Below are 288,358 nucleotides of genomic sequence, written 5' to 3'. Positions count from 1 at the left end.
TTCATTTCATACGAGGTGACACTCCACACTTATTTTTTCAGGAAAAACTTCGTCACAGTCAAATATACATTAAATGTAAATATACTTCTGTTTTTCAGAAAAACATTGTTTTCTATTGCCAATCTGCATTTTGTATCTTCCCTTCTTCTGCCGTCATCAGTTATTTTGTTGCCTAAATTACAAGGTTCAGTTTCATGTTTGCTAATACAAGTCCCTCAGCATCGCCTGATTTGATTTGGCTACACTCCATTAATCTCTTTCTACTTTTGTCAAGAGACTATCTATTCCGTGCAACTGATCTTCCAAGTCCTTCGCCATCTCCAACAGAGTTACTTTGTCGCCAGTAAAGCATTGAGTTTTTACTTCTTCGCCCTGTATGTCAATATTAGGCACTTACTAAAGTATAAGAATATAAAACTATGCTGAAACATGGTGCTACACGAATGACGACGATCAGTCAAGTCCCTTCACATTATTTACTAATAAAAACAGGCTTGATCACAATTTATCTATTACAGTGACCGGTTTCGACCACTACTGTGGCCATCTTCAGACCAATGAGTAAGAACCTCCTTCTCCTGGAGAATCATTATTACTAGTGATTCTCCAGCAGAAGGAGGTACTTACTCATTGGTCAGAAGATGAGCACAGTAGTGGTCGAAACTGGTCACCGTAATAAATAAATTGTGATCAAGACTGTTTTTGATAGTAATTATTTGTAACACATTGATCACTGTCACTCCCATAATGTATTCAAAAGTAATTCCTGCACATTAATTTTAGCATGGTTTAATATGTTAAGTGTCAGATCGTTTGATAATTCATAAAAGAAATAGGAACTTATTTTGCGAATGGTGTTGCTGTTTCTATGCTACTCCTTGTTGCCCATATTCCGTGCATGATTCCTCTTGTTCCTTCCTGTACTTTTTACCTGACTAACCGTATTGGTTGGTATTGAGCGTTTAGAAGGCTACCTTAGGGCAATACGGATTGTTTTTAGCCTTTAGCCTATGAAGACTGACTGGATAATATGCGTGTCCACTGTGCATCCTAATTATGGATTTAGAACACCGTTTACTGAGATTCAGCTCACAAAACCGTGGCTTCGTTCGTAGTTTTTTTTTAATGTTGGGCATGAAATCTTCCTCTGGCCATGTGGGTTGTGAGCCACTAGGTTGATTATCCTCCTTCAGTACGTTTCTTCATTAAAGAAATGAATTCAGTGTAAGGTAGACCAATGCCTCGGAAATAGTCTTTCTTAGTACTCCACTTCATTAAGGCATCAAATGTCTCTTTGTGAAAAGTCCCAAAAAGACCCAGTTCGCTCCATATCTCAAGTTGTGTAAAACACTTCTACAAAATATTTTAGGAATAAAATATTTTAAAATTGTAGTATTTGAATTGTCAAGATGTCATCAGGTATGTTCCTTGTAAAGGGTGTTTCAAAAATGACTTCACAACTTTAAAAAATTATGTAAATGTATTGAAAGAAGATATAGAGCTGGCTTTAATGTTATTTTATAGGGAAACACTTCGAGTTTTTTACCTTAAACTAAAGACGTTGTATGGGGCTTCCGTTGGTTATCCAGCACACATCCCATCGGAAGTCAGTTTCTTCCCAAACTCGCTGAAGCATTGCAGGTACAACTTGCTCAATGGCGGCGTAAATTCTTGCTCTAAGTTCAAGTAGAGAAACTGGCACAGGAAATACAAATACGATATCGTTGAATCCCTACAAGAAAGAATCGAGTGGTGTCAGGTTCTAGGGAACGTGTGGGCCATCAATTGGCACTTCACAGTCAATCCATTGACCTGAAAAGCGGTCACTGGGAAAATTCTGGACATTAGCCAGGTAGCGGGGTGGTGCACCATCTTGCATGAAGTAAACATTTCGTTTTTGGTCATCCTCATCGATCAGTGGTATCAAAAATTGTTGTAACATATCCATATACACTATCCCATTGATGATTCTCTCAAGGAAAAAATTTGGAAATTTGTGGTTAGTTCCTATGGAGCCAAACTGCCGAGATCATTGGTCCCTAGGCTTACACACTACTTAATCTAACTTAAATTAACTTACGCCAAGGACGACACACACACCCATGCCCGAGGGAGGACTCGAACCTCCGACGGGGGCAGCCGCGCCACCCGTGCAAGATGCCTGAGACCGCGCGGGTACCTTGCGCGGCACTCACGGAAAAAAAAGGGGCCGTACACTTTGTTCTTGCTCAATGCACAAAAAACGTTCAGGTTAGGGCTATCACGAACATGTTGCAAAGTTTGATGTGGATTTTCACTGTCCCAAATCCTCAGGGGGCGCCGACTTATAAAAAATATTGGGGGGGGGGGGGGGCATACTGGGGGTCTAGCCGCAGGAAATTTTCTTAATTTTAGATGAAAAATAGTGAGTTTTAAAGTTTTTTAAGCATTTTAGACGCATATGATCAACATTAGACCTCCGAAAACTGGACTGTTGATAACTCGCCACTCCAGGAAACGCGACAATCCTGACACATTTTTTTTGTTTTGAGAAAAGAAACAAAACACAGACATGCAGCATATATTCGTAAAAAGCTAATTTAATTTACAGTAATAATCATGCTTATAGACTATTACAGAGCAGTGAATATAAAGCTCTGAAAAGACTGAAATTATATTTAAATAAATCCTAAACTCTCATTAAAAGAATAAAACATAAAATATTGCTGTCGCACAGTAATAGCTCTTTGATTAATAAGTGAAATAGCCAATTTAAGCTTACTTTGAGCAAGGCTCAGGGTTCATTAAATAAAAACAATATCTCAAAGTTGCTTTAATACAGTTAATAAAGTTAATAGAGTATGCCTAATACTTTGTCAGAAGCGGGTTTTAATTGGGTCTTACACCCTACAAATATTTAAGTATTTTGAAATAACTAACACAGTACTATAGTAATACAGTACTCAACTAGTACTAATATTTCGAAACTGAAAATTTAACATTATGTGTGTATTAAATTCTCTATTTTATAAAGATTTTTAATATTGTTCTAAATGCCATTATTAGGGCTAGAGTGTCTTTAGAAAGGTTCAAATGTCGACCATCTGACTGGATTACTGAATATGAAGTCGTTGATGACTAGTTGGATATCCAGTTCATCCAAAACATCTCAGTGGGCACGAAGAACAGCCATGTTTTTCAATAGCTTCTGTCCCATTGTGGATCGGAGATATGACTGCAGACGTCTAAGGGCGCTAAATGACCGTTCTGTTGTTCCTGTCGTGACTGGAACTACTTGGAGAAGCTTAATGCACTTCACTACTTCACATAACATTTGTCCAACTGCAGGCTCTTGTGTAATGTACTTTCTTACATCATGCATGTTTTTTAAGACTATTGTTTTTTTATGAGCAATATCGGCTAACATCTTCAAGTGAAAGTGCAGTTGATTTTTCTAACTTTGTTTCACCTCTGTTTACTAAACGCAAGCACTCTTGTTCAACTGCAATGACCTGTGTGAGTCCAGTTGAAGCAAACCGCTCAATAATGCAAGATTGCACTGTTTCACAAACTTCAATGTAAACAGCTTTGTAATATTCCTTTGGGGTTTTGAAAGTGTGCAGTGAGCTGGCTTCGTTGTTTTCATATTTCTTTGGTATTCTTCGATTCCGAGGAAGTGAAGGCTCATCAGCTTGTAAAGGTTTTTCTTTTAAACACAATTCCCGAAAGTGTTCAAAACTATGACGCCATCGATTCAATACAGAAAATATGCCCTCATACATTTTTTCCAGATCAGCAACACTTAGATGAGGGCACTGAACTTTTTCATTGACATCCTCTACTGGGTTCATTGCATGGCAATAAAGACATAAAAATAAATAAGTCTTGAATTGTAACATTGACTCAAGGCAGCCTGCACAATTGTAACCTGCCTCTGTTTTGTCCTCTGCAGAAAATGTTTCAAAAAACTGTAGAAGTTCTTCAAAGTTTTTCAATATTCTCAAGATACTAGAAGCTCACATAGTCCATCAAGTCGGGCAAAGGGGCCGTAACCCAGCTTGGTCGTTGGCGCTCTCACGGTGTATGCTTCTGAAAAGTCTCATCGTTTTGTCGGATTCCCCTACAGTGTTTATTCAGTCCTTGGCTAACGCCATAATATCCCTCATAGAAATAAGATGCTAAAGATTGTCTACAACTGCCAAGTTTAAACTGTGAGCAGTTCAGTGCACATGATGTACCTTTGGTTGTATATCCAAAACTAACTTTTTTCGTCCTTTGAACTTACCTCTCATATTTGAGGCACCATCATAGCACTGTCCTCTTAAGTTATCCATTGACAAATTAAGACGAGCAAAAACATCTTTAAAAATACTAAACAGAGTTTGTGATTCAGTGTTGGGGGTCTTGTATAAGCCAATAAAGTCTTCGTTGTTGATTAAGGAATCATCAACAGTACGAATACAAAATGACAATTGTTCGTGAATCGAAGAATCACTTGTTTCATCAACCATAGTAGAAAAATGTTCAGTCTTCTTGATTGAAGCCAATACCTTTATCAACACAGACTTTCCTAGTAAATCAATGATTTCGTTTTGAACATTGTGGGACGTCCACTTAACCCCGAACGCCCTAACCAACCTTTAAACTCAGGTATGTCATTCTTTCGGACTTCCAACAATCGAGAAAAAAAGTTTACATCTTCGTGCCCTCTAATTGCTAGTCCTTGTCGGCATAGAAATTGCACAGTAATAAAAATTGTCTCGAGCTAAACGGCCTTTCTTCATATCACTATCTAACTGTTCATTCAATTGGGGTGCCACACTTCGGTTACTAATAGAATTTAGTTTCAGAATACCTTCTTTATGCGTAAACTTATTTTCGTGAAGACTGAATTTCTTCAAAGCCTTTTACCAGTAAGAAAACCCTACAGAAGTAAAAGCATCTTCTTTTTTTGAAGAAAATTGTAATATATTTTTAGCATCTGAATCTTTGCAGGTTTCGCAAAAAACTTTTTTGGTAGATGCTTCATATTCTAGCCATGTATACTTAATCAACCAAGAGTTCTGAAATGATCTTCCCTTACGGATTGTCCAGGTTTCGGCTGTGAACGTTTCTCCCCTGAAGACGACTAAGCAATTGACGACACAATAATTGTTGGAGGTTGACTTTCAGCATCATTAACTTCCAAGTGCGCCTTTTTGGTAACAAATTTATCCATTGCAAACTTAATTCACAATGCACTAAGGGACTAAAGTAAACGAATAAAATATAGTCATATAAAATAGTCCGCTAGACACTAAAGTCGGAACACTAAACATGTCTGCAGCATGCACTGAACGTAACTATCCACACTGAATGACTGCGACAGCAGGGTGGGCTTTATATAGCCGCGGCGTCGTAATGTCTCGAAGCGTCAAGGCGACGCAAGGTGGAGGGTTCCAGGTGCTTCTGCTCCAGTCCTTTTGATGTCACCGCGGCCGCAGCACTGGCCCGCCGGCGCCAGACTTTACCCGCAGCTTCGCGCACCGGGACAAATTTTAAGTGTGCCTGCAGCACCGTAACACTATCATGATTCACACCACTCGTTTTGAGTTAACCTGCCTACTACCGTAACAATTATTTGTTTTAACTCATTACTGAATGAATTTTAAAAGGTAACTATCGTCAAACAAGTAAAATAAAAAATTCCAACATAATTTTGTGAGTTTACAAAGCATAATATAACTAATAATTTTCTTAAATTATTGGAGGGGGGGGGGGGGTTTCCGACCCCCCAAACGAATTTTTGAGGGGGCTCGGGCCGCCTCAGGCCCCATGGAATCGGGCTCCAGTGCAAATCCTACAGTTGTGTGTATTAACCTTACCACTTAAGTAAAAAGTCGACTCGTTGTAATAAATGATTTTGTCCAAGAAATGTTCAACCTCATGTAATCCATTTAACATATCCGCACAGAAGATCTTGTGAGCAATTTTATCAGTTTCTTTTATTGCTTGTACGATCGTCAATCTGTACGGTATCAATTGCAAACGATTTCTCAACACATGCCGAACAGTCGTACGTGGGATCTGCAGTTCGCCAGATGCGCACAGGGTGGATTTCGTAGGGCTGTTGACAAAATGTTGTCTCACTTGCTCAACGACGTCGTCGTCAGATGTGCCTGGACGAACTGATTATTTCCCCATGTCTTACTGAACCCCCTCTTTCTACAAAATATTTTGCCACTCAATTGTAAGTCTACTAGGAGGATCTTCAGCGTACTTGGTATGGAAATTACGCTGAACTTCTGTCGCTGACTTCGATTCTTCAAACCAAAACACACAGCTAGCACGCTCGGGTCCAATGAAGACAGCCATCTTTAACAATGCAAAAACAGACATAATGTCTTATGGGAAAACAGCAATCAGTGATTTTATAATTTTACTTTAAATCCGTCTTGATTGCAAATTTTTTTTATTATTCATATGACCGGTTTCGGTTCATTCAGAACCATCTCCAGATCTGATATTTAAGTTACAGGAGTAACCCGTCCAATTCAGCAACTTTTACATGCTACGTCACATGTGCTACGTCACATGCTACGTCACATGTGTGACGTAGCATGTGAAAGTTGCTGAATTGGACGGGTTACTCCTGTAACTTAAATATCAGATCTGAAGATGGTTCTGAATGAACCGAAACCGGTCATATGAATAATAAAAAAAATTTACAATCAAGACGGATTTAAAGTAACATTATAGCCATCTTTAACGCAACTGCCGCTAGCGCCCCTTACGGTGCGAGTCGGCACTAACGAACTACGCGAGACAAAACTTGATGTATTTCCCTACAAATCGTCCCTTCAGTCATCTCTGTAAGTACTATGAATTAATTTATATGAATTTTCGAAGTTGTAAAGTCCCTTTTGAAACGCCCTGTATATGACAGAATATATATATACACTCCTGGAAATGGAAAAAAGAACACATTGACACCGGTGTGTCAGACCCACCATACTTGCTCCGGACACTGCGAGAGGGCTGTACAAGCAATGATCACACACACGGCACAGCGGACACACCAGGAACCGCGGTGTTGGCCGTCGAATGGCGCTAGCTGCGCAGCATTTGTGCACCGCCGCCGTCAGTGTCAGCCAGTTTGCCGTGGCATACGGAGCTCCATCGCAGTCTTCAACACTGGTAGCATGCCGCGACAGCGTGGACGTGAACCGTATGTGCAGTTGACGGACTTTGAGCGAGGGCGTATAGTGGGCATGCGGGAGGCCGGGTGGACGTACTGCCGAATTGCTCAACACGTGGGGCGTGAGGTCTCCGCAGTACATCGATATTGTCGCCAGTGGTCGGCGGAAGGTGCACGTGCCCGTCGACCTGGGACCGGACCGCAACGACGCACGGATGCACGCCAAGACCGTAGGATCCTACGCAGTGCCGTAGGGGACCGCACCGCCACTTCCCAGCAAATTAGGGACACTGTTGCTCCTGGGGTATCGGCGAGGACCATTCGCAACCGTCTCCATGAAGCTGGGCTACGGTCCCGCACACCGTTAGGCCGTCTTCCGCTCACGCCCCAACATCGTGCAGCCCGCCTCCAGTGGTGTCGCGACAGGCGTGAATGGAGGGACGAATGGAGACGTGTCGTCTTCAGCGATGAGAGTCGCTTCTGCCTTGGTGCCAATGATGGTCGTATGCGTGTTTGGCGCCGTGCAGGTGAGCGCCACAATCAGGATTGCATACGACCGAGGCACACAGGGCCAACACCCGGCATCATGGTGTGGGGAGCGATCTCCTACACTGGCCGTACACCACTGGTGATCGTCGAGGGGACACTGAATAGTGCACGGTACATCCAAACCGTCATCGAACCCATCGTTCTACCATTCCTAGACCGGCAAGGGAACTTGCTGTTCCAACAGGACAATGCACGTCCGCATGTATCCCGTGCCACCCAACGTGCTCTAGAAGGTGTAAGTCAACTACCCTGACCAGCAAGATCTCCGGATCTGTCCCCCATTGAGCATGTTTGGGACTGGATGAAGCGTCGTCTCACGCGGTCTGCACGTCCAGCACGAACGCTGGTCCAACTGAGGCGCCAGGTGGAAATGGCATGGCAAGCCGTTCCACAGGACTACATCCAGCATCTCTACGATCGTCTCCATGGGAGAATAGCAGCCTGCATTGCTGCGAAAGGTGGATATACACTGTACTAGTGTCGACATTGTGCATGCTCTGTTGCCTGTGTCTATGTGCCTGTGGTTCTGTCAGTGGATCGTGTGATGTATCTGACCCCAGGAATGTGTCAATAAAGTTTCCCCTTCCTGGGACAATGAATTCACGGTGTTCTTATTTCAATTTCCAGGAGTGTATATATAACTGAAGTGAGTGGTTTTTACTCGTCCACATTGCCTTCGAGGACCTGTGACTGGAATATGATGCAAGGTTTGGTCGTAATCATTCTGCAGATTTTCAGTGTCATTGCATCACCGGTACAGACTTCCTGTTCTACAGTGCCATGCACTTTTTACTCGCATTTCATAAGCATCTTGACACTTTGCATTCGCTATCTAGCATCCATGTTTTTAGTTTTCATACTGTGCCTGTTGGTATTGTCAGGTACTCTGCATTCATATACACAGGGACTTTGGAAAGTAGGTTGCACATGAGATCCTACACTAACAGATAACACCTTCGCCCAGTAACAGTGGTGCATTGCCAGAAGTGAGTACGTTTACGACAGGCTTCCTGCAGACATCGTTCTGCAGCAGTTCCGCTAACAGGAGCATTTCAGTGTGGGAGTGAATTGGCGCTGCAACTGAAAACATACTCCAACGCTGAAATATGCTGCTCAGTACAAACGTTTAAATTGCACACACATTCACCGAGAAATTCTGGCAGTTTATGGACCAAATGCGATATCGCGTCCAACAATTTGACCAAGAATGAAATTTTCGCTCTGCACTGGAGTATCCGCCCATGCGGAACTTCCTAGCAGGTCAAAATTGTGCACCAGATCGAGACTCGAATTGGAAGTTTAGAAGGTAGGACATGAGGTACTGACGGAATTGAACCTGCCAGGAAGTTTCATATCAGCACACACTCCGCTGCAGAGTGAAAATTTCATTCTGGAAACATCCCCCAGGCTATGGCTAAGCCATGTCTCGAAATATCCCTTCTTCCAGTGTTCGCAGGAGAGCTTCTATGAAGTTTGAAAGGTAGAAGACGAGGTACTTGAAGAATTGAAGCTGTGAGGACGGGTCGTGAGTCGTTCTTGGGTTACTCAGTTGGTAGAGCACTTGTCCGCAAAAGGCAAAGGTCCCGAGTTCGAGTCTCGCCCCGCCACACAGTTTTAACCTGCCAGGAAGTTTCAGTTTGACCAAGGCCGCACAGATGATCAGGAGGGAAAGCCTTATACAACGACCACAGGCGACAATGTCGAGGCAGCAGAGGAACTGATTCTCGGCAATCCCAGATTTTCCGGCGATGAGGATGTACGCACATCCTTCCTCGAATAGCTCCGTGACGGAGGAGTGAATTTCTATCTCCGAGAAACTGAACTGTTAGCATAACGTTCAGTCAGTTTACTACAGAGATTGGTGACTATGTTGAAAATCAGTGTCCTTTATTTGTGTCACTTTAAATTATAGTGCAACATTCAATAAAATTTACTTCGTCTGCCATAATAAGTGGAACTTACTTTTTGAAGCCTGTCGTAACTTACAAAACTCTCGTTCTGCGATTTTTGATTGTTGCTCGTAAATTTGCTACTGTTAGTAAGTCGGGTTAACGGAAGGTGTGGAGAAGGTCCAATAAAGAGTGTTGCATTTCAGTACGGGTTCATTTAGTAAGCTCGAGAGCGTTACGGATATGCTCAAACTCCAGTGGCAGCAGAGGAGAGTTTTACTGTTAAAATTCTGAGAGCGTACGTTCGAAGAACAGTAGGGTAACGTATTACTTCTTCTCAGAAATTATATCTTGCACGAAGACTTATCGACTGTCGTTCCTCCCACGCACTATTCACGAATGGAACGGAGTAGGTGAGGGAGAGAAGGGGGGGGGGGGGGGGGGCAGGGAAGGATTTGGTGGTACCAGCAGTACACTCCGCCACACAACGTCAGTAAGGTGCCTTCCTAGTGTAGATGTAGATGCATCACTTAGCTGAAACGATGAGAGGTGGCGAGCGATAGAAACGGAGAACTGCATCAACCAATCATAATGTAGATATTCGAAACAATGTAGACTATACACATAAAAAGCAACGTAAAGACGTTTATGTAAGACAAGTTGAGCACCCGCCTTTGTCCAGGTATGTATTTATTTCAATTCTCTTCCTTTCTCCCTTCCGGTCCATCTCTTGTGCCCCCTATTATTTCAATTCTCTTCCTTTCTCCCTTCCGGTCCATCTCTTGTGCCCCCTATCTGTTCACCTGCTTCTCCCCCCATTCTCTGTCCACCTCATCTTTTCCCCTCTCCCTGTCCACTTCCAACTCCTCTCTCTCTCTCTCTCTCTCTCTCTCTCTCTCTGTGTGTGTGTGTGCCGTACAGTGATATAAATTTGTAGGTACATCCAGCGCCAAATGTGAACACTGTCCATAAAATGCTCCCTTAGTACAGTTAGTAGTAAAAAAGTAATAAATTAAAACGTCACGCCTGGTGTGATAGTTTTACTGCATGAACAGAGTAAATAGTGCAAGCGATAAACGTTTTTGGGGTTGTGAGCGAGAAAAATTTTCGTAAAGTTTTGAAATTGTGTGTAAAGTTTGCTGCAAGTCATAAACTGCTCTCGTTTTGTTAGATCGGGAGGAGGGGACTAAACAGTGAGGTCATCGGTCCCATTGGATTAGGGAAGGATTGGGAAGGAAGTCGACCATGCCCTTTCAAGGAACCATCCCGGCATTTACCTGAAACTGTTTAAGGACATCACGAAAAACGTAAATCAAGATGGCCGGACAGGGGTTTGAACCCTCCAGAATGCGAGTCCAGTGTGCTAACCACTGCGGCAACTCGCTCGGCTGCTCTCTTTTTCAAATACTGGGAAGCGCGTATAGTAGCTACCCGTTATACGATGTGTACATTACCCAACAAACAGCAGGAAGTACGGATTAAACACAACGAGAATTGTAGAAGCATTCCATTCATTAGTTTGAAACGTACCACGAAGCACATATCACCCGCGAGAAACATTTTCATAAATATAGTAGGGTTCAAAAAATGGTTCAAATGGCTCTGAGCACTATGGGACTCAACTGCTGTGGTCATCAGTCCCCTAGAACTTAGAACCACTTAAACCTAACTAACCTAAGGACATCACACACACCCATGCCCGAGGCAGGATTCGAACCTGCGACCGTAGCGGTCGTGCGGTTCCAGACTGTAGCGCCTTTAACCGCTCGGCCACTTCGGCCGGCTAATAGGGTTCAAAATTCAGAGAGTAAATTGCTTTTCCAAAGAATAAATATATATCCCTAATTTCCATAGTATTATTCAAATGAATGAATATGTTGCACTACACACTTTCTAAAGTAACGTACACTCCTGGAAATTGAAATAAGAACACCGTGAATTCATTGTCCCAGGAAGGGGAAACTTTATTGACACATTCCTGGGGTCAGATACATCACATGATCACACTGACAGAATCACAGGCACATAGACACAGGCAACAGAGCATGCACAATGTCGGCACTAGTACAGTGTATATCCACCTTTCGCAGCAATGCAGGCTGCTATTCTCCCATGGAGACGATCGTAGAGATGCTGGATGTAGTCCTGTGGAACGGCTTGCCATGCCATTTCCACCTGGCGCCTCAGTTGGACCAGCGTTCGTGCTGGACGTGCAGACCGCGTGAGACGACGCTTCATCCAGTCCCAAACATGCTCAATGGGGGACAGATCCGGAGATCTTGCTGGCCATGGTAGTTGACTTACACCTTCTAGAGCGCGTTGGGTGGCACGGGATACATGCGGACGTGCATTGTCCTGTTGGAACAGCAAGTTCCCTTGCCGGTCTAGGAATGGTAGAACGATGGGTTCGATGACGGTTTGGATGTACCGTGCACTATTCAGTGTCCCCTCGACGATCACCAGTGGTGTACGGCCAGTGTAGGAGATCGCTCCCCACACCATGATGCCGGGTGTTGGCCCTGTGTGCCTCGGTCGTATGCAGTCCTGATTGTGGCGCTCACCTGCACGGCGCCAAACACGCATGCGACCATCATTGGCACCAAGGCAGAAGCGACTCTCATCGCTGAAGACGACACGTCTCCATTCGTCCCTCCATTCACGCCTGTCGCGACACCACTGGAGGCGGGCTGCACGATGTTGGGGCGTGAGCGGAAGACGGCCTAACGGTGTGCGGGACCGTAGCCCAGCTTCATGGAGACGGTTGCGAATGGTCCTCGCCGATACCCCAGGAGCAACAGTGTCCCTAATTTGCTGGGAAGTGGCGGTGCGGTCCCCTACGGCACTGCGTAGGATCCTACGGTCTTGGCGTGCATCCGTGCGTCGCTGCGGTCCGGTCCCAGGTCGACGGGCACGTGCACCTTCCGCCGACCACTGGCGACAACATCGATGTACTGTGGAGACCTCACGCCCCACGTGTTGAGCAATTCGGCGGTACGTCCACCCGGCCTCCCGCATGCCCACTATACGCCCTCGCTCAAAGTCCGTCAACTGCACATGCGGTTCACGTCCAAGCTGTCGCGGCATGCTACCAGTGTTAAAGACTGCGATGGAGCTCCGTATGCCACGGCAAACTGGCTGACACTGACGGCGGCGGTGCACAAATGCTGCGCAGCTAGCGCCATTCGACGGCCAACACCGCGGTTCCTGGTGTGTCCGCTGTGCCGTGCGTGTGATCATTGCTTGTACAGTCCTCTCGCAGTGTCCGGAGCAAGTATGGTGGGTCTGACACACCGATGTCAATGTGTTCTTTTTTCCATTTCCAGGAGTGTATGTTCTTCATCAGGGTTCAAGCTGCATTACGTAATCAAAGTATCTGGACACCTGGCTGAAAATGATTTATAAGTTCGTGGCGCCCTCCACCGGTAATGCTGGAATTCAACATGGTGTTGGCCCACCCTTAACCTTGATAACAGCTTCCACTCTCGCGGGCATGCGTTCAGTCAGGTGCTGGAAGGTTTCTTGGGGAATCGCAGCCCATCATTCGCAGAGTGCTGCACTGAGGAGGGGTATCGATGTCGGTCGGTGAGGCCTGGCACGATTCGGCGTTTCCAAACATCCCAAAGATATTTTGTAGGATTCAGGTCAGGACCCTGTGCAGGCCAGTCCATAACAGGGATCTTTTTGTCGTGTAACCCCTGCGCCACAGGCCGTGCATTATGAACAGGTCAACAGACGAGGTCGGCCTGTACGCTTTTGTGCTGTACGTGTCCCTTCAAATTTCAACTTCACTATCACATCGGAAACAGTGGACCAAGGAATGTTTACGAGTGTGGAAAACTCGCGTACAGACATTTGACACAAATGACACCCAATCACCTGACCAAGTTCGAAGTCTGTGAGTTCTGAGGAGCGCCCTATTCTGCTCTCTCACGATGTCTAATGACTGTTGAGGTCGCTGATGTGAGAACCTGGCAGTAGGTGGCAGCACAATGCACCTAATGTGAAAAACGTATTATTTTAGGGGTGTCCGGATACTTTTGATCACATGGTGTATCTTCTTACCAAGTTTCATAGGAATCGGTTGAGCACGTACGATGCGGTAGTTTCTGATGCATTTCAATGTTAATAGTAACACATATCCTGAGCCGGCCGCGGTGGTCTAGCGGTTCAGGCGCTCAGTCCGGAACCGCGCGACTGCTACGGTCGCAGGTTCGAATCCTGCCTCGGGCATGGATGTGTGTGATGTCCTTAGGTTAGTTAGGTTTAAGTAGTTCTAAGGTCTAGGGGACTGATGACCACAGAAGTTAAGTCCCATAGTGCTCAGAGCCATTTGAACCAACATATCCTGAAATATGTGTCATACAATGACATAATTTTTGCAGGTGCTTTCAGTGGTACACGTGAACACTGTCTGCAAAATTTGTAGTGAATACAGTTAGTAATGAAGAAATAATAGATAAAAACGTCATGCCCGATGCAAAAATGGCAGCGAAAATGTAACACGCGATAAACGTTTTCTCTTTCATTTTTATGTGGGGGATGTCAGAGTGATATTTTTTTCTTTTTTTGTAGAAGTTTATGTTTGTTGCAAGTCACTGAAATACTGTAAGATAAAATGTGGGTATTTGTGCGTCATGACACACTTCTATTTCAACCCCCCCCCCCCCCCCCCCCCCCCCCCAGTCACGGGCTTGATAGGTAGTTGGTTCTTACTCACACAGCGAGTCTTTCTAGGCAGTAAGTGATGTGTGTTCAAAGTTTGGCTGAAATCGGTCCAGTGATTTCGGAGGAGATTTGGAACAAATACACATACATACATTTTTGTAATATGTATGGATAGCTTTATTTCCGTCATCAGATTTTGATGAAATATAGCTTACACGGTTCCCCTAGCTACGTTGAAGCTGCCAGTGGTTCAAATGGCTCCGAACACTATGGGACTTAACATCTGAGGTCATCAGTCCCCTAGAACTTAGAACTACTTAAACCTAACTAACCAAAGGACATCACACACATCCATGCCCGAGGCAGAACTCAAACCTGCGACCGTAGCAGTCGCGCAGTTCCAAGCTGAAGCTCCTAGAACCGCTCGGCCACCGCGGCCAGCAGCTGCCAGTGAAAACCCCATAAAAATCCATCAAGTAGTTCTGTAGATTAGCGTGTTCATACAGACAGACAGACACACAATTTTCAGCAAAACTTTAAATCGTGATATCTTTTCTTCTGTGATTCGATTTTTGATGACCTAGAGTCTATACGATGCCCCAGACTATGCTCAAGTTATCTGCGAAAACCCCATGAAATTTTTTCAAGTGGTTTTGCAGATTAGCATATTCAGAGACATACAGACAGAAACGACACTTTCACAGATTATTATTAACACAGATATCCCCTGTCGCCATTCTTCAACAGTCTTCGTTTCCGTGTCTTTACTTTCTGTCGTCAGCCCTTCATGCAGACCTCGTACTTAACCAAAACACCTACATCTATGTCTACATGTATATCCCGCAAGCCATATTACGGTGCATGGCTGACCGTTTTTCTGTTGCCACTATCTGTTTGCCGCTTGTGTGTTCTATTCGCGAAAGGCCTGTGGCTTAATCTCCGTATCAGCTCATTTCTCGGATTTTCTCGATGTGGTCGTTTCTCGAAACTAATGAGGGAGGAAGAAATACGTTGCCCGACACTTATCGGAAAGTACACTCTTGGAATTTCGGAAGTAAACCTCTCCGTAATGCATAACGCTTCTTTTGTAGCGTCTGCTACTACGAGGTGCATTCAAGTTCTAAGGCCTCCGATTTTTTTCTTCGGACTGGAAAGAGATAGAAACATGCGCATTGTTTTAAAATGAGGCCGCATTCATTGTCAATACGTCCCAGAGATGACAGCACCGTACGGCAGATGGAATGTTACCACCAGCGGCGAGAATGAGAACTGTTTTAAATACTTAAAATGGCGACGTTTTCCTTACTTGAACAGTGTGCAATCATTCGTTTTCTGAATTTGCGTGGTGTGAAACCAATTGAAATTCATCGACAGTTGAAGGAGACATGTGGTGATGAAGTTATGGATGTGTCGAAAGTGCGTTCGTGGGTGCGACAGTTTAATGAAGGCAGAACGTCGCGTGACAACAAACCGAAACAACCTCGGGCTCGCACAAGGCGGTCTGACGACATGATCGAGAAAGTGGAGAGAATTGTTTTGGGGCATCGCCTAATGACTGTTGAGCAGATTGCCTCCAGAGTTGGCATTTCTGTGGTTTCTGTGCACACAATCCTGCATGACGACCTGAAAATGCGAAAAGTGTCATCCAGGTGGGTGCCACGAATGCTGACAGACGACTACATGGCTGCCCGTGTGGCATGTTGCCAAGCAATGTTGACGCGCAACGACAGCACGAATGGGACTTTCTTTTCGTCGGTTGTGACAATAGAGACATGGATGCCATTTTTCAATCCAGAAACAAAGCACCAGTCAGCTCAGTGGAAGCACACAGAGTCACCGCCACCAAAAAAATTTCGGGTAACCGCCAGTGCTGAAAAAATGATGGTGTCCATGTTCTGGGACAGTGAGGGCGTAATCCTTACCCATTGCGTTTCAAAGGGCACTACGGTAACAGGTGCATCCTACGAAAATGTTTTGAAGAACAAATTCCTTCCTGCACTGCAACAAAAACGTCCGGGAAGGACTGCGCGTGTGCTGTTTCACCAAGACAACGCACCCGCACACCGAACTAACGTTACGCAACAGTTTCTTCGTGATAACAACTTTGAAGTGATTCCTGATGCTCCCTACTCACCTGACCTGGCTCCTAGTGACTTTTGACTTTTTCCAACAATGAAAGACACTCTCCGTGGCCGCACATTCACCAGCCGTGCTGCTATTGCCTCAGCGATTTTCCAGTGGTCAAAACAGCCTCCTAAAGAAGCCTTCGCCGCTGCCATGGAATCATGGCGTCAGCGTTGTGAAAAATGTGTACGTCTGCAGGGCGACTACGTCGGGAAGTAACGCCAGTTTCATCGATTTCGCGTGAGTAGTTAATTAGAAAAAAAATCGGAGGCCTTAGAACTTGAATGCACCTCGTAGAGTTTGACGCGCATTGCCGTAATCCTCTCGCGCCGACTAAACGATCCCGTGACGAAACGCTACGCTCTTCATCGGATATTGTCTCTCTCTTCTATTAATCCAACCTGCCCAGTTCCCAGACTGATGAGATGTGAATCAATCAACCAAATGTTTTGTAAGCCACTTCTTTGGAGGATGAATCATTTTTCTTGAGATGCTTCCTATGGATCTCGGCCTCGCATCTGCTTTTTGTACAATTTGTTTTATGTAGGTGGCTGCTCCAAGGTATTTTACGTTAGTTACTGTTTTCAATGACTTGTCACATTAGTGTAATAGTACAGTAGCGGAGTTCTTCGCCTATTCATATCTAGTAAGGTACATTTATTTAAGTACACGAGAACTGCTGGGCCCTGTATGAAGCTTCCGAGGGTATCTACTAGATCATTTATGTACATTGTGAACAGTAATGGTCCTACCACATTCCTTTGGGGTACTGCTGAAATTGCCTTTACATCTGTCAATTTTGTGTCATTACGAACGAGATGTTGAGTTCTATCTGCAAGAAAGTCCTGACTCCAGACACAAATTTGGTCCGATACTCGGTAAGCACATTTCTTTTTTCACTAAACGACGCTATGAAACTGTATGAGATGGCTGCGGACGGTGAATATCTACGGCACTCTGAATTTCATGGACGAATAGAGCACGCCGAGTTTCCCAAGATCTCTGTTTGCGAAATCCATGTTGATTTTTATAGTGGAGATTTTCGTACTCCACAAACGTCAGAATAACTGAGCACGCAATAAATTCCACAATTTAACAACAGATTGACTTCAACAGTATAGGCATCTGTCCTACGACCTTCCTTCGAAACGGGAATGACCTGCTCTTTATTTCAGTCAGTAGGTACCCTGCGTTGCTCCAACGAGCTGTGATAAACTACTGTCAAAAGGGGAGCAAGCTCTTTCGCACAGTTTCTGAAGGCATGTAGCAGGTATCTCGTCCGTTCTAGATGCCTTTGAGCTATTATGCGATTGTAGTTGATATACTATTCCGCAATCACTTATCTCAATATTTATCATTCCGGCGTCCGTTCGATGATTGCAGTGTGGGAACACACTACGATCACCTGCGGTGAAACAGTTTTGGAATACCGGGCTTCTCCCTGTCATCTTCCGTTTCAGTGCCAGTATGCTCGCTGAGCGACTGACTGGATTATTTCGATCAGCTTGCTGACTTTACATAAAATCGAAATTTAGTAGGGTATTTGGTCAGATCAGCTGGAAAAATTTTACTTTCAGATTCAACGAACACTTCTCTCGTTACTGTCCTCAGGCTCATTTTCGCTATGTTCGGCTTCTCTCAACTGGGATTTGGCGTAGCTAAAATCTGCGAGGCAGATCTGTTTGCTTTCCTAGCGACTTTCTAAAATGGCTGATAAAACAACACGTTCTATTTCACACTTCTTAGCGACGTCTTCAAATTTTCCTGCGGTATTAGACGAAGAAAAGAAAAATACTGAGTTGTCATTGCGAATCACAACTCCAGTGGTGTTGGAATGCAGAAAAATCAAATGGCTCTGAGCGCTATGGGACTTAACATCTGAGGTCATCAGTCCCCTAAACTTAGAACTAATTAAACCTAACTAACCTAAGGACATCACACACATCCATGCCCGAGGCAGGAGCCGAACCTGCGACCGTAGCAGTAGCGCGGTTCCGGACTGAAGCTCCTAGAACCGCTCGGTCACAGCGGCCTGCGGAATGCAGTAAACTTCTACGGCTACGAACTATTAGAAGTGGTCCAGATTTCAATAACGAGATTATGTGAGGAAAAGTACGCGCTCCGCTTATGACACAAGTTAGGTAAGGATCTCTAAACGACAGCGCCGATACGTGGAAAATCACCGAAGCACCTCCACATGGCGTACCGTCATCTGCCATCACGCGGACAACCCGCTCGCCTCGTGTGACAGGCCGGCGTCGCCTGTAAACCAAGATCGAGTGCTGCAACTCATCTCGTTAACGCTGTCGTCTTGTAAAGTCTGGTTTACTCTGGAGTGAACGCAAGCAAACAAGTATTCGATCCTGTGTAAATGGCAGCCAAACACTCGGTCACGTTCGGTTCGCATTCGCAGCAGACTTCCGGCGGATCGGTGAAGGAAAGTTCGCGCACTGACCGCTTTGGCGCTCGCCTCATTGTTAGAAGATTTTATACGGGGTGATTCTCATTAACAGTTAAATACACCCGGAGGGACATAGATGACGCCGAGACGGGTAATTTGATACAAGAGATATGGGGCCACAAATGAAGGGAAATGGCGCAAAAAGATTGATGAGAAATGAACGTGCGACGCCACCAGATGACGTACCACGCCGCACGTAAAGCAGTTGGGCTCGGGCGTGAAGGGATGACTGAGCGACGCAACACTTGCGTTCGAACAAACGGTGCTAATTGTAAATTTAATCTGTAGAAAATGTAGACGTTACAGAATTATTGTCCTCACTGTAATCCTAGTAAAAGCTGTTCTTATTTTTTGTTTCGTGCCTTTTGTCACTTCTTTTTTTGCTTACAGACTTTATTTAGTGAAGAAAAAATAAGTCTTTCTTAAAAGACATCACAGTCGCCGTTGACTGTATAAAATATTTATTGTTACTATTGCAATTTCGCCCTTATGGCCATCTTCAAGTAGCACTGCAAAGTTACCTAAACACAAAAATACAAAAGTGAAGCACAGGGTGTATATACATAATTAAGCAAACATTTCATTACGAAAGTAGCTCAATTATAAAAATTGGAGATAAATGTACATTACTTACATTCTGTCAGAATATAGAACTATCTGACATGAGTACATGTCGTCGTCAAAATGCAGCCTTTTGACTGTGAGATTCCCACAAGATCGTAATATGTTGTCAAATATTTAACAACATATTACGATGTAATAAGTGACGTACTCATCGGATCTTGTGGGACTCTCATAGTCAAAAGGCTGCATTTTGACGACGACATGTACTCGTAATTGAGCTACTTTCTTAATGAAATGTTTGCTTAATTCTGTATATACACATTGTGCTTCACTTTTGTATTTTTGTGTTTAGATAACTTTGTAATGTTGCTTGAAAATGGCCATACGGCTGAAATTGCAGTAGTAACAATAAATATTTTATACAGTCAATGGCGACTATGATGTCTTTTAAGAACTATTATACGACTGTGAATCCCAACCATGAGAAGTTAATAATAAAAGAAGTCATTTACTGGTAACGAGGCATTTCGGGATGTCATACGCATTTACTTGTGACACAATACGGTAGACTTTTGTTGTACTGTACTTTGTAATAGATCAGCGGAGACCGCGTGGGCAGGAAGTTAAATAATAAATCTTATCTCAATGTAAACACACAATTATCCAACGTAATAAAAATGTAATGCCTAGCAGACGCAAGACTCGAACCCCAACACCACTCGTTAATGTCGCGCGTGTGCGCCCAGATCCATACCGACGTAAATACTCCACTTGGGTTCGGGGTATCAGGTGCGATACACCAATACGCTCAACCGCTACGCGTGTAGCGAGGTACGTCATCTGGTGACGTCACGCGTTCAACAACTGTCATTTCCTTTTGGGGTACTAACCGGCATTTTCGGTCCCAAGTGTCTTAAACTACTTGTCCCAGCATCACCTATGTCGCTTCGGAGGTTTTTAAACGTTCATATGAATCACCCTGTAGAAGGGAAGCATACACCTGCATGTACGTTACATATACAGGGCGAGCATTAATAAAACCGACAAACTGCCGAACGGATTCCTGACTGGAATTGGAGGAAAAAAAGGTCCTGTGAACATTATCTCTGGAAATGCATCGCTGCCAAGGCAGATGCCACTCAACAATGACAGTTCCTCTGACCATTTGCCGTGTGTTCCTTATGTGCTGCAGGCAATAGGGAATGTAGCGGCTGTCATACAGGACACACGCACACTGAAGCACCAAAGAAACTTGTATAGGCATGCATATTCAGATACAGAGATAGTTAGCAGGGAGGACACGGCGCTGTGGTCTGCGCCTCCTATACAAGTGTCTGGCGCACTTGTTAGATTGGTTACTGTTGCTCCAGTGGCAGGTTATCAAGATTTAAGTGAGTCTAAACGTGGTGTTATAGTCGGCTCCGAGCGATGGGATGCAGCATCTCCGAGGTAGCGATGAAGTATGGATTTTCCCGTACGACCATTTCACGAGTGTACCGTGAATATTAGGAATCCGGCAAGACATCAAATCTCCGACATTGCTGCAGCTAGAAAAAGATCCTACAAGAACTGGAGCAATGACGATTGAAGAGAATCGTTCAGAGTGACAGAAGTGCAACCCTTCCGCAAATTGCTGAAGATTTCAATGCTAGGCCATCAGCAAGTGTCAGCGTGCGAACCATCCACCGGAACATCGTCGATGTGGGTTTTCGGGACTGAAGGCCCGGTCGTGTACCCTTGATGACTGCAGTAACTTCACACTAGTTACTGCCCGCCAACCATGTGGAGCATGCGTTGGTCTCATCACGAACTTCTAGACTGAGCCACACACAACTGATTTCATCAAAGTGTTCAGGCCTGAAGATCGCGTTAACGCAACACCGAAACTAGTAGCGAAGTAAATATAAAATCTTAAGTACAGCTGGAGGAATTTCATTTTTAATAAAAATCATGCCAGCTGTGTCCCACTTTCATCCAGTTTAAATATGGATGTACGAAAACAAAGATAACGCTTCGCCTGGGCCCCATCAACACCAAAATTGGGCTGTTGACTGGACATACGTTGCTTCGTCGGACGAATCTCGTTTCAGATTATATCGAACGGGTGATGTGTACGGGTACGGAGACAACCTCATGAATGCATGGACCCTGCTTGTCAGTAGGGAACTTTTCAAGCTGGTGGAGGCTCTGTAATGGCGTGGGGCGTGTGCAGTTGGAATGATATGGGAGCACTGATACGTGGCTCTGAGCACTATGGGACTCAACGGCTGAGGTCATTAGTCCCCTAGAACTTAGAACTAGTTAAACCTAACTAACCTAAGGACATCACAAACATCCATGCCCGAGGCAGGATTCGAACCTGCGACCGTAGCGGTCTTGCGGTTCCAGACTGCAGCGCCTTTAACCGCACGGCCACTTCGGCCGGCCCCTGATACGTCTACGTACGAATCTGACAGGTGACACGTACACTACTGGCCATTAAAATTGCTACACCTCGAAGATGTGCTACAGACGCAAAATTTAACTGACAGGAAGAAGATGCTGTGATATGCTAATGATTAGCTTTTCCGAGCATTCACACAAAGTTGGCGCCGGTGACTACACCTACAACGTGCTGACATGAGGAAAGCTTCCAACCGATTTCTGATACACAAACACCAGTTGACCGGCGTTGCCTGGTGAAACGTTGCTGTGATGCCTCGCGTAAGGAGGAGAAATCCGTACCATCAGGTTTCCGACTTTGATAAAGGTCAGATTGAGGCCTATCGCGATTGCGGTTTATCGTATCGCGACATTGCTGCTCGCGTTGGTCGAGATCCAATGACTGTTAACAGAATATGGAGTCGGTGGGTTCAGGAGGGTAATACGGAACGACGTGCTGGATCCCAACGGCCTCGTATCACTAGCAGTCGAGATGACAGGCATCTTATCCGCATGGCTGTAACGGATCGTGCAGCCACGTCTCGATCCCTGAGTCAACAGATGGGGACGTCTGCAAGACAACAACCATCTGCACGAACAGTTCGACGACGTTTGCAGCAGCATGGACTATCAGCTCGGAGACCATGGCTGTAGTTACCCTTGACGCTGCACCACAGACAGGAGCGCCTGCGATGGTGTACTCAACAACAAACCTGGGTGCACGAATGGCAAAACGTCATTTTTTCGGATGAATCCAGATTCTGTTTACAACATCATGATGGTCGCATCCGTGTTTGGCGACATCACGGTCAACGCACATTGGAAGCGTTTATTCGTCATCGCCATACTGGCGTATCACCCGGCGCGATGGTACGGGGTGCCATTGGTTACACGTTTCGGTCACCTCTTGTTCGCACTGACGGCACTTTGAACAGTGGACGTTACATTTCAGATACGACCCGTGGCTCTACCCTTTATTCGATCCTTGCAAAACCCTACATTTCAGCAGGATAATGCATTACCGCATGTTGTTGGTCCTGTACGGGCCTTTCTGGATACAGAAAATGTTCGACTGCTGCCCTGGCCAGCACATTCTCCAGATCTCTCACCAACTGAAAGCGTCTGGTCAATGGTGGCCGAGCAACTGGCTCGTCACAATACGGCAGTCACTACTCTTGATAACTGTGGTATCGTGTTGAAGCTGCATGGGCAGCTGTACCTGTACACGCCATCCAATGCCCAGGCATATCAAGGCCGTTATAACGGCCAGAGGTCGTTGTTCTGGGTACTGATTTCTCAGGACCTGTGCACCTAAATTGCGTGAAAATGTAATCACATGTCAGTTCTAGCATAATATATTTGTCCAATGAATACCCGTTTATCATCTGCATTTCTTCTTGGTGTAGCAATTTTAATGGCCAATAGTGTATGTAAGCATCCTGTCTGATCACCTGCGTCCGTTCATGTCCATCGTGCATTCCGACGGACTTGGGAAATTCCAGCAGGACAATGCGACACCCCACACGCCCAGAATTGCTACAGAGTGGCTCCAGATACACACGTATCAGTTTAAACACTTCCACTGGCCACCAAACTCCCTAGACATGAACATTATTGAGCATATCTGGGACGCCTTGCAACGAGCTGTTCAGAAGAGGTCTACACCCCCTCGTACTCTACGGATATGTGGACAGCCCTGCAGGATTCAAAGTGCCAGTTCCCTGCAACACCATTTCAGACATCAGTCGAGTATATACCACGTCATATTGTAGCACTTCTGTGTGCTCGCAGCGGCCCTACACAATATTAGGCAGGTATACCAGTTTCTTCACCTCTTCAGTGTATTTTGACGTAAGCCATGTTGGCAGGCCACTTGCCTGGACTTCTGCTAGGGTTCGTCTCAATATCCTGTAGAACCCCGTCCTCCAAATCTGATGTAGGCACAGTCCGCTGCCTCCCTACACATTCGTCTGTCTTTAAGGACCGATGATCACACAAACGCCAAAAAAGAACTTGAAATGTTATGTGATGTGGTAGGTGTCTGTGAGGATAGTTGTTTTGGTATAGCCGTGCTGCTTCCTTACCGTTTCTATCTGACTGGCCGTTCACAAAGCCCACCTCGACTTGTTACCAGTATGAATACCGGACCACTCTGCTGCTTACAGTACACTGGGACAGTCTCTCAGCCTGCAACACACAAGGAACGCACATCGACGCCATCTACCGTGGCAACGATACATTTCAGGGCGCATGTTCATAGGAACTTTCTTTCCTCCCTGTCCAGGCAGGAATTCGTCCTTGCAGTTTGTCGGTTTTACTAACGTTCATCTTGTAGTCTCCGTAAACTACTGTACAGTAGATGGTGCAAGGTACACCGTATCAGTATTATCGGTTTTGTCTCCAATCCATTCTCGTACTGAGCGAGACACAAAAGCTCTTTTGCACTCCCTAACCCGTCTTATTCTCATGGTCTAAAGCGGCCCCTAGACGGTAAATAATATTGCACAATACTTCCCGTCGGCAGTAATACTCAACACGTAGGAGTAAGATTGAGAGGCTGCGCAAAATAGTGAGAACATCAAAAACTTTTGAAATGTATTGCGCTGCCCTAAATATTGTGCCGTAGCATTGACGATATCCTTGACAATCTCTCAGGACATATTTGTATCCGCTATTTGCTACCGTCATCATCGGTGTTTAGTGGGGAAAGTTGAAAATGAGCACAAAACAAAGATTTATTTATTAGAGTGCAGCGTTTTTATCGTCCATCATTCTGAGCACTCCAGCAATATCATTGCGCCATATTATTGAGCTGTCTAGGGAGGACGTCAATAATATTGCCCAATATTATTATGCATTATTATTGACCTTCCAGGGGGTGCTTGAAAATTAAGCTGTTACATTCAGATGTCACTGGAACACAAACAAGAGAATGGAGAGACGAAAATTCATTCGCTTGTAGGAAGACAATGAGCGTCGATAGGTGCACGACCAGTTTTGTCAATTTGTACCGTTAAGTTGTTGTAAGAATAGAGCTTAATAGCTGAGCCCCCTCCCCCATCAAAATCGTGGTTAGGGCGACAGACTAATCCGTAGCGTAGCCCGAGGTCTAGATTAGGCTGGAAGGTGCATAATTTGGTTGTGAGCTAACGAAGACAACCAATATGAATGATAAATAGAACATTTTGGTAATAGATTGAGCTGTAGTGTACCCTGGTGGCTACGTTCGCGCCACATGAAACGTGCTTTTTCGTATTTAAAGCAATTTTGATGCAAAAAAAAAAATACAATAAAATGAAATAAAATAGAATTGTTGGGTAAATTCAGTTTTTGCCTCCTCCTCCTCCCCCCCCCCCCCCCTCCAAACCCACTTGGAGATGTACATAATCTACAGGAGGAGCCAGTGATAAAAATTATTCTACGTGTCAGCAAATATGCGATTAGTGTTTTGGTTGACAACAGTATTGCGCACGACTGAACCAAACTGCCGCCTCACTGAAGCTACTATCTGTCAGACAATGTCCATCTTCTAACTCCAATTATATGCTGTCCTGTCCTAAGTTTCCATGAAGGATTAGAACATTTAGTAAATCACAATGGTCTGTGCCTTATCTGTCACGAAACGTTGAAGAAAAGAGTGACAGAGTTTTCAGTTAACAACTGCATTAGTCTGTTCACATACTGAGCCACAGAAGATCACAGCTAGGACAGATTTCATTAAAGAAGTTTTCTATAATTGGAAAGAAAGTTACAGAATAGTTCAAAATAAACAATCAGATCCTTTTTCATCGGTACTTTGTTGGAGTTGTTGAGCACACATGTAATCAGCAAACTCGTGTAACATCTGCTGACCAATCAGGAGAAAGATAGAACGGCTTTACTAGTAACTATCGGTTCACTCAGGTCCCTGGGGCCCACGGAAACGGACTGAGAGGTCATGAAATGGTCAGTTGAAATACTGGAAGCTATGGTTCACATGATCAAGTGAGACATTGTGCAGCAAATAAAAAATTCTCCATTTTATAGATTGAACAATGGACATGACTGACCAGGATCAGTTCACTCCTTGTGTAACGCTTTAAGTAACTTTTACTGCGTTTATACACAACTTGGAACAATCAACAAAGACATTCCTCTAAGATTCTCACTAGAAATGGATTTTCTACACACTCAATGATTTGATGGTGCGGCTAATGTCTGAGCAGAAAATTATCCTTCAAGTCGAGCCAAAGGACTGTTACATTCACTACAAAAATCGCTGGATCTTGCACCACAGGAAGTTTCAAGAAATCGTGATCCATTGTGCAATATTTCTTTAACTGTGGAAGATATGGCAAATTCAATTCTAGATTGTTCAAGGAGGAAAATTGTGTACACAGATGTTATGTTATAATCTGGTGGGCATGAGACGAATCAAAATCCAGAAGTTCAACTGCTGATAATTATGTATCCTATCTGATGCATTTTAAGTTAAAAATCTTTGAAAAATTTCAAGGAAAACTGTGACTGGGCCCAGAAAACATGGCCTGTAGTACTGAATAGACACAGGTCAGTTAGAGATGAGAGATGGCTAATCCTGCAGAGCTACATGAAGCGGCTCAAAGTGTTTGAGATTATTTTTTATATCTTTTGTTGATTGTTTTCCACAGCTTTTATACATGTAGAAATGCCATCAAGTAACGCATGAAGCTGTTGTGTAATTTATTCTTTACTAGCTGAAAAACCTGGTACCGCTGCCCAGATTCATTTTGCCAATTTTCTATTAGAAACAAAAATGTCATGGTTGATACGTCAGTTCTTACCCCCACAGGGATTGCTGCCTAACAGTAAGGAATATGCGTACCAAATGTGGTTGAAATCAATTCAGTCATTTAGGAGGAGATGTGGCTTACACACACACAAACAAACACACACACACATTTTTATAATATGTATGGATTGTTCGACAGTTATCATTCAAAGACTAATATCCAGCAACGGTTTCGGTCAACAACAAGAATTACATACTATACGTAAATTTAAAAAAAAAAAAAAAACACAATGTGAAAATGTAATATTTATAAATAATGTTTGGTGATCCACAAGTAGATGAAGTGTTGGCTTTCCAAGATACTTCTTTCACCTTAGCTTCTCTTAGCTTCGTCTATTGCCTTTACTTTTTACACATGTAAAACTGTTAAATGCCTCATACACTATGAGACCAAAAGTACACCTGGCTGTAAATGACTTACAAGTTCATGGCGCCCTCCATCAGTAGTGCTGGAATTCAGTATGGTGTTGGCCCACCCTTAGCCTTGATGACAGCTTCCACTCTCTCAGGCATACGTTCAGTCAGGTGCTGGAAGGTTTCTTGGGGAATCGCAGCCCATTCTTCACAGAGTGTTGCAGCGAGGAGAGGTATCGATGTCGACCGGTGAGGCGTGGCACGAAGTCGGCGTTCCAAAACATCCCAAAGGTGTTCTATAGAATTCAAGTTAGGACTCTGTGCAGGCCAGTCCATTACAGGGATGTTACTGTCGTGTAATCACTCCACCACACGCTGTAGATTATGAACAGGTGCTCGATCGTCTTGAAAGATGCAATCGCCGACCCGAATTCCTCTTCAACAGTGGGAAGCAAGGGGGTGCTTAAAACATCAGTGTAGGCCTCTGCTGTGATAGCACCACGCAAAACAACAAGGAATGCAGACCCCCTCGATAAAAAACATGATCACATCATAACACCACCACCTCCGAATTTTACTGCTGGCACTACACACGCTGGCAGATGACATTCACCGGGTATTCACCATACCCACACCCCGCCATTGGATCGCCATATTGTGTACGATGATTCGTCAGTCCACACATTTTTCCATTGTTCAATCATCCAATGTTTACGCTCCTTACACCAAGCGAGGCATCGTTCAGCATTTATCAGGCGTGATGTGTGGCTTAGCAGCAGCTGCTCAACAATGAAATTCAAATTTTCTCACCTCCCGCCTAACTGCCATAGTACTTGCAGTGGATCTTTATGCAGTTTGGAATTCCTGTGTGATGGTCTGGACAGATGTCTGCCTATTACACATTACGACCTCTTCAACTTTTGGCTGTTTCTGTCAGTCAACAGACGAGGTCAGCCTGTACGCTTTTGTGCTTTACGTGTCCCTTCACGTTTCCATTTCACTATCACTTTGGAAACAGTGGACCTAGGGATGTTTAGCAGATGTATGACACAAGTGACAGCCGGCCGCGGTGGTCTAGCGGTTCTAGGCGCGCAGTCCGGAACCGCGCGACTGCTACGGTCGCAGGTTCGAATTCTGCCTGGGGCATGGATGTGTGTGATGTCCTTAGGTTAGTTAGGTTTAAGTAGTTCTAAGTTCTAGGGGACTGATGACCACAGATGTTAAGTCCCATAGTGCTCAGAGCCATTTGAACCATTTGAACACAAGTGACACCCAATCACCTGACCACGTTCGACGTCCGTCAGTTCGCGGATTGCCCGATTCTATTCTCTCACGACGTCTAATGACTGATGAGGTCGCTGATATGGAGTACGTGGCACTAGGTGGTAGCACAATGCACCTAATGTGAAAAATGTAATTTTTGGGGGTGGCCGGATACTTTAGATCGCATAGTGTATTTCTGTTTTTGTTTCACTTCTGAAGTATTGTGCTAACATCATTATCACTATTGGCTTACCTCTGTTCATCTTCCCTAGCCTCTACAGGCCCTTCCTGTTACCTGTTCCTCTCCTATCCAGGGCAGGCAGTCGCCACCAGCGTTGATATTCTACTCTTGGATTCACTGGGGTTTGCATCACCGCTATCTCTCTTTTCGAACGTTTTGAATGTTGGGTGGGTTCCATAAGGTTCCCTTTCTGTGCAGCGACCGTGGAATATAAAATTATAAAGAATGTAGCAACCAGTCGTGGAAACATAATTTATTTATCTTGCTGCAAATCGATTTCGACTGATATCAGTCATCATCGGTGCTAAAACAAATACGAGAGACAGGGCGTAAACAACAACTGCTTTAACAAACGAAAAAATTGACAATAAAACATAGTTACATCAATTACAATGCATACAAATGTCTGAAATTAAAATTCAAAGTCATAACATACCATTTTTCAAAACCGATAGTTACATCAATTACAACATATACAAATGTCTGAAATTAAAATTCAAAGTCATAACATACCATTTTTCAAAACCGATACATGCCATAAGTAAAAGTACTATCCTTGGCAGATTTCTGTCATGAAGTAACACATCATAGGTCAAAACTACAACAAGACAACATGAGGTGGCTTCACCTTGCAATAAGCGCCCTTTATGTAAAATACAAACAATAAGGAATATATCACATTACAAGAAAAGTATATAGTGACGGTAATTGATAATACCATATTGAGTAATTACAACAAGTGAAAATGTCTGAACATTGTTTGTCAGATGATGATAATAAGAAATTAAATACATACGTCAAAACTACGATCGTCAAAATTGTAAGAAGAGATAAACTCGCTTCAAATATGATTCCATTCACACAAATTTAGGTAATGAAACTTATTTGTCATAACGACGAAACCAAATAGTTTTCCCTGTAGATGGCCTCAGTGGTTTGATCTAGTTCCCTGAAGGAGTAGATTAACAGATTATGTCATTACTGTTTTTCCATTTTCTAATGGTTGACATGTTGTTTTCAGTATCACCTTACTCGATATATGGCGGCCTTTATATTTTTCTGGCAAACTTATGTAGCTAATCGTTGTTTCAACAAATATTTTAGGTCATTAGAATGTACGTTTGCTGCATTCAGCAGATGATCTGTGATCACAAGATTGTTCATATTTGTTTACATTAGAACGATATCATACAATACGTAGTGTTGTTCTCTTCTCGATGATTATTTATGTCACCTTACATCGAGTGATGTCTATTTATTCTATATTTTAACTTTTGGTTTCATAAATGGTGTTGTATCTCTTTATATGTATTAACTTTTGAAGAAAATATGTATTTTGTGAAATCTGATGCAATTCTCAATTTTCGCACCTAAACCGAGCCATTCTTATTCAAAAACGTGGTTGTTAGATGGTAAATGGTTTTCGGTGTTTAGAGTTCATTTTACACATTTTGAGCGTGTTGCTCTTGTTGTTTTGTGACTTTTGAGCACCTACGAGGGCCACTCCAAAAGAAATGCACACTATTTTTGTTTAAATCCATCTTTTACTCTACATGTTTGAAAGTTTTACAGTGTGTAGGTAAATCCTTTAGGAACAATATTTTCATTTCTCCACATAATTTCCGTCCCTCTCAATTGCCTTACGCCATCTTGGAACCAGCGCCTGTATACCCGCCCAGTAAAATTCGGGACCAACCCGTTGGAGCCACTGTTTGGCAGCGTGCACAAGGGAGTCATCATCTTCAAACCTTGTTCCAAGAAGAGAGTCTTTCCGTATCCCAAAGAGATGACAGTCACATGGAGCCAGATCAGGACTGTAAGGTGGGTGTTTCAGTGTTGTCCATCCGAGTTTTGTGATCGCTTCCATGGTTTTTTGACTGACATGTGATCGTGTATTGTCGTGCAACAGCAAAACATCCTGCTTTTGCAAGTGTGGTCAAACACAACTCAGTCGAGCTTGAAGTTTCTTCAGTGTCGTCACATATGCATCACAATTTATGGTGGTTCCACTTGGCATGATGTCCACAAGCAAGAGTCCTTCAGAATCGAAAAACGCCGTAGCCATAACTTTTCCAGCAGAAGGTGTGGTTTTGAATTTTTTTTTTTTTTTGGGTGAATATGCATGATACCACTCCATTGATTATCTTTTCGTCTCTGGTGAAAAATGATGTAGCCATGATTCATCACCTGTCACAATTCTTCCAAGAAATTCATTCTCGTACTGTTACAAAAGTTTGCTGCACACCGTTTTTTTTTTTTTTTTTTTTTTTTTTTTTTTTTTTTTTTTTTTTTTTTTTTTTTTTGTGAGCCACTGTCACGATCCTGGGAACCCACCTGGTACAAACCCTTTTTAACGCCAACACTTTCAGTATTCTGCTTACACTTCCTTCCCCTATCCCAACGTAGCGTGACAATTCGTTCACTGTGATGCGTCTATCAGCAATCACCAATTCGTTAATGCTCTGAATATTGTCTGGAGTGTGTGCAGTTCGAGGCTTCTGTTTCCCACTGTCTCGCGTTCACAGCACAGGAATTCTATGACAGCACGTTGCTTCTGACGAACGTCAAGTGTAGCAGCCATCTTGAAGACATGCTGTGACGGCGCAACTCACGGGAGCAGGTTGAACTAAGTTTGAAAACAAGCGGGAAGGATGTATCTATACACTGTAAAACTTTCACACATGCAGAATGAAAACTGTGTTTTTACAAAAAATAGTGTGCATTTCCTTTGAAGTGACCCTCGTACATTATCACCGGTGGCTGGCAGCGATATGGCAATCCTTGTATTGGTTACCACTGTACTCATGAGAAATATGAGGGCGCATGGTACATTTGTTCATGAGGCTATAGTTCACATAGCACATCTAAAGTCGTTATCCACATATATGGTTCTTTATATGTGCAACACTTTGTTAATCACATTATTTAAGCAATACGATTGTTTATCTCATACTGTAATTTTTACCTGAATTTTGTCAACTTTGGATTTGTGCATTCAGTAACATAGCATCTATTGGAAGTAACATAAATGTGTCTTTTGATGCACTTGTAGTTCGTTTGTAGAACAGCAGTTGGCCATTGATAGCACTAATCGGTTTCGTCATTATGACAAATAAGCTTCATTTCCTAAATTTGCGTGAATGGACTCATATTTTTACCGAGTTTATCTCTTCCTACAATTTTGATAGTTGTAGTTTTGACATATATATTTAATTTGTTATCATCATCATCTGACAAACAATGTTCAGACATGTTCGCTTGTTGTAATTACTTAAATTTGTATTATCAATTACCATCACTGTATACTTTTTTGTAATGTGATATTTTCCTTAATGTTTGTAGTTTTGACCTATGATGTGCCACTTCATGATAGTAATATGCCAAGGACAGTACATTTTCTTATGGCATGTATTGGTTAGGAAAATTTTATGGTATGACTTTGAATTTCAATTTCAATCATCTGTATATGTTGTAATTGATGTAACTGTCAATTTTTTTCGTTTGTTAAAGCAGTAGTTGTTTATGCCCTGTCTCTTGCATTTGTTTTTGCACCGATTATGACTGATATAAGTCGAAATCGATTTGCAACAAGATAAATAAATTATGTTTCCACCTCTGGTTGCTACATTCTTTACAATCTCTTGTTTTGCTGTCATGGATTGAGAAGATGGTTACTGATGCCCTGTCTCCCTGACTTCTGATGAATTACGGGGCAGTGGAAGTCATGGGCAGAACAGCGGACTGCTATTTAGAGTGGGCAAAGGGGGGGATGGAGGTTTGACAGCAGCTCACTGTCATTATCCTTCGCCATGCAAGATGATCTGACAGCTGAGAAGCTGCTTCTGGCCGACTGCCTCATGGCTGAGGCATTTCACAAAGAAGAAAGAACATAGTGTGAGACATTGAATGCCTTTGTCTGTGGTCTTTCCTGGAATGAGACAACAGAAGAAGTCAGGGAGGACCTGATCCAGTGTTGCTTCTTTGTCTCCATCAACCTGTGCCCAGCCTGGAATGTGAGGAACAAAGACATATTCGTGTACAGGGGCTTCTGCATTTCAATGTCACCATCTCACCAACGTCCCCTCAACATTGATGGGTTAGAGCAACGCTTCCACTGTGAGCAGCAGGGCCAGGTGACATAGTATTGCAGTAACAAAGTGGTGTGCATAAAGTGTGCACTAGCTCACAACACATGAACCTGCAATAAGCAACCCACACACGCCATACTGATGTGCATCTACTGCAGCATAATGCATGTGACCATCTTCCATAGCTCCAGTTAAATTATAGGCTGGAGCCATGATAAGAAGAAAAGACAACAATGATATTATCTCAACAAGAAGAAGAAGAAGAAGAAGATGGGCCCTGAGCTGAAGAACAGCACCAAGCTTGGCAACCAGGAAGCACATACAACCACCTCACCATTTCATCACTGGCAGAAGAAGAGGAAGCAGGCTGCGCCATTGCAAAGGTGTTGCTACTGACTCTGACACTAGCAGCGACTTACACCTGCTGCCGACGAATCACTTGTCACCCTGAAAGCTGCCATGGTAGACATGAGGGTTTCCCTGAAGGCTGAGGTGGACGAGGTTCCTGGTTAGCTGCAGCAACTCCACTAGGCACTGGCCTGTGAGTTTTGAGCCATTAAAGGAGAAAGCCCACCCTCCACCAGCACTCTCTCCCCTCCACCCCACACTGCAAAAGGTGGGGTTAGACACGACCAGACAGACAGTCACATCTGTGACTTTCCCCTGTCAACACTGTCCCTGAGCAGCTAGAGATGTTTCTCAAATTTGTATCTCTGGACGCTGTCAATACAATCAATGCTAGGACTCTCTTCATCCTGGGACAGTGGGAACATATCACCAGCATCATGGATGAGACCTTCTGCGTAGAAGAAGATATGCTCCACAACATCGACTGAGAAAATAAAGATACCACCAGCACAGACAAACCTTCTGAGTAGCCAAATGGAAGGTTGTGTAAGAAGAGGAAAAAGAACAAGAAGTGGAGAACCCAGGATGGATGCTAAACAACCTCCATAGCCTCCCTTTCCCACCACACGATCAGCTCATCACCACCCATTGTGATTTCATCATTTGTCACTAGCCTGCCTAGCAGGTGGCAAGACTCTTCCATTTCAGATATATCACAAGCCATTCCTGCAAGAGGCCAAGAAAGCATCAAACCACACAGGAACTGCAGGAATTACACTCCAATGTCTAGCCTGCACAACAAAAGACAAGCATGAGCCTGTAAGGTCAAGTTTCAGGTGCTGCCAGCATTACAGGTCGGGCAGCCGCATTGAGCACATCACTGTTGCCGAGCCCTCCACTGCTGCTGGGGAAAGAGCACTGTGGCAACCTCTACTGCCCAGTGAAGCAAATTGTCATTTGCTATTCTCAAAGTGCTAAGCAAAATTGTCATTTGTATCTCTGGCAAGCAGTTCCCTGCATCAACTAACATGACAACTGACGTGACCAATGACGTACCGACAACTGACGTGTGACTTATGCCAGAAAACAGCATTTAGGGATGAAATGGACTTCTTCAGAAGAGAGGACGATGATTTGTTGTTCTACGTTAGGATCAAGGATGGCCTGACACAGACATCAAATGCAGGGCAACTGCTGGGCCGACTTACACGACAAGCTCTGTAGCGTTGCCACATTCGGGACTGATGTCAAGTTTGTGGACAATGACAATATACTCAAGATACAGGCCAGCTGCATTTATGACCACAAGATCATCAAGAGTTGAGTGGAGCAGTACATTGTACTTCAACCAGTGGCACCGGTTCTGCCAAAGGCACCAGTACCGGGGCCTTTAATGTGAGCCTGCCGTGGATCATGAACAAGAAGTCACTAGAGATGCAGCTGGGCAACATCGGATTCCATAAGGCTGTAGTATGACTTCATAACTGCACCAACAAGAAGAAACTGTCCCTTTTCATCTTGGCTGTGAAAACAGTCGACAACAGACAGTGCACGCAAGACTGCAGTGAGATATTCGTCTCTAGAGCTCTTAGGAATCTGAATAACAAACTGTAGAGCCTTTCCTCCCAGACCTGCACATGGAGCCACAGTGCTTTAAATACCACAAAATCGGATATGTTGCAAAATACTGCCATTGTGCCTCAAGATGTGGCAGATGCCATAAGGCCACGCAATTGGGACAAAAAAACAGTTCCCCCCCCCCCCCCCCCCCTCACCATGTGTGTGTCGGCTCTGGAGGACAGCGCGTGGAATGGTGGCAAGTAGTGCTATTTTTCTAAAAAAAGTTTGAGGGTACTCCGACATTGGATATAATGCAGCGAAAATTACTTATAACTCAAGCATGGGATACCACCCGTTTGCTTTTAGCCATGACGTCATCAACATGTCAAACTACAAAAAAAGTGGTATCGGACTCTTCAGTTGACTTAGCTCAAATGAAGCAGGGGATACCGAAAAACACCCAAACATACAAGAGAATGTGGTATGGAACACTTCAGTTTACATCACCTCAAATGAAGCACAGTTTGTTAGTTTTCTGTTCATCTCTCACATCCAACTTAACTTAGAAGTTGCAACAAAAGACAGGACACACTGTAAAACTTCGCACAACCGACAAGAACGGAACAGCAAGCGCAAACGAATGAAGAACAACAAAACAAAGATGGCAATGAATCGCGAAGGATCATAGTAGCGGGACCGTAGAGACATCTACCGGTAGCTCGGCGTTTGAGTGTACGCGTATCCGTTTAGCACTACCATCGCCCACTATTAGCAGGCGAGGACACTACATGCTTGTTGAACTGGCTGCCAGCGATTCAGTTGTCTAGAACGGTTGCCGCAGCTTCAAAATGCTTGAAACAGTCAATGACATCACTTTTCCCACTAAAAACTGCACTGGTATCGTTCGTATTGCAATTACCAACACGAAAAAATGGAATAAAAAATTTACCTCCATGAAATAATTCTTTGGCACTCTTCCAAGTTCTTAACATCGTATAAAAATTATTTTGTCGACGCAAAAGTTCAGGGGTAAGCATCCCCCAGCGTTCCCCCAGAAAAACAGCACTGGTGGCAAGAATGTGCATGACCTTCACAGATTACTCCCTGCACAATGAACAAGAAAAGAGAACCTGGAAAGCCAGAGAAACCTGACAAAAGAAGTTGCAGCTGACGAGGGGGCAAGCACAGAAAACAAGCAGCATCAGCAGTCCATATAGCTGTTCATGGCAAATGTGTGCAAGCCCCATCTCGGCAGCACAAGCAAGTATGGGAACCCACCAGTGGGAGTGGTGGAAGAAGACAGAAGCGGATGCAGCTGCAGTCATCACCGTGCAGCAGCTGAAAAGATGCCTCATCACATGCAGGGAAGTGCCCAGCCGAGCAAGTGGATAACTTTGTTAGGGACACTGCATGGGGAAGCCACAAGCGAGTTGTGCAGCATTTGCCACTGGAACAGATACGAATCAACACCTTCTCACTGAGAAGCGAGAATGACTTGACACAGTCACAAGCGGCAAAAGATCGTCACAACATTGATAGCTCTTACTGTGTCAAGGCTGGTGGAACATTTAGCAGCCACAATGTGTGATGCTATAATTTCCTAATTAGGAGACAGAAGATAAAATCACCCCCTTCCCATCCCACAAAATATAAATAAACAGAGCCAAACACATAACAACATAGAATCTTAGCTCCAATAGAGAAATTCTCTCAGTGGCCTGCCCACTTTGCTCAGGAGAGAGAGAGAGAGAGAGAGAGAGAGAGAGAGAGAGAGAGAGAGAAAGAGACAGAGAGGGGGGGGGGGAGCTGGTGCTGGCAGGGAAGGAGCCCCTTGGGCCGTCCACAGAGCCATTATCGTCCACCAGAATGATTTCCTGTCGTGTTTAAAAAAATGGAAGGTACGCAGACTCAAACACCTTGTAAAAATTGGAGAAAAGAGAAACAATGTGAGATTCCCAGTTGAAATAAACGATAAGCAAATCGCTAAGGAAAAGAATGCTTGCTATGAAGGACTTTTAACGTCCGTGTGCTCTTCTGCTGAAAGATGTGTGGGCAGTGAAAGACGTTCTTAGCAAAGGAAGAGGAGGTGACAAATGGAGAGGACACAGGAAGTCTGTTCTTAACTGGTAACATGGAGTTTGTACTGTGAAGAAATTATACCCACAATGAAGTGTGTGTGTGGTCTTCTGCCCGTGTGAATTGTGGGTAGTACAAAACATTTAACCTGGATGGTGAACAATAATTTGATTGGCCATAAGAGGAACATTAGCTACCCAACCATGTGTATGGGTATGCCCAGGGTGACAGCTCTGGAAACTGCAGAAAAGATCACCATGGAGGACACCTGTGGAGACTTTTGGTCCAGACAGAAAAGGAGACACTTCCTGCTGAAAGTTGAGAGATGACACTTGGCTGCTCATTGCCTTACAATGCACTGCCAATGCAGAACATCCGCCTCTGGCCTCCACCAGACACACCTCGCCCGCCATATCCTTGCAGCCAGCCACATGCAGTGTGTCTTCCACCATGCTTACAAATGGATTACCATCACCTGCCGCAGTTAACACTTTCCACACTAAGCCCTTACGCAATACGTTCTCACAAATACTCCTCTTTGAACGGAGCCCATACGCCATACATTGCTTTGTTTTCCACATGACTGTAATGCGAAAATATACGCTGTACACTCAGTCAACTGAACTGGCGGCAAGAGCAATTCATTTACGTTCTGACAGAGGTCACCATGAGTCTGCAGCTTCAGCATAGGCAACACATGATTGGTTTTCATGGGAACAGTCACATAACTCCCGATTTGGGCCTAGTGCACTTTGCATGTTTGTGTTGTATAAGAAGCTCAGTCTAGATGTAATAGAAGTCAGTGAAGTTAAATGGAAAGAAGACAAGGATTTCTGGTCAGATGAGTGTAGGGTAATATCAACAGCAGCAGAAAATGGTATAATGGGAGTAGGACTTCTTATGCATAGAAAGGTAGGGCAAAGAGTGTGTTACAGTGAACATTTCAGTGGTAGGGTTGTTCTTATCAGATTCGACAGCAAACCAACACGGACAATGATAGTTCAGGTATACATGCCAACATCACAAGCTGAAGATGAAGAGATAGAGAAAGTATATGAGGATATTGAAGGGGCAATACAGTACGTAAAGGGAGAGGGAAAGCTAATAGTCATGGGGAACTGGAATGCAGTTGTAGGGGAAAGAATAGAAGAAAAGATTACAGGAGAAAATGGGCTTGGGACAAGGAATGAGAGAGGAGAAAGATTAATTGAGTCCTGTAATAAATTTCAGTTAGTAACAGCAAATACGCTGTTCAAGAATCACAAGAGAAGCAGGTATACTTAGAAAAGAACAGTTGATACAGAAGATTTCATTTAGATTACATCTTGGTCACACAGAGATTATGAAATCAGATACTGGATTGTAACGTGTTGTAGGGTATCTTTTGAATATGAATTGAAGATAGAAGCATTACCTACGCTTACTGTGTAAACCCTGCTAAAATTTTGAAAGTAAGAAAGAAATTTCTTTTATTGTGCGAGAATCCACATCTTCATGAAACTGTAATAGCCAAAATTTTGCACAACAGATAATTATTTAATCTATAAGTTCACCCAACTATAGTTGTAACGACTGTAGGCCACCAACATAATAGATCCACCTCTCTTCTCTTAGACATCGTTCATGCCATGTACTCTTTATGTTCTCCATATAAGGAATATCTATTCTATTCTATCAATAATGCAGGTGCTCTAACATGGTTTGTAATGAGAACAATAATTCATCTTACTAGAAATTGCAGAATTATGCTTTTACTCATTCTATATATATTTCCACTTCATTTGAGAGTAATATGAGTGCCCTAATAGTGATTGTAATGAGAAATACTAATTCATCTTATTTGAGTTTACAAAATTTTCTTTTATTCATTTCACTGTTTTTTCTTCACATGAGCTTGTTGGTGAGCAATTTACAACTGCAACGATTTCTAAAATTTAAATTAAACTACTTTGGTCTCGTAATTCTCAACATTAGACCCAAGGGAAAGGTGAGATGGATTCCTTAAGCGTAAACATTTGCTCTCTCGCATTAACTCATGCATATGTTTTAGCTGCTGAGCCAGCAATGAATATCTGTAATTGCAGAGTTTAGCATCTATATCGCTACCTTCTCATCATTTGCAAATAAATTTTCATATCTGGCCTATTTTTTATGATCACCCCTGGTTTATACAAATTGCCTCAGTTAAGGAACCACAAAATTATCATAGCTGAGACTGAATGGATTCAGTTACTCTTCCCCTCCAAAATAGTAGGTACATGAAATTTTACAACAACATGCTTCACTCATCCCTTCCAAAAGTTACACGATATCACACTTTTATTCTACACTGTACTTACAGTTTCCGTATGTGAAGTCAATCCTCTAATACTCATGGTGTCTTTTTCAAAGTTTCCCACATCCAAAAATTTGTCTTCTGATACCAGTACGTTATTCCCATGTCTTACTGGTATTAGTTCCATTTGCGAATTTACTTTTACATAAGAAAACAAACCATTATCCCCTGCAATCTCCTGTTGCTGAAAATTCTGAAATTACTCCTATAAATTCAAGAACGAATTTAACTATTTTATTTACGTGAAAAGTTTACAAAAAACATTTATTGGTTCCTGCTTAATGCTAACAGTACCAAGCACTTTTGAAACCACACCGTTCATCTTCTTCGTCTGCCCCATGTGGTATGTGCAAGGTGATAAAATTACCCATGTTCATCACACGCATTCTTTATACCAAGTGAAGTAATAGCAACAAACTTTTACTTAAATCTGAACTGTTTCGAATACTTAACTTTCAACATAATGAAACTTAACATATCAAGTTACTGACACAAATTTTTCACACGCACAACTTCTGCCTACCTACACAGATATTTGCCTGTTCAATATTTACTAAGAATATTTCTAGTGTAAGCTGAAAAAGAAGATATTCACATATGGTGAATGATTATTGCCTTAAGTATTTCATCCCTGTCCCCTCTTCGTGTGCAATTTTCCTCAGCCATTTCCAACTTGCATCCAACCAGTCCAGAGTCCCCAGTGCTAGTGCTCTCCTACCACCTTGCCACTAGTTTCTTCCGGCCTAACCTGCGGGGAGGGTTTGATTCCTGACCAATGAGCGCGCTCCAGAAATTCAAGTGTTTGAAATTCCTGGTTCCTTCCTCTCCTACATATAATGAGAACTGCCCACCCTTTTCAGCACAGTGAGCTAAAGGTGAAGTTACAGACTATCCTATCCCCCATCTCTCTGATGTCAAAGATCTACTTCTACACAAGAACTTTCTCACTTGTCTCAAAAAGCGATATTACATTGCTTATCTACAGATATTATCTCATTCTGCTTTTACTCATATCATCTCAAATCATTCATCCAAACCCTTTTTCATCTATACTGCTTTTATAACTCTTGTGGATTTTAAGGAATGGACAAAAGAAATGTTGGGTTACATATATAGATAAAAATAAAAGTCGTCCAGTTGTTTTTGTCAAAAGTTTAAACATCGTAGGTTGGTTGATTGAATTTTTTAGTTTTTACTGAGTGTTGAAATGCTAAGTAAGATCAAAATCAAGTTCTTATCAGAACTCAATGATCTTCATGAGTATTATATTAAGAAAAAAACTTCCTGTAATATAAAATGAAGATAATAAATTCCATTGGCAGACCAATGTTCAATAAAGTAAAGATGAGAGATGCCATTGGCAGGACCAATGGTCACCTCCCAGTGTACCCAGGAGCAGATATAGACTCAGATCACAATTTAGTAGGGAGGAAGAGTATGTTGATTTTCAAGAGATTACTCAGGAAGAATCAATACGCAAAGAAGTGGGATACAGAAGTACTTAGGGATGACAAGGCTACAGATACAGCAACAGGGAATAGCTCAGTAGGCAGTACAGTTGAAGAGGAATGGACAGCTCTAAAAAGGGTAATCACAGAAGTTGGAAAGAAAAACATAGGCACAAAGACCGTAACTGGGAAGAAACCATGGGTAACAGAAGAAATACTTCAGTAGATTGATGAAAGAAGGAAGTACAAAAATGTTCAGAGAAATTCAGGAATACAGAAATACAATTCCATGAGGAATGAAATAAATAGGAAGAGCAGAGAAGCTAAGATGAGATGGCTGCACAAAAAATGTGAAGAAATCAAAAAATAAATGATTGTCAGAAGGACTGACTCAGCATACAGGGATGTCGGTGACATTAAATGCAAGGGTAAATTCCACTGTTAAATGCAGAGGAAAGAACGGATCCAGAATTAAAATCAGAATTTAAGAGAGCTTTGGAGGACTTTAAATCAGATAAGGCAGAAGGAATAGATAAGAATCCATCAGAATTTCTAAAATTATTGGGAAAAGTGGCAACAAGATGACTATTCACACTGGTGTGTAGAATGTATGCGTCTGGTGACATACCATCTAACTTTCAGAAAAATATCATATACAAAAATCCGAAGACTGCAAGAGCTGACAAGTGCAAGAATTATCACACAGTCAGCTTTAACAGCCCATACACCCAAGTTGGACACAAGAACAATATACACAAGAATGGAAAAGAAAATTGAGGATATTCTGGATGACAATCAGTTTGGCAAAGGCACCAGAGAGGCAATTCTGACCTTGCAGTTGACAATGGAAGCATGACTAAAGAAAAATCAAGACACATTCACAGGATTTGTCAACTTGGAAAAAGCATTCGGCACTGTAAAATGGTGGAAGGTGTTAGAAATTCTAAGGAAAATAGGAGTAAGCTATAGGGAGAGACAGGTAATATACAATATGTACAAGAGCCAAGATAGAATAATAAGAGTGGATGATCAAGAATGGAATGCTCAGGTTAAAAAGATTGTAAGACAGGGAAGCAGTCTTTTCCCCCAATTGTTCAATCTGGACATTGAAGAAGGAATAATGGAAATAAAAGAAAGATTCAGGATTGGAATTAAAATTCAAGGTGAAGCGATATCAGTGATAATATTCACTAATGGCATTGTTATCCTGAGTAAAAGTGAAGAAGGATTACGTGATATGTTGAATTGAGTGAACAATCTAATGAGTACAGAATATGGATTGAGAGTAAATTGAACAAAGTCAAAATTAATGAGAAGTAGCAGAAATGAGAACAGTGAGAAACTTAACATCAGGGTTTATGGTCATGAAGTAGGTGAAGTTAAGGAATTCTGCTACCTAAGCAGCGAAATAACCAATGACAGATGGAGTAAGGAGGACATCAAAAGCAGACTGGCCCTGGCAGAAAGGGCTTATCTCGCCAAGAGCAGTCTACCAGCATCAAACATAGGCCTTAATTTGAGGAAGAAATTTCTGAGAATGTATCTCTGGAGCACAGCATTGTATGGTAGTGAGACATGGGCTGTGGGGAAACTGCAAAAGAAGAGAATAGAAGAACTTGAGATGTAGTGCTACAGATGAGTGTTGAAAATTAGATGGGGTGATAAGGTAAGGAATGAGGGGGTTCTGTGCAGAATCGGAGAGGAAAGGAACATGGGGAAAACACTGACAAGGAGAAGGGACAGGATGATAAGACATCTGTTAAGAATACAGGGGATGACTTCCATGGTTCTAGTGGGAGCCGTAGAGGGCAAAAACTGTAGGGGATGACAGAGATTGGAATAAATCCAGCAAATAATTGGGGATGTAGGTTGCAAGTGCCCAGAGGTGATGAAGATGTTGGTGCAAGAGGGGAATTTGTGTGGGCCGCATGCCGCATATAACCACTCAGAGGACTGGTGTCTCAAAAAAGAGAAGAGGAAGAAGAAGAAAGAAGAAGAAGGAATGTGGATGTTTTGATTGTTCTTCCGCATCAGATAAGGAAAAACTCATGTGTGGATATTGATTATGAACCTTCAGACATATTCTCTGAAACTTTCAAACAGTTCAGGTACAGATTTATACAGATTTATTATACTGAAAACTATTGTTACAAAATAATATGCATGTTACTATAAAAGCAAATATTGACTCTAATTATTTTTGATATTTTTGTAGTGGTTTATATATGTATTTATTTATGCACAGATGAAGATGAGGGTGCTACTGCTTGTCCTGATACATTGCAAAATGAATCACTGATGTGAGCAACTGGTCAAGACCAGCCTGATTTACCATTGTTCAATAGTGCTAGTGGTGTAACTTTGCAAAATGGATGAAAATTGTAGTGAATTTGAATGTTTCTCAGCAGTTTTCACCAATGATATGATATAAACAATAAAAGTTGCAACAAATAGGTGTGGAGAACCAAAAATTTATGAAATGAATAAGTAGTAATACATGAAAAGGAGTCTACCTCACAGTAGTGGTCAATAGTAAAGATACATGAAATGTACATGTTTCTCTCTATTATTTTGCATAAGAGTGTAGTGAAGTTGCTAAAAATAAGTGACTATTGGTCAAATGATGCAATTATAAATACTTCTTGGGTGAGTAAGGTATTGAGTAGATACAGATTTACTTCAATTTTGTTTATGTTGCACTTGAACAACAACATGAAATTCATAAAACAAAGTCAGCCAGGACATGATCCAGTGCACACAGTTAGGCCTTTTTTCAGATCTTTCGTCACAAGACTAACTTCAAACCACATGTGAACCTCATAATTGGTGTAGGAATCTACTCCCTCAGAGGCAGAATGGAATTCAGAGTGTGTATGAAAAGCAAACCAAATAAGTATGAGTCTGACTGTGTGACTCAACAGCAGGTTATGGTTTGAATTGAGATATTTACAAAGGCAAAGCAAACAATGTGGATTATTCTGTCTTGTCAGTAATTGGTAGGTTGTGTGGAGATTATTTTGGCAAAGCACACTGCATTTATATGGGTAGGCTCTACACAAGCCCTGCCACGTTGGACTACCTGTGGCAGAATAAAACATTGGGTGTAGGTACTGTAATGAAAAACAGGAAGGGTCTACCTTATGAAATGAAGACTGTGAAGCTTAGGAAGGGGGAAATAATGTTTTAGAGAAGGAATATTTACTTGTGGTAGAAAGGAAATCAACCAGGGATGTGTACTGTCTTTCAATCAAACATCGAGCAAATTCTACTGTTACTAGTGCCAGAAACAAAGAAGGACAAGTAGAGAGACATAAACCAGATGCTGTAATAGAATACAACAAGAGTGAAACTGGAGTAGACAGGGCTGACCAGCTATGAAGTTATTATCCTTTCTGTTGTAAGACCCTAAAATAGTGGGAAAAACATTTTCTTTTACTTATTTCTTTTAACAGTAGTGGGATTGTGTACTAACAAACAACCAAAAAGACAATATCTCTGGTATGCTTCATGAAGGTCTTAGGTAAGCAGCTAGCAACTTATGGTGGTGTGGATAGGACTGAGGATTCACAGGGTGGAAAATCACCAAGTGCAGACAGAGTGTTTGGACGTCACTTCTCAGAAAAAATCCCAGCTACAGCATATTTAAAAAAATGCAGCAAGGTGTTGTAAAGTGTGTGCAGATAAAGGGAAAACAGAAACTGGGAAAAGAGTAAGAAAAGAAACACAGTGGTGGTGTAATGTGGGTCTCTACATTTCAAAGAGTACCATACCACAATAAATTATGCTTGATAAAAAAAATCTACACATCTCTATTGACTTTTTCTTGCATGCACATTTTTTTCAATAAAATGTGTTCTTTATTTTTTTCAAACATTAAAAATAATGAGTTTTAGAAGTTAGAGCTTTCTCCTTTTTGGAAAGACATTAAACTTTAAAAATTCTAGGAAAAATAGCATTTACATTTAAAAAAAAATTGTATAATGGCATTGGAAAGAACATGTTTTAAACTTAGTGTAAAGTTTATATTTTCTTTGTGACTTTTATAAAAATTCCATGTAATTGCTTGAAAAGTGTCAGTCTGCAGGGTCAAAATGTGTCTAAAAGGCTCAGTGTGGAAAGAGTTAAGGACCATGAGAATCCTGTAATTGATAATAAGCAAATTATTATTTTCTTTACCATGAGTAAAAGTAATTTGTAAATTGTATTTGAACAACAATGGACCAAAGGTACTTCTGCTTCTAAAACTAAATATTTATGACTGATCTACATTGTTGCAGCTGGCACTCCTAATCGTTTATATAATTTGCTATGTAGCAGTCAAGTGCAATTTAATACATATTTTAACTGCCTAAAATTTCGACCATAAGTTCATGTTATGTATGTTACTTTCTTAAATTGCAGCAAAGTTGTTGCTTGACATGATTTATTTTACTACACTGTTTTGAAGACATTTGTGAACTAACTGTCATACAACATTATTTATGCTTGTGTTGATGAAGTTTATTGTTATTTTCTTTTTCATGTAACTTACTACATCATACCCCATTTTTCATAATTGGCCAGATAACCATTTGACAATGGCCATGGTGCTCAAAACCAGCTATAGTGGCTGAAAATAAAAGTGCAATTGGTGCAAGTAAATACAGATTATTTGATGTACCTGGAAGTGAAGATTGATTGGTTGGTTGTTGGAGTTAAAGGGACCAAACTGTGATGTCATTGTGTTCTTCATCCTATATTTGTTGAACCAGGTATAACCCCCAGAAAAAGGATACAAAAGGCAAGTTCCAGGTAGACCAATTGCAAGCAAAATAAAGTAAGACAGAGATAAAATCAAGGAATAGTAGGAGAAAGTGAGAGGGGTGTATTGCGGGTGAGCTGCTTTTCCCAGAATGTAGTTGGAGGTCTCCAAAGCATGGTATGCAGTACAAGATGCACCCTCTGTGTCCCACCAGCACCACCCCACCATCTGTTACCTCAAGGAAATGAGCAACATAGACATAATGATAACAGTTTAGAAAAAAATGAAACACTAAAAATGGCAAACATAAAAGAACAAGGAGAATAAAAAGGTGGGAAGAGTAGGGGTCAGGCCAGACTGCCAAACAAGGGCTGCTGTGAGACACCTGGGCCAGAGCAGGTGAGAGATGCCCCTCCAACACTTCAGGCAGTCAATGAGACCAAAGTGCTTCACCTCACAGAGATGAGTAGAAAGCATTTTGGAGGGTGAAATGTAAAACCAGGAGAGTCTTTTTGGCATCATCCAGTAGCACAGGAACTGTGTCTCAGAAAAGTTAAGAGATCGTCTCAAAGCAGCCAGATTTGGGCAGTCTAGTAGAATGTGGGCCACTGTCAGATTGGCACATCAACAGTAAGATGGGTGCACACATTGTAGAATGTGGCCGTGTGTCAGCCAAGTGTGGCCAATATGTAGCTGATGAAGGAGAGTGGATTTCCAGGGAAGATTGCCACGTGGTCATGGTCTCCTTTATTGCCCTCAGTTTGTTTGAGGAGTCCAGAGCGAACAATTCCAAGTTGCAGACACACAACAATTAATGGCATAGAGCTGACCAATGGCCTAGTTCTGGGACCTCCATTTCCAAACTCGGCATCCAGGCAGCCAACTTTGCCAAGTGGTTGACATGTTCATTCCCCGAGATTCCAACATGTCCAGGGGTCCAAACAAGGACAACTGGCTGTCCAGATTGATGGAAGTCAGAAAGAAGATCCTGGATCATTATACCTAATGGGTGAAGAGGGTAGCACTGGTCTACAGCCTGAAGGCTGGTCAGGGAGTCGCTGCAGATTAGAAGCATGTTGCCAATGCGATAATGAGCACAGCAAAGGGCTTGTTTGATGGCCACCAATTCAGCACTGAGGCCACGGCGTCCATTCAGCAGGGAGTGTAGCACCTTGCATGCTTGTACACAAAACAGGTTTGTCCATAAACCATTGAGCCATCTGATTCTGAACCTAGAAATGCATCGAGGACAGCCAGGAATGGGTGGTGAAATACCATAGGGTCAACTGAACCTTCCAGTCCAAAGGATAAATCAGGACATATCCAAGGTCAGTATACAGGGTGTTACAAAAAGGTACAGCCAAACTTTCAGGAAACATTCCTCACACACAAAGAAAGAAAATATGTTATGTGGACATGTGTCCGGAAATGCTTACTTTCCATGTTAGAGCTCATTTTATTACTTCTCTTCAAATCACATTAATCATGGAATGGAAACACACAGCAACAGAACGTACCAGTGTGACTTCAATCACTTTGTTACAGGAAATGTTCAAAATGTCCTCCGTTAGCGAGGATACATGCATCCACCCTCCGTCGCATGGAATCCCTGATCCGCTGAGAATGGCGTATTGTATCACAGCCATCCAAAATATGAGCACGAAGAGTCTCTACATTTGGTACCAGGGTTGCATAGACAAGAGCTTTCAAATGCCCCCATAAATGAAAGTCAAGACGGTTGAGGTCAGGAGAGCGTGGAGGCCATGGAATTGGTCCGCCTCTACCAATCCATCGGTCACTGAATCTGTTGTTGAGAAGCGTAGGAACACTTCAACTGAAATGTGCAGGAGCCCCATAGTGCATGAACCACATGTTGTGTCATACTTGTAAAGGCACATGTTCTAGTAGCACAGGTAGAATATTCCGTATGAAATCATAATAACGTGCTCCACTGAGCGTAGGTGGAAGAACATGGGGCCCAATCAAGACATCACCAACAATGCCTGCCCAAACGTTCACAGAAAATCTGTGTTGATGATGTGATTGCACAATTGCGTGCGGATTCTCGTCAGCCCACACATGTTGATTGTGAAAATTTACAATTTGATCACATTGGAATGAAGCCTCATCCGTAAAGAGAACATCTCGACTGAAATGAGAATTGACACATTGTTGGATGAACCATTCGCAGAAGTGTACCCGTGGAGGCCAATCAGCTGCTGATAGTGCCTGCACACGCTGTACACGGTACGGAAACAACTGGTTCTCCTGTAGCACTCTCCATACAGTGGCGTGGTCAACGTTACCTTGTACAGCAGCAACTTCTCTGACGCTGACATTAGGGTTATCATCAACTGCACGAATAATTGCCTCGTCCATTGCAGGTGTCCTCGTCGTTCTAGCTCTTCCCCAGTCACAAGTCATAGGCTGGAATGTTCCGTGCTCCCTAAGATGCCAATCAATTGCTTTGAACGTCTTCCTGTCGGGACACCCTCGTTCTGGAAATCTGTCTCGATACAAACGTACCGCGCCATGGCTATTGCCCCGTGCTAATCCATACATCAAATGGGCATCTGCCAACTCCACATTTGTAAACATTGCACTGACTGCAAAACCACGTTCATGATGAACACTAACCTGTTCATGCTACGTACTGATGTGCTTGATGCTAGTACTGTAGAGCAATGAGTCACATGTCAACACAAGCACCAAAGTCAACATTGCCTTCCTTCAATTGGGCCAACTGGCGGTGAATCGAGGAAGTACAGTACATACTGACGAAACTAAAATGAGCTCTAACATGGAAATTAAGCATTTCCGGACACGTGTCCACATAACATCTTTTCTTTATTTGTGTGTGAGGAATGTTTCCTGAAAGTTTGGCTGTACCTTTTTCCTTTTTGTAACACCCTGTATATGCCATGGGGGTATAAATGATTGCTCCCTGACAAGAGGCAAATTGCAATTGAGACCCCATTTCTGGGTCTCTGTTGTGGAATGTGGACCTTCCTGCTATGAAAAATGACATGATAGTTTGGATGCTTAGGTGAGCTGTGGATGTGTATAGCATAATGGAACAGCTCTTTTTGGCACCTGATGCATAGTCAAGGGACTCCAGCCTCTGCAAGTAGGCTGTTCACTGAGCTAGTAAGAAATGCTCCTGTTGCAAGCTGGGCCTCACAGTGGTGTATAATGAACAGTGACCACAATGCTGAGGCTGATGCTGAACCATACGCAAGATTTCCACAATCAAAACAGGACAGGACCAGGGCTTTGTAAAGCTGCAGAAGGGTAATGCATTCTGCACCGCACCTGGTGTTACTGAGGCAGCTAACTGTATTAAGGTGTAGCAAGCACCTTCACTTAAGTTGGCGAAGATGGGGAAGCCACATCAGCCAGACATTGAAGACGAGTCCCAAAAAGCGATAAGTCTCCACCATCAAGATAAAGTTCTGGTTGTAAAACTGAAAGCTGTGGGTGCGACCCATGATGGCACCTTTCGAATGGCACCCAGCAGTCAATGTTCAGCAACACACACTAGAGGAGCAACAGTAAAAACAAAAAGTGTCGGCATACAAGGAGGATGACCCCACAGCTGCTGCTGCACTGTTGATGGCCACTAGTAAGAGAGGGACACCTAATACAGGGCCCAGTGCAGCCCCAATCTCTTGTGGTCTGGCCCCAGTGCTGTGGCCGGGCTAAGGGCTAGGGCACTCATAAATACCCATTCACTGAATGGAGCAGTTTAGGCAGTGTCCGATTTGTGCTTTTACCAGTGGGGGGGATGTCTTAGGGGGTTAGTATAAGTATATATGTTACTAGCTTGGACCGTGGCGTTACCCATGGTTGTTGTTGTTGTTGTTGTGGTCTTCAGTCCTGAGACTGGATTGATGTAGCTCTCCATGCTACTCTATCCTGTGCAAGCTTCATCTCCCAGTACCTACTGCAACCTACATCCTTCTGAATCTGCTTGGTGTATTCATCTCTTGGTCTCCCTCTACGATTTTTACCCTCCATGCTGCCCTCCAATGCTAAATTGGTGATCCCTTGATGCCTCAGAACATGTCCTACCAACCGATCCCTTTTTGTAGTCAAGTTGTGCCACAAACTCCTCTTCTCCTCAATCCTATTCAGTACCTTCTCATTAGTTATGTGATCTACCCATCTAATCTTCAGCATTCTTCTGTGGCACCACATTTCGAAAGCTTCTATTATCTTCTTGTCTAAACTATTTATCGTCTATGTTTCACTCCCATACATGGCTACACTCCATACAAATACTTTCAGAAACGACTTCCTGACATTTAAATCTATACTCGATGTTAACAAATTTCTCTTCTTCAGAAATGCTTTCCTTCCCATAGCCAGTCTACATTTTATATCCTCTCTACTTCGACCATCATTAGTTATTTTGCTCCCCAAATAGCAAAACTCCTTTACTACTTTAAGTGTCTCATTTCCTAATCTAATTCCCTCAGCATCAACCAACTTAATTCTACTACATTCCATTATCCTCGTTTTGCTTTTGTTGATGTTCATCTTATATCCTCCTTTCAAGACACTATCCATTCCGTTCAACTGCTCTTCCAAGTCCTTCGCCGTCCCTGACAGAATCACAATGTCATCGGTGAACCTCAAAGTTTTTACTTCTTCTCCATGGATTTTAATACCTACCCTGAATTTTTCTTTCATTTCCTTCACTGCTTGCTCGATATACAGATTGAATAACATCGGGGAGAGGCCACAACCCTGTCTCACTCCCTTCCCAACTACTGCTTCCCTTTCATGCCCCTCAACTCTTATAACTGCCATTTGGTTTCTATACAAATTGTAAATAACCTTTCGCTCCCTATATTTTACCCCTGCCACCTTCAGAATTTGAAAGAGAGTATTCCAGTCAACATTGTCAAAAGCTTTCTCTACGTCAACAAATGCCAGAAACATAGGTTTACCTTTCCTTAATCTAGCTTCTAAGATAAATAGATGTTAATGTCGAAACTCACTATTCACGCGTAAGCACTATCAGAAAAGCCATCCCTTGTTATATCTTTAAAAGTACACTATAGGTAAAGCTTATTTACAAAATCATCTACATACAGATATACGAGGGGAATTCAAAAAGTAAAGGCACATTTGTGAAAAGCTATACTTATTCTGATGATAGAAAACTGAAACATGCGTTATTTTTCTACATAACCTCCCTGGACATCAATGCAGTTTTCCCGACATTTACGAGTTTTTTAACTTCATCAGAAAATACGTTTATCGGTTGCATCTGTAACCAATTTTGCACCGCAGCGATGATGTCTTCATCACTTTCAAATCTTTTTCCCTGTAGTACTTCCGTTAAGGGTCCAAACATGTGAAAATTGCTTGGAGCCAGGTCTGGACTGTGGATGTTCCAGCACCTCGAATTTCAACTCCTTTATTGCGTCGGCTGTCCATTTGGCAGAATGTGGGCGAGCGTTATCTTGCTGCAGGATGACACCTCTTCGCAGTTTTCCACGACGTTTGGATCTGATTGCAGGTTTTAGTTTCGTACGCAACACATCACATCCACCATACAATACGGACCTGGCTCTAAAGCCTCATTTACGCTGGGGCGATGTCTTGCAACATTGTGGCATGCTACGGAAATGTGGCGTGCGTCGTCTTGTCGTTTAGTTCTAAATGTTTTGAAATGCTTGCCTACTACATAACACTTTTTCAAAATTAATAAGCATACATATTAATAGCATTAATAGTAAGACTGTATTAAAAACTTTCAGTGTTCGGCTCCACAAATTTAAATTATATGTGAAGTTTTACTCCAGTACGTGGGAAATAAACATCCCAGGTTGGGATGCATAAACTAAAACCAGAGAAGGGGATGGTCTGATGCAGAGGAGGGGGGGGGGGGGGGGGGGGGCATGTAGTGAAAGATAAGAGCATGAAAGGTAGATTGGCAGAAGTCCAAGCACAATTCAGAGCAAAATATTTGGCTACAATGTCCGAGACAGTGAACAGCACCATTCAATGAAATACTAAGTGTACCTGCAGAGGATTGGTGTCCATAAAGGCATTTGATCTTTGACCAGATCTGCGAAGGAGGTGTATGTGTCTGATGGTTGAAATAAAGCATTCCCTGCGTTTTTTCTTCCATCGTTTTATTAAGTGGGAGACCCAGGCACTGAGCCATTTAAAGGCAATGAGGTGCTTGATTGATGGATGCCGCTTTTGGCATTGGAGTGCCTGCCTACAATCTCTAATGGGCTCCGCAATTTCTGATGTCTGCCAAGGTACTACCTTCCCCTCTAACGGAAGATCCCAAAAAGTAGGGAATGGCTAACTGGCTGCCAACAGAATGAATGACTATTCTTGTATTCTGGACAGCCTTGTCAGTGCCTCTATTTAACGGGGAGCTCAGAACGACAGAGGAAGTGAAAGCATCCCAGTTGGCACTGTCGAGAGCCCATCTAAGTTGGCACCCAAGGGAGTGACACTGAGTAACACGCAGGAAGATTGGGTAGTGGTCACTACCACACAGATCATCGTGGACCCTCCATTGGATGTATGGGAGAGGACGGGAACTGCAGGGAGAAAGATGAATGGCCAAGTGAGTTCCATGTTCCACACTGAAGTGTGTGGAGGCACAAGTATTCAAGAGACAGACGTTGAGGTCTGCCACTTAGGTTTCGATGTCTTTGCCACGGCCAGTAATTATGGTTCCTCCCCAAAAAGGGTTATGGGCACTGAAGTCGCTCAAAATTGAGTCAGGTGGGGGTGGAGAAATCAATGCAGACAATATGTTCTGAGGCACTCCAACATAAGGAGGAAGATAAACATTACAGACGGTGAAATCCTGAAATGTGCTTACCCAAACAGTCACAACCCCCAAAGTTGTATCTAGAAGCACTAGTTCACATGAACAATGCGAGACTGGAATAGAAGGGAGAACCAATAGACGTACTCAAGGTACGCTCTGCCACACACTGTCAGGTGGTTTGCAGAGTATGTATGTAGATGTAGATGTACAAAGTTCTCAACATAAGTGCAAACTCCACATTGACACACTGTCATAATCAGTACAGATCTTAAAATATCCCTGGTAACCATGAAGGTCAGTGGTCTGCATTGCTGGAAACCAAGTTTCCTGATGGGCAATACAGAAAGCAGGGGAGGAGCTTAACAGATATCACAGCTTGGTCAGCAGGTAGAAAAAACTGCTACATAATCATGCTGTTGGTCTACTGTGAGGGCACGGTGGGAACAAGGAGACAGGTTATGTCCCAAATTCACCTGCTGCCACTAGATGAGATGGTATGGTATCACGCCACAAAGATTCTGAGACATGTGGTGTGATCTGGAACCTCAGGGGCTACTGGGATCACTGCCCCAGTCACAAAAGCAGAACAAGTGGGATCCAGTGGCATGGGGGCCATAGGAATTTCCTTCATCTTTGAAGACTTCTTCTTGTCTTTCCATTCTTTGAGAGTTTTGGATGACTGGGAGGGATTCCCTGAAATATTATTACTATTATATTATTATATTTATATGTTTTGACGATGCTATTATGGCCTGAAACCGGTCATCATCTAAAGAATTGATATTGTGATCAAAGACTGGAAAAATAAAAAAAACATTCCATGAAATAGTTTCTGGGGCTGATGAATATTGTGAAGCCTTATGACCAGCAGTCTGTGGCACCTTCAGCCACTGGCTGGTATCTGGTTGCAGACTGCCAGAAACTGTGGAGAGTAGTGTCCCGAGGAACTCCTTCCTGGCATGAGAAGCTGGAAGAGGGTGACACGTCTCCTGCTGGTGAATGGAGATCGATGTCCCTGGAAGGTGGAGAGCCATTGCTCCAAAAATTAGTGAGATAAAAGCAACAGGAGGAGAACCCCCAACTATTTGGGGGGAGGAGGGGCTGAGTCAGGCATAGTCGATCATCCCTGAGGCTTGTTGTAGGAGCCATAACAGGGAAGAGTATTGTCTGCAGAGAGGGTAACATTGTCATAGCTGTAGTGTACGACATTCTCATGCACACAGGATGTTGATGCTCATTCGTACTTTTTCTTGGCCTCTTGGTATGTCGGTCTATCCAGAGTCATTCTTGTACTCTCTCTCTCTCTCTCTCTCTCTCTCTCTCTCTCTCTCTCTCTCTGAAAGGCAGTGCAGTCTGGTGTGCAGGGATAATGGTGCTCTCCACAGTTGACACAGACAGGGGGAGCAGCATAGGGAATGTCCACATGCTACAGTCATCCACGATCCCTACAGACTGGTCTGGCATCACAATGCGAGGATATGTGCCCAAATCTCATACATTTGAAGCACCATGTGGAGTGGGGGGTGGGGGACATACGCTTTCACATCACATTGGTATACCACCACCTTGACCCTATCAGGCAATGAATCGCCCTAAAAGGCCAAGATGAAGTCCCTTGTAGCAACCCTATTGTCCTTTGGCCCCCTATAGATATGACAGACAAAGTTGAACCGTATCATCTTCATCTTTGCCTAGGTGTGGTGTGTCGTCTTCCGGATCCTTGGCTTTGCTCTGCCACGATTAGTCCGTTTGCTTTTAAATTTTGGAGGACACTGCATTCTGGGAAGAGACCTGCTGACGACGAGAGTATCGAGTGCTGCTGCCAGAGTGAGACAGGGAGTTTAGTTTCTGGTTGTGTGGCAGCGCAATGTTGCGGGAGAGGTGGTATAACTTCCTGTGAACGTACATAATTGCTACGAGTGTGTGTGCTTGGGACAGCGGCAGTCATTCTGAATGGGCTGTGGGATAAGGAAACTCAGCGTGGCAACTGTTGACGCAACGTGTCCGCGTTGCTATGGCGGAAATGGGGCGAGTGACATAACTCAATTTGGTGCTGGTTGCAACCTGTCGCCGAATGCTTGTCTGCCTTCTGGACTAACGGTCAGAATTTCTTGAGTTGATGTGTCTCACTCAATTTCTGCCCATGTCGTCGGGTGTGTTTTGCTCTAAGGTCATGTGCTATGGTGTTTCGCAATTTTAGTAGGCTCAGGCATGCCCGAAATCCCGATTCAATGATCTGCTGTTATATTTTTAAGTGTAACTTTCACTAGAAAAGAGTGTTAACTCTCTGTGACTTAATAATTGAACCTAAAATACTATCTGTGGTTGAAATTTTATTCTGACCCAAGTGCAATAACGATCTTGTATTTTACAATTTGTTGAGTGGTATTATTATTTAGTACTGGCCGTCACATTTACTAAGTCGAAGATTTACGAAGGCCAGTGGGCGTCATTAACAGTTCCAGCCTAGATAGGCATTATATTTTGAACTGAGTGTTTCAATGTTTAGTAATTTTTATTTTATGTGTTATAGAGAGTTGCTGTCATGCCCTATGTGGACGATTCGCCACGTGGGTGAAGTTTCTAGTTGTTCTTTGGTCTGTGCCATATTGCTAAAGCAGGCAGTCCTAGCACAGCTGATTGTAAATTTTCCCTAGTGGTGAGGAGCACGGGCTGGTTTTAAGTGCTAACTCACTAACTTCATCCATTCTCAAATATTTATTACTACTGATATTCAGGCCCATCAGGCTGAGTGGCGACGTCATTACCCCTTTTTGGTTATTAATTTTATCTTGTTAGCTTGTTTCATAAAAAAAAACCTTTGGTATATGAATTTGTCTTTTGTTCCTTACTGCTCCTTTGGATGAAGTAAATTAACTGTAGGTTTTGCATTCTTGTAGCATTATCAAAACAGCATTTGTGGTTATATTTGATTGGCCCTTCTGGCCAAATGATTAAAGTCATTCCTTTCAGTAACTTATTGTATTGGTCAATAATTAATCAAAGGTGTTGGGTCCTTCAGACCGTGATTATCTCCTTATGTTGAATCTTAAGGTTGCCATTCTGACATTACAGTTGTGAATGTTCAGCGGCCCTTCAGGCCTGGAGTTTAAAAATTTTTATTGTGTTTTGTGATATATATATAATAGAAAGAAACATTCCACATGGGAAAAATATATTAAAAAACAAAGATGCTGTGACGTACCAAACGAGAAAGTGCTGGTAGATAGACACAATAAAAAACACAAACACACACACAAATTTCAAGCTTTCGCAACCCACAGTTGCTTCATCAGGAAAGAGGGAAGAAGAGGGAAAGACAAAAGGATGTGGCTTTTAGGGGAGAGGGTAAGGAGTCATTTCAATCCTGGGAGCGGAAAGACTTACCTTAGGGGGAAAAAGGGACAGGTATACACTCTCGCGCGCGCGCACGCACGCACACACACACATATCCATCCGCACATATACAGACACCCCTTGGTCCTGAAAGCAGTCACACTGACACCCATGGCAACGAGGGGAGGTAACTGACTATACTTGTTGCAGCAGGTGAGTACACATGCCTATATGTAGCGCATATCATGAAAAACTACAAAATATTTCATTAATAGTCTATACATAATCATGGAAGAACCAGTTTGTAATTAGCAACTGAGGCAGGAACTGAAGTTGAGGGTAGCAGAGCAAAAGCTGAAATAACTCCATTTTCAAAAGTTCCTTCACAAAGGAAAATCCAGGAGAATTTCCCCAATTTAATCCCCGTACCACTGAAAAGATGAATGAAATAAGTATTAGTGTCAGTGGCGTGGAGAAACAGCTGAAATTGTTATACTGAACAAAGCTCCAGAACTGGATGGAATCCCTGTCAGATTCTACACTGAATTTGCCACTGAGTTAGCCCCTCTTTTAACAACAATCTATCATAGATCCATTGAACAAAAAACCATGCCCATTTCTTCAAGGAGAGCACATGTCACACCTGTCTAGAAGGGTAGTAGAAGTGGTCCACAAAACTACCACCCAATACCTTTGACACCAATTTGTTGCAGAATCATAGAACGTATTGTGAGGTATCTTGAACAGAATGACCTTCTGAATGCCAAACAGCATGCATTCCGAAAACATCGGTCATGTGAAACCCAACTTGCACTTTGCTTACATGACATACTGAAAGCTTTGGATCAAGGCAATCATGTCAATGCAGTGTTTCTTGATTTCTGAAAAGCATTTGAATCAGGAGTACACCTGCACTTATTGTCAGTAGTGTGATGGGGTATCAAGTGAAATTCATGACTAGATTGAGAGCTTTTCGGTAGGGAGGACGCAGCATGTTATCTTGGATGCGAGTCATTGTCAGATATAGATGTAACTCCTAGTGTGAACCAGGGAAGTATGTTAGGACCCTTGCTGTTCATGTTGTATATTAATGAACTTGCAGACAATATTAACAGTAACTTCATACTTTTTGCAGATGATGCAGTTACCTATAATGAAATACTATCTGAAAGAAGTTGCAGAAATATTCAGTCAGATATTGATAAGATTTCAAAGTGGTGCACAGACTGGCAACTTAATCTCGATGTTCATAAATGTAAAATTGTGCACTTCATAAAATGAAAAAAATGTATTATCCTATGACTATAATATCAATGAGTCACTGTTGGAATCAGCAAACTCATACAAATACCTGAGTGCAATGCTTTGTAGGAATCTGAAATGGAATGATCACTTATGCTCAGTTGTGGGTAAAGCATGTGGTAGACTTTGGTTTATTGGTAGAATACTGGGGAAGTGCATTCAGTCTAGAAAGGAGATTGCTTACAAATCACTTGTGTAACCCCTCCTAGAATATTGCTCAAGTTCATGGGACCCATACCAGATAGCAACTAACAGGGGATACTGCACATATACAGAGAAAGGCGTACAAATGGTCACAGGTTTGTTTAATCTGTGGTATAGTGTCCCAGAAACACTGAAGGAAATGAACTGTCAGACTCTTGAAAATAGATATAAACTATCCCGAGAAAATCTATGAGCAAAGTTTCAAGAATTGGCTATAAATTGTAACTATAGGAATATACTACAATCTCCTACATATCACCCACATAGGGATTGTGAGGATAAGATTACAATAATAATGCATGCACAGAGTCATTCAAGCAATCATTCTTCCATGGAATGTACCCTCTGCCACACATCTCATTGTGGTTTACAGAGTAGAGATGTAGATGTGAAATTTACCAAGCAAAAGCAAACAAAATGATAAAAACAGCATTTTCTATCAGTGAACAATACTTTATTATAAACTAGCCAAGGAAATGGAAAAGATTACTAAAATACCCATTTAAAAAGGCAACAGAAACATTGTTCTTAAGTAATTAAAGACTACTTAGATGTGTTAGGTTATTGTTTAATATTGAAAAGGGTAACAACAACACTCTGCTGCACTGCAATACATGATCACAGTTTTGTGTTTTTACAAGAAAATCATTTGCCAGATCTACAGTGTAAGATAATAACGTCTTATCATGGTGCTGAGTTCAATATATCACAGGAAGATTCTTAGATGGGCTAAGGGGAGGACAGGAATATGTGCATGAGGCATAGTTGCACGCTTATGGATCTGAAGTCAGTTTTCCACACGAGCTAGTGTAAGACACCACAGCAGCATATTCATGATCCAGGAATAGCAAAACTATGTTTTATAATATAAGTTAACTCAGAGCAATTTGAGTGTAAATCAGAGAACACTATACAATAGTAATTAACTGAATGAGACAGTGCATTTTTTAAGACACTGGCCTCATACTGGGGAGTGTGGAGTGTGATCTGTTTGGCCATCTTAAATCACTTTAGCCAAATGAAGGGATGGTTCCTTCATCAAGGCCATGGGCAACCACCTGTCCTATTTCAGAAAAGTATACTTATATATTCTGTGCATATGTATATTTTGAGCTATTTATTTTTGGTGTATTATGATGACAAAGCCTGTATCATTGTAAGATGATCCCTGGATGAATAAATAAATAAAATACCTGTAGTTATTTGTTGTAGTAGTAGTAGTAGTAGTAGTAATTAATGTCAGCAACTGCCACCACTGGGATATGAAAATCCCCATTATATTCAAGAGCATTATTACAAAGAACAATTTTTGGGAAATCAACAATGCAGGAAAAGACAGATTGCTATTTACCTTCAAGAAGACAAGTTGCAGACAGAACAATTAAAAGATACTTATGTAGAGCTATAGGCCACAGCCTTTTCTCACACACACACACACACACACACACACACACACACACACACACACACAGAGAGAGAGAGAGAGAGAGAGAGAGAGAGAGAGAGATCGCCAACTCCAGCATATTGATCTGGAAAGCAACTATCATGTGGGAAACAAGCAGCAATCTGGAGGGGGTGGGAACATGATGTTAGTGTACGAGTGGGGAGAGAGATGAATGCTGTCTGGCGGAGTATGCAGGGACTAATAGGCAAACAGGCATTGGTTCGGTTAGGAATGGTAGGTGACAACATGGACCTTTTGTTCCACTTCCTCAACTAAACATACACAATAATTTACAATTTTTGCAAGTGGAACTGTCCATGTTGCTGGAAGGTTCTCCTTTACACATGCACTGAAAAAAATGATCAACAGGATGATGCTCTGCTGCATTGTACTCCAGCAGTAAGGAAGCTTTTTGTCCTAAAAAAACCACACATAAGTTGCAGGTGACTGGACACAATGATCAAGAGTCACCTTCCAGGCTGTCTGATTCAACACCACTGGAAATGATTTCTCAAAAGGTCAGTCATTAAAAAAACAGAAAAATAAAATCCTATTAATTATAATTATTGTGTAAGTGAAAATGTACAAAAGATAATTGTAAATATTTACAGTAAGTGCACTTTCAAATATAGGTTAAAATATCATTAATAGGATGTTTTAAAGTGAAGTAAGACAATAGAAAAAAAATGTAATAATCAATGTTTTTGGAACAGGGAAGAAAATTACAAGAAAAGTCTAATGTAAACAGCAATGCAGTAAGAACCATTGAGTGACTTAGCTCAAAATTTACTCATGACTGCAAGTATCATTTTGATGGAAAAATTAACTAGTAGTCTAATTAGTTTTAGTCATATTCCAATAACAAAGTAACTCAATTGTCAGTCCCTAGCTTGAGTATTTAGAAATTTGTTCAGAAATTCAGTACATTCATTGTTGCACCTGCACTAGTGGCTGTTAAGCCTTCTTTGTACATGGTCTGCTGACATGTATCACTATATTTAATTTATCTTCCTCTTAAAACTTCTAGAAATTAGAGTAGCTCTACAGATGTAATGTAGCTAATATGAGTTGATTAGATTGGACAAGTTCATAAACAAATTTTTGAATTGTTGAAATGTCTACAAACCCTCTTCAAAGAACAAACTGTAAGTAGGTTTGGAGCTGTAATCACAAGACTTGTATTCCACATCCATAAGAAAACAAGACAGAAACCAGGCATGGTAGTTAAGGAAAACTCCATGCCAAGTATGAACTCACTAGACGAAATGTTATAGAGCATTTTACTAAGTCCATATTTAGTAAGACCAACTGAATCTTCATGTAGCAGAGTATTTCAATACAAATAGTAAAAAATACAGTAGCAATGAAGTTCATGGCTATGTTCAACATCTAAAACATAATATGTATCAAACGGGATACTGTTTGAAAATTTTAAGTTTGGGAATAAATACACTGTTCCACAACATATCCACAACATATCCACACATCCACAACATATCCTCCCTCTAACATCCACAAACAATAAAGTGTGTGTCAGTTCCAATTGTTGTGTTTGGTGTTTTCATGCCAGATTTTTTTTCATAAAAAAGTGTTTTGTATGAATTCACTTCCAACAGACAGTTTGGATATCAACATTATTACAAAAAAGGGTAGACTGCTACTCACCCTACAGATGACATGTTGAGTTGCAGACAGGCACAACAAAAAGACTGTTACACATCAAGCTTTTGGCCAGAGCCTTCTTCAGAAAGTAACACACACACATTCACACAAGCAACAAGCACACCTCATGCAAATATGACTGCTATATCCAGCTGCTCTGGCCAGAATGCAACTGTGTCATAGCAGTCCAGAGGGTGGGGACGTGTGTGAGTATCACACAGGAAATGCACACATCCCCAATCCTCTGACAACCCCCAAGAACTAGTTGCAACAGAGCACCCCCAATGTCACCCAATACTATCCCAGACTGGAACAACTCAACCACATCCATTATCAGAGCTCTTATTATCGATCATCATGCCTGAAATGAGTAACATAACTACCCACGATCCTTCCTACCCCTCCTAAACTAGTATTCCATACCCATCTAACTTCCAAATGTCGTATTTCATCCTTATGCCACTTACGTGGAAGACCCAGGTGCAAGACTTGCCCTATCCACCCACGCAGCACTTCCTCTTCCAGTCCTACCAGAGGCTCTTAAGAGACTGGGCCACCTGTGAAAGCAGTCATGTCATAGACCACCTCTGCTTCAATCATTGCATAGCTGTTTATATTGGTATGACTACCAACCAGCAGTCCACCAGGATGAATGGCCACTGCCAAACAGTGGCCAAGAGCAAAGTCACCAACCTGTGGCACAAAAATCAGGTAAATGTAACATGTTCGATTTCAATGACAGTTTCATAACCCAAGCCATCTGGAGCCTCCCCTCCACCATCAGCTTTACTGAACCGCATGGATGGAAGTTGCACTTACAAAATAACTCCCGAAATCAGCCCAACTTCAACCTACAGTAAACTACTGCCCTATGCCCTTCACCCAAGAGTTTCTGATCCCTCTGTCCTATCACCTTCTCTCAATTCATGTCCCATCACCCTCATTGTGTGTCACTCTTTGCCAATGCACCCACTGGTCTTTCTCCCTTCTTTGCTGCTCTCCTTTTCCACTCCCTGCCCACCCACCCCCTCCCTCCTGCACTGCCTCCCAACATTGTGTCTAGTTGCCTTATCTTGCCACCATCTAATCCCTGCATGTTCTGCTAGGCAGCAGTGAATTCACCCCCTCCCCCAGCTGTATCCTGTTATCCCTTCCCCTTCCCTGCCCCACTGCAGATTGCTGCATCATGGTGTGACACAGTGGCATTCTGCCCAGAGAAAGTGGCTTTGTGAGCATGAGGTGTGTGTGTGTGTGTGTGTGTGTGTGTGTGTGTGTGTGTGTGTGTGTGTGTCTCAGTAGTTACCTTGTACTTTATTTTGATTCATAATACGCTATCAGCTTTGAGAAAGAAAAGTAGAATACAATTCTTAATGGAAATAGTCTTTTATTCATCAAACAGCTTCATGCTTCAATGACAAATATTACAAAAATTTTACTATTAATATTAAAATATATTCTCAAAAATATCTAACATTTGATATTACAATTCCCTTAAAAGTAAGACTAGCATTAACACAGAAATGTTTTTCGTTTTCTTTTATTTTGCTTTTTTCTTATAAATCTTTCCTCGCTATGTGGCATTATATGTTTTTAAATCCTCTTCCTAACCACAATAACAGTATAATATAAAATAGAGTTCTTATCTGTATTATGCTCAGCTTCTTTAACAAAACAGTATGCGGACTTTAAGCAAGCATTATAATTATCCCATTTGCTCTTGAAAATCATTTCACTCAGTTCTTTAATAATATATAAAATCTTTCTATAAAATAGAAATCTCTAAAATATCTATTTGCCTTTCTTCTCTCCTCTTCATTAGAACTGGTTTGTAAAAATATGTACATAATAATCAATCAATTTTAAGCGTTACTGGGAGGAGATCACATCTTTAGCATCATCAGAAACAACAAAAAAGAGCACAGTGTTTGGAGATTCACTCTACAATTACTCATGTTTCATTTCATCTAAAATATTATTTTAGTTCAAAATTTAAATTCACTGCATATAGAACAGGCACATTAGCTTCAGTACTAAAATCACTTGTACTCTCCTTGTAACACACAAAGTAAAGAGGACAAAAACTGTCAATTTCATTCACACCTATTTAACAGTTATACTGTGTTTGCTTTAGATAGCTTTTCTTGTTGATATATTTATCCATTAACCACCATTATCAAACTTTTCTCATTTTTGTAAATAATTATGATTATGCCTAAAAGCAACATGTAGTTTCCAACAACATATTCCTTATCTCCACTTCATTCTGATAAAATAAATGAAAGAGAGAGCTTCTGGGCCTTCATGATACATCTTCTCTTACTCCACACTACCTAGACTTCTTTTCCCTCAAAGAATGTTAATACATGGCAAAAATATCCTGTTAACACACTAACACCAAAATTTTCCCTTTATACAAAAATTTTGAAACAGATACATAGCATATAAAATTAATAAGTGACATGAATTTAAGAAATGCTTTCATATCTCCCGTAAAAAGCAGTTTGGTCAAATTTTCATATAAATGTAATATAAGAAACAAGGAAAGGAATGGAATATCAAGAAGAGGAGATACTAATTACAATACATACTGTGTCAGAAAAATGACAAACACAGTTTTTTCTACCACTCTGACAAGTATTTTTATGCAAACAGTTATAACGTGAAATACATTGCCAAATTAAAGCACCACTTTAACAAGAAAATTTTTAAATCTCTGTACTTAGAATGCATTGCATGTGGCTCGGTGACTGACTGGGTAAGTGTCAAAGTACAATTGCAACGATACAAGCTTCCATACACATATAGCCTTAGGATTTGTTTGTTTTTCTATCATTTATTTCCACTTCTGATCATGCTTTATGATGGGCAACATGTCAAGTTCTAAGACTGCAAAGTCTCCAATAAATGATTCAAGACAATGAGGAAGGACCTCAAGAGTAATGGACTGAATCAGGAAGACATCTATAATTGATCAAAGTACAGATCACTGTTCAGCAATTGTAAGGGCTTACATGATGAGCACAAGCAAAATCACAGCTGGAAAGACAAGAGAAGGCAGGTGGCCAAGGCAAGAGTGTAACACTTTTCGGCTGCAAAAAAGGCTTCCAGAAATTCCTTATAGTTACTTGGTTTGGTGTCTAATGGCCCCAAAAGGAAAAAGAAAACATGATAATAATGATGTTAAGTTCTCACAGAATCAGAAAGCACAACTGATGCAATGTACCAAGCACAAATTTTCATTTCTCTGCTCTCTACTCAAAAACAAGTCACAGACTTCCCCAAAATAAGAAAGAGAAAGTGTGAACCAAATATAAAAAATACTGAAACAGACCTGGAAAAATAAATGAAAAGTAATTTCTATTATAAAGTAGAAGATTTCTTGAATGATAACCATTTAAAATGGTATCTGTCTATATGTAACGCCATATGTATTATAACTTCAGATTAATTTTACTGTACAATGTAAACTTTATATTATAACTTTAGATTAATTTTACTGTACAATGTAAACTTTAGCTCTGAAGATGTGCACAGTCTATCAGCTTGGAAGTTTAAGGGATGTTAATTTCATTAGCCTGTTTGTAGTGATAGAATTGACAAAATTGTATCTTTGCTTCTATGAAGCACATAATGATAAAAATTTAATTTGATTTATGATCAAATGATACTGTAGCGTAGAAACAGAGCCATTATCAGATTTCTTTCTTTTTTTCCATCATGTTTTGAGGCTTTTGTGAAAAATAAGTGATTATATGGTTCCCAGTACATAACAGCCACCAACAACAACTTCACCTTGGAGAAACAATTACTGCTTCAATTACTAGAGACATTTGAGCTTTCAGTAATTCTGCAAATCATTTTCAATCTTGGTACTTACAATGCAAAACATGACGAGACAGGTTTGTCATTATGCAAGTGAAAGTTACATTCTCTGCTTCTGAGATGGCCCCCTCAGAAACTGTTAAGGGAAAAACAGCAGACAATTACAACAAAATTCACAGATACAGTTTCCAGATAGATTAATTTCAAATTTTGTAAACTGTGAACAGTGAAAATGGAAATGAGCATTTGGCGTCATTGTGCCGGGAGGCCCCTTGCGGGGTAGGTCCGGCCGCCTTGGTGCAGGTCTTATTACATCCGATGCCGCACTGGGCGGCCTGCGCACAGGATAGGGATGAAATGATGATGAAGACAACACAACAACCAGTCCCTGAGCGGAGAAAATCCCCGAGCCAGCCGGGAATCGAACCCAGGCACCTAGGATGGCAATCCATGATGCTGACCACTCAGCTATGGGTGTGAACAGTGAAACTATATTAATTTCTATACTATGAAAATCACCAACATTTCATCCAAATTTTATGGTGCCAAGTATGAGAACTAACATGTCACAGGACTAAATGAATGCTTGGGGAGAAAACATGGTTAGCTAACCATTCACATAGTAACTTCATGACAATTCATTTTTAGCTTAAAGCTGCCAAGTAAAATGAAGGCACAGAGGGAAAACACGGTACTATACAAAACTACCTTGAGCCCACTGATTTCCGTTGCATGTGCTTAAGAGTTTCTATATGAAAGCTTGTTTCTTAGTGTCCAGAAGATTCTGTCCACCTTCCATAAATCTGCATTAAAGTGACAAAATTTGTAAATGCTGGTTGACTGATTAGCACCCCTCTAGCTATCTCTCATCATGCAGGCAATGATAGCCTAAAACTGAGTCGAAATATCAGAAATTGGTGGAATAAAACTAGTCCTGATCCTTCATCACATTAAAATGTTGACCTTTATGTATGGTTCATACATTATACTTAAATAGGACAAGCCTCTACATTCTCTGAAAAATTAAATTTAATATTAATATTAACAAATGGAATCTGCTGCATAAATGTCAAATACATACTATTAACAGTTATGGAAAGATGTTCAGTATGTTATTACGGCAGTGTTATCACAACATGTCTGTACTTTCATTAACACTGGAACTGTCTGCATTGTTACTGTCACTTCTGATGTTATCTGCACTCTTAATTCCAAGTGCAGAGAGTAACGGCAGGCCACCAACACTTGCCTCTCCAGGTGCAAAATTGTTCACTACTAGCACAGCATCCCTCTCTTCTTCCTGCAGATCAAGAGTAAAAATATGATTAAATCTTTTTTAAACAGCAAAAAGAAATTAATGTCACAAATTTTATTTACTACTTTCTTCCAGTTCTTAGTATTATTTCAATGTGATAAGCAAAGAACAAACAAAATGTATCAACTACAGTGACTCAGACAGATTTCCTTTATAGCCTCAGTCAGAATAGTATGAAGAACTTATGCATGAAAGTCAGAGAGGTTCAAAAGCAACAGTTACTACAAAACTGAAACATTCACAACACACAGCAAGCCAATGGATGACCAACTGTAGATCAAAATGATGGTAAAGATGAAATTAAATCAGTCACTGGAGTATCCTACATCATCTCGTATTTCAGAAAATTACTTGAAACAATAGGTATTCAGACCCCCACTTCTTCACAGTTTGTGAGAAACAGTCTGAAACGAGGGACAGCTAGTGAACCCATACATATGAAATGAGTACAAAAATGAATGAGAACTTTGTAATTTTGCATGTTTTATTAATCTGATTCACATTTTTTCATTATTGTGTTGGTCAACACAAGAGAACAGTATCTGAGCAATATTAGCCATATCAGACACTTAGTCTGTTAAAAAAGATAACACATTTTGATAGCATCAGTGATTATTTATTTTGTATGCAAATTAATCAAAAATTTGTAATAAAATTTTGCAATAACAACACAATAAGTACAGAAACATTTTAGAAATGTTAAATATTATTTTTGTTGAATCTGCTATAAGTAAAACAAGGGTTTACAAGTTTCGAAAAAGGCCATAAAGATGCTGAAAATGATGAGTGCCCTGAATGTCCCAGCACATCAACTGATGAAATCGTGGAAAAATTATGAACAGTCATCTAATCACAGTCAGAGAAGTCTCTGATGTGTTGGAAAATCAATTGGCTTGAGTCATGAAGTATTTTTGGATGTTTCAGTATGAAACCCATGAGAGCAAAATTTGTCCCAAAATCATTGAATTTCAAACTAAACCAGCACTGAATGCACGTTACTCAGGAGTTGCTACATGAAGCTGACAATGATGCAGAATAACTGAAGAATAACAGGTGATGAAACGTGGGTTTATGAATATGATGTTCCTACTAAGGCTCGGTTTCCCCACTGAGGGCATTCTGGATCACCAAGATTGAAAAATGTTTGAAAAGTTTGGTCAAATGTGAAGATTATGTTCAGTGCATTCTTCAACTTCAATGGCGTAGTGCACACTACTGCATCACAATGAGACACATGTTCATACGTCATTGCTTGTTTGTGAATTTATGGCTAAAAACAATACTGCAATGATGGCCCTAACTCCATGCTTACCAGACAAGATCCAGTGTGACTTTTTTCTGTTCCGAAAAATAAAGCATATCTTAAAGGGCCATTATTTTATAAGCATAGATGAGATTAAAAGTGCATTGCAGAGAGAATTAAAAGATACCCCTAAGACAGAGTTCCATAAATGTTTCACATATTGGAAAAGTACCAGTGTAGTGTACAGTATCTAATGGGAACTATTTTTGAAGGAATGTCATGGTTACACTAATCCTGAAGCCTACTATAAGACATTAAGAAATGTGAGACATAACCGTCATATCTCTTGACTACAGACATTGTATTCAGCGTGGCAATACTTGGCCACACACTACCACATAAAAACAAGAGTTATTGCAAAAGCTGAAAAAAAGATGTTTTTCCCTTAAAGCCCACATTTAGCTCCAAGTGATTTCATCTTTTTGTACATGATAAAGTGGTTCAATTCCCAGCAAAGAACCTCATGATTCTATGAAATTTTGCTTCCTGCATAGGGCAAATGCCCCAGAAACTTGTGATATTTAAATCAGAAAATTGACACCATGGGAAGAATTCAACTGAACCAGTGGTGTTCTCGTTTAAAAAATGGTGGCATGTGACTGACAACAAATTTCATTCTAGTCATATGTCAACTGCCTGAGGAGGAGAAAAGCTTGAGAAAATTTGTGAACTTGTTCTTTGACACCTTTGAACATTGGCAGAGTTAACTGGATTGCTGAGGACCTCAGTTCAGTGAATCCTAAAGATAATATGAGAAATGAGGAGGATTTGTTGCCAAAACCTTCCCAGGTAACAACCAAGAAGTTGCCGACACACCCTAGTGGGGAAAAGTATACTATGCAAGCTACACCGAAAGCACCACTATCCTGGTATCCTTTGGGTATCCCCTCGAATCTAGTTAGAACATTCTGCAAACACACAAAGGATAGCCCATTGAAGGTAAAATGTTCGGAGTTGTTAGGTCACAAAATAAACCTCTTCAAACAGTTCCAAGACTCAGTGTTTTGACCTCTCTGGTAGGATATTCTTCAGGACTCATCTCATGTCCGCATGTAACTGAACATTCTTGAAGAAGATTCTAGAAGAGTGGTTGGAAAGAGTTTTGGAGAAGATTTAGGAGGAATATGATGCAGCTTACCAGCTCAAAAGATTTTATCTTCAATGGCAGGGGTCATGAAAGCTTGCAGACTTACATAACATTCTACTTGAGAAACTGACATGTTATTCCACCATTAATGGCATCTTTTGCACGTGTGGGGCCTCAACCTACTAATGGAAGACAGAGGTCTACATTTACACAATGAAACTAAGAAAAACTGTTAAACAAGGAGTGGGGAAGCATAAAATGTGGGTCCCCCCAAAGGTTCAGTATTGAGTCTGCTCCTGTTCCTAACACATGAACATGACCTTTCAAAGGAGAAAGGAATCGTGTAAATAATTCCAAATCTTGCAGAGGCCTCTTCGATCTTTCTTCTGAGTGCAGTTACATCTCAATGGTATTTGTTACAGGTAATAAAAACCAGTATTAGTCAAACTGTGATTTACACAATCCCAATACAAGAAAGAATTTCCATACAAGTACAGCTCCATATTCTCTGTATCCTTACAATTGATAGCTAACTCTTACTCTATGTAAAATATCAATGTAGTCATGTACATATTACATTAAAAATATGGTAGCCAGCAGCTATCTAATATAAATGAAGGAAAAACAGTTTTTTTGTTGTTTTTTTTTTCAAAGTAGAAATTTCTCATTTCTTTTGCCTGTCTTAAGTGTGTAAACACCATCAGCTAATAGCACTTTAAAGATAGTTAATAATCAGTGCAGTTTCTTTTGAACAGCTGCTTTATTTTGTCAGTGTATACTCTGACATGTTTCACATACCTGAACTTCTCTTTCATGTTTGGGGCACAATAAAAGAATGAATGTATGAATGAATGAATGAATGAGCGTAGAGAGCAAATACTGATTCCTCTAGCTGTGTCACAAATATTGCTGCCCATCAGTGATGTTTAATTGGTAAATTGTGACCCATATGGTAAATAAAAAAACTTCTGGTATTCATTAAGGCTATTAATAAATTTATATCCTTTCTTCACAATACCAGAATGATGAAAAGAATGAGCGAAATTCTAGACAGTGTGTGACATGAAAATTTTGCTCATTGTATAGTAGTAGTATATTATCCACTGTTAACCAAGAGTCTGGTACTCAGGGAGGAGACTGAAATCACATAATAAATATCTGATATCATAGACTACTCCACTATCCTGATGGTACTGATTTGACAAGTGGATGCTGAAGCAATTGATGAAAAATCTGGAAGTGGGTAATTAACACCTAGATCACGGTATGCCCTGCCACTTGCCTGCCAATTACATACAGGCAACATTTGGCTATATCATTGGCACCTAATCACCACAAAGGGTTTGGCATAGCTGAGTAAACTCTCAGACGGAGAAAATAACTTAAATGTACGAAGGCAGATTTAGGAATCAAATGTTATTGTAAACACAGCTGGTTTCTTGAACTTTTCAATCACTTGCTTCATAATGTTTCTTACATGCTTCACACCTTGATCAGGCCAATTCCTCCGCAATTTATTGAAGACTACATTCATATTATCAGTGGAAAGAGACTACATCTTCATTTGAATTAAAGGAATTTTATTTTTAAATAACAGAATATTCATCTAATTTTTTTTGCACCTATGAAGTCTTCCAGCTTACTCAGTTGTTGAGACCTCAGTAACCATCACTCCATATCCAAATTTGTTCCACTAATTTTAGGCTAATAATCACACATTCTAGAGCATTTAGAAGGAATGAAGATGACATCTTATAGAATGTCCCTTATTCCCTTTAATTACAATACATACGAACCCAGTTTCAATTGACACCTATAATATCAAGCAGTGACTGCTCTTTAGGATTCACCTGTCAAGTTCTTTTAAGTGGTTGGATGTTAGTTTTAATCAATTAGTGGCCCACCAGATGCACTAGAGGGGTTTGACTGGAAAAAATATTTTCTATTCATGCCACAAGCAGTTGGGAGTAATGAAGGTCAATTCAGGCAGAGCCTCACCTTATAAGGACAACCCTAAAACAATTGGAGTGAAGCTGTTGCCCAAGGGGATTTTAGCTCAACAGCCACACACCCTTTTGACATGACATCACCTTGAGGTCTAGATCCTGGTGTTTAGGCCAAGCACCCCATTCCTTTTAACACAGTGCTCCACTGTTATGCTGAAATATGGTTGCTGAACCATGCCGAGAGCTTATGGTTATAGGTCACTGAAAGCACTCACTAGTCCCCAGCTCACTTAAAAATTTAGTCCACATTACAGTAATGTGACAAAATTAATAAGATACTGGTAATCGTGGGTGAAATACAAACAAATGAATGAGTAAATATATATTAAAAAAGTGTACATGGGTGAACCGACAGTCAGCACAGGCAATACAATAAAAATATATTTTCAAAAATTAACTTTTACACATATCTGCATGGACAGTAAATAATAATTACAAAGCAATAAGCATCATAGTTGGTATAATCACACATTACTTCTTAAAAAACTTTGAGTGCAGCAATATTTTTGTATGAAAGCTTCACTAATACAGGATGGTCTTAAAGTCACGATCTATTTCCACAAAATAATGGATATATTTACACAATACACGTGTGTATTTATTGTCTCTCTCTCTCTCTCTCTCTCTCTCTCTCTCTCTCTCTCTCTCTTTCTTCCCCCTCCCTCTCTCATCAAATTTCAACATTGCTTCCAACTATTGTTTAAGAGCAGACCTGGATACATTCTGAAGCACACCTTGTGAAACAGCCGATGGTGCATCCTGGATTCTACATCTCCATCTCCATCTCCATGTCCATCTACATGGATACCCTGCAAATCACACTCAAGTGACTGGCAGAGGGTTCATCAAACCACATTCACAATAATTCTCTATTACTCTAATCTTGAACAGCACAGGGAAAAAATGAGTACCTATATTCTGCCGTGCAAGCTCCGATTTCCCTTATTTTATCATGATGATCGTTTCTCCCTATGTAGATTGGCATCAACAAAATATCTTCGCATTCAGAGTTGAAAGTTGGTGATTGAAATTTTGTGAGAAGATTCCACCACAATAAAGAAAGCCTTTATTTTAATGATGTCCACCCCAAATCCTGTATCCTGTCAGTGACACACTCTCCCCTATTTCGCAATAATATAAAATGTGCAGTTTCACCCTGAACCCTCTTGAGGTACTCCATCCATTCTACCTGGTAAGGATTCCAGACTGTGCAGCAATACTTCAAAAGGGGATGGCCGGTCTCTTTAGTGGATCTGTTACATTTTCTAAGTGTTGGGCCAATAAAATGCACTCTTTGGTTTGCCTTTCCCACAACATATTCTTTGTGTTCTTTGCAATTTAAGTTATTTGTAGCTGTAATTCCTAGGTATTTAGTTGAATTTACGGTCTTTAGATCTGACTGGTTTATCGTGTAACTGAAGTTTAATGGATTCCATTTCGCACTCATATGGATGACCTCACACTTTTCATTATTCAGGGTCAACTGCCAATTTTTGCACCTTACAGATATCTTTTCTAAACCATCTTGCAATTGTTTTGATTTTCTGATGACTTTACTTGATAATAAACGACAGCATCGTCTGCAAACAACCTAAGATGGCTCGTCAGATTGTCTCCTAAATCGTTCATACAGATAAGGAACAGCAGAGGGTCTGTAACACTACCTTTTGGAGCTCAGATATCAATTCTGCTTTACTTGATAACTTTCCATCAATTACTAAAAACTGTGACCTCTCTGACAGGAAATCATAAATCCAGTCACATAACTGAGATGACAGTCCATATGCTTGTGTAATACAGTGTCAAAAACCTTCTGGAAATCTAAAAATATAGAATCAACTTGAAATCTCTTGTCAATAGCACTCAACAGTTCTTGTGAGTAAAGAACTAGTTGGGTTTCACAAGAAAGATGTTTTCTAAATTTGTGTTGACTGTGTCAATAGACCATTCTCTTCAAGGTAATTCATAGTGTTCGAACACAATAAATGTTCCAGAATCCAACACAATATATGTTCCAGAATCCTGCTGCATATCGATGCTAATGATATGGGCCTGTAACTTAGTGGATTACTCCTACTATCTTTCTTGAATATTGGTGTGACCAGCACAATTTCTCAATCTTTGGGTATGGATCTTTTGTTGAGAGAGTGGCTGTATATGATTGTGAAACAAATACTAACAAAGAGATAGAGGGGCTGGCCAGTACTTACCTCAGCTCAGTACAGCCGATAGATACACAAAACAGCACAGAAAATTTACGTGTCCTACCTTTCAGAACTTTGTTCCTTCGTCAAGGAGGGGAGCGGGGGAGGGGGGGGGGAAGGAAGGGAAAGAGGTTTCAGTTACACACAACCCAGGTTACAAAGCAACAGGGGAAAGGTAAACTGAGAGGGTAGCAAAGATGGGGGCATGGGTGTCAGAGGGAAGCCAAAGATATTCTACTGTAAGTACTGTGCCAGCTTCAAACCAAAGAGGATGCATACAGAAGTAAAGAGGTATATAGTATAAAGATAAACACAACTATGTAGGATGAAAAGATGCGTGAATGGCTAAAGAGGAAAGGGAAAGAGGAGAAGACTGAAGAGCAAATGGGAGTGAGGTTGGTTAACATAGGTTCAGTCCAGGGGGATGGCAGGATGAAAGGATGTGTTAAGAGTGCAAGTTTCCATCTCCGCAATTCCAATGGACTGGTGTTGGGTGGGAGAAGCCAAATGGCACGTACGGTGTAGCAGGTTCCTAGGACCGTAGAATTATGCTGGAGGGCATGCTCTGCTACTGGGTATTGGACATCTCCTAGGCGGACAGTTCATCTGTGCCAGTTTATGCGCTCAGCCAGTTTAGTTGTCGTCATACAAATGTAAACGGCTGTGCAGTGCAGGCATGTCAGCTGATAAATGACGTGTTGTTTCACATGTGGCCCTGCCTTGAATTGTATATGTTTTACTAGTAGCAGGGCTGGAGTAGGTGGTTGTGGGGGGATGCATGGGGGCAGGTATTGCAGCAGGGTCGGTTACAGGGGTAGGAACCGCTGGGTAGAGAAGGTGGTCTGGGAATATTATAGGGTTTGACAAGGATGTTACAGAGGTTAGGGGGGCGACAAAAGGCAACTCTGGGTGGTGTGGGAAGAATATTGTCAAGGGATGATCTCATTTCAGGGCTTGGCTTGAGAAAGTCATATCCCTGGCAGAGTAATTTGTTGATGTATTCGAGGTCAGGATAATATTGGGTGACAAGGAGGATGCTTCTGTGTGGTCTGGGGGTAGGAACATTGTTGTTGGACAGGGAGGAATGTATTGCTCGGAAGATCTGTTTGTGGACAAGGTCTGCAGGATAGTTGCGGGAGAGGAAAGCACTGGTCAGTTTATTGGTGTAATTGTTGAGGGATTTGTCACTGGAGCAGATACGTTTGCCATGAATACATAGGCTGTAAGGAAGGGAGTGTTTGATGTGGAATGGATGGCAGCTACCAAAGTGAAGGTACTGTTGTTTCTTTGTGGGTTTGATGTGGACAGATGTGTGGATGTGAGCTTCAACAAAGATGAAGGTCAACATCCAGGAAGGTGGCTTGGGTTTTGGAGAAGGACCAGGTGAAATTCAGATTCGAAAAGGAGTTAAGGTTATGGAGGAAATTAAGGAGTGTTTCTTCACCATGAGTCCAGACCACAAAGATGTCATCTATAAACCTATACCATGCCAGTGAAAGCAGATGTTGGGTCTTCGGGAAAGCTTCTTCCATGCAGCCCATGAAGAGGTTGGCATAGAACAGAGCCATCCTGGTTCCCATGGCCATTCCCCTGATTTGTTTGTAGGTCTGGTCTTCAAAAGTGAAGTAATTATGGGTGAGGATGAAGTTGGTAAGTGTGGTAAGGAACGAGGTTTTTGGAAGATCTTCGGGTGGGTGTTGGGAGAGGTAGTGTTCACGGGCAGAGAGACCATGGGTATGTGGGATGTTTGTGTAAAGGGATGTAGCATCTATGGTGACAAGATAGGTTTCAGGTGGGAGGGGAGTAGGAATGGATTTGAGGCGTTCTAGGAAGTGGGTTGTGTGTTTGATGTAGGATGGGAGTCTGCGGGTGATAGGTTGGAGGTGTTGGTCTACCAGAGCTGAGATACGTTGTGTTGGGGCTTTGAAGCCTGCCACAATGGGACGGTCAGGATGGTTCTCTTTGTGGATTTTGGGTAATAGGTAGAAGGTAGGGGTACGTGGCTCAGGTGGAGTGAGTAGGTCTATGGAAGCCGTTATGAGGCCTTGTGAGGGACCTTGGATTTTTGGGATTTTCTGCAGCTCAGTCTGGATGGAGGGAATGGGATCCTGGGTAACAGCTTTGTGGAGCCTTTATCCGCCGGGAGGATGACAATAGAGCGATCTGTTTTCAGCTCCTTAATGGCATGGGCTGGGGTGATGTTGGGGGTTGTTTGTAGGTCTATCGGCTGTACTGAGCAGTTGTATATGATTGTTAAGTATGGAGATATTGCATCAGTATACTCTTAAAGGAACCTAGTTGGTATACAGGACCGTAAGACATGCTTTTGTTAAATGATTTACGCTGCTTCGCAACTCCGAGGATATCTACTTCTAAGTTACTCATGTTGGCAGTTGTTCTTGATCCGAATTGTGGAATATTTACTTTGTCTTAGATCCCTGCAATCCCTTACCTTTGTTTTGTACATCCTCGACTTTATGTCTCCAAGGTGTTAAATCAGGTGAGGGTGATGGCCATAGTCTTGCTGAACCTCCACTATCCATCTGTTGGTTAATCTTCAGTTTAGGTATTCTTTTACTATGAGGCAAAACGAGTAGGTGCTCCATCTTGATGGAACACAACAATGTCAGCAATGCCTCCTTTCTGATGCTGTGCTTCCAGGAATTCCTCTTAGACGTTCAGTGGTAGCTAGAGGTCACTCATTACCCCATATGAGGCAGTTACGTTTCTTAATTTTTCCACAGATGTAGAATGTGGCTTCATCAGTAAACAAAATGTAATGCATAAGCTGTTTGTTGTGTGCAACCCCTGTCAGATTGTAATAAGCAACTCGCAGAGTTGCGTGATCTTTATGGTCTAATTGGTGTATCTTATTATGGTACACTTCTTTCTTTAGTGTGAAGTGTAAAACTTTCATAATCACTGATTTTGACATGTCTAACTTCTTGTCTAGATGAGTTGATGCAATCAGACTCTTTTTGATTGCTTCTCTGATTCACTGCCTCTGGTGATATAAGAGGTCTCCTACATGTGGTTCATTACCAAAACTTCCAGTTCTCTGAAACGTATTGACAAGTAACAAGTTCTATGTTCTTGTCTGGCACTTGAAATTTCTGAATGAACTCCTGCTGCACATCCAGATAAGAACAATCACACAATTGCACACTAACAGCAGTCTCATGTTCTTATACCATAAACATTCTTATTTATTATCCTGGGGGAGGGGTAGTGGGAATACGCCCATGCTATCTCAGAGATGGATTATAATGATACATATTATGTAAGTATCACACGAGCAACTACCTCAGTTTTGGGACATTTTACTACAACTAAGAACCCCTGGTTTGATGCCGAGTGCTCGAACGCTATCGAAGATAGAAAATTAGCAAGGGAAAAATTCCTACAAAAACCAATAACACAAAACAAACTTATTTTTGAAGAGAAACAGAAACTTGCCAGGAAACTCATTAGGAAAAAGAAAAGGGATTTTATGAATTACAAATTAAAAAGAGCTGAGAATGACCGTACCACAGACTCCAGAGGATTTTTCAAGAGCATAAATATGTTTAAAAGTGGGAATATAAAAAATTATGGACAGTTCATAACAGACCCAGATGGCTCCTTGCTAACAGAAAGAAGTGACATTGCTAACAGATGGAAGGAATATTTTAATGAGTTACTAAATGCTCCAACTATAAGCGTCTCTCAGGAAGATGACAATGAATATCTTACTGCTGACCCATCGGACGAAGAGCCCAGCTTAGCAGAAATTAAAGAAAGCATCAAGAAGCTGAAGAGACATAAAGCTCCTGGAAGTGATGGTATAGACACAGATATATGGAAGCTCAGTAAATTTCCTTTTGTAAACTGCTTACACAAAATCATCACCAACATCTGGAAGCAGGAACAGGTCCCACATGATTGGAAAGAAGTAGTTGTGTGCCCTATATACAAGAAGGGGGACCCAACAAATTGTTCAAACTACAGAGGAATTGCGTTACTAAACACAACATATAAAATTCTGACAAATATACTGTTAGCAAGGATAAGCCCTTACGTTGAAGACTCCCTAGATGATGCCCAATGTGGATTTAGACCTAACAGATCGACTATTGACAATATATATGTCCTAAGGATGTTGGGTGAAAAGAAATATGAATTCAATCAAAATGTACATATGCTTTTCATTGATTTTAAAAAAGCTTTTGACAGTATCAACAGGGAATATTTATGGAAGTGCATGAGGCAGATTGGCATCCCTAACAAATTGATAAATTTAATAAAATCTTGCACTTTAAACTCAAAATACAAAATAAAAGTAGCTAGCAAACTTTCTGAAGACTTTGAGGTTAAAACTGGAGTCAAACAAGGGGATTCACTCTCACCAGTTCTTTTTAACATAGTAATCAATAGAATAATCCAAAAAGTAAAGCTACTACAAATTGGAGCACAACTGGAAAGCAAAATTAACATTGTAGCATACGCTGATGACATTGCATTATTATCTGACAGTGAGAATGATTTGAAGCTTCTTACTGCACAATTAATTAAAGCCACAAATGGCACAGGCCTCCAGCTGAATACAGACAAAACAATGTACTTTATCTTATCCCGCTATCCATCAAATAATAATGTACTGCAAATTAATAACACAGCTTTCACAAAGACAAATGAATTTAATTACCTTGGTACAATAGTAACCTCTGACAACTCCATAAAAATTGAAATAGAATCACGAATTCAGAAGGCTAACAAATGCTACTATAGTCTCTTGACAGTTTTCAAAAGCAAGTTAATTTCTAGGAACACCAAACTACAAGTATACAAATCATTGATTATACCAGTACTCACCTATGGATCTGAAACCTGGACTCTCACAAAAAAAGAGGAAAACAGATTAAGAGTATTTGAACGAAAAACTTTGAGAAAAATATTTGGACCCATAAGAGATAGGATCAGTGATGAATGGAGATTGCTAAATAACAATGAAATTTACAAATTATATAAAGACTCCGATATAGTGGCCAAAATTAAAGCCAAAAGACTGAAATGGATAGGGCATGTCATCAGAGCACCACCAAACAGGACCATCAAGAAAGTGACTGAAGAGATTCCCACCGGAAGACGACCTCTTGGACGCCCACGCATGAGATACTTGGACAATATTCAAGACGATCTCAGAAAACTAGGACATGACAGACAGTGGCAAATTACTTGTAAAGACAGAGCAAAGTGGTTCAACATTGTCCATTCTGCAGCAAAAAGCCTTCATGGATTGTAATGCTTAATAATAATAATAATAATATTATGTAAATGCATCCATTATATTTTGGAAATGGATTGAGACCTTATGACCACCATGTATTTCTTTAAGCTGTTATTGGACAGTTGTGCTTTTCAAGAAGCATCAGAATTTCATGCCTTCTGGAAGAACACAACTTCCCATCCTTCAACAGGCAATGATACTCTAGGTTTTCAGCTCTATGAGATATTTTCCTGCTTTGTGCATCTTGGGCCCACTCAGTGTATCTGAGCATTACTGACAAAGCATAATTGATTGACTGTATCAAGATTCATATTTAACACTGTTTAACAAAACTGCAGTTATCTGTTAGAAGGAAGATTAAAAGCAAATTTGTTATACAGGGTGAAACAAAAATCCACTACCATTTGAAAATGCACTAATTCAAGCAATAATGTAGGTAGAGAAGTAAAAATTGACACATGTGCCTGAAGTGACATGGTGTTTTATTGAAACCAAAAACAAGTGCAGAAACTGCCCCCAAGAGATGACACTGGACATCAACACAACAGTGATGCTGAATGAGAATTGTGTATAAATTGAGCTGTAATGAGAGGAGGAGTCATATCATCCCTAGCCTGTCGGATATACACCTGTTGGAAGGTACAACCTTAATGCACCCATATTAATACATGTGTGAAAGATCTTTTGGGCAAATCATTCAGTGAGAATTGTGTGTCGAGCCACCACATCTGTCAGCTTGACTTCCCAAGTCCCCAGACCTCAATCCATGTGATTATTGGTTGTTGGGATACCTGAAGTCACAAGTCTGTTGTGATCGTCCAACCTCATTAGGGATGCTAAAAGACAACAGCTGACAGCAATTTTCTCACCATGCCTACTAATATGGAGTGCAGTGTTGTTCACAACATTGCCCCTCAGTTGCAGGTATTGTTGGTGAACGATGACCAAGTTGTTGAGCATTTGTTATAAAGATCACCATCTTTGCTAAAAGTCAACTGTTATGCTAATTATTGCTCATGTATCATAGAAAGTGTCATCTGCTAGTTATTTTGTATACTTTTGTTTGGTTTCCATAAACACCTATGTAATTTCATGCATGTGTGCAAATTTTTGCCCCTCTACCTACATTATTCCATGAAGTATTGAATTTTAAAACATCAACAAACTTTTATGTCACCCTTTACAATTCTGTTAATACATTATGATATGAAATATATACTATTTTATTTGTAGAAGGCACTGGTTCTGCATTAAGTATATAGTTATGTAGGTTAAATTTTGATAAAAGTAGAAATCATAAATTAATGAGTACTTAACATGGAAAGAAATACATTCTATCACTGGGCAATAGTTTGCCTCTCTGTACATAGTGGTGCCACTGACTCTGTGGAAAGTATTCCAGACAATAGTAACTACAATTCAGTATGAAGTTTGAATATCTTTGCAAAGTTATTTGTTAAATACACTGCTGAATTGTGAGAGAAATCTGAGAACAAACACAAATTTTGCTCTAAGGCCTATTTGACTGCCAAACACAATACTGGCCTGTACTCAGTGTTTACAAAATATTTTTTTGAAAATTTCACATGAACTTATTAAAAGTGTGACCTTTTCTCAACTAGCCAATAAACAAACTTAAAGTATGTGGACCTTTTAACAATTTTCTTGTGGATGCTCAATAGTGGACTAAAAACGCATAAGATCCACATTAAAATATTTGTTATCCAGCAGAGGTATGTAGAAGTAAAAATATCACTTGTAGCTTGCACTAGTTCAGAGATGTGAGGTTGAGTAGGAGTGTGAGGGTTCGGAGGAAAAGATTTTTTTTTTTTTTTTTTTTTTTTTTTTTGGGGGGGGGGGGGGGGAGGGGGGAGTAGGAGGAGGGAGGGATCATGTTGAAAACGTAATTATGCTTACCTTTTCTGATTTACTGTTATTTTGACTTTGGGATTCTTCGGCAACTGGTATATGCTTGGAGAAAGAGCTGGCTGTTGGTGGTGTAACGGCTATCAGTGGTGCAGCAGCTGTAATTGTCAATGGCAGTCCAAAGTCATTTTGTCCAAGGTGTGATGCAACAGACTCTGCAGATGTCTTAATCAAGCTAGGAAGCACAGTTGGATGACTAGGCAAATTCAGAATTTGCCCATCAATATTCAAATTATCAGCTGCACCATTTGCAACTAAATTCACTGCTTTCTGCAAACTATTCATCTGAAATGGATTTATACTGCCACCACCATTGGGGTGGACATTTTGCTTCCTGGGTGTATTGAGGATGACTGAGTCAACAACACCATTCAATTTCATTTCATTTGGAACAGCTGTTTCAACAATATTATTGAAGTTCCCTTCATAAGGAAGAGGAGATGGTACATTCCTCTGAATATTGTACACTAGTCTGTTTTCATCCTCAGGATGCACATTCATTTTTTGGGCATTCCCATTACTGACCACATCAAAAAATCGATTGTTGGGCAGCACAGGAGATGCCAATCCCCCAGGAATCTGCTGTTGCTGTGGTAACACCTGTTGCTGCTGCTGCTGCTGGAGGTGATACAGTGGGGAAATAAAAGGCAAGTTTGGAGCTCCATGGGTCAAATCAGGCACCTGAAATAAGAAAGTAAACTAGAAGCCATTACACATAAACTGAATCAAAATAATTCTTTATTAAATCTCTAGTAGTCAAATCAGATAACTGCATGTAACACCTGTTCTCCCTGTCTGCATACTCATAGCACTACAACATAGCAGAAAACATAAATCCACTTGCGTAAGACATTATAAGTATATGACCATTCAGGAACTACCCATAAAATTCATTTGGTCTGTCTGGCCAAGTTACACTGGTTGATAAATTTTAGTAAAGCTTGACACGAGGTCGCCAGTGTTCCTACCTTGAAGTGCATGTTGGTAACTCTTGCCGTGAGCGATGAAGGGAAGCAAAGGTGGTAGAATAGCTGATTTGTATAGCCAACAACAATTATGTTTTACTTTCAGTCGCAGGAGAAACAAATATTGCATTTTAATGTAACATCCTTGATAATAGCATGTATGACAGTGCAATGGAACTGAAGTTCCACAGAAAACACAAATACACAGATGCACATGTGGTAATAAATTATTTAACACAAGTGGTGCTGGTATCATTATATACTTGCAAACATGCGCTGTTTCTGCAACTAAATAAGACTTCATTTTTATATGACAGGTGTTTCACTTTTTTGTATTTACGAAACATCACATATTAAGGTCTCTAATCACACTTTGTAAATAAAAGGAAACTAAACATGTATGACATAAAAACAAACAGCATTTTGTTTAGCTGCATTGATGGATCACATCTTCAAGAAAATAGTAATATAGGAACAAGTAAGGAATGCCAGAAAATATAAAAATAATGACAACATCGGAAATTCATTCAAAAGAACTTGTTGCACTGCATCTCGTACCCTGTTGCTACACACTTCATAAAATGCACAAATGGACCCTTCTTTTCACCGTATCTTCTGCACCCCACATACTCAAACAAATGGCTATCGAACTGCACTGCCCAGTTCTATGAAGCCATCTTCATTTGGCCAACCAGATGACTTTTATACTATCGGTTGTGCACCTGTTTCGAGATTGTTAAATTCCACTTTGTGTTTAACAGTAAAATGCTTGAATCCTTCATCATTCAAAGACTTATTTATGTGACATAAAGTAGTCAAAAATTTCTGTTGCTTCTGACGGGCTGTACTCAAAAGATATTACTGAGCAGCGCCTTCTTTGTACGTCAGGAAACAATTTTAGACAATCACTTGTGGGTTCCTCTTTCAATTCCTTTGAACACTCGCCTTCCTATATTATTATTATTATTATTCTTTCTTTCTTTCTTTTCTCAGACGTTATGTCTGGTCAAAAATGGAAAGTGACGCGGACCTTGATCAAGCGTGACTTCCTTTTAACTGTACGGTATATGTTATATTGCATTTAGGAACTTTCGGGTGATTGAACATGTATCAATAATTACGGATTTCTGTAGTTGTATATATAACTTTGGATGTAGCTGTATTGCATTGATGTACTGGTGGATATTGTGTGGTATGACTCCTGTAGTTGATAGTATAATTGGTATAATGTCAACTTTATCCTGATGCCACATGTCCTTGACTTCCTCAGCCAGTTGGATGTATTTTTCAATTTTTTCTCCTGTTTTCTTTTGTATATTTGTTGTATTGGGTATGGATATTTCGATTAGTTGTGTTAATTTCTTCTTTTTATTGGTGAGTATGATGTCAGGTTTGTTATGTGGTGTTATTTTATCTGTTATAATGGTTCTGTTCCAGTATAATTTGTATTCATCATTCTCCAGTACATTTTATGGTGCATACTTGTATGTGGGAACGTGTTGTTTTATAAGTTTATGTTGTAAGGCAAGCTGTTGATGTATTATTTTTGCTACATTGTCATGTCTTCTGGGGTATTCTGTATTTGCTAGTATTGTACATCCGCTTGTGATGTGATCTACTGTTTCTATTTGTTGTTTGCAAAGTCTGCATTTATCTGTTGTGGTATTGGGATCTTTAATAATATGCTTGCTGTAATATCTGGTGTTTATTGTTTGATCCTGTATTGCAATCATGAATCTTTCTGTCTCACTGTATATATTGCCTTTTCTTAGCCATGTGTTGGATGCGTCTTGATCGATGTGTGGCTGTGTTAGATGATACGGGTGCTTGCCATGTAGTGTTTTCTTTTTCCAATTTACTTTCTTCGTATCTGTTGATGTTATGTGATCTAGAGGGATGTAGAAGTGGTTATGAAATTGCAGTGGTGTAGCCGATGTATTTATATGAGTGATTGCTTTGTGTATTTTGCTAGTCTCTGCTCGTTCTAGAAAGAATTTCCTTAAATTGTCTACCCGTCCATAATGTAGGTTTTTTATGTTGATAAATCCCCTTCCTCCTTCCTTTCTGCTTAATGTGAATCTTTCTGTTGCTGAATGTATGTGATGTATTCTATATTTGTGGCATTGTGATCATGTAAGTGTATTGAGTGCTTCTAGGTCTGTGTTACTCCATTTCACTACTCCAAATGAGTAGGTCAATATTGGTATAGCATAAGTATTTATAGCTTTTGTCTTGTTTCTTGCTGTCAATTCTGTTTTCAGTATTTTTGTTAGTCTTTGTCTATATTTTTCTTTTAGTTCTTCTTTAATATTTGTATTATCTATTCCTATTTTTTGTCTGTATCCTAGATATTTATAGGCATCTGTTTTTTTCCATCGCTTCTATGCAGTCGCTGTGGTTATCCAATATGTAATGTTCTTGTTTAGTGTGTTTTCCCTTGACTATGCTATTTTTCTTACATTTGTCTATTCCAAAATCCATATTTATATCATTGCTGAATACTTCTGTTATGTTTAGTAATTGGTTGAGTTGTTGATTTGTTGCTGCCAGTAGTTTTAGATCATCCATGTATAGCAAATGTGTGATTTTGTGTTGGTATGTTCCAGTAATATTGTATCCATAATTTGTATTATTTAGCATGTTGGATAGTGGGTTCAGAGCAAGGCAGAACCAGAAAGGACTTAATGAGTCGCCTTGGTATATTCCACGCTTAATCCGTATTGGCTGTGACATGATATTATTTGAATTTGTTTGTATATTAAGTGTGGTTTTCCAATTTTTCATTACTATGTTTAGGAACTGTATCAATTTAGGACCTACTTTGTATATTTCCAATATTTGTAGTAACCATGAGTGGGGTACACTATCAAAAGCTTTTTGGTAATCAATGTATGCGTAGTGTAGTGACCTTTGTTTAGTTTTAGCTTGATATGTCACATCTGCATCTATTATCAGTTGCTCTTTACATCCTCGTGCTCCTTTGCAACAGCCTTTTTGTTCTTCATTTATAATTTTGTTCTGTGTTGTATGTGTTATTAATTTCTGTGTAATGACTGAAGTTAATATTTTGTATATTGTTGGTAGGCATGTTATGGGGCGATATTTAGCTGGGTTTGCTGTGTCTGCTTGATCTTTAGGTTTCAGATAAGTTATTCCATGTGTAAGTGTATCAGGGAATGTGTATGGGTCTGCAATGTAACTGTTAAATAATTTATATCTAAAAACACAGATGATGTGACTTACCAAACGAAAGCGCTGGCACGTCGATAGACACACAAACAAACACAAACATACACACAAAATTCATGCTTTCACAACAAACTGTTGCCTCATCAGGAAAGAGGGAAGGAGAGGGAAAGACGAAAGGATTTGGGTTTTAAGGGAGAGGGTAAGGAGTCATTCCAATCCCGGGAGCGGAAAGACTTACCTTAGGGGGAAAAAAAGGACGGGTATACACTCGCACACAGACACATATCCATCAACAATATACAGACACAAGCAGACATATACAGAAGCAAAGAGTTGAAACTCTCATAGCCATACCAAAACTTCCACATGTCGTCAACACTGTGTTCACAACATGTCCTTGTACATTCATTAGGTATATTCTGTACAGGGGAGATATTTTAGCTGAAGGTTGTTTGCCCAGTGTCAGCGGATAAATACAATAATGCAGTGCCTGTGTTGTTCAGAAGTATGATGGAATGTTCCTTCAGAAATGCATGCATGTCTGAAGGAACCTGCATCATACTTCTGAACAACACTGGCACTGCAATATTGTACGAAATCAAATTGTTGAGTCAAAAGAGAGTGCTTTCTCAGGCTGAAGGCAGCTGTTTTGGTATTTCTCACTGGCTACTTAAAAGAACACCAAATGAAGCATTAACATCTAGAGCTGCCTTCTAAGGTGATTAAAAACAGACATAGTCAGCTTGGAAAATTAAAAGTTAATATTTATAAAAATGTAAATGATGTCAGTAACATTTTTCTCAGGGTTGTTGGGACATAACCACAATGACACAGCCCTACCATCTTTTGATATGCTCTGATCACATAGATCAATGCAGCACATCTAAACAAATACAACCTTCTTTCAAATGACCAATTTGGTTTCAGACCAGGCAGAGATACAGAAATGGCAATAGCACATTTCACTAAAGTGGTTCTAGAAGCACTGGATGAAGGCAACTATGTATCTGGCATATTCCTTGACCTGTCAAAGGCCTTTGATACAGTTGACCACCAAAATCTGTTACTTAAGTTAGAAGCACTAGGAGTAAGAGGGGTAATCAACAAATGGTTCCATTCATACCTTAAAAATAGAGTACAGTGGGTAGAGATCTCGCATGTCTCCAGTAGATCAAAGTTCATAGAAAAACACCTGTCAGATCCACAGCATATTAATATTGGGGTCCCTCAGGGAAGTGTGCTGGGTCCGGTGTTGTTCTTGATTTATATAAATGACTTTCCACAATATATCCGACATGGAGAGAAGATATTGTTTGCCGATGACAGCAATATTATAATCACCAGTGAGACATCAGCACAAATGTTGGAAAATTGTAATGAATAACTGAAAGATGTCTGCAAATGGTCTACAGAGAATAAAGTGACCTTAAATATTAAGAAAACAAATAGCATATGCTTTAGAACAAACAGAAAAAACAGTCCCCTAAAGTTAAAGCTACATAACACCTCTGTAGACGAAGTGCCCACCACAAAATTCCTAGGGTTGCATATTGACAGCCAGCTTAGGTGGAGTGAACATGTTAAAAAACTCACAAAAAAGATATCTACAACGTGTTACGCACTTAGAGTTCTCTCCTCAGTATGCAGCGATGAATGTCTAAGAACTGTATATTTTAGCTATGTACATTCAGTCATAAGCTATGGGATAATTTTCTGGGGAAATAATGTACTCAACTTACAAACAGTTTTTAAAGTGCAGAAGAGAGCAGTGAGAATTATAACTAAAAGCAGTAAGTGGGCTCACTGCAGAGAACTATTCAAAATACTTGGTATTCTAACTGTTCCCTGTTTATTTATGTTCCACACTATAGTATATATAAAGAAAAATATAGTGAATTATAGTACAAACAGCATTTTACACAGCTATAGCACAAGAACAAGCCACTGCCTTCATCTAGATAGGAGAAACAAGCATAAGACCCAAAAAAGTTTCTTGTATCAGGGTGTAAAATTGTATAACAAGCTGCCACAGGAAATCAAAGAAATTAACAGCATGTACTGTTTCAGAAAAACTCTTAAACTGTATTTTCAGGAACACTGTTTTTACACAGTAAGTGAATATTTAAATGTTTGAATGTAATTTAAGTGACATAATGACATTGTATTGTATATTCTGTAAATGTATAACAAGCTGCACAGGACATCAAAGAAATTAACAACATGTACTGTTACAGAAAACCCTTAAACTATATTTTCAGGAACACTGTTTCTAAACAATAAGTGAATATTTAATTGTTTGAATGTAATTTAAGTGATAAATGTCATTGTATTTGTATACTCTGTAAATGCATATAAAAGTGTCAATGTATCTGCAAAAATCACTGTATCCAAACTGACAACATCCATACATTGCAAAATGTCTACGGATGGCTAATCAAATAAATAAATAAATAAATAAACATTAGAAAGAATTTAATCGAACTTACATTACCATACTACCTTTTTATCACTGCCAATACTTTAAGAAGTTGAGACACATAATACTTACATAGAGCTTGGGCTACATCACAGGTCATTCTGTCAATCTCCATTTCATATTCAGCTTCGTTGGATTTGCCCACTCACAATCAAACTGTTTTACCAACCCAACCAAGACCTTGGCCTGCACTACAGATCTGCCAGTCACCACAACCATCACATTCATTGGCCACATCAACTCACAACCAAACTACTGCCTTCTAATCTAACCCAGAGCTCTGGCTACACTACAGACCAGTCTGTCACCACAACTGGGTTTTCTGCTTTCATAATTGTTAGCTTTGTCAACTTACAAACTGCTGCCTTTCAAAAACTTAGATGTCAGGCTATGCTACAGATCAGCCTGTCACCACAACAACTTTTTTGCTTTCACATTCATTGACTTTACCAACTCACAACAAAACTGTTGTCTCCCAACACAATCTAGACCTCAGGCTACACTACAGGTCATAACACAAATGCCAGGTTTCTGGAATATCAAAAGTAACAAACAGCCATCCACCCAGCAGAAATGGTTTGTGATTGTCATCAATACCTCAGCTGTGTAATTTACACAATTTCTTCATATCAGACTGTCACAAAACAAAAATTTCCTTAATTTTGACAGATCCTGTGATTACGGCCTCATAACAGAAATATCAAGATTCAGTGAAACTAGAAAATTAATAAAGGACCATCCATAAAACATGAATAATTCACAGCAGTCTGTCACCAACATCATCTTCTACATTTACGAATAAATAATTAATAATATTTCATCATACAAATTGCTACATACCCCAACGACAGAAAATGAAGAAAGGGCTGCCTACACAACGTAGGAATTTGAGTCTATCAGTCACCAAAAGAAGAGTTACATATTTTGTATGAATTAAATAGTGTAGAACATTCACCATTACACATGTTCCGTAGTTCAGACATATACCCGAATATTTATCTCAATACAAAATCATTAAAAGTCATACATAGTAACTACAGAAATTCCCAGAAAAAATCTTTATTTGTATCATAAATCTCAATATTACATTTCCATCTAACGCCTCATCATTCACTCTACAAATGCCTGTCACCAAGCACAACAAGCACAGGCACTGCCAACGCCTGTGCTGTACTGCAATCGAGAAAAGCATGTGGATGGTCCGTAGCAAAGTTTAGGCTAAACTTTAGCACAGTGAAAGAAGGTTTTCTTTTAATGCTGTAGCTTACTTTCTGTTATAGATACTAGTCATATTAATGGCTGGCTGCTATATAAACATATACATTTCATACTGCTGCCCTATATCAGCTCAAGAGTACAATATAAATTAATTAGGAAGTGACACACAAAATGGTTGTTATATTTGACACAGTATTTTAGGAATTCCTTTGGAAAAATAAGGAAAGAAGGAAGAACGGAAGGAATGAATGAAGCAAGATTAGGGTTTGGCATCCCAACTGACAACAAGGTCATTAGCGGCACAGTACCTGAGTGTTTCAAGGATGACAAAGGAAATCGGCTGCACATTTCAAATGCACCATCCCAGCATCTGACTAGTTCAATTTAGGGAAATTATGGAAAACCTAAACCAGGGCGGCTGGCTGCAGATTTCAACTGTTGTCCTCCAGAAAGTGAGTCCAGTGTCCTAACCACTGAGGAATTTCACACATTTCTGGTAAATGCACTAGTGTAAGTACAGCTGACATTTTATGCCTTCATGATAAAAATTAATTACAGTGAAACCTCTATATAACATTTTTCAAGGGACCACAAATTCTGAACACTGTATGGAGGAAAACACTATAAAGAGGAAGGCTTCCAAATAATAATTGTAGGGCATTACTGAAGATCGTGATACCACTAATAAGCTTTGACAAATGGTGCCATAGGACGACATTTTAAATTTTCACAACACTGTAATATGATATTCATCGAAAATGATCAATGTATCGAATGATTAGTTTTTTGTAATTAAAACATGGGGCCCGGTAGGTGGATGGGTGAAAGTAAATGGCACCAAAAAGATCGCAAGCAGAATGTGTGTCACATGTCACGTGACCAGGTTCTGCCGCTGACATATGAAGTACGCTGAGCGCGGGCTTTCCGAGCCGATGCAAACTGTGAATCCACAGAACGGAAAATGATGCGTCTACATCCAGTCACTTAAACGTTATAAAGAGGTAAATAATTGACCAGGGTTCCAAAAATATGAGTGTTACATGGAGGAAATTGTAATATAGAGGAAACACAGTAAAGAGGAAAATTTAACATTGTTTATATGGGCTTTTAGTCGGGACCGAAAAAAAAACAGATGTAACATAGAGGAAAACATTATATGGAGGAACGTTATAAAGAGGTTTCACTGTAATTAATTATGTTCTGTAGATGCCATCATTGAGGAGAACCTTCAGGGTGTCAAAACATACATTAACAAAAAAAATTTAAAAAAAATAAAAATAAAAAATAGGCAAGTCACAGAAATTTAATGTGCATACTAACTGGCTAGAGGACAAATGTAAGGATGTAGAGGCTTATCTCACTAGGGGTAAGATAGATACTGCCTACAGGAAAATTAAAGAGACATTTGGAGAAAAGAGAGCCACTTGTATGAATATCAAGAGCTCAGATGGAAACCCAGTTCTAAGCAAAGAGGGGAAAGCAGAAAGGTGGAAGGAGTATATAGAGGGTCTATACATGGGCGATGTACTTGAGGACAATATTATGGAAATGGAAGAGGATTTAGATGAAGATGAAATGGGAGATACGATACTGCGTGAAGAGTTTGACAGAGCACTGAAAGACCTGAGTCGAAACAAGGCTCCGGGAGTAGACAACATTCCATTACAACTACTGATGGCCTTGGGAGAGCCAGTCCTGACAAAATTCTACCATCTGGTGAGCAAGATGTAGGAGACAGGCGAAATACCCTCAGACTTCAAGAAGAATATAATAATTCCAATCCCAAAGAAAGCAGGTGTTGACAGATGTGAAAATTACCGAACAATCAGTTTAATAAGCCACAGCTGCAAAATACTAACACGAATTCTTTACAGAAAATGGAAAAACTGGTAGAAGCCGACCTCGGGGAAGATCAGTTTCGATTCCGTAGAAATGTTGGAACACGTGAGGCAATACTGACCTTACGACTTATCTTAGAAGCTAGACTAGGGAAAGATAAACCTACGTTTCTAGCATTTGCAGATTTAGAGAAAGCTTTTGACAATGTTGACTGGAATACTCTCTTTCAAATTCTAAAGGTGGCAGGGGTAAAATACAGGGAGCGAAAGGCTATTTACAATCTATACAGAAACCAGATGGCAGTTATAAGAGTTGAGGGCCATGAAAGGGAAGCAGTGGTTGGGAAGGGAGGGAGACAGGGTTGTAGCCTCTCCCCGAGGTTATTCAATCTGTATATTGAGCAAGCAGTAAAGGAAATGAAAGAAAAATTCGGAGTAGGTATTAAAATCCATGGAGAAGAAATAAAAACTTTGAGGTTCGCCGATGACATTGTAATTCTGTCAGAGACAGCAAAGGATTTGGAAGAGCAGTTGAACGGAATGGACAGTGTCTTGAAAGGAGGATATAAGATGAACATCAACAAAAGCAAAACGAGGATAATGGAATGTAGTCGAATTAAGTCAGGTGATGCTGAGGGAATTAGATTAGGAAATGAGACACTTAAAGTAGTAAAGGAGTTTTGCTATTTGGGGACCAAAATAACTGGCGATGGTCGAAGTAGAGAGGATATAAAATGTAGACTGGCAATGGCAAGGAAAGAGTTTCTGAAGAAGAGAAATTTGTTAACATCGAGTATAGATTTAAGTGTCAGGAAGTCGTTTCTGAAAGTATTTGTATGGAGTGTAGCCATGTATGGAAGTGAAATGTGGACAATAAATAGTTTGGACAAGAAGAGAATAGAAGCTTTCGAAATGTGGTGCTACAGAAGAATGTTGAAGATTAGGTGGGTAGATCACGTAACTAATGAGGAGGTATTGTATAGGATTGGGGAGAAGAGAAGTTTGTGGCACAACTTGATTAGAAGAAGGGATTGGTTGGTAGGACATGTCCTGAGGCATCAAGGGATCACAAATTTAGCATTGGAGGGCAGCGTGGAGGGTAAAAATCATAGAGGGAGACCAAGAGATGAATACACTAAGCAGATTCAGAAGGATGTAGGTTGCAGTAGGTACTGGAACATGAAGGAGCTTGCACAGTATAGATTAGCATGGAGAGCTGCATCAAACCAGTCTCAGGACTGAAGACCACAACAACAACAACAACTAACTGAACAATAAACCATCACTATACGGTTTAATGCTAAATATGCTTATTCACACTAAATTTAATCAAGAAAGTTGGAAAGAAATTTGCAACTTTGAAAAAAGTTGTTGCTTACTCAGTTGTACTAAATAGCTGCTTTTTATCTCCTATTCATATTTGTTTTCAACACGAACAGTCCAAGACCATATTAATGAGATCCAAGGTAGGAAGTAGGGCAGCATTGGTTGTAAATTTTTAATCCATTTATTGCAAACCAATTTCAGGTACAGAGTCTTCAGCGTTACATGAATACAAGAACATAATGAGAATCAAATATTAAAATATAAATTCAAACCAGATCACAAACATATCAGCTTGTAAACCATAAATTTACATACTAATTATATCCAAGTCATGATGATGCACTATAAATATAGTACCACGTGGTACCACTTGACATTACAGATAACAGACCTCAGTTGAAGTGAGCTTGCTGCTTACATTTTCATGCAGCTAAACTCAGTATGTGGTGTGAGCTAGTGCTCACTTTATTACCGTCATTTGTATTCTAATTATTTTTACACTATTTGAAAAGTAAAATATGTAAAACTAAATGGCATCCTTAAATTCTAAAATACAGTCAGAAACTGAACAAAGAATCCACTGGTAGGTGGCACAAATTAAAATACTCGTAATACTTCTTTTATATAAAACCTAAAGCCAAACAAGTTATACATTATCAATATATACCAAATGCTGAGTTCATAATTCCCTCTTCCAAATTGGATTACATTAAGAAAAGTAACTTACATGGTTGTCAAGTATGAAACAGTGTTACAATCTACAGGAGAATGCAATGTACAACATGTTTTATAAACTCTTATCACTGTGTATTATAGAAACATATGTAACTTAGTTTGATGTTAATAATAATGCGGATACATGTACTGTCAGTGGCTACTGAAAAACACATATGCTACATTTCATTCTCACTTACTGAAATGGTGCACAGCAGTACATACAGCTGTACTTATGAGGTGTTGTGTATCCTCCTTTGGACCTATACAGCTCCTTATTTTTATTAATTAGATGGCTTCTGATACCCTCCTAAAACCAGGTGCTTCTCATTGTCAACTGCTCCTGAGCAAGATGGCATGGGGAAAATCTCTGACAATCAAATATCTCCATTTCTTCAACAAAATCCAAAAATCTGCCATTACTCCGTATGCAGTAGCTCCAGTTGTGAGGTGTGATTTTATTATTAATGCCAGATCAAGTTAGATATATGTTTCTACAATAACCAGTAATAAGATTTTATAAGTCATTATGTATGCTGCATTTTCCTTGAGGTCGTAACACTGGTTCATACTTACAACCATATAAGTTACTTTTCTGAATGTAATCCAATTTGGAAGAGAGAATTATGAACTCAGCATGTGAAATGTATGCATAGTGTATAACTTGTTTCTTAATATTACTACAGGCTTTAGGTTTTATATGAAAGAAATACTACTAGTATTTTAATGTGTGCTACCTACAAGTGGATTCTTCCTTCAATTACTGAATGTATTTTAGTATTTAAGGATGCCACTGTGGTTTTATACATTTTACTTTTCAAATAATGTAAAAAAAAGGAGAACACAAATGAGAGTAATAAAGAGGACATTAGTTGCTACTGATGTCACATACCGAGGTTAGCTGCATGGAAATGTGAGCATCAAGCTCAGTTTAACTGATATTTGTTGTCTGTCATGTCAAGTGGTACCATGTGCTATTATGTTTCTGATGAGTCATCATGACCTGGATATAAGTGGTATGTAAATTTAAAGTTCTGTATTTATGATCTGGTTTTAATTTATATTTTATTGGTTGATTCTCATTATGTTCTTATATTCATGTATCATGGAAGATAGCTAATACATAGTAGGTGAAATTGATCTCCAATAAACACATTAAAAATTTATGACTGATGCTTCCCTTCCTCCTATCTTGGTAATCTCCTATTAATAATTTAATATTTGGAGACACTGGAATTTTTCAAGAAAAATAGTTACCCATTTTTAAATGCCAAGTACAGTTTACAGGGCAGATTTTTAATTAACTTGCCATGTAGTTAACAGAACTTTTCAGTCCTTGAACTTATGTATTCAGGTAGTTTGTAGAAAGAGTAGTTACTGACGTATGTCTTTATTTTTAACTCAGGTGTGTGGCGTCTGTTCTTTCAGACATGTCTGAAAGAATAGACATGTTTTATGATTCAGTGGCTATATGTATACATGAGATAAGAGAATTACAGGCATCAGCCACAATTCGGCACTGAAAGAAATTCAGTGGCAACAAGTGAAAATTTATGCCAGATGTGGACTCAAACCGAGATTTCTCACTGTATGCGAATGTTGCCTTAACAGCTTTGGCTAACTGAGCATGTTTTCCATTCAATCCGAACTCTCAACCTGTGGCACAATACATATGTAGCATCCATTGTCCATTATCTTCATTGCTCACAGCTTCACCCAATTCCTGCAAGAGTTCGAACTTAGTGTGCATCCGTACCAAATCTGTCATTAATAGCCACCAAGACGAATATACCAGGTGGTTATAATTAAATTGACAGCTGCGGTGTGGGCTGTATACATTGCAGGTCACAGAAACAACATAGGTGTGTTCATTAACCAGTGTGGTCACAGAGAATGTTGAAAAACATAATTATTCCACTTTCTGCCACCAGGTGAAAACATGGTGCTGTAAGCAGAAAACATGTGGAATGTTTCCTATTATAAAATCATTATGCTGTTTGTCACTTGGCAACACATGTTGATTTCTGTTGTGAAGTAGTTGTTAGTGTAAAGGGTTAAGAATGTTGATGTTTTCCATATGAAAACCAAGGGCTGTTGAGAGAGAAGACTGTGCACTACTGGTAAACTTGTATTATCAGAATGGCAGTAACAGCAGCAATGCATTGCAGGAATATAATCAACAGAAGCAGCTACAAAGAGGCTCCATGTCAATAAATGGGATAGAGAATATGATCAAGAAATTTGAAAAAAACAGGAGAATTAGGTAGTGCAGCAGGAAGGAGGCAGCGGCTCATCCACATGGCAGTTGTTGTTAAAGTTGCTGTAGCTATAGCTGACTGTGCAGTATACGCCTCAAATTCCACAGTCAGTACTTGAGCTGAGTCACAGGAATTGCCTCTCCCTGATCAACAGTTCGAAAGATTTTGTGGTGCATTTTATACTGGTACCCCTACAGGATTCAGATACAAATGAAGACCCAACATTGGCTACGAAGCCATGATTTTGCCCCTCGCCCATATTATTATTATTATTTTTCATACATGGAAATGGATGAAATGTGGCCACAGAATACAGTTTGGATGGACAAGATACATTTTACTTTGCAAGGTGATGTGAATGAACTGAACTGTCATATATGAGGAGGTTCTACTCTGCCAAATATTGTGCAGGAACATCCATAGCACTCAGTTAATGTGAGTGTGTGGAGCTTGTGAAACCACCTCCTTCATTATCAGTTGGTTTTTCTTCAAATGGCCTTGCCGCAGTGGTAACACCGGTTCCCATCATATTACTGAAGTTAAGCACTGTCAGGCTGGGCTAGTACTTGTGTGGATGACTATCCAGCCTGCTGAGCAAGTGAGGTGCAGCAATCAGCCCCTGTGAGGCAAACTGAGGAGCTATTTGATTCAGGAATAGAGGCTCTGGTCTCATAAACTCACTTATGTTGGGAGAGCGGTGTGCTAACCACAGGGCACTCCATATCCAGTGATGCCTGTGGGCTGAGGATGACACAGCAACAGGTCGGTACTGTTGGGCCTTCATGGCCTGTTTGGGTGGAGTTTAGTTTAGGTTCTCCCCCCCCCCCCCCCCTCCCACACACACACACACACACACACACACACACACACACACACACACACACACACACACACACACACACACACACAAGGAGACAACATCTCATGGACCTATTACGTGCACAGTGACATACACATTATAAGGACCTACATGTGCAACATGTGATTCCAGCTTTGCAAGAATGCAACTACGTCCATCTACTATATTTGTGCAAACTGAGGTGAAAGATTTGTTTCAAGAAAGCATCAGCAACGATGTGTTGAGATGCCATGATCGGCCTCATTTGAACTCTTCCATCGGGAGGGTGAACTTGGAGTTGGAGTGGCTGCTTAGGACGGATACAGGGGATATTGGTTTGATTCCTGTGAATGCTATCGATAGGTGGGACTACACTAGGCATAGCCTTCACCTCAATAGGAATGGGAAGGGAAAACTGTCTGGGCTGATTGCAGAAAACTTATGGGGGGACACTGGCACAAGTGGTAAAATACCAGTGGTCACAGGTGTCAGAGTGATGCCTTGTTTAGGATAGGCAAGGGGGAAAGAAAACGAGTTTTAAGAGAGATTGGCAGACACACTCAGTTTGAAAAAACAGATGAACAGGTGTCAGATTTTAGCATACAGAAAGTAATCAGAAACTGCCAGTTCATCTTCGCCAAAGCAGTTATAATCCCATTAGTATGCAGTATCAGTTATCTTTATTACACCAGAACATTCCGGGATTCAGAAATAAATTGATGAAATGAATTCATCTAACGAAATTGACATAATATGCCTCTCTGAACATCAAGTGACCACTGGTATAGACATTTCAGGATTTAAGCTAGCTTCCTACTTCTGCAGAGTAGATATGGATGGAGGAGGAGTTGCCACATTTATTAAAAACTGCCATAAATTCAAGACCAGTGACATTAATAAATTCTGTTTAGAGCAGCATCTAGAAGCATGTGCAACAGAAGTAGAGTTCCATAACAGATCCTATATAATAGTAACTATTTACTGAGCACCTGCACGAAATTATAATCTATTCATAAATAATCTAGAAGCTCTTTTGGGTTATTTAACAGGAAGAAGCAAAGAAATTTTGATTGCTGGCCACTTTAATAAGATTTTCTAATGCAATCTTCTAGTAAACATTTACTGCAGTTAGTAATGTTGTCTTTCAATCTAACTCACACTGGAAACTTTCCAACTAGCATCACTAAATCCTCGACAGCCATTGATAATGTTTTTATAGACAAATCAAAGGAACAAAATCATATCATAAAACCTATAATAAATGGACTATCAGATCATGACATGCAGCTCCTTGTTTTAGATGTAAATTCTAAGCAGATTATCAAGACTGCTAAGTCTGAGTACAGGAGAGTAATCAATCAACCAAAAATTGAGTGTTTTAGAAAAATGCTCAAAGACATGAACTGGAAAGATGTTTATAGTGATCATGACATGAATGAAAAATATAACACATTCATGAACAATGTCAGTACCATGTTTGAAAACTGTTTTCCTCTAAAAGTTACTCAAATTAAACAGAAGTCTACAATAAAACCATGGATTACACAAGGAATAAATATTTCCTGTAAGACAAAAAGGAAAATGAATGTGTCGACCAAGAATAGCTCCAATGCTGATAATTTAGCTAAATACAAGTAGTACTGTAAAATATTTTAAAAAAAGTAATTCAGACATCTAAACAAATGCACTACGAGAAGAAGATTGCAATGTCAGGGAACAAAATAAAAACAATATGGGATATAGTGAAAGAGGAGACTGGTAGAACCAGAAAGGAACAGGAGCAAACAGCATTAAGGGTATATGACACATTAGTAACCGATGGGCATAGTGTGGCAAATCTATTTAACAAGTACTTTATATCCATTACTGATAGAATGGAATTGGGAGGATAAGTAAATAATGCCCTTGAATATCTGAAACTAGCCTTTACAAATAGTTTCAGGTACATGAAAATGTCACTCACTTCACCAAAAGAAATAACTTCCATAATAAAATCTCTAAAAACGAAGCATTCTAGTGGTTACGATGAAATATCAACAAAGCTAATTAAGGCATGTTCTTGTGAGTTTAGTACAATTTTAAGTTACTTGTGTAAATAGTCAATTGTAACTGGGACATTTCCTGACTGGCTAAAATATGCAGATGTTAAGCCTCTATTCAAGAAAGGGGATAAAGAGATACCATCAAACTACAGACCGATTTCACTTTTGCCAGCATTCTCAAAATATTAGAAAAGGTAATGTATAGGCAGCTTCTCAACCCTCTGACCACAAATAACATATTATCAAGAACACAGTTTGGATTTCTGAAGGGTTCTGATATCAAGAAGGCTATTTACACTTACAGTGAAAATGTACTTCATTCATTAAATAACAAATTACAAGCAGCAGGTATTTTCTGTGATTTGTCAAAAGCATTTGATTGTGTTAACCACAACATCCATTTAAATAAATTAGAATTCTATGGTGTTACGGGCAGTGCTGCACAATAGTTCAAGTCATACCTCGCGAACAGAAAACAAAAGGTGTCAGTGCAAGGGACTAGTGAATTAAGTCATCACTCATCATTAGAATGGGAAGAAATTACATGTGGTGTCCCACAAGGATCCATCTTAGGGCCATTGCTTTTTATGGTGTACATTAATGATCTCTCATCAGTTACATTGCCAGAAGCAGAGTTCGTTTTGTTTGCAGATGACACAAGTATTGCAATAAATAGTATGTCGAGTGTAGTTCTAGAAAGATCTGCTAATGATATTTTCATGGCTATTAATAAATGGTTTAAAGCCAACTCGCTGACATTAAACTTTGAAAAGACTCACTATATGCAATTCAGAACCAGTAGGAGGTTTCAAACCAGCATATGCATAAAGTATGAAGAAGAGCAGATAGAAGAGGTTGACAGTCTTAAATTCCTGCGATTACAATTTGATAATAAATTCAGAAGAAATATTGAATTTAATTGATGAAAGGAGAAAATATAAAAATGCAGTAAATGAAGCAGGCAAAAAGGAATACAAACGTCTCAAAAATGAGATCGACAGGAAGTGCAAAATGGCTAAGCAGGGATGGCTAAAGGACAAATGTAAGGATGTAGAGGCTTGTCTCACTAGGGGTAAGATAGATACTGCCTACAGGAAAATTAAAGAGACCTTTGGAGAGAAGAGAACCACATGTATGAATATCAAGAGCTCAGATGGCAACCCAGTTCCAAGCAAAGAAGGGAAGGCAGAAAGGTGGAAGGAGTATATAGAGGGTTTATACAAGGGTGATGTACTTGAGGACAATATTATGGAAATGGAAGAGGGTGTAGATGAAGATGAAATGGGAGATAAGATACTGCGTGAAGAGTTTGACAGAGCACTGAAAGACCTGAGTCGAAATAAGGCCCCGGGAGTAGACAACATTCCATTAGAACTACTGACGGCCTTGGGAGAGCCAGTCCTGAAAAACTCTACCATCTGGTGAGCAAGATGTACGAGACAGGCGAAATACCCTCAGACTTCAAGAAGAATATAATAATTCCAATCCCAAAGAAAGCAGGTGTTGACAGATGTGAAAATTACCGAACTATCAGTTTAATAAGTCACAGCTGCAAAATACTAACGTGAATTCTTTACAGACGAATGGAAAAACTGGTAGAAGCGGACCTCGGGGAAGATCAGTTTGGATTCCGTAGAAATGTTGGAATACGTGAGGCAATACTAACCTTACGACTTATCTTAGAAGAAAGATTAAGAAAAGGCAAACCTACGTTTCTAGCATTTGTAGACTTAGAGAAAGCTTTTGACAACGTTAACTGGAATACTCTCTTTCAAATTCTGAAGGTGGCAGGGGTAAAATACAGGGAGCGAAAGGCTATTTACAATTTGTACAGAAACCAGATGGCAGTTATAAGAGTTGAGGGCCATGAAAGGGAAGCAGTGGTTGGGAAGGGAGGGAGACAGGGTTGTAGCCTCTCCCCGAGGTTATTCAATCTGTATATTGAGCAAGCAGTAAAGGAAACAAAAGAAAAATTTGGAGTAGGTATTAAAATTCATGGAGAAGAAGTAAAAACTTTGAGGTTCGCCGATGACATTGTAATTCTGTCAGAGACAGCAAAGGACTTGGAAGAGCAGTTGAATGGAATGGACAGTGTCTTGAAAGGAGGATATAAGATGAACATCAACAAAAGCAAAACGAGGATAATGGAATGTAGTCAAATTAAATCGGGTGATGCTGAGGAGATTAGATTAGGAAATGAGACACTTTAAGTAGTAAAGGAGTTTTTTTTATTTAGGGAGTAAAATAACTGATGATGGTCGAAGTAGAGAGGATATAAAATGTAGACTGGCAATAGCAAGGAAATCGTTTCTGAAGAAGAGAAATTTGTTAACATCGAGTATAGATTTAAGTGTCAGGAAGTCGTTTCTGAAAGTATTTGTATGGAGTGTAGCCATGTATGGAAGTGAAACATGAACGATAACCAGTTTGGACAAGAAGAGAATAGAAGCTTTCGAAATGTGGTGCTACAGAAGAATGCCGAAGATAAGGTGGGTAGATCACGTAACTAATGAGGAGGTATTGAATAGGATTGGGGAGAAGAGAAGTTTGTGGCACAACTTGACTAGAAGAAGGGATCGGTTGGTAGGACATGTTTTGAGCCATCAAGGGATCACAAATTTAGCATTGGAGGGCAGCGTGGAGGGTAAAAATCGTAGAGGGAGACCAAGAGATCAATACACTAAGCAGATTCAGAAGGATGTAGGTTGCAGTAGGTACTGGGAGATGAAGAAGCTTGCACAGGATAGAGTAGCATGGAGAGCTGCATCAAACCAGCCTCAGGACTGAAGACCACAACAACAACAACAACAACAATAAATTCAGTTGGGAGGAGCGCACCACAGAACTGCAGGAACGCCTTAACAAATCTGTATTTGCAATTCAAGTGTTAGCAGACACAGGCGACATAAAAATGAAAAAGTTTGCATACTTTGCCTACTTTCATTCCATAATGTCATATGGTATAATATTTTGGGGTAACTCTTCAAGTCAAACAAAAGTTTTCAGAGTCCAAAAGCGTGTAATACGTATTATTTGTGGAGTAAATTCAAGGATGTCCTGTAGAAACCTCTTCAAAGAACTGGGTATACTAACTACTGCCTCTCAGTGTATTTACTCCTTAATGAAATTTGTCCTAAATAATACCGGGTGATCAAAAAGTCAGTATAAATTTGAAAACTTAATAAATCACGGAATAATGTAGATAGGGAGCTAAAAATTGACACACATGCTTGGGATGATATGGGGTTTTATTAGAACAAAAAAAAATCTGACAGATCTCTTGCGCGCGTCGTTTGGTGATGATCATGTGCTCAGCTGCCACTTCCGTCATGCTTGGCCTCCCAGGTCCCCAGACCTCAGTCTGTGCGATTATTGGCTTTGGGGTTACCTGAAGTAGCAAGTGTATCGTGATCGACCGACATCTCTAGGGATGCTGAAAGACAACATCCGATGCCAATGCCTCACCATAACTCCGGACATGCTTTACAGTGCTGTTCACAACATTATTCCTCGACTACAGCTATTGTTGATGAATGATGGTGGACATATTGAGCATTTCCTCTAAAGAACATCATCTTTGCTTTGTCTTACTTTGTTATGCTAATTATTGCTATTCTGATCAGATGAAGCGCTATCTGTCGGACATTTTTTGAACTTTTGTATTTTTTTGGTTCTAATAAAACCCCATGTCATTCCAAGTATGTCTGGCAATTTGTACCTCTCTATCTACATTATTTGTGGTGTCACCGCCAGACACCACACTTGCTAAGTGGTAGCCTTTAAATTGGCCGCGGTCCATTAGTATACGTCGGACCCGCGTGTCGCCACTGTCAGTGATAGCAGACTGAGCGCCACCACACGGCAGGTCTAGAGAGACGTACTGGCACTCGCCCCAGTTGTACAGCCGACTTAGCCAGAGATGGATCACTGACAAATACGGTCCCATTTGCCGAGACGATAGTTAGCATAGCCTTCAGCTACGTCATTTGCTACGACCTAGCAAGGCGCCATAGCATTTGATAATTAATATTGTGAAGCCTGTACCATAACGAGAGATGTTCTACAATTATGGATTAAAGTTAAGTATTATATCAACTACATACTTTATTTGCTACTATTAATTCCCCTAACTGTTCCAGACCTCGCGCCAGTCAGCGTGTAATTAAACGCGTGCATTTCGGCCTCCTCTAGCAACACAGTGTTGGCTCTTCTGTCAACACTACATTATTCCGTGATTTATTCAGTTTTAAAATTTATACTGACTCTTTTTCCAACAAACAGCTCTGTTCATACATACAATACCATGATCAAAAATGATCTGCACAAGGACTTAAAAGCACTTACTTAAGTTCAAAAAGGGGTCCACTACTCAGGAACACTCATCTTCAATAAATTGCCAGCAAACATAAAAAATTTAGTTACAAATAAAGATCAGTTTAAAAGGAGCCTGAAAGACTTACTAGTTGCCAACTCCATTGATGAATTTTTTAATATAAGCAAATGATGTATTGCATATACTAATACTATTAGTATTGTTATTTCAGCTTAAAAAAATGATGTATTGTATATACTCATACTATCAGTATTGTTATTTCAGCTTTCTTTTAAAAAAAAAAAAAAAGATAAAAAAAAAAAGATTGACATGTTCCACATCCATGAGGATCTCCTAATCTAATCTTTGGGAAGACCACATCAAGGCAAATCCTTGAGACTTCTGGTTGTGGGGATATCTAAAACATTGTGTTTATCAGGGATGTATCTGGGCTCTTCCTGATCTTGAGAATGGCATATGATGACATATTTCTCTGATTACACTGTTCACCATGCCCTGTTACGGATGCAGCAAGCTGCTCAATTGAGAGACCGCACTGAACACATGTTGTAACTTGTGACCGTATCCTAATAAACATGCCAGAACCACCATAATCATGTTTTTGATCATTCCTCCCCTTTTCCTGCATCCACACCACATTCTGACTGCTTGCACAGCCATATTTTCACCTGGTGGCAGAAAGTGGAACTATTACTTTTTCAGCATAATCCATGAGCACACTGATTCATGAACTTACCTGCAATGTTTCAGCATCCTGCAATATACACAGCCTGCACTGCAACACTTGGAACACCGTCAATGTACAAAAGAACAGGCAACATTTATGATTCAGTAGCCTTATATACTCATGACATAAGAAAAATACAAACATCAGCCACAACTGAACATTCAAATAACTTCAATGGCGACAAGTGGAAATTTGTGCCAGACTGGGGCTCGAACCCTGATTTCCCGCTCTACATGAATGGTGGTCTCAACCGCTTTGGCTATCCTAGAATGCTTTCCATCCTGCCCAAATTCTCAACCTGTCACACACTAATACGTAGTGTCCACTGTCTGTTATCCTCACTGCTTGTGGCTTCACCCAAATCCTGCAAGAGTTAGGACATACGTCACACATATAATAATATATAGGTCGTTCAAAAAAAGTTTCGACACTGTGAGGGGTGGTAGTACTCAACGAAACAAGAAAAATAATTCCAATAAACATGGGTCCAGAAATGCATACTTTCTGTGATAAAGACATGTTGACATGGCAGCCATTCATGACAATGTACCCCTCTGCCCTCCAGCGTACAGAATAACACACACCTTGAAGTATGCCCAGCTGTTGTTGTACCTGCTGGCACACATTGAAGATGTTACCTTGTAGTGTTTGCACATCAGTGACTGGTGTGGCACAGACCAATTCTATCATGTCCCCATAACCAAAATTCTAGGGGACTGAGGGCCGGGGAACAAGCAGGCCAAGGAGTCTAAAGCAGGAAATCCAGGTGCACATGAAGTTAATTTTTTTTTATCAGCAATAACTGAGCAGATAGTATGACTAAGGTCAGAGAGAAGACAGTGAACAGCTGACATGGCAGGATGATGAAAGTAACATCGATCAGCCACTGGAGACTGCTCATTGAGTCACTACAAACTAAAATAGAGATGAGGCAAGCCAGGTTAATGAAATATAGGGCTCTGTTAATGGCTGTCAGTTTTGTCATAGAAACATACAGGATACCAGCAATGAATTGAGATGAACCAACACCAAAAGGTCATAAGGTCTGTGTGTATGTCCTTAAAAATAGATCAGTCCTAATTAGGCATTAATCAAGGAGGAGTGCATGGGATTAAACATGGAGTGCATTCCAAGAGAGGAGGGGGGAAGGGGAATTAGGATAGTAAAGTGCATTACAACTTTCAAAACCACCCGAAGGCAAGCGTCGGGAGGGTCAACACCCACTGCACGAAAAAAAAAAAAAAGGAATTTGACAAGTCAGCTGATTAAGAAATTGTTGTACGGGATTACACAAATGAGCAAGAGTTGGTATTGTTGGAACTGAAGAGATAAGCTCTGAGCTTCAGAAAGGAGATTGTCTATAGTACTAGTCTGGAAAATGCCAATGGCCAGTCTTCCTCCACGATGATATACTTAGTCCGTTAATTTCCAAACCAAGGATATCGCTGGGCCATAAATCTGACAACAACAGTTCTGGTGGGGCGCTATTTGGGCCCCAGTATATATGGACGAGAGAGTAGCATGATCCACATGCCCAGAGGTGTGGGCAAGGAAGCAGAGAGCTTTAAGCTTTCACATGCAGCTAGTCTTAAGATGAAAAATATGGAGCAGCCATGTCAGCTTTTTATCAAAATGGAATCCCAAAATGTGGAATGCACCTGAATGTACATGTGCTACATATCCAAGCAGAGTTCTGGATCAGAATGAACTGTGGTACAATGACAGAAATGCATGATGCACATTTTAAAAAAAGAAAATTGGAAGTCATTAGAAATGGACCAAGCAGAGACCCTTCGGATGACTCCTGGTTGGTTCCTTGGAGCTTCAATTGAGCCATGGTTACAGATAAGGAACTGCAGCAAAAGCAAAAGCCATCAACATACAGTCTGCAGATAATCACAATTCCAACAGAAGTCCCTAGCCCATTAATGGTGATGAAGGACAGTATAAGACCATGAACGAGGAGACCTGGAACAGCTGCTGAGCAATGGTGGCCCAGCACAGTACATGGCTTGAGTCACACCTAGGATGAAGAAGTAAAGATTTCCAAGGAAGAGACATAGCACATTCGGCATTCCTTCTTACTGTGTTTTATTAGGCAGTGAACCTTTCCACAGAACAGCTTAAAAATAATGAGGGCAGTCTGTAAAGGATGTCACTTGAGAAAGTGCAGGGCCCTTTGATGATTCTGAACAGCTGTTGCAAAGTCTTTGGTCCACTATGGTACTGGTCAATGGTGAAGTGCCCTTTAAAAGGGAGATAGCAGTTTCAGTGGCACAGGTGATTACATGGAAGATATCTTCTACAACCTCACTGATGTGATATGTGGCAGAATGGGAGAAAACTGACAGCAGAAGTATAAAACTTTCAGTTGATCATTTGAAGAGCCCAACAGGGTGATTGGACTGTTGGGGAGTGACAAGGAAGTGATAGGATCACCAGAAAGTAAATCATAGACTGTTCTATAGCAACCGCTGTAGCGAATTCGTGAGACTGGGAGAAGGGATCATAATGTCGATAGTCAAAAAAGTATCATCAGTGGCACTAAAGCAGTTAGGAGTATCATCGTTGAGGAGAGATAGATCATAATTGGAAAGAAGTTGGACAGTCAGAAGGTCCCTACCATACAACAAGGTACTCCCTCCATATTGGGTAGAGCGAAATGAAATCCTCAAGTGGGAGGAAAAGGCAGAAAGCAGTTGGATTAAGGTGGTCATCTCATGATAAAGAAGTTCCCTGCACAGGTGTTATTAAATGTTACAAACTGTGATAGTTGGGGTTGTCTACACTCGCACTGCTACTGCCTCCAATGTGGTAAGAAGGGAAATCCTCTCACTAACAACACTTGGGTGAACCAATGTACAGACCACTCCCGATGCTCTCTCAGGACCAACACAGTTCCAACAGAATGTATGGTAACTTTGAAGCACTGGAGAATGGTCATTAGTGTAATGCATTCCTTGGAGAGCAACACAGATTGTAGAGTAGGACATTTGTCATTGAAATTCTGGCAGTTGACAGTTATACCCACTTCATTTCCACCGAATTTTCATATTAAAGGTAACCTGGTTAGGTGCGAAGGGGCCAAGAGGACAGGTCACACCACAGGATCACTGCATGTCACCTTTGGGGATGGATAAAAACAACAAATGTAAGTTTGGAGTTACATAGCACAGCAGTCTTCTCATGAGATTTCTTTCTCTCTCTCTCTCTCTCTCTCTCTCTCTCTCTCTCTCTCTCTCTCTCTCTCTCTCTCTCTCTCTCTTTAAGTACTTTAGTGGGTCAAGACTCTTGTGAGGGCTTATCTGCTGCAGGGGAAACAACTGAAATCGAGTGGGCCGCTCTGGGACCTGTAATCCGTGGCTCCCTCTGTCACTAGCTGGTGTCAAGTAAATGGCCTGTGATTTCATGGGAGAGCGTATGCCACAGGATAGTGCTACTTCTCCAGCCAGGTGCAGGGAGCTAAGGTCCCTGAAGATGGTGCTACAGGAACCGCAAGGGGGAACGACCTATCTCCCCCATACACAAATTTACATGTGCAGCTGCCAAAGGTTGATGTCACGTGAATAGACGGAGTAAGTACTCAAGGTACTGCTAATGTCCTGGCTACAGTAGTGGCATAATATCATACAGTTTGGGTATGATATGAGCGATCATACTCTTCCTGACTTTCAAAATATGAGAGGCTATTGGAGACATACAGCTCCTGGATTTTACATAGCTTAATTAGGGAGCACACTTTGAGGATTGGGGAGGGTGATTGACACAGAAATGTGGTTGCTCACATGGTGAGTTTTCATCAACTACAGCTTCTACAAACTGGATTGCTCGTACCATGGCAAGACATATGCCTGAAACATTGGTATCTAAAGTACCAAAAGGGGGGGAGGGGGTAGGGTTGGATGTATGCTTCACATCACAACTGCTGACAATGATTCTGACTTTCTAAGGAACGCGTCCCACTCAAAAGTAAGGACAAATGCTCTGTGTCAACCTTGTTGGCTGGCAGGCCTCTATGTGCACAACATGCAAAGTGGATCCCTCACTTTGCCAAGTTTTTATGCAATTCCTTATCCATCTGCAGTGTTAAGTCACGGTGAATAATTAAACCCTGCACCATGTTTGGGCTCTTATGGGATGTTACAATTCATAGGTACATCAATTCTTTTATGAGAGAATAATGCTGAGGATTGAGCAGGACTCGCCATTTTAATTAATACGGAAGCTTTCCATAATTTACAGAGGGATTTCTCCAAATACATTCTTATACTCTCCACAAAGAACACTGACTTAGTAGGCAGAAAGGACCCACCATCCATTCAGAAACAAACTAGGAACAGAGAGGAATCAGTTTCTGCAGTTTGATTAGCTTTCATCCCTTGGTGTGGTAATGACAGTTCTTCCAATGGGTGCCACCTAGTCAGAGCAGTGGCCGTCTGGCTTTATGGACATGGTGGGCAATACAACTGTTACAGCTGCTGCAGAAGAACAACAATATAAACACCTACATAATTGAAACTTCCTGCCAGATTAAAACTGTGTGCTGGACCGAGACTCAACCTCAGGACCTTTGCCTTTCGCAGGCAAGTTCTTCTGTGAAGTTTGCAAGGTAGGAGATGAGGTACTGGCAGGATTGAGGCTGTGAGGACGGGTCATGAGTCATGCTTGGGTAGCTCAGTCGGTACAGCATTTGCCCACGAAAGGCAAAGGTCCCGAGTTCGAGTCTCGGTCCGATACACAGTTTTAATCTGCCAGGGAGTTTCATATCAGCACACACCCTGCTGCTGAGTGAAAACCTCATTCTACCTACATAATTATTCCATTCATTTTCTAATTCAGATTCAAATTAATGAAGTATAAGAGTAAATTGTAAGACATAATTGCCAGTCAGCACTTCTCCCTCAGGAGGTGAAATGATTAATGCTGTCAACAGACATTTGTTAAAGTAAAAGTGACAGCACAATCCTAGCATTCGATACTGTTAGTTGCTTCCTCAGAAAGGGATGGATTAGGCAGAGGTTAAAAAGGAAGGTCAGGTTAGTCAGACCACAAGATGAGAGGGATTCACATGTAGTTCTTTCTTCTTTAACCTTTCCCAACCTATCTCCTCTCTTCTCTCTGAGGAAGGAACTAGCAGTTGTGAAAGTCAGGATTGTGTCATCACTTTTACATGTGTCTATCAACAGTACGAAACTTTTTGCCTCCTAAATTACCAGCCAGCAATTCTGTTCAAAAATGTGTGTGAAATCTTATGGGACTTAACTGCTAAGGTCATCAGTCCCTAAGCTTACACACTACTTAACCTAAATCATCCTAAGGACAAACACACACACCCATGCCTGAGGGAGGACTCGGACCTCCGCCGAAACCAGCCGCACAGTCCATGACTGCAGCGCCTTAGACCACTCGGCTAATCCCGCGCAGCAGCAATTCCGTCTCATAATTTTATAGTTTTCTTAACTCATGTGTAACAATAAGCTTTTTTCGTTGTTTCTCTTTTGTAGGATACAAGCTTCCAAATGCCCAGCATTTACTGTAGGTGACCGACTCTCAGGTTGCGAACTTACGGCGTACGGCTGAGGGGAAGCAGCAGGACTGGCTGACGGGCTGGACATGCGGCGCTGTTGGCTGCAGATGTCGTGCAGGAGTTGCAACTCGTAAGGGGTTGAAGGTGTCAACTGGCGAACCATATCTGCAACAATTACTAGTGTCAAACAGCATAAGATTTCTTAAGGAAACAGAGAAATGTCAACAAAAGACAAACACAAAAATATGGCACATACTTTTCCAAATCGAACATATCACAATGGAAAGATGCACCATATACATTTTAAGAAGTAAAAATAAGGACATTGCACCATAAAATAATGATTGTTTAGTATTAAGTTCTTCAGTTACAAGTTTATTGAGGTTCTTTATAAAATAATAACACAATAATGAGATAAAATGTCTAAAATGTGTGCATTACAAGTACAAAAACCTCCTCAGTGTCATAAGGGCCAAGACACACAGAGTAGAATTAGCTGTAAGTTTACTTGGAGACATGTGTGACAGCTCCCCAAGCAGGCACTGCTAACTTCTGAGCTGTAGGCTACAAGTAGTCCTCACATGGGATAGGTCTAACATTGCAAAGCACACCAGGCATGGTGCCAGTCGAGGCTGCTGCATGGTCTGAAAATTAACTGCTGTATCTCATGAAACATTGCTCCTCATTGTGATTTACAATCACAGAACTCTCCAGTAGCAGCTACCAGCTGCATCTGGCACACTCAACACACAATTTGTTCACAAATATGGGTGCATGTAAAATAGTTGTGTTAACTCTGTCAGCGATCATCAAAACAAAGCGTAGGAGTTCACAAAGAAGATTCTGAACCTTTTGATAGTGTGATCAATGAATTGCTCTTAGAGAAACAGTACAAATAATAAATAACAATCTGTGATACATACTAGTACAGGTTATTCATTAACTCAATTGAATCTTCATCACATCTTCGGTTTTAAATTGAATACAGTTAAAGTATATTGACCAATGTCAGTTTGTGCATGCATAACACCCATAATCTCGATGTGGTATTAGCTTCCATCACTCTGATGTAATGTAATTCCTCACACAGGATTGAAGACTGGGATTAGTTTTGTAATTTTGTTTGAATGAATGAGAATATTTTTTTGAAGCTATTCACCAGTATTGAAAAAGATAGCTACCAGCAAGATACAAACATGAGGCCATCCATAAAACTGAGAAATAAGTGTATATCATATAACAGAAACTCCTGGCTGGAATGTCAACAATGTAAGAAAAAGATAGCTTGCTAGTTACTGTAAATATGACATGTTTAGTTGCAGATGAATACAAGTAAAAGACACTTACACGAAAGCTTTCTGCCACAGCCTTTGTCAGAAAATGAAAGAGAAACACACACCATTCATTCACACAAGCATGCAAACCTCACACACAATGACTGCATGGACCAGACTGGCATTCTGGATCAAGCTGCCAGAGTTGAAGGTTACCACCAAATATGGAGTTCAACTCCATATCACTTAATACAATATGGCTTCCGCGAAGTTCTGTTTATCACTTTAAATTGATGTCACATCTCACTGGCCATGTTTCTCTCCAAGAGGCAAAAATATGACTTGGCGGATTCTTCCTTTCACATTTTTCAATATAGTGGCACATGAAATTCCTTGCTGTGACATACAAATTCTCGAATAGTTTCTTGTCCACAAATACTTTCACGTCCCATGAGAGAACCTCGCATGTTTTTGAGTGATAATACTCTGGTGCTATTTTCCCTGCAAGATTCTTACTGTTTTAATGTACAAATAAAGTGAAGAGCAGTTCTAATATACTCAGAGAACACAGTTATTACATTAAATATATTCATTTGAAACAGACATTTTGCCAACAAATATCTTGCTGCACTCCCTACACTGTGTGACACTGGACTAGCCATTCACACTGCCTGTTAGCCAACAGTCATGTACGCTTAGATAGGGTCAAAAAACTGTAGTCCAGGGTGGAATAGGTAAGAGTCAGACACAATACAGAATTTGAAACCTTGTACAACTTTCACTTCATTGTTGCGATAAAATATGTTCTGGTAAATGTGCTCTCACTAAAGAAGGAACTCATGTCTGAACCACAGTGTTCAATATGGATGTGGGTTAAAATTACTTGTCCTCATCTCTGTGGCCTCCCCCTCCACCACGAACCATGGACCTTGCCATTGGTGGGGCGGCTTGTGTGCCTCAGCGATACAGAGAGCCATACTGTAGGTGCAAACACTATGGAGGGGTATCTGTTGACAGGCCAGACAAATGTGTGGTTCCTGTAGAGAGGCAGCAGCCTTTTTAGTAGTTGCAGGGGAACAGTTTGGATGATTGACTGAACTGGCCTTGTAACATCAACCAAAACTGCTTTGCCGTGCTGGTACTGAGAATGGCTGAAAGCTATGAGAAACTAAAGCTGTAATTTTTCCACAAGGACATGCAGCTCTACTGTATGGTTAAATGATGGTGGCATCCTCCTTGGTAAAATATTCCAGAGTTAAAATAGCCCCCATTGAGGTCTCCAGGTGGTGACTACTCAGGAGGATGTCATTATCAAGAGAAACAAAACTGGCATTCTATGGATTGGAGTGTGGAATGTCAGATCCCTTAATCGTGCAGGTAGGCTAGAAAATTTGGAAAGGGAAATGGGTAGGTTAAAGTTAGATATAGTGGTAATTAGTGAAGTTTGGTAGCAGGAGGAACAGGAATTCTGGATAGATGAATACAGAGTTATAAATACAAAATCATGTATGGATAACGTAGGAGTAGCTTTAATAACAAATAAAAAAATAGGAATGCGAATAAGCTACTACGAACAGCATAGTGAATGCATTATTGTAGCCAAGATAGACACAAAGTCCACACCCACCACAGTAGTATAAGTTTGTATGCCAACTAGCTCTGCAGCTGATGAAGAGTTTGAAGAAATGAATGATGGGATAAAATACATTATTTGGGTAATCAAAGGAGATGAAAATTTAAAAGTCATGGGAGACTGGAATTTGGTAGTAGGAAAAGGAAGAGAAGACAAAAACAGCAGATGAATATGGGCTGGGGGAAAGGAATTAAAGAGGAAACCGCCTGGTAGAATTTTGTACAGAGCATAATTTAACCATGGCTAATACTTACTTGGTTTAAGAATCATGAAAGAAGGTGGTATACACGGAAGAGGTGTGGGGCACCAGAAGGTTTCAAAATGATTATATAATGGTTAGACAGAGATTCAGGAACCAGGTTTTAAATTGTAAGACATTTCCAGGGGCAGATGTGGACTTTGACCACAATTTATTGGTTATGAAGTGTAGATTAAAACTGAAGAAGCTGCAAAAAGGTAGGAATTTAGGTAGATGGGACCTGGATAAACTGAAAGAAACAGAAGTTGTAGAGAATTTCAGAGGGAGCATTAGGGACAACTGACAAGAGCAGGGAAAATGAACACAGTAGTAGGAGTACTGGTACCTTTGAGAGATGAAATACTGAAGGCACAAGGGTATCAAGCAGGTAAAACGGCAAGGGTTATTGGAAATCCTTGGGTAAAACAAGGTATATTGAATTTAATTGATGAAAGGAGACAATATAAAAAATCAGTAAATGAAGCAGGCAATGGGAATACAAACGTCTCAAAAATGAGACCACCAGTAAGTGCAAAATAGCTGAGAAGGAATGCCTAGAGGACAAATGTAAGGATGTAGAAGCATATATCACTAGGGGTAAGATAGATACTGCCTACAGGAAAATTAAAGAGACCTTTGAAGAAAAGAAAGCCACTTCTGTGACTATCAAGAGCTCAGATGGAAACCCAGTTCTAAGCTAAGAGGGGAAAGCGGAAAGGTGGAAGGAGTATATAGAGGATCTATACAAGGACGATGTACTTGAGAGCAATATTATGGAAATAGAACAGTATGTAGATGAAGATGAGATGGGAGATACGATACTGCGCGAAGAATTTGACAGAGCACTGAAAGACCTAAATCAAAATGGCTCCGGGAATACACAACATTCCATTAGAACTACTGATAGCCTAGGGAGAGCCAACCATGACAAAACTCTTCTATCTGGTGATCAAGATGTATGCGACAGGTGAAATACCCTCAGACCTCAAGAAGAATATAATAATATCAATTCCAAAGACAGCTGATACCGACAGATGTGAAAATTACCAAATTATCAGTTTAATAAGTCAAGGTTGCAAAATACTGACATGAATTCTTTACAGAGAAATGGAAAATCTGGTAGAAGCTGAGCTCAGGGAAGATCAGTTTGGATTATGAAGAAATGTAGGAACATGCGAGGCAATACTAATCCTATGTCTTCGCATAGATGATAAGTTAAGGAAAAGCAAACCAATGTTTATATAATTTGTAGACTTAGAGAAAGCATTTGACAATATTGCCTGGGATACTCTCTTTCAAATTCTAAAGGTGGCAGGGGTAAAACACAGGGAGCAAAAGGCTATTTACAATTTGCACAGAAACCAGATGGCAGTTATAATAGTTGAGGGGCAGGAAAGGGAAGCAATAACTGAGAGGAGAGTGAGACAGGGTTGTAGCCTCTTCCCGACATTATTCAACCTGTATATTGAGCAAGCATTAAAGGAAACAAAAGAAAAAATTGGAGTAGGAATTGAAGTCCAGAAAGCAGAAATAAAAACTTTGAGATTTGCTGATCACATTGTAATTCTGTCAGAGACAGCAAAGGATTTGGAGTAGCAGTTGAAAATTATGGACAGTATCTTGAAAGGAGGATATAAGACGAACATCAACAAAAGCAAAATGAAGATAATGGAATGTAGTCGAATTAAATCAGGTGATAATGAGGGAATTAGATTAGGAATTGAGATGCTTAAAGCTATTTGAGCAGCAAAACAACTGATGATGGCCAAAGAAGAGAGGATATAAAATGTTGACTGACCATGCCATGAAAAGCCTTTCTGAAGAAGAGAAATTTGTTAACATAGAGTATAAGGGTAAGGAAGTCTTTTCTGAAAGTATTTGTATGGAGAGTAGCCATGTATGGAAGTGGAACATGGATGATAAACAGTTTAGACAAGAAGAGAATAGAAGGTTTTGAAATGTGGTGCTACAGAAGAATGCTGAAGATTTGGTGGGTAGATCATGTAGAAAATGAGGACGTACTGAATAGAATTGGGGAGAAGAGGAATTTGTTACTTGACTTGACTAGAAGAAGGCACCATTCGGTAGGAGACACACTGCGGCATCAATCGATCATCAATTTAGAATCCAAGAGAAGTGTGGATGTAAAAACCATAGAGGGAGACCAAGAGATGAATACAGCAAGCAGATTCAGAAAGATATAGGTTGCAGTAGTTACTCGGAGAGGAAGAGGCTTGCACAGGATAGAGTAGCATGGAGAGCTGCTCAAACCAGTCTCTGAACTGAAGACCACAACAACAAACATTCTTTGTGGCCGCAGAAAGAATCCCACAGCTAGTGTAACTCCATGTGTCTGGACACACATGTGTGTGTCCACTCTAGGGCACAAACGAAGTAAAAATTAATAATCAAGCAATCTGACTATGTATTTGTGACCCTATGATAATCAAAACCCCACCACTGTATTCATTTTTTCGTTATCAGTTTTCCTTTGAGTTCTTTTAATTTTCAATGCAGTTAAATCCATTAACAAAAATTCCAATACAAAATGCGATACTATTATTATTACTCATGAAGTAACGAGCTTCGCCTGTGGTCATTTTGAGAGAAGTCGATAATTTACTCAAAATGGCAACAACTGTTAATAATACTTTAAGTTTTAAATGGTCTCTTCTTCTTCTTCTTCTTCTTCTTCCTCATGGAGGTGTAGGAATATCTTGAGGACTGCCTTTCCGATGATTGGGACTGAGCCACAATGCGCAATCTCTGACTGACAGTAAAAGATGATGTCACTATCCTATGTCATGGCAGGTAGGCTACAACCACTCACCCTCCACATAGTTGGCAAGGATCCTGTTTTTTGTGGGTTGGAAGTTTACTGCAGGATGACAACCCTTAAAAGGTTGCAGTGCTACTATCTCCAGCTCATTCAGTTTCGATATGGAGAACTTCACCCCCATTGGAGATGCGCTTCGCTATAGGCTCTTGCCACCATAACAGTTTATCACATCAAACAGAACATAATAATGTCGTTTGTTTAACCATGTTCAATATTTCATGGTTCAGTACTCTCTCTCTCTCTCTCTCTCTCTCCCCCTCTCCCCTCTCCCCCTCTCTCTCTCTCCCCCCCCCCCCCCCCCCCCCGCCCCCCTCCCGTTCTCTCTCTGCAGCTTAATCAAATTCCCTCAAACATTTTCCACCTATAACAGTACTTGTGGTAGCATAGTCCAAGCAACTTTTTCTGAGGCTGTACGATTTCTGTGCACTTTAGCTAAGGTCTCTATACACATTCTCTGTGTCGTTTAACATCAGTGGAGGTCTCTCTCTCTCTGTTTGTGTGTGTGTGTGTGTGTGTGTGTGTGTGTGTGTGTGTGTGTGACCTGCACCTCCCTCCATCTCCAAACTGATCAGGAATCCCCAAGCAGAGAAGCTGCCAATGGCTTACATGGCCACAGACTGAATAGGTAATCAATTCTGAAATCCTAGCGGCCTCAGTCAAGTGGGACAAAATCCTTTTGTATTAGCCTCCTGAGGTGGCAGTGCTTTTAACAGTCAATGGGGGGAGACTGCACATCAAGTCACTTGTTTCGCAGTAGGTAGCCTTTGTCATTGAAGCCCAGTCACTTGTTTTGCAAGATCACAAGCCTGAATAGTGAGATGAGAGAATACAATCATATAATAGGAAGGCATACTGTGTCTCGGTTTGTCTTGTGCAGGCATCCTTTGCTCCAGCACGTGCAGTCTCTTTTTTTTCCCCAAATTGTTATCTGCATTGACACTCAGCAAAATGGTAGTTCTGTCCCTTCCTACCATCATAGGTGAAATAGAATCCCCCCCTCCTCCCTCCCTCTGCCTTCCACAGATTTGGAGTACATAAGGAATTCATCATCCTCAAGGTAGTGTGTAATTCTTCTGCATTGAACAATGAGAATTCATAATGTAAGGGGATCTTGAAAGCATACTCATGGCGCACCTCAAAGAAGCTAGGGAGCCCCCTTTCTTATACCCAGAATAATAAATTACACTGTAGCTATGGCCACAAGCAACCCATGACAGAGAAGAAAGTGGGGTGAGACACAAGATAGGGATCTCAGAGATGCATAATCATGAGTGTCTTTCAAGCTGCTAACTACTTTGTCACAGAGCGAGAATAAAATGATGACAATTTTAAACATGGCTGTTACTCAGTAACAGTATACTAATTTCAACATACGATTATACAGCCAACTGGTTGCAAATAAACTGTTAGGTACATTGACCTAGGTTTCTAAACCTACTAAGGATGTCTTCATCAGAATGAAATTTTGATAAATTGTAAAATAACATTGCTAAAAAGCAGTCGTTAATATTTACAGCAGCTACGTTAAAGTCAAAAGTGAAATAAAATGTTCCAGCCCAGTTATTTGCAACTGTTTGGCTGTATAGTCCAATGTTGAAAAAAGATAAATTTGGAAGGCTTAACAATGCACAAGTTTAATATTTTATCCATCTTCAGCAACTGTATCTGTATGTATTAAAATAATCAGTAACCAGTAACACAAAATAAATTTTATTTCCTTTACTGGTTTCAGGTACCTAGTGCCTACTTCAGAAAGTTATAGCTATCGCAAGTAATGCAACATTCTGAAGAAGGATACTAGGTTAAGGTAATAAAATAGGACATAGGTAGGTTTCCTAAAAGCAAATATAATCTTCAGAATGCCTAGACATCTTGGTGTGATTATCTGTTCCCATGACAGCATTCTCAAACAACTAATTACACCTTTAATTGTATAGCTCAGTTATAGTTTCTCCACTTCCAAAGGGAATCGGCATAAACTTTTAATTAATTCCAAATGCTGTTTTTATATACCTTCTAACATTAAATACTAAATTTGTTTTTTATTGTATTTTATCTGAAAGAATGTGTTGTTTGGAAAAAAAACATTTGTTTTTTCATGAAACTCATAAATTACAAATTAGTACTAGTTACTCGAACAGTGGAAAGCCCAGGTTACAGTATTCCAAAGAGGATAGATTGTTACTCAGTGTAAAAACGACACGCTGAGTTTCAGACCGCTATCTCCAGCTGCTCTGGCCACAATGCAGCTGCATCAAATGAAAGCAACAATTGAGAGTCAGGCAGGGAAGGAGGAGGCATACCATGTTAGGGGGAGGGGGGAGGAGGTGGTTAGGGAAGTGAGCGCTGTCTCGCAGAGTGTGCAGGGACCAGATGATGTCTAGACAAGGGCAGCATCCGAAGCAGCAGGAGAGGGAGGTGTGGAGGAGAGGGTGGGGGGGGGTGAACAGGTGGTGGAAAAGAAATGGAGATGAACAGAGAGGACAAGAGACCAGTGGGTGCATTGGCAGAGAGTGGTCTTTTCCCCTTCTCTGCTCCTCTCCTTTTCCACTCCCTGTTGCCCTCACCCATCCTTTCCCCACAGCTTCCTGATGCTATACCTGGCAACCTAGTCTTGCATGCTTCACCAGGCAGCACTCACTCCCCCCCCCCCCCCTGCCCCCCCTGTACCCTCCCTGCTATTTCTCCATCCTACTATGGATTGTTGTCCCCTTCAATGAGTTTCAGTTTCAGCCTGGCCTGAGAGGCTACAGGTAGTGGTCATGTGTGCATGATATGTGCTTGCTTGTGTGAATGTGTGTGTGCTTTCTTTCTGAAGAAGGTTTTGGCCAGAAGTTCAATGTGAAACAGTCTTCTCACTGCGCCTGACTGCAACTCAACATAGCATCTTTACAGTGAGTAGCAATCTATCCTTTTCATAATATTACTGTAGTAGTTATTCTGTTACTAATTACCAAGCAGTGTCCACTGTTTATATAGTTATTTTTTGCAAATGTCAACATTTTGTACATTATAGCCTTCAATGACTGACGGATTTTTTGTAGTACCACACACCTCCTCCTCCTTTAAAGTGAAGCCATTGCTGTGGCACTAACCTGAAATCTCTCAATATCAGCCAAAAAATGTACAGTTTTCTCAATAAAGGAGTAAAGAACACCATAAATTACGTACACTACAGAGGAATGTTTTGCAGCAATCAGTTACTATTTAGGTTTTCTATTTAATTTTATTACTCCCTCATGTAATCTGGGACACAGTTATCTGTTTTCCAGTAAATGTAAAATAACTCTGGAATTTTGTATATACCGGGACGATGAGTAACTACGCCCTTAGTACTGAACAGTAATATCATCTCTATCTGGTGGTAATACCAATATTTAGCACAAATTCAAAAGTATGATGATTATTTTTATCATACTTTGTAAACTACTTAATTATTTGTATTAATTTGTTGTTATGAACATGTTAGGCAAAATCTAGATTCTAATTCAGGTCATTTTACATCCAATTTATTCTAAATTGCAGTAGTTTAGTAATATAGATGATTTAAATGACATTGAATGTTTATTTTTCTTCTGGTGATGGGATCTTTCCAGTTACTTTCACCTTTGTGTACATACTATCTCCAAGGTCTGTCAGACCAGATTGTTTTTGCGATATCGCCCACTACCCAGTTGGCTGCATTTTCACAAAGAGTGCTGCCAATTATGCCACCATGTTTCCTACAGCCACCACTGTGGCACGAGGACACTGCTACAAACGACTGCACTGCTGCCAATGAGATGCAAGCATCCCCTCTCTGGAGCTTCAGTGGCAAGTGTATTTAAGTTCAAGTATCTATGCACCAACCCCATTTTGTGTGTTTGCCAGTTGAATCACATTTACAGACTTTCATAGTGGTCAATGCTACAGATTTATATACTTAAAAAAACTGCCATTCTTCAATACAACGTCTATTTAAAAAATGTCAAGTCCTGGGCACTATTTTTAAATGTGTAAATGTTATTCAAGTAGCAAACACACAAAATGGGGTCAGTGCATGAATGTTTGAACTTTGTAACTCGTCTCTGGATCTCCAGAGAGCAGATGCTTGCATCTCATTGGCAGTAGCGTAATTGTTTGTATCAGTGCCCTTGCACCAAGATGGTAACTGTAGGAAATGTGGCAGTATAACTGATGGCACGCATATTTGAAAGTGCAGCCAACCAGATGGTGGACAATACCGCTGTTTTGCCATCTCAAAAGTCTCCTGCTGATCGCACACATTATCCAGCAAATGAATTTATTGTGCAGAATACTGAGTCACTCCATTCTTCTGATTTAATAGCAATCTCTGAGAAACTAACATTTTTTTTTTTTACTTTTCTTCCATTTTCCATTATCTGTCTCATGTTCCAGTATTCTCTCTCTTTCACCTTCAGAGAATGATGATTCCCTCGTAGTGAACCAAGCACAAGGATGACTTCCTATGCCAGCTGGTTATAATTAAAGTGCAGCTACTCATGGAAGTCCAGTGTTGGCTGTAATTATCGTATGGCAGTGGAACTTGGTAGATATGCTAATGTGTCAATGCTCGAAAACAGATTACTTCCAGTTGTGGCCACCAGGTGCAAGTCTGGCACTGTACACTGTTTGTACGACATCCACACAGCTTTTGACAAGCCATAACATAATTAAACAATATGGATATTGAGAAGCGACACAATGCAGTGTTAGTGAATGGCAGCAATTACAGTGCTGCATTAAATGTAAATGTCGTGTGACTAGGGCCTCCCATCAGGTAGACTGTTCACTGGGTGCAAGCCTTTCGATTTGACGCCACTTCAGTGACTTACGCATTGATGGGGATGAAATGATGATGATTAGGACAACACAACACCCACTCCCTGGGCGGTGAAAATCTCCGACCCAGCCAGGAATCGAACCCGGGTCCTTAGGATTGACATTCTGTCCCGCTGACCACTCAGCTACTGGGGGCGGACAGTGTTACACTGAGAGAGTACCATCAACTGAAAGGACTGAGGATAGACCTAATATCATTAAACGGTTTAAAGAAAATGGTAATCAAACTCGAAAACACAGGCAAGGTTGGTGTGGCACCTGGAAGAGGAAGGCATCCTATCCCAATGGAAGGTATTGACAAGCCTTCTGTTGCTATAATTAACCATGCAGCACATGCCCTAGGTAGTGCTAGTGCTTGTGCAGCGTCACGAGAATTTTCCATTCCACGGTCAACAGTATGGAAAATTTTGTGGTCTATTTTACACTACTACCCATACAAGATCCACACAGTGCAGCAACTGAAACCTCATGACCTGTATCAATGTTCTGAATTTGCTCTCGGCTTCTAACAATATATGGCTGGGCAATATTGTATGGAGTGACAAGGCATATTTTACATTACAGGATGCAATAAATACAGAGAACTGCCGAATGTGGGGTACTGTTAAACAATATGTTGGGCACAAAGAGCCACTGACCTCACAATATGTGACTGTGTAATGTGGATTCACAGGCACCTTCATTCTCAGTCCATTTTTCTTTGAAGAGAAGGCACCCAGAGGGCGTGACATCAGAAGATTACTGAGACCTCCTTACGGAGCATGAGATTACTACTTTGGAGAACTGCAGCTATGTGGAGACCACTGCTTTCATTCAAGACGAGGCACAACACCTCATGGTGCTCTCCCATTGAATGATCTGCTTAATGCAAACTTCTACAAACATGTTATTTACCAAGATTTTCCAGATGAATGGCCTGCATGGTCATCTGATCTGAATGCAGGCAACTTTTGGCTCTGGGGATATCTAAAAATACTCATTTACCATGGACACATCTGGGGCCATTAGGCAGAAACATGTTGCTCAGATTCCAACGAAACTGCTGCTGGAAATTGAGGATCACATCGTTTAAAGGATGTAGCATTTTCAAAATACGACATTTGTCCCTATCATCATCTATAAGTCGAACCACTGGACAATAGCTCAGAAATCCATCTTTATTCTTCATCATGTTAATGTTGCAATGCCAAAGTCAGCATCAAGTAATTAATATGTGAACATCTATATGTGAAGTTTGTTTTGCTTATTCATGAAGTTAACATCCCCATGTTAAACAAATTGGTAAAATTTCAGTGACTTTGTGAACAATTAATAATACTTTGTGAACAATTAATAATACAGAATAAACATTTGGAAATTTGTGGTAAGGTCTTATGAGATCAAACTGCTGAGGTCATTGGTCCCTAGCCTTATACACTACTTAAACTAACTTATGCTAAGGACAACACACATACCCATGCCCAAGTGAGGACTCGAACCTCTGACGGGGGGGTGGGTGGGGGAGGGGGGGGGCGGGGGAGGTAGCCACGTGGACTGTGACAAGACGCCTCAGACACCGCAGCAATAATCATTTAAATTGTAGTTTTGAGACACGTAAGACACGTGTAAACATGAGTGCTGAGTCTGACACTGAGAATGGTGAATAAATGTTTCACCACTGTTAAAATCTGTTAAGAGTAGCTACTAGCCTGTGTTGTTTGTTAGTTTGTTTGTTTTATGTTCGATAGATTATATGTACAACAGATCATAATAATGTGGAGTGAGCATTTTACATTCACATCACAAATTAATTTGTAAATATGACTACATATTGATGGTTTACAACCTTTTAGTTTTATTTTTTTTTTATAAACAGATGCAAATTAGTAATTCCTACACACCACCTTTTAGACATTACGGTAATATAACTTCTTCTACAGAAAAGGAGTTGCCAAGAAGATTTTTTTCAGTTTATGTTGGTTGGTTGGTTGGTTGGTTGGTTGGTTGGGTTGGAGAGTCAAGGGAGCAAACTACAGGGTCATCAGTCCTCTTTTCCTTATGCAAACAGATCTCAGATTAAAACCATTCCCAAAATGAGTCATGGGAAGTAAAAAGCAAAAAAGTAACTGGGACCCACACTGAAAGAGAAAACTAAAAAAGCAAACCGAAAGGGGAAAACATGCACTAAAAGGGGAAAAAAAGCAGTTGAAGGTATTAAAATAATACAGCAGATAGTGTGGGCTGGCTGGTCGCAAGAATAAAAAAGGATGAGCCAGCCACTTTGCAACATACTATAATCTCCAGCCAAAAAAAAAAAGGCTAGATAAATACAGACAGAGAACAAGGTAAACAAACGGCAATGAAAAATCAAGGAAGAAGTAAAATAGAGGAAGGGTGAACGCTTGGAAGAGAGTGATAAAATTCTCCCTCTCAAAGAAAACATAAAACTAGATCAGCCATTGAGGCATTGTCTCCTAATGCCATAGGCAGAACGGCAGGTTAAAAGTCCACCTCAGGGTGGCTAAAATAGGGCAATCCGACAAGATGTGGGCCACAGTCAAGTGGGAATCGCAGAGACATTGAGGTGGATCCTCGCAACATAGGAGGTGGCCATGAGTCAGCCAAGTATGGCTGATGCAGAGTCGACAAAGTACAATGGAGTCCCTGTGGGTGGCTCGCATGGGTGACCTCCACACACATTGTCTCCTTAATAACAGGTAGTTTATTTTATGTACTGAGGGTGCGCCATTCAGTAGCCCAGATCCTGAAATCTTTACGGCATAAGACCAATCGGAGATCAGTCCCCAGTGTGCTGATCTCTAGAGTCGGTTTAGCGGTAGCCTGTTTGGCCAGCCTGTCAGCAAGTTCTTTCCTGGGATTCCAATATGTTCTGGGGTCCACATGAAGGCCACTGAAGTATGGTGAGTGAAGCACTGGTCAAAAGCTTGTAGGTTGCTTAAAGGAGTCACTACAGATGAGAAAGGGCTCACCTGTGCAGGAGTGGATATGCTCAAGAGCACAACAGATGGCTAGCAGCTCTGCAGTGAAAATACTGCAGTCATCCAGCAAGGAGCACTGTTCAGAATGTTCAGCATGAGCATAAGCAAAGCCAATGCGACCATCAACAATCGAGCCATCATTGTAGACTATTTCTGAGACCTGGAACTCGCCAAGAATAGAGAAAAATTGGTGGCAGAGGGCCTAAGGAGGAATTGAGTCATTTGGGACTCGTGATAGGTCCAGACGAAGCTGTGGCTGAGGCACATGGACCATGGAGGTGTGTGCGAGTGGACTCAGAGGAAAGGTAGCAGAGGGAAGGGCTTGAGTTTGTGAGAAGGGACAGTTTGTTTTATATTTTATCTTTCTGTCTGTCAGACATTTTATATCACTGGATATGTGATCAGAAATTTCGGGCTGCAGCATTGTGGACACCTTTTTGTGCTAAAGACAATCTTAATGGGGGGTAATGAATGTAATTTTTTCTTCTGCTACTGTAATTATGTACACAATTGTTCCTTTTGAAATGCAGTTCATTGTTTATAAGTTTCATGAGGGAATAAATGTACTTTGAAGCAGTTGTGTGAACTATGTAATAAGTCAATAGAAAAAGCTGACAACCCTAATGTGATTTGGGAGTAATAAATGTGAAAAGATTTCAAATTTGTCTCTACAGTATTGTGTCAGTCATTTAACATTCACGCTACAACAACAACCAATTTCAGAAAGAGAGAAACCAAGGTTTCTGTGCTATTGAGCTACAGGCCTTTCAAATATATGTGGAACAGGATGGAACTAAAATCAAACACTGTGGCATTCTTTTTGTGTTTTCTCATCAGTCACTAAAATATTCTCTCTATTTTAGTTTATTTGAAATTTAAGTGCCACTTTTTGCAGTCTTTTGTTCAGTAAGATTCCAACCAGCTGCTTGTAACACCAAAAATTTTCAGCTTTCATATGAACTTTTTAGATGTCTTCATCAAAACGAAATAAATTGTTATAGATAAAGTGCAAAAACACTAGGTCACAAAACACAATACAGTACAAAAAATAATCTTGATATTATTTTTTGTAAAAGGAAAGAACCAAATTAAAAATTAGAAATAAATTGTGAGCTTCGATATTAGAAGAAAGAGTGATTGGCTGCTTCAAAAGATGAAACAATCTGTGTGCACAACTTGTAAAATACTTACTCTGAGCACGTGATGCAATACGTCTTCGATTAGACATGCCTTCAAGCTGCTTCAATACTTCCTCCATTTCAGGTCTATCTTTTGCACGCTTGCGGACACACAATTTGCCCAGCTCCACCAGTTCTAGAAATGTTGCCTGATCACAAGGGCCTGCTTTCCTATCAGCTAATGTGAGGATCTGTTGATCTTCACATGCCTCCACATGGTCTTTCTGAATGTTGAAAAACATTAACTTCTTAAATCATGTTACACAATACTTTACATTCATAAATAATAATATTGCTAAAAACTAAATTCAAGCAAGGAAGACAAGTTATTCATTTAGAATTTTAAAACATTCGTAACACTCCACTCAGGGATTCAGCATATTTTCATTACATCATTAGACATCATAGGACATGCAGGGAAGGGGGAAGGAGGGGGAGGTATTGGTCTTATGTTTAACACAGTACAAAAAACAATACTAGAACCATTGAAACTTTGAGCACCAAATCATGTTTTAAATGTTCAGTGCTATGCTTTGTTTTATGAAAAACAAATGCCTTCCAATGCCAGTCTAACACATAAAGTAAACGTAAAACAAGGAGCAGGCAACCGCTCATCTATAGGAGATCAAGGCATGGAGCACAGAAACACTTCACAGGAAACAGCATTCATATTCATAGCATTTCTGTGATCTATGAATCAATCCACTATATCTGAGTGATTGCCGTTGCCTTTGTCTTATTTTACGTACTGCTCCATCCAGGATTTTCCATAACTGTTAGATATAGTAAACGTAAATGACAAAATTAACAAGATTTCTCCAATGATGTGTTGTTTAACAGCAATAAACAATATTTTGCTTCACACAGTTTTCAAATTATACATACAAATTCATGTGTTCTGTGATAAATAATAAAATATTGAAGTTGAGTACAGTAAAAATGTGCTGTTGTGTCTCACAACAAATGCAGTAAAACTTAAGAAAACCGTTTTAGTCACTCTTCCAATGTTATGCTTGTGATAGAGCACAATTTGGCTAAGGTTCATTTACATTTGTTTTAATGCAGTAGTTATATGTTTAAAAGGCTTACTTTTCTTCTTCCATCTTCATCTTTGTGTGGTTAGAAGGCAAATATGAGATGATATCCAATAAGTACAGCCAGAAATGATTATTTGCAGGACCCTTAAATGATGCCAATAGTGAACATCAAAAGAATGTATCTGATTATTTTAATAATCAGGAAAAAAAACAGCACCAGCAATATATAATGTACAAATGGCTATGTAAGCTAAACTGTCGAACATAATAAAATTGGAAAGCATTGTAGTGTGGACTATTCTCCTTTAAACTGATACCAACAACAGTTATAGAAACTTCTGAATAAAGATAAAAACTCACTATGTAGTACAGACAACTTATTCACCAAAATTATTAGCCCCACAAATGTTTCACTCCTATCCTAAGACCTCATGTTCAACCTTACACCCACAACTAATCATGTTGGACTCATCGAAGATCTGATCTCCTTTTTCCGATCTCTGCAATGGGATCTTAGCCACCAATCCCTCCAACCAAAGCCAACCTATTCCCAACAATGAACCTTGCCTCTCTCAGTTCATACTACCATCCGCCTGTGATCCTCACCCACCCAACCAACACTTGGTCACCTTCAATGAATTCCTTTCTTCCGACTGTCCTTCCCAAGGTCCCTTCCTAAGAACATCAACCTTTCAACATAAGAAAGGACAGCCACACACAGCCTCAACAAAACATATCCCAAACTAATGACCCTACCTGCAGACAACAGTTCCACCACTGTTGATACGAATCACAGTGACTGCCAGGTGGAAGTCCTCTGCCAAATGTCTGACTCTTCCACTTATAAACTCTGCCAGAGTGATCCCACCCCAGAAGGGCAACAGACTCCAACGTCCTTCATCAGGGCTTTGATTATCTATCTTCATGACCTGAAACTCCTTCCCACAACATCCTTGTCCATCACTATGCCACTCCAAATCCAAACTCCTTGCCACAGGGATCATACCCCTGTGGGAGATCCAGGTGCAATACCTGCTCAATCCACCCACCCAGCACTTCCTGTTCCAGTCCTGTAATGGGCTTATCCAAGCCTATCAGAGGCAGGGGCACTTGTGGTAGCAGCCATGTCATATACCTGTTCTGCTGCAAATACTGCACAGGTTTTTATATTGGTATACCAACCACCTGTCCACCAGGATGGATGGCCACCACCAAATTGTGGCCAAGAAGAAAGTGGACCACCCTGTGCCACAACATGCAGCTGAACATAACATGGCTACTTCACAATCCACGCAATCTGGATCCTCTCCTCCACCACCAGCTTTCCTGAACCACACAGATGGGAGTTACACTTACAATACATTTTCCATTCTTGAAATTATCACGGCTCAACCTATGGTAACCTACTGTCCCCATTCCCACCGCCCGACTGTTTCCACCCTCTCTGTCCTATCCCAATTCACTTCCCCTCACCCTTATTGTGTGCTGCTTTCTGCAAATGCAACCACTGATCTTTTCCCTTCTCTCCTCCTCTCCTTTTCCGCTACCGCTTTCCCAACCCCCTTCCCTCCCCCATAGCCTCCTAATGCTGCATCTGTGACCCTTGTCTTGCCACCATCTAGTCCCAGTACACTCTACCCCAGGCAGCACTCATTTCTTTCCCACCACCTGTACACTGCCACCCCCCCCCCCACCCCCCCCCCACCCCCCCCCCCACCCCGCCCACCTCCTCCAATCTCCAATGACCCACTCCAGAATGCTACTTCCATTCAATGCAGTAACATTCTGGCTGAAGCAGCTGGAGATAGTGATCATATGTGTGGGAGATGTGCCTGCTTGTGGCTTGTGTAAATGTGTGCGTGTGCTTCCTCTGTGAAGAAAGCTTTGGCTGCACGTTCAATGTGTAACCATCTTTTTGCTGTGCCTCTCTGCAACTCAGTGTATCATCTTTATGAGGAGTAGCAACCTATCCTCTTCACAGTATTGTAAACATTATTCTAGTCAATCTTGAGCACCACAGCTGACAACATTAATGATTAATAAAAACACGAGAGCTGTATTATTACACATTTATTGAGTTACAATCAGTTTCGGTCGCTGAACATCTTCCGATTGCCGAGTTTATGACTTAGGCATAATTCAGCAACCTGAAGATGTGTCGTAACACAATAAATGTGGAATATCACAGCTGAGTTGGTTTTTATTAGTCATTACTCTAGTTCTAATTTATATGTCCACTCACTACTTGCATCTCAACTATATGGTTATTGATTATACAATAACATGTTGCTCATGATGTTAATTTTTTTGTTAAAAATCAAATGAACAATAACAAGTACATTGCTTTCTAAATATAGCTATCCTGAAACATCCAACCAAAACTTAAAGGAATTAATGGTTTTTATCCTTTTTTTATGTCCTGTGCATCTAAATAGTTGCACTGAATTATTTATAGACAAACTGGAACACATAAAAAAGGAGTACTTAAGCAATCTGAATGTTTCAAAAGTCAGAGTACTCTAAATGCAGTTCTTGTATACATTTAGTAATGAAAGGAAAATGGGGGAGAATTCATGGCAGGTTTATGCAGTTTGTAGAATAAGAAACAACTTATTTCAGCATAAAGAAAAAAAGAGAAAACTAGGAAGGAATGGAAGAAATGAAACCACCAGGAAATCTTTCAATTGCGATCTAGTTTTGCCACAATAGTCTTCTCAGGAGCAGAAATTGGTATCCACATTTTCAAGGAAAAAAAAATTGGTAAAATGTTATCATTCATCACAAAAATAATCAAAATTGCATATATGTTTAGCTAACAGATATTATTATTAGGATTATAATGATGATGATGATGATGATGATGATGATAACGATAATGACTTAGTTGATGTTGTTGTTGGTATTGATTCAGATAATTATGTAATGGACAGACCCTTCTACTGATTCTTCACTAAGTTACAATTCCCAGAATTAATAAAATTACATACACTTACCAAAAATTTTTTCTGCCTCGACTCATCGTATGCTCTTTGACCAGTAGCCAGCTCAAAGAGAACCTGCAGAGCAGAACAAATCATCATCTTACAGAGAACATGCACATTTATTTGTTTGTGATCTTTACTTCATTAGACAAAATGTATTTCACTATAGCAGCTGTTATTTAAGCCTAATTATACAAAAGCTTGTCAAAAATATCTCCTACAGCAAACTGTCTGCAAAGAATGTATGGAAATTTTTTGAAAACTGTTTTAGTGAATCGAGAATTTTGGTGTAAATTCTAGAACCACTTGGCCTTCTACCATCTCAAACACACGATATTTTAGTAGTGAGTGTGGGATGATAGAATCCTACCTACTGCACCTCACATGACTGTGTGTGCAGGTTTAAATTCAGTCGCAGGAAGAATGTAGATGTGGCGGTCGAACAGCACCAACAAGTACCTGTTGGGCAATCCATGGAGGTTTTAGTGAAAGTGTGTATGAGAGGACCATGGAGTACTTATGTAACTCTGTGATAATAGTGGTAGTGGCTATTGTTAGTGAAAAAAGAACAGAGGAGAAAGAACTCTCAAAAAAGACTCTTATTCCAGCCTTGCTAGAGGCAAGACGTATTTTATGAATCCTGTGATACAGTCATGGTTATTAAGCCAACTCATTTGAAAATGTGATTAACTTTGTTTCTGATGTGAGAAGATACCAGTGACTTACAAGAAGTCTGATGTTTATGTGAGAAGTGAGAATTATGTTCTGTATGAAATTTTAATATGGCGTTGGTTGATGAGAAGTAACCTTCGAGTATCTACTTATTTCACAAGTAGAGGGAGAATTATCAAAATTCCAGTATCTAGCATCACTGTTTGGAGAAGAAGTTTAAAGAGATTCCAGAAGGCAGCGAAGAAGATTGGCTGCAGATAACAAGTAAGTCATCTCGTTAAGTGAGGTGGGAAGTTTGCACACTGCAACACACTCACACATCGTCAAAAATGTTAGAACGTCGCAACCGTGACAGGACTGAAAAAACAGAAATTGTAAGACCAAAAAATGAGGAAAGAAGCTGTTGTATGTTGCCATAGCAACTAAACCAAATACGACAAAGAATTTACGCCGAGACAACAGAACATGCTCAAGTACTTAAAGTAGCAAAATTTTGAATTGAGAAACAGAGAAGAAGATTCCAGTGTGTTTCTCTAAGATGTAACATGCCTAGAACACTTTGATTAAGAAGATCCGGTGCGGGGAGTGTAGAGCTCTCACACACACCGCGGGGATGCAGACGCGGAAACCAACATCCGACGATTTAACACCAAAGCTCCTGTGGCATCTCACTCAAGTGCCTGAGGGGTAGGGATCCTGGGGAAGGGGGGTGGGAAGGGTTTCCTGTCTTTCGGGCTATCTTCTTTCTCTTCTTCGATCTTACCAACCATATCTATTTTTTTTTTCCTTTCTTACTTCTCATTTGAGGCTATCTGTTTTCTGCCTCTTTCCATATTCACAAACTTCTAATGTTGAAGTCCTTCCCTGTTTCTGTGGTTTCTAATAACCTACATCTTATCTTTAGATAAGAAGGCCAAAGAATCAGACTACACAAACACACATCTGCATACATACAAAAATACATTTGAACACCTACTTCAACACTCACACATCGTCAAAAACGTTAGACTGCCACTTCCAAACACCACTGCAAAGATTTCTATTGCAGTTCCTTTCCGGCAACCATCATTAATGTACTGTTAAACTAAAGTTGAGTGTTCACGAGCATATTAATTATGAAATGTGGTTTCTATTGCAGTTCCTTTCCAGCAGTCACCATTACAGTACCATTACACTGAAGCTAAGTGTTCAGGAGCATATTACTTAAGAAATAATGTTACTGACAATTTTTTTTCCAAATTCATACACACAAAAAAGTCAGTTCCGTAACTATGGCATGAAAAGAGGTTTTATGTAACCTTGAAAATATTATTTATGTGCTACAATAGTCAATTCTCACTGACTGAATACTTTACTTGAAACCCACATCAAAGGTTAATTTCTTCACCAATCAAAGCTTGTGCTCCGTCTCTAATGGTCTAATCCTTGATGGGACATTAAATCCTAACCTTTCTTCCTTCCTTCTTTCATTTGGCATTTGGGTTTACCTTGTAAACACTGTGAATGACATTATCATTTTATTGGAAAATAAGTTATATGTTTAGATAAATAACACCCTCACATGACTGATACTACAAATACAACGGACACAGTGTCATCAGCTGATGCTTCCAAATGTCTGCTACATTACCCAAAAATGGGGGGAAGGGAGGGGGGGTGGAGGCAGAGGGGGAGGGGGGAGGGGGGAGGGGGAGAAGGAGGAGTAAAATAAGTTCACAGAGAAAGTATACTATTCAACAAAATGTAAGACGTTAAATTAAAACAATGTGGCTGAATACTTACAATTCCAAAACTGTATGTATCAACCTTTGTGGAAATTTGTTTTGAACGCAGGAATTCATCAGGCAGATAGGGGCGGGTACCATGGACTCGGCTCACTTTCATGTGAGTGTAATGACCCTGTGGACCATCACGTGCAAGCCCAAAATCACCAATCCTCGGTTCAAAGTTGGTATCCAGTAGTATGTTGGCACTGAACACATAACAGATAGTTATAAAAACACAACACACTTTTCTGTGTGTAGATTTTGAATCGTACTCTGTTGCACAGAAAGTTAAAAAATAATTCAATTAACTTTTTGAATTAATTTCACAATACCTCCAAATATTACATATTTATCGCAACATATTAGGTAGTTACAAAAATAGACATGAATTATAGGTTGTAAAAATGTTGGAATTCAGAAGCAAAGGTTTCTTCACCTCACAAAAGAAAGTTTAGAGTTGGATGAAATGGGACTACTCAGGGATAATATACGAAAGTCATCCAGTACTCTCAGTCACTAGAAAAACAAGATAAGACCAGCAATAACTAGCCCTGTTCTGCTGTGTCTCTCCTGAACTGAGCTCCAGGATTATTTTACATTTAATACTAAAGTCTATTGTCTTCCAAGTCTTTCCTTTACATTTAAAAATGATGGTACTTCTGATACTTAAAACTTATCACTTTTTCTGTATTACTCTCTGTATATCCAAATAACTTTATTTATCTGATTAACTGATCAACATTATTGAGCTGCATGCAGACATTAGAAAGAAAAGAAGTTAGAGTATAAAGATGAAGGTTTAGGTTTTGGTTGTGTGTTCTTAATTCATTCTCAAAAGAAGATAAGGAAAAAAGAAATGTCAGGGTTCACAAGCAGCAAAGAAAAGGACAAGTGTTTTAGTACAAACCTTTTAAAAATAAAAAAAACCTTTCCAGTAAATACTTCAAAATTAACTAATATATTAACAGCGAAGACTCAAATTACAAAATGCTACAAAGTATGAGCAATCAGAAACCAGAAACATAGCATACAGCTAAAGAGGAGAGCTAAACGTGTGTGTGTGTGTGTGTGTGTGTGTGTGTGTGTGTGTGTGTGTGAGAGAGAGAGAGAGAGAGAGAGAGAGAGAGAGAGAGGGGGGGGGGGGGGGGGGGGGGAAGATCTTGGGAGTTAAATGTTACCTTTTCTTCATTAAGCAGCAAGTCTTCTGCTAATTTTATTGTGCTTATTTTGGTCTCTTTAAACATAAGTAGTGCACAGGGGTTTAGTGATAGAAATTTTTAATGATGTGTACAAGGTTATCTTCTGAGAGCATCTTCCTTTCTTAATATGTACCTGCCTACATTCATTTCACATTTCTGACACATTTTGTCCATGATGAGACTCACAGAACATGATGGAATGCTGGATAAATATCAGGGGAAAACAATGAAGGTCTAGCCACCCTGACAGTCCATTAAAATCGTCCATCTAGTAACTTAGATACCAGGCCAAATACAATACAGAATATTAAAAAATATATATAATACTCCTCTAGGGAGATAAAACAGAGAGCAGATTCAGTCAGAAAATCATCTGTTCCTACACCCAAATATGTGTGAAAAGTACTAAAAGGGCGAAATGGATGCACAGGGGGAAAAAAAGAGATGAAGTCTGAGGAAGACGACAATAGTGGAAGGCGAAAACTCACTAAAATTGGCAAGAAGTTACAAAGGTCAAAGTAGAGAATAACTAATCATTAATAAATATATGTATATTACTGTGGGTAGCAGGTTTGAGGGCGGGTAAGCGTAGAGAAGGGGGATGGCAGATGTGACTGGATGAGGTGGATTTAATTGATACGAACAGGGATAGAACGGAGAAAGTGTGTGTGTGTGTGTGTGTGTGTGTGTGTGTGTGTGTGTGTGTGTGTGTGTGTGTGTGTGTCGGGGGAGGGGGGGGGGTGTTCGTAGTTAGTTTGTAGTTAGATACGTAAGATCGTGTGGTACTGGAAAAGTGCGAGAGATAACATGCAAAAATACGGGAACTGACAGAGGGAGCGTGATCAGTTTGAAGGTATAGGCTTAATTCCAGCACTACACAACCGTCATTTCACCACCACACCCAGTCTTTTAATTTGTTTTATTTTTATTTTTCTCCTTTCCGCTACTTACCCCCTCCCCCCTCCACACCACCTCACCTACCCTCCATCTAAACTGCAACACTCCACTGTCCGCCACTCCCACCATATTATCCCTCCCCTCCCCGCCCTGCCCCAGACTTCTCCTTACCCCCACCCAGTCGCCGCTCCCATCATGCACTGGTGCTGCTGCTCTCAGTGTAGTTTCAGCTCTCTCAGACTGCAGACGTGTGTGTGTGTGTGTGTGTGTGTGTGTGTGTGTGTGTGTGTGTGTGTGTGTGTGTGTGTGTGCGTGTGCGTGTGCATGTGTGCGTGTGCGTGTGCGCACGCACGCGTTTGTATGTGTGTCTACTGCTGACAAAGGCTTTAATAGCCAAAAGATATGATTGTGTGAATCTTTTTATTGTGCCTATCGTGACTCAGCACCTCCGCTATATGGTGAGTAGCAACTTTCCTTCTCTTGTATTGTTACATTCCATCCTGGATTTTCCATTGTTTGACCAATAATATTTATGTATTTTTTGGCTATCTCGATGTCTTCTGCATCCACCCCAGTACCAGGGAGGTATATGTGAATGTTTATAATAATGAAATACTTACACTGCAGATCATACACAATTAGATTGTGCAAATGCTGGGCAGAAACTATTTTGCATTTTGTTTTTCAGACCATGGCTGTGCATACACAAAGCATCATTTTCCTGATTAATCAACTTGTTTCCATTGGTCAAAAGTCCAATCATTATCTTCCAATGGCCAGTGCAATCTAAACTACTATTGTTGCTTTAATAAGAGCAAACACACTACACACCTGCTGAACACTTGTGTTTTACTTTTAACATTGTATTCTGTTACCAACAGCAACACATGTTTCTGCTAACTCCATTAAAGAGCAGGTAAATTTCTTGCATCCCCATTCTTAAAAGAAGCAAAGTCCTCCACATCTTGCTGGTTACTGCTGTTCTGATCACAATTTGTCCACCTTCAGTTTATGGCAATGAGGACTACAAGCAAAGACCTGAAAAGCTTTGCCACTTCCACAATACTACTTCTCAACTGCATGGTGATTACAGTTCCTCCTTTGTCAATGCAGTACAAATCAACTTCTTTTCCCAATACTTGGATACATGAAATGTTACATGCCTTTCATTAAATGTAATTTACAGTACCCTCTACAAGGGATTGATAAGCTCATTTCCAAATGACAGGGGTGTCACAGTATTCTGGCAGTACAGTATACCGAAAGGGCATAATAAACAAACTGCAAAGCACAAATGATATACAAGTATTAATTAAGCATGCAAAAATTTGTAACTATCATCAAACATGATCCTTGCTACCAGCAACTGGCAGTAGGAAGGCCTTAAGAGATTATCAGGCATTAATAAACTCAAACTCAAGATGAACTAAAAGTACAACAGTAAGTATCAATGAAAACTACATTTCAAGGGACTGAATAAGGGGTGGTTTCCTTACCTCTCCAAGGCTTAAAATAAAAGGTTATTCGAACATTCTGTCTCATAAAAAAACGTTTATTCAATGATAACACGCAACTGCTACTCTACTACTACAGATTACTGAGTAATTTAGTTAGTAAATCAGAAACTTACGGCCGTAGGCAGAAGCCACAGCAGAGTTAAATGTTATTCTGTAAAAAATTGTTTAGGATATTCAACTCTGAGATTTCTATAAGTAATGTAATAATGACATGTTCACATTAATTGTTTGGAATTTAATTTCTTATTATCAAAAGATGAGTACGTACCTCTTTATATCACCATGGATAAATGGTTTTTTGTTGTTGTGCAAGAACTGAAGACCTCTTGCTGTCCCTTCAGCAATATTGTGACGCTGATCCCATGACAGTGGAGGAGTGCCATTCTACAAAATATAGCACCAGTTACCATACATGGTGTCATAATTCTTTTTCAGTATATCTGGTGTGCAATAACAACTAATTATATAAAATTGATAAAGGATGCTCTTTTCCACATATCATCTTCAGTAACTTCAGCACTCTACATACGTACATGTATACATGCATACATTCTCTCTCTCGATAAAACATTTTATTGCAGTACATTTTCGAGAGGAAGAAAAAGTTGATTTGACACAAGATAAACGAACAATTTATACTTAAATTCTTTCTTTTCCTGCTTCTAAATTTATCGTTCTTTGAATGTTGTACATTATTATGAGTGTTCACTGTAATAGATGCATAGAGGTAAACAGTCCGAGTGCAAGATATATTTATACACCACATTAAGTCAGGTGGAAGACTAATGGCACACAAGTCTCTTCCTTAACCTGTAAGTTTTAACATTTGATGTCAGTGATTAGAGCTACATCATGCAGTTAGAATATCTCAATTTCTTAGCACTGTAAGATCATGTATTTCATACCTACCTTCAAATATAATTTAATTTGATGCAAATTCTTAGGAGCTGTTGGGTCTACTTCATGGCTTATATTACAAGTGAGGGTTAATTGTTGAGCTAACACTTCATGAAGAAAATTTATGAAATAATGTAAAATGAGCAGTTGAACAATAACAAGACTAAATATATCCAAGCAAAGTGCTAACTTTACTACATTTACAGAGAATCCACTTGATGAAAATTTAGAGGGTTAAGAGAAAGCTGCAACACTTTGATGAATATACTGCCAAACTTTGTGATACACATTTTAAATAGAAAAAGGATGTGGCAGTCACTAGGGCACAGCTTGAAAAATGAAGAAAGAATACATGAATCATCTGCTGGATGGTATGTGTGCTTTCCTCGTTACTATTATGATAAAAATAATTATAAATACCACTGAAATCAACTCCAACAAAGGAGTAGAACATTATCAAACCAATGGGCCCTCTCAATGGAATAGAAAGCCATAGGTTAGAGGACAGTGTCTCACATGGAGCCGAGCCAGTTAATTTGAACAACTCCAGCTTATTGCCCATCAAGCCCATTTGTTAGTTTCTCTAGATCAAGCTCCGATCTCCAGCAGAATGCTAAACCATTCCCCTGTGTTTGTGTTAGGAGAAAAAAGACTTGTATCATATGAAACATTATCCCTTCTTGAATGCATATGAATGAACATGAAGCAGGGCCAGGGAGGGGAAGAGGGAAAATTAGAATTTAATATTCCACTGATTATGACACCATTAGAGATGCAACATAAACTCAAAACGCCAATGGGCAATGATGGGAAGTAAATCGGCTGTGTGATTTTCACAGGCACCAACCCCGTACTTGTATTAAGCAATTTTGGAAACCACAGAAGACCTAAATATGGACAGGAAGATATAAACATGAGCTGTGAGCCCAGTGTCTACACCAGTGTGCCACAAAGACCAGTCAGGACCAAGGAAAATTAAAGTGAATCCAATTACAACCTCCCCCCCCCCTCCCATCCCCACCTCCAGTCTCTATTTGAACCTATTGGTGTGTGTGTTGTGACAAACTCTCAGTGCCTATCTAAACTAGATACCTCTTTATATCACCATAGATAGTTGGTTTTCTATTGTTGTACAAGAATTGAAGAATTGAACTTCCCCATAAATAGCTGCTTGGTTAACAACCGATAACATACATTAACACTTGCACGAGACACAACTGTAAAGAGAATACAAAAAAATGAAACCATGCCTGTGGTGTCACCGCCAGACACCACACTTGCTAGGTGGTAGCCTTTAAATCGGCCGCGGTCCGCTAGTATACGTCGGACCCGCGTGTCGCCACTGTCAGTGATTGCAGACCGAGCGCCGCCACACAGCAGGTCTAGAGAGACGTCCTAGCACTCGCCCCAGTTGTACAGCTGACTTTGCTAGCGATGCTACACTGACAAATACGCTCTCATTTGCTGAGACGATAGTTGGCATAGCCTTCAGCTACGTCATTTGCTACGACCTAGCAAGGCGCCATTACCAGTTTATATTGAGATTATTATTGATGTATCAACAAGAGCGATGTTCTCCAATTATGGATTAAAGTTAAGTATTACATCAACTACGTACTTTATTCGCTACTATTAATTCCCTTAACTGTTCCAGACCTCGCGCCAGCCTGCATGAGCTTAAGCGCGTGCCTTTAGGCTTCACCTCATAGTGACTTGGCTGTCTTGCCAAGTCACAACAATGCCAACTCAAGCAATGATTCTTTTTATAGTCAGTGTTAACTCCACTCATTAAATGTGATGAAGTAAACCCATGATGAAGCCACATCAACCCCACTTTTTTTGAAACCATTTGCCCCCTTATATGGAGGACAGCTTGTAATAGACTTGTCTGCCAGTTCTCATGAAGATGGCTGTTGCAGATAAGGGCTACTGCTACTATGTCACTTCAAGTATAACGCTGAACAGTGTGTGCGCATTTCCTGCAACTCTGATGGGTTTGGTAGGTGATGGAAAGTCCCGAAGCATGTTACAAAAAGCTCTTCCTCTGACAGTGCTGTGGTACTGCCAGTGGCACACGAATCTTTATGGCCCATACAATCCTTCTTCTGTGATGCCCATGTGTGTGCTCCACATAGCTGCAGGTGCAAAACTGAATCATAATACCCTGGCATGGATGACATTACAGAATGACTGGACACCTGTGTGCAGGAGGTCATGGGTACATCAAACTGAACTTGACTCAATGCAGAACACATGGCAGGCAAGATCTTTACTGTGGATACATGCACAAAGGATGAGTATGAGTTGAAAGTTATGTAAAAATTTTGCACTGATTATAGGACCAAGCACATCTGCAATCACAGGTAGGGCTAAAAGTGCAATTCTAACTGGAATTGCACCTGACTTCCAACTTCTACCTGTCATACCAGCACCATTGCTCTGTCGAGTCATATTGGATAGCATCGTTTCACTACTTGCACACTGAGTTTTGCCACTTGTGCCACCAGCTGTTCTGTGGCGAGTTCAAGAGGTACATACTGCTGTTGGGAAGTATTCCTGCATGTTCCAGTGTCAGTGTCATCAGGTTCCATAACTATGCGCATTTCAGAGCCACTGTCTTGGCTGTTGTTGATTTTTGCAGTGTTTGTGACAGCATATGCCTTTTCCACTAAGACTTGCAATAGTAAAATAGTCTGTGCTACAATGGTGGTGTGGACATTGACTGGCAGCTTGTGAAGAGATAGTACATGTAAAGCCCATTCAGGCAGAATTTCGGGGTCAGCTAATGAAATTAAATGCTTGAGGAATTATGATGCACACTTGTTGCCAATATTGTCAGCTGTGAAAATTTTTTGTAATCGCAACTCTGGTGACAATGTGCAACACTGTTTGAGAGATTCTTTTGGCACAGCATAACTTCACCGTGGCAATGTTTCTTCTATTTCTGCTACCACTTCTAAGTGCAGATGTGAAACCACTAACTTAAATTTATCTGTGTTATTTGACACCTTGTGCTGCTGAAATATAAATTCAGCCTGCATGAACCAGAGCCACAGTCACATCGGCCAGAATGCAGGAAGCTTAACATTTCTGTGTCGAGTGTACATACCCATATCTTGCGAGTTTTTATCTGTTGTTACATTTTGCAATAAATTAATAATTGTAGGAGGTGATCCTGAATTAAAAAGTAAGTTCTGTTCCATCTTGATTTCTGTTTCCAGTACTTGTGTCGAAAATATACATTTGCAATATCTTGTATGCTTTGTCTCTCTTCTTTTTTATGGGATCACCACTATGGGATACTTAGTATGATAGTAATCTTCCACAGATAGATGTTTAGTTAATAACAGACAACATTTATTAACACTTGCATGAGACACAACCATCCTTTTACAGCTAGCCACTGATAATTTCACTCATTCATCATAGCTGTGTGAATCTGTGATGCCGCCACAAACAATAGCACCATACACATGATGACTCTACCGCGACTGTGACCTAGTCTGTGCCATAGTTTTAGTTATGTTTGATGATGCCTAGCTGCTTTTGCTTCTATTCCTTGACGAAGCCACTCTGGCTTTATTATATCAGGATATGCTTTAAATAGGTATGCTTCATCACATTTTTGGTCCATGTATTCTACCTGTGTGAAAGTAATACTTTTCATTACGTCATAATGTCCTATTTACAAAACGTAGTCAGTTGATTACTGGTATCTGGTTTCCCCTTTTTCTGCAAATCTGAAGATGTCGCCACTGACCGAAACTGACAGTCCGAGGACAAACTTTTTGTGAGCTGGAATAAAGGGAACAAATTCTACATTGCCTGGAGCACTTTTTTTATTTGCGACCATCTCATATTTTTTGGGCTTATTTAAGTGTTTTGAGGAAATCACAGCTCATCTGAAACTGACTTATTATCAACAAATAGCATCAAGGACTAAATGTACTTGGCAGTGGGTGCAAGATACAGCTACAGCACCTGAACAGCACAGTCTTCCATATAACATGCGCAAAAATAATTTGCACACAAAGGCATGTAAGTATTAAGGTCTACAGTACACTGCCAGCTGAAATCAGAAAGTCAGAACATAAAAATAAATTTAAAAAAGAACTTAATGAAACTATATTTGAGGAATGTTTTTATTCTGTAAATCATTTTATTGATCCTTAACATTTTACTGGGTTGTTTGTATTAACATGTTCATCACCAAGTCATCCATATCTGGGAGATTGGTGTGCTTTTGTGGGGGCCTCATCACCCACAGATGGGTGACAGCCTTCTTGCTCACATTAATAGGATTTGCAGCAGGAATTTTCAAAGGAATTTAATGGAAAAAGCAGTGAAACATTACTGTAGGACGTACAACATAAACATACAAACAACAAACACATAATACTACATGTTTTATTCATTTATATTTAGGGTAACATGGTATGATATACTATGTCATATAGTGAGTTTGGACAACTGGAACAATAGGTTGCAGTTTTTTTTCCCCCTTTGCTTCTTGGCATTAGGCAGTTTGCCTCTCCTTCTGGAAACATAGAGCACACATTCTTGTTATATAGCATTTTTCATAGACAACCATTGAGTAAAAAGACATTCCCAAAATTTTCTTATTTCTATCTTTGTTTTTGTGACCCTCTGTACACAATATCAGCATTTACTATACCTGTTCCTAAAAGCAAATGTAGTGCTGATTTCCAATACCATGTTAGAACCTTCCATATTGTTGTGGCACATGGCACCATTCAATTGCTTCTGTCAGTGCCAGCTTTTCTATTATTATATGCCAGTATCGACAAAAGTTTCTGTTTCATGGGATGACCGCAGCGCGGAGAATCTGAGCTTGAGATTATAATACGTGCATCTTCTGTTGATAACATCGCAACATCGTGAACATCCCTCTGTTTTAGCACTATAATACCCTTGTCATCTTCATGTGCTATCATTTCACCTGTCTTCAGTGGGTACAACATTACAAAATGTGGCATAATTTTTTTACCATACAGTTCCAACAATATGCATTTTGAATTTTAGATGTTTGACTGCTAATTCATAGCTCACGTAAAAGTTGTCTACAAACAAAGTTCGTTCTTGATTTAGAAATTTAGCTGCAAGTTCAATGTGTATGTTTTCAGCTACGCTAACTTGCTTTCTTCCCCTGGTGTCTTGTCCAGAATATACTTTTACAGACCATGTATACCCTTCAACGGAGCACAGTTTGGAAAGTTTTATGCCATACTTACGCAATTTTGTTAGTATGTATTGCCCGAACCTTAGTTGTCCCTCCAAGGAACCATTGTCTCATCAACTACAATATCTTCGCCTGATGAAAAGGTTTTTTCATAAATGTCTGTCAGTATGTTTAGGAGTGAGAAAACTTTTCCAGGTCTGCTACATTTATCTATTGTTTAGTTATTTGCAAAATGCAAGTTTGCTAACAGTAGTTCAAAATGATTATGGGACATTGTGTTGCACAGAAATGGAAAGTTGTAATGAGGGTCCCACTGACCAACATCCAACAAGTGTTTTCTGTACTAACCCATCCAAATCATCAGATCAACAAAGTTTGTAATCTCCTTGGGCATGATGGGTTTCCATCTGTTCAGTAGAGCATACTCAGTCATTTCATGTTGGTACAGCTTTTGCTATCTATTAGTGTTTGTGACTAGAAGGCTAATCACTTTGTTGTCTAATAGGAAAAGCAATTCGCCTGCAGTAATAGCAGATGGCCAATCCTTCAGAAACCCACCTTTTCTAGAGAACAGAAATGACTATTGCCTGTTAGCAAATTTGTTGCACTGGATAATGTCCAATGAACTGTCCACAGAGATCAGTAAGTTTTTCTAAGATGTCATCAAAGCCTTCACTTGCATATGATTTCTTCGTTTTGGGGTCTGAACTTCATGAAATTCTATTTATCACTTTCCGTCTAAAACACACTACTTTGTCATTACTACTCTCCTCACTTTCAATTATTCTTTTACGCTGTACAAGGAACATTTTGAAGATACAGAGGTTACTTATGTGTGTCTCAGGCACAGTATGCTTCTCGACTCAATGACGGATCCAGAGTACCTGCCGTAAGATCACAGGCAGTCCTGTAGCCGAAGTGCTTATCACTTTCCCCATTTCGGAATAAATGTCGTTGTCAAACATTCCCTCCCATACAGCATTGGCATGTGAGGCAAATGTATTTGTTCAGATGCAGACACTTTACAGCAATACACCACCACTCTCACCTCAGCCTTCACTGGACATAATTATCCCATCAGCTCAGTTCAAAAGCAGATTTCCTGGGCCATCACATCCAATCCTGGTACTACTGATCCCTTCGAAAAGACAACTTTGGGGCACACCACTTGTCACTCAGTATTATCCTGATCTTGAATGTATTAATCAGCTACTTCAACAAGGCCATGATTCTTAAAATAGTGGCCTGAAATCAGATCCATTCTGTCTGAGGTTTTGCCCACCACACCTAGAATACCTTTTCATCGCCCTCCAAATCTCTGCAATATCCTTGTCCGACCCTATGCTCCTTCTGCAACCATCTCCCCACCCTATGGTGCTTACCCCTGTGACCATCTTTGGTGCAAGACTTGCCCTATGCATCCTCCTACCACCAGCTATTCCAGCCCTATAACAGCTGTTATGTAAACACTGTTTGGCCTTTTACATCAGCATGACTACCGCCCAGTCAGGTTGAATGGGCATAGGCAGAGGGCATATACTGGTAACACAATATCCTGTTGCAAAGTATGCTCTACAAAGTGACAATCATAGCCTCAATGCTTGTTTCACCACACATGCCATCTGGATGCTTTCCCCAGACACCAGCTTCTCAGAACTCCACAGATGGGAACTAGTGCTACAACATGTCCTCGATTCTCGCCACCCACCTGGCCTTAATTTACATTAATTCCATCCATCTCATCATTTCTTCGCAGTAACTATTCCTCTCTTCATTTTAGTTTTCTACATCTACCATTTTCTGACTTGTCTATTTTTCACCTCCCCCCTCCCACATCTGTTACATACAATGCACTTAGATTTTCATGCTTATTAACTCATACACAATGATTTGGTAATGCATATTACCCGGTCTTCCACCTTAAAAGTATCAGGTTTTCAAATCTCATCTGGTGCAGTCCCCAACAATCAGTCTTTCCTTCTCATCCCGTCTGGCAAGTCTCCTGTGACCCAGTGTTCTGGGTGACTTTTCTGAATTCTATCCTTTTTCCTAAACCTCTCCAGTCCTTTTCCTTCACATTCCCCCTTCAAATTCAATCCTTCTCCCAAGAGGAGGAGCCACTGGCTCTGAAAACTTGTAAAAGTAAAACATGTGTGTGTGTGTGTGTGTGTGTGTGTGTGTGTGTGTGTGTGTGTGTGTGTGTGTTTTCTCCCGCTGCCGCTTGTTGAGTAGATTTTTTTTTATCTATCCATTTACATTATACGGTCAATAATTCATTATTTTTGTTGTTCACGTTAAAAGCATGCGTGTGTATTGTATCACTTTATATGGATTATTCTGTGTGTCAATTTTGTATGTGTTCCATTTTTGTAGCGAGTTCACATGAAGTTAGCATGTACATTTCGACATCACCTAACAGCATTTATTCAACAGATGGGTAAGTAAACAAATCAAGTAAATAAATCACAAGATCCTTGAAGAGGACTCTGCAAGATGTGTAGTTATGTATTTTGCTTAATATTCTTACTGCTTACTTCTACAAAATTAATACTTTATTTATTTATTTATTTATTTATCTTTCATAAAATTACATTGTTTGGATCAAGATATATTTTCATTTCATGCACCGACAGGTACATAGTTTTTACTGTCTATTGTTTAACAAAAATATAATTTATTACAAAATTATTCCAGGGCTGTTTCATATTAAATTAGACTTTGTGGAATTTTTCTTTTGATACAATAACGGTATTGCAGTTGTTTTGAACTGCAGTGCACATAAATTCATTAACACTGTAATAGCAGTTTTCTATAATATAGGAGTAAAGAAGACCATTCACCAAACAGCAGAAGCATTGAGTCACCGACAGCCACACACAAGCGAGAGAATGAAAACTTGCTATCTTTTGGGAAAAACCTTTGTTTTGGAGTGAAGGAGACTAAATTGCAAGGTAATCAGTCCCTTCATCAATTAAGTGGCAAATCAGGAGTAGGTGTCAAAGGAAGGAGGCACAAGGCAAATTCTGGCAAGCCTAAGTGTAATTAACACAATAAAAACTGCAGACAAGTAGTAAAAAGATCAGTCAAGATAGGGCACTAAAAATCAACTGAAATAGAATAAAGAGAAGAAAAATGTGGAAAGAGTAGAGGCCAGGCTGAGCACCCAGCAAAGGCCACCAAGGGGGCTGGGGGGGGGGGGGGGGGTGAAGGGAGGAAGCTGGAAAGAGGTCTCCCACCAATTCCTCAGGTGGACAATGAGGTCAAAAAGTCTTACCTTACAGGGGTAAATAGAAACCACCTCTGTGGTCAAAATGTAACACCAGTTCAGCCGAGTTGGCGATATCTGCTAGCACCAGAGGAACTGTGTCAGGAGGATTAAGCTGTCACCTCAAAGCAGCCAAATTACGGAATCTATGACTAAGTGGGTCATTGTCAGGTGGGATTCGCATTGGCAGTGAGGAGGGCCCTCACATACGAGAATATGGCCATGGGTCAGCCAAGTATGGTCAATGTGGAGTCTATAGTGGACGGTGGATTCCCTGCAAAAAACACACAGGGGACAACTGTCGCGTGGTCTCGGTCTCCTCAATTGTCCTCATTTTATATGGGGAGATCAGGACACACCAATCTGAGTTCCAGATTTCCAGCAATCAATGGCATATAAATGACCAAAGGTATCCAGTTCTGGGACCTCCATTTCCAGAATCAGCATCCTGCTGGCCAGCTTGGCCAACCAGTCATCTCGTTCATTTCTCAAAATCACAACACGACTGGGGGTCCAGACGAAAATGACTGGCTGCCTAGCTTGATGGAGGTCAGAGACAAGACTCTGGATAGCCATAACCAGTCGGTGAGGACAGTGGCAATGGTCTATACCTGAAGTCTGCTAAGGGAGTCACTGCACATTACGATACTCTTGCCAGTGCAAGAACGAACATGACTAAGGGCTAATTTAATGGCCATCAATTCAGCAGTGAAATCATTGCCGCCACATGGTGGAGAGTGGAGTTAACTGCATCATGCATGTGTGTACGCAGTCCATCAACTACTGAGCCATTGTTGAGTACTACTTCCGAACCTGGACACTTCTCAAGGACAGCAAAGAAAAGGCAATGAAAAATCGTAGCGTCAACGCAACCTTTTGGACCAAAGGAGGCTTCAAGGCAAATTCCATGGGGGCAGAAGCGATGTCTCCCTGAACAGAGGTGACAGCGGAGGAAGCTGCAGTTCCAAACAGACACTGGGGGCGTGAAGAAATTATCAACCCAGTTCTGGGTCACTGCTGTGGAGGTGGAGCTCCCTTCCAGGGAAAAGGACACCGTAGTTTGTATGTTCAGGGAAAGCTACGAAGGTGTACAGCATGCGGTGTGTCTCATCTACATTAAGTAATTGATCAGCTAGGTAAAGCTCTGCGTGTAGGTGGGCAATACAATGGCAAAAGAAGTGCATGACACAAGCCTTGATGACTGAACACTGAAAGTCGTGAGTGAGAGCCCGTGACTGTACCTTCCATATGGCAGGTGGCACTCAGCAATAACCATTCAGCATAACTGTCCATCTCGAGAGGGCTCTTACCCAGTTTCAATACTGGAACTATAGCACTTTCTTACCACTGAGATATGAACTCACCTTTGCTCCAGATCTGATAGAAGAGAGAAAGGATGTGATCTGGCAGTTCACTAAGAGCTGTTTCAGCATTTGGTTGTGGATGCAGTCTGGCACTGGGGCCATAACACGACAATAGGCTAAAACATTGGAGAGTTCCCATTCACTGAATAGGGCACTATATGCCTCCAGGTACTGGGTTGTAAAAGCTAAGTGCATTCGCTCCACCTGCTGATTTATGAGCCAAAAGGTGTGGGTAGTAGTTCTTAGATGCAGATGTACAAGCGTAATGCTCAGCAAAAATCAGTATAAATGGATCAGTATAAATGGCACCATCTAAGGAAATACTTGGTATACCTGCATGGGAATGGAAGCTGTAGAATCGTCTGATCTTTGCCTGTATCTGTGATGGAGAAGTACGTGATCCAATGGTGGAAACTTAACATTTCCTGGATTCTTGCTCTTACGAGGTAGTGGATGCGGGCACGGAGCCATTTAAAGAAATGAGGTGCTTTGCTGAAGGGTGCCGCTTATGTTGTTTGAGAGCCCACTTACAATCTCTAATGACCACAGCAATCTCTGGGGTCACCAGGGTACCGTTCTCTGATGGGTGATCCCACGGAAGAGAGGATGGCTTGGTTGGCTGCCAAAAGAAGGCTGCCATTGTATGATGAACAGTAGCATCAATATTGCTTTGTGATGGGGAGCTATGGATGACAGCAGAGATGAACCCATCCCAGTCACTATTATGGAGAATCCGCCTGGGCAGGTATGCACGGGAGCAATGCTGAGGGAGGGACATGAAAATCGGGAAGAGGTCACTACCACACAGGTCATTGCGAACCCTCCAGTCAACATATGATAGAAGACCAGGACTGTAAAAGGAGAGATCAATGGCCGAATATGTTCCATGTGCCACACAGAAGTGTGTGGGGGCACCAGAGTTCAAGAGCCAAAGGTTGAGTGGTAACAGTGAAGTTTTGATGTCTTTACCATGGCCAGTGACCGTTGTTCCAACCCACAATAGGTTATAGGCATTGAAGTCGCCCAAAACTAGGAAAGATGAGGGTGGTGGTGGTGTGTATGTGTGTGTGTGTGTGTGTGGGGGGGGGGGGGGGGGAGTAATGTAGACAGTACATCCTGGGACATGACATCGTCAGGGGGAGGAGGGGGGCGGGGTGATAAACCTTACATATGGTAAAACCCTGAGGTGCCTGTACCTATAGAGAAGTCGGGAATGAGTAGTTAGCAAGTTCAGGGGAGGCAGTAGGTGCCCAGGCTCTGAATGAGTAATAGAACAGCGTCAGAAGCAGCATGGTCTCGGTGTGCAGCACATGGGTACCGGAAACTCAGTGAGTGTCCAACCGGCACAATGTGATTGCTTCTGAAAGCTGCCAAACTTTTCATTCTCTTTTGTATGTGCCTGTAGGCGACTCAATGGTTCTGCTATTTGGTGAGTGGTCTCCATTACTCCTTTTGCATTCTGTCATAACTGATTCATTTACTTTAGATGAACTGTCCCAGAAGAGCACAAATATGTAAAATAAACCAGCCCCTTGCCATGATGTCAACAGAATTTGCTATACCTCTAAGTGGAATATATGCCAAATTGAGCTTTTTGTCATAGTTTACCTAAGTACTGGTTTCATTTTAACTTTTCTTTCAGCTGGGCCTCAAGGAATGTTAAAGAAAGTGTTTCAATGAATGTATGGCCATTAATGTCTACTTCTGGTAATACCTGGCATTATTTCATTCTTTTTGAAATGACTTGATATGAGTCTTTGTGCGAGTCAGATTGAAATTGTTTGGGTAAATCAGCTGCAGGCCTACTATTTGGCTAAGATCTGAGCCTTCTCTTTTGAGACATAGTGGGCCACATTATGTTTCTGCTAATCAGCCAGCCCCAGTTACACACACTGCTACTATTATTATCTTTTCACTTTCACTTCCCTTGCTGCCACACCCAGCACTGTTAAACCCATTACTGCCCATTGTCCCTTTCTTGGGACGCATACATTTTACTTATTTCTACATAAGCAATGGAGCTTTTAGCCTTTATTGTCGCACCTGTAGGTTCAACTGGCTGCTATAATGCCTGTATATGTAAAATAAATAACTTCTTTCTAAGTACTTCACGTCAGGAAAATTATGAACTTGCCGATTTTTTGTTCTCGCACTTGGCAGCACTGTATGTCTGCTGGTAGTTCCTGGACGACAATGAGCTGTGATTTAGTTGTCTGGGCGTGTTTGTTATGAACATATGGGTGTCCGTGTAAGATTAAGTATACTTCAGGTTTTTTCAAGTAAGTGCAATATCGATATATGTTATGCGTCCCAATAATGGGGCAATGGCATGTTACACTATCATTTATTGTTGATGTGCCCTATTCTTGTATACACATATTATACAGAGAAGAATTGCATTTTACGTTCTTTATGTCTGCATTTTTTCATATTCTATTAGAATTTTACGATTCCAACAGAATAAAAACATGCCACGTTGACTTACACTTTAAGAAATTCCAGCAGAACTAGAGAACCATCAAGAGAGTGACGATGAAGATGATGGCATAGAATTGGCGATTATTCCACCTGATGCAGATGTAATAACAGATGAAGAAGATATTGACGAAAATGTGCTGTACAAGATGTAGAGCTCATAACCAGCCGAGATGAAGCTAATGCTACAGTTGTATCTCCAGAAGCCAAAAGGGAAGAGCAACAAAAGTTATGTTGCAGAATGTCTGGCAAATAAGACAGGGCCCCAGGTGTTTGAGGATTTTTTTTTTTCTGAGAAACTAATTGATACTATTACTGAACAAAGCTACATCTATGCATGCCAACATAACAAAATAAATTTTCTGCTAACCAAAGGAGAACTAAAATCATTTATTGGCATACTACTTCTGAGGGGTTATCATAAGCATCCCCATGAGAATATTATTGGGAACAGGCTCCTGATGTCGATGTTCCTTTAGTCTTCAACTCCATGTCAAGAAATAGGTTTCGGGAAATAAAGAGATTCATTCATCTCAGTGACAATTCCAAACTAGATAGAAATGAAAAGATGTACAAACTGAAGTTGTACTTTGAAATGCTGAAAAAGGAATTTGGTAAATTTGGCGTATTTCATTCAGAACTCTCAACTGATGAAATGATGGTATGTTATTATGGCAAACATTAAGCTAAAATGTTCCTGAGGGGGAAGCCTATCAAATTTGGATATAAAATTCGGTGTCTTACAAGTTCCAATGGCTTTCTTTATAATTTTTCGCCATACTGTGGCAAGACTGACAACAAACAGGAGCCTTTAGGTGCAAGGGTAATAAATGAACTAACCAGCCTGATTCCAGAATCAGAGTATCCGAATTATAAGCTTTTCTTTGGCAGCATATTCGCCAGTGTAGACACACTGATCACACTCGGAAAGAGTAAAATGAAAGCTACAGGAACAATAAGAGAGATCCAAACTAATGCATGTCCTTTGATTGACTCAAAAAGAATGGCAAAAGAAAAGGAATGAGGATTCTATGACTACATGTTCGACAAAGAGAACGAAGTTCTGGTTGTGAAATGGAGTGACAACAAACCAGTGTGTGTAGCGACAAATTACAGTACTATTACTCATCTGAGTTCTACTAAAAGATACTCATGGGCAAATAAAAAGGAAATATGTGTTACAATGCCACATCTCATTGAAGAATACAATGCCCATATGGGTGGCATAGATCTACTGGACAAGCAGATATCACTTTGTAGGACGAGGATAAGGTCAAAGAAATGGTGGTGGCCATTATTCACACAGATGTTAGATATCTGCATAGTAAACACATGGCGTGCATACCAATTTGCTAACTCTAATGAGAAGCTCTCACTTCTGGATGTCCGGCGGAGAATAGTGATGTTTTACCTATCAAAGAAAACAGGATCAGTACTAAAACGCAGAGGACCACAAGGAAGCAAATTGACGGGAGGATGGGTGAGCACAGATGTACGACTAGATCCAGGAAATCATTTCATTGTGCCAAGTAAAACACAGAAGAGATGTGCTTATTGCAAGACAAAAACAACAAAAATTTGCGATAGGTGCAATGTTGGTGTACACAACAAGTGTTTTGCTTCATTTTATACTGAATAGACATTCAATAATATTAAAACATTCTTTATTTATTGTTTGTGTTGTTTCTTACAATATTATGCATGGAGAATAAGGTTGTGAATTTGGATAGCGCATTTGGCCAATGTCCCAAAAATGGGACGGTCTGTAGTTTTTGTTCTAATAAACTGAAAATTTTCAAAACAACTTTTTATTCAATTAGTCACTGAATGTAATGTATTTATGTATAAAAGTTTGCAAAAAATGATCCGATAGAGTTTTGACCAGTAATGGGTTATTGTAATCACTTACTGTTTCTTTCTCATAAACATGCACAAGTAAATCACACACTTGACCCCACAGTTCACAATTTCACTATATTTGTTGCATGAATGCACTGTTCAAGGAATAGCTATCATGAGGAGGGGAGAGGGGGGGCAGAGAGAGAGAGAGAGAGAAAGAGAGAGAGAGAGAGAGAGAGAGAGAGAGAGAGAGAGAGAGAGAGAGAGAGAGAGGGGGGGGGGGAGGGGGGGAGGGAGGGGGAGAGGGAGGGAGAGAGAGGGGAAGAGGGAGGGAGGCAGGGAGGGAGGGAGGCAGGGAGGCAGGCAGGCAGGCAGGCAGGGAGGGAGGGAGGAGAACAAACTTAAAAATTTTTTAGCAACAATCAGTATTATAGTATGAATATAACCATCATTTTTGTCTTTCCAAAGTAGAAAGCCTTTCAGAGGCTAGAATTTAATGCAAACCAGTTCCACAATGTTTACAGCAAAAGCAAAGCACATTCATTTGAAGTGTGAGGGATATAAATAGTCTGAGTCCACAGCAGCACTCAAAAATGTGTAATTTTTCATCTCAACTCAATGCCTTTAATGACACACTTCATATCAAAATTTTCTCTTTCTATAAATGCAACCTGAAGAGCAGAATGTAAAAGAATACAAATGATTGACAAGTCTTCAATTTACCAATTACTCATACTGCAAGGTATGAACAATAATACTTCTGCAATTTTTGAGTAATTACAAAGAGCACAACTTACTCGACAAAGAAGACGATCTTCAACAGATCCATTAGGCATGTACTGGTACACAAGACAAGGCTCATCTCCACCCATGCTGAAGCCATAAATAGGTAATATGTTGTCATGTCGGCATGCATTCAGAACTCTCAGCTCACGCAATGATTGCTCGATCTGAGCCTGGTAACTCTCATCAGATTCTGTTCTCTGTAAGTATAGAGAAAATTTAGTACAGCAACCATAATGATACAGATGATTGTAAATGAATAATAGGACTGATAAGTTAATTAAAATTATTCTAAGTTTCAGTACACATTCTGTCTTAAGTGTGGGACAATGTTAATATCTGAAATTTACACAAGAAGTACTTTAAGAAAGGGAGAGGAAGGGGCAAATGAGATTGCACGAGTTACCTGTTCAAGTCTTTTGATTGCTACAGGTGTATTTTTCCATATTCCTTTAAACACTGTGCCAAATCCACCCTTTCCAAGAATTGTATGTTTGTCCCAACCGTTTGTAGCAACCATCAGCTCTTTGTATGGAATATCAGGTATGGTGCCACATGATTCAGCAATTGATGACACATCTGAAGCATCTGCACAAATAAAGAACATATTAAGAAATATTTGTTTTGAAAAGCTCATTACTAACACAAACTGAATAATAATAATAATAACAATGGCAAAGACCTGTAAAGGTTCCATGATGAACGGGAAACGGGTGTCATGAACGGGAAACGGGTGTCCACTATCAGTATAATAAAGACAGGAGATTTGAGAAGTAAACATGAAGGGTATATTTCTGATGCAGGATGCACAGGGGATGGAAGGTGTACCAGCCACCTACCACTGGAGGTGCCATCACAGCTTAGTTGGTGTACACCACAGTCCAGAAAGAAGGAAAGGAGCAGGAGGGAGGAAAAATACACCTTTCCACCTCAAGAACTGAGTCCAGAGAGAATGAATGCCTCCTGCTCGCTACTCTGGGTTGGGTTGGGTTGGGTTGATTTGGGGGACAAGACCAAACAGCGAGGTCATCAGTCTCATCGGATTAGGGAAGGAAGTCAGCAGTACCCTTTCAATGGAACCATCCTGGCATTTGCCTGAAGTGATTTAGGGAAATCACAGAAAACCTACATCAGGATGGCAAGACGTTCGCTCAGTCACTACTCTGGCTGCATCTCTCCAAATAAGATGTGATTCTGCTCCCAAGCACCCCACTAATTGCCTACAGGAATAATGTGGAAAGAACTGAATTGTCAGCAAACCTTCACTGAGATAAACTGCTTCTGTCCTGATATACAGACTGTCTTGGTACATAGGCACATAAAAGAGTGCCACTTAAAGACTGGAAAACCACTGACGAGAAAAAAATTAAATTATAAATAGCAGACTCTCTATAATCCCTCTGAACAGACGGTGGCTTGTACAGATCAGATATAATGTGGCAGAGCTGTACAGTGGGTAAATAATGGATTCAATATATCTGAACATGCTTTAGTTTATATGATCTTGTGACAAGTACATGTTAATTGTCATGTAATCTGCGCAACGACATGCTCAAATAAATGCAGAATCATAAGCTTGCAAAAAGGGTTCAACTCTGAATTTAACACTGCTATCACTATCATCCTCCTGTCGTACTTTCTTCTTCTTCTTCTTCTTCTTCTTCTTCTCCTGCTCCTGCTCCTCCTCCTCCTCCTCCTCCTCCTCCTGATAATGATGATAACGACAAACATGATAACAACAATGGCGACAATCATTATGACAATGATTATGTAATCTTCAAGTGAGGAGATCTTCACAATCATATGTCATGATTATGGTACTACTTAAAGGCAGGTAACAGTTCTTTCAAATATTATAACAGACATCTAAAAGAAATGTTAATATTTTGAAAGTGAAAGAAACCAAACCATCTTGACTTTGACAGAAATTCTTGGATACATGCAACATCAAAGTCATTTTCCTGTGTGCACCTTGATTTATAATTACGCCTGAAATACTGTTTAACATTGCTGCTGTAACTGATCCAAATAATTTTTTTAAATTAGCTGTTGGGGTAACAAACACAATGGCAATACATGTCTACATCTACATCTACATCCATATTCTGCAAGTCAACTGACGGTGTATGGCGGAGGGTACCTTGAGTGCCTCTATCAGTTCTCCTTTCTATTCCAGTCTCGTATTGTTTGTGGAAAGAAAGATTGTCAGTATGCCTCTGTGTGGGCTCTAATCTCTCTGATTTTATCCTCATGGTCTCTTCGCGAGATATACGTAGGAGGGAGCAATATACTGCTTGACTCCTTGATGAAGGTATGTTCTCAAAACTTCAACAAAGGCCGGTACCAAGCTACTGAGCAACTCTCCTGCAGAGTCTTCCACTTGTAGTGGGACCTGAAATTGAAGCGTCACCCCTCCACCAGTGTCAGCCCAGTTTGCAGGTGAATATAAGTTTAATTTAGTTTTGTTTATGTATTTTTTTGTAATATTTGTAATGGATGTGAATTATCTAAAGTTTTGTATTTATTTCTTATGTTTCATGTACGGAGAGGGCGGCGCAACGAACGGAGACAGCATCTTCGTTGCCAGGACCAGAGAGAAAATTGCTGGCCACTATACATCGCGGGTCGACAGCCAAAGAGCAACAGAAGATCCTGAAACACAGTTGTTGCGTCGTGCTTCTAAAAATTAAAAAATTGAGAATTCGTAATGTTTGTACAACAATGACGTCATAGAAAGTTTAATCATGTGTAAATGTTCAGTCCTATCTTGTCAAGGCTCAGGTTCACGTCTATATGTATGAAGATAATAAAGTAGTGTATACTACAAAAGTTTAAATACGTGTTCCGAGAATTTATTTATGAAGAATTATATTAAGGAAGAAGGATGACTGATTTATTTGACATGATTATTAATTTTTGACAATATTCATCGCGAGTTTGAGTCTTGAAAGTTTATTCCATGTGGTTCTAATATTTGTTAAATCAGATAACTTGCATTAATATAACTTCTGAGAAGAAACAAAACAACATCTAAATTGAAAAAGTTTACGCAAACCAATAGGACTGAGTGACGAAATTCTGCGCATACGACTCAAATGATGATGTTTTACAGTTTCGTTCGAGAGCCATTCTGAGACAATTTAAAAAGAATTTAAATAATTTTGAAGTGTGTTGTAACTGACGTAGGAGACGAAGTCTGCACGTGGTCATATATCAAAAGAAAACCATTCATACAAAACTATACGTCGTTACACTACACCGTGGCGACCTTATAAACAGGACTTGTGTGTAACTAAGGCACACAGGTACGAAACAATTAAAACATCAAGAGTCCTTCGGAAGTCAACGCGAGTTTGGTGGAGCCTTCACCAGCCAGTGGCAATTTCGCGGGTCTGGGCATCTGACGGAGCGCAGCCAAGCAGTACGGTCACGCAGTTATTCCACGAGAAGGCGCATCTATTGGGCAGCAGCTGAACGCTGCAAACCCCAACAGCCTTTTTCTCCCTAAACTAACAGGCCCAGTACGTCAGCTGGCGGGGCGTTCCTCCGGCTAGTATTAGAGGTGTTGCTGAGGGCTTCGCCTGTCTATGGTGCGGCCGGGCGTGTTTGCAGCCAGTGACGTCCCCGGTGTTCGACTCAGCGTCCTGCCGGTTGCGGAAGCGGGATCGCAGCATCTCAGCGGCTGCATCGACGGCTGTTACTTCTGCAGCCCATAGCAGCACACTGATCACCGAGAACTACAAACTACAATATTAGTGTCCGGTGAGTCTGTTTCAAGTTGGAAGTGGAGTGTTGTACATAGGGAGTGTGCTTTTACAGGATTGTTGATTACGAGTCTGCGTGTCTAACTAGTTAATATCTTACAATAATGTCAGGAAGTGAAATGTCAGACGAAGAGCAATCTATGTCCGATAGGAGCATGAGATCCCTTTTTAGGGCGATCGCTAAATTGAAACAATCTAACAAAGAATCTACTGCTAGATTAAAAGAGGAATTAAAACAGTCTAACGAAGAATCTACTGCTAGATTAAAAGAGGAATTAAAACAGTCTAACGAAGAATCTACGGCAAGATTAAAAGAGGAACTTAAAGGGGAGCTAACAAAATCGACAGACAGGTTACAGGAATATCTTGATGAAACCAGTCAAGAATTAAGTGATAAAATAGAGGCTTCTAAAGTTGAAATGCAGGAAAAACTAGTAGGACTTAGTAATAAGATTGATTATAACTGTAAAAGGTTAGAAGAACATATCCAGGAATCACGTGAGGAAAAAGCTCTCATGCGAAATGATATTACTGACTTAACCGAGAGACTAGATAATGTCAATATCTTAGTTGTAAATGAAATAGAGAAAAATAACGATAAGTTACGAGATGAATTTTCTATGCAAACAGAAACTGTTCGTATAGAATTATTAGAATCTATTAAAGAGGTCTCTACCAAGCCTGTAGAGATTTCTTCAATAGATAATGTAGAATTAGAGACATTACCTCATCAAGTAGAAAAAGATCATACTGAAATAGAAAACATGAAATTTTTAATTACCGAAATATGCAGTAACCTTGAGACCTCCAAAGATAATAACATTGACGAAGGTACAGAGCGTTCACGTCGTGAACACAGTGAAGAATTGATATTAGCTAACCGCGTATCCAATACAGAAATGCGAATACAGGAAATTACTAAACGGTTATCGGAATTAGATAATAATGAAAACATTTCAAGTAGTAGAAGCAATAACGTAATCAGAGAGAACACTCGCATCGTGTTTGCTAGCTCGGACGACAACAATAGAAATAAAGAAATCACGGCAAGCAAATCCGACGCAACTCCGTCTCTGCAATCTAAACAAAATCCAACTATGTCTCTCGCAGAATGTTTGGATGATATAACGACAAATTCAAATGTAGCAAGTCGATTTCCTGTATTCAAACCAGGAGGCGAATTTCACCCTATAATCTTTATAAAAGCTTTTGAAACTTCATTATCTCCTAAATGGAGTAATGAAAAACGGATTCAATTTGTAATAGGACATTTAGAAGCAGAAGCTGCAGAATGGGCAGTACTGCATAGAACTGAATTTAGGGACTGGAATGATTTCATTAAGCAGTTTAAACAAAATTATTGGTCAAGAGGAAAACAACAACACTTAACTTTAGAGTTGTTAGACCCTCCTCCATATTCTAAGCGGTGGGGAGGTTATAGGAATTATTTCGAATGGCATTTAAACCGTGCTAAATTAATTGAAGAACCAATTATTGAAAGTCATCTAATACGAGTCCTAATTAGTAGGTTACCATATTATGTAAAGGAAAGAATGATAGAAAGGGAATGGTCACAACCTTGTGAATTATTAGGATATTTAGAACAGTTAGATATACTTAATAGAGAACGGGAAGAAGAGAAATTTAGATTTGGTAGAAATGACAATCCTCGAAATAATAATAATTCAGAACCACGAAAATTTAACAACAACAATCATAGCTGGTTTTGTTATATAAAACGGCAGTCTAAAGATAAAGAGAGCCAACAAAATCATGGTAATAACTCTAAAATGCGGAAATTACATAATAACGATAACGAGATAAATCATCCTCAAGTAATTAATGAAGGTCAAGTTGTAGGAGACGTTATCATAGAAAGTTCGGAAAACTAGTAAAGTCCTTTAGTACGGGTCAACTAAAGGGAACTGTTAGTCAAAATTATACAAGACCCAATTGCAATTTATCTTTAAGCTGCCAAAAGGAAGGTGATTGGCAACAAGATTTACTTCAGGAAGACAAACAGATAAGGGAGAATGTAACTTATAAACCCGTTATTAAAGGTTATATTAAAGATACCGAAGTAAATATTATAATTGATTCGGGTAGCGAAGTAAGTATTTTATCTAAAGAATTATTTCAACTAAAAAGAAAATATTGGAATTTCCCAACCTTACCTGTAACTGGGGTGAAAATTATAGGAGTTACTGGTAAAAGAAGTCAAAATATTACTGAGGAAGTTTATTTAACTTTTGAAATTTCTAAACAATTAATTTCTCACTCTGTACTTGTCGTAGCCAACTTAAATGTGGCCATAATTTTAGGTATAGATTGGCTGTGTAAATATAAAGCTATATTAGATTTTAAAGACTCTTCCTTAACCATCCATAAGGAGGCATGTGTTTTAAAGTGAGGTTTTCTAATAATCAAGCACCTGAAAATTGCTACGAATCCTTACAGATTAGGTACACACAGACCATGAACCTATTAACAGATTTTTAGTGATCTTGAATATGAAGTGTACCGATGTGAGGCTAGTAATAGTATTGAAATCGAAGTGAAAGAAAAATGTTATTCTACGAATTGTCTATCCGAACAAGAAAAGGAAGAGTTGGAATCTTTGTTGTTAGAATTTAGAGCCGTCTTCTCAGATGAACCGGAGAGAATCAAAGATTACGTTTGTAAACTTAAGATTAAAGATCAAAAACCATTCTTTAAGAAACCTTATCCCATTCCAGTACAATTCAAAGAACCGGCTAGTAGAGAAATAAGTAAGATGCTAGAACAAAATATTATCGAACGATCATGTAGTGCTTTTAACAGTCCTTTGTGGGTAGTTAAGAAAGCTACTGGTGGGGTACGATTGGTTCTGGATGCTCATGAATTAAACAAAATTATAGAGATGGAAAGAGACAGACCTATTCCTATGGAGGATGTACTTCTTAAGATTGCTGGTTCTCGTTATATGAGTACAATGGATTTAACTGCTGGCTACAATCAGGTAATATTACACCCGGATTCACGACAATATACGGTTTTCTTTTTGAAGGCAGATCATATCAGTTCCAAGTTTTACCTTTTGGACTTAATATATCAGTGTCAACTTTCATTAGGGCACTAGATTCTGCTTTGGGCCAACAATTATTACAAAAGATTATTTTATATGTAGATGATATTTTGGTAGCCACTAAAACGTGGGAAGAACACGTAACGATATTACGAGAATTGTTCAACCGTTTAATTGACAGAGGAATTACTTTAAAATTATCTAAGTCTTACTTTGGAAAGGAGGAAGTGAGATTTTTGGGGCATATAGTGGACAGTAAAGGTATTAGGCCAGACCCAGCACGTATTGAAGCTATTGCTCGATGCCCGAGTCCTAGAAATCGGAAACAACTGAAATCATTCTTAGGAATGGTAGGATTTCTGAGAAGATTTCTTCCAGGGCAGGATATTGTTAATCCTAAATTACTGGATTTATTAAAAGAGAAATCAGTGTGGCTCTGGGGAAAAGAAGAAGAGGAACTTTTAATAAGATAAAAGGCGCGTTAACAGAAGCCAAAATGTTATACCATCCAGATTTCAATCAGGACTTTTGTATGTGTACGGATGCCTCTGATTATGGTGTGTCTTGCGTAATATTCCAAGTAGATCTGACCAATGAAAAGAGATTATATCAGCCTATTGGATTCGCTAGTAGAACTTTAAATAAACATGAAAGAAATTTATTTTGTAACCAAGAAGGAAGCTCTCGCAGTGGTATGGGGTTTTCAAAGATTTAGAGGATTATTAATGGGAAGAAAAACAATTGTATATACTGATCATCAGGTTTTAACCTTTTTGAACAATTGTCGGTTAACAAACTGCCTATTGGCTTCTGTCTCGGGTTCTTCGGCCGACGTTCATCTAATGATTTTTCTGACGTTTGTCAAAGCTTCACCCTCCATTGCCGGTGGTGAAGCTTTGACAAACGTCAGAAAAATCATTAGATGAACGTCGGCCGAAGAACCTGAGACAGAAGCCAATAGGCAGTTTGTCAACAAGTGGCCACGAAAGCCTTAACAATCTTGAATTGTCGGTTACTTCACTGTAGATTATTACGTTGGGTATTATGCTTGCAAGAATTTCAGTACGAAATTAGGTATATAAAACGATCTCAAAATGTAGTTTCGGATGCTTTGTCGAGACTTCCAGTAGGAATGGAGAATATTAACATGGCAGAAGAACCAGGAACAAATTACCATGTTTATTTCCTTTTAACTCAGGAGAACGAACGTCAGGTTAAACAGATAGTAACTGCTATTAGATGCAATCAAAGAAATGACAATCAATATAGGGAGCTTATACAAAACCTTAATAATGGGGACAAAACAGTTAACACCCGGGGTGTGTGGTTATATTTCATGATTTGTTGTATTGGAAAGCACAGAGGGAACACCAGAGATGGAAAATCTGCATTCCGAAAACTGTTGTGTACGAATTAATTACTTATGTTCATGAAGGTTACGGGCATTTTGGAATTCATAAATGTATTGAACATCTAATGAAGTATTATTATTTCAAAAATATGTTCCGTATTGTGAGAAGTATTATTAGGGCTTGTGAAACCCGTCAAAAGGTTAAAATTAATAACAAATCTAAGCGTTATAAATTATATGCTGTAATTCCCTGAGGTTTGTGGGATCTAATGTCATTAGATTTTTTCGGCCCTCTGCCTCGTAGTTAAGGAGGATTTACTTATGTGTTTGTTGTAATGGAATGTTGGTCCAAACATGTGAAGCTATATACTTTGAAACGAGCGAATGCAGCAAGCGTTATATGCTGTCTTACTCGAAATTACTTTGCTAACTGGGGCATTCCTAAACGACTTATGTCTGACAACAGTAGTGCCTTTATTAGTCAAAAGTTTCAAGATATGATACAGCAATATGGAATCAAACATATCTTAATTTCGAAGTATCACCCTCAAAGTAATTTAGTAGAAAGAGTCATGACAGAATTAGGACAATTATGTAGAACTTATTGTGCACATAACCATACTCAGTGGGCCAAACTAATGCCTGAATTCGAAAAGATATTAAATGAATTGCCTCATCTAACGACGGGATTATCACCTATAGAAATTTTAGGCAAACGAATTATAGGTGAGCCTTTACTAGCTGCTCTACCTTGGCCACCAGTAAATGAGATCCAACAATGCATCCCAGATGAAAAAGTTTGTGAACAGATTGTTAAAAATGCTGAACAGAGAATTAAAAATTATAATCAACATGCTATAGAACCCTCATTTCAGGAAGGAGATCTTGTATTAGCACGATCTCATCCTAAAAGTTCGAAGATCAATAAGGAATGTAGAAAATTCTTCTTTATCTTTGAAGGTCCATATGTTGTTACTTCTTATGGAACCTTCATCAGGTGTCATTATAGGATTATATAGTGTCGATCAAATGAAACCCTTCATTTCAGAATAAGTTAATATTTAGTATATGTTACATACGGAAGAGTGTTCATAGTTTATTCATGTGAAGTTTTTCGTGATAGTTACGTGTTATTTTAAAGAAATAACAGGAAGTTTAAACAAGTGTTCTACAATTATCTACCGGTACTTCAACAAGAGAAAGATAACTAAAAGGGGATTTATATGGAAGAAATTTTGTTATTAGGTCAGAAGGAATTTTGTATATTTTATATTTACTCGGATAGTAGGAACCAAAGGGGATGGTTAATAGTTTTAGGGACCATGGGCGTCCAGAGCTGTATGGCTCACGAGAACATAACAGAGTGCCTTTAATAGAGATTTGTAATAGTGTTAATATAGAACACACCAAACGGGGCTCTCTCGCTTGTTACTCCTAAATAAATTGCCATTACCCAACAAAGTGTCCGAAGGTAAAGAAAGCCTTGCCTAGATTCTAAAGAAAGTTTTGCTTGATTTCTTCTTGACCTCAGGCACAAATAAAGCATTAGGGAAAAGAACGACGTAAAGTAAATAGTACTATTAGTTATTGTGAGAAACTTATTGGTAATATACATTTGTGGAAAGAATAACTCAAGTAAATGAATAAAACTGAAACTAACCTATCACAATTTGAATGCTCTGTCCTAATGTAACAACGTTAAAGAACGTACTAAATTATTATTTACTAGCAGCTATTAAATGAAAAGGAGTAATCTCCATATATTCGGTTGTGAATTACCATAATAGCACAATTAAAAGTAAATGACAAATAGTCACAACAATGTCGTCATAAAAGAATTGAATCTATCTAAGAGCAAGGACTCTAGAATACGAAAAATTTGAGAAAAATGTATAATATTAACAGTTAAATATTGTATATAGAAGAAGTTTTATTTTCGGTTAAAACCTGACAAACTGAGCTTGTGGGTGGGGTATGTAGTGGGACGCGAAATTGAAGCGTCACCCCTCCACCAGTGTCAGCCCAGTTTGCAGGTGAATATAAGTTTAATTTAGTTTTGTTTATGTAATTTTTTTTGTAATATTTGTAATGGCTGTGAATTATCTAAAGTTTTGTATTTATTTGTTATGTTTCATGTACGGAGAGGGCGGCGCAACGAATGGAGACAGCATCATCGTTGCGGGACCAGAGAGAAAATTGCTGGCCACTATACATCGCGGGTCGACAGCCAAAGAGCAACAAAAGATCCTGAAACCGAGTTGTTGCGTCGCGCTTCTAAAAATTAAAAAATTGAGAATTCGTAATGTTTGTACAACAATGACATCATAGAAAGTTTAATCATGTGTAAATGTTCAGTCCTATCTTGTCAAGGCTCAGGTTCATGTCTATATGTATGAAGATAATAAAGTAGTGTATACTACAAAAGTTTAAATACGTGTTCCGAAAATTTATTTATGTAGAATTATATTAAGGAAGAAGGATGACTGATTTATTTGACATGATTATTAATTTTTGACAATATTCATCATGAGTTTGAGTCTTGAAAGTTTATTCAATGTGGTTCTAATATTTGTTAAATCAGATAACTTGCATTAATATAACTTCTGAGAAGAAACAAAACAACATCTAAATTGAAAAAGTTTATGCAAACCAATAGGACTGAGTGATGAAATTCTGTGCATACGACTCAAATGATGATGTTTTACAGTTTCGTTCAAGAACCATTCGAGACAATTTAAAAAGAATTTAAATAATTTTGAAGTGTGTTGTAACTGACGTAGGAGACGAAGTCTGCACATGGTCATATATCAAAAGAAAACCATTCATACAAAACGATACGTCATTACACTACACACTGGAGTTTATCTATCATCTCCGTAACGCTTTTGCAATTACTAAATGATCCTATAACGAAGCGCGCTGCACTCCATTGGATCTTCTCTATCTCTTCTATCAACCCTATCTGTTACGGATCCCACACTGGTGAGCAATATTCAAGCAGTGGGTTCGCGAACAAGTGTATTGTAACCTACTTCCTTTGTTTTTGGATTGCATTTCCTTAGGATTCTTCCAATGAATCTCAGTCTGGCATCTACTTTACCGACAGAATGAGATTTTCACTCTGCAGCGGAGTGTGCGCTGATATGAAACTTCCTGGCAGATTAAAACCGTGTGCCCGACCGAGACTCGAACTCGGAACCTTTGCCTTTCGCTGGCAGAAGTAAAGCTGTGGGTACCGGGCGTGAGTCGTGCTTCGGTAGCTCAGGTGGTAGAGCACTTGCCCACGAAAGGCAAAGGTCCTGAGTTCGAGTCTCGGTCGGGCACACAGTTTTAATCTGCCAGGAAGCTACTTTACCGACGATCAACTTTATATGATCATTCCATTTTAAATCGCTCCTAATGCCTACTCCCAGATAATTTATGGAATTAACTGCTTCCAGTTGCTGACCTGCTATATTGTAGCTAAATGATAAGGGATCTTTCTTTCTATCTATTCGCAGCTCATAACACTTGTCTACATTGAGATTCAATTGCCATTCCCTGCACTATGCGTCAATTTGCTGCAGATCCTCCTGCATTTCAGTACAATTTTCCATTGTTACAACCTCTCGATATACCACAGCATCATCCGCAAAAAGCCTCAGTGAACTTCCCATGTTATCCACAAGGTCATTTATGTATATTTGTTTGAGTGATGAAAATAATGCAAAAAATAACAGGTAGCTTCTGAACTCACTGGACATTTTGCGCTGTGTATTTATCCCTGGAACATTGCTGTCCTTATTCTCTGGCTCAGCTGCTGCAGCAACTTCAGGTGCAGCAGGCGTGTTCACAGCTGGGCTGCCAGCATTGACAGCACCTGCTTCCACAGTAGCATACTCATTGTTGTCATTGGAGATGTTTCCTGATTGTTCTGTTCGTTGCACCACTGTGTTTGGTGCTTTGGCTTCTGAGGATGAAGTGGTAGGTGGGAAGATAAGTTTGGATGCAGGCCTCCTAGCTGCCTCAGATGGAAGATTCAGGTTATGAATTCCAACATGCAAGTCCTTGTCTGCAACACTGGAATTTGCTTGCTGTGAATGACATAAAAACAGATAAATCAATCTGCTCTTGAACAGTAGCACAATATGCAAATTAAATTAATTGTTATGACAGCTCAGTTCTTCTCTAGGAAACTACTTGCAGAAACTATTGAACATACAGAAACCAATGCTAAGAAACAAGTTAGTCATTTTACCAGCTTCTAATTAGCAAAGCCTTACTCAAATAAAGTATAAATATTAATCAAAAATTTAATATAGGCACTTCAGCTACAAAATTGTTACTGAGAAACACACACAAAACATTTGAGAAATAAAATTTGTGTACAAGATTTACAATTCCACACAAAATGTTAATCTCCTTATATGCCTGTCTATGCCAGATGGTTGCAGATTAATGTAATGTGTGTTTTTCCATAGCATTTTTGTAACAGAAATGCCTGTTTACACTGGATATTACATTGACATTTATGCTTCATTTAAAGAAAATTTAGGTCTCTGTGCAAACAAAAAATTGATAAAAATAGCAAACCTCAGTTGCTTTTCAATATTTTAGTGTATTTGATAGTTTGTTCCTGTAGTTCACATGAAAGTAAATGGGTTAACCTAAAAAGGTCCGTCGACAAAAAATCTGCCATCAAAAATAAAAATTAAGTTTAGGCAACAACTATTGTTCATTCAACTGAACATGTCTCCCACTGCTATAATATCTTATGAGAGAAAGACTTTATTTTGTTTCTATGTTTTTCATCTAGTTAACAATTTAAATAAACATTTATTTTACATTACTCACAGCAGTTTTCTGCATATTTTGAAAGCAATGTGCATTTGTCAGTAAAAGGGGAACTCCTCTCTCAGGTCATGTTAATAAATAAAAAACTGACAAAGCACACACAGAGGTAGTTGAGAAACTATATGTGTGCTTGCTCAGGTTACTGTCCGCTTTACTTTTTACAATGCACAATAATGGGAATGGAATAAGTGCTACTGGAAGAAAACAGCTGGCTTCAAATGTGTGTTGAAATAAATTGCTCCAGTAAGAAATTATGCCGTCTTTTATTTACAGAACCAATTTTTGTTCATTTATGAATCATTTGCAAACATATTACAAAGATTTATGCCAAAGATGGAATTAGGAAATGTTAAAACATTTTCACTCAAAGATATAAATCATTAGTTGAAGAAATTTGGTATTATATTTTCGCTCCTGAATTAGTGGCAGTTGCACTCCAGCTGACAACACACATTGAAATCAGTAGTGTACATAAAATGCGGGTTAAATGGCAACTAAAGCAGTTTTCTCCAACATAGCTGCTGTTAGCAGCCACAGAATTCCAGTAGTTTGAGGAACATGGTGTGGGTTCCTGGTATCATGTCCTAGTTCATGAACCATGGGCAACGTATGAGTGGCCAAGTAAGTGGTCCTGACAGTCGGGATACCAGTTACTTTGAAATAAGGCTGGGCATCTCGGACATATTCAGAGTCGTGGCCACCTTTGTGCTCAGACGGCAAAGACTACCAAATCCACCGGTTAGTCCCTCAACCGTTAGGGGTAAAACTCAATGGGACCCGGGGCAAGTAAGGCTAGCAACCTGCTTCCCTGGTACTATAAATATGATGCTGGCAACAATCACAGCAAAATGCCTCGAACCTTTGGAGGTGACGGAGTCCCACCTCTAATTGACAAACCAGGGACTCCTAAGATACGACTTGGCAAATGAATGGTAACGAGATGGGGAACTATTAATATCAATGGGGGCTATTCTGGGAAGAAGGTAGAGCTGGCAGAGGCTGCAAGTAAGATGGGGTTGGACGTTTTAGCTGTTAGTGACATTCGGGTAAGGGGTGAGAAAGAAGAGGAAGTGGGAGAATACAAGGTCTACCTGTCACGACTCAAAGCAGGAATAGCACAATGGGGTGTAGGGCTATTCATCAGGAAAGAAATGGAACCCAGCATAGTTGCAATAAGGTATGTAAACGAACGACTGATGTGGATAGATTTGACAGTGTCTAGCAAGAAAATTAGGATTGTGTCAGTATATTCGCATTGTGAAGGGACAGATCAAGATAAGATGGATAGTTTTTATGACACACTCAGTGATGTAGTTGTTAGAGTAAAGGACAAGGACAGTGTTCTACTCATGGGTGATTTTAATGCCAGAATTGGAAATCGAACAGAAGGGTATGAAAAGGTTATGGGTAAATTTGGAGAGGATATGGAGGCCAACAGGAACGGGAAACAACTCCTGGATTTCTGTGCCAGTATGGGCTTAGTAATCACCAACTCCTTTTTTAAACATAAGAACATTCACCGGTGTACTTGGGAAGGCAGGGGAACCAGATCTGTCATTGACTATATAATAACAGATCAGGAATTCAGGAAGGCTGTGAGGGACACACGTGTATTCAGGGGACTCTTTGATGACACTGATCACTATTTAATCTGCAGTGAAATTGGTATTGTGAGGCCGAAAGTGCAGGAGGTCAGGTCCATGTGTAGGAGGATAAGAGTGGAGAAACTTCAGGATAAGGAAATCAGACAAGTACATAACAGTGATCTCATAAAGGTATCAATTAGTTGAATGTAGTCAATTGCAGTCACTGGAAAAGGAATGGACAAGGTACAAGGACACAGTACTAGAAGTGGCCAAAGAATGTCGTGTAACAGTAGTGTGTAAAGGTAGGATGAGGCAAACAGCTTGGTGGAATGACACAGTCAAGGCAGCCTGTGAAAGGAAAAAGAAGGCATATCAAAAATGACTACATACTAGAACTCAGGTAGACAGAGAAAGTTATGTTGAAGAAAGAAACAAAGCCAAACAGATAATTACAGCATCCAAGAAGAAATCTTGGGAAGACTTTGGAAACAGGTTGGAGACCTTGGGTCAAGCTGCTGGAAAACCATTCTGGAGTGTAATTAGCAGTCTCCGAAAGGGAGGTAAGAAGGAAATGACAAGTATTTTGGACAGGTCAGGAAAACTGCTGGTGAATCCTGTTGATGCCTTGGGCAGATGGAGGGAATATTTTGAAGAGTAGGTGAAAATACGATCAGTAATGTTTCAGATTTCAATGTACAATGGGACAGGAACAATGATGGAAATAGGATCACATTTGAGGAAGTGGAGAAAATGGTCAATAGATTGCAGTGCAATAAAGCAGCTGGGGTGGTTGAAATTAAGTCGGAACTCATCAAATACAGTGGAATGTCAGGTCTTAAATGGCTACACAGGATAATTGAAATGGCGTGGGAGTCGGAACAGGTTACATCAGACTGGACGAAAGCAGTAATCACACCAATCTTTAAACATGGAAACAGAAAAGATTGTAACAACTACAGAGGTATCTCTTTGATCAGTGTTGTGGGTAAAATCTTCTCAGGTATTGTTGAAAGAAAAGTGCGAGTATTAGTTGAGGACAAATTGGATGAAAATCAGTGTGGGTTTAGGCCTCTTAGAAGTTGTCAGGACCAGATCTTTAGCTTATGGCAAATAATGGAGAAGTGTTACGAGTGGAACAGGGAATTGTATCTGTGTTTTATAGATCTAGAAAAGGCATATGACCGGGTTTCTAGGAGGAAGTTATTGTCTGTTCTACGTGATTATGGAATAGGAGGCAAACTTTTGCAAGCAATTAAAGGTCTTTACATAGATAGTCAGACAGCAGTTAGAGTTGACGGTAAATTGAGTCCATCGTTCAGAGTAGTTTCAGGGGCAAGACAAGGCTGCCACCTGTCTCCACAGTTGTTCATATTATTTATGGATCATATGTTGAAAACAATAGACTGGCTGGGTGAGATTAAGATAGGTGAACACAAAATAAGCTGTCTCGCATATGCGGATGACTTAGTTGTGATGGCAGATTCTATTGAAAGTTTGCAAGGTAATATTTCAGAGCTAGATCAGAAATGTAAGGACTATGGTATGAAGATTAGCATCTCCAAACCAAAAGTAATGTCAGCGGGAAAGAAATATAAACGGATTGAGTGCCAAATAGGAGGAACAAAGTTAGAACAGGTGGACGGTTTCAAGTACTTGGGATGCATATTCTCACAGGATGGCAACATAGTGAAAGAACTGGAAGCGAGGTGTAGCAGAGCTAATGCAGTGAGCGCTCAGCTACGATTTACTCTCTTCTGCAAGAAGGAAGTCAGTACCAAGACTAAGTTATCTGTGCACTGTTCAATCTTTCGACCAACTTTGTTTTGTGGGAGTGAAAGCTGGGTGGATTCAGGTTACCTTATCAATAAGGTTGAGGTTATGGATATGAAAGTAGCTAGGATGATTGCAGGTACTAGTAGATGGGAACAATGGCAGGAGGGTGTGCACAATGTGGAAATCAAAGAAAAACTGGGAATGAACTCCATAGATGTAGCAATCAGGGCGAACAGCCTTAGATGGTGGGGTCATGTTACACGCATGGGAGAAGCAAGGTTACCCAAGAGACTCATGGGTTCAGCAGTAGAGGGTAGGAGGAGTCGGGGTAGACCAAGGAGAAGGTACCTGGATTCGGTTAAGAATGATTTTGAAGCAATAGGCATAACATCAGAAGAGGCACCAATGTTAGCACTGAATAGGGGATCACGGAGGAATTTTATAAGGGGGACTATGCTCCAGACTGAATGCTGAAAGGCATAATCAGTCTTAAATGATGATGATGATGAGGAACATGAACTAAAGTGCATTCTCAAGAGCAAGACACTATAGTTCTTGCTGTGAGCAGCTGGAAAAGGAAAGAATGTCTGTACCACATTCCTTTTCTTCACAGTCTGACACTTTCTGTGAGAACTTTAATATTGATAGTCAGTTTCATCTTTCAACATATCAAGAAAAATTACCAAGGTTATCATCCATTGCTATGCAAGCTATTCAAAAATAATAGTTCAGTAACATTCAAGCTATTGTATCAGTAACTATTACTGAAGTACCAAGCTACACCACAAACAAAAGTAAAAGGAGTACCATAAACCCTAGAGCTGAAGACACACAGTGATATGTTTCTTTAAGTCTAGCAGAATAAAGGCAGGTATATAATGAAAAATGCTCCTTTCCTCACCACTGTTGTTTGGCAAATGAACCACAGATAAGAATCATAATACAAAACAAACCAAAAGATTCCTGTAATTACTTCAAGATTCCTGGCAAAAATATTAGAATCAAGATGATACAAATGATAAACAGAAAAAAAGAAAGAGGGTTCAGGCACAACAGTTAGAAGAAGTGAATCGAGCATCTAAGAAGGAGGTGGAGGGAGCCTTTGATTCTTTGTTCCTGTATTTGTCAAGTGCAAATCACACATATTTTTCAAGTAGAAGCAGATATTGTAGTATTAGCACATAGAACAATGTCAGTTGGTCCTTGCTAACAGTACTAGGGAGACATTTTAAAGCACTGAGGCTTAAACAACTGCTTCCCAGTGTACTGCCTGTTGATGATTTTCTTGGAAGAGTGGATGGGGGTGGGAGTACAAGAACAAGGAGGAGGGAATGTCCCACCTATAGCATGGTCATTAGAGATAGAGCACAAGCTGAGATTATGAAAGGATGGGGAAGGAAATCAGCCGCATCCTTTCCAAAGGAACCACCCCAGAATTTGCCTGGAGTCATTTAGGGAAATCATCAGACAGAACTGACAGAGAAGACACAGGAGATCTAATAAAGAAGGGCATGTTTTGTCATGGAATCATTTGGTCAGTGCAACAGCATTACAGAGGTGCTCAACAAACTCCAGTGGCAGACACTACAAGAGAGGCGTTGTGCATCACAGAGATGTTTACTATTGAAATTTTGAGTGACTACTTTGCGGGAAGAGTTAGACAACATATTACTTTCTCCCACATACATCTCTTAAGATAACTATGACAAGAAAATCCAAGAAACTAGAGCTAACATAAAGGCTTATCAAAATCATTTCTTCCATGTGCCATTTGCGAGTGGAACAGGGAAGGGGGGATTAGTTAGTGGTACCAGAAATATTCTCCGCCATACACCACGACGTGGCTTGCAGAGTATTGATGTAGGTGTAGCTAGAAAACCTAAATGTGGATGGCTGGATGGGGATTTGAACCGTCATCCTCTCGAATGCGAGAGCAGTGTGCTAACCACTGTGTTACCTCGTTAGGTTGTTGGAGATGAAGAACCAAATGAGGGGTGATTTATGTCAATTACATTAGAATGTGACATGCTACATATCATTCAAAACACCACTCCCAGTCACAAATTTATTTTGTTTGAATGACAGTTTTTATTTTAATTTCTGATGACTGATGCTCACAAATGAGGAGCACGTCACTAAAATGACAGTACTGCATCTTTTTAGACCAGTAATGGAAATAAACCAGTGCATTACATCCTTTATCAGCTATTTTTACTGTTGGATCAGATAAAGCAGGCTTTACTCGCCAATGTGATTCTCATTAGCAAGCAACAACAGTGGATGTAGAGACTTTATATGTGGTTAGCTGCCAACCAATCCACAGAAAAGAAAAAAGCCAATCAGTCTAACATTTTCAAAGAAGGAAAGGTACAAAGATTAGAGTTTAATGTCCTGTCGACAGCGTGGTCATTAGAGACAGGACAGAAGCTCTGATTACAAAAAGGTGAGGAAGGAAACTGGCCATGCCATTTTCAAAGGAAACATCCCAACATATGCATACAGCAGCTTAAGGAAATTACACAAAATTTAAATCTGGATGGCTGGCCAGGGGTTTGAACTGTCTTCCTCCAGAATGCAAGTCCAATATGCTAGCCACTGAGTGTCATTTTCAGCTCAGTGGAATCAGAGGGCAAACTAAATGTCACATCATAATTTTAACTCTGTTTAGTTTTCACATGTTTTCTGCACTTTGTGTAACTTGTATTATATACAATTTGGTTACCCAACGTAAAGCAAACATGTAAAGACAAACTAGAATAAAATTATGATGTTTTATTACAGAAGAACAGAACAGTGAGGAAATACAGGTGCAGGTCTGACTGCAAACAGAAAACTTAAACATAGTTTTACAGATAATCAAGAAACTTCAGACAGAAAATAAAGTGTAGTTTTAAAAAGCCACGCAAGATATTCTACAGAAATCATCCAAGTCTGTGCACCATGTGCTGACATTATGAGGCTGAGGTGAAAGACCTATACAAAAAGTTGCTCAAACTGATATCATAAAAACTCATTACAAAATGATACTGGGTAATTTTAATGCAAAAGTAGGACAAAAAGTAAAGAATGATTCTTGGCAAGAAATTTTGGGTATTGTATTAGAAATGACAGGGGTCACCCATTAGTATAAACTGATGAGAAGATAACCCACTTATCTTTAACACAATTTTTAAGATGAAAACAAATAGAAAATGACTTAGGGAAGTTTAAATATAACTAAAACTAAGACAGATTATATTTATAAACAATAAAGAAATTGTGTAGGATGTAAATGACCCATTTTATCAAACAGTAATGAAAATAAGACAGGATGTGAATGTCCTAAAACATACTTGAATCTCAAGTGATTGTAGAGTGGTAAGATGAAGAGTAAAACCAACAGACACAAAACTAAAAAAAAAAGAAAAAAAAACTTGTCAGACAGAAAATCAGAATGTATTTAGGAATAAATAAAGCAGCAAGCTCAGTGTATTACGAAATAAAATAAAAAATGCTGGATGTACGAATAAGGCTAAAGAAAAGAAAAGAAACTTTCAACTAGAATGAAGCAACTATCAATCATTTGACTGTTACAGATGTGATTGTTACAAATACCATTCAATGCTGAGTCATCACCACCTAATCCAACTATCTGCCTGCACTGAGTACTTGTGTTCTGGTTTCTATAAAGTAGAGATTTTCCCAACTGGTCCACTTTGCCCTGTGCTGAAGATTTCTGATGCTCCGGCTTAGATTTTTCAATCAACAACCTTGAAGCAGAGTAGATTGCTACTCATGACATAGAGGAGACATTGAGCAACAGACAGGCACATATCAAGTACACTTACAAGTTGACTTAGATGTCAGACAAAGTCTTTCCATGCACTAAGAAAAGAAAAAAAAACACACACACACACACACACACACACACACACACACAGCATCTATGGGCATCGGTGATGAAATAGATGATAAATAATGTTATGTCAAATTTCCAATTTTTTTAAAATATCATATACAAGTTAGGTATTTTAATCCTACAGTCAGTGTAGTTATTCATGTCAAGTGAAATGACAAAAATAGAATTTGTGTGTCTCCAAATAAATGTACATAACAGAACTCTATAAGTATATTACATCTTTTGTTATGTTTGTGCCTTTGGAATTGCACTGTCAAAATTAAAAACATACTTTTACTTTGTTTTTATTCATTATAGACTCTTTTTTTATAATTACTTAGGATAAATTTGCTTTCATCTTCCCTGTCCAGTTGGCAATGACTAGCAATGTTTCTTTGTGTAGTAGGTGTTGAATGAACCATACATCTATGCATTAGCACAATTTTCTTGGAGTGAACCATCACAATAATATTTGTTAAATACAACCCCCCCCCCCCCCCAGTAAAGAAGTTGAGTCAACAAATGTCTTCCTCTGTCATTCCTCCATTTTACTGCTTAAGCTTCAACATGTTTTCTTATGTGAATCACAATTACCAACCTATTTCACTCAGTTGATGTAAAATTAAACTACAGGGGGGCGCACAATAAGTCACTTGATTTGTTACATGAATAACACATTTGTTGTTGACAAGATCTGTAATTTATTGATGTAGAAGTAAAGAATACAGCTTGGAAATACAACCTAACGAATTACATGTTCAATATGACTGCCGTTTTGATCTACAACTTCTTCAAGCCGCACACATGCATTTGTGACGACTCTTCAACACAAATCTTCTGGAATGGTGCACCGTAACTCCACAATGATGGCCCTAAGTTGCACGGCATTTTCGGGTTTTCTGTGGTACACCTTCACTTTAAGGAACTCCCAAAGGAAGAAGTCACATGGGTTAATCCGGACTGTGGGGCAGCCACATTCCTCCTCCTACGTAACATTTTGGAAATCTATTTGACAATACCCTAAGTGTAGGAAATTATGCACACCTTTGGCAGTAGAGGGGGCATCCTCCATTCCACATGAACCACTGTGTCTGCACTGGAAGACATGAGACCATGAGTTGAGGAAAGAACTGGTTTTGCAGCATGTGTAAATAGCGTTCACCAGTTACTGTAGCATTGAAGAAGAATGGACCAATGATTCCATGGCTCGACATCGCGAACCACATGCAGACTTTCTCCCTGTAGGTGTCTTTCGTGTAGATTATTCACGAAGGTTCACATGCCCAGAATTGAACATTCTGTTCATTCACAACACTGTTCACCTAAAAATAAGCTTTATCAGAAAACCATGTGTTGTGTAGCACTGCCTCTTGGTCTTGCTCAATTGCCCACATTCCAAACTGCGGTCTCCGCTCCTTATCTCTGTTAGTAAGCTTATGCGCCACAGTCATCTTGTATGGATACAAGCGGAGGTCAGATTGAATAATTCTTTGTACAGATCGGTGTGAAATTCCCAACTGTGCACTGGGTCTTCTTGTTGATTTACTCAGACTATGAGTCAAACCCACAAACTGCTTCAATGTTTTGCAACAAATGTATGGTCCATGCATGTGGCTGCTGACATTTCACAACAGATCCAATACCTTCAAATTTTTGATGTAATCTGCATGTTGTCTGTGGACTGCGAGCCCACTGTGTGCTGAAATGTAACACTGTTCGTCACTGCAAACAGTAATGCAATCTCCGTCTTTTGTGTGATGGTTGGGTTGGGTTGGGTTGGGTTGGGTTGTCTGGGGAAGGAGACCAGACAGTGAGGTCATCGGTCTCATCGGATTATGGAAGGACGGGGAAGGAAGTCGGCCGTGCCCTTTGAAAGGAACCATCTCGGTATTTGCCTGGAGCGATTTAGGGAAATCACGGAAAACCTAAATCAGGATGGCCGGATGCGGGATTGAACCGTCGTACTCCCGCAAGCGAGTCCAGTGTCTAACCACTGCGCCACCTCGCTCGGTTTTTGTGTGATGGTCAACAATCCTTTCGCCGCCATCGCTGCAACCTGAAATGATGGACTCACAATGAAAGCGATGAACTCGCAATGACATCTGGCGTAATTTCCATGAACTGCACTGCAGCTGAACCCACAATTTGAAAGCTGCAGCCCCAACAGTACACTTGTAGGATCAAAATTCAACTGGGTGACTTATCGAGTGCCACCCTGTATATACATTCAGAATGTGAAAAAATAACTTTGCTACCATTTCATAGATTTAAGCACTGATCATTTCAATAGCATTTCAGAGCAATCAGTTGCCACCAAACTTGCATTTAGCAAACACAACTTGCAGTTTTTCAATTTTTGACCACTCTTCCTTTCAATCCTTTCTATATCTAACCTTTCTGTAATGTTACAGAGACTGATAAGACAAGTTGATTCTAAAGCACTGTCAACCAGAGGAAAAAATCTTCCTATCTGAGCATAAACATGCTCCTTTTTAAAAGACACGGACTGAAAAGTGGGTTACTTGTGCCTCAGTCTACATTCCTCAGCACCTCTAAAAACTTCCCCAAAATGTTTAGCATGCAAACATATTTGCACTCTTTTTAACATGCAACTTACCTCTTTCTTCCACATGCACCCCCAACTGTAACTTGCTCACAGCCATTAGTCCATTGCAAGTCGCTTATCATCCACCCTCTCTTACCCATTCTCTGTCACTCATTCAGCCAGACTCATTGTCATTATCTTTGTGTGTCTCTCTGTCACTGTCTCACAGCCACAGTCTCCTTTATTTTGACCTACCACTGCTGTCTCTTCCCAGTGTCAATGTTTCCCCTTTGCTCTCTCTTACTGCCACTATACCATTCATTCCTTACCACAGCTGTTTTCTCTTTCACTGTCATTATCTCTCTCTTCCATGTTGTTATTGCCATAGACAGTCTTTCATTATCACTGCCTCTCACCCACTTCCATTTTATTTTTCCCTTTATTCCTCTCCCACTGGCACTGCCCACTTCACTCTTTTCCTAGCACTCTTCTATCACTGTCAACCATGTTCCACTGCCACTGTGTCCCTCTCTTTCTCTCATACTGCCATTGTCTCCTTCACTCTTTCTATACCACGACCACTGTTTACTATCATCCAGTATTTGTTACTTTTCTGTCTTTTCCACAGCCACTGTATCCTCCTCCCTCAGCACAGAAAAGTGCAAATATGTTTGCAGACCAAACTTTTTGGAAAAATTTTTATAGGTGCTGAGAAGGGTATAATGAGATGCATGGTATCCCACTATGGTATCCTGCTTTTTAGTCAGAGTCCTTTAAACAGGAACATATTCACTTTTTTGTGCTCCAATAGGGACATTTCTCTGCTGATTCTGTTGTTTTCCCCCTCTCACAACAGGGGATGTCACTCATAAGAGTCAGTAAAATTTTGATAGTTTACTTACGTGAAATTAAAGTAACGGTGACACTTTACAGCATATTTCTCCATGCTGCACCACTTTATGAACTACAGTTTCACCTCACAACAGGTTTTACATGCGTAATTTAGTTTACTCGTAGAGTAACTATGAACATCTGTATCTCAGAAATGGACAAAGATATCAAGGCAATTTTCAAGGTTGTCCAAGATCTGGATCTATGAATATATTGAAAAAATTACACCCACTTGCTGTGTATAGCTGTCTGGGAATCTGTGGCTTGGTTTTGGTACCTATAAACCACATTTCTGGTCCAGAAACCACATTTCCAGTCCAGAAACCACATTTCCGGGCCAGAAACCACATTTCCGGGCCAGAAACCACATTTCCGGGCCAGAAACCACATTTCCGGGCCAGAAATTTAAATTTGAAAATCTGCTGTGGTTATTTATTATTTAGATTTCGCTTCATACTGTATTTTATGTGCAAAAGTAGGGTAACTTTGAAATACTGTATCTCAATAAAAAATAAAGATAGCAACAAAGTTTTCAGTGTTGTTTGAGAATGGGATCTTAAGAGCATATCGCACAAATTTCAGTAATTTGCTGTGCATAGCTGCCTGGGAATACATGGCTCTGTTTTGGTATGAGAAAATGATAAAAAGCCTCCTTTTTTTTATTAAAAAAAAAAAAAAATTGGTAAGGAACAGCCCATGAACTATTGGGCCTCCATAAGCACCTCAAGGCCTACCACAGACCACATAAAGTGCAAAAGTAATCAACCAAATTGCTCCATTTGTCTAAGCAGGAGGAAGTATGTAATATTCATATTCTGACTGTACTGTAGGATAGTGACACAAAGATGATCCTTGTGATGGTCCATAGCCCAAGGGCCATCCACAACAATGGATCCTATCTTTCTACCACTAATACAACCAGACGTATGAGCCTGGGAGAATCCTGTTCATATGTTTCATGTTTTGGGACATATAAGGTAGCGCATGCTGTTGCCTGAGCACCAGTTAATATAACTTATCCTCATTCTACTTTCTTCTGACGTTTTGATTCTTTTGCCTGTTTCAGTGCTACATGTCACTGGCCCGTAATTGTGATGCCACAGAAACAAGACAACACTACCACATAAGTTACTGAAATAAAGTGTATGTACCCACTCCTAGTAGGACTTAATCTCTGCTGCCACAACTTCACTGCTCTTTGCTGGTTTGTTGAACTCAATTTCTGCTGCTGTACTTGTATCCCCAATAACACCCAAGATGTAACTAGTTCAACTGTTTCTGAGCATATATGTTTTCATGCCAAACACACTCTGCTTGGGTGGAATAAATTGTTTGAAAGATAATTGCCCATTTCAGCTACAACAGAATTTTGACAGCAGCAGAAAATGGTATAGTGGGAGAATGTTTGTTATGAAAAGAAAGGTATAACTAAGAGTGAATTACTGTGAATAGTTCAATGATAGGATCATTCTAATCACATCATCAGATGCGAATAATTATAGGCCTATTTCGCTTACGTCAATCTGTTGTAGAATAATGGAACATGTTTTGTGTTCTCGTATTATGACGTTCTTAGATAATACAAATCTCCTTCATCATAACCAACATGGATTCCGCAAACAGAGATCATGTGAAACTCAGCTCGCCCTATTTGCCCAAGAAATTCACAGTGCCGTAGACACTGGCGAGCAGATTGATGCCGTATTCCTGGACTTCAGGAAGGCATTTGATACGGTTCCGCACTTACGTTTAGTGAAAAAAATACGAGCTTACGGAATATCGGACCAAGTTTGTGATTGGATTCAGGATTTCCTAGAAGAAAGAACACAACATGTCATTCTTAACGGTTCAAAATCTGCAGATGTAGAGGTAATTTCGGGAGTACCGCAGGGAAGCGTGATAGGACCTTTATTGTTTACAATATACATAAATGACTTAGTTGACAACATCGGTAGCTCCGTGAGGCTATTTGCAGATGACATGGTTGTCTACAAGAAAGTAGCAACATCAGAAGACTCGTACGTACTCCAGGAGGACCTGCAGAGGATTAATGCATGGTGCGACAGCTGGCAGCTTTCCCTAAACGTAGATAAATGTAATATAATGCGCATACATAGGGGCAGAAATCCATTCCAGTACGATTATGCCATAGGTGGTAAATCATTGGAAGCGGTAACGACCGTAAAATACTTAGGAGTTACTATCCGGAGCGATCTGAAGTGGAATGATCACATAAAACAAATAGTGGGAAAAGCAGGCGCCAGGTTGAGATTCATAGGAAGAATTCTAAGAAAATGTGACTCATCGACGAAAGAAGTAGCTTACAAAACGCTTGTTCGTCCGATTCTTGAGTATTGCTCATCAGTATGGGACCCTTACCAGGTTGGATTAATAGAAGAGATAGACATGATCCAGCGAAAAGCAGCGCGATTCGTCATGGGGACATTTAGTCAGCGCGAGAGCGTTACGGAGACGCTGAACAAGCTCCAGTGGCGGACACTTCAAGAAAGGCGTTACGCAATACAGAGAGGTTTATTATCGAAATTACGAGAGAGCACATTCCGGGAAGAGATGGGCAACATATTACTACCGCCCACATATATCTCGCGTAATGATCACAACGAAAAGATCCGAGAAATTAGAGCAAATACGGAGACTTACAAGCAGTCGTTCTTCCCACGCACAATTCGTGAATGGAACAGGGAAGGGGGGATCAGATAGTGGTACAATAAGTACCCTCCGCCACGCACCGTAAGGTGGCTCGCGGTGTATAGATGTAGATGTAGATGTAGATGTCACAAACACAAGATGAGGAGAGAGAAAGTGAGTATATGAGGGCACTGAACAGAAAACTCTCTATGAAAAATTAAGTAAAAATCTAATAGCCCTGTGGAATGAATAGAAGACAGTTACAGGAGAGTAAGGATTAGCTGAAGGAATGAGAGAGGAGGAAGACTCAGAGTTGTGCAACAAATTTCAGCTAGTCATTGTACAGGAATCACAAGGAAAGACAATATACTCGGAAAATGCCTGCAGACACTGAACAACATTATAAGAAGCTGACTTGTGGAGCAAGAGGCAATTGTTAGTGTTTTGGCACCTTAAAGTGGCTAACTAACTGGGAGAGGAATGTAGGCAGCCTGTGGCTGAGTGCCAGATGGGGGGCTTTTCTCAAAGCCGGGTTGTGCTTGCTTTGCTGAAGGGTGGAGGTGATAGGTTCCAGATTACATAATGGCAGCTAAAATGGTCAAAATGAAAGAAAAATATTATATTTTCAATGAAGTTACATTACAGACTCTACCCATGTCATTCAGAAACATGAAAAATCACCATGATGAGACGAGCTCAGTGCAACTTTAAGGATAATTTTAGTACTAATATTTCGAAAGTTGAAACTGTTTACATAAAGCACATGATAAAACTAATAACAACTGAACCATTAGAGTGATCTAATCATATGAAGTATAAAATGAAAGCTGATGACATCAGTAAACACCACAACAAGCTAGTGTGATGGATATGTATAAAGAATTACAGACACATTTATTAAAATTTGATATGCAAATATACCAGTACTATAAATTCTTCATAGTTACATGTAATATTAAGCCAGTTTGAGTTTCCCAGGTCCTTACCTAATCATCATAGTGTATGAGTACCCACAATTTACTATTTTGTATGTATTTATAAATTTACGTAGTTTACTCACACTGAAAAATCAGGGTTAGACATTCTTCATGAGCTGTTAATAAATTGTTAATGCTGTGTTGTTATTTTAGTAAGAGATCATAAAATGACCACAATAATTGTTTTCTGTTTTCTAGTATCTTATATGCATGTGCAGTTACCTTTTGATATGAATGCTGGTCATTATTTAAGTGTCTAAGTTGGATTCAATAGTGTGTGCATCACTTAACTCCTGATGATGACGGTGGAGACAGTTATCGAAAGCTTCAGTGCCTTATTTGAAGTGACGTGGCTTGTAAACCATGAAAGTTTTATTTAAACACACCACTACAGAACACTCCGACGACACATTACAGTTAGTGCTTACAGGAGAATTATAGAGCACGCATAGCCAATTGTCGTCGTTCGTCGATGTTGGTGAGTGTACTTTTGTCAAGTGGCTGTCTGATCAAGCACCTGTGTGAGTTAAATAGTCTAACATTTCACTGGACTTGAAATACTCTGTGTGCACGAGTTTCAGATTGACTTTTCACGACTTAAATTATTTGATGGTGCTTTTGACAACTGATTTTGTGCAACTGTACAAGCTTAAACTTCATTTACAGGATTTGTGGCTGCCGTGAATTGTAAGTATTGCTACCATTGATGTGTATTCAGGGTACCAAACTTTAATTTTATGTCACAATCAGTATTGGGAAACAGGACTTTTGGCCTATTGATGTTTGCAGTTGATTTTTAGTAGCTGTGCAGTTAAATGAAATTTATCCATGTGTTTTTTTGTATTTAATTCTCTGTTCACATTCTCCATTTGAATCTGCAATTTATGTGAGGCCACTGTTCATACAAATATTCATTTCGTTTAAAATATAATACTCCAGTTTTGTCAGAATCATTAATTGTGCAGGATCTATCCTGTAAATTCTGCATTATGTTTGATGGTGCATGACTAATCCATCTTATAATCATAAATCAAATTAGCAAATTACGTTGTGTACTGACCACACCAATAGGGGCCTGTAAAACCATTGGTGTGCTCATAACCGGGAGATTCCATCTGGGTTACATCATGCTGAGACAGATTCCATAATCTGAAACTGGATTGTAAGGCATATCCCAGAGCAGACACAAACTGAGATTAGAATTTAATAATGTTTAAGAGTGGGTTGAGTTTTAAGAGAAAGGGGAAGAAAAATCAGTGTGCAAGGAAATGGAATACTGAAGTACTGTGGAATAGTGATGCGAATTTTAAGTTCTCTGAGGTTGTAGATACCGCAGTAATGAGTAACACAGTACGCTGTTCAGTTGTCAAGGAATGGACATTTCTAAAAAGAGTGATCATAGACAATGGACAGACAAATATAGATCACCACCACCACCACCACCACCAACCCCCCCCCCCCCTCCCCCGCCGCCGCCACCACCATAAAGTTTTCTCCTATATTAGCAGGTCCTCTGTCTCTCCATTTTCTGTGATCCATTGCTTCCATCTTAAGGCTGTTGTATGTTGTACCATCCATCACGTCATCCAGTATCTGAAATCTCTTCCTTCCTCACTTCCTTTTCCCTTCTACATAACCTTCTAAAGCTCTTTTTATCAGTCCAGCATTCTTTCTTAATATATGTCCAATCCAATTTCTTTTTCTTCTTTTTATTACATCTAGTAACTGTCTTTTCTCTCCCACTCTTCTCAGTACCTATCCATTTTTTACTCAGTCCATCCAACTTATTCTTTCCATTCTCTGCCACCATGTCCACATCTCAAAAGCCTCCAGCCTTTCTCTGTCTTTCTTCCTCAAAGTCCACGTTTCAGCACCATACAGAAGAACACTCCATACAAAACACTTTATGAGTCTTTTCCTCAGCTCTCTGCCCAGACTGCTGAAGAAAATTCTCCTTTTCTTATGAAATGCCTCTTTTGCCATTGCTATCCTTGTTTTAATTTCTGTGCTGCACTTCCAGCTGGTGTCTATCCTGCTTCCAAAATACTCAAAATTTTGCACCTGTTCTAATATTTCTCCATTCAGCATAATTTTTATTTCTTTATTTCCTCCTAGTGCCAATACTTTTGTTTTACTTTGTGTTAATTTTCATTCCCTAATTTTTTCCATTAGCTTCAATGGTGTCCACTAAATCCTGTAATTCTTTTTCCCCTGTGGTTAGAAGGACCATGTCATCAGGAAACCTCAAACACCCTACTCTTCTTCCTCCAATTTCAACTCCTTTGTCATATAATGAGCATTGGTCAATCATATTTTCCAAGTAGAGGTCGAAAAGGGTAGGTGATAGACAGAATCCTTGTCTTACTCCTTTTCCTAGTCCAATCCAGTTTGTACTTTCTCCTCTCACTTTAACTGAGGCTTTGTTATTCAGATATAACAAGTTTACAAGTCTTCTGGTTTTCCTGTTCACTCTCTTTTCCCTCATTATAGTCGCCAGCTTGTCTCAATCCACATTGTCAAATGCCTTTTCTAGATTGATGAAGCACATATAGAGGTCTCTTCCTTTTTCAATAAACCTTTCTCCCAAGATTCGTAGGAGCCCTACTGCATCTCTGGTGCCCGTATTCCATCTGAAGCCAAACTGCTCCTCTCCAAGATTATCCTCCATTACTTCTTCAAGTTCCTTATTAATTATTCTTAACATCACTTTGGCTGCATGTGAAATGAGGCTCATTGTCCTGTGCTCACTGCATTTCTTGGTTCCTTGTTTTTTCAATAATGGAATCATTACTGTTGTCAGAAAGTCCTAGGGCATTCACCACTGTCATATATTTTATTATATAACCTTAATATTTCTCTTATTCCATCTTGGTTCAAGCATTTTAATATTTCTCCTGGTATTGTATCTGTACCTCTGCCATTTTTCATTGCAGCTATGGCAGACTTTACTTCTTCCATTATGATGGTTGGTCCTTTCATCACTTACACTGTTGAGTGATTCAAGTTCCAGAGTTTCTGGTTTGCGATCTGTGTCATATAGTTCTTTTACACTATCTTCCCATCTCTGGAGGACATCATCACGATCTTTGTCGACTACCTCTCCGCCTTTACTCAAAATTTCCATAGTAGCACTTCCTGCTGTGTTTTGATCTCATGTCATAGTCTTTACTCTGTTGTATCGTAAGTTGTATCTTCCCTTCCTGTCCAGTTCTTCAATTGCATCACATTCCTCCTTTAGCCATTTTTTTCCTAGCCTGTTCTGTTTCTCTTCGCATTTCATTATTTAACCTTCAGTACATCTTTCTTGCATCTTCAGTGTTCTTGTTTTAAAATTTTCTTCTCTCCTCCATCTTGGAAATCATTTCTTATGTGACCCATGATTTTTTTGCCCTTTTCCCTTTTACATATTCTATATTTTGCTGTCCTGCTTTAATGATGCGTTCTTTCAGCATATTCCAGTACTCGTTGACATTATCAGGTGGTTCTTTTGTCATAATGCGTTTAGAAACTCAAGTGGCAGCATTTCTATAATTTGTTCTTTGTTGGATCTTATCTTCTCTAGATCCCACTTCTCCAGCATGGTCACCTTCTTCAGTTTTTTCATTCTTATTTCTATATCTGCCATAAGTAAGTTGTGGTCGCTATTAATATCTGCACCTGGTAATGTGTGCATCTTCCTAATTCCATTCCTGTATCTTTCTTCTACCAGTATAAAATCGATTTGGTTTCTGTATTTACCCCCTGGTGATTTCCAAGTGTAGAGCCTCCTCTTGTGGTTCTTGAATCATGCGTTTGCCACTATCAGCTGCCTTTCCCTGCAGAAGTCAATTAGCCATTCACCTCTATCAATTCTCTTTCCAAGACCATGACTGCCTACTATGTTTCTCTCTTTTCCTTTTCCCACAATGGCGTTCCAGTCTCCCATTACTATTTTGCAGCATTTTTTATTTTTGTCCATTATTCTCATTATTACATTGTACGTTTCCTCTACAATTTGGTCATCATGTTCTGAAGTTGGCATATACACCTGAACAATCAGTATATCTTTTTGTGCTCCTTTCAGCCTTACGCCAATAACCAGGTCATTTGCATAGTCCACATATTCCACACATTTAGCCAATTCCTTTGTCATAATCATTTCTACTCCATTCATTCCTTTTACTTCTCCTCCTGAGTAGTACAATACATATTCATCTGACTGTAACTCTCCATATCCATTCCATTTTACCTCAGCAACTCCTATGAGGTCCATAAGATTCCTTTCCATCTCTCTTTTAAGGTTGTCTAGTTTTCCTGCTTGTAGCAGAGTTCTAACATTCCACGTACCAATTCTTGTTTTGATACAAAGAAAATATCCACAAAGAAATCTAGAGTGAAAGAAGAAACAATTCAATTGATTGACAAAAGAAAAAGATATAAAAATGTTCAGAAAGGAAAATACATAGAGCAATATAACTCACATAAAAATGAAATCAGTGGGAAGAGCAAGAAAGCTAAAGCAAAATGGCTGCAGGAAAAATGTGAAGAAATCAAAAAGGAAATGGTCAATAGCAGACACATGCAGTATGTACAAGAACCAAAAGGTAATATAAGAATGAGAAACCAACAGAGAAGTGCTTGAATTATAAAGGATTATGGCAAGTATCCACTCTCTCTTTCCTTCTGTTAAACATGTACCTTCAGAAGCAATGACAAAAATAAAAGAATGATTCAGGAGAGGGGTTACAGTTCTGGGATCAATCAAAAAATTAACAACATCAATTACCTCAGTGAAAGCAAGTAAGATTGATATGATCTTCTGAAAGGGGTTAACAGCCTTCTGAGCACAGAATAAGGACTGACAGTAAACCAAAGAAAGATAAAAGTATGGAGAAGTAGTAGATATGACATTAATGACAAATTTAATATCAAAATTGAAGGCCACATAGTATGCAAAGTACAGGTATTCTGCTATTTTTCAAGTGAAATAACACTTCAAGGACAAAGATACGTGCAGTGGAAACGGATTACCAGAGGAAAAGAAACTATTTCTCACTAAATGAAATGTATTAATAATGCCTTAATCTGAGAAAGCAATTTATGAGAATATACATCTGAAGCATAATATTGTATGGATGTTAAACATGGACTTTGGAAAAACTAGATAAGAGCGAAGAAAGGATTATATGGGAAACAATGGTTAGAAGAACTTGTAGCATTGCAGGGCATGTATTACGATATCAGGGAATAGCTTCCATGGTATCAGAGGGACCCATGCAGGGCAAAACCTGTACAATGAGATGGAGATGGAGATCAGGATATGTCAGGTGTAGAGATTACTCTGAAATGAAGAAGGAAACTTGGTGAGCTACATCAAGCATCTGATAAATGACGACAAAAAAGTTTCTCATTTTGAATACAAATCCTGGCCCCATTACTGTCAGTATTGTCACAAAAAAAAGTGTTTAAAAATATATCTCTGGACCAACAGTTGTTAAAATCCTTGTGTGTGTGTGTGTGTGTGTGTGTAACAACACACCCTCTTATAAAATACTTGTTGTTGTTGTTGTGGTCTTCAGTCCTGAGACTGGTTTGATGCAGCTCTCCATGCTACTCTATCCTGTGCAAGCTTCTTCATCTCCCAATACGTACTGCAGCCTACATCCTTCTGAATCTGCTTAGTGTATTCACCTCTTGGTCTCCCTCTACGATTTTTACCCTCCATGCTGCCCTCCAATACTAAATTGGTGATCCCTTGATGCCTCAGAACATGTCCTACCAACCGATCCCTTCTTCTTGTCAAGTTGTGCCACAAACTCCTCTTCTCCCCAATCCTATTCAATACTTCCTCATTAGTTATGTGATATACCCATCTAATCTTCAGCATTCTTTTGTAGCACCACATTTCAAAGGCTTCTATTCTCTTCTTGTCCAAACTATTTATTGTCCATGTTTCACTTCCATACATGGCTACACTCCATACAAATACTTTCAGAAACGACTTCCTGACATTTAAATCTATACTCGATGTTAACAAATTTCTCTTCTTCAGAAACGCTTTCCTTGCCATTGCCAGTCTACATTTTATATCCTCTCTACTTCGACCATCATCATTAGTTGTTTTGCTCCCCAAATACCAAAACTCCTTTACTACTTTAAGTGTCTCATTTCCTAATCTAATACCCTCAACATCACCCGACTTAATTCGACTACATTCCATTATCCTCGTTTTGCTTTTGTTGATGTTCATCTTATATCCTCCTTTCAAGACACTGTCCATTCCGTTCAACTGCTCTTCCAAGTCCTTTGCTGTCTCTGACAGAATTACAATGTCATCGGCGAATCTCAAAGTTTTTATTTCTTCTACATGGATTTTAATACCTACTCCGAATTTTTCTTTTTTTGCTTTACTGCTTGCTCAATATACAGATTGAATAACATCGGGGAGAGGCTAAAACCCTGTCTCACTCCGTTCCCAACCACTGCTTCCCTTTCATGTCCCTCGACTCTTATAACTGCCATCTGCTTTCTGTACAAATTGTAAATAGCCTTTCGTTCCCTGTATTTTACCCCTGCCACCTTCAGAATTTGAAAGAGATTATTCCAGTCAAAAATACTTAAAATGCTGAAATACTACTGGACTCTGGCATGACTGGCTAAACAAACATCGCATGCACAACTGGCTTTGTTTTTCCCAATAGCAGGAAAATTTGCTGCACAAGATTATGCCATGGAACACTACTGAGAGAATGTATCCAAAGTATTCGATCAGTACCACCATTAAGTCAACAGACTGAGACAGATTTCTAAGTGCAAAGCAAGTAGAACTTATGCAAGTCCTGGTACCATCTCAGTTTGTTATCCATCTGGATGCCCACAAACTTTACACATTAAGCCTCCTTCAACGTATGACCATTGAGCCCTACTTTTAGTACCTGTACGTCACTAACAACAGCAACACCTGTTAATCCAGTTGTTACAGATGCAAATGCCATCAGCTGTTCATCTGACCCCATTATGATCACTGCTTCCATCATTACAGGAAGCAAAGGAAGATTGCAGCAGCTACCAATGCTATCTGAACCTGCACATCCAGGTATGCAATGTAACTTATCCAGTATGCAATACACATTCATGCTGTCATCTAGTATCAGAATCTGTTAATTCGTACACAAGCTAAACCCACTAGCTGGTCCCAGTAACTTGGCACAATGAAATCTGTAGTCATTCTCTAAACATTTCAGTGGAGCTCACTTAAACGTTTTTCAGCATCACATGCACCATACTTAATCCTATAGTGCTTGGGTCACAGAGTTTGACACGGGGTTTGATCATGTGGCAATGGTAGCTGTTACAGTTACATTTCACCTCAGAAAGTACTGACTCAGAAACAGGCATATGAGTTACTCTGCTGCTGAGTGGTGCTCCATCTAAATGAGTAGTTCTTCAATGGTTTTCAATGGGTTGAACTCGAGGAGATGGGGACTGAATCGACCAGAGGAGCAGAGTTAACTTTCACTTTATCCTCCTTGTTTCAGTGAGGTTTTTATTTCTGTGAGGATTTTCCGGCCTTTACTTCTGGGACAGTAAGGACCATTTGTTTCTATGACCTGCAATCTGTGGCTCGGTCAGCCATTGGTTGGTGGTAGACTGTTGGTATGTTTTGTCCTGCGAGAAGGGCACCTTGGCAGGTGTCCTCTTCCCTGGTGATGTCAGAGGAGGACGAGGCATCTCCGGCTGCACCGATGGGGTGGTAACCACTGGTGCTGTAGGTGTGACAGTTGAGGGAGTTGGTGCACCCTCCCCTGGACGATAATTGACATATCTAGGACCAGCAGTTACTGTCCGACAATTGTCGTCATGCTAGGTGTGACTTTTGACACACTGTTTGCAAAGTTTGAGCTCATACTGGTCAGACGGAGTCGTTCAGACTTTTTCTCAGCTTCTTAATAAGACAGGCAATAGAATGTTTTATATTCCTGGATTTTCTTCTCCTCCTCGAAAACTGAACACATCAGCAAAAGAGGGAGAAGGTGTAGTAAGTGGTTTAACACTTGTGGGGAGGTTTTCACAAGTACTGCTGTCATGTGTTGACTGATTGGTTGATTTGGCGGTTCAAAGGAACCATCCCGGCATTTGCCTGAATAGATTTAGGGAAATCACAGAAAGTCGTGTTGTTCCGCCACACGTTTCACAAGTAATGTCATTAGTACAGCAGGACGACATGTGCACAAACCTCTATCTCACAGGAGCACGAAAACAGGTTTTACATGACACCTAAAAACCACTACCTTAACTTTCTCAGGTGAAACATATCTGCTGAAGGCTAGGATGAAAGATCCAGTGTCCAGCCTATTGTCCTTACATCCTTTGGATACAACGGATTCCACACTGCTCTGGGTAAGCAAGATGATTCTTCTGTTTGTAGTGAAAGGTCCTGATTGAAGATGACACCTTAAATCCTGTCAAGTTTGTTATGAGGAGAAATGGTAACCGGTATTATCCCTGAGCTTGTCACAGGCCTGAAGTGCCTGCAGTGGGTTAGCATATAATGCTTTGGTCAACAAAAATTCATTTCACATATTATCTATTGCTGTGACTTCTCTGAACAGATCCTGAGTATATTTAGTGAAAAACAATGGCTTTGGTGTTGCAAAAGATTTCCTATCAGTTCTGGGACATACCACGAGATGAGTGTATTGTCCACCTCCATTTCTCCTTGATTGAATCTCATCCTATGGCATGGCCAGAGACATAAACACTATGTGGTTGTAAGTCTCTGTGTCAGAATCTTGCGTTCTGTCTGCTGAGGTGGCAGTGTTGGCATTGCCACCAGTCTGGATGAGTTTGACCCATTTCACTGCAGATGAATGAGTTTGACCTGCTTCATTGCAGATCTTGCACAATGGTGCCACTCACTCCAACTGGGAACACTCAGCACCAGTGCCACCCCACCAAGGCAAAGGTTCCCTGGCACTGTATCAATTGTCCAGAGTCCCAGATTGGACAAGCACCTACTTCTTGCCATTCATGGGGAGGTAACAGCTCAGATTTCAGCAGTGCAGTCCCTGTGTAGTCAGGAGGCTACAGCCAAGAGGGTATATGATGACCCCCCCCTCCCTCCCCCCCCCCCCCTCACAATGAAGGATAGACTACCGCACTATGTTTCAGATGTGAAAATAAATCTCCTCCAATAGTAAGTGCAGAAGGTCACAGTGCATGGGGATTTATTTATTTATTTTTTTTTTTGTTGGGGTTTAAGGGCGCTCAACTACTGAGGTCATTAGCGCCCAGTCACTGTTGTTAGAGCACACGGAATCTAGTAAAACTCAAGGGGAGGGGGGGACATCAGAAAGACCTGACAAAGATGTAGATAAAATAAGTAAAAAGGTTAGATGTCTTTGGACAAGCCAGTCAAAGTTATAAAACGCAGAACACGAGCAGCTGCTCGAGCGTCATCAGCTAAAATATCCGGTAAAGTGGATGGCAGGGACAGGACAACACGAGATTGACTAAAGCGGGGACACGACAATAAAACATGGCGCACTGTTAATGCCTGACCACAAGGGCACTGCGGGACTGCCCCCAAATAGTGTGCCCTTCTGTGAAATTTAGAACAGTGGTGGTTGAACCCTAAGAGGGGACCATAAGTAATTATGCCAAAAATTTGAAGGAAAGGTGAAATGAACACAAACTAATTCTGGTCCTAATAATGGCCCAGTCATCAATGTTAAGTTTCACTAGGTATACAACACAACTCCTCTCAGTCGCCTCTTACGACAGGCAAGGAATAACAAGGATCTATTCTAGTTCCCGATACTGCAGGAGGCTCCAACATCCTGATTCTGATTATATCATTAAATATTTAATAACAGTACTTTAATTTGACAATGACAGGAACCTGATCTTCAACTAGCTGTCAACGGGGGGCCTTTTTTTATATTTTGTAGAAATACTGCTTCATTCACTATTAGCTTTAGTTTGACTTGTAAAATGTCCACAGATCATTACAAATATTCATAACTCCACTGTTGGTCTGTCTGTCAGTATTTCTACTTCATTCTGTTACCCCTCTCTCACATCACTGAAAGGAGAAATTTGTGCTTGTGTTCACTACCTATGATTTTCTATTTATGTTTCTTGTTTCCTGTTTGTCTCTTTTTCCTGATGAAGAAGCAATTGTTTTGAAAAATGTGCTGCTTCAAGTGTTATTGTTTGCATTTGTAGCTCTTCATGTCTCAGCAATTGCTACAATGGCATGCCTATCTCGAATTAGTTAGTATTAACCTCTCTTTTCTTTTGACAATCCAAAGCTAAATCTTAGACTTTCAATTGTCATCAGACAACAGGAGGGCATAAGAAAACAGATCTGTTTATTGGTACTGTATAATGAAGTAAGTAACCCAGTTTAAATCACAACAGTGGATAAGGAAAGACTTAGGGTAAAGTTTTTGAATTGGACTATACTGACCAAATAAAGTTATGCATCTTAAGAAGCTATAATAATTTATTTTAATTTATTTACATTGACGTCTTGATTTTCTGGGAAAGATTTTCTAGTAACAAAAGAAAAGGACAGAACAGCAACTGTAGAGAGCAGCAGGTGGTGGAAGAGAACTAGAGTGACCAGAAAATCAAACTGTAACAACATTCTTCCCACTTGAGCCACACAACAGATAAAAATGGACTGCAACCAATCTCCTTGAATAATAAGAAACAATGAAAGGTTTCGATGTAAGGAAAATCATAATCCAAGAAGAACAAATTTACAATAGCAAATCATTGGCAATTTTTGTTCTAGGAATAGTTTGAAGGCATAATCCAACATAATGACACATCAGCCTAATACATCTCCTCCACAAGAAGACATTGCAAGTTTGTCAGATATGAATACTGTAAGAGATAGTCTTGCATGAAGTGACATAATAATTATATAATTATCCCACAGCACATGCCTAATTGCTAAGGAGGGGGTAGTCAAGACGCAAGTCATTGCAGATAGAGCACTAAACTACTGGGTTATGAGAAGGGGAAGAAAATTGATTGTGACCATGTTCATGAAGCCACCCCAGAATTTATCTGGAATGATTAAAAACAGAAAATCTCTGCTAAAAGAGATAAATTTCACAATAACAACCTCATGAAATTGATTTGGTTCGTCCCTTGGTGTTTCTACCTGACTTCTCATTAAAGTTTTAGTTTTTATGCTTCTCTTTGCTTCATTTTTGAACAGATTTTCATTCGAAATTTATGAGTAACTTTGAGTTACCCATGTTACATGGTGATTAATCACTTGAACGAATTGCAACTGTGATGCTCCAAATAACAGCTACAGGCTCCTCTGACTAGTTGGACCAATGGCAGGGGTACCAGGCACAAGTTACTCACTCATCTTTTTGGCATCAACGATTGCCTCATGACTTGCTAATGCCTTAATGCAGGTTTCATTCCATCCTTAGTTTTTTAGTTATCAACCTGTGAGCGGTGACACACTTAACATATTGTTGCTTGTTATTCAGACTGTTTTAGGTGCCACATGATATTTTAACCAGTGTGGTAAGTAGGTAACAGTGATCTGTTCTTGATAACCAGTTAGAAAAAAAGTCAAGATCATAAATAAGTGAGATATTCTGTGATCTTTTCTTAAAACAAAAATGAGCCACATAATATGCAACAATGGAAAATCCAGACTGGAATGTACCAATATTTCAGCAGCTTCTAGCAGATGTTTGGTTAGATAGTAAGGAAGTTACACGTTTGAAACTGCCTCACCCACCCGTCCACCTGTAGCCTTCTCAGCAAAGCTAGGTCATGTACAGGTACATGTCTGTTGTCACGACCCGAAAAAATGTTGATATTGAAGTATTTGGGCAGCTTTACTTAGCTTCCCATATTTGTTTTTCATCTATGGCATCAGCGAAACAATTAGTGCTTGTAAATTTCTGAATCACCATCACTGTTGTCCTTGGTACCAAAAAATTGAAGCAGCCACCTTAGACAGCTTTGCTATGTTTTGATCACCATTACATATCTGCCTGAAGTGGCCTGAGCTCATTTTGATTATCAGCCTGAAAAATTTACACAGGAGCTGTAGTTCTAGTAGTTACAAGTGTCTCCCATCACTTCAGTTGTATTTGATCAGAGAGTTGCAAATTAGCTGGGCTGGAGGTTAGCACTAATTAAACAGATAACTAATATCTGTAATATTTGCCCCCCCCCCCCCCCCCTCCATGCACCCATCCTCTACCACTGACAATGAGCTCAAAACCACTTCAGGAAGAAAATTCTAGCCAACAGAAGCTTTGCTGCACACTTATGCATGGAGAAAGTTTGCAAAATAAGGCAGAATTTAATGACAACACATTTGGATTATTAGCGTATAAAATGAAATTTTAAAAAATTGAAATTAAAGTCACATATCACTAAAACAGTAACAAAACTTGATATTACTTTTCACAACAACAAAATGTTTAACAACAGGATATGCTCACATTTAGATGTCGCACATAGTTGGGACTGAGATAGCATAGTCTGTAGTAGAGACGTGAGGAAACCTAATGCCGATACAACATGTAACATACCAGTACCAGGACACCATCACTAAACCTGTCTATTCCCTCAATGTTTCTGTGACTGCACTGCCTACCACTTTCTCACCATGCGTTTGTCATAAAAACCATTTTGCACACTACAACAGAATTCATTCATGAAGAGCACATTCCTACAAAGAGCAAATGGTCTTGCCTTGCTGCTTTCGAGATACTTAAAAGCTCTGCAGGCAACTATCTATTACACAATTTCATTGTGACATCAACTCCAGATAACAGTCCTGTTGCCGAAAGATTAGTCTTGGCCATGAAAAACATTCCTGTCTCTCAGAACCATCAACAAAGCCATGAAATGACGCTTTGTGACGTACTTATTGCTGCTGAGACTGCAGTCTACATCTGAGCTGCTTCGAAGCATCTGCTGATTCTACCCTGAAAAATATAGCCAATAATGCATTTTTGTGGCAGTAAGTGTACATTGTGAACTTGAGTAAGTAAGTTCATCAATATACTATACTCTCCTGACTGCAGCTTTAGCTCTAAAAACACTGATTTTCATTGTCCTTCAATTAGCTGCCTAATCAAGGCAAATGATGCTTCTTTCCTATACAGGAGAGACAAGTTCAGTTGAGAATGACTGTTCACTTTTTCTATTTTCCTCATCATGCTTCACTTCTGGGCACTAGTGCAGTTCCCTTGACAGGTGATGGACAAGGAAAAAGAGGAAAGGACAAAATGTACACCAGTAGGAGAGTAGGAAAAGTGACTCAATATCCTAGACCACTAAAAATAAATTCAGTTATAGCAATAAACTTTTAACAAGTTACTGGAAAACTATATAGAAACCACAGGATGAAAATGCAAATAAAATATGTAGAAAGCCAAATTTCACAGTAGAACTCTATTTCATTTCTTTTGTTTCACAATTTATTTACAAAGAAAGATTACATGAAATCAACATAGCCCAGCAACAAAAAATGATAAAACAATTTTTAACAACACTTATAAAAAAAAACAAATAAATCCTTAACTCACAGGAACAACAGAAGGTGATAAGACTGGCACATTTGATTTATTGTTTTTTAATTCCTCCAAGTACTTGGCACGTTCAGTTAAGTCCAGAAACTGCTCTCCTTCATATATAAAGTGATGGTACTGTGGATCAACTGTCACAAAAAAGTAAACACTTGTTACATGTATGTAAATGAAATCACATGTTGCACAATATACCACAATTTCTTAACTTAATTAAAAATTAACGATTCATCATGCTCCATTATTCAGCACACCAAAAATGGTCCTAAGACCTTCTGTTGAGGCACTCAGGTGTTGTGTAGGATAGAGTCATAAAACTGGATTTTGATTAAGTACCTTTTCACCACCTTCAAAAGACGATGTTGGCTACTGATGGAAGACATATACTGAATTTGGAGTCTTCCATCAATACTGACATCACCACCTGAAGGACAGTCTACACCTTAGTTTTTACAGCACCATCAGAAAAACATTTGAGAGCCTTATCAAAATTTATATTTGGTGAAAGCTTTATAGAACACACTTCACATATCTGACAGGACAGGCCATGATGTTCTTACTTGTACCCTAAGCCATACATATTAAGAGCTTTCCCTACACAATAAAACTAACTTCACAATTTTTTTAATAAATAAAAATTTAAAGGATTCACTAAAATAAGAAAAGGCACTCAGTAAGCTTGTTATGGCAAACAGGCTTTGATATACAGTCAGTTAGTTTTTCATCTTATTTCACCTTTATTCTTCTTCTTCTTCTTCTTCTTCTTCGTTTCACCCAACTTTGGGGTACGTTGAATCAATCACTTCTGTGTGTTCTGTGCCTTTCTTTTCGCCCAGTACTGCTTCATTCTTTCTGATCTTGCTTTTCTTTCCTCATCAGAGATGACAATCGTTCTTTTCTTTCTATTTTGGAGCTGGAATCCCTCTTTTCTGTCTTTGCTTATCATTTTTGCGGTCCTGTCTGTGAGCATTTTTTCTGTGATGTGTAGTTCTCTTAAGTCTTTCTCTGTTTGGATAAACCAATTTGGTTTGGATTTTTTATTCCTGAAGTAGTCAAACATTCTTTTTGTAAGTCTATTTGGGTTCATTCTGAGAATGTGCCCATAAAACTCAATTCTTCTTTTCCTCATTGTATCCGAAAGTTTTTCTGTGGTTTTGTAGAGTGTTTCATTTTTGGTATGAATTAGTTTGTCGTTATGAAATTTGGGGCCTAAAATTTTTCTCAATATTTTTCTTTCTTTGATCTCTAGCCTTTCAATTGGGCCATGGTTAGTGATAGATAATGTCTCAGCTGCATATAGTGCTTCTGGTTTAATGACAGTGTTGTAATGTTTTATTTTTGAATTCCATGAGAGGGACTTTTTATTATAAGTATTTTTAGTAAGCTGAAAGGCTAGTTCAACTTTGTTTCTTCTTAATTCTATTGCTTTTTTCTCAAGGGCGTTCCAGCTAATCCATTCACCAAGATATTTGAATTCTTTAACAATTTCGATCTTTTGGTCTCTTACTTTAAGATATTTCATTGGCTTTTTTATATTTGTGATTATTTTGGTTTTTTCAAAAGAAATTTTAAGGCCTATTTTCTCTGCTTGTTTCTGTAATTCGAGGATCTGTTCTTTGGCTTCTTCCCATGTTTCAGCTAGTAGGGCCATATCATCTGCAAATGCTAGGCAATTAACCTTGATGCCTTTGTTTTTTGTTCCTAGTCGGATTCCACTATTGATTTTCTTGTTCCATTCTCTTACTATTTTTTCTAGGGCACAGTTAAATAACAATGGAGAGAGTCCATCACCTTGTCGTACTTCAGTTTTTATCTCAAATAGGTCTGAGAGTTCTCCCATAAATTTAATTTTGGAGTATGTGTTGGTGATGGTTTCTCTAATTAGGTTTGTAGTTTTATTGTCTAGGTTCAATTCTTTTAATATGGAGATTAGAGATTCCCTGTCTATGGAGTCGTACGCCTTTTGAAAGTCAATGAATGTGATGACATACGCTTTTGCTCTCGATTTTTGGTAGGCCATAAGATTTTTGAGGTTTAGAATTTGTTCTGGGCAGGATCTTCCCTTTCTGAAGCCTGCCTGGTATTCTCCAAGTTGACAATCTAGCTGGGGTTCTGCTCTGTTCAAAAGGACTTTAGACAGTATTTTGTATGTTACGTCAAGGAGCGAAATCCCTCTGTAATTGTTGGGGTCTGTTCTGGATCCCCTCTTATGAATTGGGTGAATGAGGGCCATCTTCCATTCATCCGGAATTCTTTCTGTTTTCCATATTTCTTCAAATATATTTTGGAGAGATTCTATGGCATTTCTATTGACATTTTTCCACAGTTCAGCTGTAATTTGGTTCTCTCCCGAAGCCTTATAGTTTTTGAGATTCAAAATGATTGATTGTAGTTCCTCGACGGTGGGTGGTTCTGAGTTAGGACTTGTTGAAGTTGAGTTGCTGAAATCCATTTTTTCAATTGGTTCTTTACAGTTGAGAAGGTTTCTGAAATATTCCCTCAAAATTTTGCAATTATCCCTGTTGTTGTGTGCAATATTACCATTTTTATCTTGTAATTGGAGTGTCGGTGGGCTGTACTTGGTTATTTTTTGTTTAAAAGTTCTGTAAAAGCTCCTAGTCTTGTTTTTGTTGAAGTCTTCGTTGATCTGCAAAAGGAGTTGATCTTCTTGTGCTTTTTTAATTCTTTTGAGGTTTTTACTCACTAGTTTTCTTACACTCAGGAAATTTTGCCTATTATATTCATTTTTCTGAGATTGCATCTGTTGCCATGCTTTCTTTCTTTGCTCAATAAGTTTGTCACATTCCTCTGTCCACCATGCGTGTTTTTTGATTTTGGTTATAGGTGCTATTTGTTCAGCTTTGGTTAGTAGGCTTTCCTTCATTTGATCCCAATTTTGGTTCCTTATATCTTGAGTCACGAGGGGAAACTCCTTCGAATTCATTATCTTTTCTGGATCGTATCTTCTGCTTTTGGGTTTACTGTTTCTATCTTTCCTTTTGGGGATAATTTTGAGTTTTATTTTAGAAAGATAGTGATCAGAATCCAAGTTTGCTCCTCTGAGTACTTTGACATTTTGTATTTCTGTATGGTGTTTCCATTTTATCGCCACATGATCAAGTTGAAATTCACCCAAGTGTGGGTTTGGTGAGGTCCATGTCTTGTGTTTTCTGGGTAGTCTCTTAAAGGCTGTGGATTTCAGGATCAAGCCATGCGCTTGGCAGAGTTCTACTAATCTGACTCCATTTTGGTTAGTTCTATTGTGCGCTGGGTAGTTTCCAACAATATTTTTGTATTTCTTCTCTTTTCCTACTTGAGCATTGAAGTCCCCCGTAAGTATGATGTTGTGTTTGTCTGGGATCTTTTGCACCACGTCATCTAGTTGTTCCCAAAAACGTTCCACCTTTTCCTTATTTTTCCTATTGTCTTCATTTATGGGGGCATGTGCACCTTTATTCATTATACGGTTTATAGTTTCCATACTGGATAACAAGTGCTTTAGTGTTTTTCAGTATGTGATTATATAACTGCTGCAGTTCTCATAATGGAATGCTACAGTACCTCTCTGAAGCGCCAAACATTTTCTTAAGTGGATGTTATCCTTCTGGTGGAATATTATTCTTGAATAATTAAAGATGCTATCCATGTCTGCACTTAATGGTCTCAGTCAAGTCTCACAACCTGTGACACCTTGGTTTTACTATTGTAAGGACACCATTAAATAAAGCCACTCGCAAGTTGTGTCTACTGTTATTTAATGATATTACCTCCCAAACAATAGCCCTGTCAAACACATGATAAGCTAACTATATGTTCTAAGCAAGGTCAAGGTGCAAATCGTGTTCAAATGGCAGTGGAAGAATTTATATTCTCCATAAGTTAGAATGACCTTAGACACTGCACATCAGGACAGTCTACAACCAGACACAAAAACGCTACTTCCATAAGTGATACAATAATTTAAGTCAAACATTCACCAACATACAATGACGACAATGACAACAACAACAACAACAACAGCAACAGCAACAACAACAACGGTGATGATACATTTTTATTCTATCTTTATTAATGTGTTTAAAATTCATGAAACTTGAAAAGTTTAGGATCACAAAAAACTTGCATCCTTTTTATTATCATGAATGCTTCAAGATGACAAAATAAGATTTTCGGCAAACATTTGTAGGCAGAGGGACACCTAATTTTGTCCAATGGGTAATACTTTTAATTTTTGAATCAACCAAGATATTGAAGTAAGCACAGTTTTATCAAATGGAACAACATATTTTTTCAAACGGCATTCAAAAGCTTCTGAAATCGGGAATATGGTAAATACAATGCTCATTAATGTTGGCGATGAAAAGTGCAAAAGCTGACAAGCAAGACATCCAGAATAAGCTATTGTGGTGCAAATACTGCCAAGTGCTCTCATGCCAGACTTCATCATTGTGTCCAGCAAGAAGATAGTCCTACACTATGAAGATGAAACGTATTCCTTCCTGAGCCTATTTTATACACCAAGGAGACAAGATCAGCTACAACTGCTGTAGATGAAATTACAGCATAAAAAAGGGGTTAACAAAGCTGTTTCAAATGACTGCACTAATTCATATTTAGTTGAACAGTTTTGTGGTAAAAGGTAAACATTGACTGATTAGCTGGTTGGTTGGTTGGTTGGTTGGTTTAAAAGAGGGAGAAAGGGACCAAACTATGAGGTCATCAGTCCCTCGTTCCGAATAAAACAATGCCACAAGTGTGAGAACAAAACAAAAGAGACTGACAACTCAAAACGGAATGAAAGGAAAAATCACAAGAACGATGAAGGGCAACAAACATATAAATGGACAAAAGAGGACAAGAAAACCACAGAAATCCAAGAAACAGGAGGTAGAGATTAAAACAGCAAAGCAGATTACCATGGCTGGCTGACCATGAGAATAAAAAAGGAGAAGCCAGCCACTCTGCAACACATTAAAACCTCCACCCTAGAAGCACTAGTGTGGAGGACAAAGAGGAACAAAGTAAATGCACTAAAACTTAGAACAAATGATAAAACCCACCCTTACGAATAAAATGCAAAACTAAATCAGCCGATATGGCATTGTGAGATAAAATTAGTGTCAACGTGTCCGAAAACCCAAAATTTCGTCACTGGGCATTCAAAGTGGGACAGTGCATCAGAATATGGGCCACTGTCAACTGGGCACCACACCAACACTCAGGCTGGTCTTCATGCCGCAGGAGGTAACCATGGGTCACCAAAGCGTGGACAATGCGAAGCTGGCAGAGGACAGCCAATTCCCTGTGAGAGTCCCGCATGGGAGTCTTCCACACATTCGTAGCCTCCTTAACGACATGCAGTTTGTTGTGTGTACTGTTACGCCATTCCATTTCCCACAGCCGAAAAACCCTACACAGATCAGGTTCAGAGATGCCCATTTCCAGAAGCGGTTTCCATATAGCCTGTTTGGCCAGCCTGTCGGCAAGTTCGTTGCCCAGGATGCCGACGTGTCCTGGAGTCCTCACAAACACCACTAAATGATGGGACTGGCCCAGGACATAGATTGGACCCCTGGATGGATGCTACCAAAGGATGGTGAGGGTAGCACTGGTCGATAGCTTGTAGGCTGCTCAAGGAGTCAGTACACTGAAGAAATAATTTGCCAGGGCATGAACGGATATACTGAAGTGCAGAGGAGATGGCCACCAGCTCTGCTGTGAATACACTGCAGCCATCAGGCAAAGAATGCTGTTCAAAATGACCTCTGTGGACGTAGGAGAGCCAACATGACCATCAGCCATCGCACCATGGGTGTAAATCACTTCAGAGCCCTGGAACACGTCAAGAATCGAGAGGAAGTGACAGCGGAGAGCGACAGGAGTAACTGAGTCCTTAGGGTCATGCGAAAGGTCCAGACAAATCTGTGGCCTAGGTGTACACCATGGAGGTGTATGCAGACAGACCTAGATGGGAGGTGGTAAAGGGAAGGACTCAAGTTCAGACAGAAGGGATGTGAACCGCAATCATTAGCCTTGACCTGGGCCACCCACTGATGCAGGAGATGAGCTGCTGTGGGTGGAAAAAGGAGACGGCAAATCGGACACTCAGGAGAACTACGAATGTGTGCGAGCAGTTGTGCACGTCAGATATGCGATGGAAGGACTCCAGTCTCCACCAGGACACTAGTCACCAGACTCATTCTAAAAGCTCCCATCGCAAGGTCAACACCACATTGGTGCACTGGGTCGACTACATGCAACGCTGAGGGCTCCGCCAAACCATAAACCAGACTCCCACAGTCAAGGCGGAATTGAACAAGGGCTTTTTAGAGCTACAGCAGAGTAGAGCGATCTGCATCCCAGTTGGTGGTTGCTCAGGCAGCGGAGGGCCTTGAGGTGTTGCCAGCACTTCCACTTAAGCTGATGAAGGTGAGTTAGCCAAGTCAATCAGGCATCAAAAACCAGTCCTAAGAATCGATATGTCTCCACTACAGTGAGTGGATCATCATGAAGGTAAAGTTCTGGTCCCGGATGAATGGTATGATGCCGACAGAAGTGCAGCCCATGACTGCATCTTGTGGATGGCTCCCTGTAGGCACTGCTCAGCAACACCATACTTGTGGAGCAGAAGTAGTCTGCATACAGAGAGGGTGAGGCGGATGGCCCTACAGCTGCTGCTAGACCGTTAATGGCCACTCAACACAGAGCCCTGTGGGACGCCATTCTCCTGGGTATGGGGGCAACTATGGGAGGCACCAACTTGGGCACAGAAAGTAAGGAGCGACAAGAAATTCTGGATAAAAAACGGAAGCGAGCCTTTGAGACCTCACCTGTATAATGTGGCAAGAATATGATGTCGCCAGGTGGTGTCATACACTTTGCGTAGATCAAAAAAGACGGCAACAAGGTGTTGGCATCTGGTAAAGGCTGTTTGGATGGCAGACTCGAGGGACACAAGATTATCAGTGGTAGAGCACCCCAGGCGGAAGCCGCCCCGACATGGAGCCAGTAGGCCACACGACTTCAGGACCCAACCCAACCGCCGACACACCATATGTTCCAGTAGCTTCCAAAGAACGTTGGTGAGGCTGATGGGCCGATAGCTATCTGCATCAAGCGGGTTTTTACCACGTTTCAGCACTGGAACAATGGTGCTCTCTTGCCATTGCAATGGAAAGACCCCATCGCACCAGATCCAGCAGAATATGACGAGGAGATGGTGCTTCTAGTCAGACAAGAGATGTTTAATCATCTGACTGTGGATCCGATTCGGCCCAGGTGCTGTGTCAAGGCAATGTGCAAGTGCACTGAGGAGCTCCGTAAATGGGGCGTTATAGGGTTCACTGTGGCGTGTAGTGAATGAGAGGACTTTCCTTTCCATCCCAGGGACACCTGTTGGGATCTGGTACCCAAAAAGACATCTGATCTTCGTCCAGACTTGGGGAAGTGACGTATGGCACCCAATGGTCGACACCTACCTCTCCCAACACTCCTGTTTCCGTCACTTTATAAGCTGGCATACATGGGCACGGAGTCGCTTAAAGGCTATCAGATGCTCCAGGGAAGGGTGCCGCTTATGTCGCTGTAGAGCTCGCCAACGCGCTGTTATTGCCTCAGTGACTTCCGGTGACCACCTAGGGACTGTCTTTCATCAGGGGCACCCTAAAGAGGGACTGCATTTTCTGCCACATAAACGATTGTGGTAGTCACCTGCTCAAACACCACATCGATGTTACCATCTGGGGGAGAGCCAACGGTGACATCAACGTGAAAGTTTCCCAGTCCGCCTTGTTTAAAGCACAGCTGGGCAGGTGTCCATGGGCCTGATGCCTGGACAGTGATAGGAAGATAAGAAAGTGGTCACTACCACACAGGTCATCGTGTGCTCTCCAGTAGATAGATGGAAGATGTCCTGGGCTGCAAATTGATAAATCAATGGCCGAGTAACTACTTCAAGCCACACTGAAATGTGTGGCGGCCCCAGTATTTAAGTGGCAGAGGTCGAACTGAGACAGTGAAGTTTCAACATCTCTGCCTCGGTCAGTAAGCACCGTGTCACCCCACATGGGGTTATGGGCGTTAAAATCTCCCAAAAGTTGGAAAGGTTTAGGAAGTTGATCAATCAGTGCAGCTAATACATTCAGAGGTACTGCACCATCTGGAGGAAGATATAAATTCCAGACAGTTATTTCCTGTGTCATCCGTATTCTGACAGCCACAGTTTCAAGAGGGGTTTGAAGGGGCACAGTTTCACTACAGACTGAGTTTAGGACATAAACGCAGACTCCGCCTGACACTTGATTATAGTTGCTACGGTTCCTGTAATATGCCTTATAGCTGTGGAGGGCAGGGGTCCGCATTGCTGGGAACCAAGTTTCCAGGATGGCAATGCAGAAAGCAGGTGTAAAGCTTAACAGTTGCCATAGCTCAGCCAGGTAGTGGAAAAAACCGCCGCAATTCCACTGGAGGATGATGTCATCGTGGGACTGGGAAGGCACGGAACATTCAATGAGGCAGTTTACACCTCAGAGTCACCTGCTGCCACCGACAGTCTATATCCATTGTGTCTGAGGGTCCGGCGAGATCCAGGTCCTCAGCGGATGCCAGAATCTCCACCCCATTCTCAGACGCAGAGCTTGTAGGTAGCGGTGGTGTGGGTGCCACTGCAAGTTCCTTGTTCTTGGGGGTCTTCTTTTTCAATTTCTTGCACTGTTCCTTGGGTTTCCCTGGCTGCAAGGACTTCATTAAATCGGTCTCCGGGACTGAGAATGAGCATGAAGCCCTACAACCAGCTGCTTTTGGGCTCTTCAGCCACTGGCAGGTGTCATCTTTCCCACTAGCGGAAACCTGAGAAGGGAGTGACCCAAAGGACCCCTTCCTAGCAAGAGGAGCCGAAGAAGTCATACGCTTCTCTGGTTCAGAAGTGAGGACTGAAATCCACGATGGTTGGGGTGGTGTTGCTCCCGAAGTAGGTTGTGTGGGAGCAACATGGAGGGAAGTGCACCCCCACCATCAAGGGGGCAGGTGTAGTCTCCTGGTTCTGAGAGGCAACAGGAACTTGAAGAACTGATGGGGCGACAACTGTCTTCTTAGTGGTGGCATAGGATGAGGTTATAGCCACAGGACATAGGCACACAAATTTCCTCTTAGCTTCAGTGTAGGTCAGTAGGTCCAGGGTCTTATATTCCATGATTTTCCTCTCTTTCTGTAAAATCCTGTAGTCTGGTGAGCAAGGTGAATTATGCTCTCCGCAGTTGACACAGATTGCAGGCGGGGCACACGGAATATTGGGATGCGATGGACGTCCACAGTCTCGACAGGTGGGGCTGGAAGTACAGTGGGAAGACATATGCCTGAACATCCAACACTTAAAGCACCACATTAGGGGAGGGATATATAGCTTGACGTCACAGCGGTAGACCATCTCGGGCAATATGTCACTCTCGAAGGCCAAGACGAAGGCACCGGTGGCAACCTGGTTATCCCTCGGACAAGAATGGATGCGCCGGATGAAATGAATACCTTGCCGCTCTAAATTGGCGCGCAGCTCATCATCATACTGCAAAAGAAGGTTCCTGTGTAATATAATACCCTGGACTATATTTAAGCTCTTATCAGACGTAATGGTAACAGAAACATCCCCCAACTTGCCACAAGTGAGTAACGCCCGTGACTGGGCAGAGGATGCTGTTTTTATCAAAACTGAACCAGAGTGCATTTTGGACGAGCCCTCCACCTCCCCAAACTTGTCCTCCAAAAATGCTCCACAAATTGTCTTCCAAATGCTCCACAAAAAACTGAGGCTTCATGGACATGAGAGATTCCCCATCTACTCTCATACATACGAGGTACTGGGCTGAATAAGTTTCACTGGTATCCTTAGCCTGGCATTCCCTCCATCGTGCGGCCAGGGAGGGGAACGACTTGGGGTCATATTTCTTAGCATTGAAGTTAGACTTTGCCTGCTTAGAGACTGCTGGCGATCGACCACCAGCAAGAGATGACATACTACGCTTCATGGTGTGTCATCTGCCCTGACGCCACCCACTCTGACCAGGGGCCCTCCCCATGGGTGCCACCCAGCCGCAGCAAAGGCCACCTGGCAGGATGGCCATTGCCGGGGAGTCCTGATGCCCCAGGGTGACGGGCATCTGCTCCTTGGCATCGTGGGGAGGTAACAGCACAGGTATCAGCAGAGCGATCCCTGTGTTGTAAGGGGGCTACAAGCAACAGGGTACACGGTGGCCCAACCACAACAGACCGGCTACTGTGCTGCATAAGAAGTGCAAAGAAGGCCATGGTCATCGTCAGCACAGAAAGTGGCACTGCATAGTGCATGGTGGAAAACGCACCCAGGAAGGTGTCCTCACCGAAGAGATGGAGAATGGGCATGACTGCAAGGCGACAAGGAGAAAGTGGGCTAAGGATCTCAATGCACAATGGACACGATGCACCATGTAAGACGCCCTTCCCTAATTGGTTCGCTCTTCGGGAAAATTTTGAAAAATGGAGGTCAAACCCTACATGGGATCATCACATAAAGGCCGAAAAGTGAGAATCCTTTTAGTCACCTCTTACGACAGCCAGGAATACCTCGGACCTATTCTAACCCCTGGGCCCGCAGGGGTGATTGATTAGCTGGCAGAGCTTGCCACGGAAGTCCCACTTATCAGCGCTTACACTGAAGCATCTGATTCCAGCAGCCTATTTTGTTTTATGTAACTATATACTTGCAGTGTCTGATTCTCCTGTTATTTCTATACTGAAGTTTGGTTATATACTGCCATTACTTCTGTAAAAATTTTGTAGATTTGGTCATGTTATGTCAACCCTGTTGTTTGGTGCACAAACTGTTTGCTTTAGATTCCTTGTACTGGCCACCTGCAAGTTGGCCCATTTTTAAAATTAATTTGTTGTGCTGTTAAAATTATATTTATGATTAACTGATAAAATGAGAAGCCTCAGTTAAAGAGAGAGAGAATGTTAAGCTGACTCTCTCACAGTGGCATTGAGGCTTACCTTTCTTTAATTGGTCACGTCAACAGGTCCAGTGCTATTTGCTCTCTCTCAATGATGTTGTGAACTGTGCTTCTACCTGGAGCACAGTGTCCTTTCATTCCGGGCAGGCAGATAGTTTTGAGATGCAGAAATGAAAAGATATATGCACCAGAGCAGATAGCAAGAAGGTGAATACACTGTGTAGCAATTTGGTAGCTGGCTACGCTGTAGAGCATTGCGTACTGCCTCAACAAACATAATTTTTATATACAACAAACTGGGTCTTGCTTTAGAATTTGAGTGGAAACTATGGGTGCTCCCACGTTATATGCTCTAAAACTAAATGTACGGGTGCAGGAACCAGGGGACTGCAACCAACAGTTGTGTACACAGTGGCATTGGAAATAGCTTTTGAAGAGGACATGAGGAACGTGATGAAATAGTAGCAAGATAACAGTGTCATAAACCACTATACTGCTGTATGGAGAGGTAGTCTCACAAATGTCTGTCCCTACTGTACCGAATGTAACCAAAAACATAACTCAGGAACAGTTTGTGTGTTTATTACTTTTACTGTCAAAGCAAGTGCTCAAAATGTTGACCTGGAGCACTGACATACACTATAAACTAATTCTGAATGTACAATACTGCAAGACAAATTTCATTTGTTATTATTGCAGCAAAGATCCATGTTATACAGGCTTCGGAAATTGTCGGTTTCCTTGCATACTTCTTGTTTTCATTTTCCTCCAAGATAAAAGTTGAGAGGTGCTAAATCTGATGAGCATGCAGGTATTTTTCATGTTTCCTGAATGCCCGATTCAACAATATCCAAAAGTTTCATTATGAATGTCTGTAATTATTTATGTCAAATGGGCAGGACATCTGTCATTTTGGTACCACATGTATGTGTTATAACAGTGGGATGTCTTCCAGTATCTGCAGCAACATGTATATTAAAAACTGTACATACTTCAGTGATTTAGAGCCTCCACACTGAAACAGGAACCACAGATGTGATTTTTGAACATCCTTCACCAAATACTGACAGACTAAGGCTGTATTTATCCAACATCTCGAGCAGGTCACCTTACAGAGGGTGCTGCTTGGTACCTGGTACCATTTCCCCTTTACAGTATCTTTTATACAGGAACCAAATGAAAAATGAAATGTCTGCGTGCTTCAATATGCACCATGACCTCTCTGTCCTTATGACCAGTACAGAGCAAATGCAGAGGAACCAGCAGAATTTTTTTTCAGGCCACCTGATATACTGATTTTCTAAATTCAAATGAAATTTTATATTGTATTTTCAGCCTCAATTCACACAAACTGCATCATAACTGGTTTCAGCATCTTACTGAGTCATCATCAAATGATTTGAATACATTACATAGTAACTCCCCAAACTACAACAAAGTTGTGGTGGGTTCATTTGTTCAAAATCTTATGTCTGTGAAAGTTCTTCACTGAGTGTTTTGAAATATTGGCACGGTGGCACTCCAGTAGGTATCCATTTATTCAAATACGACATTTTGTCAAAATTTCAAAGGACTTGGTGAACAATTTTTGGAGATTTAATCTTTTGAACAAAGAACATGAAATCCTCTTTATATTTTATATCTACAGGATGTCCCACCTAACTTTGCCACATCATACTGTATATTATGAAATGAAATAAAACGTGAAAAATGCAACTGGCCAGGGATGCACCAATGTCAGGGCTCACTGAATGAGCGGATTGCACAATCTATACAAGTAAACAAACTTCACTTTCAACATGAAGTTACGTTTTTTTAGATGGGACGTGTATGTTGTTTCTACTGAAATGAAAACTAGAGGTACAAATAGTGATAGCAGACTTGGTTTCACTGCTCTAAACCTTATACCTTCTGTAACTATTACAGTATAAAGTCAAGCACTGGCACACCAATCGGGAAGGATAGAGAAGAGAAGGCTGTGAGAAGAAATCAGCCAATCACACGCTGACAGGATTTCCATCCAGGACGACAATGTGACATGATGCTTTTAATTAATTTGATATTATAATAAATGTTCAGTGGAAAAAACAGGATTAATTATTTAAAGAAATAACTTAATAGTTAAAAAAAAAAAAAGAGACTTGCAACCCTGTGGCCGAACTTCCCCAAAAGTGGCCTCTCAGCCAACAATGCCACATGATCATTCCATATATAGTCACTGTGTTCCCCTGAGGTAGTATGCCCCATCTGTTTATCTCTAAATATAAACACTGCAAACCAGAGCAGGATGCATAGTAAAGGGTACCTTATACCATTATTTGTTACATCCCATGAATGACAACGTAATGGGAAAAAACTTTCTCTGTGACCTAATCTCTCTCATCTTTTTCTTAAAGTTCTTATCCAACGTATGTTGAAGCAACAATTTTAATTGTTTTACAGTCTGTTTCAAACAGTGGATCTCCAAATTCAGCAGCATGTTGTGAAAACAGTTTCATATTTCTCCCAAAGACCACCATGGTCTCGAAGCTACTGCATAAAAACTGACTGGGTTGACTGGATAGAAATTTGACAGCTTGTATCTGACCTCTTAGAACCCCCTTTAAACTGACCTAGCAAAGATGTAAAATATTTCATCAACAACCAATTATAAGTCCCACAAGACACATTTCCATAATTCTCAAACAAAATATGAGGATTCACCTACTGTACAATAGACTTATTTTACTCCATCCCAATTACTGTCACTACATAGTTATCCTTTGTCTTTTAACCATTGTGACCAAAACCAGTAGCAGACTTAGATCTGTACATTAAAGCAATTTGATCTTTTCTATACTTTATGCGCATTATCTTCCACTTATCTACATTTATGGAAACATATCAGCCACAGCACTAAGTTCAAAGTGTGTCTAAGTTAGCATGAATTTCTGTTTGTTAGCACAGCAATGATATCTTCGTGTAAACAACTGCATCAACAGCAAACTGGCTGAATGTGATTCCACACTGCATGGCAAGTCATTAATATATACAAGGAACAAGAGAGACCCTACCATACTTCTTTGGAGTGTTCCTGGTATTTCCTTTGTTTCTGAAAAACACTCTCCATCAAAGACGAAGGTACACTTCAGCATCACAGAAATCATATAGTTTCACAGATAACAGATCCACTTTAACAGTGTGGTAAAGTGTCAAATAATTTTCACAAATCCAAGAATGTGGAATCTTGCCTGTTAACTAGTGGCCACAACTTGTGAGGTATTGTGTGAGATTAGGTGTGACTCCTGTGGTTCCTAAAGCCATGTCCACTTTTGAAGACAGCTGTTTTCTCACTAGGAGCAACATTCTACATGGGCTGAGAGTACATTTAGGATCTCACAACAGACTGATGTCGATGAGATAAGTAACTTTTGCACCTTTCCAGTCAGTAGGGACTAGTCACTGCATGTGCAGTAACATAAAAATGTAAACTAAACAAGGGGCTAATTCTGCAGCAATCTCAGAGCAAATCTAACACAAATACCAGTACTGCTTCCTGACTTTTTACCAATGCCTGTCTACACCTGACGTCATCCATTTCAGAGTTTGAGAAGCAATCAGGCAAGCAGCAGAGTAAAGTCCTCTGGTATACAGAGTGAAGCCGACTTCTTATCAGCAAAATTTCAGAAGTTGTTCAGAGATATTTCTTCAATATTTTGGTATAAGAGATCTGTGGTCTCTGGTGGTTCATTACAGAGTAATTGCATTTCATTGATTTCTTACCCCCATTTATCTTTGTATCTGAACTGCACTAAACACAACTGCACAACAGTGCAAATGTCTACAATGTGCACTGCATGTTTGTTAGGAAGCAAAGTTGTTTCTTTTACTCACAGTACCAAACCAAACCGTTTGTCTGATGAGTGGGACCCCTGTCTGTCTCAAAGGACCACTCTATTTAGATGCATGTCTTCTACCCAATAATTGCTATTATGAAATGACTGGGTCATGAGTGTTCTTGTTGAGTAGTTGAATGGGTCATTTATGGAATGTGATAGATTCCGGTTGTTGTCATTTTAGGAAATTTTGTTCTGGGTAAAGCAGATTGGTTCGTATGTTTCGGTTGAAAACATGCAGCCATATTGGTATTGCATTGAGAAACTTTTGTGACTTAGTCTGGATGATCTGAGGGATTTTGTGGGTGTTGCTTGGTAACAGATAGCATCCATGGCAATTCAGATAAATATGTTTTGAATTCGCTGGACCTTGGTGACATTAGTGCCCGCATCTGTCAATCTCATCTTGGAGCCATATGTAATTGCTGGTAGGACTATTGTATTGATGATTCTTATTTTTGTTGTGATGGTTAGTCTACTGCCCTTTATTAGGGGATGACATAAAAAGATCAAGGCAGATGCCTTATTGCAAATGTCAGTGACATGATCTCTAAATGTCAGCATTTCATCCAGTTTGATGCTGAGGTATTTAACGTTGTTTTTGCAGGTATGGGATGTATCACTGATTCTGATATGTAGATCTCCTAGGGTTCTGTTAGAAGTAAATAAAATTGTGTTTGTCTTGTCTGCATCAGTTGCTGTCTTCCAGTTGTTCGCTCAGTGTTGCACTAGTTCCACTGCAGATTGAAACTACTACTTTATAGGAGCAATGTCATCTGCTAATAATAAGAAACGACATTCGGGTTGGTTTGGGATATCATTTGTAAATACAGAACAGAGAATGGGCTCAAAACTAAACCTTGTGGGACTCCAGCTTGTATAGATGTTATAGCGTTATTGGCTCCCGAGACATGTACAAGGAAGGTTCTGTTCTTGAGAAATGATGCCATTATCTGTATTAAGAGACTTGGGCAATGATATTCATGAAGCTTATCCACGAAATCTTTGTGCCACATACAGTCAATGGCTTTTCAAATATATAAAAATACTGCTCCCATGCTATGGCAGATGTGAGCAGTAGACTTGTTTGGTTAACCTTTAACTTGATTGACCATGCTATTTTCATCTCTGAACTCAAACTGCTCTGAAGTAATGATGAAGTTCTCTTTGAGGAATTTCCTCAGGTCATCTCAGATTATCCGCTCCAGTATTTTGCCCATGAAACTACACAAAGAAACTGGATGGTAATTTTGTGGAAATAAAAGGTTCTTATTTGGTTCCGACAGAGTTATTATACAAGCCTGATTATAAAATTTAGCAAAGTAGTTCTGGTCGAAGCAGGCATTGTAAATCAACGTGAAGAAGTTGATGGCTATCAGCATTTGTTGTAGCAGAGGTGGCCGAATGCTGTAAAGATTCGCAGCTTTTTAAGGTTGAGATTCTTGATATTCTGGTATGCAGCCAATGAGTTTATATGACAGAAAAAAGCCTTAGTCAGAGTATACAGAATGTGGGCAGCTCTCCCAACAATTTGTTCTTCATGTTCATCACTTTTGTGTTCAACAGGCTCAGGAGTCCTGAACTGTCTCTCTAATAAGTCAGCCAAGGCTTCAGCACAGTCCAGGGAGTTTTACGCAATTCCATTCTTGCCATGTGGAGGCCGGATAGAGGAATAGATCATTTCTCTGAATTTGGTTATTTTCCAAAGTTGTTCTGATTTCTGGAGTGCATGTTAACAAGCCACACTTGATTCACCTGGTCAATCTGTCTGTCATACTGCAGTCAGAGGGATCTCTGAGGGTTTGCTACCTGTGTCCATGGAAGCGTTCTTCCAGTGTAAGTTCTTGTACGCGTTGGGGAAGTGATTTCCCACCCATGATATGAGTTACCATTGTTGTGGGCTTCTTGTCACAGTCATGTGTGATGTTGGTAAAATCTTCTGTTGCAGAATTTTCTTTCTTTCTTTCCTTCCTTCCTTCTTTTCACAGTAGTGGGAAAGGTGGAGTACTGATTTCAAACAAATGATTAAGATGGATTCAGTTGGGGTGTTTGTCTCTTACTGTCTTGGTATCTCATAAACAAGCAATGTCTCCATCAGTTTTCAGATGCACCGGATCACAATCATTTACCATATTGGTTGACATTTGCCAAGTTAGGTTTTTGGATAAGAAAATATCTAGTATTTCAGGGCAGCATCTGGGGTTGTAGTGATAGTGGGTGGCCAATCTAGAAATAAAATTGTCATATGTTGACTGGTGTAGAGGGAACTGCAAAGTATTTGTCTGTTGGTGTTCATAGCTCTAAGATTCCACAACCTATGCTTAGAGTTATGGAAATTGTCAATCAGCACACTTTGTGGGTCAATTTTAAGAGGAGTTGAAGATCATGTGGCAAATTCCTAGGACTAGTTGATCGGTTATAAGTTGCCACTAGGTTGAAAGTTCTGTTGTTCTTGCAAATTCCTATTATGGTGGACTCCATGCTATTGAGCTGTTGGGTGGAGGTGGGGGGTGATGTGTCTATGGACTAATTTGTCTTTGATAAGGATGGCTGTACCTCCGCAGGGGCAGTTAGGTCTGGCATTCCCGTAAATGGCATAATTTCTGACTTTAAATGTTCTGATTAGAGAGTAGATGGGTTTTGAATACTGAGGCAACATCAATCTCATTTGCATCGAGGAATTCCTTGAGGAGATTCCTATGACTAATAATGCCATTGGCTCTCCGGTTTATCGTGATAAAGGATCTATTTGTCATTGAGAAGGTTAACTGTGGCAGAAAATAGAGCTGTAACTTTGGAAAATGCATAAGGTGCCTGTCAAACTTAAGCTGCAGCATCTATGATGGTGTGAGTGAGGGTAAACTGACTAAGAAAATTTAGTAATTCTTTAATGGCAGATCCACAACCTGAGGCATTTCCTGATGATGTGGGTGAAATGAGATAACAGATTCTGATGTTGGAGCAAAGTTTGGTAGTGGTGTAATCCTTGCTGAAAGAGCATGGAAATTTGTAGAATCAATCGGCTGACTTCTGATTTGTCACTTCCTCCATTCATTGCAATGCAAGAGTTTTTGTATTCTTATTTTTCTGGAGTGTTTTGATGGTATCCAATTATACGGAGCATTTTTTGTAGCTGCTGGTGTAGTCCCCCTTGCGATAATAAAACTTGTTGAACACCATGTTTGATACAGTTTGAGGGAGGGAGCGGTTTCTGGAGCCAAGACCAAAGCCTAAGCAATTATGACACCGAGTAGGTCTTTTTGAACTTCTGTACTTTTCCAATGTGACTCAAATGAAATATTTGGAAATAGTAAATTCATTTTCATTCTCTGTATTGTCCAGAATTACCTGGAAATGAGGTGAAAAGTACTGGAGAGACTATGAAATGCCATCTCAATCCTAGACTTGTTGAAAGGAAAATCCTGGTGCTCATTTCTCCATGGCTGAGAGGGGGCAGCATTTGTGACAAATGGCTAATAAGCACAGGATAAGAAATTCCACTCAACAAAGTAGCCACTTTGTTGGGCAGATGAGCTGGTTCAGATATAGGGCAACCTCTAGCCCTTGGAAGGAGTAATCCCTGGGGTAGATGGAAGATCTTCATGAGGCAATGGCATAGGATGTGGATTTTTTTTTTTTTTTTGGGTAGGGTTTAAGGGCGCTCAACTGCTGAGGTCATTAGCGCCCAGTCACTGGTGTTAGAGCACATGGAATCTGCTAAAACTCAAGGGGATGGGGGGACACCAGAAGGACCTGACAGAGATGCAGATAAAATAAGTAAAAAGTTTAAATGTCTTTGGACAAGCCAGTTAAAGTTATAAAACGCAGAATACGAGCAGCTGCTCGAGCGTCATCAGCTAAAACATCCGGTAAAGTAGATGGCAGGGACAGGACAACACGAAATTGACTAAAACGGGGACACGACAATAAAACATGGCGCACTGTTAATGCCTGACCACAAGGGCACTGCGGGGCTGGGTCACCGGAGAGCAGGTAGCGGTGGCTAAACCGGCAATGCCCAATCCGCAACCTGGTCAGAAGGACCTCCTCGCGCCGAGATGGTCGGGAGGATGTCCAAGCAGTTGGGAGCGGTTTTACTGCCCGGAGCTTGTTTCCTTGGAGGGATGACCAAGCATCCCACCACAACGACACAAGCTTCTTACATACATCCCCACGAACGTCAGATGACGGGACACAGTGGGAGGCTGGCCGAGGCAGGAGGACTGCAGCCTTGGCTGCAGCATCCGCAGCCTCATTCCCAGGCACTCCTACATGTCCGGGAACCCACAGAAAGCTGACAGAACCACCATTATCAGCGAAAGAATGGAGGGACTGCTGTATCCGTTGAATCAAGGGATGGACCGGATAGGGAGCTCCAAGGCCCTGAAGAGCACTGAGTGAGTCAGAGCAGAGTACGTACGATGAATGGCGGTGGCGGCGGGCATACTGAACGGCCTGATGGAGAGCAAAAAGCTCGGCCGTAAAGCTCGAACATTGGTCGAGGAGCCGGTATTTAAAGGTGGCGGCCCCGACGACAAAGGCACAGCCGACACCATCGTCAGTTTTGGAGCCATCGGTGTAAATAAAGGTGTGACCGGCAAGGCGAGCACGAAGTTCGACAAACCGTGAGCAATACACTGCAGCCGAAGTACCCTCCTTCGGGAGTGAGCTGAGGTCGAGAGAAACATGAACCGGAGCCTCGAGCCAAGGCGGTGTCGGGTTCTCACCCTCTCTGAACGTGGTAGGGAGGGCAAAATCCAATTGTCGAAGCAGGCGACGGAAGCGGACTCCGGGGGGCAGCAGGGCAGACACATACAACCCGTACTGACGGTCGAGAGAATCGGCGAAGAAGGACTTGTAAGAGGGGTGGTCGGGCATAGACAACAGCCGGCAGGCATACCGACACAGCAGTACGTCGCGCCGGTAGGTCAATGGTAATTCGGCAGCTTCAGCATAAAGACTCTCGACAGGACTAGTGTAGAAGGCTCCGGTCGCAAGACGTATCCCCCGATGGTGGATGGAGTTGAGCCGGCGTAAGAGGGATGGCCGAGCGGACAAGTAGACGAAGCTCCCATAATCCAGCTTCGACCGGACTATGGACCGATACAAGCGAAGCAGGACAGTGCGATCCGCTCCCCAAGATGAACCGCTAAGAACTCTTAGGACATTAAGGGAACGTGTACAACGGGCCGCCAAATAAGAGACATGTGGAGACCAACACAGTTTCCTGTCCAACATGAGCCCTAGAAACTTAGTTGTGTCCACGAATGGGAGAACAACGGGACCGAGATGTAAGGATGGCGGAAGGAACGCTTTATATCGCCAAAAGTTGATACAAACTGTCTTCTCTTCAGAGAACCGGAAGCCATTTGCCACGCTCCATGAGTAGAGGCTGTCTAGACAACGCTGAAGGCAGCGGTCCAGGAGGCATGTTCTCTGGGCACTGCAGTAGATCGCGAAGTCATCGACAAAGAGAGAGCCTGAGACATTAGGTGGAATGCAATCCATAATTGGATTGATCGCGATGGCAAAAAGGGCTACGCTCAAGACGGAGCCCTGAGGCACTCCGTTCTCCTGGAGGAAGACGTCGGACAATACGGAACCCACACGTACCCTAAACTTCCGATCCGTTAAAAAGGAATCAATAAAAAGGGGCAGGCGACCGCGTAGGCCCCACCTGTGCATAGTGCGAAGGATACCTCCTCTCCAACAGGTATCATAAGCCTTCTCCAAGTCGAAGAACACGGCTACCGTTTGGTGCCTTCGCAAAAAGTTGTTCATGATGAATGTCGACAAGGTCACAAGGTGGTCAACAGCGGAGCGGCGGCGACGAAAGCCGCATTGGACATTAGTAAGTAGTCGTCGAGATTCCAGAATCCAAACTAACCGAGCATTAACCATGCGCTCCATCACCTTACAGACACAGCTTGTAAGAGAAATGGGGCGGTAACTAGAAGGAAGGTGTCTATCCTTCCCGGGTTTGGGTATAGGAACAACAACGGCGTCACGCCAACGCCTGGGGACTTGACCTTCGGTCCAGACGCGATTGTAGGTACGAAGAAGGAAGCTTTTGCCCGCCGGAGAAAGGTGTGCCAGCATCTGAACGTGAATGGCATCCGGCCCCGGAGCAGAGGATCGGGACAGTGCAAGCGCACGTTCGAGTTCCCGCATAGTAAAGGGGGCATTATAAGTTTCCAGATTCAGCGAGTGGAAGGAAGGTCGCCGAGCCTCTTCTGCCTCTTTCCTGGGAAGGAAGGCAGGGTGGTAATGGGCGGAGCTTGAAACCTCCGCGAAAAAGCGGCCAAAGGCGTTGGAGACAGCCACAGGATCAACAAGGACCTCATTACCTGAGGTCTGGCCAGGTACCGAGGAGTGGGCCTTAATGCCCGACAGCCGGCGCAGGCGACCCCAAACGACGGAAGAGGGAGTGAAACTGTTAAAGGAGCCGGTGAAAGAGGCCCAACAAGCTTTTTTGCTGTCTTTGATGATTCTACGGCATTGCGCTCGGAGTCGTTTGTATTCAATACAATTCGCCAACGTAGGATGGCGGCGAAAGGTGCGTAAAGCACGTCGTCGAGCACGGATAGCGTCCCTACAAGCCTCGTTCCACCAGGGGACGGAAACGCGACGTGAAGAAGAAGTAGTACGAGGAATGGAACGTTCGGCAGCATTGATAATAACAGCCGTGAGGTATTCGACCTGACTGTCACAACTGGGAAAATCGTGGTCCGGAAAGGTCGCCAGGGAGGACTAAAGTCCCCAGTCAGCTTTCAGTAAGTTCCAGCTCGAAGGACGTGGGGATGGGGTGTGGTGCAGGAGACGAACGACACAGGTGAAGTGGTCGCTCGAATAGGTGTCAGAAAGGACATACCACTCGAACCGACGGGCAAGAGTGGTAGAACAGATCGAGAGGTCCAAGTGGGAGTAGGTATGAGTAGAGTCCGAGAGGAAAGTCGGGGCGCCGGTATTGAGGCAGACAAGATTGAGATGGTTGAAGACATCCGCCAAGAGTGAGCCTCTTTGACAGGATGCAGGAGAGCCCCAAAGGGGATGATGGGCATTGAAGTCGCCGAACAATAAGAACGGCGGGGGAAGCTGAACGATCAGGTGCATCACGTCAGCCCGACTAACGGCAGATGACGGTGGAGTGTAGATGGTACAAACTGAAAAGGTAAAAGCAGAAAGAGTAATGTGGACAGCTATTGCTTGGAGTGGGGTGGTCAATGGGATGGGATGGTAATAGACATCGTCCCGAACGAGCAACATGACCCCACCATGAGCTGGGATACCGTCCACAGAGGTGAGGTCATACCGCTCCGAGGTATAGTGGGTAAAGGCAATACGGTCAGTCGGGCGCAACTTGGTTTCCTGGAGCCCAAGGACGAGCGGACAGTGCAGGCGGAGTAGCAGTTGTAATTCCTCCCGATTAGATCGAATACCTCTTATGTTCCAATGAAACAACGCCATCGCTAGTCAAAAGGTTGGGGGAACGAGACGGGGGAAGAGCTGGTCACCTCGACGGCCGCGGAGGGCCAGGTTGCGAGGGAACAATGCTACAACCGACGGAAGGCGGATCCGGTTCCATCGACTCGTCGCCAGCCGCGGCCACTGTCCCTGATTGTGTAGGAGGGGCCGCATCATTTGCCGACGAAAGGCCGGCGGAGCGCCTGGCAGCAGAGCGTCCCGGCGAAACTGAGGACAGCCGGGAGCAGCGACTCACGGATGAAGCGTCAGACGAAACGCGCCAGGGTGGAGAGGGGGATAGAGACTTCTTCTTGGAGGCCTTCTTGGAAGGCCGAGGAGGCACAGGGATGGTGGGCTGGACCCGAAGAAGGTCCTCACGTGCGGGCTCCGTTTTGGAACGCCGGACCTCGGAAGCTGGGGTCCGGAACGTTTCCCCAAGGGACGCCTGAGAAGAGGATCGCTTCTCAGGTGGCGAGGGGGGAGGAGGAGGAGGAAGGGTGGCCCCTGGGGCAGAGGGGGTGGGGGGCACGGGGGACGAGGATTTGGAAGGGAGGGATTTGGGAGGCGGAGGCAGAGCCCCCTGATGGGCGGAGGAGGCGGAGGGGGGACAGGATAGGGGTGAGGATACCGCAGAAGGAGTGGACACAACTGAGGCAAATGAGGTGGTCAATGGCACGGGATGAAGGCGGTCATATTTCTTCCTGGCCTCAGAGTAAGAGAGCCGATCCAAAGTTTTGATTTCTTGTATCTTCTTCTCCTTCTGATATGCGGGGCAGTCTGAGGATCTAGGCGAGTGGATGCCAGGACAATTAATGCACCGAGGTGGTGGGGTGCATGTATGTTCCTCACGAAGAGGACGTCCACAATCGCCACAAAGGGGCTCAGCCTCACACCGTGACGACATGTGCCCAAAGCGCAGACACCTAAAACAGCGCATAGGAGGCGGGACGTAAGGTCGCACGTCGCACCGGTAGCACATCACCTTTACCTTCTCCGGGAGAACGTCCCCCTCGAAGGCGAGGATAAAGGCCCCGGTGTCGATGTGACGGTCTTTGGGGCCGCGCTGGACTCGCCGGACGAAATGCACGCCGCGGCGCTCCAGGTTGTCCCTGGGCTCCTCATCAGATTGCAGCAGGAGGTCACGATGAAAAATAACACCCTGCATCCTATTTAGTGCCAGATGTGGGACAATGGATACTGGGATGTCCCCTAGGTGGTCGCACGCCTGGAGCGCCGCCGACTGTGTGGCGGAGGTGGTCTTTATAAGAACGGACCCTGAACGCATCTTATTGAGAGCCTCGATTTCCCCGAAGATGTCCTCAATGTGCTGAACAAAGAACATGGGCTTGGAGGTTGCGAACGTCCCCCCATCGGTTCGAGAACAGACCAAATAGCGGGGGAAGTACTTCGCCCCAAGCCGGCGGGCCTGTCCCTCCTCCCATGGAGTGGCCAAGGGGGAAAGGGCAGGAGAACCAGAACTAGAAACGGTACCTTTTCTTTTGAAAGACTCGGCCGCAGAGCGACCTGATACGTGTTGACGTTTCATCTGCGAAACGTCCGCCCCGATACCACCCACTCCGACCAGGGGCTCTCCCCACGGGCGCCACCCAGCCGCAGCAAGGGCCACCTGGCAGGATGACCATTGCCGGGAGTCCTGATGCCCCAAGGAGACGGGCATCTACTCCTTGGCCAACGTGGGGAGGGTGCAGCTCAGGTATCGGCAGTACGATCCCTGTGTTGTCAGGGGGCTACAACCTGGAGGGTACATGACGACCCCACCACAACGGGCTGGCTACCGTGCTGGATTTCTGGTGCCATGGAAAGTCCATCATGATCGCTGGTGCAGATAGAGATGCACTATGGGCGTAACTTGAACAACCCATCAGGCGTTTAGGCCCAATTTGAGGAATAGTGGGTATGGTTACAACGCCGGTGCAATGCTGAGTGCCAAGGTCTTAGTGCACTTAGGACCAGTGGTACACCATGTAAGGTGTCCTTCCCCAAAAGGCTCGTACTTCTGTAGAATTTTGAAAAATGGAGGTCAAACCCCAAGGGGGACCATCACATAGAAGGCCGAAACGGTTGAAACTCCTTTTAGTCGCCTCTTACGACAGGCAGGAATACCTCGGGCCTATTCTTACCCCAGACCCGCAGGGGGCCATAGGATGTGGAAGGCAAAAGCAACACCACGTTAAAAATCTGCAGGATATCCCAAGAAACAACAGTTTTGTTTCACTTGAGAAATGGATATGAAGCATACTTCATCTCTGGGAGGGGACTGCAGAGGTCTGCAATTCAAATAAAATGAAAGTTATGAAAAATACAAGGAAATGAATCACAACATGGAATGTGTGATCATTTCTGAGATGCTGTCTGTCTGTCTTTTAGGTTGCAAATACAACTAGGGTTATACGCGTCCATATCATAAATGTTATATATAAAAACAAAGATGAGGTGACTTACCGAACAAAAGCGCTGGCAGGTCGATAGACACACAAAAAAACACAAACATACACACAAAATTCAAGTTTTCGCAACAAACTGTTGCCTCATCAGGAAAGAGGGAAGGAGAGGGGAAGACGAAAGGAAGTGGGTTTTAAAGGAGAGGGTAAGGAGTCATTCCAATCCCGGGAGCGGAAAGACTTACCTTAGGGGGAAAAAAGGACAGGTATACACTCGCACACACCCACATATCCATCCACACATACAGACACAAGCAGACACAGCAGACCAAATATCATAAATGTAGAACACAAAGACAAAGAGAGGAGTTAAAAACAACTACACATTACTACCAATCCATGGAAGAGAAGACAGCTAAAAACAAGGAAGTGGAGAAAGATCTATAAAATACATCATAGAGAAATGGAGGTTATTACCTAAAAATTAAATGGCCTTTGCCATATAGCTAAGACGGATAAAAAGTAAAACGCAGTTGACAGCCCATGCATCATTCGCTAAAATGGCCAATAATTCAGACGTCAAACACAAATGAGAATGTAAGGGGTTAAAAAAAGGCATTCTATCAGGAAATGGCAGACCATCAAAGGTTGAATGCAATGAGTAAAAAGTGGTGAGGGAGCACCGCTAACAAATGGTGATGGCTAAAAACACAGTGCCTGATACACAGCAACATAACTAAAATGAGCTGACAGACAGCAACACAAAGCTCATCGGAGGGAATGTAGGTGGTGGTGGTGGTTAGTGTTTAACGTCCCGTCGACAACGAGGTCATTAGAGATGGAGCGCAAGCTCGGGTTAGGGAAGGATTGGGAAGGAAATCGGCCGTGCCCTTTCAAAGGAACCATCTCGGCATTCGCCTGAAACGATTTAGGGAAATCACGGAAAACCTAAATCAGGATGGCCGGAGACGGGATTGAACCGTCGTCCTCCCGAATGGGAATGTAGGAGCTAGCGGGCTGAGATACAAGGACTGCAGCCTTGGCAGCAGAGTCAGCAGCCTCGTTTCCAGTCAGACCGATGTGACCAGGAACCCACCTAAACATCACAGTGGCTCCATCAAGAGTGAGCAAGGGACAGCTTTCCTGGACCCGTTGCACTAAGGGATGGACCGAGTACAACACACAGAGACTTTGAAGGGCACTGAGAGAGTCGGAGCAGGTGACGCAACTAGAAAGCCTGTGATGCTGGATGTACTGCATGGCATGATACAGAGCAAAGAACTCTGCTATAAATAATGAGCAGTGTTCTGGAAGCCAATACCGAAAAACGTCGGTGCCAATGACAAAGGCATACACGACACCACGGTCAGTCCGAGAGCCATCAGCGTACACAAAGGTACCATCGCAAAGTTCCGTGCAAAGGTCATAAAACTGAAGGCAATAAAGCGAGGCTAGAGTAGTGGCCTTAGGAAGTGAATGAAGGTCAAGGTTAACACAGGTCCCTGAGTGAAGCCAGGTGGTGAAGGGTTTACACCCACAGGGGGAGTTGCATGTAGTGCGGAGTTAAGCTGCCAGAGCAAGAGAGAAAGCAAACTCCAAGAGGTAACAGAGAAGATGGATGCTCTCCATACTTGGCTTGCATTTATCGTGAATCTCTTGCCCAGCGTAAAGTCCCGAGTGACTGGAAAAAAGTGCAGGTGACACCTGTATATAAGAAGGGTAGAAGGACAGATACTCAAAATTACAGACCAATATCCTTAACATCGGTTTGTTGCAGGATTCTCGAACAAATTCTCAGTTCAAATATAATGAATTTCCTTGAGACAGAGAAGTTGCTGTCCACGCATCAGCACGGCTTTAGAAAGCATCGCTCCTGCAAAACGCAACTCGCCCTTTTTTTACATGATATGTTGGGAACCAAGGATGAAGGGTATCAGACGGATGCCATATTCCTTGACTTCCAGAAAGCATTTGACTCGGTGCCCCACTGCAGACTCCTAATTAAGGTACAAGCATATGGGATTGGTTCCCGAATATGTGAGTGGCTCGAAGACTTCTTAAGTAATAAAACCCAGTACGTTGTCCTCAATGGTGAGTGTTCATCGGAGGTGAGGGTATCATCTAGAGTGCCCCAGGGAGGTACGGTAGGTCCGCTGTTGTTTTCTATCTACATAAATGACCTTTTGGATAGGGTGGATAACAATGTGCGGCTGTTTGCTGATGATGCTGTGGTGTACGGGAAGGTGTTGCATTGAGTGACTGTAGGAGGATACAAGATGACTTGGACAGGATTTATGATTGGTGGAAAGAATGGCAGCTAACTCTAAATGTAGATAAATGTAAATTAATGCAGATGAATAGGAAAAAGAATCCCATAATGTTTGAATACTCCATTAGTAGTGTAGCGCTTGACACAGTCACATCGATTAAATATTTGGGCGTAACATTGCAGAGCGATATGAAGTGGGACAAGCATGTAATGGCAGTTGTGGGGAACGTGGATAGTCGTCTTTGGTTCATTGATAGAATTTTGGGAAGATGTGGTTCATCTGTAAAGGAGACCGCTTATAAAACACTAATACGACCTATTCTTGAGTACTGCTTGAGCGCTTGGGATCCCTATCAGGTCGGATTGAGGGAGGACATAGAAGCAATTCAGAGGCGGGCTGCTAGATTTTTTTTACTGGTAGGTTTGATCATCACACGAGTGTTACGGAAATGCTTCAGGAACTCGGGTGGTAGTCTCTAGAGGAAAGGAGGTGTCCTTTTCGTGAATCGCTACTGAGGAAATTTAGATAACCAGCATTTGGGGCTGACTGCAGTACAATTTTACTGCCACCAACTTACATTTCGCGGAAAGACCACAAAGATAAGATAAGAGAGATTAGGGCTCATAAAGAGGCATATAGGCAGTCATTTTTCCCTCGTTCTGTTTGGGAGTGGAACAGGGAGAGAAAATGCTAGTTGTGGTACTAGGTACCCCCCGCCATGCACCATATGGTGGATTGTGGAGTATGTATGTAGATGTAGATGTAGATGTTGATGTAGATATGATGCGTGGCCATGCATGGCAGACAAATGGAATGCATATCTGCTGAGGAGAAAATCACAGTAGCAGGACAGCAGTAGTTCAGCAGTTTCTGCATACAGACTCCCAAGCGGGCTAGTGTAAAAGGTGCCAGTGGCCAAACGGATTCCAAAATGGTGGAAAGTACTGAGACAGCATAAGAGGGTTGGATGTGCAGATGTATAAACAAAATGGCCATAGGCTAGTTTTGAATGGACAAGGTACCAGTACAAACAGAGGAGGTTGGTTTGAGCTGCTCCCCAGGAAGTACCACTCAGGACATATAGGACATTGAGGGATTGCACACAGTGGGCTGCCAGGGGGAGGACCAAGAAAGTTTCCTATCAAGCACGATCCCCCAAATTTTGTAGTTTCAACGAACCGAAGCACAACAGGGCCAAGATGTAGACGACGGTGGAAGAAACCAATAGCGTCAGCAGAAATTCATACAAACAGTTTTGTCAGTGAAAAATGAAAGCCAATTTCGATGCTCCATGAATAAAAATGACCGAAACATTGCTGAAGATGCCGCTCAATGAGACAGGTCCATGGAGAACTGCAATAGACAGCAAAATCGTCAACGAAAAGGGAGCCGGAGATCCAAGGTGGGAGACAGGCCATTATTGGGTTAATGGCAATAGCAAAGAGGATGACACGATTAAACCCTGCGGCACACCGTTTTCTTGGATAAAGGTGTCTGACAAGGCAGAACCTACACATACCAAAAAACTCAACGATTTAAAAATTCCTGAAGGAAATGGGGCAGGTGGCCACAGAAGCCCCCACATGTAGAGAGTACAGAGGATACCAATCCTCCACTAGATGCAATAGGCTTTCTCCAAATCGAAAAACATGGCTAGTCTGGGATTTCTGCAGAAATCCATTCATGACATGGGTGGACAAAGTGACAATATTGTCAACAGCAGAATGGATCGAAATCCACACTGTGCAGTGATCAGTAAAATGCGAGACTCGAGCCACCTTACCAGCCGGGCATGAATAATATGTTCCATCACCTTGCAAACACAGCTGGTGAGAGAAATGGGGCAGTAGCTAGAAGGAAGCCATTTGTCCTTACCGGGCTTAGGTATGGATATGACAGTGGCTTCACGCCAGCATCTGGGTAGAGTGCCCTCTGCCAAGATGCGGTTGTACGTATGAAGCAGAAAGTGATAGCCCACAAGAGAAAGGTGCTGTAACATCTGAATGAACATCAGTTGGCTCTGGGGTGGAGGATTTGATGAAGTGAGAGCATGATCTAGCTACCTCATATTAAAGGTGGCATTGTAGCACTCATGATTCTGTGAAGCCTTAATGATAGTGGGCGAAGCTCGAAATGTCTGCAAAATGGCGGCCCACAGTGTTGGAGATGACATTAGGGTCCACAATGACATCGTCTGCTACTATCAGGCTGGAAATTGGGGAATGGACCTTGGTTCTAGAGAGCTGTCTGAGGTTGGCCCACTCGACGGAAGAGGGAGGGGAACTGTTAAAAGAACTAGTGAATGCAATCCAGCTAGCTTTTTTCCTATCCTGAAGAACACGGCGACACTGTGCACACAACTGTTTATAATGAATGCAGTTTGCCATCATAGAATGACAGTTAAAAATGCAGAGAGCACATCTCTACACGCAAATTGTATCGCAGCACTCCACAGTCCACCAAGGAACCGGGACACTGTGCGGTAAAGACGAAGTGCAAGAAATGGAGCGTTCTGCAGCAGTAAGGATAACGTTTGTAAGATATTCTACCTGGTCATCACAATAGGGGAAATGATGTTCGTCAAAGGTCACCAGGGAGGAGTAAAGCCTCCAGTCTGCCTTAGTAAACTGCCATTTGGGTGTGCACATAGGTGGGGTATAGGTGGGGTAACAGTCAGTAAACGGATAGCACATTGGAAATGGTTGCTCGAGTATGTGTCCGAGAGAACGGACAACTCGAGATGATGGGCAAGCTGGCCAGTGCAAAAGGATAGGTCCAAATGGGAATAAGTGTGTGTGGAGTCTGAAAGGAACATGGGTGCTCCTGTGTTAAGGCAGAAGAGGTTAAATTGATTGAGAAGGTGAGCCAAGAGGGCACCTCTCACGACAGGTTCTGGGAGACCTCCAAAGGGAATGTCACACATTAAAGATACCAAGCAGCATAAGCGGGGGGGGGGGGGGGGGGGGGGGAGGGAGGGGTGAGGTAGTTGCCCAATAAACTGGAGGAAGTCTGCCCTGGTGACATTGAACAACAGAGGGATGTAAGTGGTACAAAAAGAAAAGGTCAAGTGAGGAAGGAAAAAGTGGATGGCAAACAGCCCGAAGGCAGGTAGTCAGGGAGATGGGTTGACTACGAACGTCATCTCGTATGAGTAGCACGATTCACCCAGGAGATGGAGTCCCACCCGGGGGGTGGGGGGCAGGTCAAAATGGTCTGGGAAGAAATGCAAGAGCTCAAAGCGGTTCTGAGGACACAATCACAATTTTGTTTCCTGAAGGCAAAAAACAAGTGTATGCTGCAATTCTAAGAGCAGCTGTAAATCCTCTTTGTTGGATCAAAGACCGCAAATGTTCCACTGGGGGAGAGTCATGACAAGGAAAAAATGAAGGAGTGCCACCTCAGCTGTTGAGTGCCAGCCTTCAAAGACTCGCTGCTACAGGGCTCACAGGCAGGAGGATCCTGTTCCATGAAGTCTGCAGAAGCGTCAGCATTCTCCTTCCATCGGCCTGCAGAGTCCAGGGCAGAAAAACGGTTGTTGGTGCGCACTGGCGGCATGGGGGTCAGCTTGAAGAGGACTTTGAGTCAGCAAAAGAGAAGACCATTTGCCTACGTTTAACTTTTTGGAGCCTTTCCTGCTGGCAGAGGAAGACTCAGATGTTGATTGGCTGGAGGGACATAGAAAGTCTTCATGGGAGTATTCCTTCTGTCCTTTCCAGCCTGCCAGTTGTGTAACTGGTGACTTCGCCCCACGAGGCAAAATTTTGGTGGCATGTTGCACAAGTAGAGGAGGAGACAGAGATGCTACCGTGACTATGGGCAATTTCACAACTGTGGTGCTAAATCTGAGGTCGCATGTCTGCTTGGCCGTGCCCTTCATGGAGCGAGATGTAGCAAGAAGAGTACCGTAGGTGCCAGATGGTAGGACATAGGGTTTCTGACTAGCCAACAGCTTGTGAGCAACAGATAAGGCATTTCTTTTCCTTTGCCTGGATCTCCTGGACAGTCTGCTCATCGAGATACATGGGACAATTGTGGGAGGAGGTGGCATGGTCATTACTGCAGTTGATGCAGCGGGGAGGAGGAGGTGGAAAATCGCACTTGTGAGCATCCCTACCACAGGTTACACATTTGGCTGGGTGTCGACAGGACTCACAAGTGTGGTTGTAATGATAACACTGGTAGCAGCACATTGGGTTCAAAATACACAGTCTGACTGTGATAACTTCATAATCTGCTTTGATCTTTGACAGGACAACCACTCTATCAACAACGAGAAAGAGAGCGCATATGGGCACTAAGGAGGCATCTTCTATTTTCATCACCCGATGGACTCCAATGATACCCTGATCAGAGAGGCACATTTGGATTTCTGCCTCAGTCAGACCATCGAGCAGCCTTGTGTAAATAACACAACACGAAGAATTCAGCATTCAATGAGCCTCGACATGAACAGGATAGCCATGGAGGAGAGAAGCTGCAAGCAGTAGTTGTGCCTGAGAATTAGAACTAGTCTTCAAAAGAAATGTGCTATTGCGTAAACGGGAGCAGAATTCCACAAGGCCAGCAACTGCATCAACACCTTTCTGAATAATAAATGTGTTTACTGTAGAGAAGGACTGACAAGTCTTCAGTACGTGAAACTACGAGAAACCATAGTGCAGCTGGGAGGATCTTCGAATTGTTAGCCTCATTCCGCTTATGTTTCGTAGCCGTTCACTGTGAAGATGATTGGCTCATTGTGAGAAAATCTCCCATGACTGCCAAGGTCTCCGATGGCGCGCTCCTTCCAACTGGAGGGGGGGGGGGGGGGGTGCACCCACCTTAGGTGATTGTTCACACCTCCCCAACACCTGAAAGACAGACCAATCGCCTATTTGGAAAGGTAGTAGCTCAGGCAAGCACCCCTCCCTGCCTGGCTTGTACCAGGCAGTACATGCGAACCCTACCTGTTGACCCGAGGCTGGGAATTATGCGTTACCCAGTCACCTGTTACACATCAGACACGTAGGTTGGCCTTCAGGAGCGCACAGGGAGGAAGAAGAAAAAGAGGAATCTCAAGCGCCAAAGCAGGGGAAGGATAGGAGAAGGTGAACAAGAAAGAAAAGGGAACAAAAAACAGTGGAGAGTATTCTGATATTGTCTATCGAAAATGTAGAATACGTTTTCAAATACAGTCCAGATATGTTCCCCAAAGTAGGGGAAAAAGAACAGCGAGAGGATAGTCATGCAACATGGAAGAGAAGAGATGCTGCAAAGGGTGGGGCCCCGAGGCAGCCGAGCACGAACCTGCCAAAGAGTGGTGAGCCCCCTTTGGGGTTTCGGAGTGGCGACTAAAGAGTTATACACATGGGCTGCACAGAGGAGTCCCAGGAGAAGAAGGGGTACAAGTGGTTCCTTGCAAGAAGCTCGGGTATAGAGTAGATGGTTACCAACGAATACACAGAACAATATTACCTGTACAATTGGACACAAAACTGAACAGGGCAGCGATAATCCAAGTGTACATGGCGACATCAACCTATGATGATGATGTAGTGGAAACAGTGTACAGTGAGATAAAAGGTGGTGTAAACACTGTCAAACAACAAAACAACCTTATCGCAATGGAGGACTGGAATGCATCTATGGGAGATGAAAGAGATGGAGCTATAGTTGAACCTTTCTGACTGAGGAAGAATCAGTACAATTCTGTGCATAACATCAACTAGTAATATGTAACACGTGGTTTCAACAGCATCCACAGAGAAGGTATACATGGAAAGCTCCTGAAGATAAGAAAAGATATCAGATCAACTTTATTCTAGATGGACAAAGGTTTTGAAATCAAATAAGAGACTGAGGAAGCTACCCAAGCAAAGAAATTGATAGCGGCCACAACATAGTGATAAAAGAATGTGATCTGATATTTAAGAAAAGTTAAGAGAAGAACTTGTGAGAAATGGGATCTGAATAGACTAAAGAATGATATGAATAGGTAGACACACAAGGAACAAACTAAAATCGGTACAGTTACGAACAGCAGCAGGCATGTTGAAGAAAAAATGGGAGTCCTTGAAAAGCGACATCCTACAAACAGCAAATGGAAGACAGAAGGCAAAGCATAAAAAAAGGGATAAATGAAAGCATAATAACAAAAATAAATTTAAGATACTAAGGAAGGATACAGGCAATATAGAGCATTGAAGGAATGAAATCAACAGAGAGCCAATAAGGGCTAAACAACAAATCTTGGAGGACCAGTGCAAAGAGGTGAAGGAAATGATCAAGGTAGGAAAGCTGGAATTGTCTATAAATTAACTAAAAATTTCTTTGGAACAGACATATAAAATGCAGTGCAGTCCAAAATGAAGATTGAATAGTTTTACATGAACAGAAAGACACAGTAGAAAGGTGGAAATGATATGCCAAGGGCACTGATCCAGAAAAAGAGGGAGATTGTATCTTGCGCGTTGAGTTGAACCTTACAATTGAGCAGCTAAAATCTGGGAAAGCCACTGGAGTTGATGATATACCTGCAGAACACACCAACGCTGCTGGAAAACAGCTACATGAAGAAGTGTTCCATCTCATACAAGTTATGTATGAAACTGGGGAGCTCCCAGCAGACTTCAAAAAATATATCACAGTACCATTAGAATTATAGGTCTCTCAGTTTGGTAACACATGCCTCGTAGATCTAGATAGAAGGCAGGACAGATGCAATGATCATTGACGACCAGTCTGACTTTACAAGAGCTGTAGGCACATGAGGAGCAATACTCAGCTTATGATTATATCTTGAGAAAAGACTAAAGAGGGGGTCAAGACACACATATTTTCTTCATCGACTTAGAAAAAGCATTTGACATGGTAGACTGGTGACAGCTTTTTTAAGATGCTAAGAGAGATTGGCATAAAGTATAAGGACTGAAGAGTAATGCAGAGACTGTACGAGGAAGCTACTATTAACCAGGGTGTACAACAGCACTGCTTACTCTCCCGTCTTATTCAAAGGATACATTAAGAGGACAATAGATGAAGCTGGGAAGAAACTATGAGCTATAAGAAGATTTGAAATTCATGGAAAGAAAACAGACATACAGAGACTGGTTGATCATAATGCAGTGTGGAAATGCAGAACAATTAGAAGCAATGCTGGCCCTGATGGGGACAACCCTTGGCTCTCCTATACTAGGAAAATTAATAAAGGTAAAACAAAAATCTTAGTGGTGAGCAGACAAAACACTGTTGCTCAATGTCCACTTAACAACGAGCAACTGGAGACTGTCAGTTCCTTTGCCTACCTAGAAAATAAAATTACATCAGACAGACGGTCAAGGAAGGAGATTGCAAGCTGAATCCACTAGGCAAAATCTGCTTTTAACAAGAGAAGAAACCTTTTCACATCCAGCAGCATAGACAAGCGTCTCAGAAACAACCTTATAAAGACATTTGTTTGGAGTGTGCTGCTATTCGGAAGTGAAACACGGGCGCTCTAAGAAGCAGATAAACATAAAATAACAGCCTTCGAGGTGCAGTACTACCATAGAATGCTCAAGATTTCCTGGGTAGACAAGATATCAAACAAAAAGGTGCTCCACAGAGTGGAGGAACAAAAGCCTTGTCTCATGAAGGTAATCTAACACAGAATGAACACATGGGTTGCCCATATGGAGACACTTGATCATATATTTGAAAGTATCATTGAAGGAACATTAGAAAGGAAAAATACAATGGAAGACTGGAAGTATCATATCTGACCTGATCTGATCATGGAGGATACCAGCAGCACCACCTATATAACTCTCAATAGGAAGTGCAAAGACAGAAAAGTATGGTGAACTACCGCTAACCAACCTGATGGTTGAAGCCCTAAGAAGAAGAAGAAGAAGAAGAAGACGATGATGATGATGATGATGACTTGATGTAAACTTTCCCTTAGTGATTCCATCAAGCTCTGACATTATAGCAATCTCTGAGACTGGAAGCTGAAGGTCAAGCAAAATGTCATGAATTAACTAGGGTCCATGTTTGGCAGCAGTCCCTTGACGACTACTTTCAGAGGTTTTATTGTGTACAGATCATGTTGTGTCTACGAATCCAGCATACTCAGTTCCCTAGACAAAAAATCAAACAACTCATATTAATGAGTTTTATTTTTAACAAGACAATTTATAATACTCAACTTTGATTGATGTGTCGCAAGCAAAGGGCAACATACAAAATAATCAGTCTTGTTCTGAATAGACAAACACAAGTCTTTGCTACAGAGAGAGTGCTAAGGAAGTTGCTAACACTAAAGCTGCTATAGAAGTGGGCTGCCACCAGTTGGGCGCAACACGTATGTCCTCTTCACATAGGGGCCACTGCTGTCGCATTGTCGTCCTGGAGGGAGATTATCAGCGTGTGATTGGCTGACGTCTTATCACAGCCATCTCTTCTCTTTTGTTCCCGACTGGCACACCGGCACTAACTTTACGCCTTAACAGATCATGTGTGTACTATTGGATGTTCTACCTGGACAAAAATTCACGGAATGCCAGAAAATGAGTTGCTTCCTTGAACTGATGTAAAACCACCAATGTGACTCCTCATATTAAGGTTGCCTCTCAAGGCAGGTTGGACAATTTTCAGTAGGTCAAAGTACTGAATGCGGACAGCCATGGTAAGCCCATATCATGGCCGCAGCTGCGGCAGCGTGATCTCCATGTCTGGATAAAGGAGACCATAATTAGGGTGCTTTGGGGTGCAGCGAATGCAGAGCACATAAGATATCAGCTGTTGTTGGCAAAAAACTCGCAGTGGTGGAATCCCTGCCTCTACTAGAAGGCTAAGTACTGGGCTAATTCGGAAGGCACAAGTCAGACCACACAGTGGTGGATGGGGTCTAGTATCTGCAATGTCGAAGGCGACGCAGAATCATACACAGGACTTCCATAGTCTAAACGAGACTGGACCAGCGCTTGATACAATCGCAGGAGAACAGAGCAGTCTGCACACCAGGTGGTATTGCACAGACACCTAAGAACATCGAGATGGGACCTGCATGTCCTCTTCAGCTGCCGAAAATGAGGGAGCCATGTCAACCAGGCATCGAAGAACACACCCAAGAAGCAATGGGTGTCCACCACCTCGAGGAGCTGGCCATCGAGGAACAGGTCCGGATGGGTATGGACTGTACAGCGATGGCAGAAATGCATGACACATGGCTTGGCCTCCGAAAACTGAAAGCCGTGGGAGAGAACCCATGAGTGTGCCCGGCAGATTGCCCCCTGTAGGCGGCATTCTGCAGTGCCCATTACGAAGGAGGTGATGTAGATACAAAAACCGTCAGCATACAAAGACGGGGACACTGTCGGCCCAACAGCTATCACTAGACCATTAATGGCTATGAGAAAGAGAGGGACACTCAGCATGGAACCCTGTGGAACCCCATTTTCCTGCCGATGGGGAGTGCTGTAGGAGGAGCCAACTTGGACCTGAAAAGAGCGGCAAGTAAGGAAGTTGCAGATAAAAATGGACAGAGTGACACGAAGACTCCATTCGTGAAAGGTGGTGAGGATGTGATGGCGCCAGGTGGTGTCATAGGCTTTATGCAGATCAAAGAAGACTGCAAGGAGGTGCAGGCAAAGGGCAAAAGCCGACCGGATAGCAGACTCCAGGTGGACAAATTTATCCACTGTAGAGCAGCCGCAGCAAAAACCACTTTGGGTCAATGACAACAGGTTGCGGGATTCAAGGATCCAAAACAGCCACCGACTCACCGTGCGTTCAAGGAGCTTGCAGAGAGTGTTGGTAAGGCTAATTGGACAGTAGCTATCCAACTGAAGAGGTGGCTTCCATGGCTTCAACACCAGAACAACAATGCTTTCCTGCTACTGGGTAGGAAATACTCCCTCACTCCACAGACAGTTGAAGAGTGTCAGTACACGATGATGGCCAGACACTGACAAGTGCTGGAGCACGTGGTTATGTATCCGATCTGCTCCAGGAGCCGTGTCGGGACAAAGGGCAAGGGTGTTGGCGAATTCAGACTTGTTGAATGGGGCATTATAGGGCTCCAAGCAGCGAGAAACAAAAGACAAAGGCAGTTGTTCTGAGCACTCTTTCAGGAGAAGGAACGTGGGCGGATACTGAGCCGATGCCGAAGCTTGAGCAAAGTGTCGAGTGAAATTTTCTGCTACAGAGTCCAAACTGGTAAGGACATCACCATGCACAGAAAGTCCTGCAACCCTGGTGGGAGGACAGTGGCCAAAAATTCTCCTGAGTTTCGCCCAGACTTGTTAAGAGGGGGTGTGTGGTCCTATGGCAGCTACATATCATTCCCAGCAAATCCGTTTCTGAAATTTGATTAGGTAGCGAGCCCGGGCGCGGAGTCATTTTAAAACCAGAAGAAGAGCAGTAGAAAGGTGCCACCTGAAGTGCTGAAGAGCACGGCAGCAGTCTTTTACGGCTGCAGCAATTTCCGGAGTCCGCCAAGGGACCATCTTCTGACGGGGGGAACCTGAGGAAGAAGGGATTGCTGAAACAGCTGCTGAAAGGATGGTGGCAGTCAAAGTCTGTGTAGATTCATCAACATTGTCGTGTGGCAGTACAGGGGGGGATGGTAGCAGAGGAGAAGGCACCCCAATCAGCCTTAAAGATGGCCCACCTGGGAGGGTGACGGAGCGAGAGACACTGAAGGTAGGTCAAAACAATCGGGTAATGGTCGCTGTCACATAAGTTATCGTGGACACCCCACTGAATGGAAGGAAGAAGGCCGGGACTGCAGATGGGGAGGTCAATGGTAGAGAAAGGGCTGTGCGCCACACTAAAGTGTGGGGGAGTGCCTGTGTTTAGTAAACAGAGGTCAAGCCCTGCCAGAACAGCTTCAACTGTCCTGCTCAGGGCAGTAGTCATATGACTACCCCAAAGAGGGTTGTGGGCATTAAATTCTCCTAGTAGCAGGAAGGAGTTGTTGAAGAAGGGTGGCTAGGGTAAGGGATGTGGGTGGCCTGTCAGGTGGGAGGTAGAGATTACAGACTGTGATTGGAGTGGCCAGATGGACCCTAACATCAATGGGTTCCAGAGTGGTATGAAGGGGAACCCATTTACTAACAATGTCCTTGTGGACCAAGATGCACCAGAAGCCCTCAAGGGACCAATTCGGTTCCAACAGAAAGCATGGAACCCACGAAGGGTGGGTGAGTAAGAATTGACAAAATGGGTCTCCTGGAGCATAATACAAGCAGCAGAGTAGAAGGAAAGAAGGGGCTGAAACTCCGGAAGGTGATGCAAATATCCATTACAATTCCACTGGAGGATTCTCAAGCCACAGTCTAAATGGGAAACGAATGGACCGGAGTCAGTCACGCCGCCAAGTCGCCATCCATCACCAATAAGGATGGGGTAATATCCAGACTCTGTTGGTTCACTGACTGGAGGAGGGGAAGGCTGCACCTCTGGGGGTACCATAGGGGCCTTTCCCTTGTTCTTGCATTTCTGCTTCTTCTCTTGGGAAGGAAGAGAAGGGTAGACTTCAGCAAAGGCGGGCACGCAATTACACAGGGCAATCTTGGAGCCCACTGGCCGTGGATCGTGCTGCCAATGTGGTGTAGCAGATCTCTTTTTCAGGAGGGTGCCAGAAAGAGGAGTACTGGGAGGCAGCTCCAGTCCCGGTGGCTGCCGAAGAAGGGGAGCACTTCTCCGGTGGGGGAGGAGGAGCAGCGCCTGAAGGGGTGGGTACGGGTACTGGTGGGGAGAGGGAGGGGGAGTGGGAGAGTGAGGCGGAGGCTGAAGGCACGGGGCAAATGGGGTGGGGCTGGGAAGGGGTGTGGGTAGGAGGGGGAATGGCTAAACTCAAGCAAAAGTAGAAGTCGTAGACACGGGATGAAGCCAGCCATACTTTTGATGAGCCTCAGTGTAGGTGAGACGATCTAAGGTTTTGTACTCTTGAATCCTTTCTTTCACAAACACCGAGCATGCAGGTGAGCGTGAGGAATGCAGTCCATGATGATTTACATGCACTGGTAGGGGAGCACAGGCATTCCCCTCATGGAGGGGGTGCCCACAGTCATCGCAGAGGGGATCAGTGGTGCAGCAGGAAGATGTGTGCTCAAACCGTAAGCATTTGAAGAATCTCATCGGTGGTGGAATATAAGGTTTTACATCACACCAGCGCACCATTACCTTGACCTTTTCTGGGAGGACATCCCCCTCGACGGCCAGGATAAAGACGTCCGTAGTGGTGCGATTGTTTAGAGGGCCTCACTGCACACGGCGGATAAAACGAACCCCTTGCCGCTTGAGGCTAGCACGGAGCTCCTCGTCAGTTTGGAGGAGGAGATCCCAGTGGAAAATAATGCCCTGTACCGAGTTCAAAGATTGGTGGGGCGTGGCAGAAACTGGGACGTCACCGAGACAGTCACATGCACACAGAGCGTCAGATTGGGCAGCAGATGATGTCTTTATGACCAAAGCATTGGACCGCATTTCACTCATCGATTCCACTTCGCCATACTTATCTTCAATCGTCTCCACGAAAAACAAAGGCTTGGTCACGACAAAACTTCCACCATCCGTCCTGGTAAAAACCAGGTACCGAGGGAAAGGTTTCAACCCAAGCCGACGAGCTTGACCCTCCTCCCAGGGGGTGGCCAGGGAGGAGAAGGATCAGAAGAAGGAGTGTCACGTCTGCTACCACTCTTAGAGATGGCCACAGAATGGCCAGGATGGTGAAGCTTTTGTCGGTTCATGCGCAAGGCGTCTGCGCTAGTACCACCCACTCCGATCAGGGGATCGCCCTGTGGGCACCACCCAGCCACAGCAAGGGCCATCTGGCACGGCGGCCATGGCCAGGAGTTCTAGTGCCCCAAAGTGATGAGCATCGACTCCTGGGCATACACAAGGCGCTAACTGCTCAGGTACTAGCAGTGTGATCCCTGTGGTTCCAAGGGTCTCAGCTAAGTGGGCACTTAACAGCCCCACCACATGGACTGGCTACAGTGCAGGTGACCTAGCAGGAAGGGGGGGGGGGGCATGATGCAAAGGGAAAGGGGAGGGGAGGGGGAGAGGAACCTGCACCATGGAAGCTAGGTAGGGAGTTCATCCCCAAATGGCTCACACTGAACAGAAAATTTTGGAAATGGAGGTCAAACCCCAAGGGGACCAAAAATGCCGAAAAGGAGATGGAAACAGCAAACTAAACAATAGCACAGACCAAAACAAATCCAGGAGGATAGCCAAGTCCACTAAGAGGGGAAAAGAGTGGGCAGGGACAAACGATCAAGGATAAGAAGGGAGAGGAACAGGTATGGTAATGCAGCCTTGAAAGGAAAGGAGACTGCAATAGCTCAGGGCCCCATGCGCGCCACACACGTACCCACAGAAGGACTGTGGGCCCCCTGGGAGGGGGGGGGGGGGGGGCTGGCAAATTGCATCTTTATGAGATTTGCCTTAGTCGGTGTCATCAACAGTATCTTGAGTCTGTCTTTTTGCTTGCAGTGGTCTTTTTGGAAGACTGGTTGTCATTATTTGCTGGTGGCCAGTACCATTTGTGGAGTGTGTTGTGTTCTACACTGTAGGGCCCTATCGGCCATGGGAGACCCATGGGACACCCTGGCAAAAGAAGATTAAACTAATCTCCAACTAACCTAACAAGGAAAAGAAAATTTAATCTAAGGAGCAATAAACTATATCCTAATTCTGTCTTTGTGACTTGGAATGCAGGTTTACTCAAAATGAATGTGGCCCTGACACTCATGTTCCCTAACACACATCCTAGGTTCTGGATAGCTCAGAATCACTGTACAAAACGTAACAGAAACCTAGCACATGTAGCTCCATCGCAGATGGCGTCTAAGAGAAGAATGCACAGTGGTGGCTGGCGTGGCACTCATCGTACTTGCTGTTAATATGCATCTTGTGTATGACTTCCAATTGACTTTTGTAATTTTGTCAGTGGATTGCGGGTTCACCCTGTACATTATTTTTTCTATAGTTGCAGAATATGACCTTGTAACGCATCATCCAATTTCTGTAACTTCTTTCTTAATGCAAATTTGATAAAGATCTGAGAAGCTAGCATATCCCAACTGTGTGTCGTCTCCTTACAGATCTGCTCTGCTGTCAACTCATTAAAACTTTGTCATCTTCCCTTCAGTTTATACAGAATCTATCCTACACCTTTTACAGTTTTACCTAGCTATTTTTGATCAATGTGACATATTTCATGTCCTTGTCAAGAAGCCTCTAATTTAATGCAACGGGACTTTCTCCTGAGTGTGCACATCATTTAACATTTACCTCAAATGCTTTTCAGAAAACTGGACAGATGGATTTCACCTGTCAAATAGCATCCACCACATGCAAAATGATTCTTCTTCTTCATTGTATCTGTCTCATGACAATTTCCAACTGGAGGCTCTTCATCATGTCCTGTTCTGGGCATATACTTGTAAGGTATCATGCTTGAAAAAAGATAACTGTTTCATAACTTTTTTTTTTTGTTTTGTTTTGGGGCACAAAAAAACAACTGAGGTCATACGTGCCCAAGTCAGAACTATATAACACAAACACAGAGACAAGGGAAACGACTACATGTCAGTACCAATGGACAGAATAGGAGACAGCTAAGCAAGGCACATGGAAAAAGGCTAAAAAAACACCATACAAAAACAGAGAATAAAACTAAAAATTAAATGGCCTTTGCCATATTGATTCGGTGGATAAAAAGTAAAACGCAGTTGACAGCCCGCGCATCATTCTTTAAAACGGCTGATGAATCAGAAAGCAACCGCAAGCTGGAACGTAAATTGGTAAAAAAAGGGCATTCCAGCAGGTAGTGGCGGACAGGTAAAATTTGGCCGTAATGTGTACAAAGTGGTGGGGCAGCAAAACTGAGCAAATGACAATGGCTAAAAAGGCAGTGCCCAATATGCAGCTGAGTTAAAATAATCACCTCCCATCAGGAGAGCTGAGAGGAGGTCATTCTAGGTTCCAGGAGAGGCTTAATAAGTCGAAGCTTATTCCCGTGAAGGGAGGACCATTGGTGATGCCAAAGGGACACCACCACCTGACAGATGGCAACGCAGACATCATCGGAGGGAATAGAGGTACTCACGGGCTGAGGTATGAGGACTGCAGCCTTAGCAGCCTCGTTTCCTGGCAGACTGACATGACCGGGGACCCACAGAAACATGACATTGGCTACACCAAGAGTGAACAAGTGACAGATTTCCTGGACCTGCTGCACTACAGAATGAGCAGTGTACAGCGTACAGAGACTTTGGAGGGCACTGAGTGAGTCTGAACAGAGGACACAATTGAGAAGGCTGTGTCACCGGATGTACTCCGTGGCCTGATACAAGGTGAAAAGCTTGGCTGTAAATACCGAGGAGTGTGCCAGAAGCCAATATTGAAAGACTTGGGTGCCAATGATGACGGCACACCTGACTCAACAGTCAGTCCGAGAGCCATCGGTGGTACTATCGCTAAGTTCCATGCGAAGGTCATGAAACTGAAGGCGATAGACCGAGGCTGGAGTAGTGTCCTTAGAAAGCAAATGAAGACCAAGGTTAACAGGGACCACGTCGTCAGGAATACAGGGTGGTGAAGGGTTCACACTGACTGGGAAAGCTGCAGGTAGCGTGAACTTAAGCCACCATAACAAGTGGCGAAAGCAGACTCCAGGAGGCAACAGGGAAGAGGGATGAGCCCCATACTAACCGTCTAAGGAATCATCAAAGAAGGAGACATAGGAAGGGTGGCCATGCATTGCAGACAAACGGCATGCATACTTGCTGAGGAGAGAGTCACAGCGGTTAGGACAATGGTAATTCAGCAGCTTCGGCATACAGACTCTCAACCGGGTTGGTATAAAAGACGCCCGTGGAAAAATGGATGCCATGATGACGGATAGTGTTGAGACAGCATAAAAGGGATGGATGTGCAGATGCATAAACAAAGCACCCATAGCCAAGTTTCAAACGGACAAGGGACATGTACAAACAGAGGACAGTGGTTCGATTGGCACCCCAACCAGTACCATTGAGGACACGTAGGACATTAATGGACTGCGTACAGCCGGCAGCCAGAAGACATGGGACGACCAAGGGAGTTTCCTATTGAGCATGAGCCCCAGAAATTTTGTAGTGTCAACAAGTGGAAGGGCAACAGGTCCAAGATGTAGAGGTGGTGGGAGAAACTTTTTGTGCTGCCAGAAGTTCATACTGACAGTTTTGTCAGTGGAAAAGCGAAAGCCACTGGCGATGCTCCAGGAGTGAAGGCAATCAAGACAGTGCTGAAGATGCCGCTCAGTGAGACAGGTCTGTGGAGAACTGCAATAGATGGCAAAACCATCGACAAAAAGGGAGCCAGAGACGCCCGTGGGGAGACAGGCCATTATAGGTTTAATGGCGATAACAAAGAAGGATAATACTGAGGAAGGAAACCTGAAGCACACCATTTTCCTGAATAAAGGTATCCGACCAGACAGAACCCACACGCTCCTTGAAAACTCGGTCTTGAGGAAATGCCCAAAGAAAACAGGGCAGGCGCCCATGGAAGCCACATGTATGAAGAGTATGGAGGATACCAATTATCCAGCAAGTGCCATAGGCCTTCTCCTAATCGAGTAACATGGCCACAGTCTGGGATTTTGGCAGAAAACCATTCATAACATGAGTGGACGAAGTAACAAGATGATCAACTGCAGAACGCCGTGCTCGAAATCCACACTGTGCATTCGTGAGTAAATTGCAAGACTCGAGCCAACACATCAGCCGAGCACAAATCGTATGTTCCAGCACCTTGCAAATGCAGCTGGTAAGAGAGATGGGGTGGTAGCTAGAAGGAAGGTTTTTGTTGTTACTTGGCTTAGGTATGGGTTTGACGGTGGCTTTACGCCAGCGTCCAGGAAATGTGCCCTCAGCCCAGAAGCAGTTGTACGTGTTAAGACAAAGTGCTTGCCCACAAGAGAGAGGTGATGCAACATCCGACTGTGCGTAGCATCTGGCCCTGGGGTGGAGGACCAGGATGAACTGAGAGCATGAACTAGCTCCCTCATAGTGAAGGCAGCATCGTAGCACTCACGATTCGGAGAAGAGAATGGTATCACCCGAGCCTCCTCTACTTGTTTCCAATGTATGAAGGCAGGGTAATAGTGGGAAGAGCTTGAAACTTCCGCAAATGGCGCCCCAAGGTGTTGGAGGTAGCAACAAGATCCACAATGACATCGGCACCTACTGTCAGACCAGAAATGGGGGAATGGATCTTGGTTCCAGAGAGCCCTTGGAGGTTGGCCCACACAGAGGAAGGCATGGAGCTATTAAAAGAACTCGTGATTGAAACCCAACTACCTATTTTGCTATCCCGAAGAACTCGACGACAATTTGCATGCATCTGTTTACAATGAATGCAGTTTGCCAGCGTAGGCTGGCAGTTAAAAACACGGAGAGCACGTCTCCGTGAGCGAACTGCATCGCGGCATGCCTCAGTCCACCAAGCAACTGGGACACGACGTGGTAAAGAGGAAGTGTGAGGAATATAGTCCACCTGGTCATCACAATTGAGGAAATCTTGTTCTGTGAACGTCGCCAGAGAGGAGTAAAGCTGCCAGTCAGCTTTAGTAAATTGCCATTTGGGCATGCATGTGGATGGAATAGGAGTCAGCAGCTCGAGCAGGCATCAGAAAGAACGGACCACTCAAAACGATGGGCAAGCTGGGCAGTGCAAAAGGATAGGTCCAAATGGGAATAGGTGTGTGAGGAGTCAGAAAGGAAAATGGGTGCTCCAGTGTTAAGGCAGAAGAGGTTGAGTTGGTTAAGAATGTCAGCCAAGAGGGTGCCTCTCTGGCAAGTCCTGGGAGAACCCCAAAGGGGTTTATGGTCATTAAAGCCACCAAGTAGCAAAAATGAGGAAGGTAGCTGCCCAATAAGCTGAAGGAAGTCTGCCCTGGTGACACCGAAGGATGGAGGTACATAAATGGTACAGAGGGAGAAAGTCAGGTGGGGAAGGAAAAGGTGAACAGCAACAGCTTGAAGACAGGTAGTCAGGGAGATGGGTTGACTACAAAGGTCATCCCATATAAGCAGCATGACGCTCCCACGAGATGGGATGCCGACCTCAGGAGGAAGGTCAAAATGAATCGGCAAGTAATGTGGAAGCCCAAAACAGTCTCGAGGGCACAATGTCATTTCCTGAAGGCAGATTACAAGGCGATGCTGTGATGCTAGAAGAAGATGTAAATCCTCTTTGTGGGACCGAAGGCCACGAACGTTCCATTGGAGGACAGTCATAGGATGAAGAGATGTAGGGATGTCAACCCGGTGGCTGATGGAGAGTCACTACTACCCCTGCTCCATGGGGTCCTCAGAAGCATCGGCATGTTTGTGCGGTCAGTCTGTGGAGTCCAACGGTGAAAAATGGTTGGTGGTGCACACCGGCCAGCTGGGCTAAGTAACCACGTGGTGACACCATCAAGCAGGATGTTTGATTTTGTGAAGGAGAAGACCATTTGTCTTTAGTGGACTTCTGTGAGTCCTTCTGGTAAGAGGAAGACTTGGGTGTTGTTTGGCTGGAGGGACGGAGGAAATCTTCTCGGGAGTACTCCTTCTGTCCTATCCTGCCAGCCAGTTGTGTAGAGGGTAGCTTCGCCCTTTAGGCGAGAGTTTGACAGTTTGTTGCACATCGGGACGGGGGTATGGCGATGCTACCTTGACACTGGGGGACTTCACATCCTCAGAGCCAAATTTGAGGTCGCATGTCTGCGATGCCATGTCCTTCGTGGAGCGAGGGGTAACAAGAACTGAACTATAGGGGCCAGATGGGAGAACAAAGAGTTTGCGACTAGCCAGTAACTTGCGAGCTACTGGGTAAGGCACTTTTTCCTTTACCCAAATCTCTTGAACAGCCTGCTCATCTAGATACAAAGGACAATCCCAGGAGGAGGCATCATGGCCACCATTGCAGTTGATACAGTGGGGAGGAGGAGGCAGACATTCGCCATCGTGTGCATCCCTGCCACAGGTTACGCATTTGGCAGGGTGTCATTTTAGTGTGATTGAATGGATGACATTGGTAGCAGAGCACCAGATTCAGAATGTAAGGCCAGACTGTGATGATTTCGTAGCCTGCTTTAATCTTGGACGGCAGCACTACCGTGTCAAAGGTGAGGAAAAGAGTGTGGGTGGGCACCAAGGAGGAATCAACCTTTCTCATTACACGACGGACGGCAATGAGACCCTGATCAGAGAGGTAAGATTGTATTTCAGCCTCTATTAGACAGTCAAGCAGCCTGGTGTAAATTACACCACGGGAAGAATTCAAAGTTCTATGTGCCTCGACATGAACAGGGTAGCCGTGGAGAAGTGAGGCAGCATGTAAGTGTTGTGCTTACGTTTATGTTTCATTGATGTTGCTGGATAGGATGAATGACTCATTGCGAGGAAACCCCCAATGATTGGCAGTGTCTCCCATGGCGCGCTCCTTCACAAGGTCCCTTCGCCTTATGTGATTGTTCACACCTCAGGTCACACTTCCTGAACATCTGACAGAGGACTCAATGGGCAATTTGGGAAGGTTACGGTTCAAGCAATCACCCCTCCCTGGGCCTGGTCTGTACCAGGGGGTACTTGTGAACCCTACCCTTCGACCCTGGGCTGGGAATTACGCGTTACCCAGTCACCTTTTACGCGTCAGACATGTGGCGGCCTTCAGGAGCGCACAGGGAGGAAAAAGAAAAAAGAGGATCCTCAAACGCCGAGGTGGAGGAATGAGAGGAGACGGGAAACAGATAAAGGAAAAGGGAGCAAAAAAAAAGTTGAGACTGTTTGCGGGTCAGCGACAGAATGCAGAACATTCTCAATAATACCACAGACGTGCTCCCGAAGGGAGGGGAAAAAGAAAAGCAAGAGGATAGACATGCAGCACAGAAGAGAAAATGTGCTGCAAAGGCTGGGGCCCCCTTGGTAGCCAAGCACAAACCCGCCAAAGAGTGGCAAGCCCCCTGGTGGGGTTTCATGACTGGGATGACTATTAATTTTGTCATGTCTGAGCTTAGTATGTGTTCCACAAGCCTTCAAATAGATACAAAATAATAAAATTGCTCTATCATTTATCACACTTGGGCCTTTGAATCTTGCTACTATTTCCAGACATCTGCGGCAATTTGCTTTAAGTTATGTAGGACTCCAATTCTCAGCACACACACACAAATAAAGCTAATGTTTTAATATGCTAAGGTCAAGGCTAGGAGTAACAATCAATGATCAAGAAACAGAAGCAGTACACTGACAGCAGTCATTTCCCGTTGTATGGATGAGTCTGTCTGAGCATGTCATTATTAGGACGGTACTCTCATTGTTTAACACATTAGATAAAACATACAAATCGAGTAATGTAGTACAGAGCTAATGCAAATGCATGAGTAAAAGGTATATTATCACCATTTTGAACAAATCTACAGGGCATTCCACCTAATGGTGAGAGTTAAATTTATATCATTACAGACTTTAAAATAACAATACCAGAGACTGAAAGTTGCTACTCACCATATATTGGAGATGCTGAGTTGTGATAGGCACAATAAAAAGATTCACACTATTATAGCTTTCGGCCATTAAGGCCTTTGTCAGCAGTAGACACACACACACACACACACACACACACACACACACACACACACACACGACTGCAGTCTCAGAGAACTGAAACTACACAATTCTCCGAGACTGCAGACATGTGCAAGTTGCATTTATGTGCGTGTGTGTATGTGTGTCTACTGCTGACAAAGGCCTTAATGGCCAAAAGCTATAAGTGTGCGAATCTTTTTGCTGTGCCTATAATGGCTCAGCATCTCCACTATATGGTGAGTAGCAACTTATATGGAATACAGTAACCGAAGAACTTAATGTAATGTGGACTAAATGCTCATCTCATAAACTCTCAAACTCCACAAACACATAAAATACCATTTCTGATTTGAAACACAATAAAGTTCAAATTTTACTCAAAATACAAAATAACTTTACCAAGCAGCTATGGGAGAATTCTTTGTCAAAAAATAGTATTTTTATGTGCCACATGCACAAGCAGCTGTGTTACTTTACTTCACCACCGGTGACAGACAATATTTCAAAAGTCTCCGTTATCTTTTCATTGGAGAAGAGACAATAATTTAGGAACATTACTTACCAAATGGTTTCAAGATCATCATTGCTCTGTAGTAACACATTTTTGACAGCAGAGCAAACAGTTCCAGTATAGTATGGTTTTGGTGACCCCATCTGTTGAGCAGTTCCTCAGAAGGTGACAAACCTCTTACAAAAAATCTCCGTAATTCATGGATTGTCATCATGTCAAAATTCATATGTTTTCCACCTAAAACAAAATACATAACCATAAAAATAATTTATACATAACTTACGTCTGTCATGATTTGATATCTTATGCCTTCTATGAGGGCTATCCAGAAAGTAATAGATGTTTTGGTCTATTGTGGTAGTGGGCAAGGCTACAGCTACCATAACTTTCCAACAGTCTGTACACATCCAGCAGTGTGTAGCGTGTGGTCTGTGTCTCTCCTACTTTGCTTTCTGTGACACATTAAAATGTCTGCTGCAATAGATAACCCTGCCTCTTTTAAGGTGCATTCTGTGATTAGGATTTTGTTGGCAAAAAAACTGCAAACCAACTGAGATTTATTGTGCCCTTTGTGATGTGCACGGAAAAGGAATAATGAGTGAAAGCTGAGTGAGGCAATGGAGCAACGATTTTAAAAATGGCTGTACCAATGTTTATGATGAGGACCGCAGCAGTAGGCCTAGTATTGTGACTGATGAACCGGTGATGAAAATCAATGACAAAATTTGCGAAAATCATTGTTCCACAATTACGGAACTTTTGCAACATTTTCACCAAATTTCATGGAGTTTGTTGCACGGAACTGTGGTTATCACAAATTTTGTGTTATGTGGAATCCCAAAATCCTAACGAAAGGCAACAAAAAATGAAGACTAGCTGCAGCATAGACATTCCTCAAAGATTACGAGAAAAATGGTAACAAAGTTATCAATCGTATCATAACTGGGGATGAGACTTGTGTGAAGCATGTCAACTGCGAAACAAAAAAGCAGCCAATGGAATGAGGACACACAAATTCTCCAAAGAAACCAAGGAAGCATTTTCAAATGCTATCAGCAAGAAAGATCATGAATACTGTACTTTGGGACTCCAAGGAAGTGAGTCTCGTTGGTTTCCTTGAATGAGGTACAACAATTAATTCAGACAGGTTTTGTCAAACACTTTCAAATTTACGATGGGAAATACAAAACAAATGCTGGGGAAAACTTAGTACAAAAGTTTTGTTTTTTTCATGACAATGCACATCTACACGTGGCCAGTCGTACCTGAGGAGTTTTGGATGGGAGATGTTTGATCATCCACTATGGTTGGTTGGCTAGTTGGTTGGATGATTAAAAGGACCAAACTACTAGGTCACCAGCCCTTTTTCCTCAAACAGGCATGTCTACATGACTGCACATCAGAGATAGCATAATGCACAAAACCCAGGGGAAGAAAAACCCCAAGGTCCAACAAAGGTCAACAAAGATTGGATAAGGGACAAAAAAAGAAGAAAGGGGGGATATAGGAAAAAAGGCAGGTGAGATCATCCACTATATGGGCAGGATTTGGCACTGAACACCTACCACCAATGACGATATGGCTCACTACACAATGCTTTGATATTGACGTCAAACTGCAGTCCACTATAAAGCAGTGATGGCAATTGCAGGTAGCAGATTTCCACAGATATGGTACTGAAAAAATTGTGCCATGGTATAAGAAGTGCCTCAATTTGAATGGAGATTACGAATAAAAGTAACTTAAATGTGTGTAATAAATTTTGGTTTTCCATATTGTTAATTTTTTATTTCAAAATGTCTGTTACTTTCTGGATAGCCACTGTATAGTCTTTTCGTCCAGAAATAGTACCACACAATTCTTCTCTATTTGTATTCATAGTATCTTCAATTAAATATACACAAATTGTATTACCAGCAGATGTCAACAGTGTGTGCAGTGCAAAATGTAAGTTACTTGGCACACATTGTGGTAATATTTCTGCAGAACTGACAAAAAGGGAGGTGCATGACTAATTCTCGCCAGAGATGGTGTACAGTGTAATGTCATACTTAAAACCAAATGCCTGAACTACGAAAAACATTTTGAACATGCAGCAATAGAAATAAGTACACAAAGCTTTTAGTTATATGGTTCTACTGATCACCTGATGGTAGCATACCAATGTTCATTTCAAAACCAGACACAGTACTACACCTCTGCATCTCAAATTATCCTAATATTTTGCTTTGTGGGTGACCCTAACATTGATCTTTTAAAAGATCTGCAGCTCGGCAATAACTACTGAATGTGTTAAAATGCTTTAACACAGTAAATATGAACCACAGACCTACAAGAATAACAGCGATTAGTTCCTCTACTATTGAAAGCTTTTTTATTAACACCAATAAATTATTATGCACAATAAACAATATTTTCAATGGTATATTCAATCACAACCGCTTGAGATTGAATATACACTATGTGATCAAAAGTATCCGGACACTTGGCTGAAAATGACTTACAAGTTTGTGGCACCCTCCATCGGTAATGCTGGAATTCAATATGGCGTTGGCCCACCCTTAGCCTTGATGACAGCTTCCACTCTTGCAGGCATGCATTCAATCAGGTGCTGGAAGGTTTCTTGGGAAATGGCAGCCTACTCTTCATGGAGTGCTGCTCTGAGGAGAGGTACCAATGTCGGTCGACAAGGCCTGGCACGAAGCCGGCATTCCAAACCATAACAAAGGTGTTCTACAGAATTCAGGTCAGGACTCTGTGCAGGCCAGTCCATTATAGGGATGTTATTGTCGTGTAACCTCTCCGCCACAGGCTGTGCATTATGAACAGGCGCTCAATCGTGTTGAAAGAGGCAATCGCCATCCCCGAATTTCTCTTCAACTGTGGGAAGCAAAAGGTGCTTAAAACATCAATCTAGGCCTGTGCTGTGATAGAGCCATGCAAAACAACAAGGGGTGTAAGCCCCCTCCATGAAAACAATGCCACACCATAATACCACTGCCTCCGAATTTTACTGTTGGCACCACATACACTGGCAGATGACGTTCACTGAGCATTCACCATACTCACACCCTGCCATCAGATCGCCGTATTGTGTGGCGTGATTCATCACTCCACACAATGTTTTTCCACACTGTTCAATTGTCCAATGTTTACGCCGCTTACACCAAGTGAGGCATCGTTTGGCATTTACCGGTGTGATGTGTGGCTTATGAGCAGCCGCTCGACCATGAAATCCAAGTTTTCTCACTTTCCACCTAAATGTCATAGTGTTTGCAGTGGATCCTGATGCAGTTTGGAATTCCTGTGTGATGGTCTGGATAGATGTCTGCCTATTACACATTATGACCCTCTTCAAATGTCAGCAGTCTGTCAATCAAGAGGTGAGGTTGGCCTGTAAGCTTTTGTGCAGTAAATGTCCCTTCACGTTTCCACTTCATGATCCCATTGGAAACAGTGGACCTTGAGATGTATAGGAGTGTGGAAATCTCGTGTACAGATGTATGACATAAGTGACACCCAACCACATACCATGTTTGAAGTCTGTGAGTTCCGCAGAGTGCCTCATTCTGCTCTCTCACAATGTATAATGACTACTGAGGTCGCTGATATGGAGTACCTGGCAGTAGGTGACAGCACAATGCACCTAATATGAAAAACGTAGATTTTTGGGGGTGTCCGGATACTTTCGATCACATAGTGTAGCTGTGCTAAATATAAGTAAGCGGAGAGAAATATACCAAGAGGACAATATAAACAATGTAGCCACTTTCATACATTTGCTGCATAAGACTGACTGGAGGTGTGTTTATAGTGCCTGTGATGTTGACAATAAGTTATTGGTGGTGGTGGTGGTTTGTGGGATTGAAGGGATGAGACTACTAGGGCCATCGGTCCCTTTTTCCATGAACTTTAAACACCCACAAGGAATAGAAACAAACAATGGAGATGACAAGAGATGACACAGGACAAGAAAGACAGAGACCAGACAAAAGGAATTAAAATTACACCGAGTGTGACAGTGGTTGGCCGACAATTGAGGGGGTGGGGGGACGGTTGCATTAAAGAAAGACATTGAAGCAATTCAGAAGCATGGCATTAGATTTGTTACCAGTATCTTTCATCCACAAGTGACTGTTAATGAAATTCTCCATAAATTTAAAAGTTAATTCCTAGATGGAAGATGATGATCTTTTCATGACACACTAGTGAGAAAGTTTATATAAGCAGCATCTGTGACAGACTGCACAACAATTCTACTACCATCAACACACATCTCATGTAAGGACGGCAAAGATAAAAAAAATAAAATAATAATAAACAGGGCTTCAACAGAAACATATAGACAGTCACTTTTCTTCTCCTTGTTCAGTTCCCGAGTGGAAGAGGATAGAGAAAAACTAACAGTGATACACGATACCCTCTGCCATGCAATAAATTGTGGTTTGTGGAGCATGTATGTAGACGCAGATGATAATTATACCAAATTTGTTATCATAATACAATGAAAATAAATGGCTTTAATGTACAGACTTAGACAATATATAAAGAAAGTTGTAAATACGGAAGCGTCCGATCCCGCCCGTCTGCTTTGACCCATGACGTCACAAATATGGCGGAAACGACCATAAACCACGATCCCAGTATGGTACGTACACATTATGAGGACGAAAATACATCAAAAAACAAACACACACAGTTTCCACAAAAAGCCTAATGACACTAATGAGACAAGCATGGGAAATAAGGGGTTTTTGGGTGGGGGCAAACTAAATATAAACAAATTTAGACACCCACCCCCATACAAAACCACACAAAACGACGAAAAAAATCGACATCACAAAACTCCCCAAATACCACTAAACACAGTATCATCTGGAATCGGACACTTCCCTTGACCTATATAGCTCAACAGCAGCTCCCGATCCCATAAATTAGGATCAAACACTTCCCTTGGCCTATATAGCCCAAAAACATCTCTCGATACCAATATCAACATACACAGCCACACATTGGGATCGAACACTTCCCTTGACCTGCGCACTGTTAATTTTATCCGTCATAGCCACTAAAGAACATAAACAACAACAGATTAATTTTAGTAAAATTACCACACAATGTACAGCGAACAACACTAAATTAACCTTCACACAAAATCATTAACTCACTGAAATGAATTCCACTAAAACACAGCCAACACTCGAACAATTCTGGATAATGAGCAAAAGCAAACTGAGCCCATTACACCACGCAAACGAAAACCCTGAACATACCACCAGAGAGCACAACAAACCACAACACGACGACATCCACAAACATGCCACACTCACAAACCAAACTCCGCACCGTCATGACGTCACATACAACACCCTTACGTCATGGGTCAAAGCCGACAAGCGGGATCGGACGCTTCTGACGACCCAGAAATTTTTATGAGGGTGGGGCAAGTGGTTGGCCACGGCCTAGCTGAAGGATCCAGGAAACAGCCTGGCATTTGCCTGATGTGACTTAGGCCTAGGATAACCACTGAAAACTTTACCAGGTTGTTTATAAGTGACTGACCTCTTTGGAACCACTATGAGCAATTAATCAACGAAATTTATGGACAATGACTTCTAAGAATCTTCATTTCTGTGAAAACTGTTACCTGGGAAGTCAGTTCCATTTACTTCACTGTTTTTATTCATTTCATGTTTCTAGTGTTTCAGAATGTTTTGTTCTTCACCATTTGTCTGTTTATATTTTCATACTAATATGATGACAAATACTGTATCACTATCAGATGAAGCCTGGTTGTACAAATACATTTTTCTGACAGCATACTGGACAATTTATTGACACTTATTGTAAGTCTTGGTTACAACATGTTATGTGAATTAGGTGCAGATTTCCCTTCCCAGCAAAAGAAACATTAAAATCAGTTCTTATCCATACCTTGTTCCTCCTCCTGATTTATTTACAAATAATTTTTTAAGCAAAACAGCACTCAAAATTTCTGAAGGAAAATATCTGAAAAGTAATAAATTTTTCAAATTAATACTGTGTTTTGTAAATGTCTTCCCACCATCTTTCACATTGGTTTTCATACTTTTCATGACCGAGTCATTACTGTGTTTGTATTACAAACTACTTTCCTTTTTTGCTCTGAACCCAACTGCTAGACATGTAATATACTAACAGCTTTCAAAAATGAAGTTTAATACAGGTCTATATCAGTTTTCCAGTGGTTGTTGCACAATGATCTTGAATCCCTATTGCGGTATAATCCAAGGCTAGATATCAAAAACTCTACATGTCAAAGTCATTGTTCTGACATTCATAGTTTCATACTAATAATAAACAGTCAAGATGTAAACAAAGCCTTTAATAAGTTGATGATCATGTTATTCCATGAAAAGAAATAGTTTACTCTTAACCACTGCAGTGCTTTCAAACACAAAATAGTTATCAAAGTCTGATTAAATCTAGATAATCTTACTAACATTTCAAGTGTTTGACGAATCTTAAGGTATTTAATGTTAGTAGCCTTTAAACAGTTGGTACTACCAGCTCGGATTTTTTTCCCCTCCTCCTAGGTTCACTCTTTTAGAAAAACATTTAAAAAGTTGTTCAAAACAGTATTAGCAAATTTTACTGGTTTCTGTTCAAACAGAGATTTTTTGCACTTAGTCAGTCCCCTTCCATAATTCTACATAACATTATATTAGCTTGTATATGTATCAATTGCCGCCTTACTTTTATTGATACGGCTTCTAATGTTTTAACGGTAGAAACCATTTTTCTTCACCGTTATTGCTATGTTCTGTCAGTTTCCCTCTCTACATACTAGGATACTATTTATTTAAAACAAACTGGTATACATTGCACTACATTCACAAAGTTCATTATCTTATCGATATACATGTCTTAGGGTTGTAGGACGCTAAACTTATGTACTTCCTGTTCTTGCCGCCTCCAGAACAGGGAACTTACCAAGCTCTTCCCACTTGTCATTGTGATCCAACAAACGGCACAGCTCTTTGTGTTCATAGTACGGTAGTTGGTAAATATATTTAACTTCTCTCGAATTTGTACTGGTCATTTTGTCATCTGTTTACACTTGTTACACAACCACAACCTAAATTCAAAATATACTTCTCTCACCGCACACTAACACAATACTCAACAGTCAACTACTCTCACTGCAACAGCTGTTTTCACTCAATCTGCTAAGAAGGCGGTAACCACTGTCATTCGTTTAGAAGGCAGTGGATACTGTTACGCTAGGTATCTAACATAATTAATGTCGACACCAGTCAAACGGCGCCCCTCTGGTTACAGAATCACAAAAAATTAAATTCTGACGTTAAAGTAAAGCAATAGATAATGATGGTCCCGAAAGGTCAGTGTAGTAACAGTTCAATCAACACCAAAAATCGTAAGGTATGCGAAATAAAATAGACACTGAAGCTCTTAAAGGTGAAATAAAATTCTTGCAAGAGGAAAATGTGAGAGTCAAAAGGGAAAAAATATTGGTTGCAGATAAAAGTGTAGTTATCGTTGACGAAACACAAAAGGTACGTGTGCTTAATATGAATGACTTCAGTAGGGAGATAGAAACTACAATTAATAAACAACGTGCAAAACCAATAGACAAATAAAAAAGGACCAACATAAAGTACAAAAATAGTGCGCACAGTGTTAAACAAATTATCGAAAATGCATTTCTAAAAATCGGCATTATATACCTCAAGAAATAACACCTTCAAGTTGAAAAACGATGCTCTCCCAGAGTTAAGAACTAATCAGCTAAATAACCATTTGGAAAACGTTTTGGAAGCCAAATAGCCAAAAGAACGTGTTAATTATAATGCTAATTACAAATCAGTTTTTACCCACTGAGAGACAAATTCCCTTCATAGCTGTGCTGAAACAAGATATGTGACTGAAACAGCAAAAAACGTGTTTGCATCCTCAAGAATAACAATATGTGTCACTACCCACAGAAGATCAGTAATCAGTAAGCGATAAATATACAGACAAAATAAAATGCCATGTCAGAGGACAGTGTTATAGGTTAGCAACAATATTTATTAATCCTAATAAATTTATACATAACAATAATTCCTTTTCGCACAGGATGGTCTGTAATTTAACAGATATGGGTTGATAAAATTAATCAAGAAGTTTATTAGCATGTGCAAAATTGTAAACAGTAAGTGAAACAATATGTGAGCGATGGGTGCGACAAGCTGCCTAAAGGAATAAAATATTTAAAAAAAAAACACTTAAGAAAAGCTATTCTTAAAATCATAGGTAAAAGTAAAAGCACATTTTTGACGCATTTAAACATAAATGACTTATGTAGAAAACAAAAAAAGCAAGAAAGATGGCAGAGAGGCAAAAATTGACGATATAAAAAAATTTCTGTCAAAATGGAAAGTATTACAGTATATTGTCTAAATGAACACTTAACACTAACAAAAGATAGCATGAAATTCCTCAATAAATTGGAGAACTATGTTGCAGACAGTAGTTATAGTAGTTATAACAAAATTCGTGGGGGTTGCTGAATACTTATGAACAAATCTTTAACATGCGAGGAAATAGATGATTTTAATTTTCTAAATGATGAGGCTGTACTTGTAAGTTGCTTCATAGATTAGAGGGACAAAATATTCTAATAATTCCACTTTATAGAATCCCATGTAAATAAGTAACAAAAGAGTCTCAAAGAAACTGACAAAAGATAAAAAGAAAGAGATTATAATAGTTGCTGATTTTAACATATACATAATAAATGTGTTGATTAGCACAGTTTGATAACCTGATAAAGCATGTAGTGGTTTCATAGTATTTGTGCAGTGCAGTGTGGCCCGAAAAGGTATTGCATATTGTATAGATGGTACAGCTGTATGAATGATTGCAGGTGACTCACCATACATCTAACTTCTTAAACAGTTCCAAGAGATCACCAGACAGCTACTGACCCTAACACCCACACGCCACTCGACAGTACACAACATCCTCACCACTCCTGGAACGCCAATCCATGTCCGACCACGCCACTGGACACCTGAGAAGCTGAGAGTAGCTAAGCAATAATTGTCTTCCATGCTGGTGCAGAGTATCTGCAGAACATCAAGTATGAGTAGAAGTTGGGCATCAGCACTACATGTAATGCCTAAGAAGATCAATGGATCATGTCCATGTGGTATTATCATCAGGTAAAATCAAGGACAATCCCAGATTGATACTTGGTACCACACATTGAGGACTGCAGGTTTAACGCCTACGGTAAGCCCATCTTTCCCACCTTAAACTTGGTGCGTGCATACTATCAGGTAACTGTGGCCCCAGAAGACGTACCTAGAACTGCTGTCACTAACCTGTTCGGCCTCTCGAGTTTACGAGGATGCCATTTGGGTCGTGTAACATTGCACAAACATTCCAGCATTTCAAGGACAAAGTGATGAGAGACCTGGACTTCCATTGTGTGTACATCAGTGGCCTATTAGTGATGTCCAGCTCCAAAGCCAAGTTCTGGGACGTCTAAGCTAGGTATTCACATGCCTTCATTCACATGGACTTCATATCAACCTCTCTAAATGAGTCTTTGGAGCTTCAGAAGTCCACTTTCTGGGCCAAACAGTCAATGCGCAGGAAATTCGACCACCACAAGACTGGGTAGACACAATAGTTAATTATCCAAGACCAGTGATTGTTCATAAATTGTGGCGTTTTTTAGGTGTTATCAACTTTTATCCTTTGTGTGCGAAATCATGCAATGTTGGCCACTATACTGAAAGATCTTCTGTGCAGTTTGCATAGACCAGGTGGACAGACCATCCCTCAAGCTCCACTTGCTTTAATGTTCTACGCATCAGCGATGGAGTAGCGGCTGCACTGTAACAGCAGGTGAATGATCTTTGGCATCCTATAGCAAAAAGCTATCTCCTTCACAGCAGAACTGGACTACTTATGACTACAAACAGTAAGCAGCATATGATTCAATAAATATATTGAAACATATGCTAGAAGGCAGACACTCGACCCTCGTCATGGACCATGAACCGCTGACATCTGCATTTCATCCATCCACACACAAATCATCTCCATGCCAGCTTTGTCATCTGTACTACATAGGGCAGTTTACAATCAACATTCTACACATGGAGGGATGGCTTAATGTCCCAGTACATACCCTCTCTCGTGGGATATTCAGGTGCCACCAACAAACATGCTTTTTTATTGATATGTCTCTGCATCGAAGCCACAATCCTTAGTGTCTCAAAATTTTCGGCGGAAAGCAATTGCGTCACTACACGACCTGTTTCATCCTGATGTTCATGCTACAGTGCAGTTATTGAAAAGAACTTTTGTGTTGCCTAACAATGACAGGGACTGTCCCCAGCGCATGGCTGTCAGCATAACAAGATCGCTCATCATGTTGGTGCGCCCCTTAGTATGTCCATTCCACCTAATGCAACAGTTTGAACAAGTCCACATAGACATCGTTGGACTGTTGCCACCCTCAGACGGATGTACTCAGTGTCTGACTGTAGTACACCGTTTCACTTGCTGGCCAGAGATACTCCACATGTGCGAAATCTCTGCTGAGACCGCCGTGGCTACGTTTATCTGAGGATGGATTGCTGCCTGTTTTGATGTATCATTACGCATCACTACCGACCAGGGCACGCAGTTCAGAACTCATCTATTCAAGGCACTTGCCGCCCTCTTAGGTACGAAACACACCCAGACAACCGCTTACTACGTGGCAGTGAATGGACTGATAGAATGCTTACATCATCAGCTCAAAGCTCCTCTTCACTCACAAGGGTCACAGTGATGTACTGAGACACTACTGATTGTACTGCTGGACCTCCACAAACCATCACAGACGACCTGAACACAACCACAACTGATTTGGTATATGGACAACCGACAAGACTACCTGGTGAGTTCCTATGTAGCATGCCGGACACTATCATTGATGTGTTATATTTCGTCAGCAAGTTAGGTGCACAGATGTGCAACTTTGGCCTTTTACAGCAAGGAAGCAAGTGGCTCGATGCCCATTCTTCTCTGCCAATCTATCAAGCTGCGGACAAGTGGTCATTCAGCATGACATGATACATAAATCTCGGCAACCACCATACAATGGGCTATATACTGTACTCAGCAGAGTCAACATCATGGGAACGTCAACAACAGTTTTCACTGACCACCTTAAACCAACACATAGCACTGCTGATACTGGCACAGGCAAATCAGTTACCACACCACCTACAGACATGTTTGAACCACCCACTACCCAACCAGCTGCCGTCAATAACTCGCCACGGACATTGAGTTCTACAACTGACAATTTACAACAGCAGCACCTGTTGTCATGTGATATGGACTCCAGGTTAAGTTTAATTGCGGATTTCATTAACCTATGGTGGGGGGAGGAGAAGGAGGGGAGTGATGTAGTGGCTGCAGAGTGTTTGTCCTTTGAAGTGCATCAAGGTGTAGAAGTGTGCAAGTTGTACAGTGATTACATTTGGATGTAATTTCTTGGGTTAGTATTTATTTTTTGTTTTATGGCATTATATTTATAGAGTGGTCTCAGATTGTGTTGTGTGAGCACACCAAACAATAAATGTTGTTTCAGATTTAAATTCATACTTGTTGCAACAAGCATTTTGTTTCAAGGTGCAGTTCACAGCATTCACAAGACAGAGAGGGCAAACTGCAAACGCATATAGATTACATTCTGGCAAATTATGAACTGGATGATGTAAGAAAATTCTGTATTGTTTTTAGAGCTACAAAAAGTAAGTGAACCAGTGCTAGGAAAACATGCAATAGACAGTACTTCAGCAAATAAAATATAAACTTGTTCTATTGTTGAAGTAACTGGCAATTAGATCGTAAAATTAAAATTCTGAAAATTATGACAGACGTTCTGAAAGTTTTTTTGTACATTTTTACCAAAATTGTTTCCCCTCCAGATTTTGCCATAAAAAATGACAAGTGAACTAAAATGTACAACTGCTGGTATAACAGTGTTAAGGCCTTTGAAAAAAAATAGATACATTATAAACAGAATTTTATGCAAATTTAGATGTTATAAACTATGTAATACTATATTTAGAAGACTGGTTAATGTAGTAAAAGAAACTGCACATAAAAAGTTAATTCTGAATCAAACAAATAAATCAAAGACAGTAGGTTCTGTCATAAAAATCTGAATTTGGTGTCATAGCTGACATTCCAAAAATCTCCAGAGAAAAAGAGTTAGGTGACAAAGAAGTTGTAAATTCAACAGAAACTTCAAAATATTTGAACTTTTCTTTTGCATGCATCGAAATCAGATGGTGATCTAAGTGGTTGGTTAGCTAATGTTTAGAAACAGTAGTAATGTACTTTAAAAAACTGACTAAATGGGATGAAACAATCACTAGAGTAATTAGCACAGTTTCTGGTATAATATCAGGGCTGCTATCTGTAATAATCAGTTATTTGAAGAAGTGTGCTTCCTAGGTGCTTTAAAGCACATACTAGTAAAGCCACTATTCACGAAAGCCTCAAAAGAAGATACAGAAAACTACCGAGCAATAAGACTTCTCCCAAGCTTTTGAAAAGCAAATATTTTAAAATATTGCAACCAAGATACGAAATGTCATATCAGAATCTAATATTGTGACGTTAAATCAGCTTGGCTTCCAGAAAGGCAAGTGTACAATATGTGCCATCAACAAATTTGTTGAGAAAATATGCTTACCTTTGGACAAGTTTCAAAAACCGAAGGCATTTTACTCGACCTTGAGAAGAATTTTGACTGTGTAAACTACTTCCTTCTGCTACATAAACTAGAAATATGTGGTTTCAACAGTAGTGCTTTGAAGTCATTCAAATCATATTTAGCAGAGAGAAAGCAATGGGTAGTCGTAATGTCAGGTAAGGAAATTTTTATTAGCCTGGAAAACTGTTTCACAAGGATTTCCACAAAGTTCCATTTTAGGCCCAGTCCTGTTTTTTATGTTAGACACGGCCTGGTAAAAGAAGTGAAATATTGAGAAGACATTGTCAGATGTCAATATATCTTCATAAACACCACTGTCAGTTATGTAATTGACTAGAGTGGCAAGCATCTGTGACTGGTAGAACTGCCACCAGAGTGGTTGTACTTCCTGGGAACATGGGGCAGTCATACTCGTTGTTAGGCTTCCAGATGACTACATCTGACCACCACAAGAGGGAATTGCCATCTTGTGCACCAAGAACATTGTAAGTCCTTCACATCTGCACCTGCCTTCTGAGAACAATTAATGGAGTAGCTGCAACATGCTGGGGTCATTCCACATCATTGGTCAGGGACTAGCAGCAGCGATATTATGGAATTCTCATCCCATGTCTAGGCTGCCATTAACATTGCAGAACAAATCGCTGTGTTTGGAGTAGTATCGTGACTCGTATGCATATACTGCTGATGAATTACATCGCATTTTGTTCATTTATGCACTAACCCAGATGACCCTCAACAGTGTGTATGGAAGCAATCTGGCGAGAGATTCCATTCCTCCAATGTTTTGGAGAGGCACAACGATGATGCTCCTGGCATCGTGGTGTGGGGAGCCATCAGGTATGACTCCAGGTCACAGTTGGTAAAAACTGAGCGAATTCTGATGGGCTCAGGAGTATATTACAGACATCGTGTTTCACCATATGTTATGTCACACGCAACAGTACGTGGTGCAGTTTTTGAGCACCACAATACCTGTTCACATATGGCACATTTTTCTATGAACCATACACATGATGTAGAGGTATTCCCAGAGCCAGCAAGACCCCAGATCTGTCTCCAATACAACGTATTTGGGACTAGCTCAGATGTCAATTCTATTCCGATCCCAGTATCCAGGATATCAAATATGAGTTACAACAGTTGTGAGCCAGTTTGCATCATGGGAGTTAACAACTGCTTCATGACAGCTTTTCGACAAAATCTCTACATCTACATATATACTCCGCTAGCCACCAAGCAGTGTGTAGTAGAGGGCACAATTCTCACCAAAGACTTATTCCCCCCCCTCCCCCCCCACCCCCCCCCCCCCCCACCCGCTCCCCCGTTCCAATCGCGGATAGCGCGAGGGAAAAGCGACTGTATGAACGCCTCAGTACACGCTCCAATTTCTCATATCTTTGAATGGTGATCATTGCGTGATTTGAAATTTGGTGGTAACAATATATACTCTACATCCTCGGCGAAGATCGGACTTCCGTTTAGAGCGTCGTCTATCTGCAAGTTTGTCCCACTTCAAACTTTCTATGAGTTTTGTAGCGCTCTCGCGATGGCTAAATGAACCAGTCACGAATCTTGCCGCTCTTATTTGGACCTTCTCAATCTCTTGAATCAAACCCAACTGGTAAGGGTCGAATACAGACGAACAATACTCTAAGACTCGACGAAGTAACTTGTTGTAAGCAACTTCCTTTGTTGAAGGACTGCATCGCTTCAGGATTCTACCAATAAACGGCAATCTAGAGTTCCCCTTGCCCATTACTTGTGTAATCTGATCGTTCCATCTATATCTACATCTACATGGTTACTCTGCAATTCACACTGGCAGTGGGTTCATCAAACCGTTTTCATACTACTTCTCTACCATTCTACTTTCGAATGGCGCGTGGGAAAAAGGAACACCTAAATCTTTCCGTTCGAGCTCTGATTTCTCTTATTTTATTATGATGATCATATGTCCCTACATAGGTGGGTGTCAACAAAATATTTACGCATTCGGAAGAGGAAGTTGGTGATTGAAATTTCGTAAATAGATCTCGCTGCAAAGAAAACTGCCTTTGTTTCAGTGACTGCCATCCCAACTCGCGTGACACTCTCACCCCTACTGCGAAACGAGCTACCCTTCTTTGCACTTTTTCAATGTCCTCTGTCAATCCTACCTGGTAAGGATCCCATCCGTGCAGCAATATTCAAGTAGAGGACGGACAAGTGTGATGCAGGTTGTCTCTTTAGTGGGTTTGTCGCATCTTCTAAGTGTTCTGCCAACAAAGTGCAGTCTATGTTTCGCCTTCCCCACAATATCATCTATGTGGTCTTTCTAATTTAAGTTGCTCGTAATTGTAATTCCTAGATATTTAGTCGAATTGACAGCCCTTAGATTTGAGCGATTTATCGTATACCAAAAATTGATCGGATTTCTTTTAGTACCCATGTGGATGACCTCGCACTTTTCTTTGTTTAGTTGTAATTGCCAATTTTCGCACCATACAGAAATTCTCTCTAGATCATTTTGCATTTGGAATTGATCGTCTGATGCCGGCCGGTGTGGCCGAGCGGTTCTAGGCGCTACAGTCTGGAACCGCGCGACCGCTACGGTCGCAGGTTAGAATCATGGCTCGGGCATGGATGTGTTTGGAGTCCTTAGGTTAGTTAGGTTTAAGTATTTCTAAGTCCTAGGGGACTGATGACCTCAGCAGTTAAGTCCCATAGTGCTCAGAGCCATTTGATCGTCTGATGATTTTACTAGACAGTGTGTCATCTGCAAACAATCTAAGGGGGCTGCTCAGATTATCCGCTAGATCATTTGTATAAATCAGAAACTGCAGAAAACCTACTATGGCAATGCCTTGTGGAACGCAAGATATCACTTCTGTTCTACTCGATGATTGTAGTCTATCACTACGAACTGCGATCTCTCTGAGAGGAGATCGCGAACCCAGTCACACAACTGAGATTAAAGTCCATATGCACGCAATTTGATTAATAGTCGCTTGTGAGAAACGGTATCAAAAGCATTCTGGAAATCTAGGAATATGGAATCGATCTGAAATCCCTTGCCGACAGCACCCATTACTTCATGTGAATAAAGAACTAGCTGTGTTGGACAAGAATGATATTTTCTGAATCCGTGTTGGTTATGTATCAATAAGCTATTTTCTTCAAAGTGATTCATAATGTTAGAGTACAGTATATGCTCCAAAATCCTACTGCAAAATGAGGTCAGTGATATGGGTCTGTAATTCAATGGGTTACTCCTATTTCCTTTCTTGAATATTGGTGTGACCTGTGCTAGTTTCCAGTCTTTAGGAACAGACCTTTCGTCAAGTGAGCGGTTGTATGTGATTGCTAAGAAAGGCGCTATTGTGTCTGCATACTTTGAAAGGAACCTGATTGGTATACCATCTGGACTGGAAGACTTGCCTTTGTTAAGTGATTTGAGTTGTTTCGCAACACCTAAGATATCTACTTTTATGTCAATTCTAACAGCTGTTCTGGTTTCGAAATCTGGAATATTTACCTCGTCTTCTTTTGTGAAGGAATTACGGAAAACTGTGTTTAGTAACTCCGCTTTAGTGGCACCATCATTGGTAACATTTCCATCGCTATTGCGCAGTGATGTTATTGACTGCTTTTTGCCACTGGTATTCTTTAGATACGACCAGAATTTCTTTGAGTTTTCTACTATATTTTGAGACAATATTTCGTTGTGGAAATTATTAAAAGCATCTCCCATTGACATCCGCACAAAATTTCGAGCTTCCATGAAACTTAGCCAGTCTTGGTGATTTTGCGTTCTTCTGAAATTGGCATCTTTTTTCGTTGCTTCTGCAACAGTGTTCTGATGTGCTTTTTGTTCTATGTTGGATGAGTCCCGTCTCTTATTAACTTATGCAGTATGAATCTACCTATTGCTGTCAATATTGTATTTTTGAATTTGAGCCATATCTGGTCTACACTCACATAATTAGCTTGGAAGGAATGAAGACTCTCTCTTAGGATAGCATTACGCGAATTTTTATCTGCTGTTTTAAATAGATATATTTTGCGTTTATTTTTAGTGGTTTTGGTTGATACAGTTTTGAGCCTCGCTACAATGACCTTCTGTTCAGTAATCCCTGTATTCGTCATGACGCTCTCTATTAGATCAGGATTATTTGTGTCTAAGATGTGAAGTGTGTTTTCGCAACCATTTACAATTCGTGTGGGCTCATGAACTAACTGTTCAAAGTAACTTTCAGAGAAAACATTTAGTACAATTTCGGAAGATGTTTTCTGTCTACCACCGTCTTTGAACATGTATTTACGTCAGCAAATCGAAGGTAGATTGAAGTCTCCACCAATTATAACTGTATGAGTGGGGTACTTATTTGTAATGAGATTCAAGTTTTCTTCGAACCGTTCGGCTACTATATCATCTGAGTCGGGGGGGCCTAGAAGGAGCCAACTATTATTTTGGTTCAGCTGTTGAGTGTAACCTCTGCCCATAGTAATTCGCATTAACTATCTATTTCGACTTCACTACAAGATAAAATACTACCAACAGACACAAACACACCACCACCTACTTTATTTAATCTATCCTTTCCGAAAACGGTTTGCGCCTCTATAACAATTTCGGCAGATTTTATCTCCGGCTTTAGCCAGCTTTCTGTTCCTATAACAATTTCAGCTTCAGTGCTTTCTATCAGCACTTGAAGCTCTGGTACTTTTCCAACACAGCTATGACAATTTACAACTACAATACCGACTGTTGCTTCCATTTGAGATCATTTCGAATAGTCACACCCAGATACTTGACGGATGTTACCACTTCCCAAGACTGGGCATTTATCTTGTACTCATACATTAATGGGGATTTTCGCCTTGTTATATGCAGTAGGTTACACTCACTAATATTGAGAGATAACTGCCAGTCATTACACCACACATTTATTTTCTGCAAATCGTCATTGGCTTGATCACAACTTTCGTGTGATACTACTTTCCTGTAGACTACAGCATCATCGGCAAACAGTCTAATGCCGCTGTCAATATCATCAACCAGATCGTTTATGTAAATCGTAAAAGGCAGCGGATCTATTACGCTGCCCTGGGGCACACCTGAAGTTACGCTTGTTTCTGTGAAGTCACCTCATTCAGGACGACATACTGCTCTCTGTCTCTTAGAAAACTTTCTATCCAACCGCATATCTCATCAGATAGACTTTAAGCGCGCACTTTTTGGAGCAAGCGACAGTGCCGAACTGAGATGAACGCATTTCGAAAGTCGAGAAATATGGCATTAACTTGGGAGCCGGTATCTAGAGCCTGTTGTATATCATGCACAAAGAGGGCCAACTGTGTCTCTCCTGACCACTGTTTCCTAGAACCGTTGCCTCGTGATGACTGGGTGTTGTGTGCTGTCCTTAGGTTAGTTAGGTTTAAGTAGTTCTAAGTTCTAGGGGACTGCTGACCATAGCTGTTAAGTTCCATAGTGTTCAGAGCCATTTGAACCATTTTTTGAACCTAGAACCGTGCTGGTTTCTGCAGATGAGCTTCTCACAGTCTAGAAAGATCATTATGTCTGAATACAAAATATGTTCCATGATTCTACAACAAATCGATGTCAGTGAAATTGGCTGGTAATTATGTTCTTTCGATTTTCTCCCCTTTTTATAGATTGCTATGACCTCAGCCTTATTCCAGTCCCGCAGAACTTTCCACTGTTCCAATGATCTCTGATAGATGATGGATATGAATGATGCTATATTTGTAGCATAGTCAACATATAATCTTATGGAGATACCGCCTGGGCCAGATGCCTTCCTGGCGTCTAAGGATCTTAACTGTTTTCCAACACCAGATACACTAAACACTATGTCAGCCATCCTTGCGCTTGTTCGATAAATGAAAGAACATTACCCATACTGTCAGCAAGAGAAGGTATTGAATTATTTGTAGCGTTCATAGATTTTATGTACGACCAAAATTTTTTAGGGTTATTTTAGAATCTGCAGATAAAATATTGCTTTCAACTTCGTTAAAAGAATCTCTCATTGACCTTTCGACAACTACTTTCATTCTGCATAATTTCTATTTGTCAGTGGAGCAGTGACTACGTTTTAAACGACTGTGCAAAATTCTCTGCATTCTCAGCAAGTTCCTAATATGTTTGTTGTACCAAGGTGGATCCTTTCCGTCCTCTATATTTTTGCTAGGCACATATTTCTCTAGCAAGTGGTGGACAACACCTTCAAATTCCGACCAAAGATGCTCAATAGCTTTGTGCCCCACAGTGAATGCTTGGAGCTGACTATGGAGTTATTCATTAATGACACTTTTATTTGCTTCCCCAAACATGAAAACTCTACGCTCTTTCTTTGCTTTTTTTGCAACTTCCACTGACATAGAAGCCACAATGACATCATGGTCACTAATACCTTCTTCTAGATTAACTTCCTCAAAAACATCAGGTCTGTTTGTCGCCATGATACCTAATATGTTCCCATCTCGGGTTGGTTTTCTAACCAATTGCTCAAGGTTGTATGTTGAGAGCGCTCCTAGAGTAACTTCACATGAGTCTTTGCTTCTGCCCCCTGTGTTAAACGTGTAATTTTCCCAGTCAATGGATGCCAGATTAAAGTCTCCACCTATAGCTAATGGATAATTTGGATATTTATTTCCTATGTACTCAAGACTTTCCCTGAAACGTTCTGCGACATTTGTTGAGGATACTGGTGGTCTATAAAAACATCCTAAAACAATGGTCAATCCTTGTCTGGTTGATAGCTTTATCCTGACTATTTCACAGTCCGACCCAGTATCGATCTCAATTGCGTTTAAACAGCTTTTAACTGCAATGAACACACCACCTCCCATAGCATCAGTTCTGTCCTTCCTAAACACTGCCCAGTCCGAGTTCATAATTTCACTGCTATTTATGTCTGGTTGCAACCAGCTTTCGGTACCTAATACAATATTGGCATTGCTACTGTTTATTTCGGGGAGTAACTCGAGGATCTTACTGCAGACATTTCGACAACTTACTAGCATGAGATGCAGCATATTTAAATCCTTTGGAATGACCTGTTTAGGCGAACTAACCATTTTTACAGTTGACACACCCACATCAGTGTCATGAACTGGTAATTTTTCAGGCCAATGGTTTGTTTCCCGTGGGGAGGAACATAATCCAAAAAAAACCCATGTGCATGCCACTTTCATCCAGGCCAGAGAGGGTGCAATGCCATATTCAGGGATGGTTTAAGGCAGAAGCGGCAGAAGACGCTACTTGGTGCGCCAAGCTGAGAGGGTCATCAGAGGTGACACAACTGTAAGATTTTTATATCCAACATAACACAATTAGGATCGGCCACTTGCAGTACCAAGCTGAAAGGGGCCCCCAACTGCGAAATTTGTATGCAGTGCATATCATATTATGTAGTAAATAGTGACATAGGTGAAAGTCTAAAAACATGATTTTGAACTGGCCATGGTCATATTGATTAGCAGGTTCATAATGGAAAATTCGATTTTATAATCACTGCAATAATGTCACATACCCTTTCAATCCGTGAAGTTTCACTTCTTTTACTCTTGCCCTACTGGTTTGCTCACCTCCATTGTCAGTCAGTGCATAAATAATTAACCTCTAAATATAACAGCTCACTCAGATTTATTAGCAGACGATACATCTGTACCTACTCAAAGCAGAAAAAATTCTCCAGGCACTGACACCATAAACACCTTGGATTTTTGACATGATTAAAATACATCAGAATTATACATGACAAAGACCCAAGTGACACGGTTTGAAACTAAAAAATCAAAATAAAAAAACTTTCAAGTTAACCATAAAATCCAGGAATGTAGGGATGCAGACTCTGTCAAATTCCTAGGCATGTTACTGCAAAATAACTTTTGGTGGTCTTTTCACATAAACTACTTCGCAGACAAGGTAACAGTCTTGCATTCATAATGACAATACTGTCCTCTGCAGTTGATGTAAACCTTAGACCTTTTAATCACAGAACTTTGAAACTGTTGTAAGCTATGGACAAGTCTTTTGATGGAATATAAATAGTATGTTATCATCAAAAAATTATTATCAGGATGTGTAAAATAATAAGCCAAGCAATTCACACTGAGCGCTATTTAGGGAGCTACATATTTTAAATATTCTGTGTATTTAGATTTATAAAATTTTTAAATTTATACATAACAATGTAGAATTATTTGTAGGAAACAATATACGATAAATGTATGATACCAGAAACAAAGGTAATTTCATATCACCCTCTTGTTGTTTAAAACTCTACTCCCAGGCTCCTCAGTACGTATTTAAGAGAATTTACAATAAATTAAAAATATGAAACTTTCACAGAATGGAAGTAAACTTGCTGGAAATAAAGTTACATACCATATTAGAGCAAAAATGTTATTATTCCGCTATGGACTTTTTAAGTTTTGCTAAAGCTCTCTTTGTGGAGTTAAATAATAAACATGTGCTGGTGGTTCTGAATTAAGATTAAATTTTGGTTTTTGACAAATTGTATGTCTCAGTTATATTACATATATTGACAAGTCTTCTGACATTAAATCGATAACTTATGTATGTATCTAGTGAGATTATATTAGTCTGAGTCTGACACTTTTTAATTAGGTCCAACAGTATACCTGAACACTTCGTACATTAGTAAAATATATGAGTATACATCACACAAGATCTTGTTGATAATTGGTGTGGTATGGTATTATTGATGATATCCTGAGAACCTTACAGTCATACACACAAAAAAAGTGACAGATTGTACTCAAATGGAGAGGAATATCATACGGACAGAGACAGAAACACAGGGTGTCACCAGCATCCAAGAATGTACTTTTCTTGTAGTTTAAAGGCACATTTGCAGGATGGGTGTGGACATACAACAAAAACGTACTATACATATAAATTCAGAATATAAATAATGAATTACATAAAATATTAATTAATATAAGCAGTTGTGATGTGCAACCACTCAAACAGAAAATTATGCTGTTCAGTTGTCTTACCAAGAAGACGGCACCATTTTGTTTTAGAAGCTGTCCTGATCAGAAGCATATCTCATATCGCTGCAGATGATTATTTGGCACACTGCCATTAGTCTATGAGACACAATATCACTAGGCGTACTCATAGTTGCACACAGCAACAGAATATGTGTAAGTGTCTAAGTAATTTAATTTAGTATAATATTTTGTGGATACAGTGATATTATTTAATCCTGTGTTTCATTTATGTTGCAAGCTGTCGTTCCAATTCAAAGGCATCTTGACAAGGCTAAAGGTTCTGTGTTACAAATTAAATCAAAAGTCCAGTAGGAAGAAAAGCTTTCGAATTATTCAATGTATGAAGTCCAATAGAGGAATATTTTCAGAAAATTTCTCATCGTCAATCTTCAATGAATGCACCTTACGCAAAAGGCGATTGTCAAACGCACAAAGTTTGTATAAACTGATTACATGCTATTATCATTACTTATTATTATTTGTTTATTGTTCGATATTCTCAAACCAGACAGGAAAAACAATGATAAATCATATTGGCGAATTCATGTCTGCACCTTTTACTTATGTGCTACATTGTTTTTCTTTGTTGCATGGATAATGGAATCATATCTGATGAGCCATTGCCATTGGATAGCCGGCCAGTGTGGCCGTGCGGTTAAAGGTGCTTCAGTCTGGAACCGCGTGACCGCTGCTGTCGCAGGTTCGAATCCTGCCTCGGGCATGGATGTGTGTGATGTCCTTAGGTTAGTTAGGTTTAATTAGTTCTAAGTTCTAGGCGACTGATGACCTCAGAAGTTAAGTCGCATAGTGCTCAGAGCCATTTGAACCATTTTGCCATTGGATATTTGTAAAGACCAAAGAAAAATACGAGTCATTGAAATTGTTGATGAAACCTCAAATCTGCACTGAATACTTGGATCCAAGGTAAGACATCGCATTTTTACATTAGCACATTGGTCCAAGCGCTTTCAGTAATTGTAGCTCGCTTTCTAGCTTTGTCAAAATTTTCCATAACCGCAGCAGTCATTTTTTCGCAAGGTCTCGTATTCCAAATTATTTTTATCATGCAGTTTTTTACAACAATACAGTCATACCATTCCACAAAATGGCTGAATTGTGTCGTAAAATGACAAGCAGCCATTAATGTTAATTTTTTCGTCATTAATTGGAATTCTTGCTCAGTCAAGCCAACATCTTGCCATATGGAATTCATTTCATGAATTCATTCTCGAACGAGTTTAAATATTTTTCTTGCAATATACATTACGTGTAGCGTGGTGGTAACATGTAAACAATTAGCAAAAATGGAAAACGACAGACACAAACCGAATCCAACCATAGAGTAAATATCTCTGGAGTGAGCATTCCGTTCTGCGCATGTTGTCAACATCAAACCAGGATTGTCACGTGTTTTCGGGACTTCGCTGTGCGTGTGTTCTTTCTGCAGATATTTGAAGTTTATAATATCAAGAGTTTTTGTTGTGTTTTCGCCGTCTGTTGATAGTGTAATAGCGATGGTGAATTACTGTTGTTGCTATGGATGCAAAGAAAAATATGTGGAAGGAAGGATAGTAACTTTTCATGGGTACTATGTTTAAAAATTTCGAGACGCATTATAATTAAGGCTTGATTCTCTAGACTTATTTTTCTACGATTTTGTGACTATATAATAGATACTACGGCTCGTACAAAAGCTTACAAACAATCGCTTCCTCTCGTAAATTTGCTAGTGGAACAGGAAAGAGAATATTTAATTGTTTCAGCAAATACTATCCTCCATGCATTTATCAGTGACTTGTCGATTATGTATATAGATTTGAAAGACGGGAGACAGATAAATTCAATAGAGTGGGAGTCTGTAATTGTCTTTGTATAATATGTGTGTCCAAACCTTTTTGTTTAATATAAAGTTACAGTAGGAGACCATGTTAAGTGTGTCTAGGCCATGGAGAATGATTATGTGTGATTTATATTTTAATTTCCCGAAGGATGAACAACGAGTAAAGATGTGGCTCCAGAAAAAAAGGAGGAGTAATTTTGTCCCCAAAAAATATTCCAAAATATGTTCAAAACGCTTTGAAGAGGAATGTTTAGGCAGAGAAAAATTTGGATGTGGTAGATGCCATACCAACTATTTTTAATTTTCCATAGCACCTACTACCAATTTCTGCATTCAGCTGAACTACATTTTCTGTACAAATCAAATAAAAAACACAATAGTGTAGCTAATCGAAGTACACATCCATCTTCTTTGGTGTATTTTGCCTTCAATTTATTTTCTCCACCATTTGATTAAGAAGTGTAAAATATTAGTAAACATGTCCCCAAACTCTTTCATTTGTATCACTTTCCCCTTCCCTTAATAGTTGAGTTGACTGTTACATGATCAACTGTATTTGCTTTACGGTACATTTATTTTCCGATTGCCTTTTTTCCCCCTTCTTACTCACTCTACTATTTATTTAATAAACTGGGAGCAAGTATGTAAATTGCGTTAAATCAACACTTCAAAGTGGCACAAGTAAAAAAAATTGTGCTTTAGGTCGCAAACACGAGAAAATAAATACGCAGAAATAGCAGAAAAAAAGGGAGAATTAGCAAGGATATAATCGCTAAAGTGTGGCAAATTCATGTTTTTTGGACACTTGCAAAAGTACTAGCGCACTGTCAAGTCGTTTTGCAAGACTGTAACCGCAAAAATTTACGTCAGGCTCTGTAATACTATAACGTGCCGTATCATACCGAAAACTACCAAAAATCTAGTGCATCTAAACTGTGAAACCTATCGCAAAGAAGCAGAATGCAATATCACTTTCCCTTAAAAGTTACGTAGCTGGTTTATTCTCGGTATCAAATGGATACTGTTAAAATGTCTGCGCAACATATATAAATAATCCACGACACGTACGAAAAGAATCCATCTGTACTTGGGATGGAGTGACATTCGAAATATACCGGACGTTATACGGACAAACACACGACGTCCCGAGAACACGTGACCAGGCCGGCAATGTATGTTGACAACACAAAATCTGTTCTGCGCATGTGAATGCTCACTCCAGAGATATTTACTCTATGAATCCAACTTGACATTGAACAATACAGTGACAGTGACTCCAGAGTTGACTGCAATAGTAACGATCAATCAGCAGTTAAGATGCCTAATGACAGAAATTTCGTAACTAGGCTGACCACTAGTCAAATAGCTAAATCCAGCTCAGAGCACATTCTTGTCCGTGATGTCACGTCAATCCACGTGGCGGAGGCAGAGAAGGTTCATTTGACAAATATTGCCAGTATATCTGACGCTACTATTACACAAATGACTGAAAACAAAAATCACATGACATCAATACGAAATCAGATCTCTAAAAACAAGGAAGACACCTCCGCACATATGTTATCAATACATAATCAGATGACTGAAACCAAAAATCTGATAACCGAAAACAAAAAAGACATTGGCGAACATATGAAAGTTTTAAAAACGCGGCATGACGAGATTAAGGCTGAATTAAGGGCACTAAAAACTTGTAATGATACTTTGTGTGAAAGAGTAGACGAGATTAACACGAGACTGAGCAGCCAAGTATCTGAACTTAACTCAAAATTTTCGAAATTGAACTCACAGCAGGAAAAAATCGCAAAAGAAATTTATCCATCAGTTCGTGACTCAATAAAAACATGCATTACTGTAATTGAAGGCAAAGTTAACACTATGGATAAGCAACTTACAGACAAACTGCAATTACACAATGACAGACACTTTGCCACCATAAATTAAGAATTTTATGACTGGGTTGACCAGAAAAACAAATATTTTGACCAACACATAGAGGAAAAGTTCCGGACAGTTGTGCAGAACACCATAGCCTAATTTGATAAAAATAATAAACATGTCATAACAGAGGCAGCTCAGTCCAACAAAGCACAACAGGAACAACTAAACGATGATATACAACCAGAATGTAGTAATGCTAATAATCAAAGTGCTCGCTTCAGTAATGAAAACAGATATATGTATGATACGTATCTTCCGTACACAACACATACATCACAGCAACAACCACACACACCCATACACATGACACCTAATTATAATTGCAACATTTATGGGCAGTATGTTCCTTTCCATTCAACAGCCGATCGTTACAATAATTACAGTGCCAAAGAAGAAGAAAGTCTGATTAAACATAGGCAATTTCAATCTTTCATCCCAGAAAAACGTACTGTACAACCTGTAATATCTATGAAAGCATTTAGAATCGCGATTGCGAGAGTGTAGATTGGCCAAAAGAGAATTTCTTACGTTGTAGGTTACATGCAAGGTGACGCAGCTGTCTGGGCATATAATGAAGCCGACAGATGCGTGACATATGAGCAGTTTGAAAGAGCTTTCTTGGCCAAATTTTAGTCTCAGTCAGTACAAGAACGACTAAGGAAACACATTGTGGAACCATAACATATCATGCCCAACAAGCGACAACCCACACAAGAGGCGCTGCAACAATATAATGGAAGTAACAGAAACGGAAACAACAAAAACTGTAACAAAAACAGAAACAATTATTAGTCTGTACAAAAGCAACGGCAAAACTGGAAAAGTAACTACGGTAATGCGTACGAAAATACTGATCCACCACCTCAGTACAACATCAACACAGGTCCGTGCCAAAAGCTGCCACAGCCTGTACAAAATCAAAATTGCGCTTTACCCACCAATCAGCAGGTAAGGTGCTCAACCAAAAAAGCCACAACAGATTGGAGAGTGGAATACACAATTCCCTAATGTTAACATAGTACAAGTCTCACGTGAAACTCCACCTCCATCTGCATCTTCACCTGCACCAATTACGACGATGTCAAAGTAAAGATAGTCACTACTGGGCCCCAGGTCGTGGCTGAAGAAGGTTCGGGAGGCGACTTCAATATCAAATCATTGTTTGATACACCCACTGATGATCAACACAATGATTATGTAGCAAATAGTTTTAAGCAGCAATTACTGTTATTTATACGCTACAATCATGATGAGATGTTATCTGATGAACTATTGCAGGAAAATACACAATGTCGTTCATCTAGCAATGAAATAGTTTTAGCTACAACTAAAGGTATGGTAGGAGGTATTCCAACCAGTATCGTTTTGGACACAGGAGGGGCTGTGAATGTTATGTCCTATAATTTCTATAAGGAAATGACTGAATTTGAACCTGTACCAGAGTTCCCTGTTCAAAAGTGTAAGATTTTAACTGCCATCGGTAATAAGTCTAGTAGAGTTATGGAACAGGTTTTTATGACCATTAAGATAAGTAATGTAACAGTACAATGGCCATTGCTCGTGGTCCAGAATTTAGTTACTAATTGTTTATGGGTTTAGATATGTTATGTGAGAAGGACAGCATTTTGACTCCTCGACATGTAAATGTTTCCTTGGACATAAGAGCAGTGAAATGACAATTGACTTGGATACCAGGACTCTCAAACAAGACAAGAATTGTACAGGGTACAAAATTCATTTTGTGCAAGAGAACGACGAAACAAGCATACAGACACCTGATACTGAATATGATGACTTGATAACACTGATTAGCCACAAGTTAAGTGAAACCACTGATATTACTGGTGATGAACGCAATGAGCTTTGTCAAGTATTATCTAAGTATATACATGTCTTCAGTAAACGACCAGGTGTCATTAAGACATATGTTTATAAAATTGAAGTCGAGCCTCACCAAATTTTCTATCACAAAACCTATAGTGTACCACTATCTCAACGACCTGTGGTGTGGCAAGAACTTAAACAGATGTTAGAGTGGAAGATCATCGAATCTTCCACATCTCCTTACTGTAGTCCATTACTTGTTGTCAAGAAACCCAAAGGAAATATTAGTATGTATAAAATAAATAAAATAATAAAAAAAATGTTGTTTTAAATCTGTTAATTATTCTATCTGTATGATGGTGATTGTGATTGCAATTGTATTTGCTTATCTGGAACGTGGACGTTTAATTATTCGGTATCAGACGCTTGACAATGGCTTTTTCGTAAAGGCAATGTTACTCGTAGTTGACCGTGAAATAAAACTGAAATAATCGGACTTCGTAATTAAATCGTTTCCAAAGACTGCTGCGGTAGGTGCGGACTCATAATCTAAATCTCAATATTACAATAATTTGCCAGCCATGCCAATACGTCGTACAGAGGTGATTGTCTACTAAACATAAAAAAGTTACACAGTTAGTTAAATCAGATATATTCAATGAATAAGCCTACAGTTCATAATCCTACTTACTTTTATAAATATAAATTCTTTACAGAATCGAGTGCCTAGTGTGGTTGCAACTCGCAGTATTTTTCTATAACATGAAATATGGCGGTGTGCCAGACAATAAAATAAAATACGTGCTTCTCGCACCACTTCAACCAGAGCTCTCTTCTTTTTAATCAAACATAAGAGTAACGTAATTGTGCTTTTGTTTTATCAGCGACACAGCGCTGCAGTTGTGTGCCATAGGCTTTATTTATTTGTCACTGATTATTTATTTAATTAATATTTCGCGTTTCCGAGGAAACTCACGCTCGGCATGCAAATGTGCCTTTATATTGCCCCCTGAATTGCGAGGCGAAAGGACACACCTGCAGGCGAGCAATTCACCTAAAGGCACAAGAAAATCTAAGTTATCTACTACTATTCACATGACTTACATTACACATTATACACATTATATACAAAATTTGAATGACGCAGGTGCGCCGTAAAAGTTCTTATGTTGGCAGATAGAGTGCGCGCATGCGCAGAAGCGTCTGTGTAACTGCAGCACTGCCATTATATCGTACAGTTAGATCACGCGGCACAGTATTGCAGATCATATTGTTCGTGTGCGCGCGTTTTTCAGTCGTTGCACAAAGAAAATATTCAACCAGGATTACATATGAAGACTACATTCTACGACAGGTAACTTAGTTTTAAATTTACAATATTTGTTATAACACAATACAACTTAGATTGTTGAATGTTCTTAGTTACATAGTATTGTTTTGAAATACTTCAAAGAAAAATGTCCGTATTTTTCAGGTGCGTTGACCTATACACATCGTGTCGTTATTACAGTTCATATTCATCCGCTGCACAATAATTTTTTACAGGTTAGTATCGTCGTGGTAAAGTTTTTTGATCACAGTAACATCGTTGTATAACAACGTGATTAATACATAAGCGTGTCCATTTCTCATTTCCATTATAGTCGTAGTGATGCAGTTCGTTGTGACTAAAAGCATTGCTTATTACAGATCAGACGTGACCCGTCGAGTAATTGGTCCACGTGCAGTTCGTTTTTTTTACATTCCGTGGAAGCTTGGTTGCAGAACCTCGGACGGCACATAGCTGGCATCGATCCTTGGACAGTCCAGGTAAGAGTGTCCATCACATTTCGAGAACATTTCATTCCCTGAAGTTCCAACCAAAATTCTTCCACCCGTCGTGTTGTTTTCTGGACAGGCACTTTGTGTCCATTTAATCCAGTTAATATCTTGAAGTTGGGTACTGTAGTAATATCACTAGACGATGCACGAATTATGCACTTCACATTTTCAGTTTTTTGCTGAATATAGCTCACCAAAATGTTCGTAGTTATTAATCAAGGAAATCGTTCATCGCGTTTACATAGATACGCTGCATAATGAATGGCATTAACAGTTTCTTTCACATGGGTTTCCGCGTAGTTGCAGAGTTAGTAATGTTCGTTAATGTCCGTGAACAGTGGTTCACTATGCAATGTCTTTTTGGCACTCATTTTGTTCAAATTTTTACATAGTAACAGTTGCACTATACATCAGTTTAAAAAATAAGTAATTATACATACACACGTCACATATTTTCTTAGCATAAACATAATATAGTTGCACATAAACATGTTTACATCATCATTACATCGCTATAGGTTATTACATTGTGTCACATTCGATTACATGAATTGCAGATATTTACATCCTCTTTAGCGGTTTTGCTGGGATATTATCGATGTTTTTTTTTTTTTTGTGATGTCATCTGAAATTAAGATAGGTTAGACACAACATTAATTACATCAGTAGGCAAGACCAGGCGTTTTCACTACTCAATAAATATTCAAAATAGTAAGAGAGAGAAAATGTTCGATTCCTCGCGTTTTGTGCGTGTGTGTAGAGTGTCTGTGTGGCCTTGACTACTGATAGATGCTTTTCGTGTTGAGAGATGTGCGTCTAATCTATTTCTCAAAGTAAAAGATCGCTTCACAGATGACGTCTGTCAGTTCGTCAGGTGTCACACCAAGTCAGTGGTACCTTCAGTAACAAATGTTCCGTGAAAAATTAATATGTCATCCACTGCTATGTAATCATAAATTTTACTTTAATATTCCGTCTTTCAGGTGGAGGCGCGCGCTGAAAGAAGAGTTCTTCTGTCTTCAACTGCGTCACTGGAACCGCTGAAATGAAAATTTCTATACTACTTATTATCTGTGTTGTAACAACAGAGTTTTTCGAGTTGCTTAGCAATATTTTGATGGGTATGACTTTGACATTATTCAGCATGAAATGCTCTAAGATCTCGGTGTGCGTATAGCCCAATAATTTTGTTAGTTCTAGGATGTTGTAACAGATACGCACCAGGATGCGGTATGTTAACAATTATATAAGGTCCTTCATATAGCAGACGCCACTTAGCGTTGCGTCGTTTGAGTGCTACAGATTTATGATGAGTACGAAGTAGTACAAGCATTCCTACCTCGAATTTTTGTTTTCTTTTTATTATGTTTCTGTTATGTTTGTTTCATATTTGTGCGTGATGTGTCAATGTAGTCAATACTTCTTTTATTTTCTGTTCAGGTGTGATTTCCTTGTCTGACAACTTAGGTAATGGTTCTATCCACTGATCGTTCTGTTTGCAATTGAACATGATCTCGTTAGGTGTGTAATTCGTATCGTAAATATTTAAGTTATTGTGTACGTCTTCGAAAAGACTTAGGTAGGACACCCAATTAGTATGTTTTGATGAAATATAGGTCCTCATGAATCGATTTAATTCTCGGAAAAGTCTCTCAGTTGCGTTACATTGTGGACTAAACCTCGAAATAAATAAACTTTTAATGTTATTGTCCTTCAAGAAATTTCTCCATTTGTACCCAGAGTAGTATGCTGCATTATCTGATAGAATTGCTTTAGGTTTTCCCACGTGTGTCAGGTAATCACTTGAGAATCTTCGTATTATGGCATTTGCAGTGGCGGATTTTAAAGCATAAAGTTTTACATGTTTAGAAAATATATCGTAAAAAGCTAAGATATATTTGACGCCTCCAGAGCTTGCTGGATGCGGTCCACTGATGTCAGTACACAGAATTTCCAGGGGTTTACTAGGTAAAATAGAATGTAAATCTGTTTTTGTGGATAAATTCTGAGGTTTTGATTTTTGACATATGACACATGTTTTTAGTTCCCTGTAAATTTTTCTTCTCATATTGCTAAAATAACAGTATGTGCTGAGCTTTGCCAAACACTTTTTCGTCCCATAATGACCCCAAACTAAGTGTGTGTGCCAAATTAGATTACGTTCAGACTCTTTGGGAATGCATACACACCAGTTAGTAGCATTTGGATGTCGGCGGTAAAATAACACATCATTGTGTAACTTGTAATACTTAGTCAAAGGATGATTGTGTTTTTCTACCAGTAATATTATTATCTTATACCAGTGAGGATCAGATTTTTGTAATTCAGCCATGTTTCTGCACATATCAATATAATATTGGTGATACTGCTTGTCTTGCATTGAGAGAATCCTGTAGTCATTTATATTTTCTAAGTCACTGTTGGTATCATTCATACCTTGTGGAAGTCTAGACAAAGTGTCTGCAATGGTGTTGTCCTTACCTCTTATGTACTTAATTTCAAAAGAGTAGTTCTGAAGTGTAACTGCCCATCGTGATAGTCTAGGATGTACAAGTTTACAAGTTAACAAAAATGTCAGGGCCTGGTGATCGGTGTAAATTACTGTATGTTTTCCAAATAAATAATAATTGAATTTCTTGAATGCCCATACTATGGAAAGTGTTTCTAACTCAGTAGTGGAGTATGTACGCTCACATTCAGTTAGAGTGCGACTCGCAAACCCAATAATTCTTATCTGTTCCTCCTCTTTATTCTTTACAACTTGAAATAAGCAACAGCCCAAGCCAGTACGTGAAGCGTCACAAGTCATACAAAAATCTAAATTGAAATCTGGATGGCTCAATATGTTAGCATTCACTAAAGCATGTTTAATTGTATTAAAGTCATTCTGGCACTGTTCCGACCAGATCCAAACTTGATTCTTTCTGAGTAGATTTAGCAGATGTTTACTGTTCAAAAGTGGTTGTGGCAAAAAACGTCTGAAAAATGAACATAGCCCAAGGAATGATTTTAACTGCTTTTTAGTTCGAGGGCTAGGAAAGTTTCTGATAGCATCTAATTTACTGGGATCCGGATGTATGCCCTGTGAATTAATGATATGTCCTAAATACTTTATCTCACTGCAACCAAATTTTGATTTTCTTAGGTTGGCTGTGACTCCAGCTTGTGCAAATTATTCTAAAATTCTTTGAAGAGTGTCAACGTGTTCATTCCAAGATCGTGTAGCTATCAGTATATCATCTACATAGTGTGTGACTGTCTCAACTAAATCGTCGCCAAGCACGGTATCCAGGGCTGTAATGAATACCCCAGAGCTGACATTCAGTCCGAAGGGTAGAACACAAAACTGATAGGTTCGCCCCCCGAACATAAATGCAGTATACTTCCGAGAATCAGGAGTGATACCCACCTGCCAAAACGAATTAGCGAGATCTATTGTGCAAAAATATTTTGCATCTAGAAATTTCTGTAATTGCTCTTCTAAATTTTCAGGTTTTGTGTGAACCGGTAAAATTATTTCATTAATAGCTCATGCGTCTAACACTAACCTAATGCTTCCATTTGATTTTTTTGACAACAAGTAGAGGACTACAATAAGGTGAGGTGGATGGTTCAATGACCTTCCAGTCTAACATTTGTTTTAATTCTTGCCACACAGCAGGTCGTTGAGATAACGGTACATTATATGTCTTATAGTAGAAGATCTTGTGAGGCTTAACTTCAATCTTGTACACATACGTGTTGATAACACCTAATCGTTTGGTAAAAACTTGTAAATATTTGGATAACACTTCCTGTAGTTTTATACGTTCATGTACACTGAGAGCTGTAGCTTCACTTATCTTATGATCAAGCAATGTTTTCAAGTCCATTAGCTCTGTGTCAGATGAGTGTGTTTGCATGTCTTGAATGTCATTGTCAAGTACTAACTGAACCTTGTACCCTGTACAGTGTTTGTCATGCTTTAGAGTTCTCCTGTCCAAATCAATAATAATTACACTGCCTTTATCATTTAAAATACATTTACCTTTGGAGAAGTCTATAATGCAGTCCTTCTCGCTCATAATATCTATTCCTAATATGCAATTTGTCACAAGGTTTTGTACAACCAGGAATGGCCATTGTACGGTTCCATTACCTATTTTAACGTTTACAAAAACTTGCTTCGTAACCCTACATGACTTATTACCTAGTGCAGTAGTTATTTTACAGTTTTGGGCAGGAAACTCAGGCACAGGTTCCAATTCACACATCTTTTTATAGAAATTAAAAGACAAAACGCTCACAGCTGCACCTGTATCTAGGATAATAGTAGTTGGAATCCCACCTACTACACCAGTAGTAGATGCTAAAACAATTTCATTTGTGTTTAAACGACATTGTGTACTGTCTTGTAAAAGTTCATCTGATATATTGTTATTGTGGTTGTATCTTATAAATAAAACAGGTAGTTTTTGTTTAGAATTACTCGGCATATCATTATTCTGTTGTTCAAGTGTGGTGTCAAATAACTGATTAACATTGAAGTCGCCCCCCAAGAATTCTTCAGCCACGACCTGGGGCAAAGTAGTGACTGTTTCTAGTTTGTTGGATTAGCATTTGTACTAGGTACTGACACAGATTGAGGTTGTGCATCAGGTGTCATTTCTATTATATTCACATTCGGATATTGCCTATTATGATCTCCAAACTTTTGCGGTTGTTGTTGCTGTTGCGCATTATAACTTACCTGTCGGTCGTAAGGTATGCTCCAATTTTGACCTGGTGGCTGCTGTGGTAAAGCAGAGTTTGAATGAAAGTACTGATCGTTACGAGTCCAACCTTGATACTGTCTTGGCTCGTAGTTATTATTATTTCTATTTCTGTGTGTGGTTTTGTTATTACCTTTGTATCCGTTGTTACCGTTGTAGTTATTACCGCGGTGCCTTTTGTATGGATTGCCGCATGAAATGTTATTACTGTTGTAACTATTGTTTGTATTGGAATACGCGTGTTGATTTTGATTTCCGTACTGAGACGGCATGTGAGTTTGCTGTTTTTGTTGTACCGCGTATCCAACTGTGGGCGCGCCAGAATTGTGTTGGCAAGCCTGCATGTTTTGCATACCACTAGTGTAAACATTGTGGCTGCTGTTTTGCCGCGCGAAGCGCTGATCTTCAAGTAACATGTCAACCGAATCTAAAGCTGTTAAAAAATAATCTGAATCGTCATCCGGGATATGTAGGAGTTTTTCTTTAATGTTGAAAGGCAATTTGGCCTTCAACGCACGGAGTATATCACGCGTTGCGACTGGTTCGTCTAAAAAATGTCCCATGTTCAAGTATTTTTCAAAATATCTGCGTAAGTTACCATTTTTACTGTTAAAAGTTTCAGGTTCTAAAATTTGTCTTCTGAGTCGCTCCTGGACGGATTGCGACCAGAATTTGTTCAGAAAAGCACGCTCAAACTCACTGTACGTGGTACATACGTCAGCTTGACTGTATGCCCAGACAGCTGCATCGCCTTGGATGTAACCGACAATATATGAAATCTTTTTCCGGTCACTCCAAGTGCGTGGAAATGCGTTACTAAAAGATTTAAGAAAAATCACCGGATGAATGGTTCGTTTTTCTGGGATAAAAATCTGAAATTGCCTGTGTTTCATTAAGCTTTCATCTTCCTTCGCATTGTGATATGGATTTATTCCACTGTAATTACTGGTATGTTCAGCTGGCGAGTAATTACGATAATGTTGCTGTGGTTTACCATGATAATAGCTTGTGTTTGTGTTTCCACATCGTGGTATGTGTTGTAGTCGTGGTGTGTTTTGTTCTTGTGTATTTGTCGTGTGCGGAATGTGTGTATCATATTCGAATGTATATTGGTTTCTGAACTGTACATTTTGACTGATATTTTCGTTACATTCAGACTGTAGTTGATCGGTGAATTGTCTCATGGGTGCAGTGACGGATTGTACTGCGTCACTGATCAGCTGTTTGTTATTAGTAATGTATTGCGCTACGGAGTCGTGCACAATTGTTGGTAAATTTTCACGTAAGCATCTATCAAAATGTTTGTCTTTGTTCTCAACCCAATCATGAAATTCTTTATTAATATTTTGAAAATGAGCTGTGGCATCTGATTGTAAGATGTCAGTCAGGTGTTGTTCAACATTGTCAAATTTATACTGTACGTCAGTAATTCGTTTTTCAAGATTGTCATGTACTGAAGGATATGTTTGAATTTGTTCAGTAAGAACTTCACACGTGACATTAAGGTTTTTTACTTGTGTCTGTAAAAGTGCTACGTCAGTTGTAGTCTTTTCTTGTCTCGTATTGAGCTGGGAAAATTTAGTACTGAGTTCGGTCATCTGTTTGGTCAGTGTGGCGTCTATAAGTTCCACACGCTTACATAAAGTGTCATTACCTATCTTGATTGCTATGAGATCAGATTTGATTTCGTCATTTTGTGTTTTTAACTGTTCATTTTGTGTCTCTAATTGTGCCTTTAAGGTTGCCATGTTTTCGGCGTTTTGTTTCATTAGCATTTGTAACATGTCGGCAATGTTTACCGTTTGCAAGGTCTCTGCCCCCGCCGCGTCATTAGACGTGACGTCATGCATTAACATGGGCTCTGATTGAGATTTTGAAATTTTTGTAGTGGACGGCCTATCGTCAAAATTTTCGTCAACACTTGCGTCAATGTTTGATGAATCGTCACTACCGGTTGCTGTCGTAAAGTCATTTTCTAACACTTGTCTCACGTCCGAGTCGGATTGCGTCTGAATAGTACGTCCTTGCTGTTCCATTTTTGCGTTTTGTTTTCTAGTTATTACCATGCCACACGTGATATATGTTTCAAGAAAATTTTTGACACTGATTTTAAAATAAAATGTAGTTGAGCATGAATCGCTCGTAGCAACAATGGCTGTCTGTTAATTTAAAAATATAAACTGAATTTGAGATTATTGGTAATGGCTGCTGGCCATGTTACATGATATCGTACAGAAGTCGGCCATATTGTACACTCGTGTATTGGTATTGTTGCATACGTTATTGTTTAGGGAAAAGTACTGAGAATGAAATTTATCACTGAAACTGTTATGCAGAAAAGAAACACTACAGAATTTACTGAAAAGCTAATACACTGAATTATACGTCTGGTCAAGCCTACCAATGCAAAGATGCTGCGTCTTACCTTATTTTGCTGGAAGTTTCATTGCGTCTTCCCGCAAAATTTCAGAATTGGAAAATATCTTCAGATTTTGTTATCTCTCATACATTGACGTCCAGGTCCAGAAAGTTGATTTTTTACATGAAACAAAGAGAACAATGTAACAAATGACAAAATAACAAGTCCGACACGCAGTCGCCAATATAAAATAAATAAAATAAATAAAAAAAATGTTGTTTTAAATCTGTTAATTATTCTATCTGTATGATGGTGATTGTGATTGCAATTGTATTTGCTTATCTGGAACGTGGACGTTTAATTATTCGGTATCAGACGCTTGACAATGGCTTTTTCGTAAAGGCAATGTTACTCGTAGTTGACCGTGAAATAAAACTGAAATAATCGGACTTCGTAATTAAATCGTTTCCAAAGACTGCTGCGGTAGGTGCGGACTCATAATCTAAATCTCAATATTACAATAATTTGCCAGCCATGCCAATACGTCGTACAGAGGTGATTGTCTACTAAACATAAAAAAGTTACACAGTTAGTTAAATCAGATATATTCAATGAATAAGCCTACAGTTCATAATCCTACTTACTTTTATAAATATAAATTCTTTACAGAATCGAGTGCCTAGTGTGGTTGCAACTCGCAGTATTCTTCTATAACATGAAATATGGCGGTGTGCCAGACAATAAAATAAAATACGTGCTTCTCGCACCACTTCAACCAGAGCTCTCTTCTTTTTAATCAAACATAAGAGTAACGTAATTGTGCTTTTGTTTTATCAGCGACACAGCGCTGCAGTTGTGTGCCATAGGCTTTATTTATTTGTCACTGATTATTTATTTAATTAATATTTCGCGTTTCTGAGGAAACTCACGCTCGGCATGCAAATGTGCCTTTATATATGGTGTTGGACACACATGCGATAAATGAAATTATACTACCTGTACGCACTAAACCAGAAAATTTAGAGGAACAATTACAGGAATTTTTTGATGCTAAGTAGTTTTCCATGATCGACTTGACAAATTCGTTTTGGCAAGTCGCAATCACTCCTGATTCCAGAAAATATACTGCTTTCATATTCAGGGGGCGAACATATGAATTCTATGTTCTTCCTTTAGGACTGACCGTCAGTTCAGGCGTATTTATTACTTCTTTGGATACTGTGCTTGGTGACGAGTTAGTCGAGACTGTTACCCAGTATGTCGATGTTATTTGGTGACTACTAACACTTGGAAAGAACATCTTGACACCCTTGAAAAGATTCTGGTTAAATTTGCACGAGCTGGTGTAACAGCTAACCTAAATAAGTCAAAATTTGCTTGTAGTGAGATTAGGTATCTTGGACACATAATGAATGCACCATACTATGCTTACTTTCATTCCATAATGTCATATGGGATTATTTTCTGGGGTAATTCATCAAGCCAAGCTAAAGTTTTCCGGGCACAAAAACGTGCAGTAAGAATTATATGTGGTGTGAACTCAAGAACATCCTGCAGAAGCCTGTTTAGGGAACTAGGGATACTAACTACAGCTTCCCAATATATTTATTCCTTAATGAAATTTGTCATTAAAAATATATCACTTTTTCAAACCAACAGCTCAATTCATGGAATCAATACTAGAAATAAGAATAATCTTCACAAGGATTTAAAGTCACTTAGTCTTGTACAAAAAGGTGTGCATTATTCAGGAACACACATTTTCAATAACTTGCCAGCAGCCATAAAAAGCTTAACAACCAATGAAATTCAGTTTAAGAGAAGCCTAAAGGATTTATTGGTGGCCAACTCCTTCTACTCCATTGATGAATTTCTTAGGAAAACCAACTGATTTGTATATAAGTACAACATAACTTCTGCACAATTTCAGTGCAGTAATGTGTTCACTGAAAATTTGTGTGTGTGTGTGTGTGTGTGTGTGTGTGTGTGTGTGTGTGTGTGTGTGTGTGCTTGTGTGTGTGTAAGTGTGTAAGTATAATCTAACTTCTGCACCATTTCAGTGCAGTAATGTGTTCATTGTAAATAAGTATTACAGTAGTTGTATTACATGTTTCTTACCTTATAAATAAATAAAAAACTTTTTTATTTTAAATTCAGTGCAATAGTATTTGTAAAATGACTCTTAGTGTTCATTAAAAAATGACGATCATTCCACTTGGGACCTGTGGAATGGTACATTAGCTTATTTGTTTTAGTTGTAAATATTTGTCATGTATTGGTGTTTTTCTGACATGTTCCACATCCTGGAGGACCTCCTCACTACGGATCAATTGGAATGAAAGTAAATCTAATCTAATCTAATCTAACCTGATCCAGGTAAGTTGGTCGCTATTAGGAATTTTCCTAGTACTTGCACTAAAAAACAACTGAAGTCATTTTAGTACTCTGTTCTTTGCTTCGACGTCTCCTGTCACAACAGCTATTGAACAGTAAGCATCTCCTAGTTTACTTAGAAAGAATAAGGTATGGATCTGGTCAGAGCAGTATCAGCAAGAATGTGATAAGATTAAACATGCATTGGTGAATGCAAACATTTTAGACCATCCAGACTTTAGTTCAGATTTTTGTATGACATGTGACGTGTCATGCAGTGGCTTGGGTCGTTGCCTGTTTCAATTTGTTAAAGATGGAGAAAGGAACAGGTAAAAATCATTGGATTTGCGAGCCATAGTTTAAGTAAATGTGAACGTACTTATTCAACTACTGAAGTTGAAACTCTTTCTATTGTTTGGGCTTTCAAAAAGTTAAAGTATTATTTGTATGGTAAACACGTACGAAAATTTATACAGACCACCAAGCTCTGACATTTTTGTTAACATGTAAGTTAGTTCATCCTAGATTATGACACTGGGCTTTACCTCTGCAGAATTAATCATTTGAGACTGTATACATTAAAGGTACAGATAACATCACTGCTGATACTTTGGCCCATCTTCCACGATGTATGGATGATTGTAACACTGATCTTTATGATGTGAACGACTACAGAGTACTCCTAATGCAGGATGAACAATATTACCAATATTACATTGATTTGTATATAAATATGGCAGCTTTACAAAAATCAGATACACACTGGAACAAGGTAAAAACTTTAGTCATAGATCAACCTGACCATCCACTGTCTAGCCATTATATGATATATAATGACATGTCATTCTATCGCTGTCATCCTGATGGCTCTAACTGGTGTGTATATATTCCCAAGGACTTCGAACACAACTTATTCTAGCATGCACACTTGGTTTGGGGACATTATGCAAGTCCCTTGCAAAACTTAGCATGTATTGTTATTTCTCTAATATGAGACGAAAAATTCGCAGTGTACTTAAAACATGCGTATGTTGTCAGAAATATAAACTTCAGAACCTATCTTCGAAGACAAATCTACGTTCCATACTACCCAACAAATCTCTGGACATAAGTCGTCCGCTTCCAGCAACTATTGGTGGTGTAAAGTATATTTTAGCATGACATGTTTTCCAAACATGTTTTGCTGTACGCCATAAAATCTGCAACTGCTAACGCAGTCATCAGACGATTCTCACGTGATTACAATCCCCATGTGCGAAAACCCAAGGTAATTTTATCTGACAGCGTCATCTACTACACAGGGTACAAATGGGGTAAATACTTAAAGAAGAGTTGCATTAACAGCATCTTTATCTCGAAGCTTAGCCCACAATCTATTTCTACTGAACGAATTATCAGAGAAATGAAGGGATTCATGAGGACATATATACCTACACAGCATTATAATTGGGTAAGTTATTTGTCACTATTTGAAGACGTTCACAACAACCTGATTATATATGACACAACCCATTCACCTAATGAGCTTATATTCGACTGCAAAGTATCAAATGATGATGAAAAGGTAAGAGAAGTACTAACCACGCTGACGCAGCGTGCTAATGCAAGGAAAAGCTACTACTCTAGCACTATTAAGCGAAAGCAGGAATTCAAGGTAGGTATGCAGATGCTATTGCGTACTTACCACAAATCTTCTACACTAAAACAGCGCAATACAAAGTGGCGTCTGCTGTACGACGGTCCATGTGTAATTATCAACACACTGCATACTGGTGCATATCTGTTGCAGAACACAAAACAAATAGAACCATTGGGTTTTACGGTCATCGAGACTTAAGAGTATTTCATTCTTGCAGTAACCGTATATCTATTAGTAATGAGTAAGTAAACTGAATATTTATAAAACACGGGTACCTTTCAGTACTACTGAAATTTTATTTCAGCTGATCCAGCCAGCATTAGAAGAAGAAAGCAGAGATTTCTACTTCGCCGTATGGTACATAAACGACATCAGCCTAAATTTTAACGCAAATGTAATGATGACATTTACGCAAGTGCGTAAAAATATTTCTGAGGCTACCTAACTGACTAACTGTAGTGTCGGTCAAGGACTATAGATGACTGATTGACATATACACAAAGCCACATGACAACCAAACACTGTCACCTAGGAACGGATTAGATGCACTTCATACTGTTTAACACATGTTTATGTGAAACCAAGGCCATATACTCACTCTACACGCACTCGTAATGCGAGAATTCTGTAGATTTTATTTTAGTGTGTTGCTTTGCATATTTGGCCATTAGTATATGTGCACTTGAGCTTGTTTGTTGTGTTGTGTCTAATCCTTCCAATTTCAGGTGACATCATTGCACGAATGCAAAATTTGGTTCAAAAATTTGTAATGTCTGTAAAATTATGTAAATACTTGTATTCCGTACAAAGCCAAAATGTAATGTATGTATTTATGTGTAATTTTCTATACTGATGTAAAGCAAAATGTAATATGGTGATATGTAAACGTGATCAGAATTTGTAATATTGGTATGTGTCAAAATGTGTAAAACCACGAGATTTATGTGCGAGAGAATGTTTTAAAGACGTTCTACATACATCGCAATGCCTGTAACCGCGATGAAGTATGTGTGCAAAATTGTTAAAAACTGTTCTTAATATATCTCTGTGAGAATGATCGTAATGAAATATTTATGCAAAAAACCCTTGGTAACATTCTTTCTACATCGCCAGATAAACTCTGAGCATGATAGAACTGTGCATGTGAAGTGCAATAACATTTTTAACGCATCGCCTAATGACTTTTACCATGATGAAACTGTGCAAAATAAGGAATTGGTAAACTACTGGGCCTACGGTCGCGACGCACAAAAACACTGAAGACAACTCCACAGGTGGAAGAATTTTGGATGGGATTTCAGGGAATTTAATGTTCTCAGAATACGATGGCCACTCTCACCTGGAAAAATCGAGGACTGATGCCAGAATTTTGCCGTCCGAAGTCTTACATCCATGCCTTCATGAAACTTATATTGTGGAATGGAAATCAACTGGCCTTCAACCACGTGACGCATGACCTATGAAGAACAGTGTTATCACTAAAAATAAACAGTGAACGTGCCCACATATAAGTTGTCATATCTGTGAACAGCAAAGTCTACATGCAATAACATTTACGTTAGGCAAACTACCAAAACAATGCTCACCTTTCCGCTATTATTGTATATATTATGTATATGAACTGCAAAGGACGACACGTTGTACAAGAAAAGCTAATCTGAAACAGAAAGACATTTTAAATACTATACTTTCCATGAGAGACAATGACCAATAATGAAATGTCCTGACAGTAATGTCTTGCACACACACACATACGAATTGTATATAAACTGTGATCACCGTGTCGCCAGATCAACTAACAGTAACTGAAATAAACGCGACTGCGCATGAACAGCACAATATCCACAATGAAATATTCTGCAGGCATGCGCCTCATTCAAATAGTCTATACAATGAACTGTATTTGAATATGTATGTAAATATTGTACTGAATGTGCTTTAGAGTGCATTGAATCCCTGCAGATGCGTCCTTTCGCCTCGCAATTCAGAGGGCAATTTAGAGGCACATTTGCAGGATGGGTGTGGATATACAGGGTGGTCAGAAAATGTCTGAAACACTTGTAGGGATGTTGCAGGGCACGTTGTACTGAGATATATATGTTAAGAAACAAATACAATACGTTGCACCGTTTGTGAGTTATTTAGCGTTGAAACTAGTCAATGGGGGCATCATGTGCTCACATTCAAGTGGCGTGCCAGGGGCGGTATTGCCCAACGAGTGTTTTGTTTGGTTACATACAACTTGGATTTGCGAGCGCAACGACCTGATTGGCTAACTTCAACGCTAAATAACTAGGAAACGGCGCAACGTATTGAATTTGTTTCTTAACATTTATATCTCAATACAATGTGCCCTGCAACATCCCTACAAGCGTGTCAGACATTTTCTGACCACCCTGTATAGCAAAAACGTAGATATAAGTTCAGAATATAAAAAAGAATTACATAAGATATTAATTAGTATAAGCGGTTGTATTGATAGCGGCGTACAACCGCTGAAAAATTAGAACAATTACGCAGTTCAGTTGTCTTGCTGAGAAGAAGGCATCTTTCCTTTCTGGAAGCTGTCCTGATCAGATGCATATCTGCCATGGCTGCAGATAATTACTTGGCACACTGCCATTATTCTATGGGACACAATATCACTAGGCATACTCATAGTTGCGAACAGCAACAGAATAAATGTAAGTATCTAAGTAATTTAATTTAGTATAATATTTTGTGAATACAGTGATATTATTTAGTCTTGTGTTTCATTTATGTTGCAAGCTGTTGTCCCAATTCAAAGGCATCTTGTCAAGGCCGAAGGTTCTGCGTTACAAATTAAATCAAAAGTCCAGTACGAACAAAAGCTTTCGAATTATTCAATGTATGAAGTCCAATAGAGAAATATTTTCATAGAAATCTCTCACAGTCAGACTTAAATGAATGGACCTTACGCAAAAAGCCATTGTCAAGTGCATAAAGTTTGTATAAACTGATCACATACTATTATCATTATTTATTATTATTTGTTTATTGTTCGATATTCTCAAACCACACAGGAAAAGCCAAGATAAGTCAAAGTACCTATTATTTATAAATGGCTTGGGTGCAATCAGTAAGTCGTTTTGATCTTAGATGATATAACTTTATTATCTTGTGGTTAACCTCATACTCAGGTAACTCAAGATGCAGAAGTGTTATTCAGTATGGAGAAAGAGTTCAAAGTAGGCACAAAAAAGGTAAAATGCAGCAAACGCTATGTAGACTTGATGTCACTGGCATCTTGGGCAATATTTTTGCTGTGAATCTTCTTAGTTTGTAACAGACAACAGCATCATATGGGGGGAATAGATTACACAATAGTATGGAAAATGATCACCGGTTGTATATCTATTAAGACTTGACCACCATATAATATCTTTGACTGAGTGGTTATGCTCTGATTTCGTATGCACAAATAAAGACATATTTCATAAGTATTAAGCAATATTTATAGACATTTTCTACTTTATATGTACATTAACATCCTTTTTAGCTGAGAAATTGAAGATTTCTTTTTAGTACTTGTGTTTTTGGTTATGTTGTTTCAATTTCTTGCTGTATATTGCAAAATAACAAAAGAGGACGACTTTTAATGAAAATCTTTTTTTATTGCAAACTGAACTATTGAATGTCACTTTGCAATGTACATACAATGTACGAGGGTCAGTCAAAAAGTAATGCCTCCTATTTTTTTTCTACATTTAATTGTCAGGAAATTTAAATGCAATTACATAGGTTGAAAACCACAACATTGAGGATCATTTTGTCATTTTTCAATGTAATCTCCGCCCATCTCTACAGTTTTGGTCCATCTTTGAACAAGGGCATGTATCCCAGCATGGTAAAAATCACAGCTCTGCTTCCTAAGCCATTGACGCACGGGTGTTTTGACGGCCTCCTCATCTTCAAAATGAATCCCACGATGAGCTTCTTTTAGTGGCCCGAACAGATGGAAGTCTGATGGTGCCAGGTCAGGGCTGTATGGGGGATGAGGCAAAACTTCCCATCCAATTTTGACAATCTCGTCAGAGGTGTGACGACTGGTGTGTGGTCTTGCATTGTCATGCAAAAGAAGAACATCTGCCATTGATTTTGTTGGGCGAACTCGCTGAAGACGTGCTTTAAGTTTGTTGAGGGTTGTGACGCATTGAACAGAATTTGTTGTGCATCCCTGCTCCAAAAAATCAACCAGAATCACACCCTCTGTATCCCAGAAAACTGTTGCCATAACTTTCCCTGCCGATCGCACAGTTTTGAATTTTTTCTTCCTCGGCGAGCTTGTGTGACGCCACTCCATTGACTGCCTCTTTGATTCGGGTTCAAAAAAATGCACCCATGTTTCGTCCCCGGTCACAATTTTTTTCAGAAACTCATCTCCCTCCAAACGGAAGCGCTGCAAGTGTTGGGAGGCTATTGTTTTCCTTGCCTCTTTATTCTGATCGGTTAACATTCTTGGAACCCACCGTGCACAAACTTTTGAGTACCCCAATTGTTTAATAATCGTGATCACACTGCCTTTACTAAGAGAAATAATGCGACACACTTCATCTGCAGTCACCCGACGGTCACCACGAATGATGTCATCAACTTGCTGAATGTTGTGTGGAGTCACTGCACTCACCGGCCTGCCGCTCCGCTTTTCGTCAGTCAACGGTGTTTGCCCTTCAGCTTCCTTACAACGACGAACCCATCGTCTAACAGTGCTGACATCCACTGTCACAACACCATACACCTTCTTCAGTCTTTCATGAATGCGTATGGGCGTTTCACCTTCTGCATTCAAGAATTCAATCACACAACGCTGTCTCAAACGAACATCGATGTCGGCCATCTTACAAACTTCTGCTGTGCTGCCACCTGTTGACACAGAAAGTTACTACTGCAGTGGATTGCAGAAGAAGGTTTGAGGAATGGCGCCAAATTCAAATTTTTCACTGAACTTAATTTCTTTAAGTAGAAAAAAAATGGGAGGCATTACTTTTTGACCGACCCTCGTAAGAAACACTGTGAGCACATATTGTAAACAGTGCTTTTCTTCTGAAAAACGTTTGAGGGTACTCCAACATTGGATATAATGCAGCGAAAATTACTTATTATGGAAGCATGGGGTACCACCCATCTGCTTTTAGCCATGACAACATCAACATGTCGAACTACAAAAAAAATGGTATTGGACTCTTCAGTTGACTCCAGCTCAAATGAAGCAGGCGATACCGAGAAACACCCAAAAATACAAGAGAATGTGGTATCGAACACTTTAGTTTGCACCACCTCAAATTAAGCATGCGATTCCAATCAACTCCTGAACAATAAAAGAAAATGCTATCGTACACTTCAATTGACCAATAATAACCTCAGTTGAAACAGATTAGTCCAATCAACCCTCCAGTCTATGACATCGCTCTTCCCACCAAAAACTTTACTGGTATCGAACGTATTGCAATTACCAATACGAAAAAATGAAATAAAAATTTTATGTCCATGAAATAAATCTTTATCACTCTTCCAAGTTCTGAACATGGTAAAAAAATTACTTTGTCAACGAAAAAGTTTAGGGGTACGCATCCCCCAGCGTTCCCCCAGAAAAACAGCACTGATTGTAACCATCTGACTGGCCAACTTAACTTTGCCTGTATGCCTAAAACATAATTATGATGATCAATAATTTAAATGTGGTGAAATATAGGTTGTTTCTGAAACTAGGTATGGGAAGTGCAGGCAAACTTCAAAATTAATTCTTAATAAAATTTTACTGAGGAATGTAATCGTTTTTATCATTCAGCAACATATTTATGACCAGGTAACAAAATCCAACCTACAATAAAAAAAGTTATTTCGATTTTTAAAGTAAATATTATTGCAAAATGACATCTACTTCGGCAAAGAAAACTGTTTTAGTTTTGCATATTTACTGTTCTACAGCAACTGTGAAGTTTTATTAATCTAAATTTTGTAATATTTTCAGAAAACTATTCCACTTTTAACTACAAACTACAGAAATAATATTTTAAACAAAGCTATTACTTGTGTTTCCACCATTGAAACCTATGTAATGGCCAGCAGTAACAGCCCTGGCACATACAGTCTCCAGTAAATCAACAATAAAGTATGGAGTGCCACAAGGTTCTGTTCTAGGACCTCTACTGTTCCTCCTTTATATTGATGATATAAATGACTTTATTAAATTGAGAAAACTAATCTTATTTGCTGATGACACCGGCATATTAATAACAGCTGCTGACAAAATTTCATTGGAAGTAGCTTTAGATACTTTAATGTCCCATATTACTATTTCAAAAAAATAAAATAATAATAAATAAAGAAAAAACTGTCTTTATGAATTTCCACTCTTCTCCACATGTGCAAAACTTTGTTACAGTACCATACCTTGAAAATACGTTACTGAACTCGGCTACTGACACTAAGGTTCTAGGCCTATGGGTACAAGATAATTTAAAATGGGACTGTCATATAAAAGACTTGAGAAAAAACTTTCAAAAGCTTGTTATGCTCTGCATATGTTAAATAAAAGTGCAACCACGTCAACAGTTATTCAGGCGTATTTTGCATACTTCCATGCACGACTTCGATATCGGCTAATCTTCTGGGGAAATTCAGCCACCAGATAAAGATCTTTAGGATGCTGAAAAGAGCAATCAGGGCTATCTGCAACCTAAGAAAACTGGAAACATGTAGACCACATTTCATCCAGATGAAAATAATGAGCCTACTGAGCCTTTACATATATGAGTGTACACTTCAACAAAATAAGCATATACATAGTCACAACACAAGAAACACAAATAATATCCACCTGTCACAGTGTAGAACAGCACTGTACCAAAAACGTGTATCACAGATAACAGTTCAGCTATATAACAGCCTACCCAGTGATTTAAAATCACAGCAATATAAATTTTTTTGAACATAATCTTAAGTCATTTCTAGTGGAAAAATGTTTTTACTCTGTAAAAGAATTTTTAAAACAACAAAAAATAGCCTTGTAATCAATGATTATGTAATAATGGTTAAATTCAAATTCCTATATTTGTCACTTGTAGTTTGTGATTGTTACCTGTAATTAATTTTGTCATGATCTCTCTCTCTCTCTCTCTCTCTCTCTCTCTCTCTCTCTCTCTCTCTGTGTGTGCGTGTGTGTGTGTGTGTGTGTATGTGCGTTTCTGCTCCTTTCGCAATTTTGACTTGTCCTATATTCAATGTACTGTTTAAGTATGTAATGAATCAAATGGATCAATAAATAAATAAATGAATATAGTTTTATTCAAGATTTTTTTTAGCCAGTTGACATCATTTGTAGTACAATAAAGAAGTTGTATAGCAAATTAACTATTTTGGGCACATAATTTCTTTAGAAGTTGATTAATCAAAACATAAATTGCCTGACAATACAGCGAAACCTGATCTATTTTCTGCTGGAGATTACTGCAGTGAAAAGATACACCCAGATCTTCAACGTCAAGAATTAAAAGCTGAGTAGAATTTGACTACGTTTTAGTTAACATATGGCCTAATCTGTACAAGTTGGAATCAGGAGAAGTGGCAACACTGTGAAGATGGCCTGCTATACTCATGCAGTTCAAAAATGGTTCAAATGGCTCTGAGCACTATGGGACTTAACATCTTAGGTCATCAGTCCCCTAGAACTTAGAACTACTTAAACCTAACTAACCTAAGGACATCACACACATCCCTGTCCAAGGCAGGATTCGAACCTGTGACCGGAGCAGTCCCGCGGTTCCGGACTGCAGCGCCTAGAACCGCACGGCCACCGCGGCCGGCCATGCAGTTCTGTGTCACAAGACGTACAGTTCATGCAAACGATGGAGGAAACCGAGAATTTGAAGGTTCAGGGATAAAATCTAGAGAATAAAAGGTTACCAACACTTTGTTCAGAAATCAGACTGCAGTTATAAGAGATGAAGGGCTTGAGAGCGAACCAGCAGTTGAGACGGGAGTGGAAAAGGATTGTAGTGTACCCACATTTTATTCTGTGTGTAGATTGAGTAAGCTGTTAAGTAAACCAAAGAAAAATTTCAAAAAGAAGTTAATATTCACTGAGAAGAAATACAAACTTTGAGGTTTGCAGGTGGCGTTGAAATTCCGTTAGAGAGACAAAGTACTTGGAAAAGCAGCTGGATGACATGGATTCTACTAAAACATAGCTCATCTATACAGGAGACAGCGTGCAGAACACTTGGGCGACGCATTTTGAATACTGTTCAAGTATTGGAGATCGCCACCAGGATTAAAGAAAGATATCAAAGCAATTCAGAGGCATCTTGCTAGATTTGTTACCTGTAGGTTAGATCAGGTAATAAATCTAGCAACATGCCTCTAAATTGCTTTGCTATCTTTCTTTAATCCTGGTGGCGATAACAAACACTTTAGCAATACTCAAAATGCTAGATTTGTCACCTGTAGGTTCGATACCACGATGAACCATGGACCTTACCATAGGTGGGGAATTTTTCCGTGCCTAAGCAATATAGATAGCCAAACCGTAGGTGCAGCCATAAGGGAGGAGTGTCTGTTGAGAGGCCAGAAAAACGTGTGATTCCTGAAGAGGGGCAGTAGTTTTTTCAGTAGTTGCAGGGGTAGTAGTCTCGATGATTGACTGATCTGGCCTTGTAACATCAACAAAACGGCCTTGCTGTGCTGGTACTGGGAAAGGCTAAAATCAAGGGTAGATACAGCCTTAATTTTTCTTGAAGGTATGCAGCTTTACCGTATGGTAAAATGATGATGGCGTCCTCTTGGGTAAAATATTTTGGAGGAAAAATAGTCTCCTATTCGGATCTCCTGATGGGGACTACTCAGGAGGACGTCGTTACCAGGTGAAACAAAACTGGCGTTCTACAGATCAGAATATGGAATGTCAGATCCCTTAATCAGACAGGTAGGTTAGAAAATTTAGAAAGGGAAATGGCTAGGTTAAAGCTACATATAGCAGGAACTAGTGAAATTCTGTGGCAGGGGGAACAAGACTTCTGGTCAGGTGAATACAGGGCTATAAATACAAAATCAAACGTGGGTAATGCAGGAGTAGGCTTAACAAGAATTGAAAATAGGAACGCGATTAAACTACTACAAATGGCATAGTGAATGCATTATTGTAGCCAAGATAGACATGAAGGCCAAGCCTACAACAGTAGCACATGTTTATATGCCAACTAGTTCCGTAGATGACGAAGAGATGAAGAAATGTAAGATGAGATAAAAGAAATTATTCAGATAGTAAAAAATAAAATAAATGTCGTGTGACTTGGGCCTCCCATCAGGTAGACCGTTCGCCGGGTGCAAGTCTTCCGATCTGACGCCACTTCGGCAACTTGCGTGTCAATGGGGATGAAATGATGATGATTAGGACAACACAACACCCAGTCCCTGAGCGGAGAAAATCTCCGACCCAGCCGGGAATAGAACCCGGGCCCTTAGGATTGACATTCTGTTGCGCTGACCACTCAGCTAGCGGGGGCGGACATTCAGTTAGTTAAAGGAGACGAAAATTTAATAGTCATGGGGGACTGAAATTCGATAGTAGGAGAGGAAGAGAAGGAAAAATAGTAGGTGAATAGGGACTGGGGGCAAGGAATGAAAGAGGAAGCTGCCTGGTAGAATTTTGCACAGAGCACAACTTAATCATAGCTAACACTTGGTTTAAGAATCAGGAAAGGAGGTTGTATACTTGAAAGAGGCCTGGAGACGCTGGAACGTTTCAGATTGATTATATAATAGTAAGATACAAATTTAGGAACCAGGTTTTAAATTTTAAGACATTTCCATGAGCAGATGTGGACACTGACCGCATTTTATTGGTTATATAGATTAAAACTGAAAATACTGATAAAAGGTAGAAATTTAAGAAGATGCGTCATGGATACAGTAGAGAGTTTCCTAGAGAGCATTAGGGAACGATTGACAAGAACAGGTGAAAGAAATACAATAAAAAAGGATGGGGAGCTTTGAGAGATGAAATAGTGAAGGCAGTAGAGGCTCCAGTAGAGGCTCCAGTAGAGGCTCCAGTATTTAAAAATACAAGGGCTAGTAGAAATTCTTGGCTAACAGAAGATATATTGAATTTAACTGATGAAAAGAGAAAATAAAAAATGCAGTAAATGAACCAGGCGAAAAAGAATACAGATGTCTCAAAAATGAAATCGACAGTTAATGCAAAATGGCTAAGCAGGGATGGCTAGAAGACAAATGTAGCGATGTAGAAGCATATATCACTGGCAGTAAGATAGATACTAACTACAGGAAACTTGAAGAGACATCTGGGGAAAAGAGAACCACCTGTATGAACATCAAGAACTCAGAGAGAAACCAGTCCTAAGCAAAGGAGGGAAAGCAGGAAGATTGAAGGAGTATGTGGAGGGTCTGTACATGGGCGACATACTTGAGGGCAATATTATGAAAATAGAAGAGGATGCAGATGAAGATGAGATGGGAGATAAAATACTGCGTGAAGAATTTGACAGACCACTGAAAAACCGAAGTCGAAACAAGGCCCAGAGAGTAGACAAATTCCATTAGAACTACTGATAGCCTTGGGTGAGCCAGCCATGACAAAACTCTTCCATTTGGGGAACAAGATATATGAGACAGGCGAAATATCCTAAGACTTTAAGAAAAATATATTTATTCCAATCCAAAAGAAAGTAAGTGTTAACGGGTGTGAAAATTACTGAACTATCAGTCTAATAAGTCACAGTTGCAGAATACTAACACCAATTCTTTACAGAAGAATGGAGAAACTGAAGGAAGCCGAGCTCGAGGAAGAGCAGTTTAGATTCCGTAGAAACGTTGGAGCACACGAGGCAATACTGACCTTACCATTTATCTTAGAGGATGGGTTAAGGAAAGGCAAATCCACGTTTCTAGCATTTGTAAACTTAGAGAAAGCTTTTGACAAAGTGAACTGGAATACTCTGTTTCAAATTCTGAAGATGGCAGGGCTAAAATATAGGGAACGGAAGGCTATCTACAATTTGTACAGAAAACAAACTGCAGTTATAAGAGTCAAAGAGCACGAAAGGGAAGCAGTGATTGAGAAGGAAGTGAGGCAGGGTTGTAGTCTATACTGATGTCATTCAATCTGTATATTGAACAACCAGTAAAGAAAACAAAGTAGGAATTAAAATACATAGAGAAGAAATAAAAACTTTTAAGTTTGCTAACAACATTGTAATTCTGTCACATGGAAGAGCAGCTGAACGGAATGGACAGTGTCCTGAAAGGAGGATATAAGATGAACATCAACAAAAGCAAGATGAGATTAGCGGAATCTAATCGAATTAAATCTGGTGACGCTGAGGGGACTATTTAGGAAATGAGACTCTTGAAAGTAGTAGATAAGTTTTGCTATCTGGGAAGCAAAATAACTGGTGATGGTCGAAGTAGAGAGAATATAACATGTAGACTGTCTATGGCAAGGAAAGCGATTCTGAAGAAGAGAAATTTTAATAAATTTTAATAAAAAGTATCGGTATAGAGTGTAGCTATATATGGAATCGAAACATGGACGATAAATAGTTTAGACAGGAAGAGAATAGAAGCTTTCGAAACGTGGCGCTACAGCAGAACGCTGAAGATTAGATGGGTAGATCACGTAACTGACGAAGAGGTACTGAATAGAATTGGGAAGAACAGGAATTTGTGGTACAACTTGACTAGAAGAAGGGATCGGCTCATAGGACACATTCCGAGTTATCAGGGGATCACCAATTTAGTATTGGAGGCAAGTGTGGAGGGTAAAAATCGTAGAGGGAGACCAAGAGATGAATATACTAAACAGATTCAGAGGGACGTAGGTTGCAGTAGTAACTCGGAGAAGAAGAGGCTTGCAGAGAATAGAGTAGAATGGAGAGCCGCATCAAACCACTCTCTGGACTGAAGACCA

At 40.7% G+C, this 288,358-nt stretch overlaps 1 protein-coding gene across 1 annotated transcript; it reads right to left on the bottom strand.

The window, feature by feature from the left end:
* Window positions 1–63,320: 63,320 nt before the first annotated feature.
* LOC124615563 (interleukin-1 receptor-associated kinase 1-like) lies at window positions 63,321–243,275 on the bottom strand. Its single transcript, XM_047143540.1, has 13 exons — window positions 243,034–243,275; window positions 236,113–236,298; window positions 187,973–188,103; window positions 159,016–159,352; window positions 147,507–147,688; window positions 147,115–147,300; window positions 131,546–131,661; window positions 127,681–127,870; window positions 125,239–125,301; window positions 121,222–121,432; window positions 106,267–106,391; window positions 78,767–79,456; window positions 63,321–64,968 (listed from the first exon to the last, which is right to left on the bottom strand). Exons 1-13 carry the CDS (start codon window positions 243,140–243,142, stop codon window positions 64,798–64,800), a joined length of 2,697 nt encoding a protein of 898 aa, XP_046999496.1. The 5' UTR covers window positions 243,143–243,275; the 3' UTR covers window positions 63,321–64,797.
* Window positions 243,276–288,358: the final 45,083 nt, after the last annotated feature.

Source organism: Schistocerca americana, chromosome 5, assembly GCF_021461395.2.
Source record: "Schistocerca americana isolate TAMUIC-IGC-003095 chromosome 5, iqSchAmer2.1, whole genome shotgun sequence".
Taxonomy (NCBI): Eukaryota; Metazoa; Arthropoda; class Insecta; order Orthoptera; family Acrididae; genus Schistocerca; species Schistocerca americana.
Note: the sequence above shows the minus strand (reverse complement) of the source record. Positions and strands in the feature narration are given on the sequence as shown.

Coding starts and splice junctions, on each gene's coding strand:
- LOC124615563 (XM_047143540.1), bottom strand. CDS start 243,142: ATGACCAGTACAAATTCGAGAGAAGTTAAATATATTTACCAACTACCG. Junction 188,104..236,112: donor GATGATCTTGAAACCATTTG/GTAAGTAATGTT, acceptor TTTTTGTGACAG/TTGATCCACAGTACCATCAC. Junction 131,662..147,114: donor AAGATCGTCTTCTTTGTCGA/GTAAGTTGTGCT, acceptor TATATTTTGTAG/AATGGCACTCCTCCACTGTC.